At 33.9% G+C, this 288,358-nt stretch overlaps 1 protein-coding gene, 1 long non-coding RNA gene and 1 other non-coding gene across 7 annotated transcripts; 1 reads left to right on the forward strand and 2 right to left on the reverse strand.

Annotated features, from left to right (window-relative positions):
- Positions 1-28,761: 28,761 nt before the first annotated feature.
- LOC127539555 (U6 spliceosomal RNA) lies at positions 28,762-28,868 on the reverse strand. The gene has a single exon (XR_007947982.1). It is a non-coding gene; the product is annotated as a U6 spliceosomal RNA (small nuclear RNA).
- A 91,359-nt stretch (positions 28,869-120,227) lies between these two features.
- On the reverse strand, positions 120,228-197,414 carry LOC127538970 (uncharacterized). 2 transcript variants are annotated; one of them, XR_007947793.1, is made up of 5 exons: positions 197,387-197,414; positions 196,749-196,852; positions 193,803-193,927; positions 164,183-164,266; positions 120,228-120,475 (listed from the first exon to the last, which is right to left on the reverse strand). It is a non-coding gene; the product is annotated as an uncharacterized LOC127538970 (long non-coding RNA). The 2 variants fall into 2 exon arrangements; XR_007947792.1 differs by lacking the exon at positions 193,803-193,927.
- Positions 120,458-240,307, forward strand: SLC38A4 (solute carrier family 38 member 4). Of its 4 annotated transcripts, XM_051962854.1 has the most exons (18): positions 120,458-120,554; positions 155,156-155,294; positions 201,176-201,233; positions 206,843-207,071; positions 212,449-212,539; positions 213,152-213,267; positions 215,390-215,463; positions 217,792-217,884; positions 220,997-221,078; positions 221,171-221,253; positions 221,366-221,424; positions 222,358-222,633; positions 222,750-222,829; positions 224,410-224,510; positions 230,413-230,537; positions 232,790-232,934; positions 234,295-234,392; positions 237,281-240,307. In XM_051962854.1, exons 4-18 carry the CDS (start codon positions 206,938-206,940, stop codon positions 237,380-237,382), a joined length of 1,659 nt encoding a protein of 552 aa, XP_051818814.1. In that variant the 5' UTR covers positions 120,458-120,554; positions 155,156-155,294; positions 201,176-201,233; positions 206,843-206,937; the 3' UTR covers positions 237,383-240,307. The 4 variants fall into 4 exon arrangements, with proteins under 4 accessions (XP_051818814.1, XP_051818816.1, XP_051818815.1 ...); XM_051962856.1 differs by lacking the exon at positions 201,176-201,233; XM_051962855.1 differs by lacking the exon at positions 155,156-155,294 and having other exon boundaries at positions 120,470-120,554.
- Positions 240,308-288,358: the final 48,051 nt, after the last annotated feature.

Consider the following 288,358-nt stretch of genomic DNA (forward strand, 5'->3'; position numbering starts at 1 on the left):
AGCTTAGCAAAAGATTTCACCTATAGAAAGCGCTTTATAAATATTTACTGATTTCTTTGCCTGATGATGTGTCAAACAATGATCCTGAGATGGACTTGTCCAATCTTAGAGGCAATCTCTTGATTTTAAGAGTTTGGAGATTCAGATCAGTTAAAATGGCAGGAAAAGATAATGATGAATATTGAAGAGAATGTGGAAAAACTGGAACACTAATACATTATTGGTGGAGTTGTGAACTGATCCAACCATTCTGGAGAGCAATGAGGAACTATGCCCAAAAGGCTATCAAACTGTGCATATCCTTTGACTCAGCAGTGTCTCTACTGTACTTATATCCCAAAGAGAGCATTAAAAAAGGAAAAAAGACTCACATGTGCAAAAATGTTTGTAGCAGCCCTTTTTGTAGTGGCAAGAAACTGGAAAATGAATGGATGCCCATCAGTTGGAGATTGGTTAAATAGGTTATCTATATGAATGTTATGGGATATTATTGTTTTATAAGAAATTATCAGCAGGATAATTTCAGATAGGCCTGGAGAGATTTACATGAACGGGTGTTAAATGAAATGAGAACCAAGACAACATCATACAGAGTAACAAGAAGACTATACTATGATAATTTCTGATGGATGTGATTTTTCAACAGTAAGGTGTTTCTGGCCAGTTTCAATGGTCTTGTGATAGAGAGCAGTCTGCATTTTAAGAGAGGACTGTGGAGACTGAGTGAGGATCACAACATATTATTTTCACTTTTTTTTTGGTTGGGTTTGCATTTTGTTTTCTTTTTTCTTTTTGATTTGATTTTTCTTGTGCAGCATGATATTTGTGAAAATATATATAGAGGAATTACACATGTCTAACATATATTGGATTACTTGCCATCTAGTGGAAGGAATGGAAGGAAGGGAGGGAGAAAAAAAATGGAAAACAAGGTTTTGCAAGGGTAAATGTTGAACACTATCTATGCTTATGTTTTGAAAATAAAAAGCTTTTTTTAAAAAAGGGTTTGGAGATTCTGGTTCATTGGCCAGAGCAAATTGTCAGCAGGAGAAATTTTACATCATGATGATCACTGGCTTGAGATGAGATCAAACTCCAGTCTAGCTTTTCAAAAGACATGGAACTGTTCTCTGGGAGCAAGTTTCTTGAGGGGCTTCTGGAGGCAGCCTTAATTTCAGTTCAGAGAAATAATCACCTCAAATGCAGCCAGCTGTTAAAAGTTCAGATCCTTTATTGTCTCCTTCAAAATAGCCTGGTTATTTTTCTTAGGTTCTGAGAGCTCTTGGTGCTAGTCCATTTGCCTCTGCCAGCTTCAGCCTCCAGCTCTCTCTGAATCCTGGCTCTTGATCTCCCAATTGAATTCTGGCTCTCTCAATCTCCTCAACTGACTCCTGGCTGAGGCTCCAAGAGCTTCTTATATATGATCTCTTAAAGGTGTGAACTCGAAGGTTGACTCCCTCTCTGAGGGTGGGATTGTGGAAGCTGTGACTTTTGAATCTTCTCCACTGAACTTGTGAATCTCATACTGAATCCTGACTTGTGAATCGCAAATGCTAATGTGTGAACTAATGTGCAAACTTTTTATTTTATTTTATTTTAAATAACTTTTTATTGACAGAACCCATGCCAGAGTAATTTTTTACAACATTATCCCTTGCACTCACTTCTGTTCTGACTTTTCCCCTCCCTCCCTCCACCCCCTCCCCAGATGGCAAGCAGTCCTTTACATGTTAAATAGGTTACAGTATATCCTAGATACAATATATGTGTGCAGAACTGAACAGTTCTCTTGTTGCACAGGGAGAATTGGATTCAGAAGGTATAAATAACCTAGAAAGAAAAACAAAAATGCAAGCAATTTACATTCATTTCCCAGTGTTCTTTCTTTGGGTGTAGCTGCTTCTGTCCATCCTTGATCAATTGAAACTGAGTTAGATCTCTTTGTTGAAGAAATCCACTTCCATCAGAATACATCCTCATAGAGTATCGTTGTTGCTGTATATAATGATCTCCTGGTTCTGCTCACTTCACTTAGCATCAGTTCATGTAAGTCTCACCAGTCCTCTCTGTATTCATCCTGCTGGTCATTTCTTACAGAACAATAATATTCCGTAACATTCATATACCACAATTTACTCAACCATTCTCCAATTAATGGGCATCCATTCATTTTCCAGCTTCTAGCCACTACAAACAGGGCTGCCACAAACATTTTGTGTGTGAACTTTTAAAGGTGTGAAAGATGAGAACTTTGAACTAGAGAACTGTGAAGCACAATGCTAAAATTAGACAACTGACATCACTTTGTAAGAATCCTAACACCTGGAATTGTTTGGGTAGTGCAGAAAGTGAATACCTTCTTAAGAATACCTGTTTAACAACCTTATGAAATTGTTGTATGTCCGTGAAACCTGGACAGCATATAAGTGCCATATCAGGAAACTGAATTGCTTCTATTTGAACTGCCTTAAGAGTTTTCCAAAGATCAGATACGAGATGAAGATACCAGACTTTGTAGTCTTTTCTCAAACTAACTGCCCAGCATTCAAACTTTATTATAGAGAGCATTAGTCTGATGGGCTGACCATGTTGTTTGAATGCCAAATATATGCTTGCCTAAAATATTATTATAGGAAAAATTCACACAGGGCCAGGGTTCATATGGTAGTGATATAAAGTGATAAAAAGACAATCCCAAGGTTGTTCTTAAGAACTTTGGAACTGATGGCATGGCATGGGAGATACTCATACAGGACTGCCCAGCATGACATTCCCTCATCAGAACTACTCTATGAGCAAAGAATTGAAATAACTCAAAAAAAAATTGCAGGATGACCAAAGTTACAGAATCCACCCCAAATGTTCATAGGGACTATTTGTGCCCAACCTGGGGCAGAGCTTCTGATTGGATATATTGTAACTTGACTCTAACATAAATGTTATTTTGGTCTTCTTCAAGAACAAAGGACAATCATATACTAAATATTTTACATTCCAGTGTTTTCAGTTTTAACCTTTTAGCAGAGTTTAACAGTAGGAAGTACTGAAATCTGTATAGCAGGTTTAAGTGTCTGTCAATGAGCACTGCTTATAATAGTAGTTATGTTATTGAATTATTGAATCTTTTGAAAAGTCTTTCTGTCAATGTGAGTTGGTAAGACCATTCTTTGTATAGCTTTTGTTTTGATTTTAGGAAATAGCATCTGACTTACATTGTTCACTGAATGTCTTTTAACTTTTCCCTTTTAAGGATGCTAACTAGACCTGGGACAAACCTAACCTTCAAGTAATTTTACTAAGTATGTTGAGGTGGAAGTGGAAGATTGTGAGAAAGGATACCTAACTCCATTCATTAGCAAACAGCTTCTCTCAACACTGACCCCACTCAAGAGATCCTTTATGAGAGGAGAGAATGTAAGGCTCCAGACTTTGTGCTTAGAAGTTTGTTATTTTAATGGAATCAGGATATTATAGAATTTAAAAATTTTTTTTTATTTTTTGCTGAAGCAATTGGTGTTAAGTGACTTGCACAGAGTCATACAGCTATAAGTGTCTGAAGCCAGATTTGAACTCACGTCCTCCTGACTTCACTGTGCTACCTAGCTGCCCCTGGGTTGTAGAATTTTAAGTTAGAAAAGCCCTTAGACACAATCTAGTTCAATCCCCTTATTATAGATGGATAAACACTGATATTTATTGCATATGCTATTTTCAAATTTTTATATAAATATTTTTAGTTTAGATCAGGCCAGTGATCATCTAGATTCACTATTATCTATAATCCTCATCCTTTCCCTGACTATTAAACCATCTCTTAAAGCAAAAATTAAAAAAAGAAAGAAAAAAAATTCAGTAAAACTAACCAACATATTGACTTTATCTGATTTCATATTCTTGACTATGTTTTTAGCATTAGATTTGGAACTAGCACTTTTCAACTAGGATTTGAAAACTCTCTGATACACCTTGTGGCTGATTAGGTGGGCAGAAGACAATGTTGCACCATTGGGAGAGGCTAGGAAATAATGGAACCATTGATATAAGGATAATTGGAACCTTATGTGTTCCCTAGGTTGATCTCATTTGATAGATAGAGAAATGATCTGAGAAAAACAAAGCATTATGCACAGGTAGTAAATGATAGAACCAAGATTCTAGTCCAGATTTCCTGCCTTCAAATCTAGAAGTCTTTCCTATGTACCACAAGATATAGAGATGTTGTTAAGAGCGTCTTCTTCCACTTAACCACAATTGTCTTTAAAAAAAGAGAAAAAAAGTTTGAGTATCTTCCTCAATAAGCAGTTTATGGAAGATGTGATTGAGATCAGAGTCCTGATGAATGCTAGAATACAGAGGTATACTATACTCAGGGAGATGTCCCAAATCTATGAATCATAGGACTTCTTGTCAATATTGTACATTTAGCACATATTTACTGTATTCTGTTATTATATTTTCATGCACACACATCTTGTTTTCCCATTTATATTTTATGTACCTGAGTACGGGGACTACAGTTTACGGAAGGAGAAAATTCTTTAAGGGGTCACAGAAAAAGAGAGAGAGATCTGTGATATCTTTGAAAAATTCATGAGTTTTTGAGAAGTAGAGAGGCTAGGAGTTCCAAATTGAAGAAATGTTATAAGGAATCATATTGCAAGAGTTAAGGAATTTGGTGGGGGAATATTAAAAGACAAAGTTGAAAAAATTTATGTCCTTAAAGGCAATACTTAGGAGTCTGGACTCTATAGTATAGGCAACAGACAAGCAATTAGTATTTATATATTGCCTATTATGCATCATGTCCTATGCTAAGTGCTTTTTATAAATCTTATTTTACTTGATCCTCATAGCAACCCTGAGAAGTAGGTGTCACTCTTATCCCTGTTACGTAGTTGCAGAAACTGAAGCAAAAAGGTACAATGCCTTGCTCAGGGCTACACAGTTAATAAGTATCTGAGACTGAATTTGACCTCATATCTTCCTGATGCCAGGGCTGATGCTCTGTCTATTGCATGATTAGCTCACATAAATAGGAAATGCTTACAAATTCTTGAGAAGGGAGGTGACATGAATATAGAGTTTTAGTAAGATTGATCTGATGATTTTGTGAAGGATGAGAGGGGGAGAAACAAGAAACAGATAAGATATGAGTTGGCAATGAGAATGGAACAGATGAGCTATTTTAAACAAAAAAGTTTTTTTGATCTTATCACTCTTATTTTACTGAAAGTTCTTTTTATTTCTAATTGAATAAAACAAGTATTTCCATAACTTAGTACAATAAAAAAGATGATTGCAGATGAAACTGTAAATCTACTGTACACAACATACTATTCCTTCCAAATATATAACAAAATTATCATGTGAGTTTCTTTTTTTCTTCTCTCTTCATAGTCCTGTCCTAGAGATGATTATCATTAGATATGAATAAGAAAATATATATGAAAAAATTACATATGTATGTATGTAAAATTATTTTTATTCATATTTCTATTTATCAGTTCTTTCTCTGGATGTAAAATAGTATCTTTCTTCATATGTCCTTTATAATCAGGGTATTTAAAATAGTCAAAATAATATTGTTACTTTATATCATATTTTTGTAGTTCTGCTCATTTCACTCTTCATTATTTCATGAAAGTCTTTCCATGTTTTTCTAAGATCATTGAGCTCATATTTTCTTATAGTATAGTAAAATTCCATGATCATACTATCACTACTTGTTTAGTTATCCTCCAATTGATGGCCATCCCTGAAATTTCCAGTTTTTTGCCACTACTAAGTGAAGTGCTGTAAACATTTTAGACCATATGCATTCTTTTCCTTGGAAATAGACCTAGTAGATAAAAGGGTATCAGTAGTTTAATAATTCTTTGGGCATAAATTCAGATTACTTAACAAAATTCCTGAATCAATTCACAACTCCACCAACAATGAATCTGTGCCCTAATTTTTTCACATCCTCTTCAATATTTGTCACTTTCCCCTTCTACCATTTTAGCTAATATGGTAGGTATGAAATGATATCTCATGGAGTCTGGACTCTATAGTATAGGCAACAGACAGGCAATTAGTATTTATATATTGCCTATTATGCATCATGTCCTGTGCTAAGTGCTTTTTATAAATCTTATTTTACTTGATCTTACTCATTGATTTTACTTTACTTACTCATAGCAACTGTGAGAAGTAGGTGTCACTCTTATCCCTTTTATTTGCATTTCTCTAATCAACAATAATTTAGAGTATTTTTTCATATGCCTACAAGTGTTTCAGTTTCTTCACTGGAAAACTGCCTGTTCATATTCTTTGATTATTTATTATTGAGGGGCAGCTAGGTGGCGCAGTGGATAGAGCTCTAGTCCTGAAGTCAGGAGGACCTGAGTTCAAATCTGCACTCAGACACTTAACACCTCCTAGCTGTGTGACCCTGGGCAAGTCACTTAATCTCGATTGCCTCAGGGGGGGAAAATTATTTATCATTGGGGAATGACTTAAATTATTATTATATTATTTTATTATATCTTTTTATTTACAGGACATATGCGTGGGTAATTTTTCAACATTGACCCTTGCAAAACCTTCTGTTCCAACTTTTCTCCTCTTTCCCCCATCCTCTCCCCTGGATGGTGAGTAGTCCAATACATGTTAAATATGTTAAAGTATATGTTAATTACAATATATGTATACATATTTATACAGTTATCTTGCTGCACAAGAAAAATTGTATTTAGAAATAAGGTAAAAATAACCTGAGAAGGAAAACAAAAATGCAAACAGTTTACACTCATTTCCCAGTGTTCCTTCTCTGGGTGTAGCTGCTTCTGTCCATCATTGAGCAATTGGAACTGAGTTAGATCTTCTCTTTCTTGAATATATCCACTTCCATCAGAATACATCCTCATACAATATCGTTGTTGAGGTATATAATGATCTCCTGGTTCTGCTCATTTCACTTAGCATCAGTTCATGTACGTCTCTCCAAGCCTCTCTGTATTCATCCTCCTGGTCATTTCTTACAGAACAATAATATTCCATAACATTCATATACCACAATTTACCCAACCATTCTCCAACTGATGGGCATTCATTCATTTTTCAGTTTCTAGCCACTACAAAAAGGGTTGACACAGACATTTTCGCACATACCTTCTTTAGTATTTCTTTGGGATATAAGCCCAGTAGTAGCACTGCTGGATCAAAGGGTATGCACAGTTTTAATTCCAATGATCTTGAGATAAAGAGAGTCATCTATACCCAGAGAGATGGGAACTGAATGTGGATCACAACATAACATTCTCACTCTTTTTGTTGTTGTTCACTTGCATTTTACTCATTTTCTTTCCTTTTTGATCTGATTTTTCTTATGCAGCAATAGAATTGTATAAATGTTTACATATATTGGATTTCACATATATTTTAACATGTATAACATATATTGGATTGCTTGCCATCTAGGGGAAGGTGTGGGGAGGAGGGAAAATTTGGAATACAAGGCTATGCAAGGGTTAATGGTGAAAAATTATCCATCCATATGTTATGAAAAGAAAATCTTTAATAAAAAAATAAAACATATCTTGGCCTTAAAAAAAGGAATTTTGAGGGTATTAATCAAAAAAATGCAAATGAAGGTGGTGTAGCTGTGCCAGACCTAAAACTATATTATAAAGCAGTGGTCATCAAAACCCTTTGGTACTGGATAAGAAATAGAGTAGTTGATCAGTGGAATAGGTTAGATTCATAGGACAAAAATAGTCAATGGCTATAGTAATCTAGTATTTGACAAACCTAAAGACCCCAGCTTTTGGGATAAGAACTCACTATTTGACAAAACTGCTGGGAAAATTGGAAACTAGTATAGCAGAAACTAGGCATTGACCCACATCTAACACCATATACAAGATGAGGTTGAAATGGGTCCATGGTTTAGACATAAAGAGTAATATTATAAGCAAATTAGAAGAACATAGGATAGTTCTATGTGGAGAAGTCAGGAATTTGTAACCAAAAAGAACTGGAACTCATTATTGAACACAAAATAGATAATTTGGATTATATTAAATTAAAAAGTTTTTGGACAAATAAAACTAATGCAGACAAGATTAGAAGGAAAGCAATAAATTGGGAAAACATTTTTACATTCAAGGGTTTTGATAAAGGCCTCGTTTCTAAAATATATAGAGAATTGATTCAAATTTATACGAATTCAAACCATTCTCCAATTGATAAATGGTCAAAGGATATGAACAGACAATTTTCAGATGATGAAATTGAAACTATTTCTAGCCATATGAAAAGATGCTCCAACTCATTATTAATCAGAGAAATGCAAATTAAGACAACTCTGAGATACCACTACACACTTCTCAGATTAGCTAGAATGACAGGGAAAGATAATGCGGGATTTTGGAGGGGATGTAGGAAAACTGAGACATTAACACATTGTTGGTGGAATTGTGAACTGATCCAACCATTCTGGAGAGCAATTTGGAGCTGTAGCTCAAAGGACTATCAAACTGTGCATACCCTTTGATCCAGCAGTGTTTCTACTGGGCTCATATCCCACAGAGATCTTAAAGGAGGGAAAGGTGCCCACATGTGCAAAAATGTTTGTGATAGCCTTTTTTTAGTGGCAAGAAACTGGAAACTGAGTGGATGCCCATCAGTTGGAGAATGGCTGAATCAGTTATGGTATATGGATATTATAGAATATTATTGTTCTATAAGAAATAATCAACAGAATTATTTCAAAGAGGCCTGGAGAGACTTACAGGAATTGATGCTAAGTGAAATGAGCAGAATCAGGAGATCATTGTACATGGCAACAGCAAGATTGTATGATGATCAATTTTGATGAATGTGGCTCTTCTCAACAAAAAGATGATTCATGTATATGTTTATATTCAATTTACATATATATATTTTTAATCGTGTTTAACAAATATTAGATTACTTGCCATCTACGAAAGGGGATGAGAGGAGGGGAAATTGTGGCACAAGGTTTTGCAAGCAATAACGTTGAAAAATTATCTTTGCATATGTTTTACAAATAAAAAGTGTCAATAAAAAAAGAAAAAAGTAGGCTATTGTGGTGACAAGGAAGATCAAAACACACTAAGAAGATAACAAACTCAAAGTTCCTATATCTAAAGCCTCCAAGAAAAATATAAAGTACACTCTGGTCATGGAAGAGCTCAAAAAGGATTTTGAAAGTCATGTAGATAGAAGAAAAATTGGGAAGAGAAATGAGAATGATGAAAGGAAATAATGAAAAACAAGTCAAAAGCTTGGTAATCTTCTGATACAAAAAAATAACGAAGAAAACAACACTTTTAAAAAGCAGACTTGGCCAAATGATAAAGGAAGTACAAAAAACCAATGAGGAGAAGAATGCTTTAAAAAGCAGACTTAGTCAAATGGGGAAAAATTTACTGAAGAAAAAAACTCCTTTAAAAGTAGAATTGGCCAAATGAAAAAGAAGGTACAAAAGGTCATTGAAAAAATATTTCCTTAAAAATTAGAATTGAGCAAATAGAAGCTAACTTTGTGAGAAATCAAGAAAAAATAAAACCAAAAGAATGAAAAAAAAGAAGACAATGCGAAATATCTCATTGGAATAATAACTAACCTAGAAAATAGATCAAAGAGAGAAAATTTTAAATTTATTGGACTTCTTGAAAGCCATAATCAAAAAAGAGCTTTCCTCTTTCAAGAAATTATCAAGTAAAATTTCTTTGACATTATAGAACTGGAAGGCAAAATAGAAAGAATCCACTGATCATCTCCAGAAAGAGATTCCATGATGAAAACTTTTAAGAACATTATAGTCAAATTCAAGAGCATTCAGATCAAGAAGAAAATATTTCAAGCGGGTAGAAAGAAACAAGTATTATGGAACCACTGTCAGGATAACACATGATTTAGTAGCTTTTACACTGGAAGATTAGAGAACTTGCACAGAGAGTAGAGGGCAAGAATCACCTACCCAGAAAAACTGAGAATAACATTTCAAGGAAAAACTGATATTCAATGAAATCGTGGCTTTCAAACATTCTTTCCCCCCTCTCTCATTGTATTTTTATTTTTCCAAATATGTGTAAATAATTTTCAACATTCATTTTTGTAAAATTTTGCGTTCCAAATTTTTCTTCTTTCCTCCCCTTTTACCCTCTCCTCAAGACAGCAAGCAATATGATTAGATTAAATCTGGGCAATACTTTTTTTTTTTAAGAAAACAATTTAATAATTTATTTAAAAGGGAAAGATTTACTGGGACCAATGGATCCATGGTTTGGTTCCAGGGCTGAATGAGACTATAGTCTCTTTTTTATGTTGAAGTATAAGTTAAATACAATATATGTATACATGTCCAAACAGTTATTTTACTGTACAAAAAGAATCGGAGTTTGAAATAGTGTACAATTAGCCTGTGAAGGAAATCAAAAGTGCAGGTGGACAAAAATAGAGAGATTGGGAATTCTATGTAGTGGTTCATATCCCAGAGTTCTTTCACTGGGTGTAGCTGCTTCAATTCATTACTGCTCTATTGGAACTGATTTGGTTCATCTTATTGTTGAAGAGGACCATGTCCATCAGAATTGATCATCATATAGTATTGTTTCTGAAGTATATAATGATCTCCTGGTCCTGCTCATTTCACTTAGCATCAGTTCATGTCTCCAGGCCTTTCTGAAATCATCCTGCTGGTCCTTTCTTACAGAACAATAATATTCCACAATATTCATATAACACAATTTACTCAGCTATTCTTCAATTGATGGGTATCCTCTCAGTTTCCAGTTTCTGACCCTGCAAAGAGGGCTGTCACAAACATTCCTGCACATACCGGTCCCTTTCCCTTCCTTAAAATCTCTTTGGGGTATAAGCCTAGTAGTTAACACCGCTGGATCAAAGGGTATGTACAGTTTGATAACTTTTTGAGCATAGTTCCAAATTGCTCTCCAGAATGGCTGGATGAGTTCACAATTCCACCAACAATGTATTAGTGTCCCAGTTTTCCCACATCCCCTCCAACATTCCACATTATCTTTCCCTGTCATTCTAGCCAATCTGACAGGTGTGTAGTGGTATCTCAGAGTGTCTTAATTTGCATTTCTCTGATTAATAATGACTTGGAGCATCTTTTTATATGGCTAGAAATAGTTTCAATTTCTTTTCTGAGAATTGTCTGTTCATATCCTTTGACCTTTGATATTGTTCATATCAATTGGAGAATGGCTTGATTTCTTATAAATTAGAGTCAATTCTCTATATATTTTGGAAATGAGTTCTTTTTCAGAATTTTGACTGTAAAAATATTTTCCCAGTTTATTGCTTCCCTTCTAATCTTGTCTGCATTAATTTCGTATGTACAAAAACTTTTCAATTTGATATAATCAAAATTTTCTATTTTGTGATCAATAATGCTCTCTAATTCTTCTTTGGTCATAAATTCTTTCCTCTTCCACAGGTCTGAGAGATAAACTATCCTATGTTCTTCTAATTTACTTATAATCTCATTCTTTATGCCGAGGTCATGAACCCATTTTGACCTTATCTTGTGTACGGTGTTAAGTGTGGATCAATGTCTAGTTTCTGCCATACTAATTTCCAATTTTCCCAGCAATTTGTGTCAAACAGTGATTTCTTATTCCAAAAGCTGGGGTGGGCAATACTTTTAAACATATTTTCACATTTGTCATATTATTTGAGAAAAATCAGATCAAAAGGGGAAAAACATGAGAAAGGGAAAAAACCAAGGAAACAAACACCAAAAAAGGTGAAAATATTATGCTTTGATCCACATTCAGTCTCTTTAGTTCTCTCTTTGGATGTGGATGGCATTTTCTATGTCAAATCTATTGGAATTGTCTCTTTCAATCATTCTTGATGAAAAGACCAAAGCTGAATAGAAAATTTTACTGTCAGGTGCAGCATTAAAAGATGATCAGGAAAGAGAAATCATAAAGTATTTAATAACGTACATGGAAAAATGATACTTGTAACTCATAAAAACGTTCTCATTATTAGAACAGTTACAAGAAGTATATATAGCCAAAGGGCACAGGTGTTAGCTGAATATGAAGGGATGATATTTAAAAAATAAAATTAAGGGGTGATAGAGAAATCTACTAGGAGAAAGGAAAAGGGAGAGGTAGAATTGAGGTAAATTTTTGCAGTGGAGAATGAGAGAAGGAAGATGAGAGAGAGTGAGTTAACTTTACTATCATGAGAACTGGCTCAAAAACAGATTAACATTCACACTTAATTGGGTATAGAAATCTATCTTATCTACAGAATAGTAGAAGGGGAAGGGGATATGAGGGTGATAAAGTGAAAGAAGGAAGGGCATATTGGGGGAGAGGGTAGTCAGAAGCAAAAAACTTTTGAAAAGGTACAGAGTAAAAGGAGAGAATAAACAGGAGGAAAATGCAGTTAGCACAAGTAATTGTGAAAAAAAAATTGAAGCAAGTTCCTGTGAGAAAGACCTCATTTCTGAATCATAAAGAATTGAGTCAAATTTATGAAAGTAAGAGCCATTCAGCAACTGATCAGTCATCAAAAGATATGAACAGTTTCTAGATAAAATAATCCTAGATATCTATAGCCATATGAAAAAAGACTATAACTCACTATTGAGTGGAGGAATGCAAATTAAAACAATTCTGAAGTACTATCACATACCTATTAGATTGGCTAATAGGACAGAAAAGGAAAATAACATGTTGGAGGCAATGTGGGGAAAATGAGAAATTAATGCATTGTTGGTAAAGCTAGGAACTGATTCAACCATTCTGTAGAACAATTTGGAACTATGCCCAAAGGGTTATAAAACCATGCATACCCTTTGACCTAGCAATGTCATTACTAGCTCTGTATCCCAAAAGAAATAAAAAGTAAAAAGCAAAAGAATATTTATAGCAAAATATTATAGCAGCTCTTTTCTTGGGGCAAAGAATTGGAAATTGAGGGAATGCACATCAATTGCACAATGGCTGAATGCATTGTGCTATGTGATTATGATGGAATCCTAAAAAGAAATGATGAGCAGAATGCTCTCGGAAAAACCTGGAAAGGCTTCCATGAGCTGATGTAAATTTGAATGTACTACATACAAAATAATAGCAATATTTTAAGATGATCATATGTGAATAACCTAACTATTCTCAGCAGTACAATAATCCAAAACAACTCTAAAGGACTTATGATAAAAAATGTTTGTCCATGCCCAGAGAAAGAACTGATGGTCTCTGAGTGCTGATTGATGTATATTATTTTTACTTTATTTTTCTTGAATTTGTTTTTGGTCTATGTTTTCTTTTGCAACATGACTACTATGGAAATGTTTTTCATGATTGCATATGCTTATATTGAATTGCTTGCATTCTCAGTGTGGGGTGGGTGAGAGGAAGGAAAGAAGAGAATCTGGAACTCAAAAATTCTTGACCCAATGTTAAAAATTGCTTTAATATGTAATTGGAGAAAAACAAAACACTATATTAAAAAAAGAAGTCATTTGGAGCAAAGATTGAGATTAGCTCAAAGTGAATTCCCCAATTCAGACCATTGAGGCAGTTTTGTGGTCCAGCCATTGAGGAATCCTCCACCAAAGGGGAAGGAAATAGAAAATGAGTATTAGAGAGGTATAAAGAAAAAAACAAAGACTGAAATAACCACATATTTAAGGAGGAAGAAAACTCAGTTAAGAACTTTAAGCAGATAAAGCAGCTGGTAAATATTAATAACAGAAGAGAATGTGGTTTTCAGATCAACCAAAAAAATCAAAATATCTCTGAATAAGTATTGAAAGACAGATGAAAACAAAGCAATGTCTGAAGAGGTTGAGAACCCAAGAAAGCAAAGAACCATAGCAGAATGTTCCATCATGAGAGAAACAAGGATCACAAAAGCAGATTTCACAATCTGAACAGCAGCAAGATTTGGTAAAATAGCAAAAGTTGATTCTATGGTGGCTAAATTTAAGAATTCTAAGGAAATTTGAATAATACAAATCTAATCTACAGAAGGGAATGAAACAATACATTTTAAGAGCAAAAGAGCTCAAGATGATACCCAAGATAACTTACTTTGCATACCTGAACATTATGGATAATGAAAAAAATTAATATTCAATAAAAAAGAAATCTGAAACTTTATGAGCATGGACATGCACACGTGTATGTACACACACACACACACACACACACACTCACCCACACAGAGAACAAGCAAGAAATAGACCAAATTGGAGAATTTGCTTTGCAGACACCTCAGATTACAGAAATATGAGAACGATAAACAAATACAGCAAATGAAGAAGAGATAAATAATGCAATAAATCATCCAGGAGAAACAGAAAAGGAAAAACCTAGAAAGAAAAAAACACTTATGGGCTTAAAAACAACAGAGGGACCAGTAAAAGATTTAATTCTAAAAGTACACAAGGAAACTAGAGTGAAAATGGAACTTAAATAAAAGAAATGATGATAAGAGGAACAGGCCTGAAAAAATGATGGACTAAACCACATAACTTTCTGACTACAGGTGAGTCCATTTTTTTTTTTTTTTAAAGATTAACTGCAAAATAGGAAGGCACATAGAAGAGGGAAGTGGAGGAAGAGAAGAGAGGAGAACCCCAATCAAAGATTGTATTCTAATCAAGAAGATGGTAAACAGCAAGGGAGACACTCCTATAATCTCGAAAAGACAAAAGGCCTAAAGGAGAAGTGGCAAATGGAAGAATTCAAACAGAGGAACGAAAGGGGCAAATCTGTGGAGGGAAGTTCTCACTGAAGAACATTTTTGTAATGAGGTGGGATAAAAACAAAGTCTTTCTCAGCACTAAATAGAATTTTTACAAAAATTTGCCACATATTAGGGTACAATTTGTTACCTATAAGAAAATCACTTTTTAAAAAAGCCGAAAAGATACACAGAATAAAAATGTTAGAACAAAAAGTGAGTCTAAAAAAGAACACTCAATAAAGATATAATATCTCTTAGCACTAAATAGAACTTTTACATAAATTGAAACTATATCGGGGCACAATCAGCTATTTTTAAGAAATACACTTTAAAAGCCTCAAAGATAAATATAGAATAAAAATAAGGGGTTGGAACAAAATTTAGTATACATGAAGTGAATAAAAAAAAAAAACAAGAGTAGCAATCATCTTGTAAGACAAAACAAGAACAAATATTCACAATATAAAAATTGTGACCTTATGCTGAAAGAAAGCAATATTAAACTTATATTCTCCTGTTGGAAAAGTTTTATTGGATTGTTTGAATATATCCCTGCAAGGCTAAGACATCAGATCTGTTGCTCAGAGACATTATTTGTTAATGCTTAATTTAGGTAATTCCAGGTTATTCTGACCTCATAAAGAAATCTTCCAGGGGAACAGAAGCTGATGTTTTATGTGGTAACTGTCTCTGGGCTGGGTAATCAGTTGCTGTTTCTTTGTTCCTTTCTTTGAATCCTTTATAATATTATTATAATATATTATTTTATAGTTATTATAATATGTTATAATAATAAACATCATATTTATAATATAATAATGCAGACATTAGTGGGAAGAAGGGAGAGCAAGAAAGTGGGCTAAATTATTTCAGTTCTAAATTTTGTTTTCTGCCACATCAATTATGGTGGATCTGATTTGTAACCAGAGGGGTGGTACCCATCCAGATGAGTTCAATGTGCACAGTGAGAACTTTGTGAGTAATCTGAATGTTTGAGTAGAATACAATCTTTGTTCCTTTGTTTGAACTTCACATAATATAAGGAACTTATGATACCTTAACCTGGGAAATAACCCAGGGCCAGATTATAACTAATCTAACTACCCCATTGGCAAATTAGCAATCATCTTATATTGATAACCAAAAGCTCTGAGGTAGTATCTATCATCCATTAAATTTGGCCAGAGATAGGTCTATCTCTGGTTCTCTCCTTTTTTTCTTTTTCTGTATTTACCTCAATCCTCCAGTGACCATCAGAAATAAACTGGATACATGTTCTGTGACTGTACACTGGTGACAACTGTCCTGATATCCTGATGATTATGGCTTAGTACCAGATCCAGGACTCAAAGACACTCTAACATCATAGAACCCTTATTTTTATCTCTTTCTTTCTTTCTCTGTGAATATCTCAAGAAAGCCTTTTTCTTATGTTGTGTCTGTGAATTCTGCTACCTTTGAAGATTTCTAAGAGAAAAATGTAGCCAACCATGAAGAATGCTGTGTTAACCACAGAAAGGGACTTTAGGATGTTGGAGAAGATTAATGAAGTTTCATACCTTAAACAGTTCTCCTTGCTTTTCATAATCTGATGCTAAACTTTCCATCTTAGTAAGCAGAGACTTACTTCCATTGTAGACTTTTAGAAGAGATAAGTATTTAGGGAGAAGAAAAAAAAAACCCTGCAAGATACTTTCTGTCATTTCAGCCCTGATCAGTCTGGGATCATAGAGATAAAGTAAGAAAAGCAAATCCTGGGAATGTTTTCCTTGTTTTAGAAATTTATGTCATTATAAATTAATTTAGGACCAAGTTTATTACTGAAATGTAATATAGTTTTTGTAAATCCTGGAATATTTTAAGAAGAAATGAAAACATGAAATTGCCACCATAATTCTTTGTAACTCAGTTAATAGAAAGAAGTGGCAGTTTAATGACTTTTGGGGAAATTGAGATTTTGAATGATACCACTTGTGATTATAAATTCAGGTTTGTCTTAATTGTTTTGTGGTCTCATTTAAAGTTAGATAATAATGACATTTGACCCTCTCTAGGTATATCAGAATTTAATGGAAAATATACTTGATATCTGTCTTTAAGGTAAAATGCTTAGAAACTATATGAATAGGTGCAGAATGTAAATTATTCTATAATGGTTTTTTGAATACAATTACTATAGAATGTCAAATTGATAGATGGATGAAGTAATTTACTATGCATGATTATTTGGACTTGCATTTCACTGAACTGATGTTATTTGACTGGCAAAAAAGTTTTTGTTATAGTTTTAAAACCCATATTTTTTTATATTATTGTTAGGCTTCTGATTTTTTTGTATTGTGATTTTTGAGAACTCATTTTATAAAGAGTGCTGTTAATTTGAAAAATTGATAGCCAGATGATACAATTGTGTCATTACAAAATTAATTTCCCTTTTGATAGAAACTGATGGGTTTATGGTTAAAATTTGTCATTATTAATTGAGTATATTATACTTAAAATGAATAATAATTGTTATATAGAATTTGGGAAAGTATTATAGTTTTTGTAATTTTTGTAAATATGTGTGAAGTTCTTTAGGGTAATTGTCAGGTTTTCTGTCCCCAGGATCTTAGTGAGGTCACAAATCTTATTAACTGTGAAAGAAATTGTTGACGGTTGTGAAGTTCTAAAAGAATAAAGTGGTTTAATGAGAAATTAGTATCTCTTATAGCTGATGTAAAAGGTTTATAAGTTTATTTTATAAAGAGTGATTTTCATCTGATAAGTAGTTAGGCCATAGCTTATGAAAATTAGGAACATGCACCTAAAATAGTATATATTGAAGTTATAACTTTATATTGCTACATCCCATATTTAAAGACTTTGTTTTGGCCTTAGGGATTAATATACAATATTGTAGATATGGATATCTGTCAGCCTCAAGACTAAACAGTAATGTATTTTTTTTGGGGGGCATTGAGTGACTATTAAGTATTCACCATATTTGTGAAGCTGCAGAATGTGATTATTTTCTTAATGACTAGTTATTGAATTCTAGTTTTGGACAGTTTTGAACTAGATGGAATGAATAAGATAAGATTTGTAAGTGTTTATTATTAACACTTATTGCAATGATGGAGAATAATAGCTATACCTAACTCTAAGATCTGAAATTTCTTAGGACTATAATTTGATATTATTTTAAGTTTTGAATGAAATTATGATTTTCTGAAATATCATAAAACCAATAATCCACCATTTAAGGGAAATGCCATGGGCTGCTCAAAGAGAATACAATTTGAGAACTGCTACAGATGGATGTCTGTGCCTGGGAAGGTTAAGAGAATGACCTTACAAATGAGATGGTAGTATTCTCTTAATTCAGTTTTCCCATTGTGCTATTTTCTTTTGCATTGTTTTATCTGGTTAATTCCGCACCTGGCTAAGTGTGAATAATGTGTAAATAAAGGTTGGTTATAATTTACCTGGAATCCATCAGAGCTAAAAAGGTACTGTATCCTGTTAAGGTACTTCCAGGTTAGTTTAGGCTCTTGATAGGATAACAGAGATTGTTATAACTATTTTCCTATTTTTTCCTTTCATAGCAAATGAATTGTAAATATATATATATATGTTTTTATGGATCTGACATATATATGCATATATATATATAAACAAATTCTATTTTTGCATTAACTCTGTTACTATAATGAGATGCAAGTATAAAAGATCTTATTTTTATTTTTTTCTGTTTTGAATTTATGGTCACTAATAGTAATATATTTATATATAAGATTAGGTACTTAAAGTATCTCATTTTTCCTGGATAATTTAAGGATAATATAGATTCTCTAAGAGGGAGCAGGACAATCAGGACAAAGATATGATATGGTAATGAAATGATAAACTTCATACTGAGAAAAGCAATAAAATAAGATGTCCACAGACACACACATAATTGACTTTCAAATGTTTCTATTAAGAGCAATGATAAAAGTGTAAAGTTATCTCCACAATATTTGGACTAGTTTTCATCACATAAATTAGTTATTGGAAAACCACATTTAAGAAGAGCACTTTTTTACAGTTGCCTTGGGAATAAGGCCTGTTTCAGAATTTCTAAGGGAAAATGTTTTTGAAGGATTAGACAATGTACAACAGCTAAGGCATAAATTGAAATAAGTTGAATAAATGTAACTTATTCTGTAACCTGATTTAGTTTACCTGTACAGTCTATTTAACTAGATTTGTTTCTTTACAAAATAACGTGAGATTATAATTCTGCTTACTTAAATTCCCTGAATAAAAGTCCTTGATACTTATTCAATTTGATCTCTCTGACCAGGCATTGCCACTAATCTTGTCCATATTACTATTTGAAAGACTTCTATTAAGCTCTCGATAATATGACAGGTTATTTTAAACAATCATCTAGCTATCTGCTTCTGTAATTGTGTTACTGCTAGTACAGCAATGTTGGGGACATTAAACCCCAAAGGAGAATTGGGAGAAAACTATTGTACTTTTTGAACATTGCACAGTGTAGCTGAGAAACCAGATCTGTTGCTTAGAGACCATATTTATTTAATACCTAATTCATGACTTCAGGTTGCTCTGACCTCAAAAAAACTTTCCAGGGGACCAGACAGCTGATGATATGTCTTATGTGGACAATTGGCCTCCATGCTGGTCAGTCAGCTATTGTTTCCTTGTTCTTTTGTTTGAATCTTACATAATGTTTAATTTACAGACTCTCAGAAGCTATAGGATTACTCTTTTTTTGGCTCTCTCCTCTGTCAGAAACTTCCTTCTAAATTATTTCAGGTCTAAATTATTTGTTAACAATTTAGACATAATAGAACACATTATTCTAAATATCTTGCCTTTTAAATCCACAAGAAAAATGAATCCAGGTAGAATAAAATATAGACAATAAGACAATAGTGGCAAAAGATTTAAATTTCTTCTTTGTTTTGGACAAATTTAATATAAAGATAAACTTCTAGGATAAAAAGAAAAATGATTGGGAAAACTTTAATATCAAAATTTTCAGATAAGTGTTTGATACCAAGATATATAGAAAATTTACCTATATTACACATATATTATGTATATGTAATATGATAAAAACCATCATATAAGAGATAAATGGCCAAAATATGTGAATAACTATTTTACTAATTAAGATTTGAAAATTATTAATAATAACATGAAAGGATGTTCTAAATCACTAATTACAATAGAAATGCAAATGAAAATAATCCTGAGGTTTCATTTCACACACAGGAAATTGGCTAAGATGGCAAAAGATGATAATAGTCATTCCTGAAGGTGCTGTGGGAAAATAGATACAGTAGAGCTATTGTTGAATCAGAACAACAATTTTGGAAAGCAACTTGGAATTATCTAAAGTCACTAAAATGTCAACACTTATGCCTTAAGAAGGTAATTGATAAGAACACAATTCTCACATACAGCAAAATATCTAGAGCAGTATTTTTTGGTAGTAACAAAGATTTGGAAATGAGGTAGATTTCCCATTGATTGGGTAATAGCTAAAGAAATTGAGGTGCATGAATTGAATGTAATATTACTGTGCTACGAGAAATTACAAATGTGATGAATAGAGAAATCATAAAATAATGAAAAATGAAGTAAGCCAAGAAAACAATAGACTCTATTACAAGAGGATAGAACAACCATAAAACAATGAAAAGCAAATATTGTAAACTATAGGGAACAAATATAGCATAAAATGAAATGTTCCCATCCTATATCTTTGCACAGAAGGGAGGTGTGGATATGGCATAGTTCATCTATTTAGATTTTTTTCATGTATTGATTTGTTTTGTTGATTTTTTTTTCTCTGCCTCTTTTTCTTAAAAATATTTGTTATATGGGATGGATTTGAACTCAATAGAAAATTTAACATATAAGAACCAACATCAAAGGCTAACTCCAAGGGAGTCAGTAAGGACAAACTGTTTATGTTCTGTATGTGGAGATATAAACCATATGTATAAGACTGATATTAAGAATTGGATAGTCCAAAAGAAAGATTGGGGTAGAGCTTAGTAGGACTAAGCTCTAAAAAAAACAAAATCATTCAGAAAAAGGTAAAAACAGTAATAATATTATAAAAATAAAGTGCAAGAGCAGGAGCCAACACAGAGACATTATATAGGGTAGGAGGGCTGGTAGTTCCGAAAACATACTCATATCAGGAATGGATTAAAAAGGGAATACATATACACACACATATGCACATACATGCACAAGTATACCCATCCACCCATACAAAACATCCCTGCATTAAGAAAGGTATAACACTCTCCAAAATCTATACAGAGAATAGGATAAGGTGGATTTCAGAAGTTTGTTTAGATTGATGAGTGTGGGATAAGATATGTAGATTAATGGGAAAAGGACAAAAAGGGAGGGAAAGCATGGGGGGATAAGATAAAGGACGGATACAAGGTGGGGCAGGGAGGTTAAGTAATAACCCTTCCCTCCCTCCAGCCCCTCCCCTAGATGGCAAACAGTCTTATACCTGTTAAATATGTTATAGTATATCCTAGATACAATATATGTGTGCAGAACCGAACAGTTCTCTTATTTTTTTTTTTCTTTTTTCATTATAGCTTTTTGTTTATAAATATATGCATAGATAATTTTTCAGCATTAACAGTTGCAAATCCTTTTGTTCCAACTTTTTCCCTCCTTCTCCTCACGCCTTCCCCCAGACGGCAGGTTGACCAATACATGTTAAATATGTTAAAGTATAAGTTAAATAAAATATATGTATACATGTCCAAACAGTTATTTTGTTGTATACAAAGAGTTGGACTTTGAAATAGTGTACAATTAGCCTGTGAAGGAAATCAAAAATACAGGTGGACAAAAATAGAGGGATTGAGAATTCTATGAAGTGGTTTATAGTCATCTCCCAGAGTTCTTTCCCTGGGTGTAGCTGGTTCCAGCTCATTACTGCTCTATTGGAACTGATTTGGTTCATCTCATTGTTGAAGTGGGCCACGTCCATCAGAATTGATCATTATATAGTATTGTTGTTGAAGTAAATAATAATCTTCTGGTCCTGCTCATTTCATTCAGCATCAGTTCATGTAAGTCTCTCCAGGCCTTTCTGAAATCATTTGAACAGTTCTCTTGTTGCACAGGAGAATTGGAGTCAGAAGATAAAAATAACCTGGGAAGAAAAACAAAAATGCAAACAGTTTGCCCTCATTTCCCAGTGTTCTTTCTTTGAGTGTATCTGCTTCTGGCCATCATTGATCAGCTGGAACTGAATTAGATCTTTTCTTTGTTGAAGAAATCCACTTGCATCAGAATACATCCTCATACAATATTGTTGTCGAAGTGTATAATGATCTCTTGGTTCTGCTCATTTCACTCAGCATCAGTTCATGTAAGTCTCTCCAAGCCTCTCTGTATTCATCCTGCTGGTCATTTCTTACAGAACAATAATATTCCATAATGGAATGGCTCTTATTCTTATAAATTTGATAATTTTCTCTATATATTTGATATATGTGGTCATTATCCAAGAAACTTTATAAATTTCCCCCTCAATTTTCTGCTTTCTTTACATTTTTGTATATACTATTTTATTTATACAAAAGCTTTTCAATTTGATGTAATCAAAATTATCCATTTTACATCTTACAATGCTCTCTCTTATTTATTCATAATTTCTTCTTCTGTCCATAAATGTAATGGATAATATGTTCTATGTTCTAATATACTTCTGATATCTCTCTTTATAGACAGATCATGTATGCATTCTGACATTATCTCAATAAATTATATAAGATATCAACCTTTATTTAGTTTCTGCCAAATTGCTTTCTAGTTTTTTCAACAATTTTTACAAAATAGTACATTTTTATCCCCAAATTTCAGATCTTTATATTCATCAAATGCAAGGTTATTATAATCATTTACCAGTGTGAATTGTATATCTACTTTCTTTTATTGATCCATTTTAAAAAATTTCTTAGTGCCAGATCATTTTGATTTCAATTTAAAATCTGGTACTGCTAAGACTTTTTCCTTTACCATTTTTCTGTTGGTTTCTTTGATATTCTTGATCTTTTATTCTTCCAAATGAATTCTGTTAATATTTTTTTCTACCTCAATAAAATAACTTTTTTACATCCTCTCTCCACTATTCATTCTGTCTGTGTAAGCAACTCTCAATATGCTAATAGCCAATGAGGATACTGAACTGACTAACCTCATAAAAACATCATGGAAAATTTCTCATGAAATTTATGCTAAAGTTAAGCCTCTGTCTTGATTGTGGTCTTGGTCTAGAGAATCAGCTATTATCTTTTTGCCTTTAAACTATTTGCAATGTTTTTTTTTAAAGTTATTATGAAGTAGAGAATTATCAACAAATATAAGCATTTTTGTATTCAAAGAAAGCCAGAAAATGGGAATTATATTTGAAATTTTGAATCCATTACATACAGTTTATTTTAAAGTATGTATTAAATTTAACATGGTAGCACCAACAGTGAATAGTAAATTAGAATTTACCTTGCTGGTCTGTGGAGTCTTGCTTTTGTTTTTGACATTTTTAGGTTTCTTTTTTTTTTTTTCAATGAACAAAAATATTATTTTCTCTCCCTCTTCCCCATATTGGAAAAAAGAGAGAAAAACAAAATCCTTGTAACAAATATGCATAGTGAAGCAAAATAAATTCCTCTATTATCAATGCCTCCAAAATTATTTTTTTCAGTCAGTAACATGAATCCATCATCTCTGTCAGGAGTTAAGTATTATGCTTCAACATGCATCTTTTGGAAAATTGGTTGGTCATTGTATTATTCAGAACTCTTAAGTCTTTCAAAGTTGTTTATCATTACAATATTGTCATAACCCAGGAAAATCACCTGATTCCTTAAAATTGCAATCAATACTACTTCTTAAGGCCTCAATTCCCTTGGGACCAGAAGTGATACTGATCTCTTTTGCCTGAAAACACTCTTCTCTGCCTTTGAAATGTGACCTAGAAGTAGGTATTGTCAATTAAATTACTGAGTAGTGTTTGATCCCTGCAATCAGTGAGCACAGTGGTCCCCTATAATCTCTTTCTCACCAGTTGCCAACTCCCTTTACTTGTCTCTGGCTTGAGAGCTCCTGAAGCTGCTGTTTCTGTTGCTACCACTTTGTGCCATCACTGGAATTGCATTCCTGTGGGCTTCAGGCTAGATTCTACTCCTGTGTCACAGATCTCTCCTTCCAATTCATCTAGATTTTCTTTGATTTTTTTATTTTTAAAAAATTTATTTTAAGCAAATAAAAAACAAAAAAAAAGAAAAAAATTGTCATGTACAGAGCAGAACACGAGAGAATTCAATATAAAACGACACATTTCCATTTCAAGAAAATCTATATAATAAATACTGAACATTGTTTTCAAAGCTGCCCAACTTTTCTTTGCTTCCTTGTAGGTTTTCTTTTCTTGTCTCCTGTGCAATTTTTACTTTTTTTTTTTTTTTTTTTTTTTGCTTCTTGTCTCCCCCAGAGACAGCCACAATTAAATGCAGATATACATACAATTGTCTATACACATACACATATAAACACATATACAATCATATAAATAAATGTAAGACCATACTATGCTTATTTTCACTTGTGAGCTGTTTCTCTAAATGTGGTAAAGTTCATAAGTGCAAGTTCTTGCCCTGGTTTTTTTTTTTTTTTTTTTAAATCAACTAGTTCATCATTTCCTACCCCACAGCAAACAATGTTCCAATGCAATCATATCCTATCTGAGAGATTGTCTATGAAAGTTTTTTACCTAAATTTTCTGCATTCCTTTTATTCTTGACTATGTAAGTTTTATTTTCACAAGAAAATTTTAACAAAAAATGATCAAAACTATCCATCTTACACTTCAATAATAGTCTCACTTTATAATATAGTTTAAGGTCTGGTACTGCTGAATCTGCTATTTTTACATCTTCCCCTCCCCCAGCTTCTATGAAGTTTCTGACCTTTTGTTCTTCCAAATAAGCTTTGTGATTATTTTTCTAACTCAGTAAGATAATTTTTAGTAATTTAATTGGGATGACATTAAATAAATAGATTAGTTAGGGGAAAGAATCATATTTTACTTATAATGCCTTTAGCTACCAATCAACAATAAATATTTAAAACTGACTTTGTATAAAAAGTGTTTTATGTTTTTGAACTTCTTGTGTCTATTTTAGCATGTAGACTCTCAGATATCTTATACTATTAGAATAATGTTTTTGACACATGGTGTAATTTCCTATTTTTCTATTTCCTATATTTCTATTCATCTGAATAGATGAACTAGTTGATTTAAAAAAAAAAAAACAGGGCAAGAACTTGCACTTATGAACTTTACCCCATTTAGAGAAACAGCTCACAAGTGAAAATAAGCATAGTATGGTCTTACATTTATTTATATGATTGTATTTCTAATCTATATTTGATTAAATATATTTTAGCTTTAACTTTTTTTTTTAATACAACAAATTCTACTTCTACCTTTATTTTATCTTTGTGGGTATTTCTCATTTTTATGTTTCCTGAAAGCAACATATTGTTGAATTCAAATTTTTAATCTGCTATCCATTTTTATTTTTTGGATAAATTCATTCCATTCACATTCTAAGTTATAATTAGTCCTTTTTAATCTCTCTTATGCAGTTTTACCTTTTTAAAGAATTACCTCAATTTTATTAACTCAGCCCACATCTTTCTTTCAAACTATCCAAATAATAATGACAATCAAGAATACTGATAATATTTTCACAATAAGCATATAATTTGATTTTATTGAGTTCCTTATAATTGGTCAATAATATTTACATTATATTTCTCCTGTATCTTATATAATGTATTTTCCATTAAGTTCTGCTATCCTTCCTCAAATACCTGAAAGTCTTCCAATTTATTAAAACACCTTTTTCCTATTCGGGATTATATTTAGCTTTTCTGAGTAAGTATTTTTGTTGATTCCACAGTATTGGCCTGAAGGTGTTTGTATTTCACTCAATCCCTTTAGATCAAGTTTTCTCAAATTCTCCTACATTACAACTCCCTCCCTCCCCAAGACTTTTATTTTGCTCTTCTTTGTTTCCTCTGAAGTGATGTATCTTTTTTCTGTATGTGTGTGTAAGAAATTTGTTGAGCCAAAATTTTTCTTTTCTTTTCTTTTCTTTTTTTAATATACAATAACTTTTTATTGACAGAACCCATGCCAGGGTAATTTTTTTACAACATTATCCCTTGCACTCACTTCTGTTCTGATTTTTCCTCTCTCTCCCTCCACCCCCTCTCCTAGATGTCAAGCAGTCCTATATATATTAAATATGTTGCAGTATATCCTAGATACATTATATGTGTGCAGAACCGAATAGTTCTCTTGTTGCACAGAAAGAATTGAATTCAGAAGGTAAAAATAACCCGGGAAGAAAAACAAAAATGCAAACAGTTTACATTCATTTCCCAGTGTTCTTTCTTTGGGTGTAGCTGCTTCTGTCCATCATTAATCAATTGAAACTGAGTTAGGTCTCTTTGTCAAAGAAATCCACTTCCATCAGAATACATCCTCATACAGTATCGTTGTTGAGGTATATAATGATCTCCTGGTTCTGCTCATTTAAGTTAGCATCAGTTCATGTAAGTCTCTCCAAGCCTCTCTGTATTCATCCTGCTGGTCATTTCTTACAGAACAATAATATTCCATAACATTCATATACCACAATTTACCCAACCATTCTCCAATTGATGGGCATCCATTCATTTTGGACTGCCACAAACATTTTGGCACATACATATCCCTTTCCCTCCTTCAGGATCTCTTTGGGATATAAGCCCAGTTGTAGCACTGCTGGATCAAAGGGGATGCACCGTTTGATAACTTTTTGGGCATAATTCCAGATTGCTCTCCAGAATGGTTGGATTCGTTCCCAACTCCACCAACAATGCCTCAGTGTCCCAGTTTTCCCGCATCCCCTCCAACATTCATCATTTTTTTTTTCCTGTCATCTTAGCCAATCTGACAGGTGTGTAGTGGTATCTCAGAGTTGTCTTAATTTGCATTTCTCTGATAAATAGTGATTTGGAACATTCTTTCATTTTCTGAAAATTGTCTGTTCATATCTTTTGAATCAGTTGGAGAATGAGCCAAAAATTTTCTGATCTACTCTGCCATCTTCCCAGAATTCTTTTCTTAAATTGTCTTTACCTGAAAGAATGTCTCACTCTGGCCTTTTTGTTGCCTCTGGTACTGCAGAACTTGATTTGAGGCATTATTTTAAATTTATTAGAGGAATATTGGGAGAGTTTGGCTGAGTTCTTCCTCTACTCTACTCTGCCATCTTGCATCCATCCCTGGAAGTTTCTTCCCTTCTAATTTTAGTTGCCTGGGTTTTGTTTCTTAAAAAAAATCCTTTTGAATGTTACATAATTGAAATTGTTCTTAATTGTCTACGATCTCTCTCTTTTGTTTGGTCATGAACTCCTCACTGTTCTAATTTGTTTATGTTTTGATCTTTTATTTCTAGATCACATACTTATTTAGATGAAGAATAGTAAACCATTTAAATATCTTTACCAAGAAATCCTAAATGGGGTTCCAAATAATTAAATATAATTAAATGAACTTATTTGGAACTTATTTTGGTGTATGAACAGCCACTTGGTCAACTAGCATTTATTAAGTACCTACTATTTATGTGGCATTATACTAAGGGGTAAAAAGGGCAAAAACAGTCCCTGCTCACAGGGAACTTATAGTCTCATGGAGGAAAAAATATGCAAAAAACCATATACAGAAAAGATGCACTCAGGATAAAATAGAGATGTTCTAAGAAGGAAGACACAAAGATTAAGAAAAAGAGGGAAAGACTTCTTCTTTTTTTTTTAAAGACTTCTTGCAAAAGGTGGAATTTCAAATAAAACTTGAAGGAAGCCAAGGAAGCTAAGAGGCAGAAACAAAGAAGGAGACCATTCTAGTCATGAGGGATAGCTAATGAAAATGATCAGTCCAGAAATGGAGTATTGTGTTTTAGACATAGAAAGCAGGTTTGTGTCACTGATTATCAGAGTATATGAAATGGAGGAAGGTATAAGAATGGAAAGTTAGAAGAGGATCAGGTTATGAACTGAAAATAACAGGGAGCCATTGAAGATTATTCAATGCAGTCAGACTTGTGTTTGAGGATAATCAATTGGATAGCTGAATGAAGAAATTTGAGGCTGGGAGATTGATAGCAGGTTATTGCAATAGTACGAGAGTAAAGTGATAAGGGTTTGTACTAGAGAATGAGAGAAGATAGAAAGGGGAGTATATAGAGATGGAATGAAGTCATAAATGACAGGACTGGAGAAGTGATGGGATATGGGGGGGGTGATGAGAGAATGAAGAGATAAGGATAGGTGTTAATGTAGGTGTTAACCTACATTGTAAGCTTCAGTGACTGGGATGATAGTAATACCCTTGAGAGTAGAAATGAAGTTATGAGATAGTTTCCATATGAGTTTTTTTTTTTTTTTTTGGCAGAAAGTAAATGCTTTTCAGCACTTTAGTGACAAATTTGAGTTTTTACTCCAGTAGTTGAGAGTGTTTAGTTTTATTAAAAACTAACCTACCCTGCCCATTTGCTTCCATATATTTTGTATTTAATTATGTTTGAGTGATCTAACTCTCTATTTTTAAATCAATATTAAATTTTGAAAATGATTACTGCCTTGTAATACAGCTTGAGATCTGGTACTGATGAGGTGTTTTCTTTTCACTTTTTTCCATTGAGAGTCTTGCTTTTTTCTTTCTCCAGATGAATTTTATTAGTTTTTCCTCCCTATATTTGCAAATTCACCTTTGGTAGGAATTTAATTTCAGTAGTTTTGTTATTTTATCATTATGCCTTGGATTATCTAGGAGCAATTAATATTCCTTAAATTGTTTAGGTCAGTCTTTTTTATATCTGTAAAGTATGCTTTATAGTATAGTATATTTATAGAGTTAAAAATGTGGAAATCTTTACAAATTTGCAGGTCATTCCTGCTGAGGGGCCATGCTAATATTCTCTGTATTGTTCCAGTTTTAGTGAATATGTTGTTGAATTGAGTACTCCTTGTTTTTGTTTTTATTATAGTTGAACAACTATGTTTCTAATTTTAACTTGTTTAACAAGAATTTTCAGCTTTCTTTTTTCATCAGTTTGCAGCAGTCTGACATTTTGTTCGTCAGACAGTCTTTTTCATTTTTGAAAGGTCTGAAAGAATTTTAGGTTGTGTTTTAACCTGCAGTGTGTCATATACCCTGGGAGTAATTGTAACGGCACAGATAATATGAATCTGCTGTCACCTATTTCTATGAAATCTGCAGGTGCATCCTGTTATTGTACAGTTAACTTGTATTTCTACATTTTTCTCATTACAACCAGTTCTCTGTTTATAATAATGGGGGTTGGGGAATGAACACTAAGTACTGTGGCAAATTGCTTTAATTAGCAGAGCTGGATCTGGACTTAGAAGAGCTGGGTTCAAATCCTTCCTTTGATAGTTATTTGTTACATTGGCTAGTGACTATCTTTTTATGATTCAATCTCTTCACCTATAAAACAGGCATAATAACATTGATTGCTTCTCCCTTATGGGTATGAATAGATGATCAAACAGTATAATGTATATAAAGTGCACACTTTATAGTATTTCATAAATATTCATTGTTATAATTGTAAACCTTAAAATAAAACTATTAGCCTAATATTTTTAAACTGATAATTTGAACTTCTTTCCTATCATTTTTTGTTTACAGGTTTTAATTCAATGCCCTTTAATATTGCTTCCTATTTTTGTTCCCCGATATCTCAAATAAAGATGAATAACAAAATAGTAAAATATTGGGAATTGAAGTGGAATATGGTGGAGACTAACATTGGACTTGGGACACAAACCATATCTGAGAGTTGTTTGCCTTGTCATTTTGGCATTGGCTATTCATCCTTCTCCCAAGGTACATAAGAAATAGTCATATAGAACTTTCCCATTGAGTAAGGCAGGAAATTTTTGCTTACCATGTTGACTTCCTACTTAATAATAATATTATTATTTTTTATATAGCTTTTTATTACAAGTTATATGCATATACAAGTAATTTTACAGCATTGACAATTGCCAAACCTTTTCTTCCAACTTTTCCCCTCCTTCCCCCCACTTCCTCCCCCAGATGGCAGATTGACCAATACATGTTGAATATGTTAAAGTATAAATTAAATACAATATAAGTATACATGTCCAAACAGTTATTTTGTTGTACAAAAAGAATCGGACTTTGAAATAGTGTACAATTAGCCTGTGAAGGAAATAAAAAATGCAGGCGGACAAAAATATAGGGATTGGGAATTCTATGTAATGGTTCATAGTCATCTCCCAGAGTTCTTTTGCTGGGTGTAGTTGGTTCAATTCATTACAGCTCTCTTGGAACTGATTTGGTTCATCTCATTGCTGAAGAGGGTCATGTCCATCAGAATTGATCATCATATAGTATTGTTGTTGAAGTATGTATATTATTTTTGATAACACTAATACTAGGTTAATTTCTTAAGACTATAAGTTATAGAGAAGTTGCAGATCTGTGTTTGATGCAGGAGATTTTTATACTGGATGTTTTCTATACTGAGGAAATCATATGTATGGACTAAAAAAATCTCCATAAAATACCAGCTATGGCCTGTAGGTAACCTCAACACAATGTATTATTGACTGTGTGTTTCCATGACTTTGAATTGATTGTTGCTATTCATTGTATCTCACTCATCATAATTCCAGCACTCCTGGACCTTTTGTCTTCCATTTTTAGTATTTTTATATTGTTAATTGGATTGTCTTTGCAAAGACACTGGAATCTTTTTCCATTTCCTTTTCCAGTGGCCTTTTGTCAGAACTCTCCACTTTGATTTTTCCATCTTGCGTAACCCTGAACATCATAACTCATAGTTTTATTGAGCTACACAAACCCCTCTGCCAATGACAGTGATCCAAAAGGAGTTGCTTAAAACCAGTGACTGATAATTAAGGCATCTATTCCTGTTTTGATTTCCCTCTTTTATTCCCCTTGATCCTCCTTTTATCACAGATTTTTATCCTTCTTCCCTTTGTTTCTTCATTTGTTCCTTCCTTAAGATTTTCATTATGATAATATTTATTATTGTCTAATGGAGATCCTTTCTGTTTTGTACCTCCTAAAGTTTATGAAATATAATCTCGGGTAAGATTTACCCTCTCTCTATTCCAAGTTGTTAATTGTCTTTGCTCTTTTTTTCCTCCCTACCAGTTATTCTCTCTCTTTTCTTCTCTTCCCTTCTCTAGTTTCTTTTCATTTCCTTCTGTGGTCACCAAAATAGAACAGAATCACTTCCAGGAATTTTGCATTTCTTGTTTCCAGGTACTCTCATAGTTCTCCTGGCTAGGACACACCTTTCTTCTGGTCTCTATTGAACATAAGTAGTTAGTCTTTTCTTCTGTTTGCTTGTTGGCTTCTTTTCAATCCAAGACATTTCTTTGTAGCATTTTCTCCTTTTTACTCATACTTTTAGACTCATTTTCTTCATTGGAACTTTGTGTTTGTGTTATTCTCTGCTCCTTTCTGCATTTTTGGATGATATGTGCAGACAACAATTTGATCTTGGATGTGGTAGCTAAAAATAGTTATTATTCAGTCACTGCAGTTGGGTCTAACCTTCTGTGACCCAATTTGGGGCTTTCTAGGCAAAGATACTCAAATGGTTTGTTATTTCCTTCACTAGCCTATTTTACAGATGAGGAAACTGAGGCAAATAGGATTAAATGACTCACCCACGATCACACAGCGTGTCTGAGGCCACATTTAAATTCAGGAAGATGAATCTTCCTGACTCTAAACCTGGTTCTCTATCCAATGAGCCACCTAGCTGCCCAAGAAAATCATTGAATAGATGGTTGCCTTGGTTAAATTGAGTCAAATTAAAGACCTTAGCTTAAAAAGGTCAAGTTCTTCCAATGATCTCCAGTTGTCCTGATCTATAAGTAGGCACTGGTCCCTGCAGGTGACCTTGCACAGCCTTCCCTCCCTCCCTCCAATCTAATTCACTTGAATGTTATGGCGTCACTTCCCTGATGTCATGGTTGTCTTGGAGAACAAAGGACAAACAACAGCAGAATTATAGATGTCAGCCAAAGAGACTGAGTTATATTAGGCAGAGGAATGGAAAATAGTGAGTCAAGTCTATGAAAAGAAATCACTGCCTTATGGAAGCTAAAGGGAACTAGAACAAATGGAGAATAACCAAGAGAGACAAACTCTTGAGTCTTTGCTTCCCCATTCCCAGGGCAGTATTGTAAGTCACAAAGAGTATACAGACTTCTGAAGAGAAGGTGGCTTCAAGAAGTGGGTTTTAATTCTGTAGGACTTTAAATGTAAGTCCTTTCTGTATCTGTTAATTTGGACTTAAACTGTTATAGTTTTAGCTTCATGAGCCCAAGTGTTTAAAAAATAAACTACCCTATAAACTAAACTACTTTTGTGGAATTTAAGCCTTTGAGGTTCCCATTTTCCATCTGATAGTGGTCATGAGTTAGAGAAGGAGTAGTACCCAAATTAAGAGTGCAATATCATGAGATGATAATTGTATTCCATTCTAGAAAAGATTTGGTTTCATATGTTGTCTCTTAATTGTCTCACCTCTTAATTGTGTAGTTTTGACCAATTTTTCAATCCTTTTTAAATTCTAGATTTTGTATGTAAATCAAGAATAAGGATAACTAGTTATCTCATGGTATTATTATGAGACTTACATGAAATAATGTATGTAGAGCTACACATATAAGTGCTATGCATAATACTTTACATAATTTTGTGTCAATTATTATTATCTACACCTGGTCCTTCTTGATAGCTTTTGATCAAAGTTTATATGTGGGTGAAAACGATTATCTCCTGTTTTTCCTCCTACTTGTTTGATTGTTCTTACTCAAATGCCTTTACTAGCTTATCAACCATCACATACCTAAATTGTGAAGATCTCTAGCTACACTCTCTCTAAGTCAGCATATCAGCACCCATAGCTAAATTATTTCATCTACATAGATAATTTAAATGTAGATCTAACTTTAGTCTCTTACTTGACTATTTATCTTATACAACCAATTGTCTATTGGACATTTCAGACTGAATTGCTAGAAATACCTCGAATTTAAACATTCTGGAGCAGAATTCATCATTATTTCACCCAAACTCTCTTTCTTTTCAAATTATTTCAAAATAGTTTTATTGTACTTTGTTGTGATGTGATTAAAGCTAAAATATTGTATCCTATTCTAGGCATGTTTGGAAAATGGAAATACATCCAGAAGAGAAAAGTCAGAATGGTAAAAAGAATCAAAATCATGCTATATAAGAGTGTTTAACCCAAAAAAGAGAAGACTTAGGGGTAGATGGTATATACCTTCATATTTTGAAGGACTGTTATGTGGATGAAGGATTAGATTTGCTTGGTTTGGTCTCAGGTAGAATAAGTAGGGACACTAAGAAGAAGTTGCCGAGAGTTTAATAAAAGAAAAAAAAAACTTCCTTGCAATTAGAACTGTGCAAAAGTAAAAACATTACTTTAGGAAGTAGTGATTTTTCCAGCATTTGGATATTTTGAAGGTGAAGTTGTACAGAGACCTACAGAATGGAAATCAGTGCTGGAATAAGTAGCATGAAACATATTCTTAGTTCAGTTGTGCTTAAGATATGATACTCAGACCCTATGAATTGATTTCAATTAAATTGAATCCACTGAAATCTGGCAGATTCCCATCTGAATTTCTCTCCAGAAAAAAAAAAAAATTAGGTGACTACTTTAGTCATAAAATGAATGGATAAAGACCAGTGCAAGTATGATGCATCTATACTACTTTCTGAGTTGATGATTCCTATGTCTTATCTCAGTGCATACATTATCTTTGAAATTTAAAAACTCATTTAAAAGTTTTTTTAAACTAACCAAACACAGAACAATTTTTGAAAACTACAGCATTTTATAGTTAAAAGAAACCTCAGAGGTCATTGTCTTCAACTGAAACTGCATAGAAACCTTTCTATTGTATTCCCAACAAGTGTTTATTAAATCTCTGCTTGAAGACTTTAAATATGTCTGTTTATTGAGTTTCAGGCTAGCCCCAATACTAAAAGCATAGGTATGTAGTAGAAGGAGAAGGTAGGATCTAGGACATCTGATATTAGTCTTTCTTCATGTAGTATAAGAAAGGGAGACTCTATCTTTCTGGATGTCAGCTAGTTAGATTTGCACACAATTGTCCTAGAGTTGCTGATGGTAGATTAACTCTTTTAAATTTGCTATGACTGAATTTCCGTAAAGTTCTCAAATCAAGTGATGGAGAGAGCCATCTGCATCCAGAGACAGGATTATGGGGACTGAATGTGGATTATTACATAGTATTTTCACCTTTTTTGTTGTTGTTTGTTTGCTTGTTTTTTTCTTTTTCATTTTCCCCTCTTTTGATCTGATCAAAATATGTTTAGAAATATGGAAATATGTTTAGGAGAACTGCACATGTTTAATCTATATTGAATTAGTTGCCATCTAGGGGAAGAGGAGGAGGACAGAAAGAACAGGGTTTTGCAAGGGCGATTGTTAAAAATTATCTTTGCATGTATTTTGAAAATTAAAAAGCTATGTGTGATGACCACCCTGGATACCTTAGAATCAGCTGGAATCAGGATAAGCAAAAGTCATTGGTCTTTATTCTTTGTCTTTAGAGGTAGGATTGAATTGGATGGAAGCAGAATCTCTGCAACCTTCCTTCTTCATCTCCTATCCAGAAGTGACCCTGGCTAGTCTTACTCCACCCCCTAGTTTCTCCTACAATTCTCTGTATACACCAATTATCAAGCCAGCGCAGGATAATGGGAAGGGCCATTTCCCAAGCATATGCTTATAGAATATTGTCCAATTGGTAATTAGCCTTAAGTGCTCGGTTGTCTGTCTTCAGTGCATCGACTTGAGTTTCAGATCTTTACAACTATTATTGTAAATAAATGAAATATTAAAAAATAAAATAAATTCTCAAATCCTAGAGGCATGTAAATAAAAGATTAGGAGTTTGGACGCATACTCTTTCTGGTTCTAAGAAGAGTTATTGACTGTCTTCTTCTTGTGATGATATAAAATATAAAATTTAAAAAGAAAAATCCCTCTGATTCAACTTTTAGGCTTTGTTGCAATTTTGATATGGGAAAAATAACCTTGTGAAGGAATTTCAAGAATCTCATTTTGAGGAAAATTATTAGTTTCAGAAATGGGTTAAGTGACAATAAATAAAATAAGAATGCAAGCTGCTGAGGGAATATTCAAGATGATTATAGAAATTGGAGCTTACTGAATTTAGAAGGTTCAGATATAAGAAAGGCTGCAATGACATATGTTAAGGTATATATGATATTGTTTGGTTGGTTCTTGCCCTTCATTCTCAGATAGGACCCAAATGATAACATTATGTTAGAATCTGATATGAGTGATGAGACCAGAATGCTCTGCCACAGGTTGGACACAAATAGTCCCTTTTGGGGGCTTCTCTAACTTTGCTCATCTCATCTTTCTTCTGAGCTAATTCAGTTCTGCTTTGCTCATAGAGGACAGAACCTTCTCTGATGAGGGCACGCCATTCTAAGCAGTCCCTTTCCAGTGACTCCATTGTCTTGCAACCAATTCTAAAGTTCTTTTTTTTTATTATAGCTTTTTATTTATAAGACATATGCATGGGTAATTTTTCAGCATTGACCCTTGCAAAATCTTCTGTTCCAACTTTTCCCCTTCTTCTCTCCACCCCCTTCCCTAGATGGCAGGTAGACCAATACATGTTAAATATGTTAAAGTTAATGTTAAATACAATATATGTATACTTATTTATACAGTTATCTTGCTGCACAAGAAAAATCGTATTTATAAATAAGGCAAAAATAACCTGAGAAGGAAAACAAAAATGCAAGTGGACAAAAATAGGAGTGGAAATGCTATGTTGTGGTCCACATTCATTTTCCAGAGTTCTTTTGCTGGGTTTAGCTGGTTCTATTCATTATTGAACAACTGGAACTGATTTGGTTCCTCTCAAAGAGATGGAGAGAGCCATGTTCAATAGCAATTCTAAAATTCTTTTTTTTTAATAACTTTTTATTGATAGAACGCATACCAGGGTAATTTTTTACAGCATTATCCCTTGCATTCACTTCTGTTCCGATTTTTCCCCTCCCTCCCTCCACCCTTTCCCCCAGATGGCAAGAGTCTTTTACATGTTGAATGGGTTGCAGTATATCCTAGATGCAATTCTAAAATTCTTAAGAGAGACCTTGTATTGCTTTTTTCTGACTACCTTGTGAACGCTTACCCTGTGTGAACTCTCCATAAAATAGTCTTTTTTGGCAAGTGTACATTTAGCATTTGAACAATGTGGCCAGCCCAATGAGTTGCACTCTCTGAAGTAGTTTGAATATTTGGCAGTTTAGTTCGAGAATGGAAAAGATGAGTGAATAATCCAATAGAAGATCTAGATAAAAAAATAAAGCAAAAGACACTTTTTCTCCAAATCAATCATCAGTCACTCATCCTGATCCTGTAAAAGCTATCTGCATCACTTGATGGTATCTATTTCTATGAAGAAAGCTTGTCCCTGGTGGGAATCTGAAGCTTAAAGTCTCCTGTAGGTTACTACTCTTAATGCTGCTTCATTATAATGTGAGTATAGCTGACATGGATCTGGATGAGTATACCTTAGGTTTTTATATTTATATTTTATTTTTACCTTTTTTTTGGCAGCCTGAGTGGTATACAGGACTTGAAAAGGCTGTCCCACTACCTAGATGACAGAGTTGATTTCAGGCAATGTACTCTTAAGTGGAACTAATGCCCATGATTTGTTGCAATTATCATTGCAACAAGATTGCAGGTTGTTTATTATTATTATTATTATTATTATTTTTGCTGAGGCAATTGCGGTTAAGTGATTTGCTCAGGGTCACACAACCAGGAGGTGGTAAGTGTCTGAGACCAGATTTGAACTCAGGTCTTCCTGACTTTAGGGCTAGAAGATTGTATATTATTATAGAAAGCCTTTTCTTTGGTTTTCTTGTGGAGGATAGAGAGTACTTATTAACAAAGTGATATAGTACATGATAAAATCATATTGTTTACTGAAGTCTTCTATTATTGTTGTCCACATTCCCATTAATATGGTTTCTTTGAATAGTATCTTGTATGGAGAAAGACTGTATTTTCTTGTTGGAGAAATTTCTGAATTTTATTATTTCTAGGAATAGAATTTCAATTTATTTATGTTCTGAGTCCTAATGTAGATTCCCTACTTTCTTTCTATTTTTAGGTTCTTTCTACTTTCCCTAAAGATTGGGTATCACAGGGCCTATAGAATTTCAGAAAGAACTCAACAACTTTTGCTTGATGGTGATTAACATCAAAGGTAAAGTGACTTCCTAGTCTCAATCGGTAGTGGGAGACCAAACCTAAGGATTTTTTGCAGGGAATTTACCCTTCACATAGCTAAACATTCTAACTATTCTTTAAAAATACAGATTACTACTAGATAGTACTCTAATTCTAGGAAAAGTGGGATTTCTTTAAAGTTTATACATACTGCTTGAAATAAGAAGAGGTACTCCTTATACAAGCTGCTATTTTGGACTTTGTTATCTCTTCCTAAATGGAATCATTCTTAGATGGCACATTTTTGGATGTGTGTATCATGAAAACAGTTATTCAGAAAACAGAACTTCTGGGTAATACCATTCTTTTATTATTCTCATGGCTGTTCCACATTTGCACATATTGCCCAACTGACTAATCATAAATGAAAGCCAAAAAATCAGATATTTAGGGATTAGGAGTTTACCATTTGGCTTGATCACAAGATCTGAGGGGCTGGTGGAGCATTCTCAAGAAGTTCACTACATTTCTTCCTCCATAAACCAAAATTCACGTGCCGAGAAAAAATGAAATCAGATGAAAGAGGGGGAATGCAAAAAAGGTTGAGTCCTTCACTTTGAGAAAGAAGTAACAAAACATTTATTAAATACCTAGTTTGTGCCAGGCACTATGATAAGCACTTTACAGTACTTACTCATTTGATCCTTAATCTTAGGAGATAGGTGATATCATTAGCCTCTTTTTATGGAAACAGAAACTAGGACAGAGCAAGATTAGGTTACTAGTCATAGTTAGTAGATGTATGAGGTCAAATTTGAACTTGGGTTTTCCTGACTCCCTGTTCAGTGTTCTATCCATGGCACCATCTAGGTGATACATCAACATGGGAGGTTGCTTAAAGAAATTGGATCAGTGGTTGTGAATGATAGCAGTCTGGGAGGGATAGTGAATACTTTGAGGAGAGTAGCATAAGAGACTCATGGGAAATAGAGATTCCTGAGAAAGTGAAATTTTTCCAAGTTTGGTCAACAAGTACACAAAGAATAAATATAGATGTTCATTGATATATCTTTTGCTAATTGGCTAGCTTAGGAGGGCTATGGATTTGGCTTCTTGTGCAGATGTCTGGGTAGGGAGAAGATATACTTAAAGGGCTTCATTTTGAGTGACTTGCATAAGAGGCAACATGTTTTGAACCTTTTTGCAAGAGCTATCACAGAACAGAATAATGTCAGGGTTCGTAAGATTCTTTCAGGGCTTTGAAATGTTAGTTATAAGCAGTCATGAAGATGGGTATGAGGATCCTCAACTACTGGAAGGGGAAGGAATAAGAATCTTACTTCTCACTTTCTGTGGTAGAACAAGATAAGCTTTTTTCCTCATACAAATGATTTCTCACAGATATACTATTATTTGTAAGATGTCAGAATAAATGGCTTCTGTATTCTCTTTTAATTATACATCTTTTATTTAAATCTGTGGTCTAAATCTATGATCTTGTGAATCTGTGGCTTAGAATGAAGCAACCAAGAAGGAAGAATTATATTCTCTGAGCTTGTGATTCTTCATAAACTAATGGACAACAAATCCCAATATTACAAATATAACCCCCTAAATGTTCTTGGAAAATTAATAGATAAATTGTTACAAATGGGATGTCATTACTGAAAAATTTTTTAATTATTGTTGCCATACTGAACACTCAGCCTCTAAATTGTATGGAACAAAAATATAGATTGCCTGACCACCATCCTACATACTGCCTAGTGGAAGAGTGGGAACAAGGGAAGTCATTATAGGACTCCTCATCCTGATGTCCACCTGCCCATAACTTCCTGTGTTGTGTTTGGCTGTCAATATCCAGAAATCAGTTTGATCCATCCTAGTGTAGTTGTGTTCCAAACCCCTGAACTCTGTTCCTTACATTCATAATACCAGTGGAGAGCTTGTGGGATAGGTAAAGAAAGTGAGAGGTACCATTGAACTGTTATAATTCAGCTCTGTTTCTTAACTATCTTCTGAGTAGAAAATCTATATTTGTTTTTGCTCCAGGAAAAGGTGGTAGCAATGAAAGAACTGAAAGAAAGAAAGAAAAAAGTACCTATGAAATAACAAGAAAATCATTAGTACTTCTTGTTCTCTTTCTTTGAAGGTCACCATTATAGATATTTTGATAAAGACATCCTTTTACGTGTATGTGGTCTCTTTAAATGACGTGGTAGGTAGAGATAGTACTGTTCAGAGTCCAAGGGCAGCTCCCTAACCTAGAGAGGAAGGGGAAGAGAGGTAGGAGGAACTTTGCGTTTTCCTTGAAGTTTTCTTCCTCCCTTTTCTGCTACCCACTTTGTGACCTTGAACCAATTACTTTATTTCTCTGGGTCTCAGTTTTCTTATAAGGTAAAATGAGGGGATTGGTCTAGAAAATATTTCAAGTCCCTTTTAGCTCTGAATCTTTGGACCTTTTTACCTCTATTGGTTCTCAAGCTATATGCTGAAAAGTTATTGCAGATATTTCAGAAAAGATAAAGGAACCCAGAAAAACATGATAGAAGGAAACTTAAAGATGATTTAATTTTTCTAATTTTATAGTTGAGGAAACTGACTTTCAGAGAAATGACATGACTTACTCAAGATCACAGAGCTAGTTAGTTGGAACACTTGAAAGATCAACTAGTTCATCTCTCTTGTTTTAGGAAAGGCTAAAACTAAACAGTTCAGAGCAATGAAAAATCTAGAGAAGACAATTCTATGGAATTAAAAAAATTATAAAAGACATGTTATATACATGTATGTAATTCTGTCATCATTAATTTTGTTATTGCAATGAATTCAGTTTTTATTCTTTCCCCTTCTCTTTCTCCCTCTGTCTTTCCATAATGAATTTTAGTTTTTAAAATCATTTTTCTTTTCTATTCTTATATTATTCTACATATCTGAAGTGAATACTTCAAGTCATGTTTTATTTTTTTCCATTTGCTCATTTCCTTTGATCTAGGTTCCATAAATTTATAATTTCCTGTGTTAAACTCAGTTCAGTGTCTAAATATTAAGTTGGGCAACTTCTTAGAACTAATCTGAATCCCTTGCATATAGGTACCATTTTTCCTCACGTTATTTCATTATTCAACAGTGATATTGAAGAGGTCCATCATTGTTACTTATGTGATAGAACTTCTAATAGTTTAGTAAATGTTTTCGTGATATTCAACAAAGACAACAGGATAAAGTCTTTAAACTATATGCTGGCGATCTTGTCTTCAATATATAGCAAAAATTTAGTATTATATTATTAAATGAATAGTTTGTTAGGCTGAGAAAAGGAAGCCACATTTCTAAGAGCCATTATGCCTTTTATCAAGAATAGATCATACTCAAGAGACAATATGGTATAGCAGAGAAGCCATGGAGACAGAAGGACCTGGTCTAAAGTTTTAAATTTGACAAGAAATCACTGTGATGCTCCGAAGCAATTACTCTCACTCAATAACCTAGGCAGCTTTCTAAATAAATGTTTTCTAGTTCCCTAAACCAAAACAATTTTTTAAAAAAAAGAACACTATTCTGGATTAATCATATTTCCATTTTGATAAGGTTACTAAATTCAGTAAAGGGAACAGTAGATGACTTCTTTCTGTCTTTCCCCACTCTCCTATTCCTTTTATTTCTTGTTTTTCTCTTTTATCTTTTCTTCCATCTTTATTTTTTTTTCCAGGATAGATCTGACTCAGACCATTCTTTTGATGGTTTAGGCTTGATATTGGAACCAAATGAAACACTAATATAATTCAGCTGTTAAATCCAACAGTTTAAAGAGATTTACTTAGATATATCAGCTTAAGAATTTTCAATAAGGATAGGCATTGAGGCCACGTCAAGTTGATTCAGCTGAGCAAAGCTTCCTTGCTTGATTTGCTCATTTTGATCCAATGTCCAATTATCAGAGTTGGAATTCTTCACAAACTGCTTTGTGGTTTGACAACAATGAGATGATGACAATCTGAGTCTTCTTTAATATCCTGAGCTAACCAAAGTTTGCTGATGGTCTCAATGCCTTAGAAGGAAAAATTAGTCTAAAGTGCATGGGAAAGGATTAGATGATCCCCATAGCCACTGCTATGTCTTAAGTCAAACAATGGTACCCATGGTGTTCTTCAAGTCTTTGACCTGCTGGTTCTTTTATCTATATGTGCTCTCCATTGAGCTGGACATTTACTCTCATGGTCCAGCTCCTTTTTGCCCAAACAAAGCAGTTGCTAACACTTAAACCTTTCAAATGATTCTGCAGTCTGTTTTGGTGCTGTTTCCCCTCTCCCTTTCCTATGTGTAGGGGGCCATAAAGACCAAGCAGAAAAATCTCTGCGCATTTTTTAAATCTAGAGGCCTGCCAGAAAGGACATGAGCAGATGTGGCACCAGAAGGGCTCAAATTTCACTCTAGCACATATGGTACTGGTAGGAAGTCAGTTCCAATTATGTTTCCCTGAATATAAAAGGTAACTCTTACACAATCAGTTCCTTCCTTATACTTTTTGTTGTAAGTAGGTTGTTAGTTGGACTTTGGGATTCTCTTTTTTGAATGCTGGGATTTTTCTCACTTTATGTTTTTCTAGTGCAACTGGAAAAAATAAATGTGTTTGACCCAACATACATATGGTGAGTGGAAATTGGTAGAAATTAAGAGAAAGAGGAAGGAAGAGTGAGTATGTGTGTGAATCACACATAGAAAGAAATAGAGAGTAGGGGAAGAGAAAGACACAGAGGAAAGAGGGGAGAGACAGAGAAAGAGACAGAAAAAGGAGGGGAGAGAGAGATGCAAAAGAAGAGACAGAAAAAGGCTTAGAAAGATAACTTTGAGAAAAATTGGTGAAAGAAGAGAGTTTTGCTAACTTTATGAATAGAATAGAAAGTAAATGGAAATGAATCTCACTTTTCTGAAAACAGGTGTTTTGCAGTTGGGAGTACCCTAAATAGCAGTCATAATTTGAGAAGGAAAAACAAATTCCCTCTTACTTCTTTAATTGACAAATAGCAATAGAACAAGACAGAAAGACTTGTGGAGAAGAGCCTCTCAGACAGAAGAATCCTCCTTATTTGGGACTATAGGATATTCTGGAGATTTATATACTTTTTTGGGGACTAATAATTGTTCATTTAAGGATTTCCAACTTTATATATATATATATGTATGTACACACACACACACACACACATATATATATATATATTTTTTTTTTTAACTGAGGCAATATGACTTGCTTACAGTCATACAGCTAATAAGTGTTGTGTCTGAAGCCAGATTTGAACTCAGGTCCTTTTGACTTCAGGGATGGTACTCTATTCTCTGCAATATTTAGGCTGCACCTTGTTTTATACTTTTAAATAAAGCTTTCTTTTCTAATAATGTCCACTGAATTCTTGCAAGTGGGGATTTAGGTTTCAGAACACTGGAAGGAACTGTCCTTATATATCTCTGAATTTTGTGGGTAATTTTTAATCTTTCCACTCCATTCATTTCTTCATGTTTCACTGATGAATTTTGCTTTTCTTTGTATTGCTGGTGTTTATCATAGTTTCTGGGACATAATAGGGCACTTTAAGCTTGCAGTTATTGATGGCAGTGGCTATAGTCCATAAAGGGAGAAAAAACCTCAGAAGGATACTTGGGCCCTTCATTGTAGGAGGTAGTTTCTAACAAAAGGATTGCATATTTTATACTTAGATTTAGTGTCACTCTAAGAGAATCAAACCTATGGCAATGTTTGTCAAAGTGAAGACAATGATCATATTTCAAGAAGATTCTAGAAATGAAGCTTTAATCTTTAAAAAAGATGTTTTCTAAATAAAATTCTGAACAGAATCTCTTCTTCCTTTTTCTATCCAACACATGAGTTTTTGTGTGCAGTGCACTGTACTTGTATATAACCATACAGAATTTAGATTAGACATGGTCCCTCCCATATGGAATTTATCACTTAGCAGGAGAGGCAAAAGAGAGTGCTATTATTTGTAGTTAGAGAGGACTGGGTTTTTGCCTCAAATGATTAGTACCTGTGTGATCCTGGGCAAGCAGCTAACTTCTCTGAGCTTTATTTTCCTTATTTTTCAAAACAGGGTTAATAAGAACACCTTCTTTACATAGTTATTGTGAGTATCAAATGAGATAATGCATATAAAGTGGTTTGCAGACTTTAAAAGTGTGAATTCTATTGTGAATGCTATTTTTTCTTCTCTTTTTCTTCTCCTCCTTTCCATTCTCCCCTTATTCCTACTTCTCTTCTTCATATTTTTTTCCTTCCTCCTCTTCTTCTTCCTTCTACTGATCCTCCCCTCTTCTCCTTCTCTTCTTTGTCCTCATCCTACTGCTGCTCCTCTTCCTCTTCCTCCTTCTTGTCTAGACCGGAGATCTTATTCATGTGGGAAATTCCCCATGAGGAAACTCCCTCTATTAATGCAAATCAGCAATTGTTTTGATACTTGACACTCTTAGCCTGAGGCTTGAGAGGGTAACTGAGTTACCCAGGATCCCATAGGCAATCTGTGTTAGAGGCAAATTTTGAACCCAGGTTTTCTTGATTTCTAGGGTAGCTATCTATCCATGATGCTTTACTGACTCCTTGTCCATGGTTAATCCACAGTATTTATTTTCCATTCACCATAATACTTACTGAGTTAGTCAATAAACTCTAGGGATTTAAAAAAAGACAGAAGATAATCCTTGCTCTTACAGGAGAGATTCATTAGCTTAAAAAATATAAAAAGTTTAGGGGGTGATAGAGGAATGGTGGTAGAGGAATGGAGAGTTAATGGGTAGAGTCTCTCCTTTTCAGAGTTTTCCTTTATTCAGGATCATGGAAATGCCTATCACACTTTGTATTTCTCCACTTTGGTACTGTATTGATGGTGGATTGAGATGAGAATTGGATTATAGGAAGAAAAAATTTGAGAATTGTTGACCTGTGGTTCTTGAACTTGGAGAGACTTGAGGATAGAAGGATTTGGAATCCACGAGGACATGAAAAGTAAGCCTGAACAACTGAAAAACATTAGTGACCTGTAATCAGGTCACCTTATATTCTATCAACTTGCCATGTTCCCATGATATGTCCGTAGGGGGTATCCATTCTCATTGCAGTGTCCTTTATTCTGAGAGAAAGGCTGCATTTTTAAGGCTGATGGGTTGTTAAATTCCCTAAACTCTTTGATCATAATGACTTTCCAAATCCTATTACTTATCACCATCCTATCATAAGCCCTTGCCTAAATTATTCCAAAAGCTTTGTAATTAAATATTAGTCCCTCCAGTTTCTTCACACACACACACACACACACACACACACACACACACACACACAAAACTAATGCATCCATATCTATACATACCTCTTTCAATCTGTCCTTCATGCCACTGTTAGATTAATTGATGTGGCTCCATAACTGAAAAACTTCTAGTGACTTGTCATTTTCTTTTTAAAAAATTAAATTGATATTTATTTTTAAATATTCATATTTTAAAATTTTTGTGTTCTGAATTCTATACCTCCTCTATACCTCTATTCCACTCCTCGAAGAAGAAAAGAAATGTGATATTAATTATACATGTGAAATCATGCAAAATATATTTCCGTATTAGCCATGTTGCAAAAAGAATAGCAAGCAAAATAAAGAAAATGAAAAAAATAATGCTTCAGTGTATATTTAAACATCAGTTTTTTTCCCTAAATACAGATAGCATTTTTCATAAATCCATTGGAATTGTTTTGGGTTATCATATTAATCAGAGTAGCTAAGTCTTTCACAACTGATCATCAAAAAATATTGCTGTTATTTATCCAATGTTGTTCTAGTTCTGCTCATTTCATTTTGCATCAGGTTCATAGATATTTTTTCAGTTTTTTCCATCATTTTAAAAACAGTACAATAATATTCCTCACAATCATATCTCACAACTTGTTTAGCCACTTCCCAATTGATGTATATCTCATAAATTTCCAACTCTTTTGTCACTCCAAAAAGAGCTTCTGTAGGTTTTTTTTTTTGTGTGTGTATATATAGGTGGGTCAAAATATACAGTTTTATAGCTCTTTGGGCCAAATCATTTTCCAGAACCAGTTCACAATTCCACTAACCATTCAATAGTGTCCTTTTTGTCCTCATTCCTTTCAACATTTGTCATTTTGTTTTTCCAACACTTTGTTCACTCTGATAGATCTGAGGTCCATTGACTGCATTGGGCTGGATTTGTTTGTGCAAAACTTTTTAAACTTAATGTAATCAAAATGATCCATTTACTTCCTGTGATCTTCTCCATGTCTTATTTAATCACAAATTTTCCCCTATTTATATATCAGACATGTAAACGTTTTCATGCTCCTCTAATTTGCTTATATCAGCCTTATGTCTACAGAATGTGACCATTTTGAATATGGTATGGAGTGGGAAATATTGGTCTAAGCTTAATTTTTGCCAAATGGCTTTCTAGTTTTTCCAGCAATTTTTGTCAAATAGCGGATTGTTTGAAAATCTTGGATCTTTGGTTTTTTCAAACACTAGCTTTCTATGGACACTGTGTATTGTATACCTAATCTATTCCAGCTTTCCATTTTCTATTAAATAAACTTACTTCTTAAATCTATATATAGGTTTTGAACAATTTGGTCTAACCTGCTTTTCCAGTCATCTGACCTACTTTCCCTCATATATTTTACCTTCTAGCCAAGGTGTACTCCTGAATTCCTTCAAAATGAGGCAAAGTCAGGTTAGACCTCCTGGAAGCTTTTTGTCCCTCTCATTGACATATACTAACTAAATAGATCCTATGCTTTTTCTGACTCTAGCTTTGATGTTTACAGGTCTGGTTTCAGATTTCCTGAACAAGAAAGAAACATGATTGTTTCTGATTATTCTTTCCTATTTCTCTCTATGTATGAATTTTTCGTTTCTTTAAAACTGTCTCTCTTTTTTGCCCTACTTTCTCCCTATCTTCTTTCCACATCTTCATACTGTGTTTTGAATTTGCTTTCTTTTTCTGAATAATGTGCTGTCTTCTGGTTTATAGAAACAAGAGTAGAACTGAACTTTCCTTCTGGTTTGATTGTAGTATCTTTATTTTTGTACCATCTCAGTTTTGACAACCAGTTTTTGAGTTCACAATTGATCTACATATGCTCTCAACTGTGCCTTTACTGCCACTTGTAGTTTTATACCATCTGGACTATAGGTTAAAAACTTTGTGAAACTCTTCCAGATATCTTAAACTGGGTATTACTCAAAGTTCTTGGGGGCCAAGCTATTCTTGACCCTCCATTTTTTATTCTTCACATTTTTACACTAAAAATCTCATTCACTTTTATATCCTCAATTATCACTTTAATTAACTCACAAAATTTTTATCTCTTGCTTCAAATTCTCTTAAATTCATTCCTATATCTAGAAATGTCTTCCTCAACTGGTCCCATTAGTACTTCAAACTTAACATATCCAAAAGACAACTTATCATTTCATTCAGCCAAAATGACTTCTGACTTTTCTATTTCTGCCTGATACTGTGATGTTCCTAGATAAGACCTGCTATAGACTAATCTGAGGGTCTCCCATGGTTTAAACTAAGCCATTTTAATTTCCAGTGATGAGCTAAATTTCTAAGGTTTTACATAGTTAAATGACTTACTTTAAGCTTAATGTTAAACATCAATATTGCCTAATGTTAAATGTTAAACATTTGCTTTCCACACCATTTCCTTCTCCAATAATTCTTCTCAATTCTGGACCTACATATGCTGATTAATTTTGTTCATGGAGGATCCTTTCCCATAAAGAGGGGGACAATTTTTTTTTTAAACTTCCTGATTTTTTTTTCAAACACCCCTAACAAAGCCTTCAGATAATCTTTTGGGTCTAATAGCAGTTTAGTATTATTTTAATGAATAAGGCAAAAATGTAAAAAAGAAAAATCAGAATCAAAAGAATAGAATACATGTTTAAGTAAAATCATATAAGAAAAAAATTGAATTGTAATGGAACAATAATTCTGATGAAGATTTAGAGGGAGAAGTGACTGATACATAATTATTACTATAGTTCATTTGGATTTAGGTTGTCAGAAAGCAAATGTTGTCATGTCTGACTCTCTGTGACCCATTTAAGATTTTCCTAGCAGAGATACAAGTGGTTTGCCATTTCCTTGTCCAGCTCGTTTTATAAATTCAAAACTGTGAGTGAAGTGATTTGTTTAGGATTACACAGGTAGCAAGTGTCAGAGCCCAGATTTCAACTCAGGAAAATGAGTATTTCTGATTCCAGACTCAACAAAGTGCTACATAGCTGCCCATGAATAATAATTCCTCCACTATAAATTATATGCCGTACGTATTGTTAATCTGTTAAATTTCCTCATTCTTGTAAAGATTCCCTATTCTTATCAGGGATACCTATACAAGAGAGATTTCCATGACGATAATGGAAACACTTGTACCCCAGCCAATCAGAAAGCATAAACACCCATGTTAATCAATATCATATTTTAAAATGTTTGCTTAATGTTCCTCATTTATTATCTTTCCCATTCTGATGTTCCCCATTTATGTTTCTAAAAATGCTCTGTCTAGCTCATAATGAAATCCTTGTACCAATCAAAGTGGTCTAGGGCCCATTTTATTGTCAAATTACTAGCCATTTCCAATAAACTAGTCATTCTCAGAACTCTTTGCCTCAGTTTCTCTTATTAACAGATTTCAATTGTGACAGAAGTTATATGAAAACTTCTGTAATTACCTCTTTTTTATTTTGAAACTTCAAATGCCTTGTTAAAAACAACACTGGCAAAATACTTAACCGTTGGATATATTTCTCTTTTCTCTGGAAATTTTATTCCCTCAAGTGCCTCCTCTTAATTTCATTTCCAATAAATTTACCCAGATTAGCAAAGACTTGTAGTTAACATTACCTATAAGAATAAAACAAACATAAAATGAAATGATTTTCCTTGCATGTGGAGGAAAAGCCTTTAGATCTCTATGAGAGAAACAAAGGAGAGAAAGGAAATTGGAGTTTTACTTTTCTTGCTTTTTCAATGGGTGTGGGAAATAAGAGGTGGGAAGGAAAATCAAGTAAAAATTGAATTTAAAATCGAAAGAAAGATTATATAATAGATATATGTACTTCATTGTTCAGGAGTTTTTCAATAACATATCTATCCCAGTGCTCCTTGGGCCTGATATTTGCAAATTCCTGCATTTGAAATGGCCTTGTCCTTTTCCTTATGACTGCTTCCTCTGGCCATACTTTCACTATCCTAGTTCCCCAAAACTTTTTATATTCTTTTTTTTTTTTCAGTTTCATATACTTTCTAGGTTTCTAAGTAGGAGTGAAGTTCCTTTTCATGTGTAATTTCTACCTGCATTCCCTTGAACTTACTGAACTCAGTTTTAAAAATCAATTGGAAGGGATGAGATGATCAGTCTTTGTTCTTCCAATGATTTTGTTCACTGTCTAAGTCACTAAAATATTTTTTCAAACCAAAAGAAGGGATGCTTGCAGCCTTATTTTAAAATATAATTTATCCAGTCTCTTTAGATTTTAAACTTTGAAAAACCAACTTATTTAGACAGATTGTCATTTTCCCTTGAATTTTTCTATAAATTCAGGTGTTGGACCCACACTTAACACCATATAACAAGATAAGATCAAAATGGGTCCATGACCTAGGCATAAAGAACGAGATTATAAATAAATTAGAGGAACATAGGATAGTTTATCTCTCAGACTTGTGGAGGAGAAAGAAATTTGTGACCAAAGATGAACTAGAGACCATTACTGATCACAAAGTAGAAAATTTTGATTATATCAAATTAAAAAGCCTTTGTACAAACAGAACGAATGCAAACAAGATTAGAAGGGAAGCAACAAACTGGGAAAACATCTTTACAGTTAAAGGTTCTGATAAAGGCCTCATTTCCAAAATATATAGAGAACTGACTCTAATTTATAAGAAACCAAGCCATTCTCCAATTGATAAATGGTCAAAGGATATGAACAGACAATTTTCAGAGGATGAAATTGAAACTATTACCACTCATATGAAAGTGTTCCAAATCACTATTGATCAGAGAAATGCAAATTAAGACAACTCTGAGATACCACTACACACCTGTCAGATTGGCTAAGATGACAGGAAAAAATAATGATGAATGTTGGAGGGGATGCGGGAAAAACTGGGACACTGATGCATTGTTGGTGGAGTTGTGAACGAACCCAACCATTCTGGAGAGCAATCTGGAATTATGCCCAAAAAGTTACCAAATTGTGCATACCCTTTGATCCAGCAGTGTTTCTATTGGGCTTATACCCCAAAGAGATACTAAAAAAGGGAAAGGGACTTGTATGTGCCAAAATGTTTGTAGCAGCCTTGTTTGTAATGGCTAGAAACTGGAAAATGAATGGATGCTCATCAGTTGGAGAATGGCTGGGTAAATTGTGGTATATGAATGTTATGGAATATTATTGCTCTGTAAGGAATGACCAGTAGGATGAATACAGAGAGGCTTGGAGAGACCTACATGAACTGATGCTGAGTGAAATGAACAGAACCAGGAGATCATTATACACTTTGACAACAATATTGTATGAGGATATAAATTCAGGTGTTATATCTTCAGTAGTTCCTTCTGTGATGTTTAAAAACGTTCAAGAGACATAATTTCTTAAGTAATTTAATTATTTTAAAAATAATTTCAGAATTTTAATAAAAGGATGGTCATTTGGCCATTTCTTTCTTAGATCAAAACAATCATGGCGGCAACTTGCTTTTTGCAGAAAGAAAACTAAAGAAAAAAATGTGTAATGGAAATGGGAATCTTCCATGCAGTATTTTGGTCAGAGGGCTAGGAGAATATAAAGACATTCAGTGGTCAAGGAACTTGTCCTGAAAATGATCCCTTATGCTCCAGGATTTCAAGTCACTTGCAAACAAGAAACTTCTCTCATAATATTAGAAGTTCCTCTTTATGATGGAGGGAATAATAACAGCAGACTCACAAACATTAAGAATCTGTCCAGTAGTGTACCATCTATTTATAGAATGGTCAGCTTTGAATAGAAATACTGGCATACAGTGAGAGGGCATGGGCTAACATTTGAAATAGGAACCAGCAAAACCACAGGGAGTTTTTAGAAGTATATATAGTTTGCTTTCTTGAAAGAAACACTGGATCTGTCTCCATTGTGGAAGATGAATGGATGGCTGTGGGGTTTCTTTAATCTTCTTATTTCCTCTTGCCTAACACAATAGTTACCTAATAAGTAGAAAACTTCTTTTAGTTTTTTTTTGCTGTTAGTGAAGAAACGGATCCAACTTGGATTAATCTCCCAGTTATTCCAGCCTGGTAGAGATCTACTTCCACAGAAGCAATTTCACTCCTGAGACAGGAAGCATTTATTTTGTGGCTTTTTGATAATCTAAATGGATACCATTTCTTCAACGATATCGTTATAACATGGCCCCATAGTAAATACCTTAATAGATACAGGATCATATAAATGGGCAATCTCTCTTATGATTCTTTTATGCCCTGGAACAATAGCCAACAAGTATTCTCTAGCATGAGAAGTTTTGTCCTCGAGCAACCTAGGGAGCAGGAGAAAAGAGAGGTAGCAATGCTTAGATAATAGACAAGAGACATGAGAAGAACCCATTGGGCTAATTCTGTGAGTGGAGAGTCAGGAAACATTGATTTGAGGTGATGATTTTTTTAAAGTGGTAGTGGCTAGATCATGGAGTGTCCCTTGGGCTCCAATTCCATCCTATGACAGAAATGTTATGATGTAATAAGGTCTCACTGATCTTTGGGGAGGGTGGGCCACCTGGCCTGGGGAAATTCCTAAAAATGGTCCCCATCCACCTAAATCTCCTGGCTCTGGAAATCTGGTTCCCATAGGAAACTCCCACTTCCCAATTGATCTGGGAAACACTTTGGTCTGGGAAACTATCACTACCCTTTATTGATTTGAAAATTAGTCCCTAATTGCACCCTAGCCCCAAACCACAGAAAGCTAATAAAAAACAAGATTCTATACCCAAACCTTTGCTAATTCCTAATCAGCAACTGGCCCACTGAGTGGCTTTTCAGTGCAAATAAACCAGTCTTTGCCAAAAACCTACCTTTGTTAATTCCTAATCAGGAAGCAACCTGCTGAGGGAAGTTGTTTCTCAGTGAAAATAAGCCCATTCTTCACCCCCCCCCCCAAAAAAAAAAAAAAAAACAAAAAAACAAAAAAACAAAAAAACAAAAAAACAAAAAAACAAAAAAAAACTTTGCTTGCAGATCGGGACTGTGAATTCATTCACAAAAACCAGCCACACTGGCTTAGGGACCCCCATCACTGTTAGGGTATCTCTCACCCCTCAACATTTGGTGGCCTGCTATGGGGATCCCCAAAATTTTACATCTTCCTGGCCAAAGTAAGCCTTCTCTTGCCTTGTTTTCTCTGTTCTATAGCAAAAGACACTCAAACATCTGGTAAGGTTTGGGCTGTCGGGAGCTCTATGCTCAGCAGACTTTCCTTAACTAGGGACATCTAGACTCAGAATTCCCTGCATCTTTTAGCAGAAGTCTCTGTAACCAGGGGAACTTCTGTCACATTTCTCTCTCTCTCTCAGGGATGCCTGCAAGGACAAGGACACTATAGAATCTGGAAAATCTAAGATTTGTGGCAAAAAATGGGACAATCCACCTCTGTCTCTATTCCTAAGGATTTTCCCTTAAGCTATCTCTTAAAAAACAGAGATAAGCTTGGCTTAAAAGACCTCAAAACTAAAAAACTTAAACTAAAACTGAACTGCAGAATGCTGTTAAAATTTATTGGAAGAGAATCAAAATTAGATACTAACCTTTTAAATAACTCCCTCCTTCCATTCCTCTAGGGACATAGGATCCTTCCTCTGCACCTCCATACAGTCCTTATCAGGAAACCTGTGAATCCCTTTCAGAACCACCTCCTTACCAAAGACAGGACCTGATGCCCGACAATATATCTTTAACTTTGTCCCTCTCTCTTCTTGAATCAGACCCTGAGATTTCCCTACCCTCACTTCTTAATCCCTCTGATACAAGGAGCGGGACCCCTTTTTCTCCTCCTCAGGATACTGATTCTAACCTCTGCCCCCTGTGAGAAGCAGCTGACTCTCAGGGAGGGACACTCAGGGTATAGGTACCTTTTTCAATGGCAAATCTCTCCCAGATTAAGGAAAAACTTGGTTATTATTCTGAGTACCCCACCAAGTTTATTGAGGGGTTTAGTGCCCTCCAATTTGATCTCTTCTGGGAAGATATTAATATTAAACAATCTGCCTCAGATATATGGAGGAAGCTGCAGAAGCTAGCTTTGGGCCCTCAAACTTTTCTGACTCAGCTGTTAGAAACAGCTTTTGGAGTTTTTAATAACAGGGACTAAACAACTGCAGAGGAGGAAGACTGCAGAGTTAAAGTGAGAAATGGAGAACAGTCTCAAATCTTAGCTGCTGCTACATCTGGGAACCATAGGAGTTTGTGCTTCAGGTGTAATAGGGTTATTGGGCTTGCAACTGTAAACTCTCTGGTACTTGCCCCAAGTGCCCCAGAAGGGGCACTGGACGAGAGACTGCTCACAGGGGACAAGATGCCCCCCAATGCCCTGCCCTCTGGCAGGAGTTTGGGGCTTGGTTAGGCTCCCCCTCGCTCCACCATGGCATTCTGGATATTTTTGGATATGGCAAACAAAAAATTTCTTTTTGATACAGGGGCCTCTCTTTCAGTATCGGGTCAATGCTCTGGTCTCACCCCACCCTTCCCCCCACAGAATAATGGAATTAGAAGGGAAATTTAAGAACTCCTTTGAGACTTTCCCTCTGCTTTGCCATTTTGGTGACCTGTTATTTTTTATTTTTTTATTTTTTCAAGGTTTTGAAGACATTATTTATTTATTTAAAATAATTATAACTTTTTATTGACAGAACTCATGCCAGAGTAATTTTTTTACAACATTATCCCTTGCATTCACTTCTGTTCCAATTTTTCCCCTCCCTCTCTCTATCCCCTCTCCCAGTTGGCAAGCAATCCTATATATGTTAGATATGTTGCAGTATATCCTAGATACAATATATGTTTGCAGAACCAAACAGTTCTCTTGTTGCACAGAAAGAATTGGATTCAGAAGGTAAAAATAACCCGGGAAGAAAAACAAAAATACAAGCAGTTTACATTCATTTCCCAGTGTTCTTTCTGTGGGTGTAGTTGTTTCTGTTCATCCTTGATCAATTGAAACTGAATTAGCTCTCTTTATCGAAGAGATCCACTTCCATCAGAATACATCCTCATACAATATCGTTGTCGAAGTGTATAATGATCTCCTGGTTCTGCTCATTTCACTTAGCATCAGTCCATGTAGGTCTCTCCAAGCCTCTCTGTATTCATCCTGCTGGTCATTCCTTACAGAACAATAATATTCCATAACATTCATATACCACAATTTACCCAGCCATTCTCCCACTGATGGGCATCCATTCATTTTCCAGTTTCTAGCCACTACAAACAGGGCTGCCACAAACATTTTGGCACATACAGGTCCCTTTCCCTTCTTCAGTATCTCTTTGGGATATAAGCCCAGTAGTGGAACTGCTGGATCAAAGGGGATGCACAGTTTGATAACTTTTTGGGCATAATTCCAGATTGCTCTCCAGAATGGTTAGATTCGTTCACAACTCCACCAACAATGCATCAGTGTCCCAGTTTTCCCGCATCCCCTCCAACATTCATCATTATTTTTTCCTGTTAACTTAGCCAATCTGACAGGTGTGTAGTGGTATCTCAGAGTTGTCTTAATTTGCATTTCTCTATTCAATAGTGATTTGGAACACTCTTTCATATGAGTGGTAATAGTTTCAATTTTATCCTCTGAAAATTGTCTGTTCATATCCTTTGACATTTATCAATTGGAGAATGGCTTGATGTCTTATAAATTAGAGTCAATTCTCTATATATTTTGGAAATGAGGCCTTTATCAGAACTTTTAACTGTGAAGATGTTTTCCTAGTTTGTTGCTTCCCTTCTAATCTTGTTTGCATTAGTTTTGTTTGTACAAAGGCTTTTTAATTTGATGTAATCAAAGTTTTCTATTTTGTGATCAGTAATGGTCTCTAGTTCATCTCTGGTCACAAATTTCTTCCTCCTCCACAAGTCTGAGAGATAAACTATCCTATGTTCCTCTAATTTATTTATAATCTCATTCTTTATGCCTAAATCATGGACCCATTTTGATCTTATCTTGGTATACGGTATTAAGTGTGGGTTCATGCCTAATTTCCGCCATACTAATTTCCAGTTATCCCAGCAGTTTTTGTCAAATAATGAATTCTTATCCCAAAAGTTAGGATCTTTGGGTTTGTCAAACACTAGATTGCTATAGTTGACTATTTTGGGTGACCTGTTATTTAAACACTCCTTTCTTATTATTCCCTCCTATCAGGCTCCCTTATTATAGTGTGAGTTAATGGTGAAATTGAAGACCCAATTTCCTCTTCTCAGACCTCCAGGTGATCTTTTTGTGCTGCTTTCCAAGCCTTCCATATTCCTTATTAAATTTGGGAGAAAATAGATTTCTCTGTCTAGGACCAAGGAATCCCTGGGCGAGCCACTCACACCACCCCAGCCTTAGTCAGGCTTTGAGCCCCAGTGCATTCCCCCATAAACACCAATACCCAATAAAGGCAGAGGCTGGGAAGGGATTGCAACTCCTGACTGAGAAATTTCCTAAGCACAAAGTTTTAGCATTGGCTAAAGATTTAAAGGATTTGGAGCTGCTTAACAGCAGTCTCATCCAGTATGTGTTTGGTATCTTGGTCTGCAGCCCCCACTCAAGAGACTTCCTTAGACCCTGCCATAAATACTCTTAATTTTCTAGTCTCTAGGAGATTCAGTGTCTCCTTTCCAAAGCCCACATTGCCTGCCAGTCTGTCAAATATTTGGGCCATAACCTAACCCCCATTCAAAGCCCCAATCAGGCCAAGGCTTTTAAGACCCTGAAAGCCAAACTGACCTCTACCTCTGCCCTGGCCCTACCTAATTTAGAAAAGCCTTTCACTCTGTATGTGGATGAAAGAAGCAGCCAGGCCCTGGGAGTCTTAACTCAGTCTCTTGAACCCCATCCCAGCCTATTTCTCAAAGAATCTGGACTCATTTTTCCTAGGATGGCCCTTGTGATTTAGAGCAGTGGCTGCTTTGGCCCTTCTAATTGAAGAAGACTTAAAACTCACCCTAGGGCAGCCATTGGAGGTTTTTACCCCTCACCGTGTTCAGAGCATTTTAAAAGCCAAAGGGCATCAGTGGCTTACTGGTGGGAGGCTTTCCAGGTATCAGGCTCTTCTGCTAGACACTCCTGATCTGACTCTCCAGGTGTGTCACATCCTTACTCCTGCCCCTCTGCTCCCTGACAAAATCATTCATAATTGTGAAGAAGCTTTAGATTCTGTCTACTCCAGCTGATCTGACTTGAGAGAGATTCCTCTTGACAAACCAGATGATGAATAGTTTACAGATGGGCTGAGCTTTCTTGAAAATGGGGAAGGAAAGGCAGGTTATTCTGTAGTGACTCTCATTAGAATGCTGGAAGATAAGTCACTGACCCTGGGACTTCTGCCTAGACAGCTGAACTCATTGCTCTAAGCAGAGCTTTGGAACTGGGGAAGGGAATGAGAGTGAACATCTATACTGATTCCATATATGTTTTTCATATTTTGCATGCTCATGGGGCTATATGGAAAGAAAGGGAACTTTTGACAGCAAAGAATTCTCCTATTAAACATGCAGGAGAAATACAGCTATTACAAGCTGCCCACAAACTCAGGGAGGTTTCAGTCATATTTTGTAAAAGACACCAGAAGGGAGATTCACTTCAGGCCAAGGGAAATGGGGTTGCAGATTCAGCTGCTGGAACTGCTGCCCATTTATCCCTGACTATGACACCTTTAATCCCCTAGCTCCTTGATTCTTATACCCCTTTTTATATCCCACAGGAATAAGCCCTTTCTTAAAGAAAGGGGATGCACCTTTTCTCCTTCTGGCTGATTTCAAATACCCTCAAGCCAACTTTTAATCCCAGAGGCAAGTCAGTGGAAACTGATCTTTAAACCTCCCCCTCTCCTAAATCTGTTCAGAGAAGGTCACATACCCAGGGGAGTATTGGCAAATAGACTTTACACATATGTCCCCTTGCAGAAGTTTCAAGTTGCTTTTGGTCTTTGTTGATACTTTTACTAACTGGGTAGACGCTTTACCCTGCAGGACTGAGAAGGTTCAGAAGGTATCAAAATGCTTGTTAAAGAGATCATACCTCGCTTTGGTTCGCCTAGCTCCTTGCAGAGCAACAATGGCCCGGCCTTCACTTCTCAGGTAACCCAAAATGTGACCAAGGCACTTAAAATCTCCTACCACTTCCACTCTGCTTGGCTTCCCCTGGCTTCTGGGAAGGAGGAGAAAATGAATCACACCCTCAAGCGAGCCCTTACTAAACTGCTTAGAGACTCCAGAGGATTGGGTGAAGAACCTCCCATTAGGGCTTCTTAGAGTCTGAATTGCATCTCCAGAGAACACTTAGCAAAGCCCCTTTGAACTTCTGTGTGGGAGACCTTTCTAACCACTGACATTTTTGTAGATCCAGAACAGCATCGGTCACTCAGTTTACCACTCAGCTTAGTGCAGGTCAGAAGGCCTTTTCTGAATATGCAAATAAGCATCTCCCTAAACCTACAGATGCTCATATTCAGACTGTCTCCCTTGTAAATCCAAGGGACATGGTATACTTGAAATCCTGGAAACCTCAAGGTGCTGACCCTCTAGGTGTAAAGTGGAAGGGCCCATATAAGGTCATTCTGACTATTCCAATGTCAGTTAAACTGGAAGGTCCTCCAGCTGGACTCATATTTCTAGGATTAAAAATGCTGCTTCTATTACCTCTCCTTCAGTTATCTCAGAATATTCCTGTGAACCCATAGAGGACCTGAAACTACTCTTCCACAGGACCTCTGCAAATACTCTGCAAATTGTCTGTATTCTTCTTTGTCTCAATAATCTTCATCCTTCCCTTCTCTCACTCTAGTCTTTTTTACTATTTCCCACTCCAAGGATGAGAACTTTGCTCCTAGCATTTTCTCTCCTACTTTTCTTGATGTCATTATATGGCCCCTGCCAATAGTTAGCTCCTTCTTAACCTTTCAGCTAGGGAGTTCTGTGGGCAGTGGGGGCATTCAGGATTGTTGCGTGGGCCATCAGCATCCTTAAGGCAGGCCACAGATGTGACTTGGTGCTTTATTTGCAATGGTCCCATTATCAAACATCACCATCTCCATCCTGGATGTCACCCCACTTTTACCTGACTTGTGAGATTTGTTTCCTCCAGGCTCTAAGCTACCAACCTCCAGCTATTCATTCAGTCTGAAAATCATGGGACAATTGACTTGGAAACTCAGCATCCCCTGGATGTTGCTGCTGCCACCTTCAGATCTTGCACTTCCCCTCTTGGTCTGACCAAGCATTATTGAACATAGAAACAGCTCTATGGCGCCTGTCAGCTTGAAGTAGTTCCAGAAGATGAGACCTCCATCCCTTTGCCCCAAATGAATTTGGGGTGACTGCCTGAGGGAGAAATGATGTAACAAGGACTCTGTGTCTCCTTAATCTTTGTGGAGGGTGGGGCACCTGGCCTGGGGAAATTCCTAAAAATGATCCCTATCTACCTGAATCTCCCAGCTTTAGAAACCTGGTTTCCTCTGGAAACCTGGTTCCCACGGGAAACTCCCAGTTCCCAATTGATCTGGGAATCACTTTGGTCTGGGAAACAATCACCACCCATATTGATTTGAAAATTAGCCCTTAATTACTCCCTAGCTCCCAAACCATAGAAAGCTAATAAAAAACAAGATTCTGTATTCAAACCTTTGCTAATTCCTAATCAGGAATTGGCCCACTGAGTAGCTTCTCAGTATAAATAAACCCATCTTTGTCCAAAAACCTACTTTTGCTAATTCCTAATCAGGAAACGGCCTGCTGAGGGAAGTTGTTTCTCAGTGAAAATAAATGCATTTTTTTCCCCAAAAACCTTGCTTGCTGATCAGGACTGTGAATTCTTTCACAAAAACTGCCACACTGGCCTGGGGACCCCCCACTGCTGTTAGGATATCTCTTACCCCTCAACATTTCTTACCCCTCAACCTATATCTATATCTGTATCTGTATCTGTGTCTGTGTCTGTATCTGTGTCTATGTCTATGTCTATGTATCTCTCTATATATGCATTGTAGCCCCATGAGGCAGTTTCCACTCATTGAAAAAGATGGTCCACCTGGATAAACAGGAAAAATGGATTAAAATGGAAGCTTGGAATGAGGCAAACTCAGGGCAAAGAAAGCAAATTACCTTTAGGATATCACAAGGAATTCAGAGCGTCTCAGCAGAAGAAAAGGAATACAAACATGAAGATGAGGAGGAAGACAGGGATAATGATGAGGAGTTAGCTTGGAAAGTCTGTGCTTTCTTACAGTGAAATCTTCACTCCCCTCAAGGTCCTCCTGACTTCAGGGCTTGTGCTCTATCTGCTGCGCCACCTAGCTGTGCCACCCTCAACTCTGCCACCTCTGCCTCTTTCTGAGAAACAAGGATGGAGTTAACTATTCCCCTGAGGGATCACAGACCATATACTCTAGTGACTATCCAATGGCCTAAAATGGGAATTAAGCATTTTCTGGATTTCTTACATACTGGAGTCCAAGTATAAATACATGGGGAAGAGAAATCCCTTCAGTTGTTTGACTAAGATCCTGTCTTGTGGGGGAAATTCCACAATTATAAAAGGACCATTCCAGGCAGGTAGAGGTCCTCATCCACTCTAAAGGGAGGAGCAGTCCTTCATTGAAAAGTGTATCATTTATCTAGACTTGGTTGCAGAGTGACATGCTAGCTGGCCATAATTCATCAATATTAATCGTCTTCTACCCCTAACTATAGGAGAAATCTCATATAATGGGAATATAGTCCCATCTTTATCCTCACTCCATTGCCTTCTCCCAATAAAGGGTCTATCACATATAATATAAAATTTCATGTAAGGAGAGAGACACAGAAGATTACCAAAAATGCAAGTATTATTAGATGCTGAAGTCATACTTATCTCAGTCCAACAGTCTGATGTGGGCAGTGGGTAAAGCCAGTGGTAAACTATAGACTATTGGGGACTAAATCAAGTTGTGAATGTGGTTTTCCTGTGACTATATTTAGTAGGACTCTAAATTCTTTTAAAGTTATTTTGTCACCAGTATATAAATTATTAGCTCAGTTCTACTTACTTCATTGGCAACAGTTTATAAAGGTCTTCTCAGTTTCCTTAGACATTGTCTGTTTCATGAGACAATGATATGCATCCCTATATCACAATTTTTTTTAGCCATTCCTCGGTAAGAAAGTGCTTCTCTAGTTCAAATTGTGGGTAACCAAGAAAAAAATCACTATACAAATAACACTTATCTTTGGTTTACTATGCTAAGAAAAAGTTCATTCATTGTTATACTTTCTATTTTTTAAAACACAAGTGGGTTTTGGATTTTGTTGAAAGACTTCTCAAGATTCTTTAATATAATTGTGGCTTTAATTATTTATGATATTAACATGGTTTTTATTATTTTATAGCGTTATATACATTAAGCTAGCACTATATTAATAGTATAAGTATAATCTGAACCTACTGCATATATTTAATACATTGTCATAAAATATTTGATAATTAAAAACATTTTAATATTAATATGTATTACGTATATTGCTTTTTCCTTGCTATGCCTTTCCCTGATTTATGCATCAAAACCATATTAGAAAGACACTGAAAAGATCTCTCTCTCTTTTTTTTTTTTTTGCTATTTTAACAGTTTATGTAAAATTGAAATGAATTATTCTTTGAAGGTTTGATAGAACACACTTTTAAATCCATGTAGTTCTGGATTTTTTCCCCCTGGGATTTCATTAATATTTTGTTCAATTTATTTTTTATGATAGTGGATGATTTATATAATTTATCTTTCTCTTCCTATCTCTCTTCCTGCTTCCTTTCTTCCTTCTCCTCCTCCTTCTCCTCTCCTTCTTTCTCTTCTCCTCTTCCTCCTCCTCTTCCTTTTTGTTCTTGTTCTTGTTCCTCCTCCTTCTCAAACAACTTCTTCTTCTTGTTCTTGTTCTTCTTCTTGTTCTTGTTCTTCTTGTTCTTCCTTCTTCTTGTTCTTCTTGTTCTTGTTCTTGTTCTTCTTCTTGTATTTCTTGTTCTTGTTCCTGTTCTTGTTCTTGTTCTTGTTCTTGTTCTTGTACTTCTTCTTGTTCTTGTTCTTGTTCTTGTTCTTCTTCTTCTTTCCTCTTTTTCTTTTTCTCTCTCTCTGTCTCTCTCCTTTATCTGGGTATTACATAATTATGTAGTAATTCATCTATTAGTCCTAAGTTATCAATTTTGATTGTCTAACTGTGTGTAATTAAGAAAAAGAGTTCCTGATTGTTTCCTTTATTTCCTCTTTAATTCTTGCAAATTCTCCATTTTATTTTGACATGAACAGCTTGGATTTCTTCTCTTTCCCTTTTGAAATCAAAATTTCAATTTTTAAAATCAAATTATTTAATTGATTATTTTACTAGTTTTCCTTCTCAAAAATCTCCTAGCTTTATTTATCAAATCATTGCATTTTTTTTTTGCTGTAATTTTCTTAATATCTTTTTGGCTTTTTAAACTGTCCAATTTAAACTAATTAAAATTTCTAATTAGGTATTTTTTGTGTGTTTTCCTAGTTTTCTTTTAGTTTTATGTTAGGTTCACTGATATAATCTTTGTTTCTTTAGAAATCTCAGTTAGAAATTGATTTCCCTCTAAGTGCCATTCCATAAATTTTAATGTCATCTCATTGTTGTCATTTTACTTAATGTTTTCTATCAATCAATTCTTTTAAAATAAATTTAACTTTATCAATTTTAATCCTTTTAAAAAGACTAATATTGGTTATAGATATATTAGTATTTTTCTTTCTTCATTTTTTGGGGGTGAGGTTTTGGGGTAAAGTTTTTGTAAAGATGCAATGTATGGTAAAGGATATGTAAACGTCTTTCTTTTCCATTAAATGACTGTCAGAAAGCTGTTATTTCTACTTTTTGTAGAGTTTTAATCAATTAATTTCATTCTTGTTTATCTTTTCGTTAAATTTGTCTAGATCTGGAAGAGATATAAAGAGATTTCTAACTATTAAAATTTCATTCTTTCCCTGAAATTTGATTGTTTTCTTTTAAGTATTTAGATGATATGATATATGAGATTTATATATTAAATATTAATGTTGATTCATTATCCAAGGTGTTTCTGAGTACAATATAACTATACTGCTCATTTCTTTTTCTTTTACTATACTTGTACTGTGGCCTTATGAGATATCATAATAGTTAGTCTTGTATTTTTTTGAGCACACCTGATTCATTAGTTCTATAACATCTCATTTCAAATCTATATTAAAATTTATATTTCAACACTATTTCTTATAAATAATATATTGCTGGATTTGTCTTTCTCATTCATTACCATTACTTATGCCATTTATTTTCACAGTTATGATTGTTTTTTGGATATACCCTGACATCCTGTTTTCTTATATTTTCCTATTCTTTATATCCTCTCCCCCCTTTTAAAATACTTACAAGGTGATAAAAGAGTAGGAGTTTGAATAACACTGTTATCTATAAATGAAGCAGTCTGTTTCTGTGCCATTGAATCAGGAGTCCCAGACCAAAGGGTAGTTGGCAGATCAATTGCCCTGAACCCGAAGAGGCTTCCAAGAGGTTTAACCAATGACTGATAACCAATAGCAGTATGCTAACACTCTGTTAAGGACAAAGTGATAGACCCAAATCTTGGTCAGGAACTTGTAGATCTCAGGCAAAGAGAATAATGAACAGAACTTACCCTACAGGGATTCCCACTGATTTGGCAACCCTACAATCTTGTAGACCTCTAGTGTGAGCTGCGAAAGCAGTGGAAGGTCATGAGGATAGAAACTTAGGCCAGACAGCACTCCTATGAATATGAAACATTTAAAGCCAATGTGAAATCCATAATCAAGAAGTAGGCTGGAAGAATGAGAAAATTCAAAAAGAATCCCACCGTAAATAACTGAAGATGAAGAAGGCAAAAAAAATGAGGATCAGTTTATAAAAGTGCAAAAAAAGACTTGTATAGATTCAGTTACAAAGTGCTCCTTAAGTAAATAAATAAAAAAAACAACCAACTTAAACTGCTAGAGTAATTATGCAGTGCTCATGCTAGCATATGATAATATAATAAAAATGACCAATACTGCCAAAGTTTATGTTTTTTAATGCTATACCAATTAAATTAAATTAAATGCTATAATACATAATTTTGACTATAAATAAAAGAATACTTTTATAGAACTTAGTAAAATAGTAACAAAGTTCACTTGGAAAAACAAAAGATATAGAACAAAGAGGTAAGAACAATGGGGTAATAGCATTTCCAGACATTGAACTGTATTATAAAAGTGATAGTCATCAAAGCTATCTGATACTGTTTAAATAATAGAGAGGTAGATACAGTAGAACAGATTAGGCAAAGAAGAATAAGAAACAATGGCCATGTTTGATAAATCAAAAAAACATGAAATATTTAGGAAAAAATCCCCTATTTGATAAAAACTACCAGGAAAATGAGAAAACAGTCTGGCAGAAATTAGACTCATACTATCACTTTTACTATCTATTCCACAATATATTCTAAATGTATATGTGGCATTAATATTAGAGATTACATTATTAAAAAATGGAAGGGAAGCAGATCATATATATCTCACAGCAATGGGTAGGAGATATATTCTCAAACAAAGGATAGAGGCAACTATAAAAGATAAAATAGATATCTTAAACTTCTCTGTAGACAAAATTATATCAACTTGAAGAAATGAAGTAGTTAAATGAGAAAAAAAATCTTTATGTCAGTTTTTTTCAGAAAAGTGCTTGCTATCTAAAATATAAACCATATATATATATATGTATATATATAAACCAATAGACATTCTTCAATAGATAAGTGATCAAAAGATATGAACACACTTCTCAAAAGCACAATCACAAAGTATTTACAACCACATGAAAGAGTGCTCCAAATCACTATTAATAAGAGAAATGCAAATTAAAACAACTCAGAGAAGAGTGGTAGGTAGAGAGAGAAAAACAGACTCTGGAAGAAGCTTGCATGAGAGGAACTATCACTCATTATCATGTCCCTATCCATCACTTATTACACTTGACACTTAGAGGTGAGATATTTATTGAACTGAGATATTTCATTCCTAATGGGAGATCTCTCTATTGTCTGGAATATAGTCTAATATGCATATTTATTTCGGTTCCTGGTTTGCTATTGATTTAGATAAATGAGTTTCTTTGCTATTGGCTATGTGTGTTCACTGTATAACTGGTATTTGGAGAGAATAGAGACAAATTTTAGAGATGAAGGTTGTGATCTTTTCTTCCCATTAAAAAAAAAAAAGATCAGCAACTGTGATGGATTTGGCTCTTTTCAACAATGAGGTAATTGAGGGTAATTCTAAGACTGGTGATGGAGAGAGCCATCTGCATCCAGAGAGCAGACTATGAGGAGTGAATGTGGATCACAACAGTATTTTTATTTTTATTGTTGTTGTTTGCTTGTTTTTTTTTCCCATTTTTTGATCTGATTTTTCTTATCTAGCACAATAAATGTGGAAATATGTTTAGAAGAATTGCACATGTTTAACCTATATTGGATTATTTGCTATTTAGGGAAGAGGGGTAGGGGGAAAGGAGGGAGAAAAATTTGGAACACAAAGTTTCTGGAGGGCAAGTGTTGAAAACTACCTTTACATAAATTTTGAAAATAAAATAACTATTATTAAAATAGAGATCAGAAATATATCTTGAACTTAAAAATTGCATTCATTAGACTAATGCTATTTGAGGGACAGATAAATATAATTCTATCTTGAAATGTACTTTTTCTAAGACTAGAGTGATTAACCTCTGGCCCTAACCTCCTGCTTTCTCTTCTGGAAGGAATAGAAATAGAATAAAGAACAAGAGAGAACAAAAATATATTTTTTGACTTCCTGTGAACCATGTATATGCTACCCATTGTTACACATATAAAAGATAATTTGGAAATTATTGATAGAAGGCACTAGAATTAAAATGAGTTGGGAAAGACCTCTTGTTGAAGTGGACTTTATTTAGGACTTGAAGGAAACTAAGAGACAGAGATGAGGAAGGAGAACATTCTAAGTATGGAGGATAACCAGTGAAATGCATTAGGAGCATATATGGAACAGCACAAAGACCAGTATCACTGGATCTCAGAGTATGAGGTGGTATAAGACTCTCTCTCTCTTTCTCTCTCTGTAATGGGGGTGGATATAATGAAGGACTTTGAATGCCTAAAAAAGGGTTCAATATTTTTTCTTATAGGTGATTAGGAACTACCGGAATGGAAGAATGACGTGATCAGATCTGTGCTTTAGGAAGATCACTTTGATAGCTGAATGTAGGATGGACTGAAGTGGGGAGAGGCTTTTGGCAGAGAGGCCAAACAGCAGACTGTTGGATTAAGTTCAGCTAAGAAGTGATGAGGGATTATACCTGGATAGTAACCATGTAAAGAGGAGGAGAAGGAAGTATCTGTGAGAGATGTTATGAAGATAAAATGGACAGATTTTGGCAACAGATTGAATATTGTGAGGAGTAAAATAGAATGAGGAGTCAAGGATGACCGCAGATTGTGAACCTGCAGGATTGGGAGGACAATGGTACCTTGAATAGGGAAAAGAAGTTAAGGGAGAGTTTTGGGAGGAAATAACGAATTCAGTTTTAGACATGAATTTAAGATGTCCATGGAACATACATTTCAAGATTCCCACTAGACAGTTGAAGATTTCACACTTAAGGTGAACAGATAGTTTAGGTCTAGATAGATTTGAGAATCAATATAGAAATGAAAACTGAATACAGAGAAACTTATGCAAGAAATTATTTGAAATCTAACTCCTAATATGCTACTTTTCAGTTTACCTATCAATTTTTATAAAATAGGCAGTTCTTTTCTAGATAATTTATGTTTTAGATTTATTGAATAATAGTTTATTGAACCCACTTATTTCTATGTATTCCTTGTTTAATCCATATCATTAATTTGGTTTTCTATTTTAAAGTTACTAAATGGTTTTGATTATTACTATTTTATTCTATGATTTAAGTTCTGGAAGTACTATTTTCTCTTCATTCCTATTCTCCCCTCCCTATCACTTCCCTTGGTGTTCTTGACCATTTATTCCTCCAAATGAATTTTGTGGTTATTTTGTCCACATCTGTAAAATATTCCCTTGGAAATTTTGTTGACACAATATTACATCTGTAAAATGATGTTGGTTTAATTTTTGTTACATTGCTAAGTTCTTGTCTGAGTTCTGACTATGGTTATTTAAATTGGTTATTTCTTTAAGAATTGTTTTGTAGATATGTATGTACTGGCAGGTTGAGAGATATTCTTTGCATTTTGTGGTTATTTGGATTTTACTTTCTTTTTTCACTTTTAAGTTTTTCATCGCTGTGTAAAAATTCTATTGTTTTTTTGTAGGGGTATTTTGTAATTGGAAACTTTGTTAAATTATTGTTTTAATTAATTCCTTAATTTAACAGGATTTTAAAAAATAAATCATCATGTCATTGACAAAAACAAATTAAAAAATTTAATTTTGTTTCTTTATGTCTTATATTTATGTTTATGTATTTAATTTCTTTAATTTATTTTTTTGTTATCACAAATATTTCTAATACTACATCAATTAGAAAAAGGGGATATTCTCTCTATTCATTCTAGCAGTTATTATGAATATTTCTTTTGTTTCTCCACTTCATAATGTAATACTAACTTTTGGTTTTAGGTAGACACTTCTATCATCTTAGGAAAATATCCTATGTCTATATCTTAGAAAAATTTTTATGTATGAATGAGTATTGTACTACATGTATTAACTTGGTCATGTGGTTTGGGTTGGTATTGTTTTTAATGTGATTAATTATGTCCACCATTTTCCTTATATTGAACCACTCTTGCTTCCTTAGTATCAATTTAGCTTGATAGAGAATATTTTAGATTAAATTTCTATAGTATTGAATAGATTTTATGTTATATGAATGTAAGAGAATATTATTATAGTATATGAAATTATAAAAGACAATTTCAGAGAAATCTTGAGTTATATAAATGAAGGGTAAAGTAAACAAAATTAGGAAAACAGTATAAATTGTAACTACAGTATTGTAAAACTGAATAAGTTTGAAGGGCTTAAGAACTCTGACCCTGCTTTCAGAAGACTAATAAAGAGAAGTGATGGACTAAATAATGAAATGAAATATAGTTATAATGGTTTTTTCTCCCTCTTCCCATACTGGTAAGAATGTGAGAAGAAAAGTAAATGCTTGATTATTGCAGAAATTAAATTTCATTACCAATAAGAGGATAAATTCCTCTAGTCTTTTTGCTGAGATTTTATTTCAAATTATAAAATTGATATTCATTAGTAAAATCTATAGGTCCTCCAGTCCCTGATTTATCCTCTCCTGCTACAAACATTTAGACTGCACTTAGCTCACAAAAGATGTTTGGTAGAGGGTTTTCTTTCTCAGTTTTTGAAACTAAATTGTGCAACATAAACATTAATTGCTCTTTTAATATTTGATAACATTTTCTTAGAAATGTAGTCGGAGTAGTTTTTTTCTTTATAGCTACTTAAATTTCTTTTGCTAAAACTGAATCACTGAAGATCTTTTTCATATACTGTTAATTTATGTATTTTATGTTTTTTGAGAAAATTCTCTTTTTTAATTCTTAGTTTTATTAATAGAAAACTATACAGAGTAGATTTCTTATGTTTACTGTGATTTTACATTGGTTATTTTATTATGATAATTTGAATTTCAGTTTAATCAAGTTGACCAAAGTTTTTATTTCAAAGACTTTTCAAAGAATCAGATTTTTGTTCTTTAAAATGAGTTTGAATATTTTTTGTTTTTCAATTTACTTGTCTTTTAATGTCAATATTTCCTCTTTGTATGCCTTTTGAGGATGTTTGTTTTCTAATTTTTAATTGCATATTTGGTACATTAATCCTCTCTTAATTTGCTGATCTTTTCAGAGATACTATTTTTCTTCTCAGGATTATGTTAGCTGTCTCCTAGAAATTTTGGTATGTTGCCTGTCATTATCATTTCCTCTCCTCTCCCTTTCCTTCCTTCCTTCCTTCCTTCCTTCCTTCCTTCCTTCCTTCCTTCCTTCCTTCCTTCCTTCCTCCTTCCTTCCTTCCTTCCTTCTTTCTTTCTTCTTTCTTTCTTTTCTTTCTTTCTTTCTTTCTTTCTTTCTTTCTTTCTTTCTTTCTATTTTCTTTTTTCCTCTTCTCCTCCTCCTCCTCCTCTTCCTCCTCCTGCTCCTCCTCCTCCTCCTTCTTCTTCTTTTTGGTGTGGGAGGCAATTGGAGTTAAGTGATTTACCCAATGTCACATAGCTAGTAAATATTAAATGTCTGAGGCTGTATTTAAACTCAGATCCTTTTGACTTCAGGACCAGTGCTCTATCCATTGTTCCACCTAACTGTCCCCCATTATCATTTCTATTAACAATGCTATTAATTGCATCTACATTTTTTTTTGAGCCAGATATTGTCCAATACTTTATTAAATATCCATCCCTGAGCAATTTGGAACTATGCTCAAAAAGTTATCAAACTGTGCATACCCTTTGATCCAGCAGTGCTTCTACTGGGCTTATACCCCAAAGAGATACTAAAAAAGGGAAAGGGACCTATATATGCCAAAATGTTTGTGACAGCCCTGTTTGTAGTGGCTAGAAGCTGGAAAATGAATGGTTGCCCATCAATTGGAGAATGGTTGAGTAAATTGTGGTATATGAACGTTATGGAATATTATTGTTCTGTAAGGAATGACCAGCGGGATGAATACAGAGAGGACTGGCGAGACTTACATGAACTAAGCTAAGTGAAATGAGCAGAATCAGGAGATCATTATATACCTCAACAACGATACTGTTTGAGGATGTATTCTGATGGAAGTGGATCTCTTCGATAAAGAGAGCTAATTCAGTTTCAATTGATCAAAGATGGACAGAAGCAGCTACACCCAAAGAAAGAACACTGGGAAATGAATATAAACTGCTTGCATTTTTATTTTTCTTCCCGGGTTATTTATACCTTTTGAATTCAATTCTTCCTGTGCAACAAGAAAACTGTTCGGTTCTGCACACATATATTGTATCAAGGATATGCTGTAACATATTCAACATGTAAAGGACTGCTTGCCATCTGGGGGAGGGGGTGGAGGGAGGGAGGGGAAAAATCAGAACAGAAGTGAATGCAAGGGTTAATGCTGTAAAAAATTACCCTGGCATGGGTTCTATCAATAAAAAGTTATTAAAATAAATAAATAAATAAATATCCATCCCTGTATTTATCACCATTTCATTCTCTGGGTCTGTTAAAATGTGTTTAAAATATGTTTTTTTTTTAAAAAAAACTTATACTTTTCCTCTAATATATTGTCTTTTAAAAATAAATATATCATGTGATAAAGAGGAACATGTATATTCTTTAATATTCCCATTCAGAAGATGCCACAGATACCAAGTTTTACTGTTTCTTTATTTTTCTATTTTCCCTTTTGTTTCCAGTAGCTTCTCCAGAAAATAATACAAGAAATATATTCAGAATTCTGATGATAAAATATAAAGCACTCATTAAGAGAATACATAGTTTGCCTCCAAAAACAAAAACAAAATCCTAGAATGTATTTTACCTTTTATAGTTTGGAGTGATTGTAATTAGTTGCTTGTAAGGAGTAATCTATAGTATAATCAGAAGATCTAACAAAGACACTAGGACCATATGAATATTCTCTAAAAAGAAATATAAATTAAGAATTGCAAACTTGACATTATTTCTAGATATTTAATTATCTTTTTGATATGGGAAATATGAAACTATTATCTCACTTCCTTTTTCAAGCCAAGTGATGATGTTTCTTATCCATCTGTTCTCTTTTATTTGACCAATTTTACTCATCTTTATGAAAAGAGAGCTCTTAAAAAAATAAACAACATAAGTCTTTTATCTATTCACAGATTATACTTGACTGTATTTAACAGTAGATGTCAGCACAAACCAGTCTACAAGACAAATAGACTCTGAATGATATAGTTTCTCTTTGTTTGAAACCTAGATTCTGATGTAAGATTCTAAAAAGTGATGTTTTTCAAATTTGTTGGAAAGCCTTAAAAATCTGGATGTTAAGGTAGATTATCTTCTTGTCTTCAGTACTGTAGAATGAGATGTTCTCCTAAGTAGCTACATATTTTCAGTGCTATAGAATGAAATATTCTCCTAAATAGCTGCATATTTTCAATGCTGTAGAATGAGATGTTCTCCTAAATAGCTCCATATTTTCAGTGCTGTAGAATGAGATGTTCTCCTAAATAATTCCATATTTTCAGTGTTATAGAATGAGCTTAAATAGCTCCATATCTCTCATTTGTGAAGCAAGTTGGGAAATGTATGAGAAAATCCTCTCCTGTTCAATACTCTCTCTTCTTTGTTGCTTTTTGATGCTACTTTCTCTTGGTCTCTTCTTACCTGTCTCCCTAGTCCTTTGATTGCTCATCATTCGTACCATATCATCTACCTGCAAATGTACCACAATACTTCCTCCTGAGAGCTATTCTTTTAATGCTTTTTAATTAGGTTAATTAATTACATTAGGAGTTTAATGATCACTACTACAAATATGTGACGCTCCAAAGGACATGAGATCAAGAATACTCAAGAGGCTAGCAAGGAGTACAAGTGTTCCCACCTTCGTTTCTTCCAGTTCTCTATGTCCTGAGAGAGTGATGAACTTTGACTGAAGTGGAATTGGTGAGAGAAAAGGAAGTCATTGTGGGCATGCTATCTGTATTTTACTCAAGTGGTGGCTATGATATACTGATAGGGGGTATCTCCCTTTTCCTGGGATTATTATTGTTATTATTATTATTATTGTTTTTTTTGCTGACTATAGTCAACCAAGGAACTAAGGTGAGTTACTGACAAGATATGAATCAGAAAGCTTTGGAAATCATTGCTCTTTCTCTTATTGATCCTTTGACCACTTCCTTACTATTTTACTTTCTGACAACACAAGAAGGATGGAAGGTGGGGGAAAGAAAAGAAGGAAGTGGTGTTACTTATTTCTGCTTATGATTATCATCCTTAACTCTTAAATTCTTATTCTTGTGTATATACTAGTTTATGCTGTAAGTAAATCTTAGTTGATTGTTATGCTTTTTTGTCTGATTTAATGAATACAGGGAGTGAGACAGTATTTTAGGAAGGAGTTTGGGGAAAGTGATCTAAGCTTAATTGACCCAATATCATCAAGGTTAACATATAAGTACACAATTGTCAAGCACAGAGCAAGGATGCATACAGATCATTCTGATGAATACTTTTTTGTTCTCTTTGGTCTTCTATCTCTCCATAGAGACAACATCCTAAGAGTGGAAACTTCATCTTTTGTGGTAGAGTGAAGAATCAGCTAAGTTTAAGGTGGTGAGATCTCACCTCTGATTTTTAATGTGCTGATGGGGATGCAAAAGGCCATGGCACCAATGCAGAGGCTTCTCTTACATATGAGGCAAAGAAATCTTTGTGTTCCAGTTATTCACGTGGCAAGAACTATTGGGCTCTATTCCCAAGTCCCCATGCAGCCTAGCCAAGAGACTGAAAATTTGAAATTTAAATTTTTGAATAGAATAGAATCTTTGAAACTTTATGAGCATCACATGGCTTATTTCCTTCTTTATAATGTTTGCAGGCTTGGCCTTGCCTGACCCTTTTGGACTTCAATTTGTAATTAATTTACGTTGGTTAAACTTTTGAATGAAATAATTGTAATCAATGTTCATTAAATTTCTGTTGTACATTTCTCATTTTTAATATTCAATATATTGTTTAATTCATTGTTAAATTTTATATTTCATACAATGTATATTTCTTATTTTAATTTATCTATTTATTAAGAGTTATCCTTTCCACATCATAGGGAATTAGGAGCTCTCCTTTTCACTCCTTTTTCACCATCACAGTCTGGAAAATCTGCATAAAATTTTTGGCACTCTTCTGTAGCAGAGAAGAAATCTGCATTTTTTTTTGTTTATAATATCTTATTAGATTTAAGTATTTAGTCATAGGCTCTGTGACATCCAATAACCTTAGCATTCCACCTGTGGCTTTCACAAAACTCTCCCCAAATTCCTATTTAATTCTTATGCTGACCAAATTTAAGTCATTTATGGTCATATAAAATGCTCTAAATCACTATTCATTAGAGAAATTTTAAGTTAAATCAACTCTGAAGTACCATTTCACAACTCTCAGACTGGCTAAGATGACAGGAAAAAATGATGATGACTATTAGAAGGATTGTGGGGAAACCGGGGCACTGATTCAACCATTCTGGAGAGCAATTTGAGACTATGCCCAAAGGGCTATAAAACTGTGCATACCCTTTGACCTAAGAGTGTTTCTATTAGGAGCCCAAAGAGCTCATCAAAAAGGGAAAAATACCCACATATGCAAAAATGTTTGTAGCAGTCATTTTTGTAGTGGCAAGGAATTGGAAATTGAGTAGATGCTCATTAGTAAGGGGAATGGTTGAGTAAGTTGTGGTATATGAATATAATGGAATATTATCATTCCATAGGAAATGATGAGCAGACTGATTTCAGAAAAGTCTGAAAAGACTTACATGAACTGATGCTTAACAAAATGAGCAGAACCAAGAGAACATTGTACATAACAACAGCAAGATTGTGTGATGATCAATTGTGATAGAGTTGGCTCTTTTCAATAATAAGATGATTCAAAGTAGTTTTAATAGACTTATGGTGGAAAGAATATCTGCATCCAGAGAGAGAACTATGGAGACTGTAGATCAAAGAGCAGTATTTTCACTTTTTTTTTGATACTGTTGTTGTTTGTTTTCTTGTTGGTTTTTTTCCTTTCTCATGTATTTTCCCCCTTTTGATCTGATTTTTCTTGCCTAGCATAATGAATATGGAAATATATTTTGAAGAATTGCACATATTTAATCTATACTGAGTTGCTCCCAAACTAAGGGAGGAGAGAGGAGAAAGAAAGGGAGAAAAAATTGGAACACAAGGTTTTACAAAGATGAATGTTGAAAACTATTTTTGCACATATTTGGAAAAATAAAAAGCTATTGTAAAAATTAAAAAAAGAAAATACTTTGTAAGCCAAAAAAAATTATGTAGACACAGTCTGTAACTATTGTCCCATATATTATGCATGTGAACTATTGCTCTGTTCCTTTCTCCACCCCCACTCTCTTCATAATTAGGTAGCTAAAACTACCTAGCTATTCTAATTTTGAAACCAGCCTTGAAGACCTCAATAAATTAAACTTTCTGTAGTATGACTAATATGAGATAATTCCATGAACAATTGACTAGTCACCCTACAGAATATAGGAAAGAAATATATGAACTATAATAGGTAGTGAATGCTATACTTGAACAGATGACTAAAATTCTAACATCACCTACCATTTCACATAGATGAAAGAAGTCAAAAGATAGCTTCCTTAAAATATAATGTGAGTGGGAAATCTTTGATCTTGGATAATAAAGTTGGGGACTGGATGACAAGATAATAGTTCTTATAAACATAAAAATTGTTTTGACTTGATTCAATGTTCCATGTTAATTTAATTATATTAACAATAATTTCTTTGGCAATATGCATTGTATTTTAAGGTATTGCTTAGGTGAGGCAGAGCCAAGATTGCAGAAAAAAGGTAGGAAGGCAGGGAATTACTTGAGTTCTCCTAAATCTCCCAACAACTGAAAACCAAGTCTGGAGTAATAGAACCCAGAAAAATGGGATGAAATACTTTTCTAGCCCAAGACAATTTAGAAAGTTGGCAGAAATGGTCCCTTGTGTGAGTGAAACTGAGTGTGAAGTACAGTCCAGAGTAGGCTCCTCCAATATAAGCTCCACCAGTACAAATGGAGCCTCAGCAAACTAGTAATTTGCTACTACTAGTAGTAGCTGGTAGTACTACTAGCAAACTAGTAGTAGTTGGGGGCAACTGAATCAGTGATAGCAATGGATCTAGACTTTTAAGACCGCAGACTTTGCATCAGAAGGAGATTACAGGGGACTCTTTGCTGGCCCCAGGGACATGATTCTGTTGCTTCCCCATATTCTAGCTCAGGTTACAGTCCTGGATCTCAGTCTCAGGGTGAAGAGGAGCATTAGTACACCAGAACTTGTGACTGTAGGAGAGCAGGGATCCTAGTCACAGTTGCAGGGCAGAAAAAATGTGTGTGATAATTCATGGATCAGAGCACAGGACAAGAGAGTAGTAAACATATTCTCTCTAGATCCTACCACTTTAAAGAACCAAAAACTTAGTTTCCCAGAATTATCTCTGAAAATGGTCCCACAAAAAAGACAGTATCTCATCCATCTTGGAAGCAGATTCCCTTACTTTAGTATGAAGTTAAGAGTCAGTAAATAGGCTGGAAAAATGAACAAACAATAGAAAAAGATCCTGACTACACAAAACTACTATGATGATAGGGAAGTGGGAAGTGGGAAAACACCCATTCAGAAGAAGGCAACAAAGTCAAAACTGCTACATCCAATGGGTCAAGGAAAAAATGAATTGGTCTCAGGCCATGGAAGATATCAATTTTTAAAAAAATCAAATAAGAAAGATAGAGGAAAGATTGGGAAGCGAAATGAGAGTAGTGCAAGAAAATAATCAAGAAAGAATAAAGAATTTGGTAAAGGAGACACAAAAAACACTAAAACAAATAGCATCTTAAAAAACAGATTATATTAAATGGTAAAAAAGGCATAAAATTTCAGTTAAGAGAAGAGCTTCTTAGAAATCAGAATTGCCAAAATAGAAAAAGAGGTACAAAAGCTGACAGAAGAAAATAATTTCTTAAAAATTAGAATTGGGTAAGTGGAAGGTAATGACTTTATGAGACATCAAAAACAATTAAACAAAATCAAAATAATGAAAAAACAAAAAAACCCTATGAAAATGTGAAATATCTCAGTGAGAAAAAAACTGATCTGGAAAATAGATCAAGGAGAGCTAATTTAAGAATTACTGTATTACCTGAAAGCCACAATAAAAAAGAGCCTAGATCATCTTTCAAGAAATAATCAAGAAAAATTGCCTTGACATTCTAGAACTAGAAGGTAAAATGGAAATCAAAAGAATACATTCCTTACCTCCCGAAAGAGATCCCCAAATCAAAATTTCGAGAAATATTATAGCCAAATTCTAGAGCTCCCAGATTAAAGACAAATATTTCAAGGAATCAGAGAGAAACAAGTTATATATTATGGAACCACAGACAGGATAATGCATAATCTAGCAGGTTCTACAAGGGTCAGAGAATTTATTGATTTATATTTATAAGCTTTATATTTGAAAACCAATATTTTATTCACCTCTGATCTTTTTTCTCAAGAATGCTTTAAAGCCCTCTATTTCATTGAATATTCCTTTTCTCTCCTAAAGGACTATACTCAATTTTTCTGGGAAGGTGATTCTTGGTTGTAATCCTAGCTCTTTTGCCTTTCAGAAATATCATATTCCAACAGCACTAATGTACTGTTGGTGAAATTGTATACTGATTCAACTACTCTGTAGAAGAATTTGTAATTATTTCTAAAGCACTATAAAATCCTACATTCCCTTTGACTCCGCAATACCATTTCAATGTCCATATTCCAAAAAGAAGGACCTATTATATATATATGTATATATGTATGTATATATATATATGTATGTATGTATGTATATATATATGTATATATATATATATATCACTCTTTTAGTAGTGGCAAAGATTTGAAAATTGAGGAAATATCCATAATTGTTCAGCCATTCCTGAACAAGTTGTTATATTTGATTATGATATAATACTACAGTGCTACAAGAAATGATGAGCAAGATGCTCTTAGAAAAACTTGGAAAGACTTACATGAACTGATGAAAAGTGAGATAAGCAGAACTAGGAGAACATTATATACAATAATAGTAATATTGTATAATGATCAACTATTTTTAGTTATTTTCAGCAATACAATGATCCAAGATATTTTTGAAAGCCTGATGATGAAAAATGCTCTCTATCTCTAGAGAAAGAACTAATAGAGTTTGAATGCAGATAGGATTCTTTTTCTTTATTTTTATTGGTTTTCTCCTCTCTGATCTGTGTTTTCTTTCATAATTTGACTGACATGGAAACACGTTTTGCATGATTGCACATGTACAATGAGTGACATATAAAAACAAAATATCTAAAACACAATATAGCAAAAGCATAAGAAATGTCATGGACTTTAACAATATTAGAAAAAAATGTTTGAGAGAACATCAATAACTACTGACATATGCCTACTCTCCCATCTATACAAAAATTTCCTGCCAGTTATCTAAGAATGAGTTGAAGGCCTTTTCTATGAAGGAATACCAGGGAATAATCAATCTTTCATGAGTGACAGTAATTCACATCTTTGTCTTTTCATACTTAACTGAAAAATTTAGAAAACATTATTGCATTGCTCTTGTTGTTTACTATAGAGAAGTGTGTATTAAAGGGAAAGAGTGATCAACAATGTTGAATGCTGCAGAAAGATCAGTAGGGTTTGAGGACTGAGAAAAGATCATTAGATGTGGCAATGAAGAGATTATTGGTATATTTAGAGAGAGGAGTGTCAGTTGACCAATGAAGCTCAAAAGTCAGATTACATAGAATTAAGAAGTAAGTAAATAAGTATTAGAATTATGGGCCTATTATTCTCAGGGGCAAGGTTTAGAAGGTACTTCAGGTATACCCATCAGGGGTACCTGAAGTCAGGTAACAGATCCATGTGTTAAGTTAAATAGTCTTGGTTAAGTCAAGTACAGGAAAGAATTCAATGCTATTGGCTATCCAACCACCTACTTTGGGGGAAAATACAAAACAAGAGAATCCCTGTGAAAATCAAGAGCACTTTCATCTTGCCACTTGAATATGCCTTCCTTAACTGTGTATGAATAATTATATCACTATAAATGATGGACAGATTGTAAGTCAAATAGAATATCAGACATTTCAATAAAGACAATTAGAATGGAGTCAGAGAATCTATTGGTTCACATATAGAGTTTAATATTGCCTGTAAAAATAAAACAAAAAAAATGTGAAGAGCAGCATCTCCTCCACACTAGCCTATCATAGTCCCTTTTAGATTCACTCATTTTTTTTCACACTCGTCTATAGATGAACAGTCCAGTGGGCAGGAACTGTAATGTGACCTAGTCACTTAGTCCATTATCTTGGCTGAGACCCATTCCCTTTTTAAAAAAATGCATTTGATAAGTGAAAGTACTTCAAGATTTTGAGATGAACATTCAGTATTTGGTAAAAACTGTTTGGAAAAATAGAAAGCAATATAGCAGACACTGAACATAGACTAATATCTTACACCATTTACCAAGATAAGGTCAAAATGAATATATGACCTAGATATAGAGAGACATTTTACAAGATAATTAGAACATAGTGTTACTTATCATACTTAGGGATGGGCAAACAATTTATGAATAAGCAAGAGAGAGGGATAGCAAAGTTAAGTATAAAATGGAGAACTTTGATTCCATTAAATTAAAAAGATTTTATGCAAATATAACAAATGTTACTAAGATGAAAAGGGCAACAGAAAATTGAGGGGAGATTTTTATAATTTCTCACATAAAACATTTTCAAATTTATAAGGATATGAGTCATTCTCCAATTGATAAACACTCAAAGGATATGAAAGGCAGTTTTTTGATGAAGAAATCAAAATAATTTAAAAATGCTCTAAATTATTATTGATTAGAGAAATAGAAAGTAAAACAAACAAGATATTTCACATCTATCAGATTGGCTAAAATGTTTGAAGAGGAAAGCAACAAATGTTGGAGAGAATGTGAAAGAATTGGAACACTAAATAATTGTTGGTGGAATTGTGAAATAATGAAACCATTTTGGAAAACAATCTGAAATATGCTCAAAGAGTTATTAAACTACTTATCTCCTTTGACTCAGATCTCTTTCCTGATTCTTTAGGAAAAAAGGAAAAGCAACTAAATGTTCTAAAATGTTTATAGCATCTCTCTTTATAGTGACAAAGATCTGGAAATTGCAAGGGTACTCATCAATTAAGGAAGAGCTGAACAAGTTGAGGTATATGATTTTGATGAAATACCATTGTGTTATAAGAAATGATGAGTTCAGTGATCTTAGAAAAATGTGGAAAGACTTGAAATAATCAAAATTGAAATGAGTAGAACAAAGAATACTACACACATTAACAGCAATATTTTTCAAGAAAGACTAAATGAATAAGTTATTTTGACTATTCAAATTATAACTATAAAAGAACACATGAAGAAAAATGATTTTTTGAGGAAAAACTGATAAATAGAAGTGTGTATAGAATAATTACACACAAACATGCCTATTTGTGTATAATGGTATCTATTTCCAAGGTGAGATGGGGAGAGGCTAGAAAAAAAGAAGAAAAATTTATATGGTAATTTTGTTGTATATTTGAAAGAAATAATAAGTTATAGATGGGAGATTTGTAGTTTTATGTACTATCATCTTTTATATTTTACTATGTTATGGAAATGCTTGCTTTATTCCGTAAACATGTATGAATGTAAAAAATAAAAAGGAAAAGAAGGAATTATAAATTTTAAAATGAAAGCTAATAGAAATTCACAGTTGCATCTATAATACTATCTACTGAAGACAGAATTGTTTTCTATTATATTGTGTCCTAGAGGGCCACCTAGTGCCAAGTACATCCAATAGAAAACATCAATTATTTTGTAGGAAGCTGATGCCCAAGTAATCTGTTTTAAAAAGAAATTATGAAGTCTGATTTATTAAGAATTGAATCAATATGGGAAAACTTTGTTTAAAAACTTTGATATTCAGAGTGGATTAGAGAAATTTGATAATCAGATATAAAAGCATAAAAATGAAACATAACATGAGAAAAATTTGAAATTCAAACCTTATAAAATGAATGTTGAAAACTATCTTTATATGTAATTGGAAAAAAAATACTATTAAGTGCAAAAAACCTATCTCAGATCTCTCTGGTTAAAGTCCTCCTCAGAAATATTATGAGGTAGACAGGTACTCACAATAAGATTCAGAAGGAGGCAGAAATGTAGAAGATAAGATAGCTGGTGAAACATGTTTACCAGGAGACAAAGAATATTACCTAGAAAGTCAAGTTTTGATAAAAGATTTGTATTCTGTATTGTAATTGTCTTGGATCATTGTATTGCTAAAAGTGATCCATTGAGAGCAGCTAGATGGTGCAGTGGACAGAGCCTCAGCCCTGAAATTAGGAGTCAGTTCAAATCTGGGTCTCAGATACTTAACAATTCCTAGCTATATGACCCTGGGCAAGTCACTTAACCCCAATTGCCTCAGCAAAAAAAAGAGAATGATCCAATGAATTTATCCAAAATCCATTTTGGATTCAAAGAATTCCAATGGAGTCTTAGAAAGATCCAAGCTAATTCATTCAGTTTTTTTTTTTTTTATCAAACATTATTGCTGTTACTGTGTCCAACATTCTTCTATTTTTGTTCTCTTCACTATGCATCAGTTCATGTAAGTCCAGGTTTTTCTGAAATCATCCTGATTCATTTCAATCATATACCACAGCCTATTTAACTATTCTCCTATTGATAGGTGCCTTTTCTTTTAAGAAGAAATAAGGGTGAGACAGAGTTGAAGAGAGTGGGAGGCTTAAATATTTTAATTTTCTTCAAGTTCTCTTCAAATTTCTACTTCCTTAGTGTGTTATTGACTTTCACCTTCAAGAAGGAAGATGGAGGAGGTCAAGCACATTTCAGGTTGCTAAAGAAAAAGCTTCTAGGAAGAGATGAGAGGAGCCAGCAGACACTATTCTGTTCCCATGCTTACTCTAGAGACTTTGGGGAATTTCTGCTTGGGTGAGATCTAGAACCCTCTTGATTGATCTGAGTTACCATGCTTCCAATGAGAGAGCCCCTTTAATCTGTATTGTCTTGTATATATTCTCCTATGTCTATTTCCTAGGGTTTCTGTTTTGTGATATGGATAATGTGTTTCTTGGATAATTATTATGTGTTCATTGTGGAATGGTAGTTGGAGAAAAAAGCATTAAGTCTTGGAAATAGAGTTTGGGGTCCTTCTTTATTCAGTAGCGAAACAGCATTCAGAAGCTAACTTGAACCTAAAACTGATAACCTCCAGAATAATTGTATTTAAAGAGTAGCACTACTCTTTGAGCAGAACAGAGTGGTGCCTTCTTTTCCACGTCCTTTCCTCCTACTTCCCCTCTTGGCAGTAATTAAAGACTATCTTGGAGAAGAGTTGAGGAGAAAAGGCTGGAAATCTCTATATTGCCTCATACAATATAGCCATACAATGACATCTCCATGCTGCATGTGGTGATAGCTCTTTCAATATATGAGATCTTATTGCATTTGTAAACACATAGATGGCATAACAGGGCATAAACAGAGATGATCAAAAGTGCTACATCAGCCCTTAAATGGTTTGGAGACAACAAAGCTTCATCTGTTTCTAACTAGCCATGAATATACCTCAGCATTGAAAGACTTGATCCCTTTGAGAATGATAAAGCAATCTCCTTTTTTGATAATAATTCAGGAGAGTAAATTAGTTTCTCCTGAACTTCGCCTTGTATAAAGTTTATTTGAGATTGTCTCAGGAAATGTTGGTGAAAAAGGCTTTCACACTTAACCCTTTCCTTTTTACTGCATTTTTATTACTTTCATATGTTACTTCAAGTAAGAAAGTCAGCAAATTGAGCTTGAACATGGTTCTCTGCTCTTATTATTATTATTTTTTGGCATAATCTTAGATGACAGAACAATGATTTCAAGATGGATATCTCTAGGCTTAGAGGTATTGAATTATGAATTAAGAAAGTTCAGATGTTGAGTTCTCAATTAATACAGATACAGTTAATACAGATATTGGAAGAATATCTTGTAGCTACTCCATTGTTTCTTGGAAAAGATTGTAATTGTTGGAGGACCTCCAAAACTTTGTCTGGCTTGCTAGAAGCCTAGACCTGGAGGAAACTGGACAGTACAAAGGTGGGATAAAATGTGAAAATGTCGATTCATCAGTCTTGCCAAATAATTTATACTGTTACTTGTTTAGCTTGTTTTGTATTAAATATTTATTTTGTGTATAAAAATAATCTGTCTCTTAATTGATTTACTTTACACACTGAGTAATTTTTACTCCATCCCTTTTGTGCGGCCCTATATATTAGTTAGATTTAACTAATTACATTTAATTGTTTTTTTTTTTTACTCCCTCACACATGGGTGTGTGTGCGCGTGTGTGTGTGCGTGTGTGTGTGTGTGCGTGTGTGTGTGTGTGTTTTGAACCAAAGAGTATAAGAAAAGGATTCTGCACCCCTTTTTAATATAGTTAGGTTCCCCATTTCTGAACTGGGTTCAGAATTTATGTGGGGTCCAGAATTTTAGGAAACTTTTTAGTGAAAGCAGAGATCAGAGTACCCCAGTATCTTGGACCTAACAATTAGTTCCAATTATTATATTTCTATTTTCTTATTTATGATAACCTTGCTTGCTGCTAAGACAATTTAAAACTCCTTTGAGAGCAGAAACCAGCTTAACTCTTTTCTTTGAATTCCTAGGGCTTTGCAGAGAACTTTACATATAGTAAGATGTTAATAAATACTTGGGGCATGAATGAGCAGAATCAATTTTATTGTCAATCAATAAATATTTATTCACACTACTATATTCTCAGCACTGCTAACTGCTGGGGATACAAAGAAAGGCAAATGATATTCTCTGCTCTCAGAGAACTCAAGTCTAATGGGAGAGACAACATATAAACAACCATACTAAGAAACTATATGTAAAATAATTTGGAGATAAATCAGTAGAGGGAAGGCACTAGAATAATGGATAAGTTGAACTCTTATTCAGCGTATATTAGAAATTTATATTATTATTCTATTCTATCCAAGTGCCTTTGGTCATCCTGATATGAGAAATCAGTTTTCACTAATGGGAAAATTTTGTTGGGCCACTTTATTGGATACATAAAAACAGTTTTGGAGCTATATATAAGGGCATGATGGGTTGCTTTTTGGAGAGTTGTCAGACACATAAGCAGGAGGATCATTGTTACTTGAATTGAATCCAGATATGAATATCATCTTTCAGATCATGGAACATCAAGAGCCTTGGCAAATGTACCAGAACTGGTTGAACCCTAGAAACATTTACTTTATACTGACCCAAATAGTAGAAAAATGCATGGGAAAATATGAGAAAGAAGTAAACACCTGAAAAGGTTTAACTCTCAGTTTAGCCACTGACCAGTTGTCACGTTACTTTCCATCTATATTTATCTGGGATAAATAAAACTTTTGCATGTGTCACAATGCTCAGTGGACAAAATCCATGGAAAAACTAAATAAATCTTTTTATTCTAGTGTGACTCTAAATGATTTTTATGAAAGAAACTACAGGAAAATTCATTAAGAGCAATGACTATGAAGTAGCAGTTGAAGAAGAAAAAGGAAATGAACATCTAAGGTATTTGGGAAGGTAGCTTGCAATCGATTCTCTGTTTAAAATGTCTGAGAAATTCTGAGAAATCCAGCTTCCCATCTTTATCTGCTGCTTTTAGAGCTTTTATAATGTAAAGTATAATTTAGGGTAGCTTCCACTTAAGACTGCCACTTAGAGTTAGACAAGCAGTTGTTGGAAATTGAAAATGCTTAATTCCATAAATAGTCATGATACACTACCTATCTTTGTATAGTGAGTTTAAAAAAACTTCTCTCCCTACCCCCATCTGTAGTCTTTACTGACCTATGTCCTTACTGGATGTTGACAGTGATATTTAAAATCTCAGCTAGGAATAGATAGGGAACCTGAAACTAGATACTTCTTGTTTTGCTGCCAAAACTTTTATTATAGCATAATGGAAAAGCAGCACGCACTCTCAATGGGCAGATGAGAAACCAGCTTGGCAGAGGAATACATTCCAGGCACAGTCCAAGCAAAGAAACAGAGAACATCTATCTTAAGGCAGTCCTAACCAAGATCTGCCATTGGCAAGACTATGGATAGGAAGATATCTCTTTAATTATCTCTCCCTTTTCCATCCTTTTCTTTTGCCTTTCATAATCACTCTCCACTTTTTGGCTCTCAAAATATTTATATGTTATCTCTCCCCTTTCCATCCTTTTTGCCTTTCATAATTGCTCTCCACTTTTTGGCTCTCAAAATAGTGATATTACTTACTATTTACAAAGGCCTTCCTACTTCTAGTATCTCATTTAGTCACCTATAAGCACGCGGAGTCCTCAAACTTTTTAAATAGGGGGCCAGTTCACTGTCCCTCAGACTGTTGGAGGGCCGGACTATAGTAAAAACAAAAACTTTGTTTTGTGGGCCTTTAAATAAAGAAATTTCATAGCCCTGGGGGGGGGGGATAAACATTCTCAGCTGCCACATCTGGCCCACGGGCTGTAGTTTGAGGACCCCTGCAGACCTTTCTGGGCACATAGAATTCATAAAAACAACCTGTCTTTGGTCTCAATTGTTGAAGAAATTAATGTAGCAAGTCATGGAGTCCAGATTCTGTAATTCTTGGCTATGTCTTTATCTAAGCATCCAAATAAATCCAAGTAAAAGGATTTCTGATCAAAACAGAAGCAATTGCTGTTTCATTCATTCTGAGCCAATCAGGGTTTAAATTACCAAGTTGGGTTTTATCTGGGATATTTAGTCAGCCAATAAATCAGAGCCAGAGTGATTGGGCTTAACATGTGGTCCTTAAGAAAGAAATCTAACCTGAAAATACCAAAATATCCTGCAAGATTTCTTTTTCTCTCTTTGAAAGACATAGAAACTGAGAATGACTTTTTTTTTCATAGACCAGAAGTGAAAGGCTCTTAAGAGCAAAGGGAAGGAAGGGGCACACTGAATGCATAATGTGGTTTGCAATGTGGATCATTATCATGAGGAAGAATGGATATTGAGACACTTTTTCTTCTTCAATTGCTACTTCATAGTCATTGGTCTTTATGAATTTTCCTGTAGTTTCTTTCATAAAATCATTTAGAGTCACACTAGAATGAAAAGATTTATTTAGTTTTTCCAAGGTGTTGTGGGACACCCTTGCCACAACTGTACATTATAATACTTTGGCCTTTAGCAACTAAAATATGAAGCATAAAATGGAGAATCTTGTGTTATTATATCTTGTATTATTATATTATATTATATCTTGTATTATTCTTTAAAGTTTGTTCATATTTTCTGTTTAATTAATATTGCTAGCTGAGATAAAGAATTGGTTGATTATAACTGGTTTGCCTTGTCTGTCTCATTATTTTCGAATGAGTTATTGTTTTTAGTTGTTTTTTAGTTGTTTTGTGACCCTATTTGGGGTTTTCATAGTAAAGATATATAGTTTATTTTCTTTATTGGTTTATTTTACATATGAGAAAACTGAGGCAAACAGGGTTAAGTAACAAACCCACGCTCACACAAGTAGTATCTGAGGCCAGATTTGAATACAGGAAGGAAAGTCTTCCTGATTTCAGGTCCAACATTCCAGCCATGTGCTATCTAATTTTGAACAAGGAGCTGGAAAACTGGTAGTTGGCAGGTACATTGTTAGGATGAGGAAAGAAAAGGAGGGAGAGAAAAAGAGAAAAAGAACAGAGGAGAGCTTAAAGGCTCTGTATATTTTCCAAAAGTTGCCTGGGACTCAGGAGCTATATGAAAAAGAATCTCATTGATATATTTTATTAAGTTCTTCAGGTGCTACAGACACAGTTACTGAAGGACCAGAAACTTTTTTTGCTGTCAAAGTTTTTGACACTATCAAATAATTCTAGATAAAAAACTGATATTATGTTATCAACAGAAACAGCATTAATGACGTTCCCAGCTTCATCCAAAGACTACTAGTACTTTTTCTTTTGATTTGCAGTGAGTCTACAGCCATACCACCCTGAACGCGCCCAATCTCGTCTGATTTGCAGCTGAAACTTTACATATATATTGCTCCTCCTATTAAGGAGAGTAGGGATTGTCTTGGTTTTCTTTTATTTTAAGTAGTATTTTTCTTCCAGTTCATTTTTATCAGATTTTGAGTTGCAAATTTTTCTCACTCCTGTTTCTGCTCATTTCATTTTGGATCAGTTTTTACAAGTCTTTTTAGGTTTTTCTGAAATCTACCTGCTCTTCATTTCTCATAGAATAATAGTATTCCATTACATTCATATACTACAATTTGTTTATTAATTAATTAATAAATTATTCATGTCAATTAATGGACATCCCCTCAATTTCTGATATTTTGCCACAATGAAAAGGGTGGATATAAATATTTTTGTACATATAGATCCTTTCCCTTTTTTATTCTCTTTTTGGTATTGCTGGATCAATCAAAGGGAATGCACATTTTATAGTCCTTTGGACATATTTCCATACAGTACTCCAGAATGGTTGGATCAGTTCACAACTCCGTTAATAGTGTATTAGTGTCCCAATTTTCCCATGTCATCTCCAGCATTTATCATTATTTTTTCCTGTCATCTTAGTCAGTCTGAGAGGTATGAAGTGGTACCTCAGAGTTGTCTTAATTTGCATTTCCCTAATCAATAGTGGTTTAGAGCATTTTTATATAATTAGAAACAGCTTTAATTTTTTCATATGAAAATTGTCTGTTTATATCCTTTATGTATCTACACTCCATGGGAGATAATTGGCCTTTTTGAGGTAAGGTCATCTCAGTTTGATCAAAACAATATCCAATCAGCAATTAAGAAGTGAAGCAAAGATGACTTCTTTTACCCAGTCAAGAAAAATCAATCTGGGAAGGGAAGATACTTAGGATTTCTGGCCAAAACAGAAACAATTGCTATTTTCATTCAGTCTGAGCCAATCAGGGCACAAATAATGATCAAGTGGGGTTTGACCTGGGCCTATAAATGAAAACCAGACTGATTGTGTTTAAGACATGGTCCTTAAGAAAGAAATCTAATCTGAAAACACCAAGATATCCTGGAAGGTTTCAGCAATCAAAATTTACATTCCTTTTTGCAGAGCACTTGGAGGTAAGGATATAATAATCTATGTGGACAGAGAGAATTGAAGGGAAAGAAGAAAGAAAAGAAATTCCATTTGCTGCCTTAGTTTATTTTTTGTTTGGATTTTTTGTTTGTTTATTTTTTGGTTGGATTTATCTAGTTCTTAAATGTTGGAATCTTTACAAACTGCTAACTCATTAGATTGATGTTTTGGGCCAGAACCTGAAACAAGGTACTAAGTAGAAGTAATTAATACAAGCTTGTGTTTACACCTTTACTCATTGGAATTCACAAGTATGGGAGATTCACAAAGTAAACTTTGTAACTTTGTGAATTCACACCTCCCTTGAAGCTCTTAGGGCCAGAGAGCACTATGGGAGAAAACCCATAATCCCGTTCTCTAAGAGAGATTCATTAAAATATTTCCACTTGGCTGGCTGGTGGCGGAAGAGAGTTCAGCTGAAGACTGAGAAGGCTCTCTCAGAGGCAAAGACAGATTCAACTTGGAGCTGGATTGGAGGCTGAAGAAAACAGAAGCAGAAGCAAAGGACAAAGCCTTCTCTCCAAGGCAAGAGAGATTCATTCCATTTTCCACTTGGTTGGCTGGAGGACTGAAGGACAAACCTTTGGATTTGGAGACATTCGGAAGGAGCTCTTGGAACCAAGCAGAGAGAGACAGGCCTATAAGCTAACCGGGCTATATTGGAGACAATAAAAGATCTGAACTTTTATCACCTGGCTGCATTTGGGGTAATTATTGATCTGAACTGATACTAAGGCTGCCTCCAGAAAACCTCCCTGAAAAACCTGCTTTCACCAGAGAGAACCATCATTTATTATTATTTTAAAGAAGAACAAGAACACCACACTTAGAGAGGACAGTTGAGGTCCCCTTCCCCAAGTATAGTTTTGCTGTCTATTCTTATAACTCATCTAAGTTCTCCTTTAAGAATTTTCATGCTATACATTAGGTGCATATATGTTTAGAACTGATATTGTTTCATTGTTTATGGCACCTTTCAGCAAGATGTAATTTGCTTCCTTATCTCATTTAATTAGATCTATTATGCTTTTACTTTATCTGAGACATGATTGCTATCTTTTTTTTTTTTTTTTTTTTTTTGGTTTTAACTTCAGCTGAAGCATAATAATTTCTACTCTAGCTCCTTATCTTCATTCTTTGTGGGTCTCTTTGCTTCAAGTATATTTCTTGTAAACAACATATTGTAAGATTCTGGTTTTTGATTCAGTCTGTTATCCTCTTCCATTTATGGGAGAGCTTATCTCATTCACATTCACAGAATGTGCTACCTGAATATTTATTTCCATTCTTTTCTTCCTCCTATTTGTTTTCTTTTGATTTTACTTTTTTCTGTCTACCATTTCCTCTAGATTTGTCGTCCTTTCTGTGAGTCCCCTTACCCATTTATTTAATGTCTTTCCCTCCTACTTCCCTGTTGGGTTCCTGTTGTGGCTGGTGGAGGTCCAATTCAGACCAGCAGAATGGGTCCCTTCATGTGAGAGGATGATAATGATGATACAAAGAGACTGAGAGGCAGTTGCAGTTCTTTGATCTCTCCACTGAGAGGCAGTTGGGTTGTCTGACCTCTCTCCTCTTCCCTCTACCTCCAATTTATTTCATTCCCCATCCACAAGGAACATCTGAGTCAACAAAAGCTGCTTTGCAACTCCTTCAGATGTTATGATCCACAGCTGGGGAGGATCTCAGAGAATTGACCTGCCCCTTCACCTAGGCATAGTCCTTAACAATTCCCCATCTTTTGTTTTATGGATATTTCTTCTCACAGCATGGTCTGTAAGTTTGTGCATTTGCTGTTATATGAGCCCACACTGAATGCAAGTAGCACCATCACCTCTGGATGGTTGTAAGGTGAACTACTATATAGCAGGTATTGATCTTGTGAGATATCATGGAGGCAAACGTTCAAATAGAGAAGAGGACTATAATCAGAACAGGCATTTAAGTTTCTCATCAGTCTCCTGGCTTGGCCCTTTGATATGCTGGCCCATTTAATTACTCTGACTGAAAATCTTACCGGTCTCTTCTCCCTTTCATTTCTTGTGGGGTACTGAAGGAACTCTGGGAGAATCCTACTCATGAACAGCTCTTGAACACTGCTGCTGCTTCTTTCTTGTGATTCTTGTGTCCCTTTTTAGGCACCATATGTTGTGATAAGGGAGCCATCTGGCAGTGGCTGCTGGAAGTCTAACTCAGACCTGTAGAATGGTTCTCTTTATGTGAGAGGATGACGATGATACAAGGAGACTGAGAGGCAGTTGCTGTTCTCCAACCTCTCCACAAATACAGTTGTCTGCTCTCTCTCCTCTTCCCTCTTGCCTCCAATTTATTTCATTCCCCATCCAAAAGGATCATCTGTGTCAGCAAAGGCTGCTTTGTAACTCCTTCAGATGTTATGATTCACAGCTGTGGAGGATCTCAGAGAATTGACTTGCTCCTTCACCTAGGCATGGTCCTTAACAGGTTCCCTACATTCAACTGATTGTGTAGATTATTCCCTCTTTGAGCCAATATTAATGAGAGCAAGGTTCAAGCGATGACCATCATCTAGCTTCATTTTCTGCTCTGCTGTAAGAGGTCTTTCACACTTCTTCATGTGAAATAATTTACATCATCCTACTTCTTCCTTTCTTCTGCACACAACATATTCCTCTTCCTCATCCCTCAATTTTTTTCATGTTGTTCCCTTAAATTCACCTTATACTGATCAGTACAGGGAATAACATGAAAAAAATTGAGGAATAAGGAAGAGGAATATGTTGTTAATTAGTGATATTAGTAATAAATTAGTGATACAATTTTCAAGAATTGCAATTATTATCTTCTCATGTAGGGATGTAAATAGTTTAGCTCTGTTGAATCCCTTATATTTCTCTTCTCTCTTTACTTGTTTATATTTCTCTTGGGTCTTGATATTGAAAAACAAATTTTTGGTTTAATTCTGATCTTCTTTATGAAAGCTTGAAATCGCCTTTCATTGAATGACCATTTTTTTTTCTCTTGAAAAGAATGCTTAATTTTGCTGGGTAGGTGATCCTTGATTTGTCTTCTGAAATATCATGTTTCATGACTTCTGATCCTTTAATGTTGTGCCTGTTAAAGTCCTGTGCAATCCTGATTGTGCTGCCCTGAAATTTGAATTGTTTCTTTCTGGCCACTTGCAGTATACTTTATCTTAATGTGATAGTTCTGAAATTTGGCTATAATATTCCTTTAAGTTTTTATTTAAGTATCTCTTTCCTGAGATGATCAGTGGATTCTTTCAATGCCTATTTTGCCCTATTTTTTCAGGATTATCAAGCCACTTTTCTTTGATAATTTCTTGAAATATGGGTCTAGGATCTCTTTTTGATTATGGCTTGCAGGCAACCCAATGATTCTGACATTATCTTGCTTAGATTTTATTTTCCAGTTTTTTCCACATGAGGCGTTTCATATTTTCTTCTATTTTTTCATTCTTTTGAATTTGTTTGATTGATTCTTGATGCCTCATAGAATCATTAGCTTGCCTAATGTAGTTTCCTTATCTCATTTAATTCACCTATTTTTATTTTTACTTTGTCAGGATTGCTACCACTGCTTTTTTTTTTTTTTTTTAACTTCAGCAGAAGCACTGACTTTTAACTTTTAAGGAGTTGTTTTTCTCAATTAGCTTTTGTATTTCCTTTTCTATTTGGCCAGTTGCACTTTTTAAGGAGTTGTTTTGTTTATCCTAAGCTACTGATTTTTTTCATAGTTCTCTTGCATCCCTCCCATTTCTTTACCCAATTTTTCTTCTCCCTCTCTTAGTTGATTTTTAAGCTTCTTTTTAAGTCCTTCCATGACTTCTTATTGGGTTTGAGAACACCTCACACTTTTCTTTGGGGTTTTGATCATGGGTGTTTTGACACTGTTGTCCTCTCCTGTGCTTAGGAGGTATGGTTGGGGGTAGTTGGTATTATTGGAAGCCATAGGTATTTAGCAGCTGACCTGGAGTTCTAATGGTGTTGTCTAGTATGTGCTAAAACTGGTAGGACATGTCTTCATTTCTCTGAGCATACACTAAAGCCCACAATTGTCCAGTCTGGGGAAGCTGCCTATTTGCCCAGGGCTATAGTGAAACATGTGGAGGTTCTGTCAGCTGGAATCTGCCTGTTCTGCCTGGCCATGCTGAACCACCTAGGCATCCTGGAGGTATTTCTCTCCTTCATTGCAATGTGTCTCAGTTTCTCCCACTGGTTTGCTGAGGTGGAGCTTGCTGGAATATTTCCTATTCTGGATCACACTCTCCTTTAAACTAAGTGAGACAGACCTGCCTTACCTATCTTGGAGTCAAAGATTGTTTCATCCCCCCTTTTTTCTTCCTCTAATGTCCAGGATTTGTTTTTGGGGTGCTATTTTGTGGTTGTTGGGAGGTAAACGTAGGACAGTTACAGTAATTTACAGGTTACTCTTCCATCTTGGCTCCCAGAAGTCTGTTGGTCTTTTCTTACTTTTCTATTTTCTATTTTTCTATTTCTCCCAGTGCTTTGTACATATTAAAGATTTAATAAATATTTCACTCATTCATTCAAAAACTTCCCAAAGCTGAGTAAGGAATACAAATAGCAAACAGGTAGTAGTTTATCTGTTTGGTGAGGATTGGGCAGCTACATTGAGTCATACTGCCTGTCTCTCTATTGTTTTCTTACACACATTACAGGAGAAACCTTTCTCTAGGAGCGTGAAACTGAATTCAGTGCCTAGAAAGGAATTTCTAGCTTGTGGGAGAAGGACAGTGTCCGAACAGTTCAGTAGATTCTCCAAGGATTGAAATTAGAGGAGGTGAACTTTTTCACCTAATACAAAGTAGCCTCATATACAAATTGTTATACAATGTTAATTTGACAAAGTTAAAAGAAGGGGTTATTGTAAAATGAGATAAAGAGTTACCTCATAATGCTGTTGCTGATGAAGAATTACAACTAGTGAAACTAAAGAGATTGGACAAACATGCTCCAGATCACAGAGCTACAGCCAAAACTGTAACCTAGGTGTTCTAATCCCATTTGTGATGCTAGCTATGTGACTTTGGACAAGTCTTCTATGGGTCTCTGATCATTTGTAAATCAAAAAGATTGAAGACAGTTATGAAAGGAAGAATTTGTTGCCTAAGATTTCCTCAAACTTTAATAATCTATAAAATTATGACTTGTTTGGGATCATGCAGCTAATAAGCAGAGGAGTAAGAGTTCAGACAAACATCTTTGTTTAAAGTCAGTGCTCTTTCTACTTTTCTATAATATTGTTATAGTGTATTGATTTCCAGCAGCATCATCCTCCCCTATTTTTCCAGAAACTTCTGATCTATTAACTGTTATAACCCAGAGACAACTGTACATTTCCAAGTAAATAAGTTGATTAAACAGGTAACTTTTATAAAATACACATGTCTACACATAAGAATGCACACCCAAATATGTAAAAGCAACTGGAATAGTCAGAGTCACTAATGTTGAGAAGCCTGGGGAGATTATTTCTACCCCCACTCCACAAAGTGAAATGACCTGTAATGGAAATGTGTTGGAGAGACTTGGTCATGTATAGACATTATGTTATTGATTCTTATCTGCTAATCTTGTGACTTTTTCTAATGGCTGGGAATCCAGAATTGTATTTCTATCATCAGAGGAAGGAAATTATAGAGATCTATCAAAAACAACTAGTCAAAGAGAAATGACTCAGACTTGGGTTAGTAATTTTTAAAGGCAACTCCAATTTGAGATACTTAAGCTACTAAAATTTTATTTTATTTTTAGTATTTTTTTATTACATAATAATCACCTAATATATATTGTATTTATATATTATATAAGCATATAATTTATATATATATTACATATATGCTATTATGTATGGCAACTTATAAAGAAGTTCCCCTCAATCAGTTAGCAAATAAACTTCCTCTTATAGAACATAAGCATGTGCATTGGGCAACTTGGTGGCACAGTGCATGGAGTGCCAAGACTGGTGTCGGGCAAATTCAGCTTTTTGTGTTTAAATCTGACTTTCAACCTTCTAAGTATAGAACAAAGACTTTCTAGATACAAGGAATGATAACAGTCAGGGAATTGATAGAATTTCTACAGAAGTACAAGGTAGAAGCAGATATATGTTTGTCTTTGTGATCCAAGATATAACTATATTTATATATGTAGAAATAGATAGAGAGATAGAATTCATTAATTTCATCATTCTGTGGAGAAGAGGGGGAATTTCTTATCTCTGGGGAATGTGATGCTCAAATCTAAACTTCTAGCCAGAAAAAATAAATTTTCTTGACAGTTCTTGCATTAGGGAAAGCCTTGTGGCTAACTCCAAGTATGAGTTCTTAAGTTTGGAATTAAAAATTGAATCCTTAGAGAAAGAAGAGAGGATAATATACACAATTCTTGAATATCATCCAACCTTGCCTATTAAAGAGGATTTACACATGTGACTACTCCAGCTGTAGTAATAAACTGTGGAGAGGTTAATTTCTATGTCATCACTATTGTTACTACATGTTATTTAGATAGTGTAGGCTAATGTTATCATTTTACACTATATATGTATATGTATATATATACACATGCACACACATCTATCTATCTATCTATCTATTTATCTATCTATCTATCTATCTATCTATCTATCTATCTACTCTCCTTTCCAAGGAAATCTAAGCCTTGAGAGGGCCTCTGTTGACCTTGAGTATGTAACTGCTTTCTGTCTTTCTATTTCATTTTTTTATGTAGGCTGTAACATAGGTTAGAGATCTTGAGTTCTCAAGAGATTGAGTCATTACGGTTGAACAGCCCACACCAGATTTCCTAGAATATCAAACATTTCTAATGCTTATGGGTTAGTCTCATCTTTTATTGTCTGATTTCTATTTATCAGCTCAGATAAATAGATTTATTTGCTATTCACAACATTTGTCTATTTATTCATTCATTAAACAGTTATTAAGCACATGTTATGTGCCAGACACTGTACTTAGCACTGGGGATACAAAAAGGGTAAAAGACAGTTCCTGTTCTCAAGGAGTTTACAATCTAATGGTGGAGACAATTTGCAAACAAATATATGCAAAGCAAGCAAAATACAGGATAAATAGAAATACAGAGGAGAGGCACTGAAATTAAGAGGGGCTGAGAAAGACTTTCTGTAAAAGATGGGATTTTAGTTGTGATTTAAAGGAAGCTAGGTCAGTGATCATAGTGGAGCAGGGAAGTTTTACAGGAATGGGGGACAGTCAGAGAAAATAGCTGCAGTTGAGAGATGGAATGTCTTTTTCATTGAATAGAGATGACATCATTGGCTCAAATAGCACATACTATTCAACAATATGTGAAAAATGACTGGAAAGGTCACAGGATGCTGGGTTTGAAAGACTCTGAATGCTGAACAAAACATTTTGTATTTGTTTCCAGAGCCAACTGGAAGCCAAGGATGTTTATTGTTCAGGGGTTAGGTTTTGGGAGGTGAGACATTATTGGTTTTATTTTTTAGGAAATTTACTTTAGTGGCTGAATAGAGGATGGAAGGCAGGCAAATCCATCAACAGGACATTGCCATAATTAAGGCGTAAGGTGATGAGGGCATTATCATAAGAGAGAAGGAAACATATTATAAAATAATGCAAAGTATGATTTCTAGGTTTCATACTTTTTAAAAAAAGCTTTTTATTTCCAAAACATAAGCATAGTTTTCAACCTTCACCCTTGCAAAACCTTGTGTTACAAATTTTTTCCCTCCTTCCCACCCAACCCCTCCCCAGATGGCAAGTAATCCAATATATGTTAAACATGATAAAATATATATTAAATCCAATATAGGCATACATATTTATACAATTATTTTGCTACACAAGAAAAATCAGATAAAAAATCAGATGGCTCTCTGAATCATAAGACCATTGGAATGACCTGAATTCTTGTTGAAAAGAGCCACATCCATCGGAATTGATCATTTCATAATCTTCTTGTTGTTGTATACAAGGTTCTCTTGGTTCTACTCATTTCACTTAGCATCAGTTCATGTAAGTCTCTCCAAGCCTCTCTGAAATCAACCTGCTGATCATTTCTTATAGAACATACATCTGCCATAACTTATTCAGCCATTCTCCAAGTGATGGGCATCCATTCAGTTTCCAGTATCTTGTCACTACAAAAAGGCTGCCACAAACATTTTTGTACAAATGGGTCCTTTCCCCCTTTTTATGATGTCTTTGGGATACAGGCCCAGTAGAAACACTGCTGGATCAAGGAGTATGCACAGTTTGATAGCCCTTTTGGAATAGTCCCAAATTGCTCTCCAGAATGGTTGGATCAGTTCAAAATTCCACCAACAATACATCAATGCCCCAGTTTTCCCACATTCCCTCCAACATTTGTCATTATCTTTTCCTGTCATTTTAGCTAATATGAGAGGTGTGTAGTGGTATCTCAGAGTTGTCTTAATTTGCATTTCTCTGGTTAATAGTGATTTAGAGCATTTTTTCTACATGAACTGATGCTAAATGAAGTGAGTAGAACCAAGAGAACATTGTACACAGCAACAACAAGATATTATGATGATCAACTGTGATGGACTTGGATCTTTTCAGCAATGAGGTGATTCAGGTCAATTCCAATAGGCTTTTTTTTAAATTAATGCAATTGGGGTTAAATGACTTGCCCAAGGTCACACTGGTAGAAGTGTTAAGTTTCTGAAACCAGACTTGAACTTTTATGTTCTCCTGACTTCAGGGCTGGTACTCTATCCACTGCACTGTCTAGCTACTTTATGAGTGGTAAAATGAAGGCTGTCCCATATTTGATAATCACTTTTTAGATTGAATGTTATGGTGGAGTTTGGGACCATGGAAAGATTTCTTATTCTCTTTTGAAGAAACCCAGACATGTGATATGCCTAAGCTTTATTCAGCAGATTTTCACCACTCTCAAATAAGTCATGGGTAAAGAGGATCCACCAAAGATGGAAAAGTCCCTTCATGGAGATGATTGGATGGATCAGATTTCCCAAAATCAGATTATGTCTGTGTTGGTGTCAAAATGCACAGATAGATGAGACTGGGACGTATGTGATATTTAAGGAAAATTAGGAAAAGCTATTTTAAGCTTTAATTTAAATTTTTTCCTAGAGTATTTGTTTCTCTAGTGTTATTTTTTGAAAAAAATTGTATTCCTATTTCTCCGTATATTGTTTTTAAATTTTCTTTTGCTTAAGCTACTTTGATGCAATCTTATTCCCATAGGCTCTCTTTTCTCCCTTACTTGTCCTCTATTATTTTTCAACCATATCTAAATATATACTTTTATGAACAAAAAATAATATACATAGATGTATGCATATATAGTGAAGGAAATAAGTGGTATGTGTTGCATTTTGCTCATGTTGGTTATGTGAGTCCACATGTATCCCTTTATATGTGGCTTAAAGGAAGGCATGAATAAATAACTCTAAAGTCTCCTTTGTCCCACCTTTTTCAAGGTATACATTCCTTCTAGGACAAGGAAACAGGAGCCAGAGAAAGGGCATGAGGGTTCATTTATACATATTTTCTCTCCTCCTCCAATATTGTAAGTCTAATGGAAATGATTTCTTGGTTCAAGTTGTGTTCTCAATTATTATCCCTTTAATGGAAAAGAAAAGTTTCAGGGCAAAGTTTGATCCTTTTTTTTTTTTTTTTTTTTTTTTTTACAAAATGCCAGTTTTATGCAGAAGTTATGTCATAAGTAGAAAATTTATCTAAATTTATTGAAAATACCATTTATCTAAGTTAATAATAAACTGATAATAAATAGATGAAACTATACTAGACAATATACAGAATGAATTCTCTGATGAGAAGTGAGATTCCTTAACTCAATTGAGAAAGAGAGTCCTAGACCTCACTCAAGAGAAATTCCTTGGAGTCCATTATTGTTATGGAACAGGTCAATTCTCTGAGAGCCTTCACAGCTGTGGATCATAACATCTGAAGGAGTTGCAAGGCAGCTTTTGCTGATACAGGTATTGTGGACTGGGAATAAAATAAATTGGAAGCAGAGGGAAGAGGAGAGAGGTCAGACAATGCAATGGCCTCTCTGTCAGAGAGGTCAGAGAACAGTGACTGCCTCTCAGTTTCCTGGTATCATCCTCTCACAAGAAGCGATCCATTCTGGGTTGGATCTCCAGCAGCCACTGTCAGGTGGCTCCCAGTTATTCCAACAGCTCTCCCATGTATTCCAACATATGGCGCCTGAATGTGGGGTAAGAGTTACAAGAAGAACTAGAGCTGTTTGTGAGAAGGATTCTTCCACAGTTAAGGAAGAAGAGCGCCAGTGAGACTTTTTTAGTTGGGGTAATTAAATGGGTCAACACATCAAAGGGCTGAGCCAGGAGACTGATGAGAAACTTAAATGCTTGTTCTGACCACAGTCCTCTTCTCTGTTTGAATGTTTGCCTCCATGATAAGATCAACACCTGCTGCAAACATCCAGAAGTGATAGTGCTGCTTGCATTCCTCAGGTGCAGACCAAGCTGTGTGTGTGGGAAATAACAGCAAAAACAAAACAAAACAAAACAAAAAATGGGGAATTGTTAAGGGACAGGTCAATTCTCAGAGAACTTCCACAGCTGTGGATTATAACATCCAAAGGGGTTGCAAGGCAGCCTTTGCTGACACAGGTGCTGCAGACTAAGAATGAAATAAACTGGAGGCAGAGGGAAGAGGAAAGAGGTCAGACAATGCAATGGCCTCTCAGTCAGAGAGGTCAGAGAACAGCGACTACCTCTCAGTCTCCTTGTGTCATCTTTTCACAAGAGGAGATCCATTCTGGGTTGAATCTCCAGCAGCCACTGTCAGCTCCCAGGTATTCCAACAGCTCTCCCGTGTATTCCAACATATGGCGCCTGAACGTGGGGTAAGAATAACAAGAACTAGAGCTGTTCATGAGAAGGATCCTTCCAGAGTTAAGAAGAGTGCTGGTAAGACTTTTTTAGTTGAGGTAATTAAAGGGCCAGTACACTAAAGAGCTGAGCCAGGAGACTGATGAGAGACTTAAATGCCTATTCTGACTACAGTCCTCTTCTCTGTTTGAAAATTTGCCTTCATCAACACCTGCTACAATCATCCAGAAGTGATAATGCTGCTTGATTCCTCAGGTACAGACCGTGCTGTGCTAGGAAAATAACAGCAAAAAACAAAAAATGGGGTATTGTTAAGGGACAGGTCATTTCTCTGAGAGCCTCCACAGCTGTGGATCATAACATCTGAAGGAGTTTTAGGGCAGCCTTTACTGACACAGGTGTTGTGGATTGGGAATGAGATAAACTGGAGGCAGAGGGAAGAGGAAAGAGGTCAGACAATGTGATGGCCTCTTGGTCAGAGAGGTCAGAAAACAGCAACTGCCTCTCAGTCTCCTTGTGTCATCCTCTCACAAGAAGAGATCCATTCTGGGTTGGATCTCCAGTAGCCACTGTCAGGTGACTCTGTGTATTCCAACAGCTCTCCCATGTATTCCAACACATTGTAGTAAGATACAGATAAGAACATGAATGATGGAGTAGCTCCTTTACATGTTGGGTTCCTTCCAGAGTCTTTCTTTCCCTCGAGATCCTAATGAAAGCTTGGAATTGCATGCCTTCTTTTTCTCCCAAACTCTCATGAAAGCTATTTCTCATGTCATCCTGGAGAATTGGGAAAGCTCAAGAACATTTTCTATTGTCCAGAACCTAGACAAATATGCCATTGTGAAATTGCTGTCCTAAACTGATAAGCTTCTCTGGGAAACCAAATTTTTGACATAATTTTCCACAAATTATCATGACTGACAGTGTCAGAGACCTTGATCAGATCTATAAATGTTGTATATAGACCTCTGTTATGCTTCTGGAATTTCTCCTGAAATTGTTGGGCACTAAACATCATATTGACTATTCCTTGGTCCCTTCTGAAGCCACTGTGGCTTTCAGGTAGATGACCTTCTTACAGACATAGGATCAGCTATTAAGGAGAATCCTGGCAAGAATATTGCCATCAGTGACTAAGAGAAAAACCCCACTGTGATTGTCCCAGGAAAGTCTATTCCCTTTCCCTTTATAAAGATGGACAGTGGAGGAATCCTTGAACTCCTGGGGCATAAACTTCTTTTGTCATATAATCCAGGCAATTTCAGTCAGCTTTTTGTATGAACAGTGGACCCCTCACTTCGTAAATCTCAGCTAGAATAGAATCAGCACCAGGTGCTGTTCCAGTTGTAACTATAGCTAGGAAGTGACTGATTTCAACTTGAAGTAAATGGTCAATGGCTTCAGCATTGGTTGATGATGGTCTGTTCAGAACACTATGGAATTGTTTAGCCCATCTCTTTAGGATTTTGTCCTTGTCACTAATCTATGTGGCTCCATAAGCACTGAGTAGCTGAATATATTTCATGAGTCTTTGACCCATAAATAGCCTTCAAAGCATAAAAAAATGCTTTGGATTGTTACTATCAGCATAAAACTGAATTTCATCCACTTTATTATTGAACCAATGGAGTGAAATCAAACTGTGTGCTTGCCTTCCATGCTTTTTTAGTATGATGTTTTAAGCCATGTTGTTAAACACCCTCAATGAGGATAAGTATATAACATTAAAATCAGATGCTACACTGATGGTAAATTCTTCAATTTGAAAAGACTACAAGCCAAAACTAAAGTAGAGAGTTTTTATGCATGATTTTTTGTTTGCAGATGATTGCATACTCAATGCAGCCTCCAAAGTTGACATGCAACAAAGTGTGGATTCATTCTCTACCATTTGGAGTAATTTTGGCCTAAAAAGTAACTCCAAGAAAACACAGGTTCTCCAGCAACACACTATCCATATGTGAAACCATGAATTACAGCAAATGGAGAAGTTTTGAATTTCACTTATCTTGGCAGTATGCTCTCCAGGGAAATACACAGTGCTAGTGAGGTTGACACATGCACTGCCAGAGCAAGGATAGTGTTTGGGAGGCTCCAAAAGAAAGTGTGGGAGAGGAGAGATATTAGACTGACTATTAAACTGAAGGTCTACAGAGCCATTGAGCTGATCTCATTGTTGTAAGCCCGTGAATCTTGGACAGCATATCAGTGCCGTGCCAGAAAACTGAATTGTTTCCATTTGGATTGTCTTAGGAAGATTCTGAAGATCACCTGGCAGGATATGGTACCAGATACTGAGGTCCTTTCTCTAACTAAAGATAAAGGGCTGAAGCTCGAGTTGATGCACTGAGGTCCCAAGCACGTGAGGCTAAATAGTAATTGGACCATACTCTATTAATATATGCTTGGAGAAAGAATGGCTCCCGCCCACTCTTTGTGCAAGTTCTCATGTGTTGTATAGGAAATGACATAGGGATGATTTTGGTGGGTGGAGAGAGAGAGGCGGGGAGAGAGGTGGTGAGACTGCTGGACGGGTTCGTGTCATGGCTGCTCTCACTTTCTATCGGCATCCTTCTTTACCTCCACAAAGAATAAAGATTGAGGATTTTCCCTTAACCTGAATTCCTGATTCTGGCTGATTTTAAAATACGCGGTCATCACAACGAAACTGCCAAGAATTCAAACTCTACTGCAGGAGATCACAATATTGTTGGGCTGGTCCCATTGTTCAAATGCCAAATGTATGCTTGCTAAAAAGATTATTTTATGGAGAACTCACAGAGGGCAAGCAATCATAGTGAACAACAAAAAAAAAGTGATACAAAGGACACTTTCAAGGTTTCTCTTTAGAATTGATTATATGACATTGGAGACAGTGGAACAGGACTGCACGGCATGTCATGCCCTCATCAAAGAAGTGCTGTGCTTTATGAGCAAAGCAGAATTGAATTAGGTCAGAAAAAACACAAGATATACAAAGTTAAAGAATTCACTCCAAATGTCCATAGAGACTATTTGTGTCGAATCCAAGGTACAGCATTCTGAGCTTGTTTTGGTCTGAACAGCCACAGTCAGACACAACTAAATTGACTCTAACATAGTGATGTCATTTGGTTACTCTTTAAGAACAAGAGAATTGAGTCATTCGTCTCTAATAATGAGATTCTTATAGAAATGGACTTTGGGCTGTGGGGTTACATAGTGTGTCCCAAAAGTATTAGTGCAGTTTTAAGCTTTAATAACTTCAGAATTATAAATGCTATATCCATATCAACAAAAGATTGATTAAAAGTTAAATAATTTCAAATCTTCCTAATTAGTTATTTCTGCAAATTTTCAGTAGTAAATTTTTATTTTTATTTTAACAAGACAAGATGTCCTATTTGGCATTGTGTTCGTGACAATTTCTGCAATTTGCTGAGGCCATCTGATCTATTTCAACTAGACTTTTTCTTATGGGATTGATCACCTCAAAACTGTTGTATATGAATTAAAACCTTATATTTTAGATGATCTTAAATCTAGTATTATAAATATATTCCTTTTAATTTCTGAGTGTCAGTTGATGAAAGATGTTTTTTAAAACAAAATTCAAAGACTGAATTCATTATTTTCCCTCCAACACTCTCTCTTCATAAGTTTTCTATTACCCTGAAGGTTACCATCATCTTCCCAGTCATTCAAATTGGCAACCTAAGTGTCATATTTAACTCTTCATTCTTTCTTTGTAACATCTCTCATATACACCCCATCATTAAACAGAATCATCATCTTATGCTATATATATACATACATATATATATATATTATATATATATATATAAATTTTGAATTTTGTTTTTTAAAAAAAAACACTTTGGGAACACACTATGTAACCCTACAGCCTAAAGTCCATTTCTACACAAATCTCATTATTAGAGACGAATGACTTAATTCTTCAGGTTGTTATCCTTTGTTCTTAAGAGTAACCAAATGACATTATGTTAGAATCAAGTTAGTGTGTCCCCAAAGTATTAGTGTAGTGTATTAAGCTTTAATAACTTCAGAACTATAAATGCTATATCCATATAAAAAAAAAGACTGATTAAAAATTAAATAATTTCAAATCTTCATAATTAGTTATCTGTAAATTTTAAGTAATAAATTTTTATTTTTATTTTAACAAAACAATATGTCCTATTAGGTACTGTGTTTGTGACAATTTCTGCAATTTGCTGAGGTAGATTGGTAGAGTCATGCTCAGGCACTTCTGATCTAGTAGGCAGCTGAAGATGTGGGGCTGGGAGGTCATGAGAGAGGTTAGGGCTGGACAGATAAATATGAGAATCTTTTGCATAAAAATGAGAGTAGAACTGATGAGATCACCAGTAGTTTTGTATGAAATCTTCTATCTCTTTCTATTGGTTTTTATTGATAATAAACAGAATTAATGATAATTTATATGAATTTACTTTTTGCCTCAAAGTATCTAAAATAAAAAATTCTCTTGATTAATTTTTAGTTGGCTCTCAATATTCTCTCAGTATATTATTATGTAATCTGCAAAAAAATAATTATTTTGTTTTTACTTTTGCCTATTTTGATTATGTCAATTTATTTTTCTTGTTATTGCCATAGCTATCATTTCTAGCACTATGAAAAATGATAATAGACATATTTGCTTTATCCCTGTTCTGGGCTAGGCCTAACATGTAAGTACATATAAGTACTTTAAGTGAAATCATAGGGGGAAACCAAAATATTACAGGCCATTCAAGAGTTAACAAGAGAAGATTTACTTAGTTATATATATGAATATATATCCAATCTACCTTGGATTCGACACAAATAGTCTCTATGGACATTTGGAGTGAATTCTCTAACTTTGTATATCTTGTGTTTTTTCTGACCTAATTCAATTCTGCTTTGCTCATAAAGCACAGCACTTCTTTGATGAGGGCATGACATGCCGTGCAGTCCTGTTCCACTATCTCCAATGTCATATAATCAATTCTAAATAAATATATATATATAAAGTATATATAAGTATATATACTTAGTTATAAAAATTAGTGTGACAAGGGCAGCCATCAAGGAGCTTTGAGCAAAGCTCCCTTGCCTGAGTTGCCCATCATTCTTATAAAGCAAGCATTGGAGAGAGCTCCAGGATGTCTTCGTGGCTCAGGTAACAAGAAAGTGATGTCAGCATCTTGGTATTTTGTCCTCTGTGTCAACTAAGTTTTAAATATGGTCTTAATACTTCTTAGGGAAAAGTGATCTAATTTACATGGGAGTAGGGGGTTATGCTACTGCATTTAACACATCCTTTAATCTTATTGTAAAGATTTCTAGTTTATTTATATTGACATAAAGTTGGTTTTTTGGTTTTTATATATACTACCTGCAACATTAAGATTTATTTGTTACTAAGATTTTAGTGTTGTTGTTGTTGTTGTTTTTAATAGAAATTTTGTCAAAGATTTTTCTGTGCTTATTGATATAACTATGTGATTTTTGGGGTTATTATTATGACCCATTATCTTTACAGTTTTTCTAATATTAAACTATTCCAGTGTTCCTAGTGTATATTGTACCTGGTCATAATACATTATCTTTTTGATATGTTGTTATTGCCTCTTAGTTAATAATTTACTTTAAAACTTTATGTTGATAATCTTTAGAGATATTGATTTATAGTTCTTTTTCCCCCTTTTTTTATCTGTCTGCTTTAAGTAAGAAACCATATTTGTAGCATAGAAGAAATTTGATGCAAGTCTTCATTTTCCCATTTTTTTGGGGCAAATAATCTATGTAGTTTTGGAATGAATTCATCTGTGAATACTTGACAGAATTTACTTGTAAATGTATCTAGTCCTTGTTTGTGGGGTTAATATATGGGTTAATCATTTTTTCCTAATATCAAGTTTTTTATTATTTTATTAATCTGTGAAATTTATTTGTTGGTTTACATTTATTTGTTTTACTTAAATTGTTCATTTTATTGGAATATAGTTGTAAAATAGTTTCTGATAATTTTTCATCAGTTCTTGTAAATTTTTTCATATTGATAATTTGGTTTTCTTCTTTCCTTTTATAAAATTTATTTTATTTTTGAATTATGGAATAAAATAAGTATTTTCATAACAAAGTACAACAAAAAACTTACACAAACTGCAACTCTACTATGCTCAATTTTCTATGCCTTTCAAATATGCAGCATAGTTATCATATAAATTTATTTTTCCCATTTTTTTCATCCATATCCCTTACCACCACCTTAAAGATAGCTACCATTAGTCATAAATAGGCATATATGTAAAATTATTCTATACATACTTCTATCTTTTTTATGTTTCCTTCATAGTTAATTTAGGTATTCATAATAGTCAAATTAACTTACTCAAAATAGTTCTTAAAATAATATTGCAGTTACTGCTTAGCATGTTCTCTTGATTCTGCTCATTAAACCCTTCATTATTTTGTGCAAGTCTTTCCATGTTTTTCTAAGTTCATTAAATTCATAATTTCTTATAGCCTGGTAGTATTCCATCACAACCATACACCACAATTTGTTCAGCTATTACCCAATTGATGGACATTCCTGCAATTTCTGTTTCTTTGTCACCACAAAGAGAACTGCTGTAAACATTTTAGAATATGTAAGTTATTTTCCTTTTCCTCTAATTATCTTTGAAAATAGATCTAACATTGTTGGTGGAACTGTGAATACATCCAGCCATTCTAGAGAGCAATTTGGAACTATGCTCAAAAAGTTATCAAACTGTGCATACCCTTTGATCCAGCAGTGTTTCTACTGGGCTTATATCCCAAAGAGATCCTAAAGAAGGGAAAGGGACCTGAATGTGCAAGAATGTTTGTGGCAGCCCTGTTTGTAGTGGCTAGAAACTGGAAAATGATTGGTTGCCCATCAATTGGAGAATGGTTGAGTAAATTGTGGTATATGAACATTATGGAATATTATTGTTGTGTAAGGAATGACCAGCAGGATGAATACAGAGAGGCTTGGAGAGGTGAAATGAGCATAATCAGGAGATCATTATATATTTCAACAATGATACTGTATGAGCATGTATTCTGATGGAAGTGGATTTCTTCGACAAAGAGATCTAACTCAGTTCCAACTGATCGATGATGGACAGAAGCAGCTACACTCAAAGAAAGAACACTGGGAAATGAATGCAAACTGTTTGCATTTTTTGTTTTTCTACCTGGGTTATTTTTGCCTTCTGAATCCAATTCTTCCTGTGCAACAAGAGAACTGTTCGGTTCTGCACACATATATTGTATCTAGTATATACTGTAACATATTTAATATGTATAGGACTGCTTGCCATCTGAGGGAGGGGGTAGAGAGGGAGGGGAAAAGTCAGAACAGAAGTGAGTGCAAGGGATAATGTAAAAAGTTACCCAGGCATGGGTTCTGTCAATAAAAAGTTATAATTATGAAAAAAAAGAAAATAGATCTAGTAGTGATATTTCTGGATCAAAGAGTATAGAGAGTTGAATAGATCTTTGTGTGTAATTCCAGATTGTTCTCCAAAATGGTTGGATCCCTTCATAATTCTACCAGTAATGAATTAGTGTTCCATTTTTTCCACATGTCCTCCAACGTTTGCCACTTCCCCCTTCTATCATTTTAGCCAATCTGGTAGGTGTAAAATGAGATCTCAAGCTTGTTTTAATTTGCATTTCTCTGATCAATAATGATATAGAGCATCTTTTAATATGATTACAAACTGTTTTGATTTCTTCACTTGGAAAACTGCCTGTTCACATCCTTTGACCATTTATTAATTGGGGAATGACTCATACCCTTATAGACTTGCATTAGGCCAGAACATTCTTGTACCCATAGAAAGGCTGTGAACTGGTATAAAAGGAGTTCCAGACTTATACCATGGTATAAATGGGAATAAATGCAAACTTGTCCATCACCCAGTTCTGGGTCATAGATCCCCAGTGGACTGAGAAGGGGAAAGGCACATAGAGTTCCTAAGAAGGAAGGTCATAAATAGAATAAAGGCGAAAGCTCAGAAGCACGTAGTAGCAGTATAGCTTACACCCTAGAAAAAAGCAGGGTTTCATTTGTAACTTCTAGCTCAGGAGGAATCCCAGACCAAAGGGGAACCTACAATCCAATCACTCTGAACCAAGGGAACTTTCTAGTTGACTAATAGATGCTTTTGGTCTCATTACTTAACTGCAAGCCCCAGACTAGATCTGTGGCCAGAACCCAAGATTCTACTCTGGTATTGAAATTATAGGGCTACTACTGGCTCATACTTTTTCCTCCTCTCTGTTCAGTGGGGATAATCATCAGTCTTGTAGTTTAATACAAAAAAATCATCTTTAAAAGTGTTAAATGGGGGAAGTATGAATAGATAATTGTTCTGAAAAAGTTTTAGATTTTTTGATGGAATTCAAACAGTTTTAAATCAGCAATATGTGCAGCACCCCAAAAGTTCAGAGCTACATTAAAGGGATTTGTTTTTCAAGAACGAAGAAGTGATAGTCCCATTCTACCCTAATCTTGTCAGAACTCAGCTAGAGTATGGGTATTATGCTGAATCTGGGATACCATTGTTCAGAAAGAGCATTGATGAGCTGGAGAGAAGTAGAAAACAGCTAAGAAGTTGAAGGACCTTACCACACTTTCCAAATTTATTACCACGGTGCTTGACACAAAGGTGCTTACTAAATGTATATCAATTATTGATTATTAATTTGCATGCTAAGGAAGGATATTCCTCCTGAATGGTAGCCTCATCTTCCTAAGGCACAGAATTAAATTTTATAGTCTTTCAGTCCTGCTTAGAGTACATAGACTAATAAGCAGCAATCTGTGGCAACTGAGGATAGATAGGTAAAGCCTTTTACAGGAAAGGGAGGAATAAAGAAAAAGCGGCATTAGCTGAGAGCTGCAACTAGTAGGTTTTTTTATTCTTTGAATGAGAAAACATTCTCTTTTTTTATTATAACTTTTTATTGACAGCACCCATGTCTGGGTAATTTTTTAAATAACATTATCCCTTGCTCCCTGTTCCGACTTTTTCCCTCCCTCCCTTCACCCCCTCCCCCAGATGGCAAGCAGTCCTATACATGTTGAATATGTCACTGTATATCCTAGATACAGTATATGTGTGCAGAACCAAACAGTTCTCTTGTTGCACAGAAAGAATTGGATTCAGAAGGTAAAAAATAACCTGGGTAGAAAAACAAAAATGCAAATAGTTTAGATTCATTTCCCAGTGTTCTTTCTTTGGGTGTAGCTGCTTCTGTCCATCCTTGATCAATTGAAACTGAGTTAGATCTCTTGAAAACATTCTCTCTTTAAGGAAAGGGACAAGGGGAAGTGACCATTAAAATTATGAAATAAGCCCCTTTAGACAAAATTGCAGAGTATCTTGTTTGAATCTGTCCCCTATCTTAGGAATGAGACCTTTAAAAAAGAAAACTTTATTTTTTAATTTTTGTTTTAAAAATATTTTTAAATACTTTTTTATTTTCAAAATACATGCAAAGATAATTTTTCACATTCATCCTTCAAAACCTTGTGTTCCAAATTTTTCTCCCTGCCCTTCTCCTGCCCCCTCCCCTGGATAACAAGTAATCCCATATAGTTTAAATATGTGCAATTCTTCTAAACATATTTCCACATTTCTCATGCTGCATAAGAAAAATCAGATCAAAAAGGGAAAAAATAAGAAAAAAAGCAAGTGAACAACAAAAAAAGTGAAAAATATATTTTGTGATATACACCCAGTCCCCATAGTCCCCAAAAAGAAAACTTCAAAAAGAAACTTGCTCCAATTCTCCCTCGCCTACATTTGGCAGTTTTTAAAATAATTTTCACTGCAATAGTTTTGTTTATGTAAATTAAAAAAATTTATGTAATCATAATTGTCCATTTATTTTCTGTGATCTCTGTTGCTTGTTCATGAATTCTTATCCTTTTATATGTATTTGGCAGTTAAATTTTCATTGCTCTTTTAATTTGTTTATGCTGTTGCATTTTATATGTAAGATGTACTCATTTGGACCTTATCGTGTTGTTCTACATCTATAATCTGCTGGACTGCTTTCCATCTTTCCCAACATTTTCAGTTGAATAGTAAATTCTTTCCCCAATAGTGATAATCTTTAGGTAAGCTACTGTGCTCATTTGCTTCTGTGTATTGCATACCAATCTGTTCCAGTGGTCAACCTCTTTTCACTAGTTATCAAATTGGTTTTTAAATTAATTTTTTTCTGGTGGGTCTATCTACCTTGAGTGTCCCTACTCCAATTCATGCTCTATTCAGTCATGAAAGTGATTTCCCTAAAATGCAGGTTTGATCATGTTAAACTTTTCCTTTACCCCCTTCACTTAATAAACTTCAGTGACTTCTTATTCTAGAAGCAAATACAAAATGCTCTGTTTGGCATTTAAGCCCTTCATAACCAAGCTCCATCTTATCTTTCTAGTCTGCACTCTATTCTCCAACATTTATTCTTTGATTCAGATTCTTTGATTCATTATCCTCCTGGTTGTTCTATAAATAACTTCACTTAGCTCAGGGTATTTTCTCTGACTGTTCCCCAAACTTGGAATGCTCTCTTATTGCTTCAACTATTGACCTTCCTGGTTTCCTTTAAGCCCCAACTAAAGCCCCACACTCTACAGAAGGCCTTTCTTGATTCTTTTAATTCTATTGTTTTCCCTCTGTAAATGATTTCCCATTTAAACTGTGGATGGCTTTGTATATATTTGTTTGCATGTTGTTGCCTATACTAAATTACATATTATTCTTATTGTTCCTGTCCACGCTATAAGTGATATTTTGTTTTGTAATATAAATGGAATGTTTTGATTTTTTTTCCTGAGGTCAGTTTAGTTTTATATGAAGTTTGGTAATATTATGAGTCACATTTATGGTTGAATCTTTAATACTAGATTTCCTAAACTAGATTGCATCATTCCTGGATTGCTATTTCCTATTGGTACTAGGAAAAGACATTAGAGTAGGTCACCACCTTCTCAGTTTCATACATGATGAAATAAGTAAAGGATCAACATACAAAGTATTTTCTTAAAAAATTCCCCCAAATAAGAGCATATGTTAGGAAAGTTAACCTCAGCATTGAGAGTTCAGTTAGCTCCAGTTTTATTCTGGTTTCCCTAATATCAGAATCTTTACAATAAATTAAACCATTACCACATGCCTATCCTCTCTAATCCCTATGTTTTGCAGTGACTTGGCAAGATTTAGAGAAATAATAATAAAAGTGAAGGAAAAGAATATAATGGTTGTTTTTTAAAAAGTCAACTACAGTTACCCCATGCTCTACCCCTATCTTGGCAAAACTGATAAAGACATGTTATGGGCCAGAACTCTGAACAAGTCTCTGTGAGCCAGAAATTAGGGTGAGTACAAGAAGGAAACTTTGTAAAGGGCTAGACTAGTACTTCAGCTGAAATGGGACAGATGTTTAGAAAACAGCCTCCTTTTCCTCTTTAAGGAAAATGTGTTAGAAGTTTGGTTAAATTTATAAAAAACCAAGATTTAATTGTAACTTGGGAGCAGATCATTGAACTTTTAGAAACAGTACAATTCACATCTCCTTAGTTCTCTAAGGAAAAAGAATTAGATCCAGATGAGTGGAAATTAGTAGGAGAGAAACTATGTGAATACTACAATGATAATGGACCTGACTCAATTTCTAAAGAAATATTATATATATAATATATGTATACATACATATATATACATGTATACATACATATACATATATATATATATGTATATATAACTTAATACAATTGGCTTTAAGGAATTATATAAGTATTAGAATAAAAAAAAAAAAGAAGAAAGAGCAGGAGAGGGAGAATCCAGAAAAACTAAGTGAAAAGCATAAAGAATTAGACAAGAATAGAGTTATGTACAATTCTGATGAAATTAAGGAGTGTGGTGCTTCACAGCAGAAGCCATTAGGGCATTTTCCATCACCTGACCTACCTTTCTCAATTAGAAGGAGGGAGAAGGAGGAGGGGGAGGGGCAGTGACATAATCAGCCCCACCTATGAAGCAGCTTATTACAAGATTACAAAAGGCATTAGTTAAAGCAAAAAAAAAGAAGGACAGGATATATCTCATTTGATAAATGCATACCCTATTAATGAAGAATTTGACTCTTCAGATCAACAAAGGAGAAGATACATTCCTTTTGATCTAGAAAAAATCAAAGATTTAAAAAAGGGTTGCACTCTTTATGGGACTACATCATCTTATGTTAAGATGATATTAGAGAATTTGGCTTATGAAATTTTAATCCCTAGTGATTGAAAATCACTATGCAAGGACATGCATAGAACCTGGACAAAATCTGTTGTGGCTTTCAGAGTATGATGAACTATGCAGGATACAAGCTCAATACAATAAGTAAACTGGAGTTAACACACAAATCACCTTTGACCAACTAGAAGATAAAGGTCAGTATGCAGACACTTTGGCACAGATTAATTACCACATAGCAGCATATGAGCAAATTGCTGCTGCTGCAATCAAAGCATGGGACTCCCTCCCAGGAAAAGATGGAGGGGAAGCCTTAACAAAAATAGAGCAAGGTCCCAATGAACCTTTTGCTGATTTTGTGGTATGTCTATAAACAGCTATCACAAGAAACATGGGAGAAAATACAGCTACAAAAATTATGATAAGAAAACTGGCTAAGGAAAATGCTAATAAGATTTGCAGAAGAATTATATGGGGAATACACAAAGATGGTCCTTTAGAGGAGATCATAAGATGCTGTGCCACAGTGGGCACAGATGCTTTTTATACCCAGACTATGATGCAGAACATGGGAAGACAGGGTCCCTCTTGGCAAAGGACTTTCAGATAGACTTGTTGACGCTTTCAATATAGAAAAATAGGACATCTGAAAGCTCAATGTAGGCAAAGAGATAAAGGGAGAGAACCAGATGAGAGAATAAGACCCCAAACCCCATGTACAAAATGCAACAAGGGCTTCCCCTGGGCCTCAGACTATAGATTGACTCAGGGAAATTAGAGGCGAGGCCTAGCTCCTAGACATCAAATAAAAAACAGGTGGAGCATGATGGCAGCTGAGGTTACATCTAGAGAGTCTTTAGAAGTTCAGGACTCTGATATGATCAATCAGCAGGGAAGCAATCTGATGGAAGAAAGGGATTACATGATCAGTCAGCCAAAAATCAATCAGATGGGAGAAAGGGATTACAATTGGGGAGAATTAAGCTTTTTAATCCAACAGAAAGGCAGTATCAAATGCAAGCAGCTCCAATGTAATTGCCAGGTGATGAGGAGAGATTTAGAAAGTGGTAAATAGAAGGGATTAGATAGGTTAACTGCTTGGGAGAAAGAGTTTGCTTGTATATCTATAGATGGAGAAGGAATCAGATCGGTGCCAATGAGCCCTATTCACTTTGTCCATCAGAGAGAGACAGAAAAAGTGAAAAACCTCAAAACAAAGGAAAAGATCTAAGAAACATCTGACACTGAAAGAGCATGGCTGATAATGAGACTGTTTAAAACCAGCAGGAATCATTGAATTCCCTAAGATGAAAAATTGTTGATAAGACTGTTGCAGAACTTCAAAACCTGGATTTTGAATCATTGGAGGGAGGAATCATTGAATTCCCTGAGACATGATAAGACTGATACAGGACTTCAAAATCTGCAGGAATCATTGGATTCTCACAGGGATCCTCAAACTACAGCCCACGGGCCAGATGCTGCATCTGAGGACGATTATCCCCCTCACCCAGGGCTATGAAGTTTTTTTATTTAAAGGCCCACAAAACAAAGTTTTTGTTTTAACTATAGTCTGGTCCTCCAGCAGTCTGAGGGACAGTGAACTGGCTCCCTATTTAAAAAGTTTGAGGACTCCTGCTCTAACACATGATGAGACTATTGCAGGACTTCAAAACCCTTCAGGAATCATTGGATTCCCCACACATGTGAAGTAATGGATAATAGATTGGTTTTGGACTATTTCTAGGACTTATGGACATGTATAATTCCTCATGTTGATTCATGTTATTTGTCGCATCATTATTAGCCTTTATTACTATGTGCTTATGTAATTTATGTAATTATGTATTATACCTCCTATGTTGATGGATTTATGTATACCTGTTTCAAGTGAGACCCTTTAGAAACTCATTAATCTGATTTGATTCACCAGTTTCCTTTGGTGTTTTCATCTCCTTTCCTGAGGCATCAGGGAAGGTGTATCACCTCCTTTTTTGGTGTTTTCACCCCTTTTTTGAGAAGTCAGAGAAGGCATGATCACCTCCTTTTTTGGGGTTCTCACCTCCTTGAGAAGTCAGGGAGAGTGACCACCTTATGTTCTAAAACAAAAGAAAGCAGAAGATGTTATGGGCCAGAACTCTGAACTTGAAATAAGGATTCTTACAAGGTAATAACTAAGTGGAATTGATGAGACAATGGTTATCTAGTTTAGCATGGTGCTTAATAGTTTTCTAAGTTCAGTATGTTTGATTTAATCTTACAATAAATAATCGTTTCCTAGTGATAAAATGATTGGTTTATACTCAATATAGAGCATATAAGCCAGGAGCCTCAGCTAGGTAGATTCTGAGGTAGAGGCAGAGAAGACAAGAGAATTGGAGGAAGGAGCTTAAGCTCTCAGAGGGAAGGAGAGAGAAATTCAATTCCAGCTTCAGTCAGGCTCTTGGTGGCTGGCCTCCTGCTTTGCCCACTGAAACCAAGACTCTGGAAGGCCTTTAAGAAAGCTAACTGGGCCCCAGGAAAGGAGGCAAAATTTTGAAAGAGATATTAAAGAATTTGGGCTTTAACCCCTGGCTACTCTTGTGGTGATTACTGAACTGAAACAAAGGCTGCTTCCAGAGACCTCCAAAAAACTGAACCAAGAACATGACAAAGACACTTCAAATTTTCTTTCTTCTTGAAAAATAGAAGGGAGATTTTTTTTATCAGTACATTTCCCATACTTGTCAAGAGATGAAAAGGTTTATTAATTTTAAAAGTCTTTTACAAATAGGAGCATTAAGGAACTTTACCATAAATAAAATATATTTTTGTTTAGACTGCATTCTGGAAAATACTTTAGGTAACCCTATGTCTACCCCTTAAAGCTTCATTTGGTTTTAATACTCAATAGAGCAATGAAAATAGAGCAATTATCTCCATGATTACACAAGTGTAGAAGCTGGTATTAATTTAACATATATAGAACAGAACTATTTTGAAGAGAGCCTTGAAAGCTGCATTTAGTTCTACCACATTAACCGACTTTTTAGATACAAAATAATATACAATGGGAGCTTATATTTTCATCAAGAACATCTTTGATTATATATAGGTTTTTCCTTTAAGGATTTTCAGAAATGAAATAGTAGATATAAAGATTAATCTTTGGGGGTTTTCTTGGTAAAGATATTGGAGTAGTTTGACATTTCTTTTCCCAGCTCATTTTGTAGATGATGGGTTACAATAAACAGGGTTAAGTGACACCCACAGTTTAAGTGACTGAGACTAGGTTATTCCACCTATCTGATCACAATTTGCAAATAATATTAGTAAGTTGCAGTATGTACTTTAATCCTACAAAGCATCTTGAGAAAAATCCCTAAAATCTTTTTTAAAAGATTGTATTGAAGTAAATGAAAAATGTATATTGTCTAGAATATGCTACACAAACAGTTATATACATATATTCCATTGATACAGTTTAAATATACATAAAACTTATTATTATTCAAATATACACATACACAAATATATACATACTATATATATATATATATATTTTTTTTAGCCAGTTATGTCTCAAAGAGTTTCAGTGCCTCAAAAAAAAAAAAAAAAGAATTGTCACTCTGTACCCATGGCAGGATGGGAGATTTATGTAGATAATACTAATATCATAAGCAATCAGTCTCACTAAGGAGAAGAACCATACTGTACTAGTGGTATTAACAAAAGGCTAAAATATCTTTTGAGGAGTATTAATATCAAAGATTTCTCATTAAGATGACAATATGGATGGTCATAGAAGAGTCCAGTTTTCCCATATAAAGCCACACATTATATGAAAAGAAAGAGCTATACTAAAGAAAACCAAAGAGAAATAGATTGTAAGGAGAATGAATAGCTTAGAAGAGACAGTAGAAAGTTTTTTCCTGTGGAATGAATTCTCTTAAAAATAGGATGGAACACTTAGAACTCAGTAAAGCTGAACAGGAAATACTAGAAAAAAAAGATATATATATTTCAAAGAATAAACTCTAAGAAGACCTGAAAAATGCATTGAGAAGCGATAAATAAGAAACCACAAACTCCTCAAAAACCATGATCAAATAAAAACCTTGACTATTATAATTTTAAAAAATAATCCTTTAACAACTACACAAATCTAGTGAAGGGAAACAAAAATTGAATATACTGATCATCTACCAAAAGAACCCTCAAGGAAAGCTATAGCCCAAATCTAAAGTTTTCAAATTAAAGGGGAAAAAAACAGAAAGAAAGAATTCAGGTAATGAGGAATCATAGTTATGATCACACAAGATGTTGCAACAAGCCATTAAAGGAGATAATATCTTGGAATAAGGTATTTCAAGATGCAAAAGATAAATGATTAACAACAAGATAATTTACTCTGAAAACTGTAACTTTCAGGAGAAAATGGTGTTTTCATAGAATAGAAAATTAAACATTCCTGATGCAAATATCTGAGCTAGGCAGAAATATTGAAATACAAAGATGAGAATTAAGAAAAATCTAAGAAGACAGATATATTTAGGCAATGAGAAAGGGATAAAATATGACAAAATGTTTACATTATAAAAGGGAGAAAAGAAAGAAGTATTTTTTCAAAATCCTATTGTCTTCAAGAACAGGTTCTAGAAGGGGATGGGAGTGAGTTCTGCTATATTGGTTTTAAGAGAGCAAAGAAAAAGGGAGCAAAAGGTAATACACCAGGAATGACATGAAAAAGAGGGAGATGAAATTATTATTTCATACAAATTAGATGCATAAGAAGTGCAAACACTATGAAGGAAGGAGTGAAAGAAATAGGCATCTCATAAACTTCACTGTTATGTGAATCAAATAAATAAGAATAAACACACACACACACACACACACACACACACACACACACACACAGTTTGGTGTAGAAATAGATGAAAATTAACAGGGAAATGGGTAGGGAAAAGACAAGGAAAGAGTGGAGTGTAAGAGGAAAAGTAAGGTTAGGAAGGGAATTTTCACAAGAAAAATGGACTTCAACTTTTGAGAATGGATCATTCCATTCTCCACATTTAATTGCGAATTAAATAGAGAAAAATGGATTAAAACACACAGGTATTTAGGTTTGGTAAAAAGAGGAGTCAGGGAGAAGAATGAGAGAGCTGATGAACTCTGAGTGCAGAATGAAGCATAATTTTTGGCTTTATTTTTCTTGAGTTACTAATTTTTTTTGGCAGCACATCCATGGGAGAAAGAAAAAATTTGGAACTCAAAATTAAAAAATGAAAATTAAAACATTAACAATAAAACAATAAAGAAAGTGGAATCTAAAAATAAAAGGAATAGAAAAAAGAAAGGAAAACAAAAATTGAATTAATAAAGAACATTATTTATTTATTTAAAATAACATGTCATTAAAAAAAATTCCTAAAATAGTTCATTAGAAAAAAGGAAAACTAAATATCTAATATAAAAAATTAAAAAAATAGAATTCACCAAAAATTAAAAGGAAATAGACAATTATTAGATATTATTTTTCCCAATTGCATGCCACAAATTGTTAACAAAAATGAGACATTTACAAAAATATTAACATACCATAATGTCAAAAATATATAATTTAAATATCTTGATTTCAGAAAAATATGCTGGGCAAGACATACAAGAACTAAAAAAAGGTACACAAAAACTCAAACTAAATTTATTTAAAAGTGAATCCGGTCAGACATTAAATAGCAATTCCTGAATAAAGTGCTTGAAAAAAATCAGGAAAGAGGGGATACTCCCACACTCTATTTATGATGAAATCAAAATGCCCTTGAAAGCTGAATTGGGGAAAAATAAACCAGGGAAAGGAAACTTCAGACCAATATCTTTAAAGAATATTAATGTAAAATATTGAATAAATATTGGTAAAGAGTCTACAAAAATATATTTTAAAAAGATGACCAGCTCTGTTTTATACCAAAAATGAAGGATTGCTTTAACATTAAGAAAACTACAAACATTATAGATAATACTATGTTGATAATAAAACTAATGTAAATCATTTTACTTGATTATATCAATAGGTACTTTTAACAAAAGTTTTTGACAAAATAAGGTACTTTTTGTCATAAAAAATAAAATCATATGAATCAATTGGTTCTTCTTTAACATCGCAAATAGTATCCATTTAATACCAAGAGCCATCATTACATTCAGTGAAGAAATGAAACTATATATAATCAGGTTTAAGGCAAGAATATCACTACTATTGTTACCATTATTATTTGATATAAGGATGGGGGGATTAAAAAATATGATTTTATTAGTATTTGGAACTTTCAGTTGAGGAAACTCCCTTTACTAATGTGTATTCTTGTTCTCCACACCCTATATACTATAGAAAATGGAAGATTATATATTAACAAAAAAAATTATCACTTTTTGTAAATAGTATGAGGTATGATGCTTTACTTGAAAAGCTCTAGAAATTCATACAAAATTGATTACCAAAATTAATAGCTGTTAATAAGTGTTATCTAATAGCTATTAATAGCTATTAATAATAGAATTATTAGTAGTTAAGGATGATTAGTAATGACTAATTCTATGCTGTTCACTTTTTACTTTATTCTTTTTTTTCTTCTTTTCATTCCACCTACCTCTCCCAAGCAGGCTACAGTTAAGTATGGGTATATAATACATACATACATAAGTATATATAAGCATATATATTCACACTCACCCACATACCTTTATCTATACATCCATATATACACATATATAGCTATATGCATGTATAAAATGCACACATTTTATATACATATACACATAAACATTTGTACATACATAAACATGCATCTAAAACGATATTCATGTGGCTGACAGATTATGTAGATTTCTCTTTTGATTGAATCTTTAAGTTTATCTTTGTCTGAAATCAGTGATTACTAGCCCTAATTTTTTCCTATTGAATTCTACTGCTGATCTTTGTTATAGGACTGTCTTCTTCTTCTTCTTCTTCTTCTTCTTCTTCTTCTTCTTCTTCTTCTTCTTCTTCTTCTTCTTCTTCTTCTTCTTCTTCTTCTCTTCTTCTTCTTCTCCTCCTCCTCCTCCACCTCCTCCTCCTCCTCTCCTCCTCCTCCTCCTCCTCTTTCTCCTTCTCTTCTTCCTCCTCTTCTTCCTTCTCCTTCTCCTCCTCCTCCTTCTTTTTCCTTCTTCCTTCTAGTTTTCCCACAATCTCTGTCATTTGATATATCTTTTTTGAGTTCTACAAATTCTTTTTGGGAAGGTAGCCATTTAATATTACTCTTTGGAGTAGAAGAGGTTTTTTTTTACTTCATCATGTTCTTTTGAAAATGGACCCTAGTCTTCCCTATTCCCCTAGTAAGTTTATATGGTAGGGTTCTTCTTTCTTTGTCTGTTCATTTTATTAAAAAATGAAAACTATTAATACAAGCACCTCTACACCTGGGGTAGGGAGGATGGTGTCTCTAGTTTCACTTCAGCTCTCCCCTCTTACCTGGAACCCTAAACCAAGAACTCTATCCTGTGTCTGTAGTCAGCAGTGTCTCTGTTCCACTGCTCTGCACTCACTAGTTGTTCTGGTTTCTTCTCCATCATTGTCTCTATAGTACAGCTGGGCCTGGCATTCTTTATCAGACGAGGTTCCCTTAGTCTTCCCAGATTCAGGTCCTGGATTTTCTAAGCTGTCTGGGAGATCAAAGTTCTGTGTTTCAGGCTGAGACTATGTCTGAATCCCAGGACTTCCTGCTTGCTGTTTTTGAGGAGTTAGCCTGGAGGTGTTTATACTTCACAGTGGTTAAATACCCATCCTGTCATCTTTCTTCTTTCTCTGGTTGTCCAGAAGGACCCCCTGTTCTGCATCAAATTTCATTTATTTTTCATTGGGCTATGTCTGCCCTACCTACTTACATCATAAATGGAAGTCCTGAAGATATCTCAAACTCAATGTGTGCAAAGATTTTTTTATCTTCTATCTTTTGAAATCCTTCCTTATAGTTAATTTTCCGATTATTGAAACGGTACCAATACTCTCCAGTGACCCAGACTTGCAACATTATTTTATCTTCAATTCCATTCATTCTTACTCTGCATTCCCAATTTGTTGTTTTCATTATCATTTCAACCTTTACAGTATCTCTCATATCTTTCTACAATAACCCCTCTGGTACTGGCTCTTATCATCTCATACTTGGCCAGTGCAACAGCCTTCTAGTATGTTTCTTTCTATCTCAAATTTATCCCTAACCTAATCTATCATTTATTCATCTGCTAAAATGGTTTTATCATTCCTTTATTCCAATAACTCTATATTACCTCTGGGATGAAATATAAAATCCTGTTTAACTTTGAAAGCAATTTACAACATAATCTCTCCCCCCCTTTTTCAGTCTTTATACATACCTCATAATATATTATAAAGCAGAAGTCATCACAATCATTTGGCATGGTTAAAAATAGAGTAGTTCAATGAAGCAATTAGAAAAGGGAGAATTAGAAAAAATGAAACCCAAACTATTATTCAATAATCCACAAAATATACATTGCTTAGGAAATCATTCCACATTTGATAGAGACTGCTGGGAAAAATGAAAAGCAATCTGGTAGAAATTAGACTCAGATTAACATTTCATGTTATAATTGGCAACAACTTAAATATGGATATGTAACCTTAATATTTGAGATACCATTTAAAATATAAGAAGCAGATCACATAGCTTTAAAAGAACCAGATGCATAATGAATTCTAGCAGACATATTAAGGAAAAAAATAAACTCCAATATTACATAAACCTACAAAATTTGAAAAATAGATCTTATCAAAGTCCTTATAAATCTAAATATAGCCTTAATAACATAAATCAGAGAGACAGATCAGAAAAACAAAACTGGAGAGCAATATCATTAGTGAATATTTAAATAAAGTATTAGTGAAAGACAATAAAAAATGAAATAAGATTATACACCATGACCAGGGTTAATCTGATATTTAAAATTATAACATAATACATCACATTAATAGTAAGGACACTATGAGTTATATTAATAGATACTAAAAAAACTGTTGACAAAATATAATGCCTATTTCTACTAAAAATACTAAAAAGAATAAATTAACCTTTTAATATGTAAAACAATATCTGTCTAATCCAAGGACTAATATTATATTTAATGAAAGGATGCTAGGCATTTTCTAAAGGAGAGTGGAATAAATCAGAGATATTCATTATCACCACTGTTACTTAAATAATGTTAGAAATACAATAACAAAAAATGAAATGTAAGATTTAAAATTATTGCCTTTTTGTAGATGATCTGATTGTTACATTCCTAGAGATTTTATTTTAAAAGTAGTGGAAGAAGTAACTAGCAAAATAGCAGAATAGTAGAAAAATAAATCCATATAACTCATAAGATTTTAAAAATATATTACCAATAAACTCCATCAGAAAGAGATAATGATTGGGATATATCAATATGATCATTTTGATCAATATGATATCAATTAAACTAGCAAAAGATGACATTACAGAGCTAGACAATGGCAACGAAATTCATCTAGAGAAACAAAATTGAAGAATCTCAAGGGAAATAATGAAAACTTAAGGGAAAGAAGAGCTCCTAGCAGTATCACATCTCAAAATATACTATAAGCCAGTCATCATCAGAGTTGCTTGATATGAGTTAAAAAATAGAAATGTCAATCACAGGAACACCCTATATACTCATTATACAGAACATTCTCAACAGAGTTCTACAAACCCAAAATCTCAGATCCCTGGGGGTAAGCATTTGACAAAAACTGTTGACAAAACTAGAAAGTAATTTGATAGAAATTAGGCTTTTAAAATAATGTGAATTAAGTTTTTCTTTAAAATCAAAAAGGTTTTATTTTTTTCTTTCCCTTCTACCTACCTCTTTTCCTTTTAACTTAAAAAAAAAACAAAATCAAAATCTTTTAACTTTTATGCATAGTCAAGCATACAAACTAGCACATAGGCCATGTACAAAATTGTATATCTCATACTATATCATGAGCTCACAGTCTTGCTAAGTAGCATTCTTTATTATTGACCCTTTGGATTCCAGTCATTGAATAGAATGTAGTTCCTAAATTCTTCAAAGTTTTTCAACTTTATCATATTTTTGTTATTCTATAAAGTGTTCTCTTGTTTCTGCTTGCTTCATTCTCCCCAAATGCATCTAACTTTCCTCAGATTTCTCGAAAGTCTTTTATGTCATTTCTTATGGTACTATGATATTCAATTATATTTATAAATCATAATTTATTTAGACATTTCCCAACTGATAGGCACTTTCTTAGTGCACAGTTCTTTGCCACTACAAAAAACCTGCTAAAATATTTTTGTACATTTTGCAGTTTTTCTTTTTCTTTGATGGTCTAGAATTTCTCTCACTGGCTCAAAACGGGCACAATTGGAAATAGTTCCAAATTGTTTTGGAGAATAGCCAGACTATTGTACAGTTCCAATGGTGCATAGCTGTGTGTATTTTTTCATAGCTCTTCTTCTCATAGTTCTAACATTTTCATTTTTAAAATCAACTTTAGCAAGAAGATGAGAGTGAGATAAGTTGCTTTCGTTTGAATGCTCATGAGCATGTGGCATTTAGCATTTCTTTTCTGTGTAGGAAATAAATAGCAGTCTCTATTATACATATTACTTCTTTCTTTGGGAAAATCCTACTTATGGACCCAAAGTTAAGCCTTAAGGAAATTATACTGAGAGCATGGGGTTGGGCCTTAAGAATATGAAGAAGGGAGGGAAAAAAGGAACCTCATCTCTCATTGGAAGACAAACTTTTCCAGGTTTGACTTTAGCCTGATCCTGAGTTAAGAAGGGAAAAGAATGAATGTTAGCTTCTTGGCTCCATAAGAAGTTCTAAAAATTAGAATAAATTTGTTTAAATTGAAAAAAATAATGTGAACTAGAATTTACAAGTTGTCTTTCAGAAGGAAGCTAATACTAATTATGAATTTTTCTTTGAAAAGAATTTATATCTGCTAGAGAACACTGTCAATATTGATTGTCATCTAGGTAAATGAAATAATAAATTTATTCCATGTCAAATATTATAGTGGCATTTGTTAAAAACAAGATTTTGTTTACATTTTTACTCTGTTAGATTTTAAATTCTCAAACTCCAAAACAATTTCAGAAAGACAACCCACCATCTCCTTCTGCCTTGTTAATTGGAAAATAAATAAATATGGCAAAGATAATAGTGTCTTTTCATAACTATATCTAGTGTATTATAAGTTTTTTCTTTTAGACAAATAAAATATTCTTCTAATGTTATAAAATGCTTTTTAATTCTCTGGGAAAGTTTAAATCTATAATCCAAAGTAAAAAATGGAATGCAGTTTTGTATGAAGCAGACAGACCAAATTAATGAAATCATTATTTATTTGATTTTTATTTGTTTAATTTACCAATCAAAATGGAACTTTAAATTTCAGTTCCTATGGCTCTCATACTTCCAGGCCAACTAGACAGTTCAGTTGCACCTGGGAGGATGCTTTCTGTCCACATCTCAGGTTGCTAGTTGTTGATTGGTGACTTTTCTGGAAGGGAGGGTCCTCAGGAAATGTGACACCGAAGGATGTGGCCCCCAATCAGTTGATAGAAATTTCCACTCCAGAAACGGCTAAAAGAACAGAAAGCAGGCTCTGAATCCATACTTCTCTACATACTTTTTTTTTTTTTGGAAGGGAAGAAAGAAAAAGGTAAGTGATTCTGAAATTTAAAAAATATATATGTTTATTATTTCTTTTAGAATGAAATAGTTGTCAGTATGTAAACTTATATTAATCCCAACGGAGATGTTCTTATGTAGAGAAAACACACGTGCGTGACACTGTATGGTTACCAGTTCAAGTTCAGGGTTGGTATTGCTGATTTTAAAATGTTGTAGTGTCTACTCTTTAGGTGCATTATAGCAGGCTTTTTTTTTTTATCTCATTCGCTCGAAGTGCGTTATACTGGCAAGCCTTCTGGGAGAAGGGATTGATTGATCTGGGCTACTTTTGTGCTGTCACCGAGAGCTAAGCCAGTTAATAGTAAACAAAAGTTAAGTCGAATCTCCTCCTCGCTTTTCCACCTCACCCCTGTATTCCTTCTTTTCCAGACCTTCACACTATCCTGTAACACTCCTAGTTTTAGAATTTGTGGCGAAGCCCTATTCGGCTCCCATCTGTTAAAATTCTAGCTCCGCCTGTTGCAATTGCCGCTACTATCCGTGGAAGAAAAGCAGAAGAGGGGGAGGGGAAAGGAGATGAATGGGCGGGGCGGAGGCTGATCCCCTTTGGGAATCTGACCACTCCTGTGGCTCTGGCTTAGTGAGGTGTTAACCTACAGTGCTGGCCCACTCCCCACTCTACAGAGCCTCCCTTAAGAGGTGGAAGCTTTTAAACGGGCTGCGTGGCTAAACCGCGGAGGTGTAAACAAGACCATCACTGTGCACAGCACACGGTCAATAGAGACCATCACTATCCACAGCACACAGTTAATAGGGGCTCCAGCCTTTAACCGAGGGGGTAATTCTGGTTTCGGAGAAGCTGTAGGTAGGCGAGGATTGAGATCGAGAAGATCTAATTGAAAATGTGAAAGTCCAAAGAAACTCCAGGGCTGGGAGCAATCGCGGCTGGGGTTTGGGATGGATTGTTTTGTGTATGGCTGTTTTTGTCCAGAGATTCAGGCCACGTGGGCACAAAAGAAGTAGCTCCAGAAAAATGAGGTAGCGAAGACGAAAGTCGGGAAACGGGGAAAGAAGGGACACGCCAGAGACATGAAGGTAATGAAAAGGGAGATAAGTCATTCGTGGAGGAAGGATGGCAGAATCTACCTCATCTGGACATTTAGGATGTTCTGCTCTTCAGCTAGATGAAGAAAATCTGGATTGAAATGTAACCTTTACTTGGGATTGCTAAAATTTAGAACATAAGGTGTTACCACAAGACTCCGAAGAATTCATTCGAGCCTTGTAAAGATAGAAGTAATTTCAGAGGTCATTTGATCCAACTCTTATTTTTACAGATGAGAAAATTGGGGCATTGTCCAAAGTTACACAGAAAACGACTATCTCGATCAGATTATAGAATCAAGAAAATCTGAATCCCGTTGTTTCTCCAAAACAACATAAAGAATAGCACTGGCCTTCGGAACAATGATTTGTGGAGGGGGAGGGAAAATGGTCAAGCAGAGCAAGGTAAACTAGAGTGGGGGAAGAAGGGAGGGAAGGGAAAGAATGCAGTGTTCGGGAGGAAAAAGTAGAAAAAAGTGTGGGGGAAAGGATGGCCTGGGAAGGGGGTGGGGAGAGAGTGTGAAGGTAGGAAAGACAAGTCTATTTCCCTGTAGAACCTCGAGAAGGCTATAAATACCTGAAATTATTTTTGTCGGTGAGCTCATGCATATTAAAAGTTTCAAACTTTGGTTGAAAACAGTAAAGCCCACTGTTCCCCTGCTTTATGATGATACAGCAAGTACACCCAATTTGGCACGGAGGACTGCCACCCTGAGGCCATGGAGATGTTATAAGTGATCAATCAACCAATCAATAAACATTAATTTCAATATGCTGGGCACTGCTCCCAAGGAAGTTATATTCTATTGATAAAGACAACATTTACTTAAAAGTATATGCAGCATAAAAATATCACTTATTATCTATCTACTTATCTAACCCTGACCTGTCTGCTGATCTCCAATCTCATATCTCTACTTATGGTACATTTCGAACTGGTATGTCCTGTAGATATCTTAATATCACCATGTCCAATAGTTGGACATGAATGAACACATTATCTTCTTCTCCCCAAAACCCTCTCCCCTTCCAAACTGCCAAACTATTACTGTCAAGAATAGCACCATCCTTTTCTTCCTCCCTTCTTAGGCTCTTAACTCATACGTTAACTTTGACTCTTCACTCTCAAACTTCCTAGTATATCCAATTTTTTTTTTATTTTGGCCAATTTTACCTTTGTAAAATCTGTCCTAATACTCACTTTTCTCCTCTGACTACCACCATCTTGGTGTAAACTCTCATCATTTCATGTCAGGACTATTGTATTGGCCTGTTGATTAATCTGCTTGCTTAAAATCTATCCTAACTTCAGTTAACTCTCCAATCTCCCCTACTCCAATAACCCACCATTGATTCCCTGTTACCTCTAGGATCAAATATAAAACTCTGTTTAAGTTTCAAAGCCCTTTGTTGCCTTTCCTCTCTGTCTACAACATTATAACTTTACTTTCCAGTTTTCTTACAATGAAAACGCTTTTGAATACTGTAGTCCAATGACATTGGCTGTCTTACTTTTCCTTGAACAAGGCACTCCATCTGTCTATTCCAAGTTGTTCCCTATACCTCCATACCTATAATCCTCTCCTTCATCTTAATTACTTGTTTTTAGTGGTCTTCTTCAAATCCCAGTTAAAAATTAAAATTTCTACAAAACCTTTCCCAATCTCTCTTAATTCCAGTGAACTTGCTCTATTGATTGTTTACAGTTTATCCTGTATACAGTTCATTTGTATATAACGGTTTGCATGTTGTCTCCATTAGTCAGTAAGTTCTCAAGGGCAGTAATTGTCTTTTACTTTTCTTAATATATCTACAGCCTAGCACACAGAAGGCATTTAATAAATGTTTACCAGTTGACTGAATAACTTGAGGATAAGATAATAAAATACTGGTGCTCCCACCCCACTACTCTATGTGAGTAATGGGGGCAGAGATGAAGGACACTACAGACATAGAATTGACAAGACTTGAAGTGTTTGGATATGTGGAATGAGGGAGAGTGAAGAGTCAAAAGTGACTTAGTTTGAAAATCTGTATGACCAGCAAGATAGTTGTGCTTTCCGCCCTTTTGAATAGTATTTCATTTTTTCAATTACATGTAAAAACAATGTGTGGCATTCATTTTTAAATAAAAATTTGAATTTCAATTTTTTCCTTCCCTTTTTCCTTCCTCCCTAGGATAGTAAACAATTGCATATAATTATATATGTGCAATCATGCAAAGCATATTTTCATATTAGTCATATTATGAAAAAAGGAACAAAAGGAGAAAAACTATGAAAAAATAAAGAAAATGAAAACAGCATGCTTTGATCTGCATTCAGACTTCATCAGTTCTTTTTCTGGATGTGGATAGTATTTTCTATCATGAGTCTTTTGGAATTGTTTTGGATCATTAGTCATAGTTGATCATTGCACAATATTGTTTTACTGTGTACAGTGTTCTCATATTCTGCTTACTTCGCATCAGTTCATGTTAAGTATTTCAAAGTATTTCTGAACCCCCCCCCCCCACTTGTCATTTCTTATAATACAATAATATTCCATTACATTCACATAGCACAACTTTTCAGCCATTTCCATAATTTCCAATTTTTTTTTGCTACCACCAAATGAGGTGCTATAAATATTTTTGTACATGTAGATTCTTTCCCCTTTTAAATGATCTCTTTAGGATACAGATCTAATTGTGGTATTACTGGATCAAAGGGTACTCACAGTTTGATTGCCTTTTGGGCATGATGCCAAATTGCCCTCAGAATGATTGTGTCAGTTCACAACTCCAGCAACAATTTTCTCACATTTATAACATTTATCATTTTCCTTTTCTGTCATATTAGCATATCTGATAGATGTAAGATGTTCCTCAGGTGTAAGGTTCTTTTAATTTGAATTTCTGGAAAAAAACTGTGATTTAGAGCATTTCTTCATGTAATTATTCAGATAATTTTTGATGCCTTCATCTCAAAACTTCCTATTGATTCCTTTGATAACTTATCAACTAGGAAATGACTTATATTTTTATAAATTTGACTCAGTTCTTTATATATTTGAGAAATAATACTTTTATCAGAGACATGCTGTGAAATTATTTCAAAAGCTTTTTGCTTTTCTTCTAATTTTGGTTGCATTGTGCAAACCCCTTTTAATTTGATGTAATCAAAATTATATATTTTTCAACTTGTAATGTTCTTTATCTCTTGTTTGGTCATAAATTCTTCCCTCCTCCATAACTCTGACAACTGAACTATTTCTTGATCTCCTAATTTGCTTAGAAGATGATTGTGATTTTGAAAAAACACATTGCAAAATGGGTATACCAGAAGTATTCCAAGAGGAATAGGAATGTCCTGTAGCCAGTCCCTATAGATTGGGTTTAATTGTGTGATGTGAAAATTTATATCTTAAAAATCATCAAACGCTACAAATAAGGGCTTGATATATTGTTTTTGTTGGTTATCTAAAGTTAAGATGAAGAAAATGTTAATAACACAGATTAAATTTATAAGTGTCTCATGAACACATTTTATTAGGGAGAGCTGATTGTTAAATTTTAACCAAAACACTAAAAAATTCAGCATATCTAAAACTGAAATTATTATTTTACCTTAAATCTTTCACTTTTCAGGAAAGTGCCAATTGACAATAGCACTGTCAGAGGCACAGTCCTCCAATTATTATTAAAGATTTTAGGGTTTTGCTTCCATCTTTTAAATTCCTTCCAAGATCTTTTTAAAAAAATTATATTGTTCCATTTTCATCTGTCCTTTGCTTTTTTTTTTTTTTTTTACTAAATACCTGCCTATTTTAAACTTATTTTTAGTTTGGATAGCATGATATTATCTAACTTTCCTTTACCTCAACTTTTCCTTTTGAAATTAGGAAAGCAGAATAAGACCGGTTCTATAACAATACAAATTTCAGTTTTGATAAACATCTATTAATCATCATCTATGACAACCACCTCACTGAACTGAATGCAGAGAAATGTAATCTAAGTAACTCAACAGTAAAAGTCTTGTTTTTCATTTTTTTCCCCTCTATCTTACTTCACTTCATCCATTCCCATGGGCATAAATACTATTTACAATAATTACTAATCTACTATCTGATGATTCTCAGATAGACCTATTTTGTTCCAACCTCTTCAGTCTCACATCTCTTAACTGCTTTTCAGATGTCTTGAACTGGATGATCAGGAGACATCCTGAAGAAAACAATTTCAAAACAGAACTCATCTTTCCCCCTAAATTCTACTTCCTTCTATCTTTCCTGTTATTATACAGAGCAACATCACCCTTCCAGTCCCTCAGAGTTGCAATCTAGGAATTTTCCTTGCCTCCTCACTATGTCTTACCTTTTCCATATCCAAGTTGTTTTGATTTTACCATGACCTTTTGATGCAATATCTCTCAAATACTTTTCTTTCTTTTCTCTTATAATGGAACCATCCTTTTTCAGGATTTTATCATTTCATCTCTAGTCTATTGCAACAACCTGTTGGTGAATCTTTTTATTTTATTTATTTATTTATTTATGCCACAAGTTTCTTTCTACTTTAATCTATCTTCCATTCAGCCACTAAAGTAGAGGTCTGTTTGTAAAGAGTAAAATTACTAATGTGCAGGTCTGAACTTGTCACTTTCCTAGTCAATAAATGCTAATGATTCCCAATCACCTCCAAGATTAATTACAAAATAATTTTTGTCATCTAAAATCTTTCATAACCTAGCCCCTTTCCATATTCTATGTCTTTCTTCTTCTTACATGTACACTTTAATTCAGAGACACTAGGCTTCTGGCTTTTCCACCAACAAGACATTCCATCCCTCAAACTCTGGATATTTTCACTGGCTATTTCTTGTTCCTTAAATATTCTCTCTCCTCAGCTACCTTCCTTGACTTCCTCTATGTTCAACTAAAATTTTGTCTTCTACAGGAAGCATCCCTTAATCCTTCTTATTTCTAGAGACTTCCCTTTTTTAATCCCCCCCATTTATCATGTTTATCATTTATCATTAACTTACTAGGTCTGTATTTGTTGGCGTATTTTCTCCCTCATTAAACCCTTGACTATCTTTACCTCTTTTTGTATCCCCAGCACTTAGCATAATGTTTAATAAATGTTTATTGGTTGATCTTTCTCCTAATTACAATCATTCTTCCATTGATATATTTTTGTTATGCTCTTGAAATAGGGAACCCTGGTTTGCTTATGTGATTTTGTCCTGTTAAAAACAATAAAAAAAATCTTCCTTAGTCCTCCATAATTTCACTTTTTCCTGCTTACTTTGTGTTTGTCCTGACATTTGTCTTGCAACATTCATGCTCTTTACACCACATATTGTTCAGGTCAGGGACTTTGCTGTTTGATTTGGCACAATTTTAAATCACTAGTACATTTACTATACCACCAAAATGAGAAAGAAGGAAAAAAAAAGAAAAATACTCTACATAGAAGGCAAGTTTTATGCAGAGCTCGACTCTCCAGTGTTGAAAATTCAAGCTCATTTTTTAAAGCAACTGTAGGTCTGAATCTCCCAAATGATGCTATCTTCTTACAAGAAAGCTTTATTCAAATGAAAAAGGAAAACTATTATTACCAGCTGCAGATGTGGGACTGTTGGAGAAGCATGAACAGCAATCTCAATGATACAGAGAAGAATTGATAGGTTCTCTTTACTGGGAAAAAAGTCCTTTGTAACTTGAAGAGGCAGAGCAGAATAACTTTACGAATTAGGGAAGTAGAAAGAACAGTAGGTATTTAGAGTAAATGTGAGTGGGCATTGTGTTGCTTACCAAAATTTAGCCATTTTAAGCATTAAACTTCCTTTTTTGATCACTTCACCCTAATATTCTCCTGGTTTAAATAAAATAAATCTTCTCCATGTGGATACTCTGATCTCTTTGGAATGGGGAAAGAAGGTGCGGGCCAAAGATAGTGCCACAACTTTCATACCTCTAGGGGAAAAAGAAGGCAAGGTTCTTAACTAAAATAGGAGCGTTTTTTTTTTTTTTTTTTTTTTTTTTTTTGTTCTTTTTGATTGCTATCCTTAATTCGTTTTCCTGTGTTCCTTTTTTTAAACCTTTTTTTTCTTTGCCTTTTCAGGAAAAGTTTGGAAAGGACTTTAGAATATTTTTTTGATAGTTTTAGTTGAATTTAATGGAGATGTTTATTAGTTTCTTTACTTGAATGTGCTACAAAGGGCATGACTCAAACTATTGAACTAGAGACGAATCTTGGAGTAAAAAAATATGGTTCAAGTTCTTCTTCTAGTCCCTATTCTGTGTGTCTTCTACTAGTTCTTTAAAATTATAAATTGCAGACATCTGATTTTTTCATCTCATGAACTCTCAGGTCTTGACCTCACTTTATAACCCACTCTTCATCCCCTTTCAGAACTGGTACAAACATCCTCTGACACACTTGGTGTGTATATTAAAAGTCAGTCTTTTCTGATTTAGCCCGTTGTTTCCCTCTCCTCCTTAAAATAAAAGAATGGTACTCAAGTTCTAGTTTAGAGAGGTGTGGGGTAAGGGATGATACCCTTTCCTTCACCAGACATCAAGCCATGAACTCAGAGTTCTAGACAACACCATATCTAAAATAGGACTTCCTCTTATTTGCATCCTTTTTCCTTTGGTACAGAATCTTGAAGGATCTCAAAAAGCAGCTAGCATCTTTTACTTTTTGAGGTCATCTGAGAAGCAGGATATTAATTACTGGCACAGTTGTGATCCCAATTATGGCAGATGTCAGAGAGGATGTTGCCCTATGGTAGGGATGTCCCCTCTCCACTGATCTGTATCTTCCTTGTTGATGTTTCCCCTCTTACAATTGACTCATCATCTATGATCTTGCACTCCTGAGTGCAAGTGTATTAGCTACTAGTGTATTTAGTACATTTAGCTACGAGATGCCCCTAGGAATTCCCACTTCCTTTCCTCAAAAGACAAGTAGACATTTCAGTAATTCCCACAGACTTTTTCCAGTATAAAGTCCTTATCTACCTTTCCCAATGAAGCATTAATCAGTAGAAACCTTTCCCATTTCCAAAGTAAGGACTCTTTCCTTTCACCATTTTACATTTTTCTCTCATCTTCCTCAGTCTCTGTAGCCTCTCCTCTTTCTGAGATCACAAATGCCTTCTCATTTTTAGTCCTCGGTTTGACCCTTGGATATCATCTAATTTTTCCATCCATACTGTACAATATAGGTGCAAATCTCATTCTAGATTTCCTAGCAGTTTATTTTATTTATTAGTATATAGGGAATTCTTTCCTAAATAATTTTTGTTACTGGGTTTATGCAGTTCCATTGTGATTCTCCTTTGTCTAGAGTGTTCTATTGATTATCTTCATACTTTTAAAGCAATACTAACTGGTTTTAATGCTCATTAATATAGTTTGATGTGTGGAACTGTTATTTTTCCTTCTTTCATCCCTATTTCTTTTTATATTTTCCCTTGGTATTCTAAATGTTTTATTTTCCAATGAATTCTGTTTCTTATCAAGTTTTGGTCAGTGTTCTTTTAATTTCAAATCTGGTTATCTTTTAAAAATTTGTCATCTTTCTTCATGTGCTGTATTTGACAATGTTGACCATACTTTGCTCATGGATACTCTCTCCTCTTTACACTTATATGAAGGTACTTTCTCTTAGTTTTCCTACTTGGCCCCTTCTCAGCAAGTTCATTATTCAATTCCCATTCACTAATTGTTAGTGTTTCCCAAGATTGCTGTAGGACTTCTCTTCTATCTTTACACTCTCTCTTTTGGTAACCTCACAGTTCTAATTAACCCTTCTGTGCACATAACACCCAGATCTGGGTTATCAGTTTCAGTTTCTAACTTGAGCTTCAATCTCTTATTACTTATTTCCTAATGGACATATTAAACTGGATTACTCAAACTCAACATGTACAAAATGAACTTATTATCTTTTCTCTAAAATCCACTTCTCTTCCAAACCTAAGGTACCACCATTCTTCCAATTTTCCAGGTTCATAATTATATAATTAGTTATTTTGAAGTCTTTATTTTCACTTACCCTACATGGCTAAGCAGCCATAAAAATCATACATTTTCTGCTTCCAGGATGTCTCTGACATCTGATCCCTTCTCAGTAATCATCTTGTAATCAGATTCTCATTATTGTTTATATAGAATTGCAGAACTTCTAATTGGTTTCTTTGCCTCTTAAGTCTCTTACCACCCCAACTCATCCTACACAATCTTGCTGGATATTTTCTTTTGTCAACCAGATCGAACTAGCCTCTAACCTTTGTAAGAAGCCAGAGCCAAAAGAGCAAACTTAAGACAGGAGAGTCAGGAATCAAACAGAAATTTAATTTTAAAGTGAGGGAAACAGCTTTCCAGCAAGCACAGCTGTGCCAGGGTTCTGCCCCTAGTGGGGGGACCCAAGGCAGTATGGGGAGATCTCAATATTTATAGCAGTAGAGGCTCTGTGAATTGTAGCCCTGACAATGAGGAGAAAAGGCAACAATGCAAGAAGTTTGATTCATAGCAGAGTTTCATGATCAGAATTTTCCTAAGCTCAGAGAACATCTGGTACTGGTCAAAGCAATACAACAATTATATGATTTTGCCAAATGGTGAGATCATCCAAAGGGTAACTAAAGGATTATTGCAAGCAAACAGCTTTGTTGTGGATCTTAGCTCTGGAAAAGAGGGTGTCTCATAATATCTTGACACTTTGAATCTAGAGGTGAACCTCTATATGAACCTTTTATTCTAGTGGCCAGCATACCATGGCTATGTGGTAGCCTAAAATATAGCCTTTTTAAAAAACATTTTTTACATTTTACATTTTTAAATAAGTTGTTTTTTTTTTTTTGGATTTAAAAATCTGAAAACTATTATTATTCACTGGGCTATTAAAAATGGGCCTCAGGATAGCTTTTTCTCTTGGGCTGTCATTTGCCAACTCCTGTCCTCCTTAATCAATTCTAATGATTTCATATTATCTTCAGAATCAAATATAAGCTGGTTAGCTTTAAAAATTCTGCATAATCTTGTCCTAATCTGTTTTTCCAGCCTTATTATACATTATTCTTTCACAGAATCTTCAGACCAATTAATCTGACCTTTCTGTTGCTTATACATAACATTCAATCTCTCATATTTGTACTTTTATATTGTCTATTTCTCATGTTTGGAATGCACTTACTCCTCATTTTTAACTTTTAGAATCTCTATTTCCCTTCAAGATCTAGCTCAAGCCCCACTTTTTATATTAAGCTTTTCTAGAATCTCTTTATTATTAGGTCTTCTTTCTCGAATTTCTATTTATTTGCATTTTTAAATATTTATTTTATATTTAGTCTATCTATACTTATACAAAGATTATCATAATATTTTTAGTAGTATTTTATTTTTTAAATACATGCAATGAAAGTTTTCAATGTTTACCTTTGCAAAACTTTGTGTTTGAAATTTTTTTCCATCTTTTCCTCCTCCCCCCTCTCCTAGACAACAAGCAATCCAATATAAGTTAAACATATGTAATTCTTAGAAACATTTCCATATTCGTTATGCTGCACAACAAAAATCAGATCAAAAAGGGAAAAAACATAAGAAAGAAAAAAATCAAGCAAACAACAACAGAAGTGAAATACTATTCTCTGATCCACATTCAGTATTCATAGTTTTCTCTCTGGATATGCTTTTCATCCTAAATATATTGAAATTCCTGGTCATAGTCTTGATCTTGCCATCATTCACAATTGAATCACCTTCATGTTTAAGAACTTTGAAATTCACTTTTGTGATCACTAACAGAGGCTTTCTACCACTCTCTGCCTTCTCTTAGCAAATCCGGCTTTTCATCTACACATGATCTCCCATTCCTTAGCCCTTTAGTTCTCTCTCAAAGTATCACTTCTGTCCTAGCCTAGACTCTTATTGAACCAGTTCATTTCAACCTGTCCTCTCCTTTTGAGTACCCAATCACCTTTTATTTCCAATTTTACTTTGCCAAGCCTCAGCCTGGGATCACTCCCACCATCTACTGAATTTACTTCTTTAGCTGAACAAAGATGGAGAAAGTCACACAACCATTTTAATTTTGTTTGCTACTAATTTATGTTATACAATCTCAACTGTACCCTTTATCCTGATAAGCAACCCCACAATTCTCTCATTAATTTTCCATAGTGGTTCTTTCAAACACATTCATCCTTCCTCAAATCTCCCATGACGCTCCCTCTACCCATTTTCTCCTTTGAATTCCTTGCTTCACATTTTATTAAAAAAACTACTATCCACATTTACCAAGGGTTCCCTCTTCTCCCCTCTTCCTCATCTTTTATTACCGGCCTTCTCCTGTTCTCTCTTTTCAGTGTCTCACATAAAGAGATATCTCTATTTCTTGCCAAGGCAAAACTCTACCTTCCTTCTCTATCATACTCATTTTATTTAACTTCGATTTCTCATTTTCTATTAGCTCCTTCCCTTTTGCCTACAAACATGCTCATTTCTTCTCCAGTCACTTAACCCCCTCCCTTAATTCTTTCTTCCCTAATAACTGTTATTCTTTATTTTCTTTGCTTTTTTGTGTCTAAAGTCCTTGAGAAAGTTATATCTAATAGGTGTCCACTTTTTCTCTTCTCACTTTCCCTACCATCTTTTAACCTTAGCATTCCACCAAAGCTCAAATATTGCCAGTAATCTTTTAACTGACAGATCCATGTCCTCTTCTTAATCTTTATTCTTCTTGACCTTTTTGCTGGCTTCATGGTTATCATCTTCTACTCCTTGATCATCATCTTCTTCTTCTTCTTTTCTTCTTCTTTTCTTCTTCTTCTTCTTCTTCTCTTCTTCTTTTCTTTTCTTCTTCTTCTTCTTCTTCTTCTTCTTCTTCTTCTTCTTCTTCTTCTTCTTCTTCTTTTTCTTCTTCTTCTTCTTCTTCTTCTTCTTCTTCTTCTTTTTCTTCTTCTTCTTCTTCTTCTTCTTCTTCTTCTTCTTCTTCTTCTTCTTCTTCTTTTCTTCTTCTTCTTCTTCTTCTTCTTCTTCTTCTTCTTCTTCTTCTTCTTCTTCTTCTTCTTCTTCTTCTACTTCTTCTTCTTCTTCTTCTCCACTGAAGCAATTGGGGTTAAGTGACTTGCCCAGACTCACACAGCTAGGAAGTGTTAAGTGTCTGAGATTACATTTGAACTAAGATGCTCCTGACTTCCGGGCTGGTGCTCTATCCCCTATGCCATCTAGCTACTCCTCCTTGATATTCTTCTATATAGGTTTTTGGGACATCACTTTGTATTCTACTTTTACCTAATATATTGATTTTTCTCTTTTTCCTTTGCTGGATTCTCATCCAAGTCATGCCCATTGACTAGTGGAGTCTCCTTCCAAACTTCCCTATTACTGTTAAGGTCATTCTAGTCCCCTAATCTCACAACTAGGTTTCATTATTGAATCCTAATCATCTCTTATCCCATTCCAATATCTAATGGAAGGTCAAGGTCTATCAATTTCATCTTTGCAATATTTCTTGAATTTGCCCTCTTTTCTTCTCTGATACTGCCATCACCTTGATGATAACCTTAAATCTTAAATTGAATTAATCTGCTGGTTAGTCTACCTGCCCCAAGTCCTTCCCTACTAAAATCCATCCTCCATTCAGTCACCAAAGAGATTTTCCTAAAATGTTGATCTGACCATGTATTACACTTATTCAATAAGACCAGTGACTCTATCACTCCAAGATCAAATACAAAACTTGCTGGCATTTGGAATCTTTTGTAACCTAACCCTCCTACTCCATTACAGCCTTTTCATACCTTATACTTTCTCCCACTTTGACCCAGTGACAGTGACCCCATTATTGTTCTGTGAATAAGTTCCATCTCTTATCTCTGGACATTTTTTCTAGATGTCTCTTGGGCTTAAAATGCTCTCTCTCCTTATCTCTACCTTCTGGCTTCTCTGGCTTCCAGCTAAAATCCCACCTTCTGCAGGTACTTTTCCAATCTTTCTTAATTTTAGTGCCTTACCTTACTGATTATTTTCCATTTATCCTGTATATAGCCTGTTTGTATGTATTTCTTTGCTTGCCTCCTTCATTAGATTGCGAACTTTTAAGGATAGGGACTATCCTTAAAAAAAGATATAAAATTAAGCACAGTGCCTAGTACATAGTAGATAATTAATATACTGACTTACTCATTATATATGTCCTTGTTTTCTTTCTTTTTAGAATATAAGCTTTCTAAGTAGAGATTGTTTCATTCATTATATTGGTATCTTCAATGTCTGGTATTTAGTAAGTGTTTAATAGTTGCTGGCTAATTTTCTTCTCTAACTTAAAAATTTTGAGTTTCAGTAATCATTCTTTATATACATGGATTTGAACTCTTTACATCCTTGGCCATCTTCTCTGGGATGTGCCCCATTTTATATGTGTCTTAAAATATGGTATCAGAACTACACAAAATATAGCAATTAGCACAAAACAGTGATCCCTCTATATCTATTTTTTTCTCCAAATCTTTTTAGTTGTGTAACAAATCTCATATTTTGCCAAAGAAAAAGAAGAGTTAATAAGAGCTTACACGTGTAAGTGGAGAGACGGGGACATATATGAGGGATGTTGTGAAGGCAAAAATGAAAGGATTTGGCAAAAGATTGGATATATTGAATAACTGTGAAAGAAGAGGATAATATTCAGATTACAAGCCTGTTTGATTGGGAAGATGGTGCTTACCTCAATATTAATAATGAAATTAATAAGGGGAAAAATTTGGGGAAAAGATAATGAGTTCTATGTTGAATTTGAGATACCTGTGGGACATCTAGATGGAGGTATCCAAAAGGAATGTGAGTGGAATTCAGGAGGGAGATTAGAGCTGGATACAACAATAGGAGAGACTTTATGAGAATAATTTACATAGTAATGATAATTGCTTTTAGAGAAAGGCTGATGAACTCATTAAGCAAGAAAGTATAAATGGAGAAGAGAGCCAAAGGAAAGCAGCATGATAACCTGAGTGAAGATTCAGCAAGGGATACTGAGGAGTCATTAGAAAGCTAGAAGGACAGCTAGGAGAAATTAGTGTTAGAAAAACCTACAGAGGAAAGAGAAGAGGGTGATTGAAATGAGAAACAAATCTATACGATCTGGCAATTAAGGGATCATTAGTGATTTTGGAGAGAGCAGTTTCAATTGAATGATAAGTTTAAAAATCAGATTGCAAAAACTTTACAAAAGAGTGAGAGGAGAGGAAGCAAAGACACTAAGTCTAGATAGCTTTCTCTAGAAGTTTAGGGGATAAGGGGAAAAGAGATATAGTACAATAATTAGCAGAATAGTAGGGTCATGCAGGATTTTTTTTTTTTTAACGATAGGGGATATTTGGGTCCCTATTACTTATAGACAACAGGGAAAGAACCAAGAGAGAGTAAGAAATCAAAGATTAGAGAGAGGAAATAATATACTGGCCAATCTGCTGAAGAAGATGGGAAGGAGTGTGATTAAGAATGCATTTGGAGGGGTTTGCCATGGCAAAGAAAAGGCTATCTTCTTTTCTAGCACTATTGTGAATGAAGAGATAGGAGAGAAAAGTGTGTGATATAGATAAGGGGAGAATATTGAGTGACTACAATTATTCAGTAGAGAATGAAATGCGATTCTCAGCTAAGAATGTGGTGAGAAGGTGGTTCCATGAGAAGACTGAGGAGAAATTTTAAAAGTTTTGGGAAACTATGATGGCAAGTGAGAGAGTGAACCTATCAAGGAGAAGTGAAAAGATTGTTTTGATGCAGTGCAGGTCCATTTGAGATTATGTAACATAAATTTTTAGTGAATCCAGCTAACAAAGTTTTATGGATTTACCTAGCCCAACTTCATTTATTAGCATTTGAATAGAAATAAAAGTACCAGATGGGCTACTAGGTGCTAGACCTGGAGTCAGGAGGACTCATCTTCCTGAATTCAAATCTATCTTCAAATACTTACTAGCTATGTAACTCTGGACACGTCACTTATTCCATTTGCCTCAGTTTACTCATCTATAAAATTATAAGGAGAAGGAAACTATTCTAGTATCTTTGCTAAGAAAACCCAATATAGAATCACAGAGTAGGACATGACTGAAAAAATGACTGAATACCACCAAAAAAGTGGCAGATAGTGAAATTAATGCAATGTTGGGATTTTGGAAAGCATGATCAGTGGTAGGACAATAGGGGAGAAAGGATTCAAGTATAGTGAGTAAAGAGTTGAACTTGTTCACTAAAGCATCAAGGAAGAGAAAGTATAACAAATTCAGGGTTGATGACCTGGGAAATAATCGAAGAACAGGTTCATTGGAGGTCACAATGAGGATGTTGAATTATGTTTTAGCTTGTAATATGCAGGGAAACTAGAATTATAGAGGTTATAGTCATAAAGGAATTTTATATATCTCATGAAAAGAAAAATGGAACACTTGTGGATGATGGCAAGATCAAGGTCATAGCTGTTAGAATCCTTACAAAGCAATAAGTCAGTTGCCTAATTTAGCATGATACTTAGCAAATCCTCTAGCTCACTAATGTATTTAAGTACTCATTGGAGTTCACACTTTTGGGAGATTCACAAGTCAGTATTCAGTATGAGATTCACAAGCCAGAAACGCATAATCCCACTCTCAGATCCCATAATCCCACTCTCTCGGAGGAGGAGTCAACTTTTTACACCGAGCTTAAAAAGAGCTTCAGTGAGCCAGTCAGTCAGTTCAGCAGAAGCCCTCTCTTGGAGGGAAGACAGATTCATTCCATCTTCCATCTTTGTGCTGGCTGGAGGCTGAAGGGAGCAGAGGCAAAGGAGTAGTGGCAAGAGCTCTTGGAACCAAGGAGAGAGAAGGCCTCCAGAAAACTAGTTGAGCCACAAGTGAAGGAGATAAGATTTTGGAAGAGACAATAAAAGACTGTACTTTAATCCCAGGCTGCATTTAGGGTGATTATTGATCTGAACTGATACTAGGGCTATCTCCCCAAGAAACCCGCTCCCAGAGAGAACCTTCATATTATAAAAAAGAAGAGAACATCACACATAGCCATCTCTGAGTATAGCTGAGGTGGGTTGAAGGAATAGAATAAAGAATTAGGAAGTTAAAATAGTTTAATATAAATGTGTATGCTGAAGTTGAATCATGAAAATATAAATTGTGGAAGAGAGAAATACTGTGAGGCAGGCATTGAATTCATTGAGGAGAGAAGGACATTCTAATGCCCTAGGTGTAGATAAATAATGGCCATTGACCTCCAGGACTTGGATTAGATGATAATTTTGAATAATATGAATCTTGAAAGTGGCTAAGTTCCTGAGTAGTGGCTGCTTGAAAATTACAGTAAGAAGCATGAAATATTCTGATTCTTCTATCATGATAATGAGTCTAGTATATGAATTAATGTGCAACCAGTATTGTAAAGGGGAGCCAGTAGTGCAGTGTCATCAAGAGTGGACCTTGTCTCAATGCCAGAAAATAGGAGAATGAGACATAAAGGTCTAAGAAGAAAACAAGATTGAGAATTATGGAGTAGGTCTTCCAGAATCTCTGAATCTTCCTGATCCAATGAATACTCCTGACTCCAGGTTGGTACTCTACTCATTGCACCACCTAGCTGCCTAGCTACTACTTTTCCTTCAATTCAAATGCTGATGAATGAATCTGGAAGAATCCAGGAAACACAGCTAGCTGGCTTCATTATGGAGCAGACATTACAGAAAGCCCAGTATTAGCCATTTATTATGAATCAGGCATTTCAAAGAGCACAATCAAAGGGTAGATCTGGAGTGGGACATTTAGGATAGAGGTTTGACAGGGACATGATTGAGGAAGCAGACAGTTGGATTTAGGAAATGGCATATTTCAACAGCTGAGGATGCAGAATTATTTGGATGAGGAGAGTATGTGGAGATGTAATTATGTGTGTCCTGGAAGAATAGCTGTATAGGCAAGAAGAACCAAAGGTATGGCTGAGGGGAATTCTATGAGGGGGAAGAAGCTGGGAATTCAAGATCTGGGAAAGATCTCAGAAAACCTGAAGAAGTCTCTGGATGGAAAAGATCAGAGTTGGGTGCCCCAGATTGGTGTTGAAACTGGAGAGCAAGTGGCCTGGCTTCTGTGTTGACTGCATATTTTCCTGTGATGTATCTATGGTAAAGTTTGTGAAGAAGTTTGAATCCCTGGCTGAAAAGTCTGTATTTTGTCCTAGAGACAAGAAAGATTTCTGGAGCAGGGAAATGGCATTCATACTTAGAAGTCTGTCAAGTCAATTTCACTGTTCTTTCCACCATACTGTTTTATTTCTTAGATAGATGTGCTGCTTAGTAGAAAATGAGAATATGTGTGTGTGTGTGTGTGTGTGTGTGTGTGTGCTTATATCAGAGACAATCAGTCTCTTCCTCTCCCTCTTTCCCTCTCCCTCTCATTTTGATAGTGTCTGGATAGACATACATATGTATTTAAGACATCTCTCCCTCTGTCTCTGTCACACTTTCCCCCTTTCCTTTATAAATCCATCCCAGCTTTTATTCTGTGAATGTATGTATGCTAACTGATTTAATATTTTATATTTTCTTAGGTGACCGAGGTATTATTAATTTCTTATAGCTGTAAAAGAAGAGCTAAACTATAGACACATTACTGGGTGCCAAATTCTTCACTCAATTGGGAAAAATTTGAACATTTTGCAGTACTTTGAATTGGATTGGAAAGGCAAAAGAGAGAGTGCTGTGCAAAGTTGGAACACAGAAAAGAATACAAGTTTGAGTTTGATACAATTGGAACATTCTAGGAACAAGTAATATATTAACAGGATATGGTTATAGCAATTTGAACAAGAGCAAAGGTTCCCATGAAATTTTTTTCTCATATTCCTTTAGAGTAGCATTGTACAACTAACTCAAAACCCTTAGGAATAATGTCTCAAATTCGGTGTTTCTGTGATTCATATACAAAAATCTATAGAAATTCCTAGGATATATATTTGTAAATGTTGTTAAACCATTGTGATACCATTTGGGGTTTTCTTAGCAAAGATTCTAAAGAGAGTTGCCATTTTCTTCTCCAGTTCATTTTATGGATGAGAAAATGGAAGCAAATAGGGTTGAGTGATTTTATCCAGAATCCCATAGGTAATAAGTGTCTGAGACTAGATTTAAATTCATAAAGTTGAGTTTTCCTGATTTCATGTTCAGCACTCCATCTACTGTGCCAATTAGCTTTCCCAAATATAGAACATATATGAACATAAATACATCTAGATTTTAGGAATCAAGATTCTAGGTCCTCTTAGTTGGGTTTTTAGAGAGTTTGATATCACAGTTACAGAATCTGAGAGTTAGAAGAGACCCCAGTGGTTAACTAGTCCTATCCATATCACAAAGGAATTCCCACCATTAATTACTTGAAAAGTGATTGTCAAATCTCTGCTTGACTACCTCTAATAAAAGGGAACTCACTAACACTTAAGCCCATTTTCCTTTAAGATAATGCTAATAAAAAAATTCTTCAAATTAAGGGCAACCATACAACTGAACTTTTCAATATTCTCTACCAAAAAACTTTAAAACAAACCCATAAATAAAATTTTAGAGTTGGCAGAGTCAACAAAAAGTCAGTGAAATGTTCTTTTTTTCTGAAGAAAGAAAACTTAAGTAGGCAGGAGAAATAACAACAGGGTAGAAGTCTGATGGAGATTTGCCTCCCCCCTGCCCCGACCTAGAAAACAGATCAAGGAAGGATAATTTAAGAATTATTGGACTATCTGAAAACCAAGATCAAATAAAGAACATCTTTAAAGAAATTATTGAGGAGGATTCTGGGAAGATGACAGAGTAGGTTGGTATATTTGAAGCCCTATTGCTTTCCCTTAGAAATAGAACAAATTTGTGCCTTAGAGTGACCATAGATTGGTGAAAAATCCAGAAGATTTGGGCAGAACAAGGGATCTCCTAATACAACCTGAAAAGATTTGAAGGAAGACCCTGGGCTAGGGATTAACCTATCTTAAATACAAACACTTCTGGGCCTGCTCCCCAGAAACATCAAGTGGGGACCCCTTAGGCTAACCAGGTGTAGTTGGAGCCTCTATAGGAACTGGCTTTAGGAAATTATATAAGTTATAGAATAAGGAAAAAGAAGAAAGAACAGGCAGGAAAGGAGCCAAATAAACTAGGTGAAAAGGATGAACAATCAGATAAGAATAGAGTTAAGTACAATTCTAAGTATAGTACTTCACAGCAGAAACCATCCCCTGACTTACTTCCCTCAATTAACTCTTCATGGGTGGAGGGAAATGAGGAGGGGGAACGGCAGTAACACAATTAGCACCACCTATGAAGCAGCCTATAACAAAATTACAAAAGGCATTGGTTAAGGCTACGAGAGAAGGACAGGATGTATCTGATTTAATAAATGCATATCCTGTGATTGAAGAGCTTGACTCTTCAGCTCAAAAAAGGAGAAGATACACTCCTTTTGATCTGGAAAAAATTAAGGATTTGAAAAAGGGTTGCACTCTTTATGGAGATACATCATGTTATGTTAAGATGTTACTAGAGAGTTTGGCTTATGAAATCTTAACCCCCAGTGACTGGAAATCCATAGCTAGGACATGTTTAGAACCTGGACAAAATTTGTTGTGGCTTTTGAAGTATCATGAATTATGTAAGATTAAAGCCCAACACAATAAGCAAACAAGTTAACATACAAATCATCTTTGACCAACTAGCAGGTGAAGGTCAGTATGCAGAGAATTCAGCAGATTAATTACCCCATAAAAGCATATGATCAAATTGCTACTGCTGCTATAAAAGCTTGGGGTACCCTCCCAGGGAAATATCAAGGGGAAGCCTTTACAAAAATAGAGCAAGGTCCCAATGAATCCTTTGCAGATTTTGTGGGACGTTTGCAGACAGCTGTCACAAGAACCATTGGAGAAAATGCAGCTACAGAAATAATGATCAGGCAACTAGCTAAGGAAAAAACTAATGAGGTTTGCAGAAGAATTATATGGGGACTACACAAAGATGCTCCTTTAGAGGAGATCATAAAACGCTGTGCCACAATGGGCACAAATGCTTATTATACCCAGACTATGCTGAACATGTAAAGACAGGGTCCTCCCTGGCAAAGGACTTCTAGAGAGAGTCGTTGATGTTTTCAGTGTGGAAAATAGGATATTTGAGAGCCCAATGTAGGTATAGAGATAGAGTGAGAGGACAGGTTGGAAGAAGACCTAAAACCCTATGTCCAAAATGTCACAAGGGCTTCCACTGGGCCTCAGAATGTAGATTGACCCAGGGAAATGAGAGGCAGGGCCCAGGTCCAAGATATCAGTCAAAAGACAGCTGAGGCATGATGGCAGCTGAGGTTACACCTTTAGAAGTTCAGGACTCTGATGTGATTAATCAGCCGAAAAGCAATCACATAGCAGAAACGGATTGCCATTAGGGAGAATACATGCTTTTTTAGCCCAACACAAGGACAGCATGTGGGCAGCTCCAATACAATGAGCATCAGCTCCAATGTAATTGCCAGGTGATGAGAAGATTTTTAGAAAGTGGTAAAAAGAAGGAATTATATAGGTTAACTGCTTGGGAGAAAGGGTTTTGCTTGTATTTCTGCAGAGGGAGAAGGAATCAGATGGGTGCCAACAAGCCATATTCACCTTGTCCATCAGAGAGAAACAGAAAAAAGAGAAAAACCTTGAAATAAAGGAGAAAACCTAAGAATAAAATCTGTAGGAATCATTGGATTCTCTAACACACAATGAGACTATTGCAGGACTTCAAAACTTGCAGGAATTATTGGATTCCTGGCTTATGAAGTAATGGACAATAGATTCCTTTTGGACTATTTCTAGGACTTATGGACATGTATAATTCCTCATGTTGATTCATGTTATTTATTACATCACTACTAGCCTGGATTACTGTGTGGTTTATGTAATTATGTGTAATATGTCCCATATTGATGGATTTATGTATACCTGTTTCAAGTGAGCCCCTTCAGAAACCCGCTAACCAGATTTGATTTCCCGTTTCCTTTGGTGTTTTCATCTCCCTTACTGACATGTCAGGGAGGGCGTGATCACCTCTCTTTTTGGGGGTTCTCACCTCCTTGAGAAGTCATGACCACTTATGTTCTAAAAACAAAAGATGTTATGGGTCAGAAATTGAAACAAGGTGCTAAATCAGTGGATTGATAGAGACAAAGGCTGTTTAACATGATGCTTAACAGTTTTCTAGTTCAGTACATGTATTTAGTACTTACTATAGTTCTACAAGATTCACATCTTTAAGAGAGCATATATTAGCTAGGAGCCTCAACCAGGATTCAGTTGGGAAGATTCAGAAGCTAGAGCTCAAGCTCTTGGAACCAAGACTACAGAAGACTTCTAAGAAAGCTAACTGGGCTGCAGGAAAGGAGACAAGACTTGGAAAGAAACAATAAAGGATTTAGACTTTAATCCCTGGCTGCACTTGTCATTACTGAACTGAAAGGAAGGCTGCCTCCAGAGACCCCAAGGAAACCCTAACAAGAGAAGATTACATTTTAGAGAAGAATAATATTACAGGATAGAGTCTTAAAGATGAAAGTAATTCTTTGAAAATTAGAATTGGGCAAGAAGAAGCCAGTGAAATTATGAATGACTAAGAAATAACAAAACAGATTATAAAGAATGAGAAAAAAGAACAGAATGTGAAACATAATAAAAAATCACAGATCTGAGGGATAAATCAAGAAGAGAAAATATAAGAATAATTGGACTGTCAGAAAATTGTGACCAAAAAGAGAACCTTGACAAAATAATGCAGGAAACAAGCCAAGAAAATTGTCCTGGAGTAATAGAACGTGAGGGGAAAGTAGAAATAGAAAAAAAAATCTACCCATCACCACCTCAAAGAGATCCTTTGTGGAAAAAACACAGTAATATTATTGCCAAATTTTGAAACCCCTAGATCAAAGGAAAAAATGCAAAAAACAAGAAAAAATCAATTCACATATGCTGGAACTACAATTAGAATTGTACAAGGCTTCTCAGCAGCCATAATAAAGGACCACATGTCCTGGAATCATTTATACTGACAATCAAGAATTAGGCTTGTGGCCAAAATATCACATCCAGCAAAATTATATATAATTTTGAATGAGAAAATGAGCTGGCAGATTTTCAGAACTTTCTATCAATCAAACCTGAACTCAACAGAAAATTTAACATATAAAAGTCAATATCAAAGATCAATTTTAAGAAACTCAACATGGATAGACTGTTTAAATATGGACAAATTGTTTATTCTCTTACATAGGAAATGTATACTATATGTTTAAGATTTACATCAACAATATGATAGCTTTAAAAAAGTGGCAGAGTTAAGGCAAAAATAGTAATCATTATATAAATGAGATGCAGAGGAAGAATAGACACAGAGGCATTAGAGGGGGAAGGAGATCTTGTAGTTCTGAAAACCTACTCACATCAGGAATGGGTTTAATAGGCAACACTACATATATATCATGAAAGGTATAGTATCCTCCAAAATCTATAAAGAGATAAGTGAGGGAAGCATGGGTGGATGGGAAAGCAAAGGATGAGGGAAGAAGACAAAGGAGGGCTCGTTGGTAGGGAGAGGTTATGGAGCAGAATTTAATTAAAGAGCAGCAAGGATAAGAAAGACATATATGTATATGTGGAGGATGTGAGTGTGTATATGTATATATATCTATATATATACACACAAATATATATTTTCTTAACTATAGTTTGCTTATGGGGGGTGGAAGCGATGAAAAGGGGAAAAGAATAAAGAAAATAAGGTGAGCAATAAAGAACCAAAAAACAATTTACAAGGAAGTAAAGAAAAAATGAACATTCATGAATATAATGTCTTCTACATATATATGTATACAAATATGTATATATATATATATACTTATTTGATCTGGTAATTTGTTGTTATATATTTTGAATCCTCCCTAATGTTCTCTTGGGCACATGACAATATTCTCTTTTGTTTTGTATTCTTTTTCTGTTTTTCTTACTCTTTCTTCAAATAAAATAAATGTTCAAAAAAGAAATTATTAAGAAAAACCATGCTGATATCTTAAATCTAGAGGGAAAATTATAAATAGAAAGAATTCACCTTCTGAAAGAGATTGCTGAAAGAAAATTCCCAGGTATGTTATAAGCCAAAATTCAGAGGTCAAGGAGAAAATATTGCAAGTTGCCAGAAAGAAACAATTTAATCAAGGAGTTACAATCAAGATCATATGAGATTTAACACTTTCCATGTTAAAAAAAAGCAGAGGGCTTGAAATTTTATAATCTGGAAGATAAAGAAGCTAGGATTACAACTAACAATCACCTATTCAGCAAAACTGAATGTAATATTTCAGGGGGGAAATGGATATTTAATGAAAGAGAGGACTTTCAAGCATTACTGATGAAAAGACCAGAGCTGACTAGAAAATTAGACATTCAAACAAAAGACTCAAGCATGAAAAGGTGTAAGCATGAAAGAGTAATCATAAGGAACAAAATAAAGTTAAATTATTTACCATCCTATATTGGAAAATGATACATGCAGCTCCTAAGACCTTTATCAGTACTATGTTGAAATGATCTCAAGATAAAATGAAGGGGTGAGAAAAAGGGATGAACTGAAAGCAAGAGTGAGAGGTAGAATGGGGAAAAATTTTCTCATATAAAAGAAAGGTTCAATGAAGAGACTTTACAGTAGAGGGGAAGATAGGCATGGGGCTGGCAGGCAATGTTTGAACCTTACTTTCATTAGAATAGATGATTAAAGAGGGAAAAATATATATACACATAATATATGTATATATACACATAATATATTACCTATCCAATAAATAAATGCTTTAAATCACTCTTGCTTCAAAAATAATGAACATCTCAAGGTTTTTTGATGTTTTTCCAAATACCAAGTTATTGGTGCTACTGTAGTAATTGTTTTCTTTTATGAACTGAAATATACTTATTTGAATAATTAAGACAGTTTTTAACCAGAAAGACATTCTTCCATGAACAAAAATCCCTAATAAGTGAGAGGTCAAATTCAATTTCACAGTATTCTTTTAAACTTTCTAGTGATACAATTATATTATAGGCATCATTCCATATATATCCTTTCTTAAAATCACAATGACAATGTTAGAAGCCTTATACAAATCAAAAACAATTATCATGATTTTAAAACATGGGCACAAACCTTATTTCTAGTCTAATAATATTAATGCAGTCAAATGTAACTCTGATTTAGCTTAAATGGAAAAATTATTCCAGTCATCTGCCCATTTTAATAATCTCTGCTAGTTATATTTAGAAGCAACTATATAGTAGCAATTGCCATTGAGAGAACTAATTAAGTATGGGGGAATAAGTTTTTCTTGTTCATTTATTAAACCCAATGTAAATCCAAATTTAAAATTTTCAATTTTAAATCTTGCAGAATAATTCTAATTACTTTCCCATATTCATAGGAATATAAAAATCTGTGCAAAAAATCTTGGAAATCATGAGAAATCTTCAATACTAACTTTAATTAAGGGTAGAGTCAAGATGGTGAAATGAAAGGAGGCATTTTGGATGAGTTCACCTAGCACCCCTTTTTCATAGTGACTTAGAAAATTCACTAGTGTGAATTTTGATTAGAGAAGTAAAAAAACGTCTTAATGAGTTATCTTTTTTTTTCTAGTCCAGTGAAGCCGAGGAAGACAGATGGAAAGGTCTATGGACATTGGAGACAGGGATTGGCCAGAAACATATGCATCAGGAACAGAAAAGAGCCAAGACAGAATACCAGAGAAGGAAGCACCAGAGTACAAATAAATTCTGGGGATCACTGAATCAGCATCAGCATTAGATGCAGGAACAGATGCCTTTTGGCAGTTCTGTCACTCATTTCTGGCTTCTGGGTCATAGATACAGGATGGAGAGGAAAATTTGTTAATATGGGCCCCAGCTGTGTACTGAGCAAGGAACAAATTCCAGAACTTTAGCTTTGGAGTAGAACAGGGATTTGTTTCTAATTTTTAGTCCTGCACATAAGCCCATAGTGAAATATAACCAGGGTAGGAGACTAAGAACGAAGAGCCAAGAATTCAGTTATTCTGAAGATACAGAATCTCTCAGCAGTCTACTGAAACTCTCAACCATGTACAAGCCAATAGAACCAAAACTGGGTCAGAAATTTTCAGAGCTTAGTCTAGGAAAAGAGTGAACAGATCTTTCTCCAGATTGTACTACTTTGGGAGCATGGAAAATATACAGGCCTTACAAATTCAGCTGTGAAAACAGCAGCAAAATATAAATGGACAGAAATTCAGACCAGACAGTCCTTGTCCCCAAAATATTCATAGCACAGCACTAAAATAAAGTAGGCTGGAAAAATGAAAAAAAAATTAAAAAACCCTATTAAAGATTACTATGATGATAGGAAAGCTCAAGATACAAAGATAGGAATTAATGATTTGAAAACATGTAAATGAAAAGCTTCAAAGAAAAATGCAGATAGGAATAAATCCAATAAGAATTATTAAAATTTTTTTTAAAAAGTAAAAATAATTTTTAAGCCAAATGGGAGCTAAGGAATAAAGGATATGAACAGAGACTTAAGAGCTTAGAAAAATAGGTACAAAACCTTATTGAAGAAAATAATTTCTTGAAAAGTAGAATTGGCAAAATGGATTGTCTCCGTGAGAAATAAAGAAATAATAAAACAAAATCAAAAGACTGAAAAAGCAGAAGAAAGACTAAATGTTAATTATTTTATTATTATATAATAGGCCCAATCTAGCTTCAGGGAAACAGAAAACAAACAAGTGTGCATATATGTATATGAATGAGTATGTGTGTGTGATTATATATGTGTGTTTGTGTGTGTGTGTGTGTGTCCACACTTCGGGGAAGTGGGAAGGAGGACAGAGGAAAAAAGAATAAAGTAAAAATACACAGTAGAGAACAAAAGAAAACCTACGAGGAAGCAAAAAAAGGAAAAAAAAATACAACTCTGAACACAATGTATAACATTTATTATATAAACTTTTTTGAAATAGAAATTTATCATTTCATATTTTGAATCCTCTCTTGTGTTCTGCTGTGCATATGGCAATTTTTTCTTTTCTTATTTTGCATTTAAGTTTCAAATAAATAAATAAATTTAATTAAAAAAAGAATCATTAGGCTACCTGAAAGCCAAGAACAAAAATGAACTTAGATATCTTAGAATGATATAACAAAGAAGAAACTGAAAGAATCCAACAGTCACGTCCTGGAAGAAACTTCAAAATAAAAACTGAGAGTAATATTATAATTAAAATACTAGGATTCTAGTTCAAGTCAAAAATACTGCAAGAAACTCAAAAGAAATAATTCAAGTATCAAAGAGCTAGAGTCAGGATCACACAAAATTGAGTAGCCATCATTATAAAGAAATGGAAAGCATAGAATAGAAGGTAAAGGATTTAGGCTTACAACCAACAATAACTTATCTAGAAAAATTGAATATAATCTTACAGGGTAAAAAATAGAACTTTTATGAAATAGAGAATTTCCAAGTGTTCTTCATGAAAAGATGAGAACTGAGAAGAAAATTTCATATGCAGATCAAGTAAAGCATAAAAAAGCACAAAGTCAAAAGTCATAACAAAAAAATAAGGTTAAAGTGTTTATATGCTTATAAGGAGAGATGATACATGTAACCTCTTAGAATTATTTCTTTACCAAGGATCTCAGAAACAATTTAAATAGACAGAGGGTCTGGCTATGATTCAGTTGTGTTTAGATCATCTCAAAAGAAAGTGGAAGAGTAGGGAAAAATTCATTGGGAGGAGAGAAGGGAAAGGAAGAATGGGGAAGATTATCTTACATTAATAGGATTTGAAAAGAGTTTTTAAATTCAAGGGAAAGGGCATTAGGAGAGTAGAGTTTGTGACATGTGACATGTGATCTTCAATTTTACCTGACTTGATTAAAGGAGGGATATATATATGTGTGTGTGTGTGTGTGTGTGTGTGTATGTATATCTATCTATATATAATCTATACACACACACACAACATACACACACACACAACATACACACACATATGCAGTTGAATACAGAAATTCATTGCACCCAGGTATTAAAAATATAAGGGAAAAGGATGCGAAAAAAGAGAGTAGCTTAAGGGGGGGCAATAGTCAAAAGTAAAATAGATTTTCCAAGAAGGAATATTTGATACGGAAAAAAAGATATGGAAAAGTACAAGAGAATAAAAGTATGGAGGAAAATAAATAACCATCTAACTGTGAATGTAAATGGAATGAATTCATGTATTAAATGAAAGAAAACAGAAGACTGTGTTAGAAACTAAACTCCAACATTATTTTGTATACAAGAATCATACTTGAAACAGAAAAATACATGAAGAATTACAATAAGGAACAGAAGAGAATCTATTGTACTTTAGCTGAAGTAAAAAAGCCAGGGGTAGCAATCCTGATCTTAGACAAAACAAAAGTAAAAATAAATCTAATTAAATGGAAAATTTATTTTTGCAAAAGGTTTCATAGATAATTAATATATATATGTACTAAATCTATAGGCAACAAGTGTCATAACAATTAGATTCTTAATGAAAAAGTTAAATTGAGTTATAAGAGGAAATGAACAGTAACTTTACTAGCATGGGACCTCAACTGACTTCTTTTAGATCTAGATAGATTAAAATATAAGATAAACAATAAGGAAGTTTAAAAATTAATAAAGTTTTAGAAAAGTTAGATAATATAAATAATTAGAGCATATTGAATGGAAATGAAAAGAAATATAACTATTTTTCAGCTGTGCACATAATATTCATAAAATCAACTAAGTATTAAAGCTTAAAACCTGACAAACACGAAAAAAAGAAAAAATATTAAATCCTATTTTCCTGACCACAATGCAATCATTATAAAGGATCGTTGAAGCAAAGATTAACAATTAATTGGAAAATAAATAACAAACTTAAAAGATGCTGAATTGGAGAGGAAATCATAGAGATAATTTTATTAAAAATAATGATAATGTTACAACATACCGAAATTTATGGGATGCGACCAAAGTTGTCCTTAGAAGAAATGCTTACATTAATAAAAGAGAAAGAGTATATAAACAAATTGAGCATGCAACTTAAAAAAAAAACTAGAAAACCAAATTAATTAATCTCCTAAAAACTATCAATTTTTCCAAATAATATTATGGTTTACCTAAAGAATGCTAGAGAACCAAGTAAAAAACTAACAGTTAACAACCTCAACAAAGTTATAGGATATAAAATAATCCTGTTTTCTGAATTGCAAGCAAAATCCAGCAAGAAGAAATAGAACAAGAAATTACATTTAAAATAACTTTAGATAGTTTGGAATCTGCCTATCAATGCACCGTAGTAGCTTTATGATCACAATTACAAAATACATAAAATTCAAATGTGTAGGCTGATTCAAATAGTTAGAAAAATAGTAATTGTTAGCAAGTAGATTGAGTGAAAAATAACATGCTTCAGTATGTATTCAGGCAATATCAATTCTTTCTTTGGAAATTGATAGTATGCTTCATCATTAGTCCTTTGGAATTGTCTTGGGTGATTGAATTGCTGAGAATAGCTAAATCATTCGTAGTTCTTCATTCTACAATATTACTGTTACTGTGTACATTCTCTTGTTAAAAAACAACAACAACAAAACAAACAAACCCCTCCCTTCACTTTGCAGAAATCAATGTACATCTTTCCAGGTTGAGAAATGAAACTTAAAACAACTCTGAGGTACTACCTCATACCTATCAGAAAATTTGTTACCGAAAATAAAATTGTATTAAAAAAAAAACTCACTTTAACTTCCTGAGAAAGAAATATTCTCTAAGTACAACTTTTTAAGTATAGAAATCTTTGTATTTTCCTCTTCTAAGAATGAAGCCTAAAAATGTATTTAAAATCATGCTTTTTTAATAGTAAATCCTAGACTGTTCCTTTATGTGATGCTTGATATGCTGATAGTAGCAAAGTTGAGGATTTCATATTACTCTAACTTTCACTGTATTTTGTTTTTGGGAAATCAAATTTGATTTGCATTTTAAAAACTTTTCTGCATCTAAAAACACTTTTACATATTAATTGAGTTTCATATTCACAGTATTTTTCATAGTTTTTACAATTTTATTTCACAAATAACTCCAATTTCCTCTAATTCTCCATTTCCTTTTCTCTATAAGAGAAAAGGCTTTGATCAAAACCTTGTAAACCACAGAATTGCAGCTCTCTGCTTTCAAATTATATCTCAAGCCATGGCCATAAGTAGCTTCCTTAAAATCCATTGAATGTTTCCTTTGAAAATTTAGCTAACTTTTCTTATGTATATTAAATTCACTATAAATCTTTCCCTTTCCCTTATTAGAATGAAGTTTTTAAGATTTACTGGTATTTTCTCATATTGCCAAGAAAAATGATTCCAATTTGTTTTCTTGAAAGTAAATTCTATTAAATCATTCATAGAAGATCATAGTGGGAAGTTAAACCAATCTTTTAAATGAAATTTCAATTATTTGTTTTCAGATTTAAATAAACCTCTTTATTTCCAAGCTGGAGAGTAGAGTTAATACTTCCATTTGGCAATTCTTAAGCACCAGACGTTTGAAGATTTCAGACTGCAAAATCACTTGCTCTTTTCCCCCTCTGCTTTTAGAATCACTAGAGACAAGTGATAGTGAAGTTTTTATTCTCAACAATTGTTGGGAGCTACAACCTCTTCAAAACCTAGTAGAATAGTTCAGCATATTTAAAAATATTCAAACCACATTCTCATTATAGTTTGGAAATATATATTAAAAATATTACATTTCTTTATAAACTTAATCTCTGTAAATGGGGAGAGGACTTCCTTCCCTGCTATGTCTTTCTCTTTTCATCTACCTTGGTCATAATTAAGAACACAGAAATGAGATTATATCTTTTTAAAGCTCTGAAATTTTCATCAGAAAAGTTCTCACTCCTTTCACCCCTTTTTCTTTAGTTGATCAGATCATGAGGAAAAAGTAAACTCAGCTAGATTTACCAGGATACAAGCTACAAATAATGCTGATAGCATATATTCTACATGACATAAAATAAACAAATACAAAGTAACACTACACATAAGCTTGTTCTCTTTAAGTATCAGGGCACACAAGATCTATCATAAATTTCACATCTCTTTTCAGAGGGTGTTACAAATACTGCAGGCAAGAGATAATCCCAGCCTTCAGTGACTTTATTGGTTTCTTATTTCATTTAGTCTATTTCTAGTCTGGGTTCAAAATTAATTGGTTTCATGTTTTTCATAAATTCATCCTTAAAAATAAAAACTATTTTATCCAATTAACTCCAAAAATCTCTACCCCAAACCTTTATTTTTTTCCAGATTTTTAAAAATACCTGTCTAACCTTTCCTCAGAGCAGTTTTTATTTCCTCTACACATTTTCCTAGCCAACAATCAATTTTTTTTTCTGAATTTAGAGAAAAATGTAAATCTGGTATCCATTTTCAAAGTATTTGTCAAAAATATCAGATATTAATGAAATACTTAAAATATATTAAAGAGAGCAGAAAGTTCAGACAGAGAGATAAGTAGGGTAGTTTTGGCACTATTGAATTAAATTCATCATATATTTAAAAAACCACAAGATATATGTAATTGAAATTCATTGTTTCAAATGCAGCCCTTTTTTTTCCTGTTCTTTAGACATAGGAATCGATGTTTGTCAACTTCATATTTTTTAAAATTAAGTATCAGATTTTTTTTGTTTCTTTTAGATCCCCAATTTAATGTAGCTATTGATTTAAAATTTAATCGTGTCACTTCACATAGATCAATGAGTAATAATAATTTAAGTTTTACTATTGCAATAACTCACTAAGTCATTTGTGGAAGTATTTTTATTCCCATTTTATAGACGAGGAACTTATTTGCTTATGGTCATACATTGATAAAGTATGGGACTCAAATTCAGATCTTCTATCTCTAAATCCAATGCGTTTCCCATTATAATCCATATTTTAGTCAAGAATGCTCAGAACTCATTCCTAAGGAATAATCTACTTCCTTTCAAAAAGTCTGGTCCATTGGAAACTGTCTCAAATATAGATTTCAAATTTGATTCACAAATAATACTTAATAAAGAAATGGAAATTTATAATCAACATATAATTTCTCTTGCTTATTAGATTTTATATGCTGCTTAAATTGTTTTTCTTAGATTGAAAGGGCTAATACATGTGGGATGACAGGACTTGACAAATATAAGGATGTCCTCTCCATTGTACTGAAATTCTACCAAAGGGATTCAGTAGTTGTAGAAAAGGTTAATAAGGAATGTTTTCAGGAAAATGACTCCTTGACACTTACGTTACATTCTTCAATCCATGTTTACAAAGAACAATTTACTAAGATGGAATGAATGCGTGGGCATATTTTAGTGTTGTTCCCTTGGCAGTTTTAAATTAACATCCTTTAGGAAATAACAGCTATAACAGTTATCTATAATTTTAATACAATTCTTAGAGATGAACCATGGAAAACTTTGTTAACTTACAAAATAAATTATATGTTCACTTTACTTGGCACCAGTTCATATAAATTTCTTCAGGTTTTTCTGATACTGGTCTGCTTGTTATTTCTTATAGCACAATAACATTGTATCACAGTCATGTACCAAAACTTATTTAATCATTCCCTGATTGCTGGACATCCCATCAATTTCCAATTCTTTGCCACTGCAAAAAGAGCTGGTGAAAATATTTTTGCACAAATAGGTGCTCTTCTTTTTTCTTTAGGATACAGACCTAATAGTGGTATTTTTGGGTTAAAAGGTATATACAGTTTTATAGCTCTTTGGTTGTAGTTCCACATCGCTCTCTAGAATGGTTGGACAAATTCACAATTCCAAGAAGAATGCATTAATCTACCTATTTTTCCACATGCCCTCAACTATATTATTTTATTTTTCTGCCATGTTAGCTAAGCTAATGTTTGTGAGATAGCACCTCAGAGTAATTTTAATTTTAATTTCCCTAATTGTTTATGATTTAAAGAATTTTTCTTATGATTATGAATAGTTTTGATTTCATCTTCTGAAAACTGCCTTTTTTATATCTGTTGATCATTTATTATTTGGAAGTGGCTCATGTATACATATTACCTATGATATATACATGGATTTCCACATATATGCATAAAATATGTTTATATGTAATTATAAATAAATATTTGAAGGAGGGCTGTCCCAGAGAAACTTGCAGTAAAAATTTTTACAAGATTCCTGCTTTTTTCTGTTTTGACTGCATTATTTTATTTTATTTTTTGCCAAAACTTTTTAATGTTAGGTAGCCTAAATTATCCATTTTGTCTCTTGTGATCCTCTTTATTTCTTTTCTGGTCACAAGTTCTTCTCTTATCTGTAGATATGACAGGTAAGCTTTTCCATGCTCCCCTAATCTGGTTATGAGGTCATCATTTATATCTTAATCACTCCAGTATCTTTGCTAAAAAAAAAAACAACAACCAAATTAAAAAAAATGAAGAATGATGGCTTAGCTGTACCAAATTTCAAACTATATTACAAAGCTATAATCATCAAAACAATCTTGTACTAGCTAAAAATAGATTAGTGGGTCAGTGGAATACATTATTTATGAAACATATGGTGGCAAATTATTATAACAATCTAGCATTTGATAAACCCAAAGTTCAAAGTTGTTTTTTGTTATTTATTATTTAACAAAAACTGCTGGGAAATCTGGAAAGTAATCTTACAGAAACTAGACATAGAACAATATCTCACACTGTATATAAAGATAAGATAAAACTGGTACCTGATTTAGCTATAAAGGATGATTTTATACCAAATTAGGGGAGCATGAAAAAGTTTAGTCGTTGTTTCTACAGAGAAGGGAAGAATTTATGATCAGAAAAGAAATAAAGATAAAATGGATAATTTAGATTACATGACATTAAAATTTTTTGGCAAAAATAAAACTAATGCCGTCAAAATAGAAATAAAAGTAGGAACTTTATAAAACTTTTACTGTAAGTTTCTTGATATTCTTGACATTTGTGTTCTTCCAGATCAATTTCATTATTATTTTTCTAGCTCTTTAAAATAATTTTTTGGTAGTTTGATTTGTATAGCATGAATAAGAAAATTAATTTGGGTAGAATTGTTTAGATAGAGTTTTTATTATATTGGTTTTGGCCTACCCATTAGCAAATAAGATTGGTTATATTGTTGAGATCTGTCTGTATTTGTATGAAAAATGGTTTGAAATTATGTTCACATAATTCTAGTATATTTCCTGCGATGTAGATTCCCAAGTATTTTATGCTGTCTGTTTATGGCTATTTTAAATGGAATTAATCTATTTCTCCCCTCCAGGTTTTGTTGGCCATAATACAGAGATACTGAATTTATTTTATGAACTTATTTTGTATCTTGCAACTTTGCTAAAGTTGTCAGTTGTTTCATTTAGGCTTTTAGTTGAGTCTCTATAGTTCTCTAAACATTGTTATTATTCTGTAGTTTCAGTTGTATCCAATTCTTCATGATCTCATTTAGGGTTTTCTTGGCAAAGATTCTGGAGTGATTTGCTATTTTCTTCTCTAGATCATTTTTACATATGAGGAAACTAAGGCAAACAAGGTTAAATGACTTGCCCCAAGGTCACATAACTAGTGAGTGTCTGAGACCAGATTTGAACTCACATGTTCCTGACTTCAGGTCCAGTACGTTATCCACAGTGCCACCTAGCTGCCTTCTAAGCCTATCATTACATATTCTGCCAATAGTGACAATTTTGTTTCCTTCTTTCTTATTCTTATTCCTCCAATTTCTTTTTCATGTCTTATTGTCATTAACATTTCTGGTACAATATTGAATAATGATGGTGTTAATGGACATCCTTGCTTCCCTTGTGATTTTTTTCTTGGGGGGGAAGATTTCTAGTTTATCTCCATTGGAGAGAAAGCTTGTACTTAATTATAGATAGATACTATTTATCATTTTAAGAAAAATTCCAATTTATTCCTGTGCCTTCTAGGGTTTTTTAAAAATAGGAATGGACATCTTATTTTGTCAAAAAATTTTTTCTTTATCTATTGCAATAATTATATTATTTCTATTACTTTTGTTTTTATATAACCAGTTATTTTTTATAGTTTTCCTAATAGTGAACCAGCTATGCATTCTTGGTATAAATTCCTGCCCCCCATCTTGGTCATAGTGTATGATCTTTGCAATATATATTATTAAGACATCCTTGCTAGTATTGTATTAAATTTTTTTTTGCATCAGTATCATTTAGAGAAGTCACCATCCCAAGCATCAAGCTTTTTTGTTATGCTGTTTATACAGTTCTGAGGGGGGGGGGTCTGTAAATTTTTGGTATCACCAATGTGGTATGTCTATGGAGAGGTATAATTACTGCATTCTGGTTTTTACCCAGGATGGCCTCTTGTTCTTTTGAACCAGCATATGCTAAGGCTCCTCTCTTCCGAGAACTGCAACACAACTGAGTAACAGGCAATTGGATTTTGATTGCAAGCATTCCTCACTGCTCTGGAGCCAGCAGAGAAACCTGGAAAGTGAGTAATGCACAACGAAATTGCCACACAGTGCCCAGTCTGTGCCCAGTGCTAACTTGGGGTTCTTTGTAATCTCTTTCTGATGAGTTCTGAATCCCTTATCATCTCTGGGTTGAGAGCTCCTAAAATTTCTGCTACTGCTGTTGTCACTGCCACCTCCAAGATCCACAAATTATATTGTTGTCACATAGTTTCTAGGCCAGCCCCCATCCTAGTGTCACAGATCTTCCCTTCCAACCTTCTAAGTTGTCTTGGGATGGAAAAATGTCTTGATTCAAAACCATTTATTTATTCTCTTTCCTGTCTTCCCTAACCTCTTAAGAATTAATTTACCTTTCTCAATGGTTCATAGGCTTAGATAAGCATCAGTATCAATAGCTATAAAATTTATCAGCAGTGTATGACCTGAATTACACATAACTACTAACTGCAAATGCTGTTAATATCATTCTTAACCTGTGGCACCCATAACTGAACTGAATATTATACTCAAGATAAGTTTTGATAAGGATAAATTGCAACTCGAATATGCCCAAAGGACCTCAAACAAGATAGTGATGGGCCTTTGGTCTATGACATATAAAGACTGGTTGAAAGAACTGTAGATATTTATTTATCCTGGAGAAGATAAGATTCAGAGGCACATGATGTCAGGGTTTAGGTATTTGAAAAATTATTATATAGAAGTATTACCTTTGTCTTATTTGTCCTCAGAGGGCAGAACCATGAACAATAGAAGGAATTTGAAGTGTAAAATTGAGGCTTAAGGTTAGGAAAAGCATCTTATCAATTAGAGTTTTTCAAAAGTACAATGATCTGCCTTGAGATTTTGAGGGTTTCCCCTCCAAAGAGTTCTTCAAAAAGAAGCTGAATTAATACTTGTCATATAGTGGGGATTCCTGACATTGGTTGAGGTAGGGAAGGGATTGGATTTATTCCTTTATGCCCATTACTATTTTCAGAGTTTCATTCAGCCTCCATTATTCAGTTACCTCTTCTCTGAGGTCCATTAAATCCATATTTACTACCATATCAATATTCTGTAGCTGTTAACTGCACAATTCCAGGACACTTCTTCAATGAGCTGAATGCATACCCACTGTTTCCTATCTAATTCCTATTGATACAGCTTCAAATATCCTAACCTACCATTTCCTAAACTTGTCTATTTTTTTTGTGACCTATTCCTTCACCTCATCTCAACTATAAAAAGAAATGGTAATGCCCTTTGACTTGCCATTATCTATGCATCTACTTCTATGTTTATAAACTCTGTAATTCTCTTATCTGTTCATAGTTTATTGTCATTTTATTGCTTTTTTTATTTTGCAACCCCAAATCCTGTTTTTTATTCTTCATCATGACTTCCAAACTCATTTGAGGGAGGTTCAAATTTTTTCCCAGGCTATTTATTACCTTGTACTTCCCCTTCCCCATCCTGATTTCTTTGTAAACCATTTCAGCTATTCATTGTCTTGAGTCTCTTCCCTTTTTGTTCTGTCTTGGAACTTGCCTTGCCAAACCTCTGTCTTGGAAAACCTCTTTGATCCTACTTAGGTCCTGCTGAATAATGACAAGGGAAATGATCCTGCTATGATGGACTGATTTCACTGACAATTTTTGTTATATAAACTCAACTGAAATTTCACTATGGAAAAGGCAATCTTTTTATAACTTTTTAGTCAATTTACTGTTGAACTAATCAAGCTGTTTGTCTAAACTTTTTCATCTTTCCTTAAGTTTTTCACATCTCTTTCTCTCAATCTCTCACTTGAGAACCTTGATTCATAATTCCTTGGGGGCAAAATAGGGTATTAACTAAGAGCTTTTTATTACTCCCTCCTTATTTCATATCACTCATATGCCTTATATTCCCCTAGTTTTACATCAAGAAGCAATCCTTCTTCTTGCTAAGGCTGACCATAGCCTTACAAGTGATCCCTGTTCCTCCTGTCTTTTACAACAAATTTCCCCTATATCAATATTACTTTTTTATTGCCCCCAAACACACTAATATCTCCCATATCCTCAAAAGCCTTCACTTGATTCATTCATTCCTTTTAGCTGTCATCCCATCTCTCCCCACTTCCTTCTGTTTTTTCTTTCTGTTAAGCTTCTTGAAAAGGCCTTCTATAATCAATGTTTCCTGTCTATCTCTATAATACTATGCTGTCTTCCAAACTCATAATTCTCCTGAAACTGCTCTCTCTTGTTTCAGAGATCTTAATTGCCAAATCTTATGACCTTTTGTCAGTCTTTAAACTTCTTGACATGAACACTGTCAAATACTTTTCTTTTCTTCTTTCTAGGTTTCTATGACCCTACTCTCCTCATGCCTGTTTAATAGCTCCTTCTCAGTCTCCTTTGCTGAATATTCTTTAAACTCATAACCACTAACCTTGGCTGTTGCCAAAGCCCTTTTCTGAATCCTCTTTTCTTCTTCCTCTATACAATTTTGCTTGATGATCATTAGCTCCTTTGGATTCAGTGATCAATTCTCTGATTCCCAAATCTACTTATCCAGTCCTAATCTTTCTCTAAATATCCATGCTCTAATCTCTTAATGCCTATTAGACAATGTGAACTGGATGTTCTGTAGAGATCTTAGATACAGGTCAAAAGGGAATTTATTACCTTTACCCCAAAGTCCTTCCTTACTTTCTTAGTTTTTTTAGTTCCTTTTAAATACCAGGGCTCACTGGTGCATCCACAACCACTTTCTTTCTCTTATCCCCACATATCCATTTTTTTGGCAAGGTCTTTCTATTCCACCTTTGCTATGTTTTAAAATATTCTTTTTCTCTTCCTACTCTACCACTGCTATATGGATAGGAGAGGGGAAAAGATGAGAAAGAAAGACCTTTGAAATTTCTCATAGTACTTTACCCTGTTCTTCTTTGCACTTATTATACTTTCTTATATATCATATTTATTTGCACATATATTTCCCCTTTGCAATTAGTTTATAAGCTTCTTGAGAAAAATATTTGTATCACATCTAAGTTTGCTGAGTGAAATATGATTTTGATAAATAGTTTTGAATTGATTTCATTGGAATTTAGGAGTTATATTTTGGCTACTTTAGTTATAATATTCACTACTATAAATTATTGTTTATAGATGTATATAATTCATTGATTCCTATTAAAATATACATTAGGGGCATATATATATATACAAACATACATATAAATATGGATAAAACTGGAAATTTCCAAGTTCTAAGTTTAAGTAATAATAAAAAAATAATAGATATGTTATGAGGTATTGTGAGAATTCTATTGTATAGGGCAACTTACATTTTATAAATGCAAAATTTCTACACATCCAGCTAACAAATGTATGTAAATTTTTAAGAAATTACAGTGTCATAGAAATAGCTTATCTTGCTTTGTGATAAAGAGGTTGCTATGGTAAATTCACATATTTTATTCAGTCCTGTACTGCAAATAGACATTGCAGCTGACCCAGATAGTGCAGTAGGCATTAAGTCTATGTCAGCATTTCTATTATAAATATTTGTTTTCAAGTGTTTTTAACTTGGAAAATTTTAACTGCATACTAAGAATATAACTTGCCATATAATCGTAGTTAGTATGAACCTTTTTTATCTTACCTGTAAAAGGCTGACATAATTTCTAATATACATTATAGATCTTACATTTGATGATAACGATTATTCATATTTATATAATTTTAAAGATTTACAAAGCTGTCTTCTTACAGGCATTTGTGATCCCCATTTAACAAATGAGAAAACAGACTCAAATAAATAAGGTAATTTTTTCATAGTCAAACAGTAAATGTTATAATCAAAGTTTGAAATAGTATAGAACTTTCAATGGATTTTCCCCCTTACAACATAACTCTGTTCTTTTATTTGATTATTTAAGATTTTTGGCACAAACATATAAAACTTGTGCAGAAAAATAGCCCACAGCAAAGAAAGGTACTCCACATTAGAAAACCTACTTATTTTTCAAATAGTAAAATTCAAGAGAGTCTTTTCTAATCTTTTTGCCTGGGGACAGTGTTGACTTCAAACTTATAAGGACTAGGATTCAGCTAAGAGTGCTTCATGAAACTGTGATTGGCCATTAGTTATTTGATAAACGATAAATTAACAATTTCAGGTATTAAAAAAGACATTCATTTAAAAGCTATTTCCAGACCATTCTCCTAATGATATAGTCATTAGTGAATAACTTCATCAAAGCAATTGTTCTGTATAAATAATGATGTTTAGTGTTCATTTACTCAAGATACCAAACAGTTTTAATTGTGAAAATAAGAAATAGTTGTACAGACTTTATGCAAGAGTATCAAACCATTTATAGTCTTTTCATCAGAAGCAATTGTATTTTATTTTGTTGTCTTCACTCTAATACAAGTACTTTTAGACATAGTATGATTTTAAAATTGCAGAAAATTATTCTAGAATGTTTTCAGGTATTGTTAATCATAATGACAGAGTGATTTCACATCATACTTTCATACTATGAAAGCTTCAAAGAAGCTTTGAAAGAAGCTTCTATAGAAAGGTTGCATACTACTAAAACATATAACATTTTCATTTTCATTCTCTGCAATCTGGGGTGCTAAAGTAATAATGTTCATACATTTTTCCAATATTCATGGACATTGAGGATATTTAGGCTGGAAAACACAGAATTTGGGAGGAGAGGAGAGAGAGAAAGCACGATAGTTATCTTTAAGTACCTCAAGAGTTATCATGTGGAAGAGGGATTAGACTTGTTCTGTTTAGCTCTAGAGGGCAGAGCCAGGAAGAAAGAGCAAAATTAAGTTTCAGTTTCGTGTAAGGAAATGCTTTCTAAAAATTAAGAGATCTTCAAAAGTATCATAGATTGTCCCAAGAGTTGTGGGTTCTTTCTCAATGGAGGTGTCTGAAATGGCGGTTTTCCATTGTTGGGAGGGCTGTTCTTGTTAAAATTTAGATTAGATTGTATCTGAGAACCCTTTCACCTATGAGACTCTGTTCATTATTGTTCTAAGTGTGTGAAGAATTAAACACTTTATTTTTGTAAATGAAATAAAATAAAAGTTATATCAATTACAGGCAGCCTGTAATTGAGGTTGACCTCATTTAGTTAGAGAATTATTGTGAGATAGAAATGTTCATTTTGCCTTTGAGTAATAATTTTATAAGTCCTTCAGTGAATCTAAGTATAGAGAAGTCCTGGGAAAATAATGAGGACATGTTTGAATGAAGACAACAAACATGAAAAAAAAAGGTTAATAAGAGTTCAGCTATACTCTTAAGAATTTCTGTCAGCCTTCCTTTCTGACTTTTTCCATTTTCCATTATCTATGTACTGCTCTATAATTATTTTATTCAAAAGATTGGGAATTCACTATGGGAAGTGTTTGTTTTGTTAGAATGACTTCTATCTGACATCAGCAAATTTAGTAGAAAAGTGGGAAAGAAAGCCATAAGTTGTTATGTTTATATATTATTAAACAATTCTCTCGATTGAAATTTTACAAAATTGAATTGACTTTTCAAATGAATTTTTGCTTTGTTTTGAGGTGTAAAATAGTCAAAGAATGTTAGAAATGAAAAAGACCTTAGAGGTATTCTTATTCCAGTTTTCTCCCTTTCCCTTGCTCCTTTCACTTTATAAGTGATAATGTGAAGTTCAAAGTACTCAAATAATTATGAAAAGGTATTAAGAGACTCTTTAGAAGACAACCTTTTTCTTTTTTATCAGTAGAAGACTTCAAGAGAGATTTCCATTGAGGGAATGTGCTAATTCATTTCAGTGAACAGAATACCCTTGTGAAACCCATGTGAAAATGGCAAATAAATATTTATTAAACACCTATTATATGCCAGCCACTGCTCTGTATGGCAACCATGAAGTGCAATTTTAATATAGACTTTATTTCTATTAAAAATAAAATACATCAAAAAGTTAGCAGGATTTGTCTAATCTCTTTGTAAGCATCTCTGATAGAAAATAATTTTTCTTTTATGAGAAGCAAATGAGAAAGGATAGTGCTTTGCAAACAGTAGCAACCTATTGCTTTTTGAATGAATGAGTGATTAAAGAATGAATTTTTTTTTTAATGGTAACATTGCTTACTAATGGTTTGAATGATTTCAGCAACCTTCTAAGGCCAAAAGTTGGAGACAAATTGCCACTCTATTCTGTCTCGGTAGAACTTGATAGAGTTTTTATACTAGGAATTCCCCATACAGATAAAATCAAAGGTATCTGATGTGTGTGTGTGTGTGTGTGTGTGTGTGTGTGCGCACGCGCATGTATGTGTGTACACATTTGTTAGAATTCAAAGTAAACGCTTCCAAGTGTTCCAACACAAAATGAGTACCAAAACCCTGATACTTTCCCTGTGACATAATGAAAAGAGCAATCTAGAATAAAAAAACCTGAATCTTCATCCTACATCTGAGGCTTGCTCAATTCATCTGCAAAATGAAACTGTTGGATCATTTTAACTTTACACTTTATTTTATTTTATTTTTTATTTTTATTTTAGATATTCCCCTCCTTCCCTCCCCAACCCTTTCCCTAGATGGCAAGTAATCCAATACATTATACATGTTAAATATATATATTAAATGCAATATCTGTAAACATATTTATATAATTCTCTTGCTGCACAAGAAAAATCAGATCGAAAAGGAAAGAAAATGAATAAGAAAATAACATACAAGTGAACAACATTGAATAGAGTGAGAATGTTAAGTTGTGGTCCACCCTCAATTCTGCAGCCCTCTCTCTGAGTATAGATGGCTCTCTTCAAGAGAAAATCATTATAACTGGCCTGAATCGTCTCATTGTTGAAAAGAGTTGCATTTAAAAAAAGAAAAGAAAAGAAAAGAGTCACGTTCATTAGAACTGATCATTTTATAATATTGATGTTGCTGTGTATAATGATCTCTTGGTTCTGCTCATTTCACTCAGCATCAGTTCATATAAGTCTCTCCAGGCCTCTCTGAAATCATCCTGCTGATCATTCTTACAGAACAATAATATTCCATAACATTCATATACCGCATTCTCAAATTGATTGTGTATCCCACTCACTTTCCAGTTTCTTGCCACTACAAAAAGGGCTGCTACAAACATTTTTGCACATATGGGTCCCTTTCCCTTCTTTAAGATATTTTTGGGATATAATCCCAGTAGAAACATTGCTGGGTCAAAGGGTATGCACAGTTGGATAACTTTTTGAGCATAGTTCCAAATTGCTCTCCAGAATGGCTGGATCTTTTCACAGTTAATGTATTAGTATACCATTAACTTTACACTTAAAAAATTAGATATTTCTAAACAAACAATTTATAGGCTTCCATGATAATACTTTGGCCCAAAGAAAGATATTTAAAGCATGGCACAATCTGGTTTTAACCTGTCTTTCTGGCTTCATTTTTCTCTTTACCTTCTTATCTTTATATTTCTGCCTTTTCTATGATTATAGAGGATAACACATTCTTTGGTATCTCAAGCTTGCAACCTAGAGGTCATTCTGGATTCCTCTGTCTCTCATCCCTCATATCCAAGCTGTTGCCAAGAACTGTTAATTTTATTTTTGATACTTTCCTTTCTCTCCTCTAGCCCTGCTACCAATTTGGTTCAGGCCCTCATCACTTCACACATGGATTATTGCAATGGCCTGCTGGCGAGTCTGACTGTCTTGAGTCCCTCCACACTCCAATCTATCTTCCATAGATATACCAAAGTGATTTTCCTAAAGTGCAGGTCTGATCATGGCACCTCCCTACTCAATAAATTTCAATGGGTCTCTATTGATTCTAAGATCCAAGATGAAAAGTTCTTTTTGGCATTCAATGCCTTTCATAATACTCTATAATCCAGTAACATTGACTTGGCTGTTGCATGAATAGAACATTCCATCTTTTGGCTTTGGGTATGTTCTCTATTCCCTATACATGGGGAATTTTATTTTTAAAGTTTATTTTTTCCTCACATATATATATATTTTAAAAAGCACATTTAAGTTGGGAGACAAAAATAAAAACAAAAGCCTCCTTCTCCACTCCAACTCCTGACCTCCCTGGCTTCCTTTAATTTCTAATTAAAACCTCATCTTTTACAGGAATCCTTCCCCAACCCTCCTTACTTCTAGTGCCTTCTCTCTGTTAATTATTGCCTATTTATTATATATATTCCATGTTTATTTAACATGTTTACTATTTTATATAATATATACTATGTATTTATTATCCTTATATTTATTCAATATATACTTATAACTCTCTCTCTCTCTCTCTCTCTCTCTCTCTCTCTCTCTCTCTCTCTGCATTTATTGTCTTCCCCATTGGAATGTAAACTCAATGCAAGTAGGGATTTTCCACAGATATATTCCTTGCATTTGTATTCCCATCACCTAGCACAGTTATTAGTCCAAAACACTTAATAAAGACATTTTGATTAATTTATTGATTTGCTTATGTACTAACTCACATTAGTGAACAAAATAGTGCAGAAATTATACCTATTGGAAGTTATTTAAAGAAATTTAGGGTTTAATCCCCAGCCATGAAATTTCTTTATTTCTATCATCTATGTAATAACATAGTCTCACATAGGCATGTTTCAAGAATGGAACTCCAATTGGCTGGGCCTTCATTACATCTATAATTATATTGATATCTCTATGAATGATATCCATATTACCTATGTCATTTGTATAAGTGATAACCTTCCTTCCCCAATATATCTTTCTTCTTTCTAGAGGACCCCCTTCCCCCCCCAAAAAAAGAAGGGGGAAACAATTTAGCAAAATTAAGCAATCCATTAACTGATATCTAATGTTGAATAGTTTGTATGAATATCTCCCATTTTTGTAAAGAAGGAAGAAAGGTGGGTAAGTTCTCTTACCTTGGTAGCATACTCTCCAGGGATGTCTACATTGCTGATGAGATTGACATGCATTTCCAGAGCTAGCTCAGTGCTTGGGAGACTCTGGAGGAAAGTGTGAGAGAAGAGAAGTATTAGATTGATTACCAAACTGAAGGTCTACAGAGCTGCTATGTGATTTCATTGTTGTAAGCCTGTGAAAAACTAGACAATATGCTAGTGTCCTGCCAGGAAATTGAATCACTTCCATTTGAATTGCCTTAGGATGCTTCTGAAGATCACAGCAGGATAAGATACCAGACAGTGAAGTCCTTTCTTGAACAAAACTGCCAAGTATTCCATCTCTACTTCTGAGAGCACAATTCCACTGGGCTAGCCACATGATTTGAATGCCAAATGTAAAAAGATTATTTTTGCCAAAAAGATTATTTTATGAAGAAGTCACACAGGATAAGCACTCATAGGGTGGTCAGAAAAAGTGATGCAAGGACACATTCAAGGTCTCCCTTAACTTTAGAATCGATTGTATGTAATGGGAGACACTGACAGGACCACCCAGCATGATGTGCCCTTATCAAAGAAGGTCTTGTGCTCTATGAGCAAAGCAGAATTGAATTAACCTAAAGGAAATGTGAGATGGGTAGTTAGAGAAGCCACTCCAAATGTTCATTTGGACTATTTGTGGCTGAACATTCTGAGCTCGTATTGTTTGTTCTATTCAACCACTGTCAAACACACTGCAACTTGATTCTAACATAGTGATATCATTTTGGTTCTCTTGGAGAATGAAGGACAACAACCAACCAGCCAGTCAAAGCATTCAATTTTTCTTTGGTTTTTTTCACCCTTTACATTGTAGCCTCTGTATGCCTTATTTTCTTAGATTCACTTTGCAACAGTTCATAGTTTTTTTCCTATGCTCTTCTGTATTTATCATTTCTGATTGCATTATAATATTTTGCACATAAAATGTAAGACAATTTGTTTAATCAACTTCCAACATATTGACATTTATTTTGTTTTGTTTTCTTGAGAGAGCAGGGGAAATTGGATTGAGACTTGTGATTTCAAAACTCTTGGTGAGGAAACTTTCTTAAACAATGCAGATCCATCCACTAGCCAGATTATTTTCTCCAAGTGTTGTTTGGGAAACTAAGAAATTAAGTCAGTTGCTTATGGTCACACAGCCATTTGTGATCTTTTCTAGTCTCAGAGTCTGATTCCAGCTTATGCCATATCATACTGTTACTTTTCTAGATCTTTGGTATGACAAAAGTGGTGCCAAAGGTTTTTTTTTTTTTTTTTTTTTGCATATTGGACTTTTAAATTTTTTTTTTTTTACCTCCTGAAGTTTTATTCTTATCAGTGGGATATGTGGATCAAAGGATGTGGACAGTCACTTCCTTAGAATAATTCTGCATCACTTTCCAGAATGGTTAGATCAATTTACTGCTCCACCAGCAATGTATTAGTGTTCCTGTCTTTTTCATATTCCTCATATATTCATTATAACATGCATAATTCCCATTTGGTAATTTGCTGAGCCTGAGGTAAAACTTCAAAATAATTTTCTTTCATTTGTAGCAATTGAAATAACCTTTCATATTGCTGTGAGGGGCTTAATAGTTCTTTGTGGAACTGTCTTTGAACACATTGTTTGGGAAATGGCTTTTGGCTTTGAATTTTTATGTTAATTTTCCATATATTTTGGTTTGCAAATATTAGAGATATTTAGTACCAGAATTTTCTATTTTCAATCTATCATTTCTCTTCTTATTCTAGTTGCATTGATTTCCTTCATGAAAAGTCTTTTTAGTTTTATTTTCTGTCCTCTTGTGCTTCAATGAGAATTATAGCTATTCTTGTTTATGAGGATAAATGTCTAATTCCTTGGAGGCAACATGAATGTGAACTCTTGAAAATGCAAAAAAAGAGATATATAGCAGAAATATGTGTGTTAACTTTGGGCTCACATTTAATTGCAACACATTTCAAAAACTGAATTCTCATCCTTTTGTAGCCAGATTAGGTTTATTCCATAATTGTAAAATATAAAGTAGAGATAAATAATATAATATAGACCAATAAGCAGTCAGTTCCCTAAAGTTCAGTTTAAATATTTCAAATCCTATAATCTGCAATCTGTATGGAGTTTGAACAATGCAATTTCATCCTTTGTGTGTAACTTTCATGGTTACTGCAAATGAAAATAAAAAGTGCTGAGGGACTTATATTAAAGAGCATATTTCAGACAAATAAACAAACTTGGACATAAACTTATTTCAGTGAAAGTTCCCTAAGAAATGCAACACAGCTTTGTTTTACAATAGCATATATAGTGTAAGAAAAAAGTTTGGTATTGGAAAATGTCTTATATTTTGGTTTTATTTATTAATTTCACTAAGAGCACTAATCTATCCTTCCCCACAAGAAAACACACACACACACACACACACACACACACACACACACACACACACTAGCCCCATTAAGTTCATTAACATGTTTAAATAGTGGCTTTGGGAAAGCAGTGGGGAGCAAATATGTACCATGGCACCATGCAGCTTTAACTCTCGGGTTAATATTAAACATCCATTGCAAAGGATGTCTTGGTATAAGACTGTTTTCTCAGATTTCATGGGTCATGGCCATAACTTGCCAATCACATTTCCCTCCAATTTTACAATGTGGAATCAACTATTTGACAAATCAATTTCTTGATGAACAGCAACAATATATGCTGAACAGCAAACAAAATGTGCTGAAACTTACTGAGATCTTTTTAATAAATGAAATAGCTGAAGTAAATTTTTTTTATCATAATCACTTGATAAAAATTGGTAAAGGTGAACAAATTGTTAAACATTCATGCAGCAAAATATTTATGAAATGTGAACAATGGGCAGGTCTTGATTGGCCTGGAAATCAGGGGACCTGAATTGTTTTTTCAATTATCTTTATCTGTGTAACAGCAGGAAAAATCAGTTATATGCTTTACATTTTACAGGATGCTTTCTTCATGACAACTCTATTAGGAGGATATTGCAAGTATGATTTATTCTATTCAACAAATATTTATTTGGCATTCTTACTGTGAAGAACACTATACTAGGCACTAAAGGAGATGCAAAATTTAGATCATACATTATTTGCCTTCATTAAGGTTACACTTTAGTCAGACATTTGATACAATTGGAGATAATCATAATTTTAAAAAGACATCTTCCACAAATCAGAAAAGTGCAAAATAAAATTCTATGTGAAACCCAAGAAGTGGGGCTCCTAAAAAATTTGGCAAGGCTTAATGAAGCAAATGGCATTTGAGTTGATAAGGTAAATAAATGAGTCACAGATAAAGAAAAGTTTGAGTAAAAGAATAGAAATAGAAAATCACAAGGAATGTTCAGGCTGTACTATTTAGATGCTTTTTGTCTGAAGTCTAGAGCATGTGGAGAGCTTTAAATGCCAAGCAAAAGATTTTCAACTTTACTTAATAGGCAATTGGGAATTACTTGTGTTTTTTTTAATTAGAGAAGTGATATAAAAAGATTATTTCATAAGAAAGATTATTCTGTCAATGGTTTGAAGAATTGATTGAAGTGGAGAGGGAGTAGAGAGAGGAACACTCATTAAGAAGCTATTCAAGTAATAATTGGGGTCTGTACTAGAATGGTGGTTGAAGAGATACATAAGAAGATACATAAGAGATATTGTAGAAATAAAATTAACATAACTTGGTGAACAATTGGAAATAAGATGAAAGGGAGAGAAGATTTAAAAACAGTTAAAACTGGGTGATTTTTCTCCCAAAAAATTAAAGGACAAGGTTTAGGGAAAAAAACTTAAAAAAAGTTACATCTAAGGTGCTAATTGTTATGCAATTGAAGATGTCCTATAGGCAATTGGATAAGTGGGTTTATAGCTTGGAAGATATGTTGATACTGAATGTAAATCTTTTTCTGTATAAAAATTATAGTTGATGTCATGGGATGAAATGGGTTTGGTTAGGGGGATATATATATATGTATATATATATATATTTTTTTTTTTTTTGCTGAGGCAATTGGGGTTAAGTGACTTGCCCAGGGTCACACAGCTAGGAAGTGTTAAGTGTCTGAGGCCAAATTTGACCTCAGGTCCTCCTGACTTCAAGGCTGGTGCTCTATCCACTGAGCCACCTAACTTTTCCAGGGGAGAATTTATAAAGGAAGTTTCTATGCAAAAAGAACAAAGCACCTATGAAAAAAAAGACAATTAAGCAGAAAGAATAGTTTGATAGAGAAATAGCAAAATATGACAGGGGAGGGGAGAATATCTAAAAGGATAATCAAAATGCATTAGGTATTAGTATGAAAAAATGAAAAAGAAGAATTCACATCCAAGGAGAAAGAAAAAAAGAAAATTATTAGAAAATATTTTGTCAAATTATATGTCAATAAAACTGACAGAAATGGATGATTATAGATATATTAAATTCCCAGTTTAACAAGATAAAAAACAAAGAATTTAAATGATCCAATCTAAGAAAAACAAATTGGAAAAAGTTTAAAATAAGATTCAAAGGGAAAAAATATCACAGGAACAAATATATTTACAAATTCTATTAAACATTCAAAGAATCCATTAGCCCACTTGGAGCTTATTTTGGTATGTTATATAGGATATTTGTCCAAATCTAAATTTCTGTTACACCGCTTACTAGTTTTTCCTTCAGCTTCTGTTAAATACTATGCTCTTAACTGACTACCCTCCACCTTAGTAACTGGAATCTTTGAATGTGTCAAATCTAGGCTATTAAGTTAATTTGCTTTTTTGTTTTATAACTTATCTATAGCATCAATTGATATCTTTATTTATTAACCAGTAGCAAATAACTTTTAAAATTATTATTGCTTTGTAAGATAGTTTGAAATGGAGTAATGCTGGATCTCCTATCTTCCTACTTTTTTCATTATTTCCCTTGATAATCTTGACTTTCACTAAATTATTACTATTCAACATGTTGTTATAAATTAATTCTTTTATAATTACTAATAATAAGTAAAATAATTTAGGTAATATTGTTGATTTTGTTACATTAACTTAGCCCACTCTTAAGCAAATGATATTTCTCCAATTATTCATATTTATCTTCATGTTTATCAAGGGTTTTGTTATTACATTTATGTGGCTCTTATAGTATGTTTTTAATACATTTTGTTGCTATTTTAAAATGGAATTTCCCCTTGAATTTACAGAATATACAAGATATACAATATAGAGAAAACTGATAACTTATGTGAGTCTAACTTTGTTCTGAAATTTTGCTGAAATTGTTAATATTTCAATAACTTTTTAGTTGGATTTTTAGAGTTTTCCAAATAAATGCACTGATGAATACATTGATCTGTACTTTCATTTATTGATGAAATGCATTTGGGGGATCCCCAAAATTGATTCACTGTTGCAATTAGTGAATTTACCTATAATTTCTATGTCTTGTTTTCTGATCCACTAATTATTTAGGGTTAAATTATTTAGTCTCTAATTAAATTATAATACTTCCTTAAATGGCCTTTTTAAAAACATATTTTTGCTATATTCTGGTCAGGAAATTCTTTTTGATTCCAAATTTAGTAATGGCTAGACATATAGCATATATTTTCTAAAATTATATTTATGACATCTAGCCATTCTGTAAAGTGATTTGGAACTATGCTCAAAAAATTATCAAACTGTGCATACCCTTTGATCCAGCAGTGTTAGTACTGGGCTTATATCCCAAAAAGATCTTTAAAAAGGGAAAGGGACCTGTATGTGCAAGAATGTTTGTGGCAGCCCTCTTTGTAGTGGTCAGAAACTGGAAACTGAGTGGATGCCCATCAATTAGAGAATGGCTGAATAAATCGTGGTATATGAATGCTATGGCATATTATTGTTCTGTAAGAAATGACCAACAGGATGATTTCAGAAAGGCCTGGAGAGACTTACACAAAATGATGCTGAGTGAAATGAGCAGGACCAGAAGATCATTATATACTTCAACAACAATACTATATGATGATCAATTCTGATGGACGTGGCCCTCTTCAACAATGAGATGAACCAAATCAGTTCCAATAGTGCAGTAATGAATTGAACCAGCTACACCCAGTGAAGGAACTCTGGGAAATGAGTATGAACCACTACATAGAATTCCCAATCCTTCTATTTTTGTTTGCCTGCATTTTTGGTTTCCTTTACAGGTTAATTGTACACTATTTCAAAGTCTGATTCTTTTTGTATAGCAAAACACCTGTATGGACATACATACATATATTATATTTAACATATACTTTAATATATTTAACATGTATTGGTCAACCTGCCATTTGGGGGAGGGGGTAGCGGAAGGAGGGGAAAAATTGGAACAAAAGGTTTTGCAATTGTCAATGATGAAAAATCACCCATGCATATATCTTGTAAATAAAAAGCTATAATAATAATAATAATAATAATAATAAATAAAATTATGTTTATGTTCATAAGCATCTCTGTGTTTCTCACCCCTTCTTTTTGTTATTATTAGATTTTTCTAAATCTAAAAGCAATGCATGAACTCATTAACTATTACAGTTTATTGTCTATATCCCTTTGTAGTTTGTTTAGTATTATTTAAAATAAGTATTTAGATATGAGCCATTTTATGTGTAAGTGTAGTATTAATTCATTATCTATGATAATTTTCATCAAAATGTAATTTCACTGTTTATCTCTTTTAAAGGAGACTTCAATTTCTGTGTATTACCTTAAATTGATCACTACTCTTGCATTTTTTGGTTTAGTGTAATCATAACAGAATTTAGTCTAGTTCCTTATTTTTAAATTTTTGTAAATCTTTATGTTTCAGGTGTCTTATAAATAATATATTGTTATAATAATCTTTCTAATCAATTCAGTTCTTGTCTTTCATTCATTTTATGGGTGTGTTTTTCCCATTCACTTTCAAACTGTGAAAATAAATTGTACTTTCCTTCGTAATATTCTATTATACTTTTTTCTTTTAGTTCCTCATCTCTCTTTTTCTTTATAAGAAGATAATGCTGGGGGAGAAAAGAGCAGTGTTCTATACTCAATGCATTCAGCTTCTGGTCTCCTGTCTCTCTTTTCTTCTCCTTATCTAAATGACCCCCACCATAAGTTGTTATCAATATCTTTATTTTTATTTTTTTAGTTAATCTGAAACATAAATTATTTTTCTTCAATTCTTTGCAAATTTTGGGTGAATATTTAAGTTTTGGGTGTTTGTTATAAACAACACATTATTATATGCTATTTTTATTATCCATTACGGTAATACTTTCCATTAAGTCACATTCACACTTAATATTCATTATGCATTTCTTTCTAGCCTTATTTTAGATATTTTGGAGTTATTTTCTTCTGAGTTTGTGTTGGACATTCCTGTCTTCATTACGGTAGTTTTCATTTGTATACTAACACTAATTGCAATACTTTCTGTACTGAGATGGCTGTGTTAGGGGCAGGTACTGCACCCTGAAAGGAATTTTGAGGTATTATGTGGTCCCGATTCTCTGGGATCATAATGTTGCTTTCTCTGAGTATTGAGATCAAATATCTCAGGAATTGTTGATACTAAAGTTCTGCAATTTTTTAGTGTGGTCTGATCTGGGTTGAAGTCTGATGACTGTGCTCTTTGTTTGGACATTGCAGGCTGCTGACTAGTTTTGGTCTGGATAACACAGCTATAAAGTTGCCCCTGATTGGAGCCTTGACATTATCCCCAGATCCTTTCCACTAGCTGCAAGGCTATGCAGATTCATAATGACTGAACTGCACACTATCCTTTGGTGTGAGCTTCTTTTTCTAGTTATTAAGCTGCAGGCCTCAGAGTTGGGAAAAGGCTGAATTCTAGACCCTACTCCAGGATCAGAATCACACAGCTGCTGCTTGCTTCTGTTTCTCCTTTTTGCACTGGTACACAACCACAGGGCATAGATTTCCAGTCCCACTTGATCTCAGTCCCAGAGCAAGGGTCAAATTAACACATTTATTGGTTAGTTTCTATTTTCACTCCATACAAATTATCAGGTCATGTGGATCTAGCAAAGTTTAGTTCCACAGGCATTCTTTGCCCCATAGCACAACAGAAGACCTCAGTTCATTTCCCAGTCTGGAAAGCTCTGAACAGTACCTTTGTGGCTGTTGCTCCATCCCCAATATCTGTTTGTTTTTCTCCTTTGACTTAAGCAATGAAAAAGATTCATTGTGGTTTTTCCCCTTGGATTTTCCAATCATTAATCTGCTGTTCTTCTTAGACCTTTGTTGATGGAGTTATGGTGAAAATCTTTGTTGTACTACTTCCTCTTGTGCATTTTTGTTGATCTCCAAGTATTTTGTTCTTCAGGGATCTCAGGGGTAGTTGAGGCTAAAGAGCGGCGAAATTGGCCATGTAAATGAGTGATCAGGAGTAAAGATGCCAAAAGCATTCTATAACCAGGAGACAAGGTCTATGTCCAGTGAATTACTGGACTTTCCACATGCAAATATTGCCATTTAAGGTCAAAAAAGGGCAAAGTTCAAATAGGACGTTGCTTCAAACACTTACATAAATATTTCAAGTGTATGAAAAATTAAAGTAATAAAAACCAGAACCACCTACAGCCATCAACTGTAATTGCTGACTTTTCTTCAATTTTGGGAACATCATCCCATCTTTCAGCTTTCTCAGATGGCAAAGTATTTAGAATTTTTTTCCAGATGTTTTCTCCCAAATATATCTTCTCCATAGGATAAGCATTAAACTCAGTTTCTTAGGGAAGAAGTTCTCTTAATAATTTCTCTCTACTTGCAGTCTCTTTCCAGAATGACAGTTCTGCTTTTCTTCTAAGATTCTATTCCTTCTAAGAGATAAAGTAACAATACTTTTAATCTTTGTGGTTAATGTGGAGAGTAAGAAAGCAGTTGAGGTTCCATTTTTAAATTTTTTATTAAAAGAAATGACTTGCTGGATTTGGGGAAGGTGAAAGGATAAATTTAGAAATGAAGATGCTATTAAAACAACAACATCTGGAATTCAGAAGTCACCAATAAAAATAGACTGCTTATCTCCAGTCATAGATTTTAGAACTAAAAAAAATCATCTCCAAAAATGATTTGGTCCAACTCTCTGCCCTTAGCTAGGCAAGTAGCAGCTAGAATGGATTCACAATTCTGAACCTCTGACAGTTTCCCCAGATCTGCAACAGTCTTTCTTTAAGATTGAAAGGAAAGTCCTTCACTCTATGCTTTAGCCTTTCCATATATAAAGCAGTAATAATAGTTCTAATGAACTTTGAAGAGCATTATGTGATTTAACTATAATTATAAGTAAAGTCACAAAATGCTATAAATGAAAGGAACTAAAAGATAAGATAGTTTAGACCCCTCAGATATTCCATGTACAATGAAACTAAAATTTAGGTGATTTGTATTGTGATGATTACTAAATATCAAGATCAGATCTAGAACTTAGAAACTGTGAATCCTAGTGTGACTCTGGCTCTCTCCCAGAGCCAGGCAAGCTTGATCACTCCTCAGAGTTCCAGAAGTGCCTACTGGGAGATTGGAGTGTCTTTTCCACTCTTAGCTTAAATCTCTCATTGTTAGGAAGGTTGAGACTATTAAGCAATTTATTTAGCCACTTAACACCAAGTAACTTTTACAAAAGTATATTTATTTCAAAGAAATTGCAAGAACTAAATGTGCAAGAATTTTTGTTCATCAGGTATGTCCAACTTCATGACATCATTTGAGGTTTTCTTGGCAACTGAGGTCTTTTGTAGTCTATGGGACAAAGAATGCCTGTGGAACTAAGTATTTGGTCTCTGGTAAAGTAGGTTAAAAGCTTAGTTCATTTTAAACTAAGAGATATTGATTCAACCAAGTTCATGTCTTGAAGAAGCATGACTGAAGATTAAGGTCTCCTTTTAGCTGGATATGAATCCAGAATGCAGAAGAAATCCCAAAGATTGATCCTTGTTCCTTAAGTCATTGTTGTTGCCTGGCTATAATACCAAATCTGGAACTCCAGGACTCCAAGGCATCCTCTAGAACCCTCAAACTCACTAAGTCTTGAAAATTCCACCTATCTAATGGAAACAGGAAAAAAAAGTCAAGGACATAGGGCTCATTTATTTAATTTATTCTGTGACCTCAAAAGGGAAAAAGGCCCTAAGGCTACATCTCCTAACCAGATGATCTTTAAGTGGATATTCTGAGCTCTCCCAGCAAAAGGAGGATAAAACAAAAAGAGCAAAAAGAAAGGAAGATGAGCTGATAGGTTTTTTAAAAGAGCCTGAAGTAAAAAAAAACTCAACTTTATATATTCAACAGGCTGAAATTAGTTATAGAATATCTATGCATGTTCCTCAGTCTAAAATATTTTCATGATTGGTCATCACAATTCTTTTAAAAGTAAACCTCCCATTGTCTACTCAGAGAGGTTGCATTGGCTGAGCTAATTGTTAAGGTATATATAATAGTATATATACCAGACTCTCATTACACTCTAATGCTCAGAATATTTTCAATATCAATCAAGTCAAATAAACAATTAATTATTAAGTACCCATTATTTTGGGGGCATTTTGCTACACACTAGGAATGAAAAGAAAGACCAGAAAAAATAATGCTTGTTCTCAAAGATTCACAATCTAAAGAGAGAGATAATATGTAAATAATTATATACAAAATGGGGAAGGGGGTAATCACAGAGATGAAACTAAGTTTAAGGAGATTTGGGAAATCCTTCTTCAAGAAAATAGGACTTTAATTGAGATGTGAAAGAAACTAGGGAAGCCAAGAAGTAGAGATGAAAAAGAAAGGAATTTAGAAGTGGACAACCTGTCAAAGTGTTCAGAGATGAGAGATGGAATGTTTTGTACAAAGAACTGAAATGAAACTAGCATCACTATACAATGGTGTAGGTGGAAGGGAATGAGGTATAAAAAACTGGAAAGATAAGAAAGACTTTAAAAGCCAAACAGAAGATTTTGTATTTGATTTTGCAGGTAATAGGCAGTAAGCAACTCAGCTGGTTCAATGGATAAAGTGGTTAACATGACCATACTTGTGCTTAAGGAAGATCAATTTGACAGCTGAGTGTAAGATGTATTGCTGTAGATAGGAGATTATTGTGGTAATGCAGCTATGAAATGAGGACCATCCATACCAGCATGGTGTCTGAAGAGAAAAGGAAATGGAATGTTTATACAAAAGATATTGTGAAAAGAGAATAGACAGAACTTGACAATAGATTGTATGTGAGAAATGAGAGATGATGATATCATCTGATTATGAATCTGGATGACCAGGAAATAATAGTACCCAAAAGAGAAATAAGGAATTTAAGAAGAGATGTGGGGAAAAGAAAATGAGCTATATTTTTGGAAATATTGAGTTTAAAATAACTAGAAGAAGCATTCAGGCATTTTGCCATACACTAGGAATAAAAAGAAAGGCTAGATGTGGCCAGTAGATAGTTGCCAGATTTGACAATTATGAGATCACTGTTAACTTTGGAGAGATTAATTATAATTGAATGATGAGTTCAGCAGCCAGGTTATAAAAAGTTAAGAAGATACTAAGAAGAAGGGAAGTAGAGACATTGATTATATATGGCTTTCTCAAGGAGTTTATTCATAAAACTGAGAGGAATATGGTATGCTGCCTAGTCAGAATAGACAGATCAAATGAGAATTTTTTGTTTTAGTTTTAGGATAGGGATGTATGGATATTCTGCTGCCAGTATTGCTGAGCCCTTTTCAGGGCTGCTTTCCACCTTTGGTGTCTCCCTGCTACCTAATATATCTTGCTGCTGAAAGAAGCTATGAACATGAGCAATGAGCTATGAACAATTGTTTCCATTGCTCATTTTGCATTTTGGCAAAATGACTATCCCAGGTGGAGGCTAACTGAGGAATATCAAATCTTTTAGTGAATTAGAGGGTTATCTATCCCAAGCATGTTAAGGACTACCCTGGTAGAATAGGCAGATGTGAACATGGGACATACTAGCAGTGGAAGCAGGCATTGTAGAACATTTAGAGCTTGGTTAGACATCAAAGACACCAAAAATCATCCACTGCATCCTGAGCTATTGCCAGTCATCCTCACTTTTGTCTTAGTACTGGACTCTGATGACTGGAAAAGAGAATAAGGTTGACAACTTTTGTGCAACTCTGTGTCACTTAAAACCAATTTATGTGCATGTCAAAAGACATTGCATTTTAACCTACCTCAAAGTCTTGTAGCTACAGGCAAGTCACAACACAGGGGGAATGAATACATTGGGAGATGTAGTTACAACCCTGCATAAAGAGCATAGGTTCATCTTTTCACTGGAACTAGCAATTGGACTTGTTAGTCACCAGCTATCTAAATAACCTTTTTATATTTTTAATTAAAATTTTTTTATTTATAGCTTTTTATTTTCAAAATATATGCAAAGATGTTTGTTAACATTCACCCTTGCAAAACCTTGTGTTCCAAAATTTTTTCTCTCCTTTCCCCATTCCTCTCCCTTAGATTGCAAGCAATCCAATATATGTTAAATATGTGCAATTCTTTTATTTTTTATTTTTTTAAATAATTATAACTTTTTATTGTCAGTACCCATACCTGGGTATTTTTTTTTACATTATCCCTTGCACTCACTTCTATTCTGACTTTTTTCCTCTCTCCCTCCATCCCCTCCCCCAGATGGCAAGCAGTCCTATACATGTTAAATATGTCACAGTATAACCTAGATACAATATATGTGTATAGAACTGAACTGTTCTCTTGTTGCACAGGAAGAGTTGGATTTAGAAGGTAAAAATAACCCAGGAAGAAAAAACAAAAATGCAAACAGTTTACATTCATTTCCCAGTGTTCTTTCTTAGGTATAGCTGCTTCTGTCCATCATTGAGCAATTAAAACTGAGTTAGATCTTCTCTTTGTTGAAGAAATCCATTTCCATCAGAATATATCCTCATACAGTATTATATACAGAGGTATATAATGATCTCTTGGTTCTGCTCATTTCACTTAGCATCAGTTCGTGTAAGTCTCTCCAAGCCTCTCTGTATTCATCCTGCTGGTCATTTCTTACAGAACAATAATATTCCATAACATCCATACACCACAGTTTATCCAACCATTCTCCAATTGATGGGCATCCATTCATTTTCCAGTTTCTAGTCACTACAAACAGGGCTGCCACAAACATTTTGGCACATAGAGATCTCTTTCTCTTTTTTAGTATCTCTTTGGGATATAAACCCAGTAGTAGCACTGCTGGATCAAAGGGTATGCCATGTGCAATTCTTTTAAACATAGTTCCATATTTATCATGTTGCATAAGAAAAATCAGATCAAAAAGAGAAAAAATGAGAAAAAAGCAAGTAAACAACAACAAAAAAGTGAAAATATTATGTTGTGATCCACATTCAGTCCCCATAGTCCTCTTTCTGGAGGCAGATGGCTCTCTCCAGCCTGAGCCTATTGGAATTAGCTTGAATCACCTCACTGCTGAAAAGAGCCAAGACCATCACAGTTGATCATCATATAATCTTCTTGTTTCTGTGTACAATGTAAGTCTTGGTTCTTTCTGATCACTTCACTTAGCATCAGTTCATGTAGAAAAAAATGCTCTAAATCACTTGATTAGAGAAAAAAAAATTAAGATAACTCTGAGATACCACTACACACCTCTCAGATTGACTATAATGATGGGAAAAGATAATGGTAAATATTGGAGGGGATGAGGGAAAACTGGGACACATTGTTAGTAGAATTGTGAACTGACACAACCCTTCTGGAGAGCAATTTGGAACTATGCCCAAAGGGCTATCAAACTATGCATACCCTTTGATCCAGCAGTATCTCTACTGACCTTGTATATCAAGGAGATCATAAAAAAGGGAAAAGGATTCAAATGTGCAAAACCGTTTGTAACAGCTCTTTTTGTAGTGGCAAGAAACTGGAAACTGAGAGGATGCCCATCAATGGGGGAATGGCTGAATAAATTATGGTATTTGGATGTTTTGGAATATTATTGTTCTATAAAATATTATCAGTAGGATGATTTCAGAAAGGCCTGGAGAGAACTTACATGAACTCTTACAGGAGAATAATGTACACAGTAACAACAAGATTATGTAATGGTCAACTCTGATGGATATGGCTCTTTTCAACAACAAAGTGATTCAGGCCAGTTCCAATAATCTTGGGATGGAGTGAGCCATCTGCATCTAGAAAAAAGAGTATGGAGATTGTAGATAACAACACAGTATTTTTATTCTTTGCTTGCTTTTTTCTCTCATTTTTCCTTTTTTGATCTGATTTTTCTTGTGTAGTATGATAAAAGTGAATATATGTATAGTAGAATTGCACATGTATAACATATATTGGACTGCTTATTGTCTAGGGGAGGAATGGAGGGAAAAGGAGGAGAAAAATTTGGAACACAAGGTTTTGTAAAAGTGAATATTGAAAACTATCTTTGCATATATTTTGAAAACAGCAAGCTATTATTAAAAGATTAAAAAATAAGTCACCTTCCCCCCAAAAAGAAAAAAAAACTCAAAATGGGATTACAAAGAATTGGATATGATTGAAACAACTAGAGAATTGAAGCAATACTGAGAGAGTCCTTAATTTTTTTGTGTTATAGGCCCCTGTGAAAGATGGGTAAAGCCTAAAGACCCAACTTCAGAATCATATTTTAAAACATATAACATGAAATATATGAGTATCAAAGAAAATAAATGACATAAAATACAATTATATAAGGATATATTGAAATAAAGTTAAATTTGTATATATATATGTGTGTGTGTGTGTGTGTGTGTGTGTGTGTGTCTATATTTATATCTGGATCCCATGTTAAGAAGTTTAATGTAGAGATAATCAGATTGGCGGAAGCAGAACGCTGGAGTAGAAAGAGCACTTTCAAATTTAACATATAGTTTTTAAAAACTGTGTAACAGAAGTTCACAGTTTTGCATAAAGTCTTATTTTTAAATATTTCATGTTTAATACTTAAGTTCATATGAAAAGGAAAATTTCTAAGAGGAATAAAGATGATTTCTAATTTTTTAAAAAAATTGTCTTTTACCCAATCCTGGCCTGCTTACCACAGCAGACAGGGGTCTTAGTGGTCAAAACACAAAAACATATGAAAACTGTAAAGATGATTCCACTCATCACCTTCACATGGAATATGTGCATGCTTATGGATAACCCAAAATCCAGTAGATGTGAAAGACAAACAGCATTTGTGTCAAAAAAACTTGGCAAGTTATTGTATCCAAATAGTAGCCCTGAATGAAACAAAACTGGTAATTGAAGAACAGCGTACCAAAATCTGAGTTATATATGTGTTTTTCTGGAGTAGCCATAGTAATGGGGAGTACTCTGAAGCTATTGTAAGTTTCACAATAAAAACTAATGCAGTCAATAAGCTCATGACTATGGGATGGTCATTTGCAGGAAAGTATCATGCTACCATCATTAGCTTGTATATTCCCACTGTGATGAAACCTGATGAGGTCAAATTTTTTTTATTAAGACCCTCATCATCAATATGCTGAAAGAGGACAAGCTTGTAATTTTGAGTGACTTTGACTCAAGAGAAGGCATAGACTATCAGACATGACAAAGAATCGTTGGGAGAAATGGAGTCAAAATACGCAACAGCAATCGTCACTTGCTACTGAACACTTGTGTGTCTCATGAATTTTTCATCACCAACACTGTCTTCTGTATAATGAAATACAATAAAGCTTCGTGGTTGCACCCTCATAGCAAGCACTCATTGTAACAAGAAAGACAGGATGTGACAGTGACAAAGGTGATATGTTGCACAGAGTGCTAGACTGACCTTAGACTTATCCTCTCCAAACATTCATATTCAAAAGAAGTGGCAGATTCAAGGCAAGATAACTCTCAGAAGATGTAATGCAACTTTTCTGTGAGTGAACAGTTAGTTTGTTGCTAACTTTGAGGGAAAGCTGAGTAATTACACATTTGGCAACAATGGAGCAGAAAATGATTTTTTTCAAAGCTTTCAAAGATTTGGTGTAGAGTTCTGCAATTACTCCTTTTGGTCAGAACAATCACAAACACCAAGCCTGGTTTGACTGAAGTGTTGGAGAAATTCAGAAGCTGCTAAATGAAAAATGAGAATTTCACAGGTTTACTATCAGGATATTCATCTGTCTCTAAGAAGGCAGCATTTAACTTTATCAAAAGACAAGTACAAGGAAACTTAGATTCAGGATTCTTGGCTCAGTAAGAAATCAGATGAAATTGTTTTATACTGATAGTAACAATTCGAAGTATTTTTACATTACCCTAAAGGCTATTTATCATGATGCATCTCAGCTACTTAGTGCTAATAAAGACACATGGATTAGTGATAAAGACATGATTCTGGAGAGATGAGCTTGAACACTTCCTTAAGTATTTTCAACAGACTCATCAATTACTGCTAAAGCCACTCAAAATAATATCTTGGTTTGAAGGTTTGCTATTCCACAACTCCAAGACAAATGACAGAAGCAGAACGGAGGTCTGTATACAACATTTGTAAATCTGAACCAAGCTTTTGATACTGTTAGTACTGAAGATTTGTGGAAGATAATGGTAAAATTTGGTTGTCTGGAAAAGTTCATTAATGTTGTATACCAGTTTCATGATGGCATGTTTGTACAGGTTCTGGGTAATGGACAGTACTCTTGTGCTTTCCCAGTCACTAATGGAGTGAAGCAAGGTTGTGTACTTTCTCCGGTGCTTTTTAGCATGATATTTTTAGAGATGTTTCAGACACTTTCAATGAGGACAAAAACAGGATCAAGGTCAATTACCACACTGATGGTAAATTATTTGACTTGAAAAGGTCATAAACCAAGACTAAAGTGGAGGGAGAGTTGGCATGTGACTTTTTGTTTACAGATGATCATGCACTCAGTGTAGCCTCTGAGGCTGAGATGCAATAAAATATAGATCAATACTTTGTTCTTTGTGCTAATTTTGGCCTGATAATTAACAATTCCAATCAACTGACTACATTGTTTGGATGCAATTGTACAGGGAACTTGTACAAGGCAAGCACTCAACAGAAAGGCCAAAAGAAGCTGTACAAGGACACTCTCAATGTCTCTTTGAAGAACTTTGGAATCAAGTATGGATCATAGAAGACACTAATACAAGACCATCCAGCCTAGTGTGTCTGCATCAGAAAAAGCACTGCTCTGTGAACAAAGCAGAGTTACAGTAGCTCAAAAGAAATGTGAGATGTGTGAATTTAGAGACATCGCCACTCCAATTGTTCTTGTGGACTATTTGTGCTCAAGTTGGGGTAGAGCCTCTTGAGCTCATTTTGGTCTGATCAGCCACAGTCAGACACACTGTAATTTGACTAAATATTGATCTTATTTTGATCTTATTCAAGCATGAATGAAAACAACCAACCAACAATGGAATTAGAGATAAGGTTTATAACAAGGTGCACCTTATACAAAGGTACTTTTTGCAGGGGGTGTCTCATTATATGCAGCACACCTGGATTGTGACTCTATCAGACAGCCATATCCTTATGAGTTTGGATGACATTTGCAATGAATGAAAGAAAAATCATTTCTAAAATGCTTGCTATGTGCAAAGCACTGGAGTTACAAATAGGAAAAACAAGATAGACCCTGTTCTTAAGTAGCTTCATTATACTGGGGGATGTATAGATGGAAAGATTACACATATAGGAGGATCAGCTGCAAGTTCCATAGACCTTAAAGTGAAGTGGGAAAGTAAATGATGATGTGTCTTCCTTAGTGTTATTTTAACTAAGATAACAATATTCTTTTCAGATGTTGATCTAATTAACAAAACCAAGGATTTTGATGGCAAGAACTTTCTGGATCTTCAGTAGCTGGGGGTACTGAGACAATAGGAGCTATAGGATATCTAGAAGCAAATATCTTTTAGTTCAACAAATGTTGTTGCTGTTTGAACTTTCTGGATTCCCTATATGAAGATAGCAGTGAAATAGAGATGGTCTGAAGCAGGGATGGTGGCCTTGATAGAAGGGATGCTATTATTAGTCTCTTGGAGTCTCTTGGGCTCAAGGTCCTTGGCTATTTCCATTGTAACTGCAGGAGATCATGGCTGTAGTTTGATTTGATCATATATTTTCCCTTCCTTTCCCTCAGAATACCTTTGTCTCAGCTGGACTAGCTTGCTTGCCTTGAGGGGGGGGCAGTTTTTTGGCATTGTGGGAAGATGCTTGACCCTTTCTTTACAGGGTATTTTTTTTTTTTTTGTCTTAACTAATGGCTGTGGGGCTGAACTGGAAGCAGGGCACTGTTTTACCTGTAGTCTTGCTTTTATGGAATCAATTAAGGATCTTAGGATAGGCATCTACATGTCTAAATTTGGACAAAGAATGAAGAGGACTTCACATTCACTTTGATGTGCAAACCTGACTCATATTAACTAAACAGATACTTACTCAATGACGCCAATAGTGAAGTACTGCCTTTACCTTGAGTTTCCCCTGCTTAATTCAACACCACTAAGCTAAAAAAAAACCTCCAAAGTTGGAGATGATTAATGTCTCTAAATAACTGCCAATCTTAGCTCATACTCACTTTGAAGAACACTTTAGAGACCACTCACTCTTGGTTATAATATTTTGAAAGCAAAGAAGAAAAAAAATAGCACTTGTGTACAGTACATATATAAAAGGATTTGCAATTCTGTTCCTTGAATCTGGGAAGCTATGGTAAGTACTGCACAGGCTTAGAAAAGCAAATCTATAATGGAATTACAAATACCAAAATTAACAATAATGTTCTTAAAAGGAATTTGTTTTTGAAATGGGTGAGATGAAAGCAGAACACTAGGAAAAATCTGTTACACCTTCTCTCACTGTTAATTGCCTAAAAAACCTAATGTTCATTAATAAGAAAAATAGTTTACTTAGATTCAGTAGTAATATTCTTTATTCAGAGAATTGTTTCAGCAAGTGTAATTATAATTATCTTCATTATGGTTTCTTTCTTTAAAAGTGGTATTTCTTCAAATAGGCTATTTAAAATGTTGATTTGGTTCTCATTTAAATAATCTTGCCCAAGTTCTCATTTAAAACACATCTTTGGACCTTAATGTTGAAGAGCTAAATTGTAGTTAAAAATCTAGAATACTTATATCTATCAGACACTTTGGGAGGTTGGTATGTGCTGTTATGTTCTTTGATAGAAAAAACAAAAATAAAAAGTGCCAAGACCTCAAATTCTTTCCAGTTGTGTTAACAGGAAGTCAGGGACATGTAAGCTACCACATGTTCTGTTTTGATCAGTTTAGGTTGAAGCTTAACAAGTATTTTGTATCTGGGTTTATGGTTAAGTAAATAAATCCCTGATCACTTCTTTGTCAACTTGGACAAAGCTTGTTTGCTAATTTTGCAACACAGTCACTGACTGGCTATGTAAATAATCCCAAAATGCAGAGAGTAGGTTGGAGGTAGGATGGTCCTCATCATCTCTGATTGCCTCAAAACTCATAGATCTCTGAATTCTACTTCTAGTACCTGTGTACCATTCGGTGGCAAATTTTTTTGGCAACATATCAATTTTAGTTTGAGTTTCTTATTCTGCACATTGAGGGTAATCCTCAAAAGATCCCCCATTTTTGTGATGAGGAAATATAGTCTCGCTTTGCTACTTTGAAAAAGCTACATTTTTATCATTGATGTCGGTATCAAGATTACAGTTCCTCCAAGTTGCCATGGCAGAAAAATTCAATCTGTGAGTCAACTTTCCACTCACAAAATCTTTCTGTACTTAACTAGGCAAGTTTCCAGTGACAAATGCACAGTCCATTATTTGGATTATTTGTTAAGCTTCTCTGATTTAAGAAGACCTTCCAGAGTTTACATTCAATTGGCATATCCTTGGAGAACCCAGGATAGTATTACTATGGTGAAGCAACAAAGTATTACGGTCATGTCAAATAATGAAGATAACTAATGGAAATTCTCCCCAAACAGCCTGTAGAGTTAAAATACCATATTTCTTTATAGTGTGAACCAGCATGATAATGAAAAAAAAATTAATTTCGAGTCAGAAGACCTGGATCCTTGTTCTATCTCTGTTGCTTTTTAGTTGTGGGCCTCATTTTTCTTTCCTATAAAATGAGGGTAGTAATAATAAAGGCAAATAACAAAAATAATGTTCTCTTAAATACTATATTTGTGCAAGTTATCATTAGAATAATTCTTCACAAATATCATTCTCTAGGGCCTCATCATGGCAGAGAAGTAGGACTGTTTTCTGATAGACTCTGGGAAGAAATCATAAACTCAATTGGATCCTATCTAATTATAAAGTCCTCTTGGGTTTCAAAAAAATCAATTTTGAAATACAGGATGTCCAAAGTGCAGCTAGATTATAGTAGTTTGAAAAAGTAGTCAGTGGAGTTATTAGATTTCAAATGCAATAAAAGTTAATAATATGATATAGCAAGAAAAAAAGGGGAGTACAATCTGATTATGTCGAGAAGGTAGTTAAATACTCATTAGATACTCTCAAATAGACTGTATTAGGAATATTATGTTTAGTTTTAGATGGCAAATTTGAGGAATGATCTTAAGAAGGTGGACTAAAGGATCTTGTTGTCCCTCACTAGAGATTTTCTAGCGAAGGCTAGATAACTTATTGCTACTATTGTAGAAGAGATCGCCAGCTTGGACTTGATTGAATTAAATCACCTTTAAGGCCCTATTCAACTTTGAAATTCTAGGGAAGGCTTTGGATATTGCCATCTGTCTAATTAAGTATGAAGTCAATAAGTCAACAAGTTTTAATTAAGTATCTACTGTGAAGAATTTCATCACTAAAAGTTTGTCTCCTCTGATTATGATTTTTTTTAACAACAGAAATTCATAAAAACTCTACTCAGATAAAAATAGGGTTACTATTGTACTCAGTTAATGAAGTTCCCATTGAAATGTAATCACTACACTTTCAAATATCCTTCTCATCATTGTTATCTTGTCATGATTATCATAGTAGCTTTTCTTGTCTCTGTAAGTGAATTAAAGAAAATAGCACCATCCAAATAGAGCATAGAAATATTTGGCTTCCTTAAGATATCAAAGAAAAGAAAAGAGACCTATATGTGCAAAAATATTTATAGTAGCTCTTTTTGTGATGGAAAAAGAATTAGAAATTAAGGGGATGCCCATATATTGGGGAATAACTGAATAAGTTGTACTATATGATTGTGGTGGAGTACTATTGTGTTATAAGAAATGACAAGCAAAACAATGACAAACCTAGGAAGATTTATATGAACCGATGCAAAGTGAAGTGAGTAGAACTGGAAGAACACTGCATACAGTAACAGTAATGTTGTGTGATGATCAACTATAAATGACTTAACTCATCTCAGCAATACAGCAATGCAAATCCAAGACAATTCCAAAGGACTCATGATGAAAAACACTATCCATACCCAGAGAGAAGTGATAAGGTATCTTGTCTGATAGATACCTGAGAGAGCAGGTTGAAGCATATTTTCAAACTTTATTTTTCTTGTTGTTTTTTTTTTTTGGGGGGGGGTGCAACATGGCTAATATGGAAATATGTTTTGCATGACTTCCATATTGGTTGGATTCTTATGAAATTTGGGGAAAATGGGAATGAGGGAGAGACTTAATAACTCAAAATTAAAAAAAAGAATTTTAAAACAAAGTATATTTGATAAATAAAAGAAAAACAAAATGTTTGGCTAACAGTGCAAGATAACAGTATAGGATTTTATTTAAAAACTTAGAGAGTTGATGATTTCTATAATGTTTCCTCCTTGAGTGGAGTTTTGTTATTTTGTTTTCTGTGCACTTGGATCAAGAGCAAAAAAAAAAAAAGCGAATACAATAGTATTGTACTGAAAAGACAAAACTATCACTCTAACACTTTTTAAACCTTGCCTAAAGAAACACTGTAAGTTAACCTGTATGTAATAAATAGGAAAAAAAGTGTCCTGAGGAAGTATTTTTTCAACTATATAGGTTAATACAGTTGGATAAAGGCAAAGAACCTCTAGCCTTCTATGAAATCTTTTAATATTGGTTCATGGACAAGTTCAAATATATATTGAAACAGTAGTATGAACCAGTATATATAATTTTGAGTTGATAGTGATAGAAAAAAAAACTGTTTCCATGGAGAATTGCAATATGATAAACTTGTGACCAGAGAAGATAGTAAAAACAAATAATTAAGAAAACTTAGAGAATAGAAATTAGAAATGTATTTTCTAGGGAATAATGAGATTTATCTTCCAAATAAACTAAGCTTCTTTATCCCACCTGACTCATTTGGCTATAAGCAAATCTTATTTCTGAGTATTAAGTGTTTGCTCAAAAGACTCAAATTAGACTTTGGGTACAATCATGATGAGAACAAGAGGTTATCAATGGCAGGTATTGCAAAACAATTTTGATAATATAGCCAAGGCTGTGTGTGTGTGTGTGTGTGTGTGTGTGTGTATGTGCGCGCGCGTGTGCATGCGTGTTGAAGAGCTGGATAGAGTGGAGTTTGTTAACTAATTTAGTTTTCATCCTGCTTGTATATGTTATTTTAGGAGGTCACTAAAAATAGGAATTTAGGACAAGATCACCAAGATGAAAAGTGAGCAAATAACCTTATCATCCATTCTGGTTTTAGGTGCCAGTGTTTAGCAAGTTACAAAAGATTGAACATGAAATTACTTGATTCTGAGGTATTTATCTGAAAATATGTGTACTGCTCCCTAAGTGGTTCCTCAAACCTTCTCCCACTGAATCTACAATTTTTGTATGTTGTCTGCATTGAGGCATCTGTTCTACTGTTAGGTACCATGAGCAGAAGGAAGTAGGGTGAGAGAAAGGATCATCTCACTAAAGGCCTGACCATTTCCCATAGATTCAGTCAAGATAGGTACTCAGACTGCATTAAAATATCATATGATGTTAAGAACTTGCTAATACTCCTCTTAATTTGTAATCTACTGAGTTAGGAAAAGGTCAAATCCTCACTTAGATTTATTTTAGATTATAAACTCCATAAATTCAAGGACTGAGTCTTATTTTTTTTTTTTAATCATCCATGGTGCCTTTCATAGGACTTTATTTATAGTAAATTGTCAGTAAATATCCTCTGGTTTCTTTTTATATGGAAATTAAATTTCAAGGTTTCATCACATGGACTTGTTTCTCTATTCACCTTCTTCATTTTTTCCTTTCATTCCTGTACTCCTTTAAAAGTTCATGCATATTCAGCAGATCACCTTTCTACTCTCAAACTTAAACAAAATCAAAGTCATGGTGAACTCTGAATTTTCTGAATTTGTTTTACTTGGAAATCAAGTAACACAATTCTCTTAACCATCTCTATATAAAATTTGCTGTAGTAAAATAAGTACAAAATGAATTTGAGTACTCACCACTATCTCTAAGTCTTTATTTTTATTAGTAGAGAAGAATAATTGCACTTTTAAATATGTAGTTTAGAATATAGACTTCTTAATTAACTATGCCTGATCATGCAAACCAATTAGAAAAAAATTAATTGAAACAACTGGCTAATTAGGAAGACTAGTTATTTTTCAAACATGTTTGAATATGAAGACTCAGTTTTTGAATAAATCTGATGATAGTTCCTTTGTAAAATTCATTTTTTTTTCATTCAAGGAAGTCCAGATTGAAAACCAGGTACCTTTCAATGTAGCTCCAAGTAGATCATTTAAGAAGAGCTCTTAACTATCTTATTTCCCACCTGGCTCATCATCCTGCAAGGGAACTTTCATTTCCTTAGTATCTCCTGGCCTGGGATCTGTTCCTCGCTCTGTTTCGATAGGGTGGAAGATAGACAGTGGATAACTCTACTCAAATCTTTCATTTTCAGAGGGCATCCAGGGTAGCCATATTATCATTTACTATTGGATTGCACTCCTTTGGAATTCATTATACTCACTTTCTTCCTCTCTGTTTTTCAACTACTTTTTATATATTGTCTTTTATATGCTTGTCTTAGAGGCAGCTAGGTGACCCTACAGTGGATACAGTGCTAGGTCTGAAGTAAAGGAAGATCTGAGTTCAAATTTGCCCTCGTTAATTTTTATTTACTAATTATGTGATCCTGGGCAAATCACTTAGTCTCAATTTCCTTCTTAAATGATTTTGAAGAGAAAAGGCTTAGCCCAGCACTTGGTATGGAGTAGCCACTATATAAATGCTTCTTTCCTTTATCTTTTCCCTTTAGATTGTGTTTTTCTTGAGGACAGGACTGCTCTTTTGTATCCCCAGTGATTAGCTCAATGCCTGATACATAATAGATGCTTAATGAATGTCTATTGGTTGACTAATATGTGGCACCTCTTTTCTCACTTATAAAAGTTTCCCCCCTTAGATTTTCCTTCCATTTCTTACCCATTAGTTCTTGAAAAAAAAATCTATCTATTGGCAGAAAAAAACCCAAGACTTTATTAAAGATTCGCTCTATGCTAGGCACTTTGAAAGTACTGTCTCATTTGATCCTCACAACAACCTTTCAGTGCAGGTACAATTATTATCTCCATTTTACAGTTGGAGAAACTGAGGAAGACAAGTTAAATACTTTTCCAGGGTCATACAGCTAGTATCTCAGGCCAGATTTAAATTCAGGTCTTTATGACTCCAGGACCAATGCTCTTTCTGTCTAGATTTCTATATAATTCAAATTCTACTCTTATTTCTTAATCTTTGTACCCTGGCTTTCGACCTTGTAATTCATCTGAAACTACTCTCTCAAGTTACCAATGATTTTATCTCTTAGCCGCTGTTTCTCTCTCTCTCTTCTGTCCTTGTGCCTTTGTCTCTTCTTCCTTCCTCTATCTAAAGTGTTTAGTTCATCTTTGCAGATGCACATTGCCCCTTAGCTGTCTTAGGGAAAAGAAATGTATTTTATTTAATCATACACACACACACACACACACACACACACACACATACATACGTACATACATATACACATACATATATATATATATATATATATATATACATGACCCATATTTTCTCTGAAGGTATTTCTCCCAGTTCTCATTTTCACAGACAAATACGATTCCCAGAGTTAGGTTGACTACATCTTCCCCTTTTAGAATCATCTGCTAAAGAAAATATTTTGGTTATAATAAATTTAATCAAAACATCAAAGTACTGATTTTTTTCTGTATAATCCAAAAGAGATTAAACCAACCATCCATACTGCACCTAAAGTTTAAATATACTCATCTATGAAATCTCTCCATACACATGGAATTACAAAGATAAAGTAATGTGATCAATTTTAATGTTATTAAAATATAAGGTATTAAAATTTGTTGCTTTAAATTTGAAGTACAAATAAGTGTGAATTTTTAATCTTTTAAAAAATGTCAGTCATTTCCAATTTTTGTTGTGCTTACAAACAAAAACTAAATTTGAAACAGTGAACACATTTAGTTGGCAAAAATACATTTTTTTCCTTTTATCCAATGAATAGAAAACATTAAAAAAATGAACCTACAATACTTAGTCATCAGGACATTAGATAATTGATGATTATTTAAATATGCAATAATATGTAATTACATATTTTGTATAAATGCATTTATTTATATACATGTATATTTATACTCATATTTCTAGGAGGTGAAGGGTTAGAAAAATATGTTGAAATGATTAATGCATTTTTTCCTATGAGTCTCATTTCAGTGGGTGTTAAAGCTTAAAATTCTTTTCCAGCAGTGGTAAAGTGATTTGAGGTCTTTGGATTATTGCAGAATCTCAAATAAGTTCCTCACCCAGTTATAGAAATAGGTAGAGAGGAGGGGATCCTTGGAGATAGTGATGCCAATTGTCTCCATGGCAAATACTGTATTTCATCCACACATTGAATGAAGTTCAGACTGTGTTTTTAGCTAATTTCACTATACTAAGTTCTTCAATTCCAGGCCTGTAGATACAACTGAATCACAGCAAGTCAGGAAAAATCATTAAGGCAATGTCATTTGAGGACATAATGGAGATTCTTGCAATAGCCACATATGCTGTATTCTTGTGCCATAGTTAGAAGGTGTTCAAGATAAATATCAACATTCAAAAGGTACAATGGAGGAACTATAACTCCTTACTTTTAAAACCTGACCCTGTGCCATATGTTTACTCATTTCTTTCTCTAGGTTTAGAAACATCATTCCATTTAAAAAAATCAATATCATGCTGGATCACTCTTTTCTTTTTTCTCAGAATTATTTGATCACTTTTATCTGCTTTGAAAAGCAATCACCACATTGCATTCTATTCTTGAGGATATCAGGCTTGAAACTTCTAAAAAGTTGAATGGTATAAGATACTTCAGGGACCCTCAGTAGAATGCCATTACTGGAAGTATATTTCCTCTGGAAAAGTGAACCAATATAATCTAAGCTCTCACTTCATCCCAGTTTTATCTTTTTTATTTTCAGTAGTATTTTATTTTTTATTTTTTCCAAATACAATTATAAAATAGTTTTCAGCATTCATTTTGTAAGATTGTGTTCCAAATTTCTCTCCCTTCTTCTCTTCCCTTCCCCTCCTCAAGACAGCAAGCAATCTGGTAGAGGTTAAATATGTGAAATTATTTTAAACATTTTTCCATATTTGTCATGTTGTACAAGAAAAATCAGGCTAAAAGGGAAAAAAAAACAAAAGAAAGAAAACAAACAAACAAAAAGGTAAAAACACTATGCTTCAATTTATATTCAGTCTCCATAGTTCTTTGTTTAGATGCAGATGGCATTTTTCATCCCAAGTCTTTTCATCCCAATTTTATAATGAAGACTATTTGAAAAGAAATGGAATACTTTTTTCCTGTCATTATATTTTTCACTGAAAATGCAAAATTTCTTTTTCACTGAGCAAGATTTTCATCATTTATTATGAAAGTTTTTTAGATCTCCTGCCTATGATCTCCTTCCCCCTGCCCTTTACCACCCCCTTCCATGATACTAGCAGGTATTGTTGTGAAACAAAGTTTGTCAGTTAATAAGCATTTATTATGTTCCAGGCCAAAAAATTAGTCCTTGTTTTTAAGAAGCTCACAGTCTAATGGGAGAAGCAATATGCAAACAGCTATGTACAAACAAGATATGTCTAGGATAAACTAGTGACAGTCTCAGGAAAGAGATACTAAATTAAGGAGGATCAGGGAAAGCTTCCTCCAGAAGGTGAGACTTTAGCTGAGACTTGAAGGAAGCCAGAAAGATGAGGAGGTAGAGAAAGGAGAGAGAGAGAGAGTTCCAGGCATGGAGCATAGCTGAGAAAGTGCTTGGTCAGGAGACTCTATGTCATGTGTGAGGAACAGCTATTGGATTAAAAAGTGGGTGGGGCTGGGGATGGGGGCTAAGATGTAAGAACACTGGAAAGGTAGAGAGAGGCCAAGTTATGAAGGACTTTAAAAACCAAATAGAGGGTTTTGTGTGTGATCCTAGTAGTGATAGGGAAATCCTGCAGTTGATGGATAGAGAGGATAACTTAGGTAATTTAGTTAAATCTGAAACTAACTGGATACATCTCATAAGTATTTAAATTTAATTTGGATTTCTTTAATTTCTTCACTATGCCCCCAGCACACTCATCATTGGGAGGTCTCATCATCTTTCAAAATCCCATTGGCCTAATAATGCATTTTGTCCTCTCTACCATGACTCTATTCTAAGTATTGTCCCTCCCCCACATTTTCGGCTTTCTTTTGTATGTTGTATTCCCCGTTGCTACCAGGGGCACCTGAACCTCCACAAGCAGCAGATAGACAGAACCATCAAGGACTAGATCATCCTCAGAGACACTAACTGATTGGACTTGGGGGGTATGGCAGAGGACACTACCTAAGGTCTGGGATGGCTGGTGCCAGGACCTTCCCATTGGTGGTTCCTGGTGGCAGGGCAAAGTAAATGTTTCCCTTCCTCCCAACAGCTATAAGTGCTGCTGGGACGGGGCCTCTTGTGGCTGTTGGGACAGGATGGGCAGGATGTATTGTACCTGGATGATGCCCCCAGACTTGCCTGGAGGGCAGGATACAGGATGTCCAAGGGTACCAGGTCCCATCACAGTTGCTGCCTCCCCTTCACTAGGTGGGGCAGAACTTTCCCTATAATTCTTTAGCATTACATTTTCTTAATCTGATCTGTGATGAGAAGGGTTAACAGAGAGACATAGGTTGTAATGGTATTGTTAGCAATCCACTCAACTGAGATACACTCATGGTTCTAGAGGAGGTAAAGAGGAAAACCAGAGGGATTTATTGAATATTCCTCTCCTTGTGCCTTTTCTCCCTGGAGCTGCAACTTATTTAGTGATCAGGGTTGAAGAGGGTTCCTCTATACTTCCTGAGGTGCTTTCCCTTTTTTACCTTAACCATCATTCTCCATTTTGTTTTCTAGTGACCAGGTTTCTTGCAGTACAAACAGACTCCTAGTTTCTATCTCTCATTGATTAAAGAAATTAAAAGGATCACACTTTTTTTTTTCTAATTGTGTTGAAGGAACTTGGGGATTAGTTTCATCCTTTTCTACCTGCAATTTCAAAGGGGAATTCAATGTCAGAATATTGCTTATCAGAAAAAATTGGCTTAATTTGTTTAGAGATGGACAAAATCCTATTCGCAAAATAGGATAAAAAATGGGTTAACAAGAGGTTTCTATAAAGTGCAAGACATTTACCTATTTTTTCTCCTTATTCTCTTTACTCTGAGATTACTGATAAACTAGTTGCCTTCATGGCCCTAGAACAATTAAGCAATTAATCTTCTCAATTACTAATTTTTAAAAGTAAAAGTTAATCTTTATTTTTCCTTAAAACAAATTCTATAGAGGTACCCCAACCTTACTAAGAGGATTCAGAAAGGAGTGAGTTTCTAGACTTATTCCAAAACCTTAAGATTCTCTCCTGCGATCTTAAAATGACTCATTGCCAAACTCTTTAATGCTCAATCTCTAGAGCTCGAATCACTAAGATGTTTTCAGCAATTCTTCAAATTTTAATTACCTGACTTCACTTGTGTAATTCCAACTTGGTTAATGTTGAAATAACAGAAAAAAAGTGTTCTTTCTTTCTCTCTTTTTTTCCTTTTTCTTATAATCTAATTTCTCATGGAAAGTCTAAAGTGGAACTAATCTTGTTTACTGAGACAACTGCTTCAGCTATGAAAGTTCATTAATCTTTCCCTACAATCCTTAGGAGTTTTTCTGGATGGCTACATTTTTTTTTTTTTTTTGAGATAACAAAATCTAGTTTATAATACAAACACAATACAGGCATCCTACATCTTACACACAAACACAGACAAAATGACAAGACAGATACTAATCTTCTTAGAAACACACAAGTTACCGAGATGTGTAGACAAACAATTATAATTTTACAAGGGTGCAGAGAGGCTGATTACAAGAGGTGTACAATTTAGAGAGGATATCCTTATTAGAAAAAGCAATGACAAAAGAGGTCATGGAAGGGGACTTGGAGTTTTTCTTATAGAGAAGGGTAAGTTCAAACAAAGTAGGAGCCCAGGAGTTTGGAGAAAGACAAGGGCAGGAGACTCACCAGTTGAAATAAATCTCTGGTGGTATCTGATCCAATCCCACTGGTTACTCAAGACTCCAATGACCTGGTCCTGGGAATAATACCACTTCTGACATCAATGAAACTGGCCTCTACCCTACAGGTGACTGGAGATGAATAAAGTAAGCTAAAGATAGGAGAATCAAGACACAGAGGTTGAATTTTAAAATGAAAAAAAAAATTGGCTTGCAAGCAAAGATATGGATGTTGGAATCACGTTCAAGCTCATGTGGAGAGATTTCAATACATATATACAGTGAGCTGTGGCCCTGATAATGAGGGGTAACAGCAACAATGAGATAAGTTTAATTTATAACAGGGCTTAATGACCCAGAACATAGGTAGATAGGTACTTATTCAAGCTCTGAGACCACCTGATGCTGATATGAAACAATTCTGGGCTTTTGATGTGGTTAACATCCAGAGGGTGAATGAAAAGGATTATTGCTATGTCAAGCTCAGACATAGACTGATTGTTGGACCTTAGTTCAGGAAAACAGTGTCTCCTAATGTCTTAACTTTACTATCTAGTTAAAAAAAACTAAGTAGATGTAGGCAGATATGTGAGAAGAGAATTAGGAGAGAACAATATCATAAAAACCTAGAGAGAAGAGAATATAAGAGAAAAGAAAGTGATTTACAATGTCCATAGCTGCAAAGAGTTCAAGAGAGAATGAATATTGAGAGTTTGGCCAGAAATTGTTTTTACTTACTTCTCCCAGTGAGGAAGAGGAGGAAGAGATAGTATCCAGACCACATCTTTTTTCTCTTAATATGAGGATAAAAACCATGACATTCTGGCATAGAACTCTACCCCAACTCTCATTTGGAGATGAGAGATATACCCAAAAAGTCTTTGATCTAAAACTCTTGTCTAGTTACAACAGTGAATGACCTTTTTTAAGATGTAGAATGAATTAGTCTGTCCACATGGATCATATATTTGCTATTTTAGGATCTAAAAAATAATGTCATAATCATAAGCATTCTTTAACAGGTGACAGCTTCCAAAGCAGTAAAAAAAATTCTGATTTTCTTCAGAGATGCAGATTTTGATCCTTCTCTAGTATTTTCCATTTGAACTCTCTCTTGTATGTGAATATATGTTTACATATGAATTACAAATGATATGATTTATTACATATAAATCAATGAGTAAAAATAATTTATTAAGCACTTACTATGTTCAAGCTTAATACAGTGCTTTTATATTCCTAAATATAAAAGCAAAGACATGTACCCAGCATTCTAACAGAGGGAGACAAACATTTTGAAGAGTGCTGGCCTTGGAGGGATATTTTGGTTTGGAAAGTTAAAGGTATGGTGATTATAATCATGTGGGCACAAATAGACATATCTTTTCTAGAAAGAATGACAGTGTTGATTTGGATGTTGTTTCAGAACTGGAAAGGATGAGGATGGTTAACAAGGGATATGAAAGCAGGAGGATGATGACTTCTAAGAAGCCCAGGAAGGAAAGTGAAGTTTTTCTGAAACCTATGTCTAGGTATAATAGGTGACTGAAGCAACAGTCATAGATAATGGGGTCATGAGACAAAAATTGCAGGAAAAGAAGGATTAAGACTTTTTTAAAAATATGAGACAAAAATAAGGAAAGATAAATAATTTAATTAAAACAGAAAATATGTATATATTTATACATATGTATTTATTAAATGTACTTACATTTAATAAATATTAAATGTAAGTAAATTTAATTTAATTTATTTAGTATAATTTAAATTATATTTCATATATATTAAAGCTTTAAACTGTATTAAGATTTTTGGGACAGAATATTTGTGTGTGTGTGTGTGTGTGTGTAGTACCTGCTAGCAAGAGAGGCAGGGGAGAAGTTGTAGTGATTTAACTTTTTGTAATTATTCAAAAGCCACTTATCACACTTATCTCAAAATCAGTCTCACAGATACCTGCAGAGACTTTTCTTTTCCTTTCCCTTTTTCTCCATAATTACATTCCTTATTTCCATGAAATGCTGAACAATGATAAAAAGTTGAATCTTGCTTCCAATCTTTACTCATACTGATTTTTTTGTTCCATTTTCATAATAATTTAAAGGGAACTTTGGTTAAAACTCCCCCAAACTACATTGTGAGGCTCATTATCTGCCAGTGCCTCTATGACCCCATTGCTATCTGGCCTTTCCCTGGCCTAACCCAGGCTTGGAAGCCCTGTTCCAGGCTCATTCACTGGGAGTACCTCGAGGGCTGTACAAAGCCAGTGCTCTCCCCATGACTACCTGGCATTATGGTGACTCCAAGTAGATGGAACAAGAGACACAGCAGCAGGAGTAATAGCATATGCCTCAAAAGTATCATAAAGGCCAAATCCAGAGACTTTTAGTTTTCATCTTTTGAGTCCTCTCTATTATATGACACCATTGGCCACCATTTCCTACTGGATGTTCTTGCTCATTTGCGTTTTCATGATACTTCTCTTTTTATTCAAAGTCTGAGGCTCATAACTCTAGGCTCAGAGATCACTGATTTCAACGTCGTAATTTTACATATGAGGGAAGCGGAGCCCAAGGAAGTTTATTTAGGACCTCATTAAAAGCAACATACACAAGGAGCCAATATTAGGAGTTCTCTGGAGCTGAGGTTCTCTGACTCCAAATTTATTGCAACAGACTGGCTCTTTTACTTTTGCAATTACATGTACAGCCTCCTTTGCTGCATCATCATGCTTATTCTTCCTCTTATCTATCTTCTTCTTTCTCTATATCCTCTCATGTGGCTACTTCATTATCTCTATGGGTTTAATTATTATATCTACTTGAATGATTCCTAGATGATTGAGCCTACATATGGATCACAGAGGAGAAAACATGTATAGTTAGGAAACAAAAATGCTCTGATGCTGTGACGTTGTGGTCATGTCAAATCTGTTTCCATTTAGTCTACTTACCTTTAGTCATGGTCTCTCTACTGGCTTCATTGCTTTGCTTCTGTTATGGTCACATGGTTTCTTTGAGTTTTTGTCTTCTCAAAAGATATCAAAGAATATTGCAACTGAATAACAAGAGGAAAATTCTGATGAATTCAACAAATCCTTTAAAAGACATAGTCAAGAATCACATAAGATGATAAAGCATAAAGGGCTTGCCATCTGCACCAGTGGTCTTTAAGGCAACCATTGAATTATTATATGTATTTTGCTATTATTATTATTATATTAATTGCATTTTATATTGCTTTATATATAATTGCAATTATATTAATTGCAAAGGGGATAATGAAAAAGGGTCAAGAACATGGATATAGGAATATTAAAAAGATTTAGTGCCCTTACTCCCTCACTCTTTCTAGGGATTAGAAGTCTAACAGCTTGAAAGAGAGTGGGAACCTTTGTCCCACATCTTCTAGTTCTTGCTTGTTCTGATAACAGTAATAATAATGATCTTTACAGGATAGAGACAAGCACGATATAGAAGACAGCTCTCCCTCCCCCCCAAAAAGAGAGAGAGAGAGAGAGAGAGAGAGAGAGAGAGAGAGAGAGAGAGAGAGAGCAATGAGAGATGACCTGGGCCCCAAACAGAGCCTTACAAGGGATTTTACTGTTCCAATGCAAATTGAGAAACTAGCCCTACCTTTAGCAGGAGGAGAAACTCTTAAGTACTATGCAGTAGAATGAGAGAAAGAAAGTCCAAAGTCTGCTAATGCCTATTGGTGAGATTATTTCTGACTCCTCCCTCCTTTCCCCTCCTGGAAGAGAGACTCATGGTTTAATCTGCTTCTTGTTTTCACTTATTCCAAAAACATATGTGTGTGCATATTGGATGGATGGAGAGGGGGAAAGAGGAAACCTGCTCTTGGGTGAAAACTTAGTGATTGGCATTAGAAATAGTCAAGCAATATCTAGTTATATGTTTAAAAGCTATTGATATCAATTTTATTTGCTTGCAGGAAGATTGGAAAAGGGGTGAAGAGCAAATCTAAGAGAGAAGAGATTGAAATTAAAGAACTTTTTATAAAGCCCAATTTGGATTTTGCTAGTATGACTCGACTGGGGATTTGAGCTACACAGTTAACAGGGATGAGATTTTATTTGAAAAAACAACAATCCTTAGGAGACATTCCTATTAAAAAGGACAGAAATGGGTAATAGAGAGGAAGGCAAATAGACATTTTTGCCCTTGACCCCTGGAAAACAATAGATGAGGTATATGAAAGGAAAGCCACATCACAACAGAGGAATCAGTTGCTAAGAAAGTTCTGTGTCTATAAAGGAGTAGGGACCAGGTTCCCCAAGCAGATCCAATTAGAAGCCTAGATTCTGGGGTTATTGAACATTTGGCCTCCTGTTTGCCAGCACCACTTGATGATTATATAAAGATCTTCAAAAATCATCTCACACAGAGAACACATACAAAAAGTTAAATTATTGTGATCTTTTTCTTAAAGCTAGAGTGTTTTTAAAATTGCTAACGTTATGTATGGTCAATGGTATTGTAAGAAGCTTTAAACAAAAAAAAAATAGAATTATAACATTTAAATGAGAACATACAAATGACACAATTGAATTTTATTCTTGCTATATATTCACTCAGGCACCCTGCATTAAAGACCATCTCTAATGCCTTGTCATGCTATGAAGGAAATCATGAATTATTTCATTTTTGCAAGCATTTATTAGTTCTTTTTCCTCTGCCCCACAATTGAATTACAACAAAAATGTCTCATCATAAACTTGTATAATTTAGAAAAAGCATTCCCACATCAATCATGTTAAAATGTATGTCATATGTTATATTTTAAATCCATCACCTTTCTGGCAGGAGGCTGATCAATGTACTTTTCCCCCAGACTTCTATACTCATGGTTTAGTATTACATTGATCAAATTTCCAAACTTTTAAATAATTATTGTCATATAAATTGTTTTACTTCTGCTCACTTCAGTTTGTATCAATTGATAATAAACTTTCCAGTTTCTTTTGAAACTGTCTACTTTATTATTTCTTAAGACGCATCACAATTTATTTAGCCATTGTCCAGTAGCTAGATATTCCCTTAGTTTTCACTCTGGTATAACCATGAAAAGAGAAATATTTGTGTGCATATAGGTCCTTTTCCATTTTCTTTGCCCTCTTTGAAATATAGACCTAGTTGTGATATGGTTAGCTCAAAACTGAGTCACAGTTCAGTAACTTTTAAAATTGTGAATGTTTAAAATTAAAAAAAGTTAGAATTCAACCTCTGGCAGGTACTCCCAAACTAGATGGATTACAGTATGGGCCTAATGATAGAATATATTTCTCCCATCTAAGGATAAGATTAACTAATAATGAAATCATAAATCGTTGCAGTTTTGAAATAGATTCCATACTAAAAAGTATGGAAAGGCTGGAGAAGTTTGTGTGAGGTTAGATTATGTAGCTATATTCTTATCTCATAGAAACTGTGCTGAGTTTAAAAAAATAACATTTATTTGCTTCAAATAATAATAGCTGACCTTTACATAGTGCTTTAAAATTTGCAAGATATTTTACATATATTATCTTTTTTGCTTCTTAAATCCTTTGGGGATAATATTTTTGCAATGAACTGTCAAAATACGGGGTGAAGCTCTTTCATTGTGCTGTTAAGGCTACTTGAGACCACTTTAATAATGGAAATTCTCTTTTAAAAACAAATGACTTTTTTTTTTTTGAGACTACAACCTATTGAAAGTATAGGACTTTTATAATTTTCTTTTTCTTATATAGATCACAGTTACTTTCACTTGTCATAAAAATATCAAAGGAGTGAAAAAATAAAGAACATGTTAATGGAAAGATAAGCAAAGTGTACCCAATGTATGAAAGTGCAAAATGCATTCTAAATTAGCTCCAAGAGGCTTACTTTAAAAAGAAAAAAAATGATTATTCCACACTATTAAACGTTACTTTCATGAAAAAATTTCTTACTCAAAGGATAATATTTTATTCTTTAATACAATTATCAATAGAGAATTAATAGAACTATTATGATAAATTATTGTTGCTGACTTTCACCCAAGCATATATTTCTATTATTTAAAAGGCAAAGAAAACAACTGCAAATTTAATTTTAAAATCTACTTTTCTTATTTTTCTTTTGGAACACTAATTTGTAGGGAAGTGTAAGTTAAACTTACTAAACTACCATTCAACTTGCCATGAACTTGGGTGTATGTCTTTTTAACTCTGCATTGAGAACTGTGTGTTTTGCTATAGTAGAGAATATGGGGTCAGGACACCTATATTTGACTGTTCTCTCAAATATTTTTTATTTGTGAACTCACTATAGGCAAGTCTCTTCCAATTGATAAGCTTCAGTTTCCTTATGTGTAAAATGAAGATGACAATACAAATAGAATTATTCAGAGGAAAGTGATTTGTGAAGTTTTTTTGAAATTACTATCAGAAGCAATGGGACGTTTATCATTTTCTTTCCTTATAGATCACAGTTATTTTCATTTGACATAAAAATATCAAAGGAGCAAAAAAAAAAAAAATAAAGAACATGTCAATGAAAAGATAAACAAAATGTAACCATGTTTCAAAGTACAAAAATGAATTCTAAATTAGCTCCAATTCTAATGTGAATCATTAACATTTATAAGTAGCAAATGAGAAAACTCTTAAGTAGTTGAAGTTATTTATTTTTTACTTAATAGCAATGATTTTTTAAATTATTAAGACATTCTTGCTGCTTTGGTGTACTTCGTTATATCACTTGAATGCAAGCAGATAAAGATGGTACTGAATTTTAAATTTTGTAATTCTTTATTGTTGAACACATTTCAAATTGGGGGGATTTTATGTTATTTTCATTATTATTCTGCTTATAACTTGCTTTGCTTTGCTTGTCAATATTAAAAAAATACTTTCTGGACAAATTGAAATATTTACTCTCCATTTTGAGTAAAAATGCATGTAGGAAACAATCTGTCTTTATGTTTTCATGATTCTTTTTGTCTGACATCCTAAATATAATCTTTGTTTATTCTTGTATGAAAATTTTTTTAAATGATCCTTTTGAGAATATGTTTGGGAGCTAGTCTGTATTATTTTGATATGAAATAGCGGTAAGCTATGGAAAAGTTTCAGCCACAGTGTACTTGTATTAATGCCAAATTCAGAAAGTAAATAGAAGCTGGTGTAACTGATGTTTAAACTAAGTGTCCACCAGTAAACTGATTTGGGAGTTTTATTTTGTTTTGTTTTCTTTTTTAAAAGAGCTGACGCAAGTTTGACAAAGGGAGGTGTTGGGGTGGATTGGTGTTGGTGATTGGCTTCTTGGGTTTACTCCCACATATCTTTAAATCTTTGCGTAGCTACACAAAGGTTCATATAAGTAAACTCTTTTACAGGTGTATGTCATTCCAAACAATTAAGAAAAGAGGGGAAGATTGGATGGTTGGCTTGGAGGTAAAGCTAATTTTTTAAAAAAGGAATGTTCTTACAAAATTTGTGTTTTTCTAATTATTCTAATTATCTTTCTCATTTCTGAAATTAACTGATTAAAGAATATAAGTATTTTCCTCCTTTTGAAAACATTAAATATTATTTTTAGTATTTATTGACTCAAATCCCTGTTGCTCTGGGCTATTTAAGATAATAATTTGGAGGTTTGGACACAAAATGAATGCACTAGGCAATATGAAAGATCAAATTAGAAATTATAAAGTAATAAGATGTGCAGTTTTATGTAGCTTCTAGTTAATCTTTGTGAATTTTACAATTAAAATAATGTATTAGAAGAAATATTTTTAAAAAGAAGGATGCACTTTGCACTTTGTGACTTTCCATTAATTTGAAAATTCATTCTAGTCAAAGAAAAGAGAGAAGTACCATTTAGCATAATGTAGGTTCAGTAGGTCTTTCATTTTAAGTTAGTAATTGCCTTATATACCAAGAGGTCAGATTAGTCTGTAATCAATTTGAAGAAAAAGGCTAAATACCTTTACTTGTCTTCTATATTAGAATGTCCTCAATGACTCTGCTTTTCTATAACATGAATGGAATACATAAAACTTAAATGTGATACCAGATTTTGATGTCAGGGCATAAATTATTTATAAAGACACATGCTTTTTAATGGGATAAATACAAAAAGAGAAAAGATTTTTCCACAGATCTTATCATAATTTTGTGTTTCAACTTATAAATAATTAGTATTGGTCTGAAAATAATCCAAGAAATAGTAAAACCAATCACATTTTGATAGTTCAGTTTAATACAAGTAATTGATAGTGCTTATCTATTTTTTTAAGCCTATAGAAAGAGGACTTTTCAATGAATAGAAAAGGCTCTTGTGAGAATTTTTTGAAATTATTATTTATAATGACTTTTGTGAGCTTTTTCCTAGTGCTTCCAGTTAAATTTTAAATATAGCTTCAGATGTTTTCTGAAGTAGAGACTTTCAGTCCCTATTATTAGAAAGAATATGAACAACACAACTTTTGATAAAGTATATAAACACTAAACAAGTGATATAAAACATTTAATTTCTTCAGATTTTCATATCAAGTAAATGTTATTCTTAGATTGGTATTAAAAATAGTGATTTTTAAAAAGTCAGTTTGATACTTTCACTAATATGAAGTTAAATGATGTTCATAGCTGTAGAATACATGGGAGAACTGTTGGAATATATGTAGCCACCTGACAGTGGCTGCTGGAGATCCAACCCAAAGTGGATCTCCTCTTGTGAGAGGATGAAACAAGGAGACTGAGAGGCAGTTGCTGTTCTCTAATCTCTCTAACTGAGAGGCCATTATGTTGTCTGACCTCTCTCCTCTTTCCTCTTTCCTCTGCCTCCAATTTATCTCATTCACAATCCACAACACCTGTGTCAGAAAAGGCTGCCTTGCAACTCCTTCAGATGTTATGATCCACAGCTATGGAGACTTTCAGAGAATTGATTTGTCCCTTAATATATAGCAAATTTTATAGTTTTAATTTTTAAGCTTTTGTGGACTAATGTATATTGTAGAATTAATTATGGAGAGCAACATATAAACAATCTTTGAAAGAATATATAGTAAATGTATTTTATTAGTAAATCATGAAGCAGGAATTGGAGCAGACAATAGTAATGTTGTAGAAGGAACACCGGGCTTACAGTCAGAGTAAATTTAAGTTTGAATGGTAACACATTATTTCATTTCTCTCAGTTTATTCTCCCTTTGAAAGACATAATTTCTAAGATTGCTTCTAATTCTTAAGTGCAATGATTCTATTCTGCATATCAGACACAAATTTGGCTTATATTAGTTATGTAATATTACATATACATCATCCATGTTATTGCTATACACTTCTGAAGGTATAAATAGTACTTTAAAAAGTTTAAAAAGATGTTGGAAGAATATCAGGAAAATGGCAACCTGAAAGGTTTACAAGCACTACTATTCCATCTTGCTCTCTTCTTCCAACTCTTAGTATATACACAATGATAAAAGAGCTGAAAACAGACAATCCAGCAATGTCAGAAAGAGAAAAAATGTAAAAAGTAAAACACTAAAAAATTATATATATATATGTATATGTATATACATATATATTATATGTTATAAAATATAGATATATACATCACAGATGACATGGATAGAGATAATCTGAGAGCTGGCTCATCTGTATGGAAAGCAAGAAGGAGGGCTTGTCAGCAATCTAGCTGGGAAAGTGAGACAGAATCAAAAAGTGCCAAGGTTGAGAGATTTCTTCTATGTCCAACATGGGAATTGGGTTAGATTTATAATCTATCTGCTAGGGGTTTATTTTTTTAGGAGTTAAAGAGAGGCATTGATTTCATTAACCACTCTTAAGAAGGTGAATGTAGCCCTTAGTTTACCCTTTTCAGAACGAGATAAATCTAAACAAAAAAAAAAAAAAAAAAAAAAAAGAAAGAAAGAAGTTTAGGAGATGAATAGAATTTTGAAAAACTTAGATATGTTAGATTTCTAGAGAATATTGAATAGGAATAGAAAAAATATATACATAGTTAAGTGGTATGTGGTACTAACACAAAAACTGATTATGGATTAGATCTTAAAAAATTGACAAGCAAATTAGAATATAAGAAACAATAATTCATCCTTTTTTGGTCATAATGCAAGAAAGAATACATTCACTAAAGATCCTTTGAAACATAAATTAAAAATTGGTTGAAAACTAATTTAATCTTTAAAAACGAGTAGATCAAAAGACATAACAATAATGAGATGGCCTATCAAAATTTGTAGGATATTGTTAAAGCAGTACTTAGGGGAAATTTTATATCTCTAATTTTTTTATTAATAAAAGAAAGAAAGAACAGATTAATTAATTGGTCATACAATCCCACCTATATAGAAAAACAACGAATTCAAATTCCCCAATTAAACATAAAAATAAAAAAATCTTGAAGAAAATCAAAAGAAAGTTTAACAAAATTGAAGGTAAAAACACTGAACTAATAAATAAAATAAAGAATTGTTTTATTTGTCTTAAAAAACACTATAAAATAGATAAAATATTGGCTCATTTTATTTAAAAAATAAAGAAAAAGAACAAAATAACAGTATCAAAAATTTAAAAAGGTGAACAAGCAAAGAAATAATTTATTTTTTAATGTTTTTAATGTAAATAAAATAAAATAACAACAATAAATAAATACAAATAAAATAACTACATTATATTAAATAAAATAAAAATAATTATTAGGCACAATTTTGTCTGTTTACAACTATTAAAACAGATAACTTAAATGAAATAAAAATTTCAAAAATATAAATTTCTCTGATAAACAGAACAGGAAATAGAAAACTTAAATAATCTTATATTGGAAAAAGAAATTGATAAGTTATAAATGTGTTTTCTAAGAAATGATCTCATGACCAGCCAGATTTACATGTAAATTCTAGGAAACATTTCAAGAACAATTAATTTCAATATGATCTGAAAAAAATAGGTAAAAGAATCCTACAATATTCTTTCTATGATACAAATGTGATCATTATCCCTAAACCAATGAGTTAAAATAGAGAATAAAAACTATAGACCAATTTCTTTATTACTAAGGCAAAAAATTTAAGTAAAATGCTAGCAAGAGGATTATAGCAATATATCACAAAGATTACATACAGTAAAACTGTATACTAACAAAAATCATATTATCATTTCAATAGATGTAGAAAAGGCTTTTCATAAAATACAGCACCCATTTTTGTTAAAAACACTAGAGAGCACAAGACCAAATACTTTTCCTTAAAAATGATAAGAAATATCTAATACCAAGATCAAGTGTTAACTTAAATAAGTGTAAGTTAGAAACCTTTCTAGTAAAATCAGAGACAAAACAAAGATATTTGTTATCATCATTGCTTTTCATATTGTACCAGAAATGTTAGCTGTAGTAATAAAACAATAAGCAAGGAAAAAAGGAAGCAAAATTATCACTTTTTCTGGATATGATCATTAATTCAGAGAGCCATAGAGAGCCAACTAAAACTGATCAAAATAATTAAAAATTTTAGTAGTTGCAAGATAAACCTTCATAAACCATCAGAATTTTGATATATTACCAACAAAATTCAGCAGAGAAATATTAAAAAGCCATTTTAGTTTAAATAACTATAAATAGCATCACATATCTGCCAAGACACCCAGGACTTTTGTGAACACGATTACAAAATACAATTACAAGTAAAGAGAGATGTAAATAATTAGAGAAACATTAATTACTAATGGATAGGCGAGACCCTGCAGTAAAACAATTATACTATTTAAATTTATTTGTTTATTCAGTGTCAAACAAAAATTAGCACAGAAAAATAATGTAATATTTCTTTGGAGAAACAAAAGATCAAGAATATCAAAGAAATCAATGAAAAACAAAAACAAAAACAAAACAAAATGGAGCTTGGAAGTCAGTACTAGGTCCAAACTATATTACAAAACTGCAATTATCAAAAAGTTTGATATTAGATAAGAAATGGAAATCAGTGGAAAAAATTGGGTCCACAATATACAAAAGCAAATGAGTGTAAAAATGGGGACAAAAGCTTTGCAGCAAGAATCTTTGATAATGGTTTCATTATGAAATATATAGTGAATTAAGTCTAATTTGCAAAAATAAGGGGCATTAAAAATTATCAAATGATGTGAGTGGGAAGTTTTCAGTGGAAAAAATGCTCTCCATCATTAATAATTGGAGAAATATTGAAATTATATTGAGAAATATAAATTAAGCCAGCTCTCAAGTACCACATCACATCCATCATATTGAGTAAAATGACAAAAAATGGAAATGACAAATACTGGAAGGGATATGGGAAAATAGGCACTCTAATGCACTGTAATAAAAGAGCATTCTGGTAGGAAATTTGGAACAAGGCTTTCAAAATGTGCATATTCTGTGAAGGAAATCCAAGAAAGAAGGAAAAGGATTGATATGTACAAAAATATTTATAGTAACTCTTTTAGTGATTCCAAAGATTGGAAACTGAAGGGATGGTCAGCAATTTGGAAACTGCAGAAAGACTATTACAGGATGAATGTGATGGAACACTATTTTACTTTTAGGAATAATGAGGGGGAAGCTTTCAGAAAAGCTTGGGATACCTGACTGATGCAAAATGAAGTGAGAAAAAAATTAAAACTTTTATTAAAAATTCTACTTTTTTCTTGATTTTTTTTTTGAAGTATAGAATAATATAGTGATAAATTACTAGGGTTGCACTGAAGAATTCCTCTTCTAAACCTGTCTCTTAGGTAGCCATGGGTCTATGAAATCATAACCCTTAGGTGTGAACTGTTATTTTTAGGTACTATCAGTGTGTGTATGTGTGTGTGTGTGTGTGTGTGTGTGTGTGTGTGTGTAAAATACCATATATATAAATAAAATCACAAATGCATGTCTTCATTTGTAGTTGAACCTTCCAAATTTGCGGAAACTTCTTTCTTTTACATATCATTGTGATAAACAAACTGAGCAAAATTCATACTCATTTTCTGAATCTAGGGAAACTTAGAGTTACTTTGTGTTTTATTTGCAGAACGGCGTTCAGAAAGTCTATATATGTTGGGAGAATCTCAGCCTCAAGGTACAATCCACTGTTTGCACTGAAGAAGCTGCTGTAGAGACTAGGAAATGCTGACACCTCAAATGGATCCTGTGGAACTGCAGAAAATCAATATCCAACTTGATGACAAAAGCAGTAGTGGAGAAAGTGTCCCAGACAGCTATATTGAGATGGTAAATTCAGTAAAGACCCCTATTAAAAGGTATGTCATTGACAATAATCAGGAGCTATGTGAAAACTAGAGAACAATGTTTATGGATATTGGAAGCCGGGGGTTTGTTTGGAAGGTTCATCTCCATTATCTGCCTGTATTATAGAAACATAGATTTTTGTGGGTCTTACCCCTGTAGACTTTCCTGCATACTAGAGAAACTAGACCTTCAGATTTAAAAAATCTATGATTACACAGTTTGTTTTCTCCATCAACACAGATCAAAACATTTCCAGATCTTTTTCAATAGTTAATGAACTACTGTGGCTCGAATCAATTATCATAAATGGCCATGTGTTTCCATAAGCAGGCTCATCGTTAGTCTACTTTGCCAGCACCAATTCTAAGGCATTTTAACTCTGATGGGATCTATCAGAATAGGTACTATTCTGAAATAAACTTCCAAAACCTTGATATTACAATGAAGCATCAAAATAGAATTCTTTTCTTGCTTAATCAAAATATTTTACTTACTTAATCACATATGTAAAACACTTGATAAAAGATTTTAAAATTACTTAGGGAAAAGAACATTGTCAGCTATATAAAACAAAATCAGAATATAGCTTTAAATTCTGTGCTTAGATCAGGATTCAAGTGCCAGATCTGTCACTTATAAATTACATAAAATTGATAAATTCCCATAATGTCTCTAAATTGGTCTCAGTGTCTTTGGCAGTTATGGCACATGTCCTACCTAATTCAAAGGATTCAGGGAAATTAAGTAGCTTGCCTATGATCAGCTCCTGAATCAGAGCTGGGATTTGAACCAGGTCATTATCTTTCCTGCAATCTTTCTCTTATAATAGAAAATATATATTAACTAAAACCTAATCATTAATATTTGGCTCAAGAAGAGAGGGGAAATTGGAGGAAGGTGGTATCCCAGGGAAATATTTGTTCCCATATGGAAAGGTGAACAACTAAGATTAATGGAATATATAATCAGAAGTACAACTAAGAATTGTATCATTTGGGATGAAAACATTGAGAGGGATGAGTAGAGGTAGTAAATAACGTTGATTAAAAGAGATAATACAAGCATGGATGCAATTACATAGAAAAAGTATTGCCTTATTGTGATGACCACATATTTAAAATCAGCCGGAGTCAGGAATTCAGGTTAAGGGAAAAATCTTCAATCTTTATTCGGTATAGAGATGAAGAAGGATTGTGATAGCAATAGGGGCAGCTGCGACAGGAAGCCAGCTAGCAGAGGGGGATTGGAGGTGAAGGGCAGTCGCGATAGCAATGTGAGCAGCTGTGTCAAGACACCAGCCAGCAGTCTCTCTTTCTACTTCCCTTTCCATTCCCCTGCCTCCACCCACCAAAATCATCATTTCCTATGCAACACATCAGGACTTGCACAAAGAGTGGGCGGGGGCCATTCTTTCTCCAAGTATATATATTAATAGAGTATGGTCCAATTACTATTTAGCCTCATGTGCTTGGGACCTCAGTGTATCAACTCAAGCCTCAGTCCATTTCATTTCCCACTTTCTTTTGTTTTAGAACACAGGAGGTCATGCCATCCCTGACTCCTCAGGGAGGTCAAAGCCCCCAAAGGGAGGTGATCACACCCTCCCTGACTTCTCAGGAAAGGAGGTGAAAGCACCGAAAAGGAGGTGATCACGACCTCCCTGACTTCTCAGGATGGGAGATGAAAAGCACCAAAAGGAAGTGGGGGTTGCTAGTGGGGTTCTGGGTTGAAGGGTTTTATTAGAAACAGGTCTGCATAAACCCATCAGCATGAGAGGTATTACAGAAGCACATAGCAATAACACAGAGGCTATTAGTGACAACCCTCCCCACAGTCAGTGCAGGCTTGATGTGGTGTAACAAAGATGAATTGTACACACAAGTAATGGTATAACAAATAATATAAATCAACATGGTGTTGTAAAAGATTGCCAGAAGTTCTAGAAGGAGGGTATGTAAACAGCAGTCACACATACATCTTCTTCAGCAGCCAAGAGATAGTCCAAAACCAATCTATTGTCCATTGCTTCACATGTCAGGGAATCCAATGATCCCCCCAAGTTTTTGAAGTCTTACAAAAGTCTTTTTATATGTTAGGGAACCCAATGATTCCAGCAGATTTTGAAGTCCTGCAACAATCTTAACATTTCTCAGAAAATCCAATGATTCCTGAGGGTTTTCAAGTCCTACAACAATCTTATCATGTCTCAGAGAATCCAATGATTCCTGAGGGTTTTCAAGTCCTACAACAATCTTATCATGTCTCAGAGAATCCAATGATTCCTGAGGGTTTTCAAGTCCAACAATTTTCTATGTCCATGAGTCAAACACCATGACTGCCATGCTCTTTCAATGGTGAGCACAATCAGCAACAGAACCACCTGATATTTCTTGGGTCTTCTTCGTTTCAAGGGTCTGCTCCGTCTCTCTGCGACGGACAAGGCGAATACAGCTTGTTGGCACCTATCTGATTCCTTCTCATCTTGTAAAAATACAAACAAACCCTCTTCCCCAAGCAGTTAACCTATCTAATTTCCTTCTATTTACCACTTTCTGGATCTCTCCACATCACCTGGTGATTATCTAAAGATAGTGGAGTTGTTAGTTAAAGATAGTGCCCTGTTGTGTTATAAGGCCTGTAACCTCCCTAATTGTAATCCTGATTGCTTTTTTGTTGATTGATGACATCAGATTCCTGAATTTCTAAAGACTCTCTGGGAGAAACCTCAGTTGCTATCATGCCCCACCTATCTTTTGATTGATACCTTGGAGCTGGGCCCTGCCTCTCATTTCTCTGGATCAATCTACATTCAGAGGCCTAGTGAAAGCCTCAGTTACATTTTGGACATGGAGTTTTGGGTTTTATTCTCTCACTCTGTCTTCTCATTCTATCTCCATATCTACAATGAGCTCTCAAATGTCCAACTTTTCTACACTGAAAGCATCTACGAGTTTCTCTAGAATTCCTTTGCCAAGAAGGACCCTATCTTCCCATGTTGGGATCTTGGGAAGTCTGCATCAGGCTATAAAAGGCATTTGTGCCCACTGTGGCACAGCGTCTTATGAGCTCTTCTAAAGGAGCATCCTTGTGCAGTCCTAATATAATTCTTCTGCAAACCTCATTAGCATTTTCCTTAGCAAGTAGCCTTATCAAAATGTCTGTTACTGCATTTTCCCCATTAGTTCTTGTGATAATTGTCTGCAAATGTTCCACAAATTCAGCAAAGGGTTCATTTGGCCCTTGTGTTATTTTTGTGAAGGCCTCACCTTTGTCATCTTGATTGTTGAGAGAAGCCCACACTTTGATAGCATTAGCAGCAATTTGCTCATATGCTGCTATGGAATAATTAATCTGTACTGCAATGTCTGCATAAGGACCTACACCTGTTAGTAGGTCACAGGTGATTGCAGCATGAACTCCACTTTGACTATTTTGTTGGGCTTGTATCCTACAGAGCTCACTATATTCAGAAAGCCACAAGTAGTTTTGTCCAGGTTCTAGGCATATCCTTGCTATAGATTTCCAGTCATTAGGGATCAAGATTTCAAAAGCCAAATTCTGCAATAACATCTTAACATAAGCTGATGTAGCCCCATAAAGAGTGCAAGCCTTTTTCAGGTCTTTGAGGATTTCTATAACAAAAGGAGCGTGTTTTCTACTTTCTTGACCTGAAGAATTAAAATTGAATTACAGGAAAAATGTGGTGTTGAAATTCCAATATATTTCTCCCTTCTTCTTTGGCCTTAACTAGTCCCTTTTGCAATCTAGTCATAGGAGCGGCTAGATGCTGGGCGGGGGGGGGGGGGGGGGGGGAAAGGTGGGGGGAGGTGCTGGTGCTGTCACTGCCCCCCTCCCCACTACTCCTCCTTCCTCCATCCCAGAGGGTGGAGTTGATGGAGGGGAGTCAATTACCTGCTCCTTAGGTGGGGCTGAAGCTGCCTCAGATTCACCCCACCCTTGAGCCTCACTTAAGTCTCCATGCCCTGTGGGGATATGGTCATTAATCTATTCTTTGTCTTCCTCCTTTATCTCAGGTTTCCCCATTTGGCTATTCCTAGAGTTTTTTCCTTTTCTTCTATAACTTAAACGGTTTCTTAAGGCCAACTGTATTATATTGTATAAATAGAATGCCTCAATGGAAATTGAATGAGGACCGTTTTCGTTGTAATATGAGGAGAGCTGTTGCCCAATTAATGTCCAATTATCTGGAGAGATTTGCTCTTCCTCTAAGAACCAAGGGGAGGTGCATTTTAATGTACCCAGAAATCTAGCTGCCTGTTCCCAAGTTATAAGTAGCCCTTGATCTTCTATCAGCTTAAGCATGCTTTCTATAGCGCCACTCCTGGGTGGGGTTGGGGGTGGGGGAATTGGGGTGGGGGATGGATAATCTTTAGCTAGGATCTGTCCCTTTTCAGCCAAAAAAAGGTTATTAGTTTAGTCTTTAAGAAAATAAGTTCTCTGTTTGTCTATTATACTCACCTAAGTTCCTGGTCACTGGAGACTTCTTCAGTGAAAGTAGGGTCCTTGGTTCCCACACTTGGGTGCCAAATGTAATGACCGCATTTTTAAAATCAGCTGGAGTCAGGAATTCAGGTTAAGGGAAAAATCTTCAATCTTCATTCTCAGTAGAGGTGAAGAAGGATTGCGATAGCAATATGGGCAGCTGCGACAGGAAGCCAGCTAGCAGAGGGGGTTCGGAGGTGAAGGGCAGTGGAGATACCAATGCGAGCAACTGTGTCAAGATGCCAGCCAGCAGTCTCCCTTTCCACTTCCTTTTTTCACTCCCTTGCCTCCACCCACCAAAGACGTCTTCCTATACAACACATCAGGACTTGCACAAAGAGTGGGCGGGGGCCATTCTTTCTCCAAGCATATATATTAATAGAGTATGGTCCAATTACTATTTAGCCTCATGTGCTTGGGACCTCAGTGCATCAACTCAAGCCTCAGCCCATTACACCTTATCTCCCAGAAGGTATATTTATGCTCCCATAGGGGTTGGATGATACACTTAAGGAAAAGACTTACTTTGGATGTAAAGAATTTGGATTTGTGTCATATATGTATGATGTGAAGTTACTATTTCTCTATACTGAAAGTTAAACGAAGAGACTTTATCAGTGCTAAGTAAGGGCCAAGCATATATTAATAAGGTATATCATATAAAAATACCACTTATCAAGCTGGGGCTAATGATAATTAAGTAATAAAGATTCTAAATTTATTCTGAACTTTCTAAATGACTTGGGATTCTTTTAATGTCAATTGTTCTTTTCAATACCTCTTTCCTCATTTTATTATTTAGCTTGTCTATGAAATAAATATACTTCCCAAGCATTTGTTGAAATGTTGTTTTGTTTTTTCTTCTTTTTTCTTGTTTGGGTTTAGTCAATTTGCTAACAGTGATGATGAAAGCCAGAAGTTTCTGACAAATGGACTTCTAAGTAAAAAGAAGTTGGTAGACTATGATGAAGAACACGTAAGTTAATTCATGCTTTTAAGCACATAAAAACAGGAATTGAGGATGTCAGGTCTGTCTGAAGCTCTGTGGGAAAAACAATATGACTGAAATTTTCCAAAGCTTTCATCAGCACATTCTTTGTTTATTCAGGTCTTCATTGGAATAAAGACTTGTTTTTTTTCCTGTTCACCATATGTCTGTATAATTCATTTGTGATGTTAGTTGTTTTGTAAAGAAAAAGAAAATTACCGTAACCCAAATGTAAACTGAAATCATACTTAAGGCTCCAGTTTTTCTCCATTATATCATATGAAATATTTTCTATATTCAGATCCTATTGATATTATACTTAAGATTCTATATTTCACTTTATTAGAGCAAAAGACAAATACATATGCATATTATATATATTATATCTAATGATGTAAACAAAATATACATACATAGAAATAAATCTACATATATAAATATATATCCAAAAATCACATGGTTTTGTTCCTAGCAATTCTATCTTGGTTAGACCTCAGACTTTCCATCAGCAAAGATATGGGAAAATTATGAGAATGCTAGCAATTAAAATGAGGCTGCCTTTCACAAGTGTTTAATTAGAATGGTCACTTTTTTTTCAAGCATCCTGGAACCACATCCTTTGGAATGTCATCATTCAACCTCAGTAATGCCATTATGGGGAGTGGAATCTTAGGGCTGTCATATGCCATGGCCAACACTGGGATAATACTTTTTATGTAAGTGTCCAATACATGTATTATGTTTTTCAATTATTCAGTTAAAATGATCTTTAAATGAAGGATATGCATATATATCTATATATTTACAAGGTATCCAAAAAACTATATCACTTTTACCATCTCTTTATTAATTGAAGTAGTTGAATAATGCAAAAGTGAAACCAGTAGAATGTATGAGCAAGGAACTTTTCTTCAAATCCTTATAACTCAACATGGTACCTTGAACTTAGCAAAAAGTAATAATTAATGTTGAAACTTGTTTGGAAATAAAAGATGAGAAAATATGCTTCCCTCCCTTCTTTTCAGAGTTTATGGTTGCAGGATGTCATATTTGATGCATAGTTTTGCTGAACTACTTTTTCTTTATTTTTATAGGAATAACTCTCTGGGTAGGAAATAAGAGAGGGATATATTTAGAAATAAAAGTTATGTAAAAACAAAATACAAATAATTTTAAGTGTTTATTAAATTAATTACTTAAAAGTATATTATTAGGCATAGGTTCTAATCACTGGAAGGAAGACAAAACATATGTTGAGTTCATGTGCAGGATAACGACCCAAAGTCCTAAGAATGTCTCTATAGAATAGATGTCCAAAGGTCCTGCATTGGCAGATTAGATCGAATTGACCAGGAGTCTAGAGGGCAGAGTTTCAGGATTAATGGGAATAGCATAAAAGTATGAGAAAATGCGATAGTCTTCTGCTTTGTCAGAAAGATTGTGGTTGGTGATTTGTAGGTCATCTAAATGATGTAAGTAGTCATCCTGCTCTTCCAGACCCCCAAATGAGTGGGAAAAAGAAAGAATAGAAGAATGGTGTTTCTTCTGGTCACTCATATTGCCCTCAAGGTCCTGAAAGCTGAGGACATGAGGAAGGGCAAATGGAGAAGATCTATTTCAGTCTATATAGGCTACCTTGGTAATATTAAAGTTGTTCTGAATTCTCTCATCAGAGAGGAAGTAAAAAGAGCATTATATTTGAAAAAAGAAAACCTGGTTTCTAATCCTAGAATTGATATTTATTGCCTATGTGTTCTTAAAAATTGTTCAGCTTCTTTGGGTCCTAATTTCCTCATGTGTAAAATTGACTGAGTTGCAATAAATGACCCCTGAGGTCTTTCTTCTCTTTAAATCTATGAGTCTATGAACTGGAAAGCAGAATATGGCCTTTCCATTCTATTAAGAGCAGTTTCACAAAGCAGTTAGTTGTCCCATGGTAATTATAAAAAGAGAAAAAAAAATACCTGGGCTATCCATGAAAACTTATTTCTAACACCTCCATTTCCTTATTTGTGAAATAGATTTGATAATACTTGCAACTATCTACCTCATAAGATTTCTATAAGTTATTTTAAAACAACACAGTCACTATTGGTGATGCTTTCTAAGCCTTATGGATATGTGTGACTTAATTTTTCTGTGATTCACATGAAGTTCTTACCAAACAATCCTCATTTTACCTACACAGTCACAATCTATTTATTAATTCTTTGTTTAAGATTTTTAGAAAGTGATTGAGAAAAGATTAATAATATAGTTTAATCTGAAAACTTGTTGCGCATACAACCCTTCTCACCTCCCAGGAGAATCTGTTGTTAAACAACCACTAATACACTCTACTTATACTTTGTTTTAGGTAGTGCATCTGCAACCACATTGGTATTTTTTGAATAGCAGTGAATGCTGAATTCACAAATAGAAAGCTTTTGTTAGAAACTAAAGAAGAAAAAAAAAAAAAAAAACCATGGTAACCAAATGAGCCAATACTACTTTGAAGCTGAACTTGATCTAGTGATTGAATAGGACAGCTAATTTATTCATACATTCAATATACTGGTAGAAAATTTTACTTTTTATCTGTTTTTTTTTTTTTTTTTTTTTTGTGCTGAGGCTGGATTTGAACTCAGGTCCTCCTGACTTCAGAACCAGTACTCTATCCACTGAGCCACCTAGATGCCCCCTGTTCAATTTTTAAAAATAAAATTCAGTGTTTTAGTAGTGAGTTTAATTCTCCTACTTTAATTCCCCAATGTATGCTATGCACTTTGCATTTATGATATAGTTAGATTGATTATATCTTGTTTATTGCTCTTTTCCTATCCTTTATTATACTCCTAGAATCATGCTTCTTACTGTGGCTATATTATCCCTCTATTCAGTTCATCTTTTACTGAAGACAGCCAAAGAAGGAGGTATGTAATTAAAATTTGTATTCTTTTTAATACATAGTCTTATTCTTTGATTTATTCTTGAAAGAATTTTTGATCCCAATATATGCTAATTTTATTTGTTTTTTTATTATGTTTTATTTTCAACGACAATGACCAGCTTTTAAAGATTTTTGGCCAAGTTAATGGACTTATTAAGATCGAAAAGAAATAAAGGGGGTTACTTTTAGATTACATACATAAATTTTTAATTTTTTGAATTTTTAAATTTTTCCCAATTTATCTTAAGATTGATTTTTGAACTACTATCTCTGTTGAAGATTAATTATTGTTATTTATACTGAAATTTCTTGTTTTACTTCTGTTTTATTGTGAATAGAGGCTCCATAGTGGAAAGAGGATTGGATTTGCAGTCAGAGGACTCAAATTTAACTCTTTCCACTGTTAAAGCTAGATAGTATAATAGACACAGTGCTGGATTTGGAGTCAGGAAGACCTGAGTTCAAATTCAACCTTAGACATTTTTTGGCTGTCTGATCTTGCACAAGCCACTTGATCATTGTTATTTAGCCTTACTTTATTCATCTGAAAAATGGGGATAACAGTGGCACATTTCCTAGGGTTATTGCAAATATAAAATGAAATAATCTTTGCAAAGCACTTAGCAAACTTTAAAATACTACTACCACTACTATGACTGTCGCTGTTGCTGCTATTACTACTACTACTACTTTTACTGTTACTACTGTTGCTGCTATTCTACTTTTACTACTACTATTGTTGCTACTGGTGTTGCTGCTGCTACTACTACTACGATGATGATGATGACTATTATTGCTATTACTACTACTACTATTACAATTACTATTACTGTTACTACTACTACTATTACTGTTACTACTACTGCTATTGCTACTACTATTACTACTATGACTATGACTACTATTACTATTACTACTACTATTATTACTACTGCTACTACTACAATTACTATTACTACTGCTACTACTACTACTACTAGAACTACTATTATTACTACTACTATTACTAGGATTACTATTACTGTACTACTACTGCTGCTGCTGTTTCTACTACTATTAGGGCTGCTACTACTACTACAGCTACTATTACTATTACAATTATTTTTACTGTTATTACTGCTGCTGCTGCTGCTACTACTATTACTACTGCTACTACTGCTACTACTAGGACTACTATTACTATTACTACTACTGTTACTATTAGAATTACTATTACTGTTACTACTGCTACTGCTGTTGTTACTACTACTATTACTATTGCTACTATTATGACTACTATTACTATTATTACTACTGCTACTACTACTACTATGAGAAATATTACTCCTACTACTACTCTTACTGTTACTACTGCTGCTGCTGCTATTATTACTACTACTACTATGACTAGTATTACTGTTACTACTGCTGTTGCTGCTATCACTACTATTACTACTATGACTACTGCAACTACTATTACTATTACTACTGCTGCTGCTGCTGCTACTATTACTACTACTATTACTATTACTTATATTACTGTTACTACTGCTGCTGCTACTACTAATATTACTGCTACTACTACTATTACTGTTACTACTGCTGCTGTTGCTACTATTACTATTACTATCACTACTACTATTACTGTTATTACTGCTGCTGCTACTACTACTATTACTATTACTGCTGCAATTGCTGCTACTAAGCTACTAATGCTGGTCTTGTTGGTGCTACTATTATAATTACTACTATTACTATTGCTGCTGCTAGTGCTGCTGTTAGACTTTATTAACTGTATGACATTTGGCCAATTATTTCTTTTTTTCTGGCCCTCAGTTTCCTAATACATAAGTGTGTTTAATAGTTTTCTTTAAACTCTTTATACATGATATAAAGTTGCACTATAGAAATGTTTTGAGGATGAGACTAGACTTTGGCTTTTGTTGGTATATTCTTAATGATCAAGATACAGTCTTAGAACTTCGCCTAAGCCACTGAGAAGTTACTAAATGATTTACACAGTAGTTATCAGAAGCAGGAAGTCAACCTAGGTCTTCCTGACATTGAAGTCAGCTCTCTATTACGTCATGATGTCTCTATAGAAATGTCTTATATGAATAAAAAGTGATTAAAATATTTCATTAAGCCTTCCTTCCTTACTTCCTTCCTCCCTCCCTCTCACCTTTTTTCTTTCTTTCTTTCTTTCTTTCTTTCTTTCTTTCTTTCTTTCTTTCTTTCTTTCTTTCTTTCTTTCTTTCTTTCTTTCTTTCTTTCTTTCTTTCTTTCTTTTTTTTTTTTCTTTCTTTCTTTCTCTTTCTTTTTTTACATACAGGCTCATTAATTTATGAGAAGTTAGGGGAAAAAGCATTTGGATGGCCTGGGAAAATTGGAGCTTTTGTCTCCATTACAATGCAAAACATTGGAGGTAAGACAAATGACAAAATATTTACTACATGAGAAAATTTACATTCAATTGACCAGCACATCAGAATTATTTTGATCTATATTGCATAAATGGAAAGGGCACAAATTTACTTAAGTGCCCTTCTTGTCTTTTACCTTTATTCTTGCTTTCCCCCTTTCTCTTCTATCTACCTCTCTCTCCCTTCCTTCCCTCTCCCTGTTTTCTTTCCTTCTCTGTCTCTGTCTTTCTTCTTTCTTTTTCCTCCCTGGCTCTCTATCTCTGTGTCTGTCTGTCTGTCTTTAATTCTTACTGTCTCTCTTTTTCTTCCCTATACTTAAAATATGCACAGATGAAATGTCATTAAAAGCAACCAGATTTAAATACTAGTGTTTCAAATCCTAGCTTTGAATTGACTTTTATTTAAAAAATATATATATGTGCATACTATTATTTTCCATTTACTGCAAATATGATACATTTATCTATAAAGAAAGCTTAGCACTAAATATAATTTATAACTGAAAATTTTAGGCATAGCTGGGGATTAAGGTTGTGTTTTTGGAACTAGACCTCTGAAGCTGATTCATATAGCACTAGAAAAAGAGTTTGAAAAACAAAATTATATGAGAGATAGCTGGAAATAGTTTGCTTTAAGATGCTCTATCTCTGGGTACCTGAGCACAAGGTTCAAATGCAAATTCAATCTCTAAAGCTTCCATTACCCTTCTAGAAGATGTACTCAGAAGATTTGTGTCTTCATCTTTCTTCAACTTGCCACTTTTAGCTGCAGCAAATTCCTTGGGGAACTTAGGGATTCTGATATTTATTCCCATTATGACATTCCAATATAAAAAACGAGGAAAGCAGATTTTGGACTTTATGTTTGTTTGTTTGCAGGAACCTTAGTTTCTTCTGCTCCTCCTAGTAATGTTTAGAAATTATGTCGTAATTCTAGTAATTTTTTGAAACAGAAAATACTGGGTAAAATATTCAGATAAGGAAAGTTGATTTCCTTTTCTATATATGTTATGCTGATAGTGCAGTATTAGATAGTATTTGGAATCAAAAATACAAATATTCCATTCATCTTGTTAATATTTACACCAAATCCATATAAGTCAAATAAACTGACTAGCTTATATTTGGTGCTTTTTTATTTTTTTTTAAAAAAGAATAATTACCAAGAATTTAATGGCATAGTTTCATGATTAACTCAATTTTTCTCAATATCCAAAATAATTGGTCATTTGACTTTGGGCAAATCATTTTGGGGAAATATTGTTTATGTTTGAGAAGAGAGTCAGAATGGCTCAATGGTAAGAGGGATGATTAAATAGTCCTAGGAGGGGGCAGTTTGCCAATTCCATAGGACAAGTGCTTCTTCCGTTTTTAGAGGAGTCTGCAAACTTTTTGATTACACTTCTAAAATTTTTTACATTGAGCATATTTACCCAATATACATATACTTAACAATTTATACATTAATGTACCATTAAAATAAACATTATATACACTATAATATTCAATTTGCCAAGTAGGATGAGATAATATTAGATTCTAATTTCAATAGGGAGCCAGCAGAGTTTATTGAGTAGGATAGTAACATGTTTAGACTTGTACTTTAGTAAAACCACTTTCATAACTATGTGAAGGCTATTACCAATTAGAAGACTATTGCAATAATCAAGATGAGAAGGGATCAGAATCTGAATGAGAGTGTTGATTGTGTGTCTAGAGAGGAAAAGATGATGTGAGAAATGCTTGGATGTATGCAGTGAGGCAAAATGAGGATTTATTATGTCAAGAGGATGGATCTGGGTGACCATAATGTTGGCAAATCTTCAGTAATATTAGGGAGATTTGGCAAATTGGTAAGATAATGTAATGATATGTGTGATGAAGTTCACAAAAAATCAATATCTGTTGAAGTGAGTCTCAGGTGATTAGATCAACAAACATTTAATAAATAATCACTATGTATTTGGTCAGTAACACTATATGTTAGTCACTGTAAGATTCACTCTTTTCCACCCAAAGAAAGGAAAAGACATTGTTCTTTCTCTTGCATCACTGCTCCAGAGGACAGAACCCCCATGAGGGATATTTATTGTAACAAAAAAAATCATCTAGAGAGGAGGTAAATAGACTGGAAGGAGTTGATGATATAATTTATCCAATGGCACCTGAACAGTTGCTACTATGAGTGCCTGAGTAAGTTTAGAATATTATTGCCTTAAAGAGCTGATGCTTTTTTTTTAAGTCAGAAGAGGGAGATTGGAAGCTTGAATAGTAAAAGAATGAGACAGAGGAAGGGATTATTAGAGATAAGCTCCCAAATTGAATACTGGGATGAGGGTAAAATGTATCTCCTTCCAACTGATTGATTATAGGGTCCTTGGGATCAGATTATAGTCTCCATTTTGAAGAACACTGATCTAGAGCAAAAAGAAATAGGGACCACTAAAGCATATACAACGATCCTTGTGAGTCACATATTAACTTAGAAAACTGCATATTAATATTATCTATATTTTATAGCATTTGTATTTATTTTATTGAATATTTCCCAATTATATTTTAAGCTAGTTTGGCTTGGATTTAGGCATGTTATGAGCCATATGTTTAATACTTCTGCTCTACAGGACCATGAAGAAAGGTATGGAATATAAATGAAACATCATCTATAATAGGACAGAGCTGTGCTGGTTATAGTTTAGTTCAGTACTTTAGAGTTCAGTACTTCATTTGGGGAGAATATAGCCTCTAGAAATATAAATTACAACTCCTTTATGCCTTAGTAGGGTTCCTCATAAGTTGTCATGACCTAAACTATTAGTATTAGAAAGTGACCAATCTTCTAGAGTTAACCTTTCCAGATTTACCAAGGCTGGTCATCACATAAGTGAAACATAGTATATTACTATCCCTGATAGTTTTTCCAGCAGCAAGAATTATCAGAATTTACAGAATCCTCATATATCATGATAAAATACTAGAGTAGGACTTTAATTTTTGTATGTAACATGTGCTTGATACCATTTCTTATTTCTCTTTAACCTATGCTTTTAATGTCATCTACTGTTCTTCCCTGAAACCTAATGACACTAAGTTGTCCATTTCCCCCTTGTTTTAGCAATGTCAAGCTACCTCTTTATTATTAAATATGAACTACCTGAAGTAATCAGGACTTTCATGGGACTTGAAGAGAATACTGGGTATGTGGTTGTATTTTCTCTATGACTTCAACTAAATCAACCTATTTGACCTTTGTAGCTTCTAGTATAACTTTCTTCTTTTTCTTTTTTAGAGAATGGTACCTCAATGGCAACTACCTCGTTATATTTGTATCTATTGGGGTTATTCTTCCACTTTCTCTTCTTAAAAATTTAGGTAAACTTATTTCCCAACTTAAAGTTTTATCTATATGCTTCTCATAGTTTGATTATGTAGGATGTGCCTTGGCAACAATAATTGACTAAATCTTTTTTCTCCTTTGTCATAGGTTATCTTGGTTATACCAGTGGATTTTCTCTTACCTGCATGGTATTTTTTGTCAGTGTAGTAAGTGATTTCTTGACATATTATCTATGGCTCAATGCAGTATGAATTTTAATATTTTGATTATTTAAATATAATGAAATGAGTCTCACAACTAATAGTTTTTTTTATCATAATTCTGAATGAGGGGAAAAATCTTGTTTGATTTTTGAAACTTGTTTGAAATTTAAAACTAGATGAAGTAGAATAGCAGTGTAATTGCTGAATAACATAATACAGGAACATTGGACATACATCTGTTAAGGCAGAAGAAAGATTTCCAGTCAGTCAGATTTCCTCTTCTTCAGAAAGTGAGAGGCAAGTAATTAGCAACCTCAAAGAAATAGATATAAACCATATCAGCCCCCATGCCTCTGTTGTTGACAAATCAAACATAATACAATTAAATGGAACAGTGCATATGAAATATTTTTTAAAACTCTTGAATAATCTTGTTTCTTCTCTGCTTCCTCTTTCCTTTTCCCTCTCACTACTTTTCTTCTCCTTCCTTCTCTAAGGGTTGATAGATTAACCTCAATCCTTCATTTCTGTTTAATTCATTTTCAATCCATGAGAAGACTTTTTTCCCTTCACATTAATTTTTTAAAAAAGATAGTGGCAATATCTTTACTATTAAGAATGATAGTCTCTAAAACTGCAGCATATAACTCTAAGAATGGTGAAAGACTAGCAGTGGCTTTAGTGAACAAAAATGTCTTGCATACTGACTATGGCTGTTAATAGCAGACCCAAAATGCTGAAGTTGTTTACATTAGGATAGATAATATAAGGTATTAATAAGGAAAATAGGACCCTGAAAATTTTATATTTATCCTTAAACTAAGACTCTCAGCAGTAGCTTTTTTTTTTTAAATAACATATACCATTTTCATCTTTCACAATTTTTATCTCTATTTTTTTTTCATTATCTCCCTCACCCCTTATATTCCAAATTAGGTGATCTATAAGAAATTCCAGATTCCTTGTCCTCTACCTGTCCTGGATCACAATGCTGGAAATATGACATATAACAATACATTTCTGATGCACCTCAAGATGTTACCTAATAACTCTCAGGCTACTGAAGTGAATTTCATGATGGATTATACTAATGGAAATTTTGCAGAACTAGATGAGAAGCAGGTCAAAGATTTCCTTCACAGGAGGGATGTAGACTATGAAGAACAGAGTTTTGACAAATGTCAACCAAAATACTTTGCATTTAACTCACGGGTAAGCAAGATTCTCTAACCTAAATCTCCAACCATTATATGAATGTGACACACTAAGTTTCTTGGCTATGCACTATTGTAAAAGGCTAATCAAAGATTGTTATTTTTGTTTTTCAGACTGCTTATGCAATCCCCATTCTTGCATTTGCTTTTGTATGTCATCCTGAGGTACTTCCAATCTACAGTGAGCTTAAAGAGTAAGGTTGCAATTATTTTAGCTTTATAATTTTATTTGAAAATGTGTTCATCATGTTCCCATGTTCTCATCACACGTTCATCATGTGCCTCTCTGTGGAAACATAATTTTAGTATTTTGCACAGACACTATCTTAAAATAAATCATGAGAACATACTTTAATCAGTGAAGTGCCTGGAAATATAGATAGCTCAGAGCATTTGTGTAATGATAGACAATAACTTACTGATGGTCAGTAATAAGCTTTTTAATTCAACATTTCTCCTTTGGAAATAGTCAAACATCTTGTTCTCTTTTGAACATCATTTTTCTATCAAATGATGTTGCCGGATAGGACTCTCCATTTTTACAAATTGGTTCGTGGTTACAAATTTCCTCATTGAAGACTAGAGTCTTCTTGTTTCTCAAATAGTAAGCACTAGGGCTGATGTGCTAGAAAACATTTGAAATGTCACAAAATCTATAATGAATAAGAAATGAATGATGCTTTTCCCCAGGGTGTCAACATGTGAGAGAGATATACTTCCTTTTTGCATCAGTTGTTGATGCATTTATATATTCTGTTGAAGATTTTCTGGGAAAATACCACAATTTCTTTTGGCTTGATATCACTTCAGTGTGACTCTCCTTTTAAAAAGCACCATATTCCTTTACCCTGTTTTTCCTCCAAATTAAAAAAAAATATTGACTAGTTACTAGTTCTTTTGTTGTTCAGTCATTTTTTTTTTTTTCAATCATGTCCAACTCTTTATGATTCAATTTGGGATTTTCTTGGCAAAGATATTGGAGTGGTTTGTCATTTCCTTCTCCAGCTGATTTTATAGATAAGCAATCTGAGGAAATTTGATTTGCATAGTGTCACACAATTAGTGTCTAAAGCCAGATTTTGATTCAGGAAGATGAGTCTTTTTGACTCCGAGCCCAGAACTCTATCTATTGTACCACCTAATTGTTCATTAGCAGTTCGAGGTATCAATTAAAAAAATCAAATCCTGACTAGAGTAATTACTTCTTAAAAATAGAATAGTCACTAACACATGGATGTATATACTTGGAAATGAGCATTATAATGCTCATTCTCAAAAGCTGCATTCTACACAGATTCTTGACTTCTTACAAAATGTCATTGATAATCTCCATTTTCCTTCATGATAACTTAATTATGATAATAACATATTGCATAAATCTCTCTTTCTATGTGTATATATATATATATGAATTATCCCTAAGGAATTAGATATCTTACTGGTGAATTGTCTGGTTCCAATAGCAAAATTTCTTTGATATAGTGAATAAGTTCATTTCAAAATAAAATTCTTAAGTTTTCTTAGGCTTGAAACTAATTTGTTATTTTTGTTATATTTATGATTCAGCAATCATGTTGTTATTTACTTTCATTAAAATATTAAGTATAAACAAATAGGCTAGGAATAGTATTTGAAACAAATTCTTTATAGTCAAATTTAAATTAGCATTATAAATCAACTATTCTTGAGTAACTAGACATAAAGTTAAACAGCAACTGCTTTCACAAATTCCTCAACAGCTTTGTAAAATTAAAATTTTGTTTTCTCTCTTCAGTCGTTCTCGAAAGAAAATGCAGACTGTGTCAAACATCTCCATTACAGGAATGTTGATAATGTATCTGCTTGCTGCCCTGTTTGGTTACCTTAGCTTCTATGGTAAGTCAAAACTATTTTTTAAAAAACCTTCATTTGGCACCCTGAGTATTTAGAATTGTTGTAGTGATTTTGGATAAAAAACACAACCTATTGTGGCATTTATTCATTTAATATGCTGTTTCAATATGCTACTTTAGAAAATGGTATTAAAAGAGTCTAACTAACAGGCTCTGAGAATGTATCAGCCCAACAACATTTTGTAAAATTCTCACTCTCAAATTAGATAATTTCCTTTTATAAAAGATAATATGTGTTTTTCTCTCTACAGCTACTGATTTACCCCAGTCCAAGTTTTGATGATATAGAGCAGGGCTTCTTTAATTTTTTCCAGTCAAGACTCCTTTTTACTTGAGAAATATTTACATGATCCCAGGTACAGAGGGATATAAAATAGGCATGCAAGTCAAATATTTACTGATAATAAATCATAATTTCATGACACCCACATTTAGTTACATGAACTTATATAGGATCATGACTGACAGTTTAAGAAACTTTGCTATAGAATACAATATGCTTGTTTTCTAAGTAAATATCAGAGACTGCATAATAAGCCCAAGCTTTTAAATAGTCTTAGTGCAAATTTAAATGGAGCATTATTTTAGCTTAATAACTTACTCTTTCCTAAAATAGCATGTTTTTTATATCAGTTCTTTATGTCAAAGGGTGAGTCTCATGTAGATTTAACTTCTAATGGTATATCTCATAGTTCCTTCACTTCAGGAGATTCAAAGACAATCCAAGAATACCAATGAAAATCTTGAAATTACAATTACTTATATGGCTTATACAAATTGGATTATAGTCATCATTCAGCTTCTATGAGGCACTTTTGAAAAATCATAAAGAAGAGGATTATGATTTATGGTTCCTGAATGCAATACAGATGTGTAGGCATTCTGTGAGATTAAAATGCACTAGAACTATCTCATTAAATACATTCATGGATAATGTTTATTAAGGAGCTAGTGATCCACATGAAAATGATAGAACTGGCTAATGTTAAATGTAAACAGAAACATATATTTGAGGCAAGAATAGTTCAATTTCATTGTAGTATCTATGGACTATTTGAATGTCAATTTGAATTGGACTAGCCAACCACTCTAACCCCTATCCCTTGATCTATTTCATGACTAATTACTTTGCTGTCCTAGGCTCTAAGGCAAATAAGGATTCTTATATTCTTCATAAATTAATATGAATAGACATTTTTCTTATTAATTAGTTCTGAATCTACCAATTTTAATAAGTACTGACTTTGACAACTATCCCTCCCTTAAACACAATTGATGCACGTGTTAAAAGACATCACCTATCCCATTTTATCATTTTTTGCCTACTCCAAAGTCCTATGGAGACAAGCAAATGATGAAACAGTAGATGGGGATACACTGGAAACTGTAGTCATAAGACTATATAACAGGAAGCTCACAGCATAGGGTCATCTCACTAAGCTGAAGCAGCAGTGGATGTCTATGCAGCCCTTTTGAAGAACTACACTGCTTAGCTCTTGGAATGAGGAAGGAGTTACTAAAATTGTCTATTTCACCCAAACCTGGCTTGCTTATTGCAGCAGGTAGGAACCTCATCCTGCAGTAAAAACACATACAAACAAAAAGAATAGGAAAACTTTTGTAAAGATGTACCATTCACCATTGGTACATGGAATATGTGCACATTTATGGACAATATGAAAGATGAAGAGCTCATAACTCAGTTTTGTTTTTTGCAATTTTTTTGCATTGAATTTTTGCATTCAAGTTGCAAGCCTGAATGGAGCAAAGTTGAAGGCCAGATTACTGAAGTTGAAGTTAGATACACATTTTTCTGTAGTGGTCATAATAATGGAGAGTGCTGTCAAGCTGGAATAGGTTTCACAATCAAAACTAATCTAGTTAACAAATTTATATGTTTACTGAAAGGAGTGGACCACAGGTTCATGGCATTTGGATTATCACTTGTAGGAAAGTATCACACCATTATCATCAGTGAATATTCTCCCAAATGATGATGAGATCAAAGAAAAAAATTATGAAAACCTGGAGACCTTCCTCATCAAAGTGCTGAAGAGGACAAGCTTGTAATTCTGAGTGACTTTAATATTAGAGAAAGCACAAATTCTCAGACATGACAGAGTTCTTGGGAGGAATAGAGTCAAAATTGGCACAATAATAATCTTTTGAAGACTTGTGCATCTCATGACCTTTTCATCACTGATGCTATCTTCTGATTAATGAAATAAAATAAAGCTTTGTAATGCACCCTCATAGAAAGCATTTGATAGACTATGTCATTGTAAGAAGATAGACAAAATATGAGTGACAAAGGTGATGTCTAGCACAGCACTAGACTGATCAAATACTTTTCCTTCAAAATTAAACATTTGTATTTAACAAAAGTAGCAGCTCCAAGGCAAGATAATTACCAGAAGATGTAGTTCAATAGCACTTCTCTGTGGGTGAACTGTTTATTATGAACATGAAGTGAAACCTGAGTCAACTCACATCTGGCAACAGTGGAAAGGAAAATCAATGGGCAGTTTCCAGAGTTTTGGTGTATAACTCTACTTTTACTCCTTTAGGCCAGAATACTCACAAACACTGAGACTGGTTTGAAGGAAATGATGGGGAAATTCAGAAGCTGCTAAACAAAAAATGAGTACTCCAGAGGTCTTACCATGAGGATAGTTCATTCATTTCAAAGAAGGCAGCATTTAACATGATCAAAAATAAAGTGCAAATGAAGCTTAGAGACATTCAGGACTCTTGGCAGATGAAATTCAGTTTTATGCTGATAGTAACAATCCAAAGTGCTTTTATGATGCCCTAAAGGCTATTTATGGTCCAAAGATCTATGATGCATCTCAACTATTCAGCATTAGTGGGGCCACTAATTAGTGATAAAGGAAAAGGACACAATATTCATGAATCTGACCAAGGCGTTTAATACTATCAATCATGAAGATTTGTGAAATATCATAGCAAAATTTGGTCACCTAGAGAAGTTCATCACTGAGCTGAACTGCCAAACATTCAAATTCTACTGCAAAAAGTTCTAATGAGGCTGTGCATCTTGTTTGAATGGCAAACATATATTTGCCTAAAAGAATATTTTATGGAGAACTCACACAAGGCAAGTGCTCACATGGAGATAAGAAGCGGCAAGTGTTAAGCAATACAGGACTCTCTAAAGGTCTCTCTGAAGAACTTTGGAATAGATTATGAAGCATGGAAGGCATACCTCACCCAGCATGGTGACTTTCATTCAAGAAGGCACTGTACTCTAGGAGCAAATCAAAATTACAATAGCTTTAAAAAAATGTGAGATGCACAAATTTAGACACTTCTACTCCAAATAGTCGTTTAAGAATTATTCTGGGTCTATAGTAGACCCTTAAGAACTTTTCTTGGTTTGGTCAGTCTGACACATTGCATAACGGGGTCATTTTGCTCTTCTTTTGAACATTTGACAACCAAACCACCAGCTATGGTAAGACTAGGTCATCCCTTTATAGGAGTTCTTGAGATTTGTATCACTCTTCTCTTGGTTTGTCTTGGTTTCAATAAAATCTATTTCCCTCTTGCATAGTTTCAGACCAATTGTTGGCTTTTATCCCTTTTTCTATTATTAGTACAAATCAGATCTTGTAAATTGTGCTGGTAGCAGGCTTTCTTCCATTGTACTTCCCAAGCTCTTCTCTTGTGGTGTGAGCATGTGTTGCCTAGGAGTAGGTTCTGGGCTCTAGTTTGGCTCTCCCTTATGCTAGTTATGAGGTTACAGGCAGGGAGAAGATTGGATATTCATGGGTTTCTTGTTTGGACCTGTCTACTTCCTTTCTGGCCTAGTCCTGTCTCCTGCTATGGCTCTGTTTTTGATTATCTGTATTTTGTGCTTCCAGGTACTTGTCTATTCCTGTCTCCAAATGTGACTCAGATATGGGCTTCGTAGGCATTTTGCTATGCTCTAAATTCTTGGGCACTGGTCTGGCCTTGCCCTTTCTCTTTTGGCCTTGGTAGAGATGCCCAGAGCCTCTATTTCCTCAGTGCCTGTCTGGTCATTTCTTTTGTTATGACTTGAACAGGAGCTACATGGGTCTTGTGCTAGGAGGTAGTCTGGTTCTATCTTTTGTTGTGAATATGAGCTACTTATAAAGATGCTATACTTATAGCATCTTCTGCCTAGTTGATCCCTATTTAGTCTCCAAAGTTGTTGACAATCTTCTTGTGGAGTCCTGGGCATTTTGGACTTTCATTATCATTGTTCCTTCTAATGAATGTTTAGAGTTTATTGAGTTTTTTTAAAACTTCAATCTATATTCAGACTCCATCAGCTCTTTCTCTGGGGACAGATAGCATTTTTCATCATAAATCCTTTAGAGTAGTTATCTTGGATCATTGTGTTGCTGAGAATAGCTGTCATTCACAGCTGATCATCTTACTGTATTGCTGTTACTGTGTATAGTGTTCTTTGGGTTCTATTCATTTCACTTTGCATCAATTCATGTAGATCTCTGAGGTCTTAATAAACCATCACATTAGCAGAAGTCTCCTTATTTGTCTTTTATCTCATTATTGAGCATCTTTATCATCAAAAAGTCTTGCTCAAGAAATGTTTATAAGTCCTTCCCAAATGACAATTAAAAAGTCCAGTCTTTTCTTAGCCTTTTTAAGTTACATTTTAATTGTACAAGATTCCATTAATCCTAAAAATATTATGATTGTATTCATACATCTTTGTGGAAGGGGCTTTGGAATTTGGTATTAAATATCATTTGCACTGATTTGGTAAACCAAATTGTTCATGTCAGGTTTAATGTTGGAGTGAGGCAGCACCAAGAGAAAGTTTTCCTTGTTTTTGTTTTACTTTCTCTTAGGAAAGTAGTAGATATTAATTAATTGTTGATGTGAACCTTATCATGATTACATAAAGTACCTCTGCTATTGTTTTTCTTCTTTTGGTGTCATTTCCTTTATTTTTTTTATGGTAGATAAGGCATGCAATTCTGTCACACATAAATCTTTTTGTTTCAAAACTAATCTCTTCTTTTACTCAAATGTAGAATAAACCAATTTTTCCTTTAAAATGTTTTATTATCTTTTGTTTTTATCTCACTTTCATTTCCAAATATTTCCCCTTCCCTACACAAAGAGCTATCTCTGTACCAAAGAATTTTAGAAGAGAACAAAAGAAAAGCAGTTCAGAAAAACTAACACACACATCAATCAAGTCTTAATAATGGATGCAATATTCTATGCCCATAATCTTTCTTATCTCCATAAAGAAGGGAAGGTGGTGCATTATTTCTTTTTTAGAGATAAACTTAATACTAGTAATTACATAGAAATAAATTTTAACATTTGGATTTTGTTGTTGTTCCTTTCATTTACATATTGTAGTTGTGTATATTATTTTCTTTGTTGTGCATACTTTGTTCTTATCAGTCTTCCCATGCTTCTCTATATTCTTCATATCTAAAGGTATAGCAATATTTCATTACATTCATATATTGTAGTTTGCTTAGCCATTCCCCAATTGACATTTATTTACTTTCCCCTCAGTTCTTTGCTTTAACTTTAATATTAGAGAAATTATTACTGGGTCATCATAATTCCCATTCCATTTCCCAGTCAAGCTCCCCTCTGCTCTGGATCCCAGCATGATGTTCTAACCATTAGAAAAGATTAAATCATGAGGAAATCTGCCTCTAATGGGAGGGGCTAGATGCCCTTTGATCACTGTGTCTCTTTTAATACCCAATCCTACCACTATAAGGATGGTTTTACTTGTGGTCTAGCAATTATCTAGGACATGCTATTTTTTTAATGCACATTGACATGCTATCCTATTTAACATAACTAATTTTAATTTGACTCTACTGACTTTCTTTTTCTTTATGTAGGAGAAGTTGAAGATGAATTACTCCATGCTTATACAAAGGTGTATACATTTGACACCCCAATTCTCCTGGTTCGTTTAGCAGTTCTTGTAGCAGTCACACTCACAGTGCCTATTGTCTTGTTCCCAGTAAGTAAAAAGAGCTTTGGAAGAAGAAACATACTTGAAAGCTTACTGGATTTGATATTAATTTAATAGTGGTGTAAATTTAGGAAAACCTTAAGTAAGGATGATTTTACTTTTGGATTTAGCATTTTCATAATGCCCATAAAAATCTTATTTGCAAACTAATTAATTGTAATGAGTATATTTTATGTGGAAAATCAATCACAATAGATTTTTTTTTTACCACAACTTCAGAAAATAAATTATGGATAGCTGTCCACTGAATTAATAAAATGACAGCCAGGGATTCAAATAATGACAGAAAAATAAAGTTGTGACCATATATTTTAGAATAACTTAACAGTTTCATTTTTATTCTGAAAGTGTTTCATTTTGCCTTTTGGCAGCTACATACAAAAACTGCCTTCAGGGCTACTCCTTAGTTATTAAGAAATCAGTTTCCTGTGAAGGCAATTAGATATCAAAATCAAATTTCAGAAAAAGAGTTAGAATAATTCATTATTTTCTTAAACGTGTTACCATTTAGTTAACAGCACTTAATAAATATTCTCTCCCAAATGAGCTTTGTCCCACTTTGGAATTGATAGACTCCCTTTCCTTAACAGATACTGTATTATCCTCAAGTTTGGAGGACAGAGTTGTTGGTGATTCTATAAACCATCCAGTAGAACTGGTAGGGAGAATACAGATAAAATGAATGAAGAGCATATTGAATTCTTGTAAAATTAATGCCTTTTAAAAATCTGAATTTCCTCATTTATCTTAAAGGAGAGGAAAACCAAGAAATTCAATAATTAATATCATTATGCACAGAACATTCTGTATAGTGCCAAACATATGACTAGTACTCTGAAAATGTTATATGATTATGATGGTTACTTTTAAGTACAATACAAGGCTTTATGGTCATGTATTCCATATATACATTTCCATTTGATTATTATAACAATCCTATGAGGTAGATAATATAAATTTTGAGTATTCTTATTTTCCACATTTGGAGGCCCAGAGAAGTTAATTGACATTCCCAAAATCAAACAGCAATTAATGGCAGAATTAGAACTAGAAGCCATCTCCTGAATTCTTATTCAATCAAACTTTTTCCAGATCTCTTCATCTGGCTCAATAGTAGTTTAGGAAGGCCAGCAAATTTTTTTGATTCCCTCTTCTTTTCCTCTTCCTCCTTCTAGTCCTTCTTCTTCCATATACTAACTGATCTATTTAACAGTGGACCCAGAATTAATTCTGGCTTTGTCATCTCATCATGTTCCATAGATTCAATTATCATCTCTCAGAAGATACTTCTCAGATCCATAGATTTCAGATCTATATTAGAGCTAACCCTAAAACTTGTTTCCTATCCAGTCTCTCTCTCTCTCTCTCTCTCTCTTCTTTCTCTCTCTTCCTCTCTCTCTCTCCCTCCCTCTCTCTCCCCCCCTTCTCTCCCCCTCCCTCTCTCTCTCCTTCTCTCTCTTCCTCTCTCTCTCTCTCCCTTCCTCTCTCTCCCCCCTCTTTCCCCCTCCCTCTCTCTCTCCTCTCTCTCTCTCTCTCTCTCTCTCCTCTCTCTCCTTCCCTCTCTCTCCCTCTTCTCTCTCTCTCTCTCTCTCTCCTCTCTCTCTCTCTCTCTCTCTCTCTCTCACACACACACACACACACACACACACACACACACATCTTAAACTCAAGGTGTCTAAAACTGAATTCATTATTGCTCTTTCTCTTCCTCTCTCCCCAGCTATTCTTTTCTTTGATTAACTTTGCTACTACTGTCCAAGATAGTCATCTTCCTAGAATGGAACCATAAGTTTCACTTCAACTCTTCATTTTCTCTCACTGCCCTCTCCCCCATCCTGATCCAATCAATTGCCCTATCTTCTACACTGATTTATGTACATTTTTTAGTATATTCTCTCCCTCATTATACTGATTTCTTTCAGAGAAGGTACCTTTTTTGCCTTTCATTGTATCTCTAGTAGTTAACATAGTGCCTGACACATACTTCTTAATCTTTTTTCCCATTCAGCAAGTTCTTTTTGAAGAGTTATTTTCTTTAGTGAGATTTTGCTCATCTTTTACCATTTGGTCAATTCTAATTTTTATGGAGTTATTTTCTTCTACAGTATTTTTGTGCCTTTTTTCCTAAGCTATTAATTCTCTTCTCATAAATTTCTAGCATTGGTTTCATATATTTTCCCAACTTTTATCTATTACTTTTATTTGACTTTGAAAAAACTGTTTCTCATGTTCCTTTACAGATTCGCACATCAGTGATCACGCTGTTATTCCCCAAAAGGCCCTTCAGTTGGATAAGACACTTCCTGATTGCAGCAATTCTCATTGCACTTAATAATGTCCTCGTAATTCTTGTGCCAACTATAAAATATATTTTTGGATTCATAGGTAGGTATCAAAAATGTTTTTAATTATTGAATTCTCATCCTTCTCTAGACAGAATCTGGTTAAACAAACCAGATTAATTAAATTAAACAAAATTAAACTTCAGATCACAGGGTCACAGATTAATAAATGCAGAGAAACTTCAATTCATGTAGTCAAACCCTCTCATTTTTCAATTGCTATCTAGAGATATATAATCAATAATCTATGGTATATCATGGGATTTTCCAAGCATACATTAGGATTTAACAGTATTTAACATTGATATGGCTCATTTGTTGCATTTCTCTTACTATTAGTTTTATGCCACATCCATTTACACATTGGTAAAAATGACTCTTCTTTCTCCTCCTAAAAAAGCAACTGTCATTGTTGGAGGTGTTATGAAAAGATAGGCACACAAATACATTATTTGTAATATTGCAAAATGATAAAACACCAGTTTCAGGTAAGTGGCCCAGTGAATAGAGCATTAGGCCTAGTAGTATTATATTTAACATTAATATATTCATTTCTCTATATTCTGCTAGCTTATTTTCCTTATTCTTTTTAAAATCTAGTTTTAAGGAAATCTGAAACAAATTTTAATATTTCCTAATAAATTACCATAATCAATTAGCTCGTAGCCATCACCTCACTTTATACAATATAATTTATTAAATGAACTGAAAAAATAATTTTCCCCATAGCATTTTCTTCTCTCTTTTTTTCTGTGTCTGATTCTGTAACTTTGTTTACACACACACACACACACACACACACACACACACACACACTCATTCACTTAATCATCCCCCACTAATCGCCTAGGATTGAATCAATGGTATGTTACTGGCTACACAATTTAATAATAGTGTAACAAACAAAAAATAAAGCCATGGTTAATTATAATATCACTTATGAGAAAGTTATTTTTAACAAAGTTACCTTTAACCATTAACATAATTACTGATTTCTCAGTTATGGAAATACATTTCCTGTTCCACTTTTCTGTTTTCTCAGAAATCTTTTGGGGTTTTAATATATATATTTCACAAAATGAGAATTAAAACAGTTTTCTTAGAAAGTTTGTTTTTAATTCCCTTTCATACTCCAGTCAGTCCCTTTTTATCTACAACTCTTCAAAATGCCAGTTAAACTCAATTTCTTCATAGTCCTTAAAGAATGATAGTTAAACTATAACTAGTCAAGAATCCATTGGTATTTAAAGGGATAGATAACCTATGTGGTAAACTCTATGAAGATGTTCTTAATGATATCATATTGCTGAGAGCTGTATTTGGCTTCCATATGTGGAAGTGGAGTAGTTTACTTATCATGTGTATCATTAATAATTTCATTAAATACCTTGATTTCTCTTCAGGTGCATCTTCTGCTACAATGCTAATTTTCATTCTCCCAGCTGCCTTTTACCTTCGACTAGTTAAAAAAGAACCTTTAAGATCACCTCAGAAGATTGGGGTAAGTTAACTTGCAGAAGCATATTGTGAATCCCCTTAAACAAAAGTTCATCTTCAATTGCTTCCTTATGTAAAAAAGAAAATGTACGTATTGTTCAAGGAGGAAAATGCCACATGAAGACCATAGTGTGTCAGACATATATGTTTATAATCTCTCAAATTGGGGTGAGGTGATTTCCTTTACTTGTACACACACACCCATACACACACTTCAAGATTCTGATGAGTCTAGAACTTTACAAATTTAAAACTTTACAAAGTTGACAAGCCTGATTTACTCGGCAGTATGTCATGTAGGCAATGAGACTTTCTTATTAATAATGTATACCTGTGCATTGAGAGCGTTATCTTTGGTAGATGAAACACAAAGAATCACAATAATTGTTTTGATTACCCAGAAATAGGAATAGATCTTTTAATAGTGATAAAAATTTTGTTCAGAAAAACATGTTTCCATTTGTCAAAAAGAGGATTTTATTTTCAGTTAGGCAAACATTAGAAAACTTTATTTCTTACTCACATTTATATAGCACTTTCAAGTTTTACCAAACACATTCCTTCCAGTTTGAGGAGGTACAACCAGGTATAAGAGTTACTAGTGCTGCTTTATCTCTTGGTGACCTCTAGCACCTTAGTCTCTCAAAAGCTACAACTTTTTGATTTATTATGAAATATTTATAGTTAAAATGCAACCTCAGTATTTTTATCAAGTCCATTTCAGACTATATTTCAGAGAAAAAGAGAGAGAAAGAAGACAAAGAGACACTATGACAGAGAGAAAGAGAGAACAGTGTTTCTGAACTTGAGCTATATCTGTCAATCCTTGAAACATGCTTTTCTACTCATGCTATAATAGAATATGTCTTTCTAATATTTCTTGAATCCTTCTTGACCCTTCTTGTGACAGTTCTATATAAGATGGTAATACACCATCTTGATATAAAAATTCCCTCCTTACATGGGACCATAAATTCTTGTTCTTCTCTGCTACATGCAGTCAGCTTTCATGCAACTGGCCATTTGGAATTAAGGAAGAGATGACATCATTATTCATTTTTGTCTCTTTGTTTTTGTTTGTTTGTGAATCAGGGCACGTAGATTGTAGTTTCAGCTCTGACTTTATACTGTTTGTGTGACCTTGGTAAATAACAGTCTCTGTGAATCCTAATTTTTAGGAGGAATCTAAAACATTTTCTATTCCAATCCCATATTTTACTTACAAGGAAACATTGACTAAGTCCAAATCATGTATAAATCTTAGAACTAGTGCGTGAAAGACCTAGTTTTAGGACTTACTGCATCATGCCACTTAATTTGAATAAGCATGGTTATATAATGTATAATTTATCTGAATATAAACTAAAAAAATACAAAATTATGATTATTTATGTCAAGGTTCTACAACTGATATTAATATGTTAAATAATCAATAAATTGAAAAAAGTTAATCTCTTGTCATTAGTGCTGCTTTGTCTCTTGGTGACCTCTAACACTTCAGTCTCTCAAAGACTATAACTTTTTTATTTATTATGAAATATCTGTAATTAAAATGCAACTTACAGTATCTCTATCAAGTCCATTTCAGATTATATTACACACACACACACACACACACACACACACACACACACACAGATGCCTACACTCAAATATGCACACATAAACTTATGCACCCAAATATACACAACTCCTCCTTCAAAGAAAGATAATAATGAGGAAGGATATCCTTGATTGGTTAAACCTGGCTTTACTGAGGACTAGGTACAAATACATTCATACATACTTAGGCAGAATGAAAGGATGAGCATTCATTTAACATATTCACTCAATTCATGAAAAGATTGCTTGCAACTGAATATTTATATGTTGAACAATATTTTCCCATTGACTTCCACTAAATTTTGGAAATGTCTTTGGATTAAAGGATATGTTAATATTGAAGAAACTTTGTCATGAAAATGTAATAAAAACTAACAATATTTTACTATAAGGATATCCTACTTTTGTAAACATTAACTTTTTCAATTGGTTGTCAAATGCAACCCCTGGAAGAAGATGGTTAGGTGAACAAATCAATCACTATAATGTTACACACACATTTGAAAGAATACATGGATATAAATATAAAACAAAATATTTCTGATTCATTAAAAGTTCTTGATTACTGTATAGGACTTATTAAATTATGTAAGACTGGTTAGATTAATTCAGATACTTACATAAATTCCCTAGTAAGAAGATTCACATGGAATTTTTAAACAGAGCCAGAAGTCAGTATAAGCAATCTCTAATAAATTAATGTCAACACTTTAAGGACCTGAAAGTTTATCATTATGGTTATTTTTCCCATACCACAACCTCTCAATATCTTTGTATATAGTATTCAAGAATAGCTATAGGCAACCTGTAGGCAACCTGGTGATGAGCCTAGTTCTTTCAATGTCCAGACAGATGAGAAATTCTCCAGTAAAAATATACTCAAAAGCTTTGCAACTTTTAAGCTCTGCAAAAGATATGATTTCTCTAGCAGAGCCTTTGAATAATCAAGGTCATCATCCTGCCACAAGAAACACCAGAGTAAAACTTTAGTAGAGGTATTAAATTGTAAATATGGTTTTGTCAGTGTAAATGTAATTACTTATTAATCCTAAAGGATCTTTTATGCCTGCTTAATATTCTGTGTGACTGATTCAATACTAAGGTTTTTAATAAAACTTCTACATGCTCTGAGCAGATGGGTAAAGACTTGCTTATTGAAATAAGGACAACCAATATACCAATCAATATACCTTACTTTATCTAGTCATAAAGCCAAAACTATGCTAAGTGAGTAATTCTTAAATTCTTTCCATATTTTCTAATGATATTTCTTCCTTTTATCAATTCTAGGCTGCCATTTTCCTTGTTGTTGGCATCATCTTTATGATTGGAAGCATGGGACTCATTATAATTGACTGGATTTACAACCCTCCAACTTCCAAGCATCATTAATCCAAGCAAAATCTATTTTCCCTTCTGGAAATGACTATGTTCTGCCCTAACAGACTATTTTTGACATCTATATTAGAATGTTTTTTAGTGAAAATCACAGGAAGAATTCAAGTAATTTCCATTAATATCACTATATCTGTGGAATATTAAACCATCATGTTTTTAAACCAACAAGTTGTTTATGTATTTAAAACCTAGGGAGAAGAGCTCTACTGTGGTTTTAATCAAGAAATTTCAGATGGCAAAAACATTTTTACTGCTGTATATGCAGAATAAGTTTTCTTCAAGACAAATTTTTTCTCATCCAGATTTTGATAGCAATCCTCACCCCAAAATACCCTCCTGCTCCACCTCCTCTCCAATCTGCTGGCTCTTCACTCCCATAAAATTTAATGGAACTGTTTTTTTTTTTTTTTAATAACATGGCTACATTGGCACAATTCATAAACTACCCTGTTAAACAAGAAGGATCAGTCACTAGAGTTCAAAACTTGGAGCTCCTTCAATATTTGTAGAATAAATGAATCATCATGACACCTTTTGTCCAGCCTGTCAGTGGCATTGAATCAATTTTGTCAAAGAGAAATTTATCAAACAGAAAAATAATCTTCAGGCAAAGGATTTATTATAATTGTTAGGAGACCTGATTAAATTCTGAGAGGGTCTTTAAAAACTACAAATCTACAGGAAGTCATTTTATCACAAAAACTGTATAATCTGGAAGTAGCTACTTTATTATTATTGTTATTTGTCCTAGGCCCCTTATAATATATGTTAATTATGTCACTGAACAAGTGCTATCCTTCTTGTCTTCCATTCTAACTCATTAGGTTTTAAGTAATCACAGATATGTGGGAGTATATGGAAGCCAGTATTGTATGATGAATTTTTATTTAAAAAACATTGAGTGCAAGAAACTGTCATTTGGTTTTTGTTCATGTATATTATCCTTTTCTGTAATTACTTTAATGTTAATATATGGCACTTTATTTTTTATTTTTTACATAGCTTTTATTTTTTTCATACTCTGGGAAAAATATATTAGTGAGATAAACAAAGTTACTTTTTATGTTTCTGTTTATTGGGAGAGCTTTGCATTTTAAGACCTAAGTTATAATTTAGTAAAATATTCTTAAATATTTACAGTAATCATCTATGTGGAAAGTTCCTTTTCTCAAAATAATTATCAGTTTTAAACTTCATCCCCTTCTTTGGATATCTAAATAAATTTTAGTTTAGACAGATGCTTATAGATTCATTAATCTTAAAAATTGAAAGCTTTGCTGTGAAAATAATGGAGATGTCTCCATCATTGAATGTGAAACTATGGATGCATACATAATTTAGTCCAGCCAGTTTAACAGATGAGAAAACTGTGATTCAGGAGAGTTGAGTTAGAATAATTTCTCAGCTAGTAATTGGCAAAATTAGAATTTGAACCCAGGTCTCCCAATTCTAAGGAAGGTGCTATTTTTTAACATATGACACTATATCCTCTATTCTTTACAATTCTTCATGGGAAAAATATAATGGTCTTTGTATTAAAAATTCACTACCCTATATTTTGGAGTTTCACTTTTTTTTAAACTTTTCAAATGAAAAACAAGTACATATTTTATATTTTATGATAAATTTTAATAAAGCAAAAAAGTTAAAGTACCATTCTCTAGCTGAAAAGATAATGGAATCTTATAAATTATTTTAAACTAAAAAGTTTCTTTGAAAATAGTTATTTTTAGTTATATTATGTACTATTTTTAATAGTATAATACTGTGAATGAATGAACTTTGCTGTGAAAATGGAATGTTTCTATTAGCTACGATAACTTTAAGGTTCCTATTTATAGAAATAAATTCAGTGAATGGCATCTTCAAAGTACATGTCCTATTATATGCATTTTAAGTTTTATCCAAAATAGTTTGAAAAACAGAAAAACATCATCCTAGTGTTTAATCTGAACTCTGTTCAATTTGAGTTTTTATCTGAACTTTAAGTAAATTAAAACAGATTAAAAGAGAAATTTGGTAAAGAATAACTTTTAAAAATCTGGGCAAAAGTAGAATCTGATCACAAAGCAATATTCTGGTTTACATTTGATGTGATTAATTTGAAAAAGTTAGCATTTTATATTGAGACACTTTTCAGAAATCATTTTACAAAAAGTAAGCTACAGGATTTCTCTCCTAGGATCTCTACAGAGAGTTCACATGTTGCAAGAAAGACATACGTTTACTATGATAAAGTAGGTAATTTAACCCTATTTATAGAGCAGATGAAATTTTATTTTCTATTTTATTTGAAAAGATTATTATTATTATTGCAGAAAGTATATATGAACACATGAGCTTTTCAAATTAATATCATTTTTATTTGATGTGTTAGAGGAACAAAGATGATTTTCTCATTTAGATGATTGAAATATAAACAACTTTTTTTCTGCATATGTTCTTAGTCTGAATGTTGTTGTCTATGCGTCACACTGTGTAGCTTAAGTTTTGAGGTTAAAAATCAAGGGTGAGGAGATTCTTTGGGGTCCCAAGAATTGCAGTGGTCACTGGAGATCAATAATGTCATCACTAAATGTATAGCAATTTGACCTAACAAATCTCTATCTCATGGTCCTCAGTAGAAGGAGGTATTAAATAAAAGGGACAGAGAAAATGCAATTTTACAAATTGTGTTAGGAAAGGCAACAAAATCAAATGAGACCTACAACCATGGGTCCAAGTCAGAAAGCAAATGGAAAGCTTGATTTAAGGGGCAATAATCTCAAAATTCAAACAGCTAAAGTTTATCATCAACTACTATCATTTGTATGTATGCCCATCCTTTTAAGAATTTTTAAAATGTTGATATTCAGATCCGAATAGCAAATAGTCACCCATGTTGACAGAGAAGTAATAAATAATCTGGTTACTAATGAATGTTGATATTATTTATTTTATTTTCTTATAAAGGGCATAGCATAAAAAGAATTAGCTAATAAGATAAAGGGGATAAAAAAAAAACAACTTTGATATGATGGATGATTTACTTAGAATACCTGCAAAGATTTTTCTAAACTTCAGATTTCATTTTGTCACTAAATAATTGCCAGTGCCTCTCCATTATAACCAGCATCAAATAGAAATGCTTCTGCTGAGGATTTAAAATTCTTCACAAACTTTCTTATTTTTCAGGGTTTTTTTTTTTTTTTACACATTATTCTCTCTATGCTTGATGATTCCTTCACATGGGAGAAAGTCAACAATTACAATCATGTAATCTTTCAACATCTGAAATTATATGCTTGTCAGTTCATTCTTTTGGGAAGAGTATCTCCTTTCATTTTGAACATGTCAGCCCTACCTTGTAGAAAATAATTTGAATGTGCTTATCCTCTTTATTTTTTCATTTTATTAGTTTGTATAGAAACATCTTTTTAAAAGTAGATTTTATTGAATTTTTTAACATCACCTACATTTCCCATCTCCTTTTTGTCTTTCCTTTTCCCTATCTCAGAAACTCATCACTTAAGATAAAGAATTTTTTCAGAAACAAGAAGAGAAACAGAAACTCAGCTAAATAAAACAATAAAACAATATTATGACAAATCTGACATTATATGCAATTTTCCACTCTTGTAAACCCAGACTACAAAGGAGCAATATTTTCTCATATTTCTTTGGTCTAACCTTATTTTTTATAACTTTGCAAAATAGTTGTCCTTTCCATATCATGGGAGTTAGAGGGTATCCTATGATCTTGAAAACTTATGTAAAATATTTTGGTCTTCCTTTTGTACCAGAGAAATTAGATTTTTTTTCCCTTTTTTATGGGGTGTTTACAGTACAAATTTGGTCATAGGCTCTGTGTCATCTGCTGGCCTTTGTTTATTGTCTGTGGTTTGCACAAAATTCCTCCAAATTTCTGTTTAACTTGCTATGCCAACTTGAAGTATAGTGAGACCATGATAGGGAAAGTTGAGATATGGAAATGATAACTATTAAGTTTAATTTGTTTTGTGGTTATTGCTCTTTCCATGCATACTGTTGTAGTCATTGTATATATTCTTTTCCTGGTTCTGCTTAATTCACATTTTCCCAGTTGACGGAAATCATTCCATGCTTCTTTGTATTCATCACAGAAATATCATTCTAATAGAAACAGTATCTTCCTATAACATAATATCTTAAGTAACATTTTTTCAAACAGTAAAAAAAAAACAAAACAGACATTTAAATAGTTAAAGTAATTCTGGAAGGACATGATAAAAAGGATTAGTTCACTTTTATTTTAGTAACTAAAATCTCCAAATACAAATTATAGAGTTGTGTTTTTTCCCCAAGAACATCAATCATCTTAATAGAGTTGCTTATTAATCATACTTCAAATGGATAACTGGGGAGAGGATTGCAAGACTAAGAACTGATTAGAAAAAGGTAAGTGAACACCTATCTTAACCTACTTAATTTACTGATGCCAATGGAAATTAAGTGATAATAAACCTAGAGTCATGAAATCAATAAGGAGCAAAATTCAGATTCAGTCTCATGGTTTAAATGTGTGGTTTTTTTTCCCCTTTGGAGAGATTGGCTTACTTTTAGTAAGTATAAATTTTACCATCATTTAAAACCAATCTTTTGTGCTACACATGGTAAGGGATTCAATTGTGAGATCACTAAGATTTTACATAATGTGTCAGAATATTATTTAATAAAAATTAAATTGAGTTAGTTTTCATAAATTCTATTTTGTCTATTCATCTTTCTTACATTTTCTAATTTGAGAAATTTCTTATTTTATCTTTTCATTCTTATAATGAGCAAGCCTTATCTTTTCATATCTCTCTCTCTTTTTTTTAATAAAATGAGGGAATTAAATTAGGTGATCAATCTCATCCTTTAAATTTTTTAGGATTTTAGGATTCCAAAAAAGAGAAACTTAATCTTGTCAATTCAATTCAATTCAATATCCATTTATTAAGCACCTACTATAGGAAAAAAAACACTAAGGAGATAGGAAACCAAGACATGCTCCAATTTTCATGGAACTTAGTGTATGAGGATGTATATTGCAGTAACTTTCTGATTATCATTTCACTATTTCTTACTACAATTTTGTTGACTTTTCCTTTATGCATTTGAAGATAGACAGACAGATAGATGGTTGATGCATAGATATATTGATATAACGATGGATATAATTATCAAATGATAGCCTGAAGTAGAGTCTGTTATACTTTAGGTAAGTTCAGAAAAGTAAATATTGTATGTTGCCTTTAAGCATAAGTTTTCCTGTTTATTCTTTTTTTTTAATCATGTCGGTTTTTACTATAGGCTTGTCTATGATTATGGTAGCTGCATCTGTTTTTCTGAATTTACCTGAAGCATAGCAATTTCAAAAAATTGTCTTGGATCATTGTATTGACCAGAGCAGTTAAGTCTTTTATGGTTGATTATTGTTACAATATTGTTGTTTCTGTGTACAATGTTCTAATTCTGTTCACTTTACTTTGTATTTAGTTCATATGCTAGGTTTTTTGGAAACCACAGTAGTATTCCATCACAATATTGCACCACAACTTATGCAGTCATTGCCTAATTAATGAGCATTCTAGTAATTCCCAATTCTTTGATATTACAAAAAAAGCTTCTAAAAATATTTTTGTAGATATAACTATGTTTCTTTGTTCTCTTTTTGATCTTAGAGGATTTTGTGTGTTTTTGTTGTTGTTTTAGAAATAGGACAAAAAATAAACAGAAGCATCATCAAAATATACAAGGGAAATTTGCTAGTCATGTGAGTAATAAGATAGAGGACTAGTAATAAGATGAGAGGACATGGTCCCCATGACCACTCAGATGCCAAAGATTGCTATTGATGGGTCTTATACATCCAGGAGTCCCCAAAATGACTAAAAATCCCCACAACCAAACAATGAACTGATGCTCACTGACTTTAAATTCACTCAGTACCTCTGCCTCATATCACATGTTACAAGCAATAAGATTTCACACGTCTTACAAAAGCTTACAAGGCTTAAAAAAAACCCTCACCCCTCCCCTCCACTACTATGGTGTTTGGCCCCTCGCTGCAGAAATTTGCTGAGGCCACAACAACCAGCTAATGTAATCATAGTCCTTTTAAAGCAAAAGCTGATTGGGGGCAAAACTCAGTTGCACTAATATTTTAAAGCTTTGAACTGCTGGTGCTAGACATGAAGGAAAAACTAACACCTCTCTCTCTTTCTCTGTCTGTCTCTCTCTCCCTCTCTCCCTCCCTCCCTCCCACCCTATTGTGGCTGTGTGGCACTTCACCAAGCCTGAGGGAAAGAACACAGAATACAGCTGGAATCAATTCTGATTAACCAAAAATAAATTGGGGGCAGAGATCTAGCCTGGTGAACCTTGAATTGTCCCATGTGGGAAGAGGCTAAAAGCTTTGAGACAAAGTCCCTGGAAAAATCACAGAAGAGAAAAAGTCAGAAAGTGAATAATAGAGAAAATGAGGGGAAGAAAATACAAAAATTACCAAAGATTTCAAGAAAGAAAAAAACCTCAAAGATTTTTTGCATAGCAGATAAATTTGACAGGAAAAACAATAACAATAGAAGGAAATATGATCTCCAGATATAATAAAATAATTTAGGCATTAAATAAAACAGACATAAAGAAAAAATAATTCAACATTTTATGAGACAAAAACCTGTGGAATTTGAGAAGTATATGGCAGCATAAATGTATTGGTCCTGGGTTATTTGAAAGAATTTATGGCTGGAATAGCAAAAATAATGGGCAGAATAAAAAAAAAGTAATCTATAATGATGACTTCCAGGGGTGGAGCCAAGATGGCAGAATAAAGTCAGGAAATTGCCTGAACACTTTCAGTTTCCCTCAATAAACCACATGAAACCAAGCCTCTGAACAGAGTCTAATGGAATGAAACCAGTTTCCAGCTCAAGATACATTGGAAAGGGGTAGCTAGGTGCCAAAGTGGATAGAGCATCAGCCCTGAAATCAGGAGGACCCGAGTGAAATCTGGTCTCAGACACATAATACTTCCTAGCTGTGTGACCCTGGGCAAGTCACTTAACCCTAATTGCCTCAGCCAAAAAAAAAAAAAAAGATTGGAAAAGCTTCAAGAAAGGTCAGTCTTACTGGGATGAAAAGGGTTTCAGCCTAGCTCAGACAGACTCTGGGAAAGTCAGTGACAAGGTCTTCATCACAGCAAATCAGCAACTGGGACCCTTTGCCCTGGCTCAGTAGAGAAGCAGATCAATGGGAAACCCTCCAGTACCAGCTCAGAAGGCAAATTCTGGGAAACCAGGCTGTTTCCTGGAAAGAACAGATAAAGTTAGCCCTTGCAAACACAAGGAGCTCCTGTAGCCAAGGGGCCTCTATGATCAAAGACAAGGCTCAGAGCTGCACAGGAAACTTGGGAAGCTATCCATTTACCCCAAGGGCAGATTTTGACCATAAAAGTCAAAAAAAAAAAAAAAGAGGAAATACCAAAGAAAAGGTAAGAAAATGTTAAAGAAACGGAAAAGAACCTTTGGGATAGAAAGGTATTATAGTGACAGGGAAGACCAAAACAGCAACTTCCTTGTTGACAAAATACTCAAAGAGGAAATCCCAAAGAGTGATATGAATTGGTCTCAATCCTAAAGAGGCTTCTTGAAAGTGTTCATTAAAAACTTTAAAAAGCAAATAAGAGAGATAGAAGGAAAAAATGAGAAAATAAATGAGAGTCAACAAACTTGGAAGCTTGGAAGAGCAAGCAAGAGTCAGCAGCTTGTAAAAGGAAAGGAAAAAATTAATTGAAGAAAACAACTCCTTAAAAAGTACAATTGGCCAAATGAAAAAAAATCCACTAAAGAGAACACCACCTTCAAAAGTAGAATTAACCAAATGGAAAAAAGAGATACAAAACCTAAGTAAAGAAAATGACATATTAAAAACTAGAACAAGGCAAATGGAAGCGATTAACTCCATGAGACATCAAGAATCAGTCAAATAAACTAAAAAGAATGGAAAAAATAGAAGAAAATGTGAAACACTTCATTGGAATAAACAGCTGACCTAGAAAATAGATTCAGAAGAATTAATTGTAAAATATTTAGCCTATCTGAAGACCATGACCAAAAAAGAATCTGGATCTTGAAGACATCAAGGAAAACTGCTCTGATATTTCAGAAACAGAGGGAGAGATACTCATTGACAGAATCCATTGATCATCTTTGGAAAGAGTTTCTACAAGGAAAATTTTGCAACAATAATTCCAGAACTACAATCTCAAGGAAAAATACTACAAGTTGCCAGACAAAAACAATTCAAATATCAAAGAGAAACAGTCAGGATTACCTAGGATCTGGCAACTTCTACAATAAAGGATTGGAGGACCTGGAATACCATATTCTGGAAGGCAAAGGACCTATGATTACAACCAAAAATTAGTTATTGAGTAAGACTCAGCATTATCTTTCAGGGGAGGAGATGGATTTTCAATGAAGTAAGTCATTTATTTTTAAAAAAAAAACTAGAAGGAACAAAAATTTGTCTACAAACATAGGACTCAAGGGAAGCATTAGAAAGGTAAACAAAGGAAAATATGTATTATTTTAAGGTGAAATTAGATGGGGAAAATGATATCTGTAACTCTTGAGAACTATATCAGTTACTGGGGCAGACAGAAGGGGAGTTTACATGGAGAGTGAGGTTGTGAATGGATTCTGATATGATGATATCAAAGAAAAGACACTGAAGGGTGAAAAAAATGCAGCACCATTCCTATTAAAATAGTAGAGAGCATGGGGATAAAAGGATCTTTCTTTAAAATAATAAGCAGTATTTTAGATACTGCTTTATTTGTAATGGAGAGAAGCTACACACATTCCCAATAAGACTGGGGTGAAACAAAGATGTTCATTTTCATCACTATTATTCAACATTGTACTAGATATGTTGGTTTTAGCAATAAGAAAAGAAAAAGAAATTAAAGAAGTTATAATAGGCAATGAGGAAATAAAATTATCACTTTTTGTAGATGGTATGATGATATGCCTAGAGAATCCTAGAAAATCATCCAAAAATCTACTTGAAACAATTCACAGCTTTAAGAAAGTTGCAGGATATAAAATAAATTCACACAAATCATCAGCATTTCTATATGTTATATCAGCAAGAGAAAGAAAGAGAAATTCCATTTTAAATAACTGAAGACAAAATAAAATATTTGGATGTCTACTTGTCAGACAAACCCAGGAACTATATGAATACAATTACAAAACACATCTCACACAAAGTGAGATGTAGAGAATTGGAAAAAATATCAATTGCTCATGGGTACAATCAAGCTAATATAATAAAAATGACAATTCTGCCTAAATTAGTCTACTTGTTCAGTGCTATACCAATCAAACTGCCAAAAAATTATTTTATAGAACTAGAAAAAATAATTACAAAATTCATCTATAAGAAAGGTCAAGGGAATTAATGAGAAAAATATAAAAGATGGTGGCTTAGCAGTACCAAACCTAAAACTATATTATAAAGTAGCAATCATCAAAACTATTTGGTACTAGCTAAGAAATAGAGTGATGGAGCAATGGAATAGATTAGATACACATACACAATAACCAAGGCCTGTCTAGTATTTGATAAACCCCTAAACTCTAGCTTCAGGAATAAGAACTCACTACTTGACAAAAATTTCTGGGGAAAAATGGAAAATAGTATGTCAGAAACTCAGCATAGACTTACATCTCATACCCCATACCAAAATAAGGTCAAAATGGCTACATGATTTGGGCATAAGGGATGATACAATAAACAAATTAGCACAGTAAAGATAATATACTCATCACATCTTTGGAAAAGAGAGGAATTTTATGACCAAAGAAGAACTAGAGAACATTATGAAAAGCAAAATGGACAACTTTGATTACATTAAATTAAAAAGGTTTTGTACAAACAAAATCAACAGAAACAAAATTAAAAGGGACATGCAAAGTTGGGGAAAAAATCTTAACAACCAGTGCAGTGGTTCTAATAAATGTCTCATTTTTTATTAAAACTTTTTATTTTCAAAACATATGCAAAGATAAATTTTCACCATTGACCCTTGCAAAATCTTGTATTTCAGTTCCCCTCCTTCCCCCACCCCCTCCTCTAGGTGACAAGTAATACAATATATGTTAAGTATGATAAATATATATGTAAATCCAATATAGGCATACATATTTGTACAATTATCTTGCTGCCACAAACATTTTTGCACATGTGGGTTCTTTTCCATTCTTTATGGTTTTCCTGGAATACAGACCCAGTAGTAGCACTGCTGAGTCAAAGGATATGCAGAATTTGATAACCTTTAGAACACAATTCCAAACTGCTCTCCAGAATGGTTGCATCAATTCACAATTCTACCAACACTGTATTAGTGTCTCAGTTTTCCCATATCTCCTCTATTATTTATCATTATCTTTTTTTTTTTTTGTCATTTTAGCTAATCTGAGAGGTGTGAAGTGGTACCTAAGAGTTGTTTTAATTTGCATTTTTCTGATCAATAGTGATTTAGAGCACATTTTCATATGACTAGAAATGATTTCAATTTCTTCATCTGAAAATTGTTTATATCTAAAGGTCTCATTTCTAAAATATATAAACAACTCTGTCAAATTTATCAGAATACAAGTCATTCCCCAATTGATAAATGGTCCAAGAATATAAACAATTTTCAGATGATAAAATTAAGGTCATCTATAATGAAAAATGCTCTATATCACTATTGATTAGAAAAATACAAATGAAAACAATCTCTCAGATTGGCTAAGATGAAGGAAAAGATAAGGAAAAATGTTGGAGGGAAGGTGGGAAAACTGGGATACTAATGCATTGTTGGTGGAGTTGTGACCTGATCCCCATTCTGGAGAGCAATTTGGAACTATGCCCAAAAAAGCTATAAAGCTGTGCATACCCTTTGATTCAGCAGTACCACTACTGGGTCTGTATCCCAAGGAAATCATAAAGAATGGAAAAGAACCCACATGTGCAAAAATATTTGTAGCAACTCTTTTTGTGGTAATAAAGAATTAGAAAATGAGTAGATGCCCATTATTTGGTGAATGACCAAATAAGTTCTGGTACATGAAGATAATGGAATATTATTGTTCTATAAAAAATGATGAACAAGCTGATTTTAGAAAGGCCTGGAAAGACTTACATGAATTGATGTTGAGTGAAACAAGCAGAACCAGGAATACATTGTACACAATAATAGCAAGAATATGCAATGATTGACTATGAAAGACTTGGTTCTTCTCAGCAGTTTAGTGATCCAAGGCAATCCTAATAGACTTTGGATAGAAAATGCCATCTGCATTCAGAAAAAGAACTATGGTAATTGAATATAAATCAACACATGCTATGTTCATTTCTTTTTTCAAGTTTTTTTTCTCTCTCATGGTTTTTCTCTTTTGCTCTGATTTTTCTCTCCCAACATGATTCATAAAACAATGTGTATTAAATTACATTTTAAAAAAAAATCTGCAATGACAAGCCTCAACAAAGAAACAAAAGAAAAAACAATAGATCTGGAATGAAAATACAAAGATATGAAGGATAATCTAGAAGAGGAAAAGCTAAAAGAAAAAAAAAAGCTCCACCCAATAACATTAAAATGAAATACACTCATTATGCAAGCAAAACATACCGATGATCTCCAAGATAGGATGTATAAAGACAACCAAATAAGCACAAGAACCTGCAAGGAAAACATGATAAAGCAAAAAAAAAAAAAATCTTAACATTATGATAGAAATTATAGAAGAGAAATACCCAGAACTTCCGAATATTAGAAAATAAATTTCTAATGAAAAGACTTCACAGATTACCTCCAGGAAAAAAAAAAAAACCCTAAGGATTTGAACACTAAGATACATAATGATTAAATTTAACAGTTCAATTCAGAATCAAATTCTGCAAGGCATAAGGAGGAAGACCTTTAAATAAAAAGGAAAATGTATTTTAAATATCATAAGACTTCTGCACCCATCTAGAAAAAATTAAGAACAAATGGGATAATGCCAAAGAGCAAAGATGCAAGATGACTTACCCTGCAAATCTGGTCTTAACCAGACATGAAAAAAGATAAACATTTAATAATAAAAATCAGATTGAAACATTTTTAGAAAGAAAATAAGAACTAAGGAGATTATTTGCTTTCTAAATGTCTCAAACAATAGAAATATAGAAGGATTGATAAATGCAGCAAGTACGGATAGCAACAGCAACAAAGTGACAAGAAAAATACTAGCATGAGACACTGTTAAATGTATATAAGGAAACAAAATTGCAAGAGGAAATCTGACAGAAATTAAAGTAAAGAAGTAGATGGAAGCATTATAGACAGAACCTGGCAACATTGCCTACAAGTAAATCAATGATTTTTTTGTGGAGGTTATATGAAAAGGAGAGAAAGAAAAATAGGGAGATAGAAAGGAATGAATATATGATATGCCAGGACCAAATCAAGGGCAATAATTAGAAGGTGATCTCTTTGACTTCAGAAAGAGAACCTATAGGAGTATGGGTAAGAAGGAAGGAATAAAAAATACTTTGGTGGTGGGATGGGATTTCACTGAGGGAGTTCCATATACTCACTCTTATGGGTGAAAAGAGATAGTCTGTGAAGGGAGATGAAGATCTTAGCTTGGGTCTAGCCTGGTGAATTTGGTGCTTGAAAACTCTGCTTATCTTTCACTGTGAGGGCTGAATTGGACCCCTGAAGCTAACTGGCATCTGTGGTAGAGAGACAATACATGGACTCAGGTAGAAGATTTTGAATCAAGTGTGGAATAAAAGGTAACCAGAGGAAATTATTCATCAGTATGGGCTGCATGATTAGGGATGGGGTAGGACAGTGTTCTTTTTGAAATCTGCAATAATTGTCATTGTTCTGAGAATGAGACGCAATGAAAAAGTGGAATCAATGGAGAAAGCCCCACAAGGCAGTAGGAAAAACGGCACAGGAGGGACAGTCTAGAATGGATATCTTTGGAAGCTTTGATTATCTGAATACAGAGAAAAGAGAGAGACATGATGATCAAAAGGGTATAAATCAGGTATGAATGAGAATCTAGAGTAAACAGAAAGATATGGGTAATGGAAAGAGTGAAGTTTGTTTTTTTGAAATCTTTTTGGAAAAAAAGGTACAAAAATGAAATTTTAAAAGCTAATGAAAAAAGATTCCTGAAGGGAAAAATGTACTTGACTAAGAAGAAAAAAGAAGGAACTAATTTCTATTTTTGTTGCATCATCTGAAAAGGATGTATAAACTATTTCTTGCTTTTTACATTTGCTGCAATATCTCTATGCCTTACCACATGGTCAATTTTTGTAAAAATTCCATGTGGGGCCATCCCATTCAGAAGATGCTATATATGTCTTTAACTCTAGTTTCTTTAGCAATTTGTTCAGTTTCATATTTTCCTTTTTGTCTAACTTTCTGTTTGACTTATCAAAAAACACAGAGAGAAAGTCTCCCATCATTATTTTATTATGATGTATTCTTATAATTCAATTGATATTTCTTTTATGAATTTGAATGATAAGGAATTTGGAGCATATAAGCTTAACACATATATTGGTTTGTTGTCTATGGTACCTTTCTGCATAAAATGGCTTTTTTGTTTATCCCCTTTTGTTTTTTGTTTTTATTTTATAAAATAACATAACTTCTGATTTTTTTGATTCAGTTATTGAATAGCAGATTATTTTTTCTATCCCATCAGTTTTATTTTGTTCATGTCTTTATTTTTCAAATGTACTTCTTGTAAACAACAGATTGTTGGTTTTTTTAATCCAATCTGTCACTTTTTCCATTTAAAAAAAATTATTTAATCCATTTACATTTAAAATTATAAGAAGTATGTTTATATTTTCTTTTATCTATCCCTAACATTGTGTTTTTCCCTTCTTCAGTAAATGGAATTTTATTTTCTTTCAGTTATTTTACTTTTACCTTTAAAAAAAAAGTGGCTCAATTAACATTTGTTCTCTTTCCTTATCCCTGATCTTCCTCTTATGAAAAATAAATCATTTAAATTACATAATGAAATTGAAATAATCTCTCATTTATAAAATTGGATAAAAAGTCCCCATAAGTACCAAAATATTCACAATAGATCTGTTTGTGGTAGCAAAGAATTGTAAACAAACAGTTATTCTTTATTTGGACAATGACTAAACACATAATGGCTTGTTTGTGGAATAGAATGGAATATTACTGTGATGGAAAAAAACAATGCACATAATGAACATAGAAAGGCATGAATATACTTACATGACCTTATACAAGGGGAAGAGGATGAGGAAAACAATTCATTGTAGAGTCTGAGCCAAAATGATGGTGTAGGAGGAAGCAGCATAGCCTCTAAATCCTGTCCCTCAACCTCAATAGTTCCAGAAATGATCACAATCCACTTAATCCTAGGTCAAGGACAGAAGCTTCAGGATCTTCCAAAGGGGCCTGAAGTAAAATTCAATTTCCAGAGTCCCAGTTAAGGAAAGGGATGAATTTTTTGATATAGAATGGTAGCTTTCAGGTTTTGTAAGATATTCAGATAGGTGCTAAATTTTTTATAGCCACAGTGATGGACTGCATAGTTTCTATCATTTCCCTGTATGATCTCTAGCTATATATCTGTCTATCTATCTATCCATTTATAACTAAGTCTGGCCTCCCTAGGTATAATTCTTCTAGAATATCTGCTATCAGGGCTGTGGTGCTAAAATGTCATAGTAATTCTTTGTTTTTACAAACAAGTATTCACGACTCAGTCATTTGTTTCATACTTTCTAATCAACAAATACTTGATTTATTTCATGAAGGTATGGCCCATAAAAGGATGATTGATTCCATTCTTAGATCATAACTATTTCCTCCAGAGGCTCCATTTCTGGTTTAATCAACAAATCTAATAATGTATGCCTGCCATTAGCATTTAATATTGATAGGAGAAATGTCTACATTTTCAAAAGTATTTCTGTTGTTTTATTATCTATTTTATTATGTGTATTTAAAATGACTAGCAATCTACTTCCTACTTTTGGTGAAGAAATGTTAATTTTTCTTTATCTGTTTTAGGATTATAGATTGTTTCATCAATATAATGTGATGACCGCATATTTAAAATCAGCTGGAGTCAGGAATTCAGGTTAAGGGAAAAATCTTCAATTTTTATTCTTTTTGAGGTGAAGGAGGATTGTGATAGCAATATGGGCAGCTGTGACAGGAAGCCAGCCAGCAGAGGTGAAGGGGGATTGGAGGTGAAGGGGGATCAGAGGTGAAGGGGGATCACAATAGCAATGCGAGTAGCTGTGTCAAGAAACCAGCCAGCAGTCTCTCTTTCCGCTTCTCTTTCCACTCCCCTGCCTCCACCCACCAAAATCGTTATTTCCTATACAACACATCAGGACTTGCACAAAGAGTGGGTGGGGACCATTCTTTTTCCAAGCATATATATTAATAGAGTTTGGTCCAATTACTATTTAGCCTCACGTGCTTGGGACCTCAGTGCATCAACTTGACCCTCAGCCCCTTACAATATAATAATGATTTTATGTGGATACTTTTTAATTCTGTTACAGACTATCAAATCAGTCCCCAAAATATATAGTAAGACCATGTTGTTGGTTTAAATATATTGACCATCTAGCTTTAATTTCAAAAAGTAAGACTTTTTAATGTATTCAACCATTGGCTTTAGACTTTTCCTTGATTCATATATATAACACACATACAAACACACACATGTACATGCACACCCATATACATCTTGTTCAATAAATCTTATTTGGAGATCATCAGGTTATTTAATTCAATATGACTTACATATTCAATCAAAAAGTTTTTGATTTCTATTTATACTTGACTTAGGTTGAGAATTTTACATTTATCAAGCCCCAAAATGATGCTTTTAAATAAATATACATGAGATGAATCTCTAGTGGATCTTTTTTTTTTTTTTAAATCACATAGGTTGAAATCTTTCATGTACAGTTGTTTTGCATTGTCTTTAACTTAAAAGCAATTCTATTTAAAAATGATGCTAAAAGCTTGAAGATAAGTAAGTATAGATTTAAACTATCTCCATGAAAATGCCATTTTTTTTGTTTAAATTGCTCCTGATAATATTGTATTTGTGTGCATTTTAAATAAAGGATAGTTTTCCATATGGACTTCAAATACCTTAGCCTTCTCACTATCCTTGCATCTATTTTACATATTTGCAGTGTCTCAATATGCTTTAGGAATAGAATTAAGTTAAAAGCTTGGTGATAATAAATAAAAGCAGTATAACTGGAATAAATGTAAATGGCAATTTGTTTTATTTCCTGTATTTATTTTTTGTTTTGACATTCATTTAAAAAATTTTAGTTTCCACTTCCCTCCCTTCCTCCAGTCTTTTCCCAACCCATTGAGAAGCTAAGTAATATGATGCCTATTATACATGTGAAGTAAAGCACAGCATATTTCCATATTAGAATAGGTTTTTTTTTTTTTTAAGGAAGAAAAATTAAAAAGGAAAAAATGTTTCAATTTGCACTCAGAGCTCATCACTTCTATTTCTGGAAGAGGATAGCATTTGTATATTAATTTTTTCATATCCCTTCCAACATTTTTCATTTTTTTCCATCTTGTTAGCCAATATGATAGATTGAGAATGATAGTTCAGAGGTTTTTTTTTTTTTAATTTACACCTCTGCAATCAGTAGTGTTGTAGAACAATTTTTTGGAAAAATTATATTGTTTCTCTGTTTATCTCTTTTAATCTCGTCAATTTTTCCTTTTGCTTTGTCTGGCATCATGATGGCTACTTGTGCTTTAAAAACTAAACAAAACTCTAGCAGTTCAGTAAATTCTGCTCTAGCTCCTCATTTTAACTTGATATGATCTTCATGTTTTAAGAGAGTTTCTTGTAATACTATACTAAACAGAAGAACTTACTTCTGTTTTTCTTTATATAGACATATTTTAGAGTTATTTGGAACAGCTAGGTTTCTTCACAACTTTTCATGTCACCATTAACCCAAAATCTATCTTAATTTTTTCTTATAGCACATTCCATGGTCTTCATCCAAAAGAACATGTTTAGCAAGTCCTCAGTTAATAGATATCTACTTTACTTATAATTCTTTGTTACTATGAAAAAAATGTTGCTATGAATATATTAGCAGGACTTGAGGACTAATGATGTCTAGTATTCTCTCCACCACACCATGCTATCTCTAAATGGTGAATATATACTTCTTTTTTCTCTTGAGTATTTTCTTTTTACAGTTTAAAATGAGAACATTACTTTTATCAATTTTAGGTTGTTACACAGTTTCAAAATTCTTATAATATGCTTTATATTTTGAAAATCCAGAAAAAAATTAAAAATGATGGGACCCCTCAAGTTGTAGACCCAATGAGTGATTTGCTCACTGAGTTTGGAAATGGCTGAAACATAAAAGAAAGGCTGTGGATCATTCAGGCTCTATGTACAAATAAATGAATTCCAGAATTTGAGCAACTAAATCCTACTTAATGCAATTCAGACTATAGCTGCAAACAGATTCAATTTCTAAGCCAAACTTGTATTCTTGCAGACAAGAAAGGATTCACCCTGAAAGGAAATTAGTTATATAATATTATCTTAAGAGTGAAGTAAAGCTCTTACACCAAAACATACAAAATCCCACCAACTTTATGACATCTGAAGGTTTTTTCATAAGAGTTACTTGACAGCAGACCCTTGGTTAGGTGCCTAAGAAAGGAATGAGAAATAGGATGGAAGAAAAGTGCTGAAAAATGAAGAGTACAAATGGAGCCTAATATCTGGCAACACTGTGCCTTCAAGAAATGAAACATCTTTGATCTTTATTGTGTTTTTAATTCTATATTGTTGTTGTATTTAAAGATATTACTCCAACAAACCATGCAAATATCATAATTCAGTAAGATTCTTTAATTATTGTTAGTTATTGTAGTGATTTTTAGTTTGGGGAAATCTAGACTTTCAAGGATCATTCAATTCTGAATGAAATGGAATTAGTTACAATAATACACAAGGGAAAGAAAAGAGAAAAATAAAACAAAAACTAAAAAAAAAAAAAAAAAACCTGACAGAGCATTGCTGTGAAACAATGAAATATTTAGTTTCAACTTGTAGACTTTTCAAAATTAAGGCTAATCTCCAGGTAGCAATGGACAACCTCCTGGGAAATCGCTTTTAGATCTAGATGTAGATCTAAAAACTATTTTTTTTTTAGTTTTTAAACTAAAAAAAATATGGCTAGAGAAAATGGTGATAAGCTAGATTCAGAAAAGATAGCATACAATGTAATAAAAGTTCTATTGCCCTGCTTATATTCACTTAGGGCTAGAGGTAGACTAGGGCTATTTTAAATAAAAAAGGAGGTTTGTCTTTCTAAGGTCACAAAAAAGAAAATATTGGGGATTTCCAAGAAAGTTTAACAGACTGCTCTTTAACAACAGCTTATAATGTTCTTGGAGTATTGGTAAAAGCAGATAGATATGCTGTGAAGAATTTGGAGGAATTGGCTGTTCTTATCTCCCTCTTTCCTCCTTGAGTTGAAGTAACTGGTACCTGTTTTTGAGTTCATTCTTTCATTATTCCATAATTATATTTTTTACTGATGTCATTTTATTTCTCATAAACATATGTGATCAAACCATCTATCTACTTTTTTGTATAACTTTTGTGTATAGATGTACAAAAGAACCATTCTGGTAGTTTTAGCCCCATAAACAGTATTCTTTCTACCTAGCTCTGAACCAGGAGCCTTACTCAATAGCCCATTGTTAGAGAAACCCTCTAAGCAATTTATCCTATATTTTCACTGGTTATAAATTATTAAAAACAAAACTTTGAAAAGCAATTCCAGGACTTCCTGGGGGTGGTGCCAATATATTGGAGAGCAGACTTGATTCTCGTTAACCTCCTCTCAAATCAACAGCAGATTAAGCTCCTAAACTGATTTTGAAATCAAAGAATCTACAAATATTTTGGGGTACAACACACTTCTAGAAGAAGATACCTTGGAAGAACTTCAGAACATGTTTGTTTCAATCGGGCAGGGGGGAACAGTCTGCTGAACCCAGACCACAGCATAGAAAGACTTGGGCAAGAAGCTGGAGTGGAAAGTCAGAGCATTACACTTCCATGAACCTGGGAATCTTCGCTGTGCCTCTTAGGCCACTCTGTCCTGATTGCAAGCAGGTGGTTTGGCAGATTTGCCTTTTGTAAAAAAAAAAAAAAATTGTAAACCACTGAGCCCCAGAATAATGCTGGACCTAGCCTCTATTACCCAGCACTGGAAATCAATCAGCAGAACTGCCCCAGGGCAAATTAAAGCAGCTGTTGCTCCTTTGCATTGAATAGACCTCAAGCTTTTAAAAAAATGAATAAAAAACAAAAAAGAACTCTTGCCATAGTCAGCTTTTATGGAGAGAATAGACCTCAAATCCTGAGGTTCCTAAAGGCAAAACAACTCCAGAAGAAGCCTCAAAGAGAGACTTGAACTGGTCCCCATTTCACAAGGCTTTCTTCAAAGATTGCATAGAGGATCTTAAAAGGATTCTTAAAAAATCAAAAAAAATAGAACAATGGGGAAATGAAATGAGATCATTGCAAGAAGGAATGAAAAAAGGGAAAAAGAATGCAATGAACAAAAAAATTTAATTGGCCAATTGCAAAAGGAGCTAAAAAAGGTAACTGAAAAAAATAATATACTAAAAATTAGAACTGAACTAATGGAAGCAAATGACTCAATAAGACTTCAAGAATCAGTCAAACAAAAACAACAAGAAAATAAAACAAAATATGAAATATCTCCTAAGAAAAAACAACTGACTTGGAAAATAGATCTAGGAAAGAGAATCTAAGGCTTATTGGGCTTCCGAAAGGCATGATGAAAAAAAAGAACCTAGACATTATCTTATAGGAAATAATAAAAGAAAACTGCCCTGATATTTTAGAATCAGAAGGTAAACTAGCCATAGAAAGAATCTACAATCACCTCTTGAAAGAGACCTCAAAATTAAATCCCCAAGGAATATCATGGCCAAATTTCAGAGCTATTACACCAAGGAAAAGATATTTCAAGCAGCCAGAAAGAAATAACTTAAATACTGAGGAGCCACAATTACAATTACCCAGGATCTAGCAGCTTCCACCTTAAAGGATCGAAGGGCCTGGAATTTGATATTCCGAAAAGCAAAAATAACTGGGATTACAGCCAAGAATAAACTATCCGGCTAAAATGAGCATTATCTTTCAGGGAAGAAGATGGACATTCAATGATATAGGTGAATTTCACCTATTTCTAATTAAAAGAACAGAACTGAACAAAAAATCTGATCTTCAAAAAGAGAACTCAAGAGAAGCATAAAAAGGTAAAAAGGAAAGAACTCTTGAAAACTATATTTCTGATATGGTATACTTAGAGAATGTGGGTATAATTTGATTTTATTATGATAATATGAAAAGAAACTAGAGGTGGAAAAGGGAAATAAGAGGAAAGAAGAAGGAAGAAGAGGAAAAAGGAGGTAAAATAAGGGAAATTATATCTCATCAAGAGGCAAAGAAAACCTATTATAACTGAGGGAAAAAAGGGAGGGGAATGACCATTGTATGAATCTTACTTTCATCAGATTTGGCTCTAAGAGAGAACATCAGACATATTTGGTTTCATAAAGAAACTTGCCTTACCTTATAAAGACGTAAGAGGGAAAGAGAAAGGGAAAGACTAATAGAAGGGAAAACAGAAGAAATTAGGGGAAAGAGAAAACCAAATTATCACTCTTTGCAGATGATATGATGCTATATTTAGAGAATCCTAGAAAATCAACTAAAAACTATTAGAAAAAATCCACAAATTTAACAAAGTTGCAGGATACAAAACACATCCACATAGAAAAGGGGGAAGGGCTCTAAAGGAGGAGACTATTTGAGGCAGGTGGTCATCAAAACCAAAATACTGGGGAGGAGGGGAGGAGGATAGGAAAGAGAAAAGCATAACCTCAGATAAATAAGATGGCAGGAAATACAGAGTTAACTATTTTAACTGCAAATGTGAATGGGAGGAACTTTCCCATAAAACAGAAGCAGATAGCACACTGGATTATAAATCAGAATTCTACAATATGTTATTTACAAAAAACACTTTTAAAACATAGTAATACATACAGAGTAAGGTAAAGGACTGGAGCAGAATATATTCTTTTTTTTAAAAAACTTTTTATTGACAGAACCCATGCCAGGGTAATTTTTTACAGCATTATCCCTTGCACTCACTTCTGTTCCGATTTTTCCTCTCCCTCCCTCCACCCTCTCCCCCAGATGGCAAGCAGTCTTTTATATGTTAAATAGGTTACAGTATATCCTAGATACAATATATGTGTGCAGAACCGAACAGTTCTCTTGTTGCACAGGGAGAATTGGGTCAGAAGGTATAAATAACACAAGAAGAAAAACAGAAATGCAAGCAGTTTATATTAATTTCCCAGTGTTCTTTCTTTGGGTGTAGCTGCTTCTGTCCATCCTTGATCAATTGAAATTGAATTAGCTCTCTTTATCGAAGAGATCCACTTCCATCAGAATATATCCTCAAACAGTATTGTTGTTGAAGTATATAATGATCTCCTGGTTCTGTTCATTTCACTTAGCACCAGTTTATGTAAGTCTCGCCAGTCCTCTCTCTATTCATCCTGCTAGTCATTTCTTACAGAACAATAATATTCCATAACATTCATATACCACAATTTACTCAACCATTCTCCAATTGATGGGCATCCATTCATTTTCCAGTTTCTAGCCACTACAAACAGGGCTGCCACAAACATTTTGGGACATACAGGTCCCTTTCCCTTCTTTAATATCTCTTTGGGGTATAAGCCCAGTAGAAACACTGCTGGATCAAAGGGTATGCACAGTTTGATAACTTTTTGAACATAGTTCCAAATTGCTCTCCAGAATGGCTGGATGTGTTCACAATTCCACCAACAATGTATCATTGTCCCTGTTTTCCCACATCCCTTCCAACATTCCGCATTATCTTTCGTGTCATTCTAGCCAATCTGACAGGTATGTAGTGGTATCTCAGAGTTGTCTTAATTTGCATTGAAGAATATATTCTTTAGGAAAAAAAAAAGCAGGAGTAGCAATCCTGATCTCAGATAAAGTAAAAGCAAAGATAAATCTAATTAAAAGAGATAAGGAATGAAATTCTATCTTACTAAAGGGTACTATAGATAATGAAGCAATATCAATACTAAACATATATGCACCAAGTGATATAGTATGCAAATTCCTAGAGGAGAAATTGAAAGATGCATGAAGAAATAGACAACAAAACTATACTAGTGGGGTATCTCCACCTTGCTCTCTCAGAACTAGATAAATTGAACCACAAAATAAATAAGAAAAGTTAAGGAGGTAAACAAAATGTTAGAAAAGTTAAGTATGATGGTTCTTTGGAGAAAATTAAACCCAAAGACCCCAGCATTTTGGCATAAGAACTCACTATTTGATAAAAACTACTGGGAAAATTGGAAACTAGTATGGCAAAAACTAGGCACTGACCCAAAATGAGGTCAAAATGGGTTCATGATCTAGAGAAAAAGAATGATATTATAAACAAATTAGAAGAACATAGGATAGTTCACTTCTCAGATCTATACAGAAGGAAGGAATTTGTGACCAAGGAAGAAATAGAGATCATTATTGATCACAAAGTAGATAACTTGATTATATTAAGTTAAAAAGTTTTGTACAAACAAAACTAATGCAGACAAGATTAGAAGGGAAGCAATAAATTGGGAAAACATTTTTATGTTCAAAGGTTCTGATAAAGACCTTATTTCTAAAATATATAAAGAATTGACTCAAATTGATAATAGTTCAAGCCATTCTCTAATTGATAAATGGTCAAAGAATATGAACAGGCAATTTTCCAGATGAAGAAATTGAAAGTATTTGTAGTCATATGAAAAGGTGCTTCAAATCATTATTGATCAGGAAAATGAAAATTAAAACAACTCTGAGATACTACTACACGTCTGTCAGATTGGCTAAGATGACAGGGAAAGAAAACAATGAATATTTGAAGGGATGTGAGAAAACTGGGACACTGATACATTGTTGGTGGAATTGTCAATGGTTCCAACCATTCTTGAGAGCAATTTGGAACTATGCTCAAAAAGTTATCAAACTGTGCATACTCTTTAACAGCAGTGTTTCTACTGGGTTTATATCCCAAAGAGATCTTAAAGAAGGGAAAGGGACCTACATATACAGAAATGTTTGTGGCAGCCCTTTTTGTAGTGGGTAGAAACAGGAAACTGAAAGGATGCCCATTAATTGGAGAATGACTAAGTTATGGTATATGAGTGTTATGGAATATTATTGTTCTATAAGAAATGACCAATAGGATGATTTCAGAGAGGCCTGGGGAGATTTACATAAACTGATGCTAAGTGAAATGAGCAGAACCAGGAGATAATTATAAACAACAACAACAAGACTATATGATGATATTTTCTGATGGATGTGGCTCTTTTCAACAATGAGATAACTCAAATCAGTTCCAATTGTTCAGTGATAAAGAGAGTCATCTACACCCAGAAAGAGGACTGTGGGAACTGAGTGTGGACCACAACATAGCATTTTGTTTTCCTCCTCAGTTTTTTTTTCCTTCTAGATTCAATTTTTCTTGTGCAGCAAGATAATTGTATAAATATGTATACATATATTGGATTTAACATATATTTTAACATATTTAACATATATTGGACTACCTGCCATCTAGGGGAGGGGTGGGGGAAAGGAGGGAAAAATTTGGAACAGAAAATTTTACAAGGGTCAATGTTGAAAAATTACCCATGCATATGTTTTGTAAATAAAAAGCTTTAATTTAAAAAAAATTATAAACCTTTCATTCTCTAAGAGTAATAAGGCAGTTTTTGGAGGGAAAGTAAGAAGAACAATAAGATTCCAATTTCACTTCTACCCTTACTTCCTAAATTATTCCATAAACCGAGAGTTTCAGAGACCCCTGAGAATTGGAAAACTTGTTACTGATTTCTCTACAATGCAATATAGACATCTTAAGGACAGTAAGAAGAAAAAATGCTCAAAAGTTGTGAACTATTGATATGAACATAAAAAGGTTTTCTATGGAGCAAAAAGGGGACAAAAACAGAGTACTGAGATGTGCAGAGAGAGTTTTTACTAGTGAAACTCACTTTTTTCATAAAGGTTGTACATTTGGAGAAAGAATCTAGGAGAAGCTTGTAAGGTATAGGCGTGTCCATCAGACCATGACATATCTACCCCAAGAATGTTTAAGGAATTTTTAAACTCAGTGGCCTGGAAGTCTTGCTCCCACTGAGATAATGATGGACTTTAATAAATATATTTGCATGTTGAGCAACAAAATTGTATAGAATTACAAAGATTCCTAAATGTAGATGCAGTAATACAATAATACTTGGCACTATGCCATACTTCAAGAAATTTATCAAAAATATAGAGATTAAATACACATAAGTGACCTGGGAACTTAACTGATTAAACCCTGTTAAAAACAAAGGAGCAATAAATAATGATACATATGGGAAAATGGACTGTTCATAAAAATTATGGTTAATGTCCAATCAAAATAATATTTTAAAAATTGTAGCATTTTCAACTTTTAGTCAGGTTTATTGGTCTTAGAAAATGAAAGGTTTGGAATTGGTTTTTAAAGTTTTGCTTTTAATAATTTATAACTAGTGAAAATATAGAATAAATTGCTTAGAGTATTTCTCTAACAATCATGGAGTAGGGTTCCTGGTACAGAACCAGAAAGAAAGATTACTGACTAATGTTCTTCTATGTGGCTAAAACTACCAGGGTGGTCCTTCTGCAGACACACACCACAAAGGTTATGCAAGTGGGTAGATAGATGGGTTGATCATAGATGTTTGTGTTGGTAAAAACACAACTAATAATACTAACCCTTGGTTATAAAAGTTATAAAAATCTGTTTTCTTGATGAAGATTTAAAAAATTTATGCACTTCCTTGCTATGTCACTCACTTCCTGGTTGTGTGACCCTGGGCAAGTCACTTAACTCCAATTGCCTGGGGGGGGGTAATTTATGTTAAAATCTTGTCAACTCAAAGGTAAATTATATGGAATTAATAATTGTAGCAAAATAGGTTATTTTGCATATTAAAGGTTACTTTTAATGATGTAAGAAATTGTAAGGTTTATCTTTTTAATACATTTAATTATTTTGTTTAATCTCAAGTAATTCACACATACTTCAAAGCAGGTCCTTGGATGCTAGATTTGTAATTCTTTGCACTGTGCCTTGTTGCATCATGGAATAGCCTTAAAAAGAGAAATTCCGAAGCTTCAGAAGCAAAGCACATACCTGAGTCTATGGCTGTTCTTGGGATACTGAGACTAATTTCCCCCAGTCACTTCACTGACTGGGCAAGTCACTTTAAACTCCATCAGTCTAGGTCTTACCATTTGGTAATATAAGGAAAATAATAGAACCCACCTCACAGGGCTGTTAGAAGCATCAAATGATATGAAATATGTAAAATGCTTTCAAATTTTTAAAAATTATACAAATATTAGATGGTATTAGATATATGTTAGATATTAACTGTTAGATATTTAAGAAACAAAACTTCCTACATGATCATAGACAAAATGATCAGCATTCCTAAACCATATATTTCCCCAGGAAACAAATACATTACTAGCTCTGAGATGAAAGGATATCAGTTTAAATCCTACCTCTGATATTTTTATCTTTTCTTGGGATTTAGTTTTCTTAATTGCTAGCATATGTATGTATATACAAAAGAAGTATGTAGAAAACATGTGTCAAATAAAGATAAGGCAATTAGGGAACACTAAGAGATATGGGAATCAGGAAAACCCTCATGTAGGAGATGCTACTTCTGCTGAACTTTGAATGAAAGTAGGAATTCTATGAAGTGGAGAGGAAGAAAGTCATAGGAGACAGCCTATACAGAAAAAGTAGATAGAATGTTGTATATGAGGCAAAAATAAATTTGCCTTAAATGAAGATTGAGGAAAAGTAGTAATGTACAATTGACTTAGAAAAGTTAGAATCAGATTGGAAAGGGTTTTAAATGCTCAGCAGAGGAACTAACTGATCCTGGAGGTAATAAGGAACCATTGGATTTTATTGAGTGACACAGATCTATACTTTAAAAATATTACTTTGGTAGCCAGGTAGGAGACATTTTGGAAAGGAGAGGGATTTAAGGTAGAGAGACCAACTAGGAAGTTGTTGAAATATCCCAGTGAAAGATGTTGAAAGCATAAACTAGTAATGAAGAGAAGTTATAAAAACAAGATTTGGCAATTGATTAGATTCTAAGGAGAATAAGACTGAGAAGTAAGGATGGCTAACATTTTGAATAGTGGTGATCTTGACAGAAATGTGAAAGTTCAGAAGTAGGTTGGTTTGGAGTAGGGAGAAATGTAAAATAATGATTTCTATTTTGGATTTGTTGAATTGGGGAAGCCTTGGGGACATTAATATGGGGAAAGAAAAGAAGCAAACCATTCCACTGTCTTTGTCAAGAAAACTTTTTGTATGGTTTTGAAGGGATATGAGCACAGAGGCAGGAATAAGACAGGACTGAATAACAACAATAATGGAATATCCAGTTCACACTTTTCAATAGGCAATTTGTGATGTGGGATTGGAGTACAAGGTAGAGGCTAGAATTGGATTATATAGACCTGAGAACCATTTATATAGAGAGGATAATTGAACCCATGGAATTGATGAGGCATATGGAGAGAAGGCTCAGGATAGTGTCTTGGGGGGATAACTATTAGGAGCTCAGATATGTTTGATAATACAGCAAAATCAACTTAAAAAAAGTGATCAAACAAATAATGGGGGAGTGGCCAAAAAATAGGTAGTATCACAAAAACCCAGAAAGGAGAGAATTTTCAAAAGGTATAGGTGGCCAATGTTGTGGAGAAATCAAGAAAGATATATCTATATCTATACCTATATATATCTATATCTATATCTATATCTATCTATCTATCTATATATATAGTAACTTTAGTGAAAAACTAGCATCTCATTTTTATTATCTCATGTAAAATTTTTGTGAATTAAAATGCTTAATTATCATTTTGTCAGTTGTGGACTGGAAGGTCTTAAAAATGCCAAAATGTAGAAGGAACATTGCTCCATACTCTTGGTTCTATATAATCTTGGCCAAATCACTTAATTTCTCTGTAATTACATTTGCTCCTCTAGAAATTGAGAAGATTAAATGACTTGGTTCATTGTAACTATGAAATTTTATTATTCTCTGACTCTGAAGTCACTTTTTATAAATTATTTTATTTTGGGGGGCAGAGAAGATGGAAGAGTAATGATAGAAACTTGCCCAACCTTTCCTCCAAATTGTTCCTAATGACTCTAAACAAATTTTAGATCATCAAAATACCCCAAAAGATGGAGTAGAACATTTTTCTAGCCAAAGGCGACTCAAAAACTCAGAAGAAAAGGTTTGTGACTATAATGTGGGAGTCCTGGGGCAGGACATGCTAGTGCAGTCCTGGACCCAACTGCAGTCTGACCCAGCCTAGCTTGACCTCTGAATAAGTGCAGTACTATTGGCTTCCAAACTTTTCAGCCCGGAGACCCCAAAGAGAAGCTGGAAGGTCAGCAGAAAAGGTCTATGGAATTAGAGTAGGGTTCCAGCATGTGACCCCAGTGCACAATCTCAGAGCAGATCAGCCTCAGCTCTGACCTGAACCCCAGCAGAAGTAAGGAAGGACTTCTGGATCAGCAGCAGTGTTGGAGGCTTCTCAGTCTGGGGCCACCAGGCAAGACTTGGAAGGTCAGTGCAGAAGGTCTGTGGCAAGGGGGTGGGAGTCTGGGGTGCAGTCCCTGCCAGCAACCTAGATCTTACAGCTACAGTGGCTCAGGGACATACCTAACAGCTCCAGGACATAAAAGAGCATTTGTGGTCAGATTTACAAAACCTCTAAAGCTTGGGACAGTGAACCCTCCACCCTGGAAACAGAGCCCTACTTTAACAAAGAGTTTAAAGTCACATAATAGGCTAGAAAAATGATCAGAAAACCAAAAAAGTTTCTGACCATTGAAACTTATTAAGGTGACAAGGAGAATCAAAATACACACTCAGAAGATAATAACAAAGTCAAAGCTCCTACTTCCAAAGCCTCCAAGAAAAATAAGGATTGCACTCAGGCCATGGAATAGCTCAAAAAGGACTTTGAAAGAGAGATAGAGGAAAAATTAGGGGAAGAAGTGAGGGAGTGCAAAAGGAAATACAAAAAAACTAATGGGGAGAAGAATGCCTTAAAAAGCAAAATTGGGAAAGGAGGTACAAAAGCTCATTGAAAAAAATAACAGAATTGAACAAATGGAAACTAATGGCTTTATGAGAAATCTAGATACAATAAAGCAAAACCAAAAATGAAAAAAAAAATTAGGGGAAAATGTGAAATATCTCATTGGAAAAACAACTGACTTGGTAAAAAGATCCAGGAGAGATAATTTAAAAATTATTGGTCTACCTGAAAATCATGATCAAAAAAAAAGCCTGGGCATCATCTTTCAAGAAATTATCAAGGAAACTGCCCTAATATTCTACAGGCAGATGGTAAAATAGAAATTGAAAGAATCCACTAATCACCTCCTGAAAGAGATCCCAAATTAAAAACTCCTAGGAATATCATAGCCAAATTCTGGAATTTCTAGGTCAAGGAGAAAATATTATAAGCATCTAGAAAGAAACAATTCAAGTATAGTAGAACCATAGTCAGGATCACCCAAGATTTAGCAGCTTCTACATTAAAGGACTGGAAAGCTTGGTATTTGATATTCTGGAGAGCAATGGAGCTAGGATTGCAACCAAGAATCACTTACCCAGCAAATCCTTCAGAGGAAAAGATGTTCATTCAATGAAATGGAGGATTTTCAAAAAATTGTGATGAAAACACCCAAAACTGAATGGAAATTTTGATTTTCAAATATAAGATTCAGGAGAAGCATGAGGAAAGTGGTATTATAAGGAACTTAATAAAGTTTATCTGTTTACATTCCTATATGGGAGGATGATACTTTTATACATTAGAACATTCTCATTATCATGGTAGATAGGAATATATATGGCAGAAGGCACAGGTGTGGGTTGAATATAAAGAGTTAATATCTTTTTTTAAAAACTGATGAAATTAAGGGGCTAGAGAGGAATGTACTGGGAAAAAGAGAAAGGGAGAAGTGGAATGCTGCAAATATCTGCCATAAAAAGGAGGCAAGAAAAAAGCTTTTACTGTGGAGGGGAAGAGGGGAAGAATTGGCTCAAATAGGAAATAACATACATATTCAATAGAAATATAAAAATCTATTTTATCCTGCAGGAAAGAAGGAGGAAATTGGGATATGATAAGGCAGGAGGGTGATAAAAGGGAGGATATATTTGTGTAGGGAGTGGTAAGTAACACAACACTTTTGAAGAGGGACAGGGTGAAAGAAGAGAGAGAATAAATGAAGGGAAATTCAATTAGCAATGGTAACTGTAAAAAAAAAAAATCAAAGCAAGTTTCTCAGATGGAATATTGTTGTTCTCTGGAAAATGATGAGCAGGATACAACTTTGTTTTGCTCAGTAGTACAATCATCTGCACCTACTCTGAAGGACTTATGATCTTATCCATATCCAGAGAAGGAACTGATAGAGTTTGCATATAAAGCAAAGCATTGTCTATTACTCTATCACTATCTTTATTTTTAACTTAATTTTTTCTTGAGGGTTTTTATTTTCATTTGGGTGGGAGACATATTTTCCTTCACAACTTGACTATTATGGAAATTTTTTTTACATAATTTCACATGTGGTTTCTTAATTGTGGGTGGGGATAAAGGAGAGAACCTAGAACTCAAAAATCTTAAAAACAAATGCAAAAATTGTTTTAAATGTAACTGGGGAAATATTACATAAATAAAATAAACTTAAATGAAAAATAAATTACTTTATCTAAAATATTTTTTAAAGAATCCTATGCTTCAGGAAAAAAAAGTTTTCACTTAAATCTGAGGTTTTTGTCATCGCAACTTTTAAAAAGTGCTCCATGTAGGGAAAATAACCTATAATAATTTAGTCTTTTAAATTTATTGCTCAAAAATAAGCTCAGCTATCTGAGAAAAATTATTGTTAATAAGCAATATCTTGGGGAGATTCAGAGTTCTCTCCCTTTTTCAATTGATTTTAATGTCTTTTAAAGAACATTATTGATAATGAAATTGCATTAATTTGATTTTAATGTCTTTTGAACGACATTATTCATAATGAAATTGTAATAACTCTCTTCATCTTGGTCAGAATCCACCCAACCTTATAAAGAATTTAATCTAAGATCCTTTTGTCTAGATAATCTAAGATGGTTTGAGTGCAGAGAAAATTTCTCTGTCTAAGGGTCACTCTCATAGACCACTCAAGAGTATATGAACTGTGAGTCCCCTAATATGATTGTCTTTTTATAGGAAAGACAATTAAATGATCATTTTTCTATTAATAACCTGCTGATTTTATTAATAATGTCTCTTGAATCTTTTTAATAATCACATATCTAAGATATCAATATATAGCTTCACTGATGTGCTCAAACCAACAATGGACAAATTAAGATGAATCAATGAGAATGTAAATTCCTTGAAAGGAAGAATTGTTCTGTTTTTGTCTTCATATCACAGTACCCAGCTCATGATATTTATCTTCTACACTCAGTGTTATCCCAAATCCCATCCTTCAAAGTAAATATAAATACATAGGTAAATGGGCAGAGACAGACAGATTATTAGATAGCTATATCCAGAATACTACAAATATCAGAAGGCTGTGTTCTGATTTTATATACCCCTGTACACATAGAAAAAATCATGTTCACATATGCACAAAACCATTTATGTTTATTTTATGGCACTGAAGAAATGAAGAAATTATGGGCACCATGACCTTGACAAGCCAGGGATCCCCATGAAAATCTCTCTTTTTACCTTGACTAAATTGTTCAATATTATAACAAGTTACCACTAGAGGACACTAAAACTATGCAGCATTCCTTCTATTTTTCTCCCAGTCTCACTTTCAAGGCTGGGAGCTTCATAGAAATTCATTATTCTATTTGAGAAATGCTGAAAAAAGTCCTTCACCCAGGAGACAATTCAATCCATGGTTACAATGGTGAGCAGTTATGTTTATATATGTGAGAAATAGAGTTTTCATTGCATTCAATAAAAACCTGAGAATATTTGTGTTAAAAGGAATATTCCATCCCAAAACCATGGGCTATTTTAGAGGCAAAATGTTGAAGATCCTCATGACAATCCAAGACTTTTAGGGGGAAAAAATCTGGGAAATAAACATAATATCTTTTTTTTTCTTTTCTTGAAGTTGTTTTTTTTAATATTTTATTTTATTTTATTTAATAATAACTTTTTATTGACAGAACCCATGCCAGGGTAATTTTTTTTTTTTTACAACATTATCCCTTGCACTCGTTTCTGTTCCGATTTTTCCCCTCCCTCTCTCCACCCCCTCCCCTAGATGGCAAGCAGTCCTATATATGTTAGATATGTTGTAGTATATCCTAGATACAGTATATGTTTGCAGAACCGAACAGTTCTCTTGTTGCACAGGGAGAATTGGATTCAGAAGGTAAAAATAACCCGGGAAGAAAAACAAAAATGCAAATAGTTCACATTCATTTCCCAGTGTTCTTTCTTTGGGTGTAGCTGCTTCTGTCCATCATTTATCAGTTCAAAGTCAATTAGGTCTCTTTGTCAAAGAAATCCACTTCCATCAGAATACATCCTCATACAATATCGTTGTTGAAGTGTATAATGATCTCCTGGTTCTGCTCATTTCATTTAGCATCAGTTCATGTAAGTCTCTCCAAGCCTCTCTGAATTCATCCTGCTGGTCATTTCTTACAGAACAATAATATTCCATAACATTCATATACCACAATTTACCCAGCCATTCTCCAATTGATGGGCATCCATTCAATTTCCAGTTTCTAGCCACTACAAACAGGGCTGCCACAAACATTTTGGCACATACAGGTCCCTTTCCCTTTTTTAGTATTTCTTTGGGGTATAAGCCCAGTAATAGCACTGCTGGATCAGAGGGTATGCACAGTTTGATAACTTTTTGGGCATAATTCCAGATTGCTCTCCAGAATGGTTGGATTCGTTCACAACTCCACCAACAATGCATCAGTGTCCCAGTTTTCCCGCATCCTCTCCAACATTCATCATTATTTTTTCCTGTCATCTTAGCCAATCTGACAGGTGTGTAGTGGTATCTCAGAGTTGTCTTAATTTGTATTTTTCTGATCAATAATGATTTGGAACACTCTTTCATATGAGTGGTAATAGTTTCAATTTCATCATCTGAAAATTGTCTGTTCATATCCTTTGACCATTTATCAGTTGGAGAATGGCTTGATTTCTTATAAATTAGAGTCAGTTCTATATATATTTTGGAAATGAGGCCTTTATCAGAACCTTTAACTGTAAAGATGTTTTCCCAGTTTGTTGCTTCCCTTCTAATTTTGTTTGCATTAGTTTTGTTTGTACAAAGGCCTTTTAATTTGATATAATCAAAATTTTCTATTTTGTGATCAGTAATGGTCTCTAGTTCATCTTTGGTCACAAATTTCTTTCTCTTCCCTGAAATAAACATAATATCTTGCAAAAATAAAAAAAATAGAGTTATATTCCTTTGGTTAGAGCTCTCACATGTAGCATGTTGTGTTTTGTGGCTCACAGAAGGGTAAAAATAAATATCTCCTCTTCCCTTCCTCCAGGGAGACATTTTACACTGTTCTAATCAGTATTAATCAATTTCATAGTATCCTATCAAATTTCTTTATCTAAAGTCCCAGAGCTATGAACTAGAGATTCTAAGTTTTACTTAATTATAGGAAGTTACTAAAGGACCTTTAACCCCCCTCCCCATTTTTTTTTTGGCCAAGTGATGGTGACCAAGTATAGCACAGCATGGATGACAACTACATGAAAAGTATTCCCAAATAATTTTGTGCCTCTGGACCAATCACTTGTCCAATTGGAGCAGGTGACCATCTTATGATTATTTAAGCCACTGACTGTGATAACTTCAACCAATCTGTGACCCTGTTGGTATTCATATTGTAGCCTATGAATTATATATTAACCAATGAAATTGTTGTTTTATATTTAACATAACTGTAACCCCATAAAAGTATAGTCCTAAGGGGAGATGGCATCTCAGATCTTGAGGAAGATCTGAAGTCCACTTCATTAGACAGGACATTAGACCTTTTAATAAAGTGCCATTGGCTCAGAGTTTGCCTTTAATGTAGGTGGAATAATTTTAATCTTCACACATGAACATCTTCATTGTTGTAGTATCCTCAAAAGGTAAATAAACTCTTTCTAATGTACTTTCTTTTAAAATTTATTTTATTTTTAATTTATGGAATAAAACAAGCATTTCCATAACAGATGTAATTTTAAAAGGTGATTGCAATGAAACTGTAAATCTACTGTGTATAACTTGTTATTCCTTTTAAATATACAATAAAGTTATCATGTATCATGACATATGTATCATGTATCAAAGTATCATTCTTTCCTATCCCTATTAGACACACACACATATATGTAAAATTATTCTATACATATTTCTATTCATCAGTTCTTTCTCTGCTTACAGATAGCAGCTTTCTTCATATAACTTCATTATAGTTAATTTGGGTGTTTGTAATTGTCAAAATGATTTATTTACTCACATTCTTAAAACAATATTGTTATTACTGTATACGATGTTCCTTTGGTTCTATTCATTTTGCTTTTCATTATTTCATGCAAATTTTTCTAAGATCATTGAGCTCATTATTTCTTATAGCCTAGTAGTATTCCATCACAATCATATACCACAACTTGTTCAGTCATTCCCCAATTGATGGGCTTCTCCGCAATTTCTAGTTCTTCACCATCAAAAAAGAGTTGCTATAAACATTTTAAAACATATAGGTTATTTTCCTTTTCCACTAATTATCTTTGGAAATAGCCCTAATAGAATTGAATGTGGATCACAAAATAGTATTTTCACTTTTTTTGTTGTTTGCTTGCTTTTTATTTTATTTCTCATTTTTTCCTTTTTAATCTTATTTTACTCATGCAGCATGATAATTATGGAAATATGTATAGAAGAATTGTACATATTTACAATATAAAACAAGAAAATAGTCCTAGTAGTGGTAGTGCTGAGTCAAAGGGTTAAGGTAGTTTAATAACTTTTTGGACATAATTTCAGGTTGCTCTCTAAAATGGCTGGATCAATTCACAACTCCACCAACAATGAATTAGTGTCCCAATTTTCCCACATACCCTCAAACATTTTTCATTTCCCTTTTCAATCATTTTAGCTAGTCTGATAAATGTAAAATGATATTTCAAGGTTGTTTTAATTTGAACTTTCCAGTGATAGCAAAAGCAAACCATAGGGTTTATCTTAGTGCCAAGACTCTGACTTTTCATGCTACTATTTATTAAACTAAAATTTCAGGGGAGGGGATGGTGGAAGGAACATAGAGGGAAAGTTAGAGTAAATTGCATTTGTTCACTAATGTGTCATGTAATATTTATAGAGAACTCACTTTCTCATTAGTTAAAAATAGGACTTGATTATTTATGAAGCTATTATTGTATATCTTATTTAAAGGCTTATATCTGTTCATTTTATTTTATTGCCTCAAGGGATTTCTGTTTTGCTATCTACTTGAATAAACTTTTTTGCTATTTATTATGTGTGTTTATTGTAAAACTGACATTTGGTGGGAAAGAAGTCAAGTCTTGGATATAAAACACGGGCCCTCTTTTCCCATTGAGAAATACTGATCAGGAAATTACAACTTCTAGGCTAATAACATTTAAAGGAACAATTTTATCTCAAGACCCCTCTCTTCATGGAGAACAAAATGACTAGTCTCTGGCTTCAACTCTCTGCTTCCCTTTTTGGCAAAAACCAATGTCTCCTTGGAGGAAAGGAAGAGGAGATATTTATTTTTATCCTTCTTTGAGCCACAAAACACAACATGCTACAAGTGAGATCTCTATCCAAAGGAATATAGTTATAATTTTTTTTATTTTTGCAAGATATTATGTTTATTTCCCAGATTTTTTCCTCCTAAAAGCCTTGGATTGTCATGAGGATCTTCAACATTTTGCCTCTAAAATAGCCCATTGTTTTGGGATAACACAAATATCCTCAGGTTTTTATTGAATGCAATGAAAACTCTATTCTTCAAGGCTATAAGGTTCTGATTATTTTATATTTGTCTATATTCTTGAGCTTTAAGGGGAAATATAATTTATAGGGCTCAACCTTAGAAATCCCTGGGCCTTTTTGAGTGTGAATCACAGAAGCAAAGCAGAGCAACAACACCATCAGCACTGAACTGCAGATTCAGAATTCAAGATAATTATATGAGAGATGGAACAGCACACAATTCTGTTCCTGGTGACATAGAGGATCAAAGAAATGAAAAGAAGGAAAAACTGAAATTAGATCATTGCCAGCATCTTTTGTTATAATTGTGAATTGGATGATCATACTTAAGTTGGTTGTACTAGCAAAGAGATTGAAACATTGGTCATAGAGAAGCTAAAATCTTCTGATTCAGCTTTGGGAAACCAGAGAAGGGTCAGGGAAGTAAGTTGTCCTGGGCTCCAAGGACAATAACACAGACTTCATCATCAATTCCTTATGGGTCTAATCCATCTAAACTAGAAGTGATAGTAAAAATGAAGAATGGGGACTACAATATTATCTTGAATTGTGGAGCTCATTACTATCATTTCCCCAATTTTCATTGATGATAGATAATATTCCTTTAAATTCTACAGTATGGCTTCTAACTTGGTGTTTGAGTGATAAAGACTGTCCCAACTTGAGATTTTTTTAAGCAAGCTTGAAATTTTCCAAGAAAGTTGTTAGTGTCCACAGAAAAATAAACGCTATGGCTCTAGTTATTTTTCCTCTTTCACTGGAATATCAGTACTCATTGGAAATAATGCTAGTCTTTTAAAAATTCTAACAGAATACTTCAAGCAAGAAGCTGTGACCCAATACCTATACACCTTAATTATTCATGCAAATTGTACCAAAAAATTGATTAAAAGAGGACAGAAACAAAAATTTCTAGTGAACATTACAGGAATCCCAACTATTTAGTTTCCAAAATGAATTTTGAGGCATTTGACTTTCCTTAGTAACACAAGAGAGGAAGATTAGATGAAGTTATAATTCAGCAAGAGAACAGACATGTTCTCATTGTATGTGTGGAATGTGAAATATGTTAGAGATGCAACCCACTGAATCTAGCTCATCCATTCATGATCATTCAAAAAATATTTAGGGGAATTACTTGTATATACTGGAATATCTCAGAAACCAATGTTGGTTAATGGAATCATTACAGAACCCAGCAATCCTTGTGCATCAGCCACAGTGATTTACCTAAGGAAAATGGATACAGATGTGTGTAGATTACTAATTTTTGAACAAAAGAACTAAAGTGATTCAGTACACTATGTCACAGGTGTAAGATGCCATGGTTTTCAATCTTTGACTTGTGTACTGGATACTACCACATTACTATGTCCAAGGAAGATAAGGAAGACATCTGACTGGGTAGGTTTTTACCAGTTTAAGTAAATACCCTAAGGTACTTCACCAACCAATTTCAGGCCTGATAGAGAAAGTAGTTGGGGACATGAAGTATTTGGAAGTGTCAGTATACCCTGAAATCATTGTTTTTGGTAAGCCACCAGAGGAAGATTGGCGAAAGTGTAGTCTCTGATGTAAAACTGTCAATTAACAAATGACACTTTTATAGAGTTTCTGTTAAGTAAAGAATCCCATTGTTTACCAATAAGAAGAAAACACTGCTCCTGAGAAGGTAGGAGGACCATTTCTCAAGTAGCCATGGCCAAAAAATCTTAGAGACAAGAACTTTTCTGGGATTTATTGGCTGCTATCAAAAAGCTTTAAGAACTATACTGTTGGGGAACAGCCAGATGGCTTGGGGTGGATAGAGACTAGTCCTTGACTCAAGAAGACACTAAATACTTAGTAGCTGTGTGATCCTAAGCAACTCACTTAACCCCAATTGCATAGCAAAACAAACAAACAAACAAACAAAAACACAATATTGTTGAGAGGCAGAACCAAGATGGCAGAATAAGGCAGGGACTTGGCTGAGCTTTCCCACAAATTCTTCCAATTACCTTTAAATAATAATAACAAATTTTAGAACATTAGAACCCACAAAAAAGATGGGGTAAAATATTTTTCCAGCCAAAAACAACCTAGAAGGTCAGCAGGAAAAATAGGTTACACCAGGGTGGGAGAGCAGCACAGTCCTGGGCAGGCCATCCCAGCCCCAGAAAGCCAGGGGCAATCTGTGGAGCCTCTGAATTACATGTGATTTCCAGACCTCTCAGCCCGCAGACACTTGGAAGGCTGACAGGAAAAGTTTGTCTGACTAGGATGAGGTGGTCTTGGGAGCCACTTAATTGGTGGTATAGATAGCAGCAACAGCAGCAGTGGTGATGGTGGGGACTTCTGAAGGTTTCAGTCCACAGATCATGGCTGAACAGTTGGTCAGAAGAAGGTCTTTTTATTAGCACTGAGGAAGGACTCTGTTGCTTTGCCAATACTTAGATTCAGCACATAGTTCTGGCTCACAGTTCCGGAGGGAGGGGAAGCACTAGTGTAGTAGAACAGCCAAAGACCTATCTCACAGTTCTGAGGTAGAGAGGAGTGCTTGTGATCACTTACAGACCAGAGCACAGGCCAAGAGAATAGTAAACACACTTCTCCTTGCATCATACTATCTTGAAAGAGCTGAGAACTTACAGGTCCCTAGAAGGACCTGAAAACAGCTGCACAAAACCCATGAAGCTTGGAATATTGCACCAAATACCTGGAAACAGAGCCCTACTTTAACAAAGAGTTAAAAGCCAAGTAATAGACTGGGAAAATAAGGGGACAACAGAAAAATATTTTGACCATAGAAAATTATTTATTGACAAGGAAGATCAAAACACACACACAGAAGAAAATAATAAAGTCAAATCTACATTCAAAATCTTCAATAAAAATAAGAATTGGTCTTAGGCTATGGAAGAGCTCAAAAGAGATTTTGAAAATCAGAAAAGAGAAGTAGAGGAAAAATTGGGAAGATAAATGAGAGTGATGCAAAAGGAAGTATAAAAAGCTAATGAAAAGAAAAAAATGTCTTAAAAAGCAAAATTGGCTAAATGAGAAAAGAGAGAAAAGAAAACTTTACTGAAAAAAAATAATTCCTTTAAAATTAGAATTGAGCAAATGGAAGATTTTATGAGAAATCAAGAAACAATAAAACCAAATCAAAAGAAAGAATAGAAAACAATGTAAAAATCTCACTGGAAAAACAACTGACTTGGAAAATAGATCCAGGAAAGATAATTTAAAAATTACTGGTCTACCTAAAAGCCATGATCAAAAAAAATCATCTTTCAAGAAATTATGAAGGAAAACTGTCCTGATATTCTAGAACCAGAAGGTAAAATAAAAATTGAAAGAACCCACCAATCACCTCCTGAAAGAAGATGAAAATTTCCAGGAATATTATAGGCAAACTCTGGTACTACCAAGTCAAGAAAAAATATTGCAAGCATCCAGAAAAAAATTCAAGTACAGTGGAGCAAGTCATGATAACACATGATTTATAACAGCTTCTACATTAAAGGATTGGAGGATTTGGAATATGATATTCCAGAGAACAAAGAAGTGGGATTACAACCAAGAATCACTTACCAAGCAAAACTTTCTTTCAGGAGAAAAGGGGAAAAGGGGAAAATTAAAGAAATAGAGGACTTTTAAGCATTTGTTATGAAAAATAACCTGAGCTGCATAGAAAATCTAACCTTCAAACACAGGACTTAGAAGCATAAGGAAGTAATAAAGAAAGGAAATCATTAGGGATTCAATAAAGTTAATTTGTTTCTATTCCTATATATTTGTAACTCATAAGAACTTTATAATTATTAGGGCAGTGAGATGGAGTATAGATAGACAGAGGATAAAGATATGAGTACAATATGAAAGGGTAGTATCTTAAAATATCCAATTGGGGGACAGCTAGATGATGTAGTGGAGAGAGCACCAGCACTGATGTCAGGAGGACCTGAGTTCAAATCTGATCTCAGGTACTTAACACTTCCTAGCTGTGTGACCCCAATTGTCTCAGCAAAAACAAATAAATAAAATTTTAAAAAATACAATTAGAAGTGAGAGGGGAATATGCTGGATGAAAGAGAAAGGGACAAGTGGGATAGTATAAATTGTCCACCTTAAAAAAACCAAGAAAAAGCTTTTATGGTGAAGAAGAAGCAAGGGAGGAGAGGGAAAGTGAGTGAATCTTATTCTGATCAGAATTGGCTCAAAGAAGAAATAACACACTCAATATGAATATAGAAATCTATCTTACCCTGCAGGAAAATAGGAGAGGAAGATAATGTAAGAAAGATAGTAAAAGGAAGGACATATAGAGGGAGAAGTAGTCAAAAACAAAACCCTTTTAAGGAGGGAGAGGGTGAAAGAAGAGAGACTAGAATGAACAGGGGAAATACAGTTAGCAACAGTAATTGTGAAAAGAATTTTGAAATAAGTTCTCTGATAAAGAAAGCCTTATTTCTTAAAAGTATAAGGAATTGAGTCAAATTTATATGTTAAAAAAGAGTCATTCCCCAATTGATAAATGATCAAAAGATACGAACAGTTTTCAGAAGAACTAATCAAGCTATTTATAGCCACATAAAAATGCTCTAACTCACTCTTGATTAAAGAAATGAAAATTATAATAATTCTAAAGTACTGATTCATGTCTATCAGATTTGGTTGATGGACCAGAGGGGAGAAATGACAAATGTTTAAGGGAATGTGGGGAAAATGAGACATTAATGCATTATTGGAATTGTGAACTGATTCAGCTGTTCAGTAGAGCCATTTGGAACTATGCCCAAAGAGCTATAAAATTATGCATACCCTTTGACCAAAAATATCCCTACTAGGCATGTATCCCTAAAGAGATAAAAAAAAGAAAAAGATCTATGTACACAAAAATATTTAGCAGCTCTTTTCTTAGGGCAAAGAGTTGAAAACTGGAAAGATGCTCATCAATTCAGGAGTGGCTAAATAAATTGTGTGATTATGATAGTTCTATGGGAAATGATGAGTGGGATGTTCTCAGAAAAACCTGGAAAGTCTTCCATGAGCTCTTGCAAAGAAAAATGTACTGTATACAAAGTAATAGCAATGCTGTGGGATGATCAGTTGTGACTAACTTTGCTATTCTTAGTAATACAGTAATTCAAGACTACTCTGAAGGAATTATGATGAAAACTGCTATCCATATCCAGAGAAAGAACTGATTATATCTGAATACAGACTGAAGTATGCTTTTTAAACTTTATTTTCAAGGGTTTTTTTTGGTGGGAAAGGTCTATGTTTTCTTTTACAGCATGACATTTATGGAAATGTTTTTCATAACTGCACATGTGCCTTCTCAATGAGAGTAGGAAGTGGGGAGAGAGGAAGGGAGAAAATCTGGAATTCAAAGTTTTAAAAATAAATATTAAAAATTGTTTTACCTGTAACTGAAAAAATAAAATATCAAATACATTTGTAAAAAAGAACTATACTATCACTGCTAAATCATTAAATGACCTCATTTATGCATATATGATTGCAGACAAAAAGACAAGAAAGGCAAAAATCATTTTACAAACTATATAGCCTTTTGAAGATACAGACAGATGTGAAAATGCCTTCAAGGATTTTGAAGGATTTTGTTCTATGCCGAGAAAGCAAAGATTATCAGAGGCTAATTGCATTCACCAGCTGAGATTTAACTGACAGTGAGTCTCACTACCCCATTTAATTGCTTGGGTTCTTAGCTTTACAGTGATCCACCACTAAGAATTTTAAAGAATATATACATACATACATACATATATATATATATATATATATATATATATATATATATATATATATATAGATCTAAACTTCAAATATGTAGACTAATAAAAATCTATTGGTCCATATCTTGACTTGCAAGTGGAGGTGATAAATTATGATTTAGGCATATGTTATATGCCTGCCTAGATGAAGGTGGATGGATATACTTTTCTGAGAATGTCAGAATAGTAGAGCTATGGTGATACCATAGAAGATATGAAAGTAATCTTGTTACACAAGGTACTAAATTACAACTGGGCAGAGGCAGAGCTGAGAGCTTGGAATTTCTAAAAAACAGCTTGTGTAAATTTTGTGGCAATGAACTAGTCTTCTTTGCCTCTGTTGTCTACAAATGATGAGTGGCAAAACAGTGACTCATGAAGGACTAAGAGAAGTAGTACAAGATAAAAAAAAGGATAATGATCCTATTTATGAATGTGCTGGGAATTTGGAAATCAAAACAGAAGATTCAGTAAAGTCAACATAAATCATTTCTAGTACATGCATATGATTCTACCAGGAATGGTGCTATAGGTTTTATATCATATTTTCTCATGTTTGAGCAAGAATCACACCTGCCTATTGACTTGTGTTTTGGAAGCACAGATGAAGGAGTAATTAATCACACTCAGTACATCTCTCATTTGAAGAAGAAGCTGAGAGATGGCTACTAACTAGCCATAGATTGATCTTAGAAGATCTTAAATAGAAACAAATTACAATAAAGTGCTAGGGTATGGTATTAAGACTTTCAATGAAGAAACAATTTGATAGAGAAACCTTAGCATTCAATGTACTCTCAGTTAACTGACCAATGGAAAGCCTAATATACAAAATCATTGAGACCCTGGGAACTTGATCTGTTTATTAAATACCCCAGAGAATGAAGGAATTTGTATCAAGAGTATTCACAGCAATCACCTATTGTTCATAGAAGAGTTAGTTGGACTATCTAATGAACGAGTGAAAACAAATGATGGATACTCAGCTAGGCAAAGGCTGAGAAAAAGACACAGTCCACCAACTATGTAGACTGTCAGATCCAGATATGGGAGATAATCATAATGCATGCAAAGAAGGGGGACTGAGTTCACAGAACAGGAGAATCCAAACCAGAGCCAACTCTTTTCCTATGTAAAACTACTTCAGAGATTCTCAAGGTACAGATTCAATCCACAGAAAAGAAACATACTGATAACCCAATCTGATCTGGCTGCCAGCCCAGAGGCAGATTCATATCAACTACTTGCCCCAGTGATCTTTGCAAAAGACTGATCAACCCAGGGGAGGAATGAAACTCTGGCTTAAAGGGTTAATCATAAGGGATGTTCTCATCATCGTGGAGATAAATAACTAACATCTATGGCAAGGAACCAGAGTTGGTGAGAGCTAGAGACAGAAGAAATCTGCCTTCCTGATTCTTCTATCATACAATAGTTCTTTGGGCTTCCATCTCTGAGAGGGAAAGAGAGAAAGAGTCATTACAATCATTACAATCTCTCTTCAGGTCACTAAAGGGAGAGACAGACTTTAAAAAGTATTTAAATAAGAGAAACTGGCAGTCTCTATCATCTCCTTATCCCAAGCTTGCTACACTCGTTAGTCAGATTTTTTTTTTCTCCTACAAATATGAAACAAAGCTATGAAGGATGAGGAAGGAAGATCCAAGGGAGGCTTGAAAAGGATGAAAAGGTTTATAAGAGTTGCTGTATTGAGTGGAATTGTGAGTTAATTAGGGAGGTATATTGTTTTATACAACTTGAAGTTATGCAACATGTGGTTTAGTGTTTATTTTTTTCACCTTCCTTCTAAAACATATTTTAGGAGCAAAGGCTAAAAGTGGTGGAATAATCCAAGGCTGAGGTTTGGCAGGGCAATTTTCCAGCATGATAAGGTATTCAAGAGAAGAGAACAATGTAGAGTTGAACTCATTCACTAAGAGCTCAAGATAGGGAAAGGAGGAAAATGTAGTTAGTACAAGCTGTGAAAGAACTGAGGAGTCAAGGGATTGAAGGTAAACCTGTAGATAAAAGTCTGGTTTGGGTTTACAAGGCAAAGGAAAAGGTGAAATAAAAAGAGATTGTAATCAGATAAGTGGTTTTCAAAATTCATGAATATTGAAGTGGAACATTTTTGGGTGATAGCAAAATGAAGGGATATGACCATGTTCATATGTGGTTGAGGTGAGATAGAATAACAGGTCATAATGAATATCCTGAGGAACTATGGGTTAGGGTGTTTTAGGAAATATCATTATTTATATTAAGATCCTTTTGTGTGAGAAAAGGCATTGTGAAGGAAAGACTGTGAGCCAAGCACTGAATTTATTGAAGAAAAAAAGGGATGGGAGAGGAGTTTCCTATAGGTCAATAGTGACAGTTACCAGAGTAGTAGATAGGGATTGAGGAATCCTAAGAGGAGAGGTTATTGAATAATGATGATAGAGCGAGAAACTGGTGGCAATGAGGGACAATGAGCATGAATCAAAAGTGCAGTCAATGGGACTTTTTCATTCATCTATCCATTTCATTCATCCATCCATTTCATCCATGCATCCATCCATTCATTCATTCAGTATTGTTGAATTCTGAGGGGAGTGGGATGGCAATATCCTCAGAAAAAACAACTCTATCAGCTCATTTATTCGCCTCTCTAAAGATATTTGTGAATCAGAAGCTCATTTAACTTCAACTTTCTTTGTCTCTCCTTTCATTTGTAATATAAATATTAGAGTTGGTAGATGAACAAAAAAAATGCCCTGCAATTTTCCTCCTGTTTTATAATCGATAAAATATGTTGTGGTAGAGTAAGCAGATTTTGACTAATGTTTAGGCTACTCCTTCCAATCAACAAATCTTGGGTCATATGCACAGAAAAAAATGGGAATGGAGAGTGAAGAGAGGAATTGCTCAATTAGCTTAAATACACCATGAACAATTTCCAACCAGCATTCCAGACAACGTCAGGCAGTCTGCAATGTGTTCCAAAAATGAACTAAAAGCAAACCCACTCTATCCATGAGTATTTTAAGAAATGAATTATTAGCTTATTTCATCAGTAGATCCCAAATAACACCAGCTCATGTGAATACTTGCTAAGAACTTTTTAAAGTATTTAATCATGTTGATGAGAACATTGAATTATTCTAAATTATTAGCATACATAAGTTTTTTCATACTTTTCTACAAACTTAGCTTGACACAGAGTGTAGAAATATTCACTTAGCTAAATTATTCATAATTTCCCTAGGGAATCTGAATACAAGAATTTCTGTTTGCAAGTTCAGTTCTGAAAAAATTTCCCAGAACATTCAGTCCACTTAACTCCACGTTGTACACTGTTTGTTAATTTTGTCTCATGAAAACATCTTCCATATACCCCTTCTCTTTTGGTTAAAAACTAGGAAGTTAAAATTAAATATTTTACATGTATTTTTCTCAGAAATAAAAAAATAATTTCTATCCACAAGTATACATATTATATATATGTAGTAGAAAAACTCACTATTATCTTGAAATAATCCTTTCACAAAGGGAAAGAAAGTGAATACTAATAATGTTAATGTATCCTCTCTGATTTATAAGTTTATATGTTTATAAAGGGGTTTTCTTTAAAACATCTATGCACTAAGTGGCATAGTACCATAAAACATTTTCCCCCTACAGGTAGTTAAAATGGAAGCCATCCAAAACAATCAGAATGTTGATCAACCCATTCTTGCTGAAAAGATAGGATTGGAGAGAAACTATGTTGTTAGTGAATGCTTTAATTTCTTTAAAGATATTGGTTAAGACAATGGAATGTTTTTTATTCACTAAATAATATTTGCATAGCTAAAATAATATCAACTCATGTTTATATAGCATTCTTCATTTTCCAAAATGTTTTTTTTTCTCCACAAGAACTTGTGAGGTATATATATATATATGTGTGTGTGTGTGTGTGTGTGTGTGTGTGTGTGTGTATGTATGTATATTTAACATGGGACAGCTAGGTGGCAGAGTAGATAGACTGTCAGGACTGGATTGAGGAAGACTTCATGAGTTCAAATCTGGCTTCAGACACTTACTAGCTTATGATACTTAACCCTGTTTGCCTCAGTTTCCTCATCTGTAAAAAGAGGTGGAGAAAGAAATAGTAAACCACTCCAGTAATTTTGCCAAGAAAACTCCAAATGGGGTCATGAAATATTGAACATGACTGAAGTGACCGAAACAACTGAACAACAAAAATGTGTATGTGGGAAAAAAAATGCATGTATATAAAACTCATATATATACATAATATATATATATATATATTATGGATAAGGAAACAAGTTAAGTATAAGAATAAGACTAGGATTTAAGTCTTCTAACTCTAAAAGAACTGCCTTAAAAAAAATATTAAGCTCACTGCTTATGAAAAAAGAACAACAAAATAATAGCCTCCCTTTTTATTCATTGAAATAGTCTAATATTTTAAATTATTGTGATTTAAAAAATCATATATCATATAAATAAAAAGAAGCTAAAAGATGTTGAAAATTCAGTATACTTGGTTCAAATATTATGTGGGTGTGCATTTGTGTGTATGTGTGTGTGTGTGTGTGTGTGTGTGTGTAGTTACTAGAGATTAGGTAACATTTCTAAGCCTGTTTCTTCATCTGTAAAATTCAGGATTTAGATTAAATGATTTTTAGTCAATGATATCTCTGGTACCTGATCCAAATGACTACAAATATAAAATCTGTTTTATGTTTATATTCAGGTTTTTCAAATTAAGCTTCCAGAATTTTAAAATTAATATGGATTTGTGATTAATAAAGCATAACATTGAAGGCTCCATCTTATCAGATAATGGGATTTAAATTTAATTAAATGTTGTTTTTCCATGAAATGTTCTACTACAATAATATTTTATTTGGGTAAAGAATATTAGCTCTAGACAAAGGAATTATTTTAAAGTTGTCCAGCTCTTATAAATGAAAATTGATATGTTCATCATCATTGGAATATGTTCTCTTTTGTGATGTTTCTGGTGATATAAGCCAATAGATACATTGTCCTGTGACTTAGAAAGAAATATAATTCTGGAACAAATTAAAAATAATCTTATATCTCTCTTTCTTTAGCAAAATAAGAACTGCTACAAGATTTTTTAAATTTTATTTTTAAGTGGTTTTCTTTAGAAAAAAAGAGTTTTCAAAGTAATTTGCTGTGAAGAGAGCACAATGTTGAGAAGAAATTGTTAAATATTTTTGTATATGTAATATCATATAACAACAGTTAGCTGTAGCCAAAATACAATGGCCATTAAGGCATATTTGATTCTTTTAGTTTTGGGGAGTTTATTTTAGATGAAAAGAGTGAGTTCAGTCAGAATCCTTAGGCTCTTAATGTTTATTGATTGAGTTAGAGTTAATTCATAAGACCTAGAATTTAGTTGGACTCTCTACCAAAGTTATATTTCTCTCTAACTAGTGATATATTGGTAAATTTTTAACAATTAGCTTTTCTCCCCACTCCCTGCCTTATTTTTAAATCTAGGAAATTAGTAAAACAACAAATCACCCCCAATTTCCAAAGTACAAATGTTGACACTGATATTTTATCAATGAGCTCTTTAGAATTGGTTCAAGCTGACTGAGCAAAATTTAGTCTTCTGTAAATATTTATGAAAAGGAAAAAAACAGACTATATTAGAGAATCTCTGAATAAACAGGTAGCAAAAGCAGAAGTTGAAAGGAAGTTGGAGAAAGAATCAAACTTTTCTTAATACTTCCTTCAGCCTAATTCCTCTTCTCTAAGATGACCAAAGAACCAATGAATCTCTTCAGTAAATCATTTACACACAACTCTATCTTCCATTTGTTCTATATTATAATCTTTTAAATTCAAATATTCAAAATTGCCTCTTTTTCTGATTCTGAGAAAGCTTCTTTATTCCTTTGATTCTGAGACATCTTTTTAATATAAATTTCAAAAGACAAAGATCCGGTCTCTAACATAATGATTCAAGGAGCAGGTCTCTGTTCACACTTAGTTCTAATTGTTTGATTTAATCAAAAAAAGTATTTTTGTCTATTCGAGTTACCAGAATCAAATGGGGTGGTTTATAGACATAGATAATAGATGTCTAGATAGATATAGTATAATTCAATCCTTAAAGCCCTTTTGCATGGGACTCTGATCATTAGTGGAAATTGATTATTCAGTGCTCTGTATCTGTGTGATGGATATTGTTAATGAGAGGCTTTTAGGTTTTAGAGAGAAGATACTTGGTTCCAGACTCTTTTCACCTCTCTCAGGGGAGAAAGGTTCTAGAAAGAAGCTAACACGTACAAGAACCAGAATTTCAAACATGTCCCTATTCCCAGCTTACTATACTGGAGACTGTGTGGCATTTTCCCTTAGGTGAGATCTAAGTTGAATTTTTATCTTGTTCCCAGTGGGTGAACTCACTCATTCTGTGTCTTGTCTAGTATAATACTTTCTTTTTTTTTCTATCAAATTATGTAAATAGGTATATTTATTATTTGCTATGTACATAGTATAACATCATTTGTACTCCCATTGACTGAAAATATTTGGGGGCCAGATAGATGTACTAAACTCAGTTAGTATCCTTGGTTAGTACTCTCTTTTGGAATAGAGTGGCCAACCTCTGGACCAAAGTTCCAGTTTTCTTTAAAACAACAACAACAACAAAAAAGTAAACATTTTTTAAGAGCCTGCAAGGTTCCATGCAAAGCAGTATAGTTTTGGAAATGGGAAGAAAGGTATTAGACAATCCCAAACCTCAAGGAGTTCACAATCTAATGGGGGAAGTCAATGCACAAAGAAAGTGAAAGGGGTAGAGAAGGTTCCCCAGCTGACACAATGAAATCCTATAGTTAAGGTAGGAAAATATCTGAGGAGTTATGTTTCAGGGTTGGTTTCATCTAGCAGAATGATGAGCTTCCAGAGATCATGAAATCCAAATAAACAGATTTAGAAATGAGAAAATGAATTCCTTGAGCACTCTGCTGAATTCAGCAGTCCTTAAATGATGGAAGATTAGGAAAGAGCTCTCCAATGTCCAACCTTCAAACTCTCCCAACTGAGGGAGGAGTTCCAAGGATACAGGGGCCTGAGGAGAGTGAGTTTGTTGCAGAACTATAAGTCTCTGGAGATCACAAAATCCAGGAAATCAGGAGGGTAAAGTGATTCTTAGAAGGAATCAAAGTGTTCCTTGGAGTAAGGTGGGGAGGAGACTTGAGGCATTTATTCTAGCTTTTCTGTGAGCCACATCTAGACATATATAGACACACATAACACTAATAGCACAAAACACACCCACACCTCTTTACATATGTATATATAAAATAGTCTTTAGTAAACATTATAACCAAAACACATAGTTTTCTGACAGGTCATGCTTCTACATTCAGAGTTCTCCAAAACTTTCCTCAAATGCTTTCATTTAATTTGAAAAATAATTTTAACTCTTTCTGCTTTTCAAATCTTACTTTGTCTCTCCCAGAAAATCTAGTTGGATTTCTTTCTAAGTTTTGGTTTTTATTTGATTCTTTGCTTGTATATGTTTTGGAGTCATTCTCTTCTGTGTTTGTCTCTTGAATACATAATAATATATACTTTTATAGTATAACTCTTTATAGTAGGATGTTTTGTTTTTTGTCTAGATTACTTCCTATCTTCAGACTTTATGTTTGGGACTGAATTCTGTGTATTTCTACATGGAATGTATGGATTAAGCTTTTTTTCCCTTGAATCTTACTTCTTTTATATTATTATTATTATTATATTGTAGTGTTTTATATATATTGGTATTCTAGTTGTATTATTCTAGGATCTAAGTGATAGTTTCATCTGTGAGCTTTCAAACTTTCAATACTCCCAAAGTAGTTTGATCCAGGACAAATTCTAATTGATGTCCTTATTGTGCAAGTTTCTGACCTGGGTTTAGGTATGAGCAATATTCCTTCAAGCTTGATTCTGGTGGGGTACAAATAGATTATCCTGGGACTCAGCAGGTTGAGAATGACACAACTGCAGGGTTCACTTTGGTCCATATCTCCCAGACTGATTATTAAGTTGTAGGCTTTAGGCTAGTCTGAGGGCTAACAAAGAGACCTTGTTCAACTCCTGGCAAGCAGTCCCTCAGCTGCTACTTGCTTCTCAACTTTCTTGTTATGGAATACACAGCTTGGGGCCTGTGATTGGTGTTCACCCTGGACCACTATCTTTGGTTCTGATTACTTTTTTAGTTACACGCCCCCCCCCTCCCCAAGTGTGTTAATAACTGAGTAATGAGATACAAGAGATATCTTTTGACACCTGTTTTTGCTATCTGGACAAAGCTGGGGCCCACTGGGTGAGTCTGACTCTGGGTAAGGCTAAGGGCTTATGTACAATCCCTGAACTATAATGCTCCACACATTCTGCAATTTTTGCCTGGAGGAAAACTGTCAATGCATTGCATAAGTGTCTTGCTTTTGTACAGTAGGGAGAAGGTGCTATTCTATTGTGCTTAATCTCCTCCAGCTTCAGAAGGAAAAGGAGGAAATTCATTTCATTGAAAACCAATCTCCTATCTTTGAGATGAGAGGAGAGAATGTCATTCCATCAGGCCAGGTTTCCTACCTTCTATGGGAAGAAGAGATACACCATTTGATCATGAATCAGGCTATATGTTTCTTTTTAGAAAAGGGAGAAAAAGCATCCCATGAAGTCTTGGAAAAGGGGGATTACTGCCATTCATTCAGCTCCTAGTACTCCTTCCCTTGTCTGAATTGCATAAGATCTGGAGAGGATTCCACCCTGTATCCAAATGTCTATGGATAAAGAAAACCTATCTAAACTCTTTCCTCAGTGATTAATAAACCTCCCGGCTCTCCCCATTCTAGTAATTCTTAAATCCTGCAGATCATAATTCAAATCCCATTCCTTGGAAAGTGGGTACGGCCTGAACACCCTGTACCCAGCCTGTCTCAGAGACACAGCTCTAACAATGACTTCAGGCTTTAGCTCTGGGTGTCCCCCACCACACAACTATACAGGTGTGGGCTGATCAATAAGCTGCTGAAATCTGAGCAGGAGGTTAGGGCACTTGTGGTTTAGGCAAATATTTTGGACTTTTTAAGATTTTGGAAAATCCTCTTTCTCCAGTTAGCCTTTCTGATGTCCCCTATTTCCCAAGTCACTTCTATATCTGCCCCTTTTCAAGTGGGGTCCACAGCAAGCTACAATCCTGGAAGAGAGAAAGCAGAATTTTCCCTGGGGTCATCCTGACTTTGCCAGGTCCATGTTTGTGGAAATCTCTGTCCATAAAAACAAGGATGAATGGAAACTTTGGCAAGCACTAAGACGTGTCCAGAATAAGCTATTGTTAGGCATCTAGAATTCCAGGTTCCCCAAATAGGTGGTTTTGTACTGTTTACTGTACTGCTTCTGAAAAGCAGTTGCCTGTAGGACCTACTTACTAATAAGTAGATGGCACAGGACCATATAATTATCCTTTTTCCAAAGTTGCCTATTATAGTTTGGGTGGTACAAGTTGGTCTCTCTAATAAGATGGGTAGAATATGAACAACTTCTACTGCTAAAAAGAAATGTTTTTTTAAAAACATTCTTGCCTGATCCTCTCTTGTTAGCATCCTTCACAACACATGGTGATTATGGCAAAGACTAAAACCTGGAACCTTGCCTCCTTCACTGACCCAAGTGACCCCTACCTATAAGGACCTGGCTCCCCTAGGAGCACCATTTAGCTTGATCAAGCAATCCGTTATAAGAAAGGTATATA

Source organism: Antechinus flavipes, chromosome 5, assembly GCF_016432865.1.
Source record: "Antechinus flavipes isolate AdamAnt ecotype Samford, QLD, Australia chromosome 5, AdamAnt_v2, whole genome shotgun sequence".
In the NCBI taxonomy this organism is placed as follows: domain Eukaryota; kingdom Metazoa; phylum Chordata; class Mammalia; order Dasyuromorphia; family Dasyuridae; genus Antechinus; species Antechinus flavipes.

Coding starts and splice junctions, on each gene's coding strand:
- SLC38A4 (XM_051962854.1), top strand. CDS start 206,938: ATGCTGACACCTCAAATGGATCCTGTGGAACTGCAGAAAATCAATATC. Junction 212,540..213,151: donor TAGACTATGATGAAGAACAC/GTAAGTTAATTC, acceptor TTTTTTTTCAAG/CATCCTGGAACCACATCCTT. Junction 221,425..222,357: donor TGGTATTTTTTGTCAGTGTA/GTAAGTGATTTC, acceptor ATTCCAAATTAG/GTGATCTATAAGAAATTCCA.